Here is a 277,357-nt window from a genome sequence, read left to right on the forward strand (position 1 = left end):
CCCCAAGGCATGCACACGACTCTGGACCCCAGTTCTGCCCGTGCGCTGGCACCAGGGCTTCCATCTGGTGGCGGTGACGCGGGCCCTCCCCACAGTGTGTGAGCATGGAGACGCAGGCCCTTGCCACGAGCTGCAGCGCTCCGCGCTCTGTCCACGCTGCTGCTGGCCTGGCCTCACACGGCGCCCGGCAGGGCCTCAGGGTGAGAAGGCCGAGCAAAGAACCCACGGCCGCTCTCTGAGCCCTGGGGTATGAGGACGAGGGGCTGAGCCTTTCTTATCCCTGCCACGTGTCATGTCTTCTGCTAGACTCCCCTGTGGCTCCACGCAGGGGCCCTTGGCAGGCAGAACCCCTTCATCCTGGCACTAAGGAGGGCCTCGGTAATGATGCCCCCACCTCCATGCCCTCTGGGACTGAGTCCCCATTGGCTCTGCCCCCTTTGGCATAGGAAGAGTGGGCAGAGGCAGGGGGCCACTGTGGCTGGGGAGCTTGCGGCCAAACAGGTCAGTCCCCAGGGAGGTCCCCTAGGATCCTCCTCAGGGGTAAGCACCCCCCCAGGAAGGAGGAACAGGAACGGTAACCTGGCGACCGGTCCTTAAAAAGTTCTTCAATATGAGGTCAGTTAAAAGCGTGATCCTTAACCCCAAAGCCACCCAAATCTGGCCAGAAGTAGGCCCTTCTAGGGGCTGTCGCACTGTCAGGGGTGGGCGCCTGCTCTTGCTGTGGCTCTCAGAGGGGACTTCAGGGGTAGGATGACCTGGGGAACTAAGCTGGGTGGACACTTACCATGTAATAGGCCACGAAGGGCAGCAGGACCTTGAGCTTGTCAGGGTGGATGCTGAGGTTGGCCTTGACAGCATTTCGTGACCAGATGGGGCGGATGTCGAACAGCTGGGGAGTGAGGCAGAGGCCACAGTGAACAAGGCAGCTCCCCCGCCCCTCGCTGAGACCCGCCATCCTTGCCTCTGGGGACGCGGGGACAGGGGAACGAGCCCCGGCCGGGTCTTCCCAGAACCCGCAAGCTGGGGGGGCACTGGCAGGACGAGGCTGTCCAGCCCATGCAGGCGCTCGGCAGGTCCATGAGTGGACAAAGAAGGGCTGGGGCTGGGCGCCAGGCGGAGGCCACCTTATGACAAAGCCCTGACTGCCCCCCACTGAGGGCATTCTAAGACGCATCTTCAGCTCTGGGCTTTCGGACACCACCCCGGGGCGAGGCATCCGGGTGCTACTGAACCCTAGCACCCGCTTTCATAAAGTCAGCTGCCCGGTGAGGGAGCTGAGGGCGAAGGGCCCAGCGCTCACCTTCCTCAGCTCCTCCTCCACCTTCTGGTCCATGGGGCTGGCACACACCTTCTTCCATGTCTGCACCGCGGCCTCCAGGGGCTGCGCGGGCACCTCGTCCTCCTCGAAGTTGACAAAGATGGCATTGTGGGGGCGCCGGGCTCTGCTCAGACCGATCAGGTTCTCCCCGGCGACAGGGGGGTTATTGTAGCCTTCCCTGCAGGCAGAGGGAGCCAGTGAGGCGCGGGGCACGAGGAGACTCCAGGTGCAGGCCTGGCAGGATGAGGCAGGGAGCCCACCAGGCTCGCCGTGCCCGCGGTCGAGCATTTCCCTGGAAGCCTGGCCGGGGAGAGGAGCCTGCGCCCCCAGGCTGACGCCAGGAGCGAGAGGAAATGACTGCCAGACAGCCGGGAGGAGTGGGGCCTGTGGCTCGAGCAGAGCTGAGGCTGGGGTGCAACAAAGGGCACCTGTGGGAGGCTGGTGACAGGCGGGGAGCAAACTCAGCACCTGCTCAGCAGCCTTCACTGCTCAGCCCCCTAAGCCGCAAAATAATCCTTGAAGGAGCCCCTTCTTGGGGAAAGAACAGAGGCCCAGAGGTCAAAAGCTGCCTCCCAGCTCCTTCTAACAATGTTGCCCAGCGCCAAACCCAGAGAGGCTGCGGAGACCCCAGCCCACCCGGCCAGGTCTCCAGCCCACCCAGGCCATCCCCTGCAGCCAGGCCTGCGCCGGGAAGTGAGCTGGGAAGTGAGCTTCCGCAGGAATGAGCAGCTACCGCTGTTGCTACAGCCCCTCGGAGCACAGGGGCTAAATGCCAGGTGCCAGGCTGCGCTCTCTGCTCACACAGGGCACGCCTGGTGCTCACAGGTTACCACGGGAAGGTGGGCGTGGGCAGAAGCCCGCCACCAGCTTTACCACTACTGCTTCGTGGCTAATTTCATCTCATCGGACCCTCCCCAGGCCACCTGTCCCGACCACCATCCGGGGCATCGCTGCCTCTTAAACATGATCCCATTTAATTTCCTACAAGGATGGGCCAGCTGCACGTCTGTGCTAAACAGCAGATTTGTCCAATTTGGGAAACCAAATTGGAAAGTCGAGGCCTTTTTCGAGGTGACTCCACTAGGAACCCGTCCCCATAGGGCAGCTTCACCCTGATTTCAGATGCCTCCCAGAAACCCCGGGCACCTGAAAAGGAAGCCCTGTGGCTCACTCCAGGAGGGGAGCTGTCTGCAGGTCGGCAGCAGCAGGGAGGACCCCTGAGCCCCTGCTGCCCCCCAAGGAGGAGGGACACCCTCAGGCCAGCCTCCTGGTTGTCCTGGGACCCGACTGTGAGGAGCTCAACATCCCCAGACCCAGGCAGGGAGCAGCCAGCGCCCCCCTCAACAGTACAGTTAGCCAGGAAGGCCAGTGGGGCAGAAAAAATCAATGTGGTCCTGGGAGAAAAGGCAGGTTCTCTCCACGTGTGGAAAATCGATAAACCACTCAGGGAGGAAAACAGGCCAAGGGCCAAGGGCGGCTCCCCCGCCCCCCAGCCCCCTCCCCGCCCCAGGCTCGGGTGCAGCTGCCTGCTGGCCCTGCAGGACAGAGAAGTGACTCAGACGCTGCCAGCCGGTGCCGGGGCCACCCAGTGCCGGGGTCAACACCCAGTGCCGGGGCCACCAGTGCCGGGGCACCAGTACGGAGGGAGCTGTTTCTTTTTTTCTACTTTTGTTTGTTTCTGACCATAAGAGTAAAATGTTTGTGGGGGAAAAGTACTCACAACGCTTCAGAAAACAGTGAACTTGCAGACCCCTGCCTCACGCTCTGTGGCGCTGCGCGGGGTCTGGTGGAGTCATGGAAACCACCGCTCACTCAGGGCTCCCGCCGGCGGGCGGCCCGGTTCCTGCTAGTTACAGGTTTCCGTAATGTTTTGGTCTAACGAGCCTGATTTAGAAAAGGCCACGGGAGGGGGGTGTATGTGCGCTCGGGGAGGGGGTGCTGTGGACTCCCCCTGACAGCCTCCCCCGTCACAGCTCTCCTGAACGAGGAGGGGCGCCAGGTGCAGGGGGAACTGCAGCATCAGTCCTGAGAGACGCCCCTCACGGCCCCTGAGGCACTGCGGTGCTGGGGGAGCAGGAGCTGCCGGTCCTGGAAGCTAGGACGCCGGTGGGGTCCATTAGAGGACTGTTTTGGAAAATGTTTGGAGTGTTCCATGGTCTTTTTCTTTAAAGAAAACACTACACCTTCCGCCCAAAATTAACTCTGAGCGCCTTACCCCTTCCACTGTCCACTCTCCAGGGCCACTGGCCCCACGCTGTTCTTTAGCTAGAGCCAGTGCTCTGATCTGGAATATTCTTCCAGGATCGCCCCTGTTCCGCTGTCACAGCTCAGATCTGTCTCAGATGCCAGCAAGTCCGAGAGCCGTCTGACACCCTAAGCCCCCGCCCTGGGGTGACCCTTTATCTCCCTGAAGACACGCATCTGGACACCGGGAAACATGGTTATTCAGACAACTGTCCTGAGCCCACACTTCCAGGCTGTTCCAGGCTTGTGTTAGCCCTGCGCAAGGTCCCGACACCCCAGGGAGACTGTAGGGTAAGTAAAGTGTCAGGCTTTTCTGCCCTCCCACCATTAGGATGGATGATGGATCCTTGCGGTCCTGCACGCATGCCTGATGGCGGGCACCTGGAGGAGGGTGTGGGCATGCGTAAGTGGGTGCACCTGGGCTGACAGACTGGGCTTATAAGAGCAGCATCACGGAGACGCCAGCAGAAGCAGAACCACGAGAGCAGAGAAAGAACCACCAGAGAACGCTGGAGAGCCCAGGTAGAGTGAAGACTTGCTGGGGGCTGGGAGACCTGCCGTGTACCTGGTAAATCCCAATAAAAGCCTGAAAAGCCACCGAGGGCACCTAGGACTCGCTCCTCCTTTACCCGTCTGCTCGGGCCATAGAGAACCCTCCTGCCCTTATACAGACCGAGCTGAAGGAGCCTCGTCCCTGTCATCTGACCAGCCGCTTACTAATTCATCAAATCCGCCAGGCTCGCACTGTTCTAAGTATCTCCAAACTCTTCAGTCTCTTTAACCCCCGAAAAGCACAGGGGCGTGGGCACCACTGTGAGCCCGCTGCAGATGGGGACTCTGGGGGAGCAGCCAGGCTCGCGCAGGACAGCCCGCCAGAGGGCGCCTCGCGCTCCCCACCACCAGGCTCTGTTTCTTGCTGCTCGGACAGTTAATCCGGGAACGTTCTCACCTGCGAGTCTGCACCGAGGCAAGCTCAGGTGTCAGTCCTGAGGCACGCTGCTTCTCAACACAGGGAAGAACATCAACAATTGTAACAGCTTTTGCCAGATTGTTCCCCCGCTGACCCGACCCGGGGCTCCTTCAGGAGAAGGGGTCTCATCACACCTCCAGGACACGCTTCAGGGACAGCGCAGAGCGATCCTCCTGCTGGGCACGGCCTAGGACAGACAGGGTCTCCCCTTCTCGTCAGGGCCCCTTGTCACCAGCCGCACTGCCCCTAGAGGGGCAGTGGCCATGGGCTTGGGCAAAGCCCCTGCTGGCCTGGCGGGGAGCGGCGCCTTGGCTGCCCAAGCCCAAAAAGGCCACATTTTTGGAAGCTTGAGACACGACACGGCAAGACTCCTGGACGAACACCCCCCGCTACGGGTCGGGCCGTCTGCCAGCGCTCTGCTTCCTTTTGCTGGTGGGCTCAGGGGGGCCTCACTCTGAACCCCGTGCTAGTGAGGACCCCGGGGGCCTTACCGGTGCTGCGTCTCGGGCCGGTAGAAGTAGTCGACGGGGGCGTCCAGCCGCGAGAAGATGGGCGGGGGTATGTAGAGCGGCAGCTCCTGGTGGAAGAAGCCCTCCTTCTCGGGCCGCAGCAGGAGCACCTTCTCGTACATGGACACATGCCGGCCGCCAGGCTCCGTGTGCACCGCCAGGTACTGGAAGTCGGACATCCCTGGCAGGAGAGGGCCGCAGGCACGCCCAGTCACGCCCACGCAGGACCCGGCCGCGTAGAGCCCCGCGCCCACGCCTCCTGGGGGGTCGCCGACCAGCCGCAGGACCGACACCACAGCCTTCGCGGCGCCTCGTGCGCCAGGCCGCACACGCTCCAAGTCACTGGCTAAGTGTCGTGTGGGGGGATGGGTTCTGCGGTGGGGGAGGCCGGTCCAGGGCAGCGCCTCAGCGTGCAGCGCGTGGGACCCCCGGGCCCTGCTGGCGCAGACGCCGAGATGCCGCACGTCTGACGAGCCTCAGGGAGGCGGCTGCAGCCAGCCGGGGACCCCGAGGGGCAGGCTGAGGGCCAACAGTCGCCAAGTGACTCCCTGGGGAACCTGGCTCCGCCGCGGGGGGTCCTATGGTCCCCCCCATGACCGACGCTTGAACGCCCACCCGTGGCCCCGTTTTGTTCTTTCCCTTTCTCCTCCTGCCCCCTCAATCTTCATTCCCATCCGTCTCCCCCAGCGTGGCAGCCGTAACTGCAGACACTTCCGAGGCTAGCCAGCCGTCTGGCAAGGGCCGCCCGTGTGCCTGGCCTGGCCTTTACGGGCATCGGCCCTGGCCTGAACCTTCATGAGGGCTGAAGGCCCGGTGCAGACGAGGGCCTGGGCTGAGGGAAGCCGAGCTGCCGCCCAAGGGACACACCCCAAAGTTCCCATAGTTCCCTTCCCTGGCCCCTTACCGCCTCCTGTCTGGGGTCCCTGTGGTAGCAAACCCAACTGAGGGCCACGAGGGCTGTCGATCTACTGAGATTCAAAGGGACGCGCGGTCCCACAGGGCTGGGGTGACCTGGGAAGGCTGCAGAGGGAGCGGGACCAGCAGCAGCCAAGACCGAGAAAAGGTCTCACACCACCGGGGGTGGAAAACTGGAGGCCTGTTTTACTTGGGTCCCACACAGTGGGCTTAAAAAGAGGGCAGTTGCTCATAGGCTGCAGCTTAGGGGTGCAGGCGACGGGCAACCAAGGGACGGGCAGAGGGGGCTGCTGGCTGCTCTTAGCCCGTCCTCCTGTCTGGGCAGATCCTGCCACCTCACACGGCCTCTCAGGCAGGGGGCAGGGGCTTGAACCCCCCCAAGAGCTAGGAACACACTTGGCAGAGACCTTGAAATTTGTAAATGGTGGAGACGATGCCAAGGATCTCGATGTGGAACGTGGCCGTGGCGGGAGCCTTGGGCCCCTGGCCCTCGGGCCGCCTCGTTTTCTTCCTGATGCGGAGCAGCAGGCTGCTGGTGCTGAAGCGGTTGGCGCACACGGGGTGGCAGTAGGGGTCCTGGGGCCGGAAGTACAGCTCCAGCCTCTTGGTGGGGTCCGCGTAGATCTGTGGCGAGGCCAAAGGAGAAAAGTGAAGCCAGGACCAGCCGGCAGGGAGCTGCTCCCGAGCCAGAGCCCAATGGTGACCCTGACATTCAGGGTCTCACACTCAGCTTTTCACTCCCAAAGACTCATTTTGAAGCCCAAGGATCTTAGTGTTTATTTAGTAGGAAAAATGAGCAGAGTCTCTTCCTTGTCCGGGGCTGTAAGGCCAATGGTCAGGTAAAGCCACCAGCTATCAAGGTGCAATCTGGGGGTCACATGACTTTTCTGGTGCTGCCTGGGTCTGCATGGATCTACTCATCTCCCGAGCTTATGGGGGCTCTGAGCCTTGTGCAAGACTTTCTACTCTAGCAAACTACCCCCACCCAGGGTCTTGGTATGCAGCCACATGCAGACGCTTGTAGGCGCAAGGAGGTGACATCAATTGGTAATCACCACCTTGGCTCTGACTGGCTGTTACTTATCTTCCCCAAGTCCCGGTCCCTTCTCCCTACAATGGACGTAGCACAGCCTACCTCACAGGACTGTCACGAGCAGTAAATGACAACACGTGCAGACCACTTGGCCAGGCACCTAACAGACACTCAGCCTGTGTGCCCCACCCCCGTGAAAATGACTGCCCCACACAGGTGTCAGTGTGTGTGTCTGAAGGCACCACCGGCAAGCTCATAGGACAGGGCCTGCTGTTAGGAGGAGCTCAGGCAACACCTAGGAAAAGGAGATTCATGTATTTTTTATTTTTTTTTAAAGATTGATTTATTTATGCATACAAGAGCTGGGGTAAGGCAAGAGATGTGGTGGTGAGATGATTTACCAGAGACACAGTGGGGAGCAGAACAGGCAGACTGACTGAAATACACTGCTGAGGGGAGCAGCGGGGAGACAGGGGAGGTCTGCTGTGCCATGTGGGTAGCTCCCTGGCCGGGGATGGAACTCGTGCTGCAGTGGCTGTGGACAGCTTCATAGTGCTGAGACTTAACCCCTTATGCCACCAGGGAGGCCCCATCCTGGAGAATCCCTTCTCACCAAAAACACATCTGAGACTTCTGGGCTGGGAAGGGCCCTGGATGTGGCCTGGCACAGTGGAGGTGCCCGAGAAACATGGATGGACTGAATGAATGGCCAGAATCTTTTCCAAAGGGTTCACGGTGTAGCTGGGGAGATATCCCTGGGGTTGGTGATAGTGAGGGTGCAGGCAATGCCACGGGAGCGTGATCAGGATAAAAGAACAAACGCCACCGATGGGTCCACTATGGCATCCTGTGCTTAATGTCCAGTTGAGGCTTCTGGACATGAAGGATAAGGAAGCAGACAAGGAGAGCCCACACTGCAGAGGGGCGGGGCTTGTCTGACCCACCTTTCCTACCTGCGTCTTTAGCTCCTGCACCAGATTTTTGTGAGGACTCAGACGTGCAATTGAGAACTATTCGGGAAGCAGGCACCCACAGGAGTGACCGAGACACACAGGGCCCTGCTCTCTTGGAGTTTACAGTCCCAGAGCTAAGACAAGGAATAAGTTGAGATAAAATTTCAGATTGCAATTAACAGGGTGAGAAGGCAGATGTTAACTGCCAGAGTCCACTTTAGTTAGGACAGTCGGGGTAGGCCTCTCCAAAGGAGAGACGGCTCAAGATCTGGTGCAGGAAAAGTGCTTACACAGAGCTAAGGACTCATCCCGGCTCCTCTGTTTGCCGGGAGACCTTTAAACAAGTTCGCTGACTTCCCTGTAAAATGCGGACGGTGACAGTGTCTACCTGGTTAAACCAGGGTCACCTGCAAGTACAGCACCTCGCACTGTGTGTGGTACAGAATGTTAGCTGTCGCTACTTGTAAAGCTAGAAGTATACCACACTGCTCCTCCGTCGCCCTGCCTGCGAAGCAGCAGTGTTGTGGGCCAAACGGGGTGAAGATTCAAAGTCCAAGTAGCGAGAGGCCTAGAGGGGCTTATGCCTGGAAGGTGCAGCCCCATCCACGCGAAGTCTCATTTTTATTTAGAACCAGGTCCCCAGAAGGTGGGCAAGCACGTGGGGAATGTACATGCGTGGGGATGTGTTATCCGGGATGCGAGGTTGTCAGCTAAGGTGGAGTGACCAGGGGCTACTGCTTGGGCGGGGTGGGGGTTCGGGGGGTGGGGTGTCTCCACAGTTCCTGCCAGCCAAAGATCCTGTCTCTAGTCCCTGTTCCTGCCTAACTTTCTGCTAATCTGTACACGTAAGGTTTGCAGCTGGTCTTGCTAGTCTGGCCGTAATGCCCGCCTGCTGCTCTCGGCAGATGCTGGATTCCCGGCAGGCTCCTCACGCCAGGTCCCGCGCCCGGGTGAGAGGCCCCGCCGGCTCCGCATGCAGTTTGGCCGGCAGAAACCCTGGCCCGAGGCGATGCCCGCTGGCAAGGGGGCGGGCCGGGGGTTCCACGTCCTCCTGGCCTCCAGACAACGATCCGCGCCGCCCGGGCCTAGCCGCGCTCCTCCGCGACAACGGGCCGGCTGCGGCCGCGGCAGGTTCAGCAGGACGCGGGGGGAGCCGGGACCCCGCCCGCCGCCCGCGCCGTCGCCAAGGACCCCGCCCGCCCGCCCGCCCGCCCGCCCGCGCGGCCCGCCTCCTCCCCGGGCCCGGGGCCGCCCCGCTCCGTACCCGGGAGACGCCCTCCTCGCCGCCCAGCGTGGAGAGCATCCTGGCCACGTCGCGCACCGCGCCCGGGAACTCCACGCACACCAGGCGCCGCTCGCGCCGCAGCTCCACCGGGACGGCGCCTCCCGGGCCCGCGTCCGCCGCCCCCGCCGCCATCCCGGCCCGGCCCGCCGCGGCCCGGCGTCCGCGCGCCCCCGCAGGCCTCGCCTCGGTGGTTCCGGGAAGAGACGTTCCGGCTTCCTCGCCGCGCCCGGACTCGAGGGCCCGCGGGAACGCGCGCCCGAGGGGAGCCCGAGGCTCGGGGGCGAACGACCGCCGGCCCTCAGCTGGGGGCCGAGGGGAAGCGGGGGCGCCCCGGGGGCGGGGCGAGGGCCCGTCTCGCACCCTCCCGCGCGGGGCCCGGGGCCGCTGTCGCGACTTCAACCAATGAGAACCCTAAGCCCGGCAGAAATTTTAGCCAATGAGGAGCCAGGAGGCAGCCAGGTTCCACCCCCCCAAAGGTTAGCCAATAGAGAGTCATGACCAGGCCGCGTCATCGTCCGTCGTCGCCGTCCACCAATGGCAGCTCGGGGCGGGCCCTGGAGAACTTCCGGTGCGCCTCGCGCGGGCAAGCTCGCGGCGAGGAGCTGACTTCCGGGCCGGGTCCCTCGCGGGGTCCTTCTGGCGCGGACCCCGCTTCTGTCCGCCGCCCCGGGACGGGGCTTCCGGCGGCCCCTGGAGGAGATGACGCGGCGTGCGGCTGGAGACGCCCCGCCGCCTGGCAGGGTGCCCTGGCGCCTGCCGCCCGCCGCGCGCTGCTCGGAACCGAGCGGAGGCGCCCGGCCCATCCGGGGTGCCGGGGCGAAGCGGGGGCGCCGCGCAGGGGGCAGCGAGGGCGCCGGCCCACAGCCCGGACAGGCCCTAGAAAGCGGGTGCCTGACCGGGGAGCCCTCGACGCGGCCCTTCAGGAGCGCGCCGTCTCCTCTGGGCCTTTAAAAGGATCCGGTGCGGAAAATAGGCCAGACGGGGCCAAAGTGGACTCAGGTCAACCGGGGGGCAGCGCAGTACGCGCCAGAGGTGCTGTCCGGGGCCAGGACGTGCAGTGAGTGCAAAGGAAGGACTGGACTTGAGGCTGTAAGGAGTAAGAACAAGGGACCCCTGGATTTGAGTACCCCAAGTTTCTGAAATGATTTTTTTTTTCTTTTTCTTTTTTTTTTTTTTAATAGAGGCATGTTTTTATTTATTTATTTATTTGTTTTGTTTTTGTTTATACATGCACTGGGTATAGTCAGAAGTGCGGGAGGGTGAGAGAATTCACCAGAGCCAGAGCGGGGAGCAGAACAGGCAGAAGGACCGAAGGACACTGCTGAGGGGAGCAGCGGGCGACAGGAGAGGTCTGCGCGCCATGTGGGACCCTCCTCCGGTGGCCGGGGAGCAGCCGGGGATCGAACCGGCGCCGCAGAGGCCGCGGGCAGCTTCGCAACCCAGCGCTCAACCGCTGCACCACCGGGGAGGCCCTGAAATGATTTTTTTAAGTTTATTTATGCTCACAAGAACTGGGGTACAGGCCAGAGGCACGGGGGGTGAGAGGATTCACCAGAGACAGAGTGGGGAGCAGAACAGGCAGATCCACTGAAATACACTGCTGAGGGGAGCAGCAGGGAGACAGGAGGGGTCTGCTGCGCCCTGTGGGTGGCTCCCTGACTGGGGTTCGAACTTGTGCTGCAGTGGCTGCAGACAGCCTCACAGTGAGGTTCTTTAACCCCTTTGTGCCACCAGGGAGGCCCCTCTGAAATGATTTCTAAATCAAAAGAGGACGTTGTTCTAGATGGGCTTAAGGAAGTCAAAGGACTGCAGACTGGCATACACCTCAAAAAGAAAAATGTGTGAGTTGAGTGTGAAATATGACATTATTTTGTAATTGGGAGACTTTGCAGGAAACAACACTCTGAAAGAGCAGCCCCTTTTGCCACCCCCAGCAAAGTACAACCCCCTGCAAGAAACGGATGACCTGGAGGGACAGTGCATTTCATCAGGGGGGACCAGTGGGCACCTGTGTGATCTGACACCAAAGAATATAATGTATGGTGGGGCCTTGTGATAAAATTTCCTTTCCAACTTCTCATATTCTTTTGCTCTCCTCTGCTCACTGAACAGTCTTCAGATGGTTGGTTTAATTTTCCAGAAAGGAGAACCCAAATAACATGTTTCTCCCCCCTCTGGAGCTGTAGAATACTAAATTGGTGTATCTACATTAGACCCGTGTGAGTTTGGTGCCCTTGAGTCAGTCCTGGTGACCTCATCGCTGGCAGAGTTGACCAGTAACGTTAGCTGCACCAGGACATTTGAAAATCATGCAATACTGGGGCCGTGCTTATGCTGGACACTGACCCATCTGAAATTCAAATTTAGCTAGATGTGTTTTTATCTGCTAAATATAGCACCCTACCTCTGGCTGCAGTAGGAATTGAGTCTGAACCTGCACATTTGACTCTAAATCACCTGGAAATCTGAGTGAGCCCACTGGCTCCTGACAGCACCCACCTCCCAACCCGAGGACCCGCCGGCTCTCTCTGCTCTCATCTGCTCCCCCTACAGCAGCCAGTGACCTCGGTAGAAGTCTCATGCTAGCCCTGTCTCCAGGGACCCTGCCTCTTCCCCACACTGCCCCACCTGGTCGGCTCCTCATCTTCCTTTACGTTTAGCTTGGCATTCACCTTGCCTGGGAGGTGGTGCCAACCTCTGCCCATGGAACCCAAATCCACCTCATCACACAGCACTATTTTATTTCTAGTTCTCCTCCTGCAGAACGGCAGTTTCCTGAGGCAGGGGCCCGAGTCTGGATGACTGACCGCTGGCTTCCTGGCCCTGGCACAGAGACTACTTGCCTTTTGGCTCCTTTGAGCCTTGTTTGGTCCAGCTCCCAGATGGGGCATGGTCACCAGAGAGAGAGAGAGGCCCCAGAGTCACGGGATCTGAGGGGAGAACCTGGATGGAGGAGAAGACGGGGCCAACTGGGCACAGAGCCTGGTCTTACCTGGGATCCAAGGCAAGGACGGCAGAGGTAGAGCTGTGAGGCCAGGCTGAGAGCAGAGGGGAGCCAGGAGGGACCAGGAGCCCAGTTAAAGAAGCAGCTGGACTTTCCCCCCAAATAATTGTAGCCTTCAGACTAGACACCAATCCTTAAATTCTACATATTGAGGGGCACTTTGGTTGCTTGGTTTCAGGGCGTCCTCTTCCACCTTGTTCCCTGCAAGATGGTTGTTTTCACCTATGGGAAAGAAGGGCTCTGAGGTCTCTGTGGCCCTCACCACCTTTGGTGGTCAGAATTGGGGTGTTATGGAGGTGACCTGTACGCTCCACTCCCTCTGGGGAGTGTTTGTTGCCCTGGAGAAAGGTGGGGACACCTGGCACAAGCCACTGCAGCCCCAGGGCTCAGCTCCCCTTCCCAGACTCAGACCCTCCCATCGCCGACAGGCTGAGGGTAACTCGGCTGAGCCTTAGCTTCAGCCTCAGGCCTTGCGGAAGCTCTGCTTTCCGCACTGTCTGGAATGTGAAGTGGAAGCTCAGCCCTGTCCTCAGATGGACGGGCCACTTCCTAACGCTCCATCTGTGTGTATGGACACTGGACTGTGGTGGGGAATATGCATGTTGGAATGTTTTACTTCCCGTGGCAGGGGTGAGAATGGGTGGGGAGCGGGCGTGTTAGATGAAACAGGTTGCTTCTATATTGGAGCCCACAGGATTCCCACTGTAGTCAAATATTAAGAAAAACATGACTTCCGTTCATTAATTCCACAAAAACATGCTGTCTCCAGCCTGTGCCAGGCAGCAGATCCCGCCTTTCAAAGGAGGCAGATAATAGACACATGCAGTCCTCACACCTGGCCCTCGAGGTACTCCACGTGCCAAGGAAAGAGCAAGCAGGTGCTGGACACAGCTCGGACAGGTCCACACCCTAATCCCTGCAACCTGTCGGCGTGACCTTGTTGGGGAAAGGGTCTTTGTGATTAAGCTAAGGAATTTGAGAAGAGGGTGTCTTCGGCCCTAAACCCAATCACGGGTGTCCTTAGAAGAGAAAGGCGGAGGGAGGCTGCCTTGTGACCCCGGAGACTGGAGTGATGTGGCTGCAAGCCAAGGAGAGCGGAGCTCCCGGAAGCTGCGAGAGGCCAGGAAGGATTTGACCTCGGCCCTTCAGAGGGAGTGCGCCCCCAGAACTGTGAAAACAAATCCTTGTTGGGTTTCAAGTCGCCAGTTTGCGGTCACTCGTTGCAGCGGCCACAGACCCGCGTGCAGGGGGCAGAGCTCCCGAGTTCCTAAATCGTCCAGGATTCATTTTTGAAACTCCGTCATGAGAGGGTCAGATTGTCTACTCTCGAGTCATGGAAGGCTTTCCCTGGCGAGCAGGCGTCTTCATGCCCCACCCCCACCCCATCGTCCTCACCATTTCATGAGGTCAGAGACCCTTATTCCCAGGGCTCGCTGAGGCACTGCAGACTCGCCCCATCGTCACGGCAGGGTGGTTTCAGACGTGCTGCCCCGGCGCCAGCTCCAGCGTGTGTGCGACCCCACCTGGGCTCCGGCGCCGCTCGGAGGGCTCCTGCCCCAGCCCTGGGCCTGCGTCTGACTAGCACAGATGGGCAACAGCAGGTGATGCCAATCAGTAATGGGAGCTGGGGGGTCAAGCCAAGACCAGGGCGAGTTGACTGTTTGCCTGCCCCACGTGCCCCATCCCCTCCTCTACACAGCAGCCCAGATCTTCTCTGTACAGCTGGGCACCCCAGTCCTGGAGTGGTGTGGTGAAGGGCACCCCAAAGCTCCTCTGTCCTCTTTCCCAGGGGGTGACTTTAAGGGGGGGGTGACTGTCCCAGGGTCCAGCCAAGCCCCAGCCCCTGCTCCCTGGTTGACGACCTGAACAGTCCTGTCCCCACAGAAGCGCCACGTGGAATAGCATTTAGCCTTAGAAAGGAAGGAGATTCTGACACATACTCGTCTATAAAAGGAATGGATCTCGAGGGCATTACACTAAGAGATAAGCCAGACCAGGTACCGTAGGGTTCTGCTCATGTGAGAGACCTAAAGTAGTCAGATTCATGGAAAGTGGGGAGGTGAGCACCTGGAGTTCGAGGGGATAGGGAGCGGGTGTTTCATGGGGACAGGGTCAATTTGGGGAAAATGAACAAGTTCTCAGTGTGACAGGGTGATGGTGGCACAGCCATGTGAATGAACTTCACACCCCTGAATTAGAGTTCAGGGCTAAGATGGTATGTTTCATGGTTGTGTATTTTGCCACAATTTTTTAAAAAGTGCAAACAGGAATTGCTTTTCATCCACATTTAGAAAGAAATCTCTCCCCCATCATTAATAACTGTGACAGTGCAGCATGCGCATGTGTAAATGCACATTTTTTTTCATTTTTAAAAAAGATTTAGGTATACAAGATCTGGGGTGCAGGCCAGAGGTGTGTGGGGTGAGGATTCACCAGAGACAGAGTGGGTAACAGAACAGGCAGATTGTCTGAAATACACTGCTGAGGGGAGGAGCGGGCGAGGCAGGAGAGGTCTGCTGCGCCATGTGGCTAGCTCCCTGCCGGGGGATTGAACTCGTGCTGCAGAGGCTGCGGACAGCTTCATAGGTTGCGCCTCAACCCCTTGCACCACCAGGGAGGCCCTAGTCACAGCAATTTTAAATGAGATCTTTTACCACCCTGGGAGTGATGCAGACACATCCCCCTCCTGCCCTCTGCACTGCTCTTATCCGTCACGTGTCGTGATATATTCATACGTACTTTACAGCAGCTTTATTGGGGTATAATTTACACGCAATAAAATACTCCAAGGTTAAGTGGTTTCATTGGTCCGCAAATGCACGAATGTAATCACTGCCTCGATTGGGATGGAGAATATTCCCAGCGCCCAAAGAATCCCCAGCTGCCTGGGTCATCTCACCAATGGACAGGAACCCCGGACTCAAAAGGTGACTAGGGGTTGCCTGAGGGCTCACTGGCATGCAGGGGTGGTCTGGAAGCTGCCCTCCCCAGGGGGCACCCACCAGGAGAAGATTCCCCAACAGGAAGGTGGACAAAGGGGGATAAAGGATGCCCAGACTGGACTCAGCCCTGCTCTCCCGCCTCTGCCCCCACCTGCTTTCTCTGCAGTTCTCTTTCTCAGGAAGGGCAGCACCAGAAGTGAGGGGAAACCCTGGACTCCCCCATCCCTGACCCACACTCAGCTTCTGCCGGGGTCAGGGCCTGAACTCAGCAATCCATCCTCCCACCCTCCCTGGTCACCCGCACCCACATGCAGGTCGCTGCTGTAGACACCTTTTTTTTATTTTTATTTATTTATTTATTTTTAAAGAGGCATGTATTTTATTCATTTATTTATTTGTTTGTTTATTTATACAAGCACTGGGCACAGTCAGAAGCGCGGGAGGGTGAGAGAATTCACCAGAGCCAGAGCGGGGAGCAGAGCAGGCAGAAGGACCAAAGTCCACTGCTGAGGGGAGCAGCGGGCGGCAGGAGAGGTCTGCGCGCCATGTGGGACCCTCCTCCGGTGGCCGGGGAGCAGCCGGGGATCGAACCGGCACCACAGAGGCCGCGGGCAGCCTCGCAACCCAGCGCTCAACCGCTCTGCCACTGGGGAGGCCCACCTTTTTTTTTTTAAAAAAAAAAAAAAGATTTACTTGTTTATGCATAGGAGAGCTGGGGCACCGGCCAGAGACGCAGGGGGTGAGAGGACTCACTGGAGACAGAGCGGGGAGCAGCACAGGCAGACGGACTGAAATGCGCTGCTGGGGGGAGCAGCGGGGAGACGGGAGAGTCTGCGCGCCCTGGGGGTGGCTCCCTGGCCGGGCATGGAGCTCGCGCTGCAGAGGCTGCGGACAGCTCCTCGGTTGTGTCCCTGGTGCCACCAGGGCGGCCCCTGCAGACACCCTCTGACAGCTCGGCCACCCCCACGTTTACTGCTCTCCCGGGGGCGTGGGTGACTGGACTCACGTGGGTCGGGACCCCAGCCCTCTCCGCAGAGGCCGAGGTGGCTCTCCAGGGCTGACGTTGGGGGCCTCCTGCCGCCCCTCGGGGGAGAGCTGGTGAGGTAGAGGCAGGAGGCAGGGCTGTTCTTCCTCGCCTGAGGAGAGTGACCGGCTACCCGGCAGGCGGGCGCTGCTGGCCCTTGTCCCCGCCACAAACGACCGCAGGGGCTGTGGGGCTCCCCTGGAGAGGGGCGGTGGCCCTGGGGCTCCCGGCTGTGAAGCAGACCCCGTGCGCCCCACTAAGGCCGCGGGCCTCCCTCCGCAACACAGCAGGAGAAGTGCCCGTGTCAGGCCCCCGCGCCTCCTCCCGGGGCTGAGCTCGCGACGCGGGCCTGACCCTCACGGAGGGGGTTACCCCAAAGGGCGCGGGGTGGGGGCGTGGGGTGCGAGCACTTACAATCCGCCCCCACGAGGCCAGGCGGCGGGGTCACAGGGCACCCCCAGGCCTCAGACCATCCTCGCCACGTCACCGCCTGCGCGGGGCTCCCGATTGCCTCGCCCCCCAGCAAAAGCCGGGGCGCAGCTCTCCGGGCAGGGCCGATGTGCCCCCCTCGGGTCACCTGCGGGGCTCCCCGCAGCTTGCCGGAAACGCGCCCCTCCAGCGGATCCTGGCGGCTCCCCCCGCCACGCCCAGGTGCCCCCACCCGACCCCCTGCGCGCGCACCTCCCACCCCGCGCGGGGTCACCTCTGGGAAGCGCCCCGGGGTGCCGGCGGGCGGGGAACCGCGCGCCCTCGAGGGGCCGGAGCAGCGCGCCCCGGGCGCCCACCAGGGGGCGCCGTCCCCCCACCGCCGCGGCCCCGGGAGCCCCGAGGCGGCCGCGCGAGGGCCCGCGGGCCGGAGACCTGGCGTGGGGGGCAGGCCCGGGAGCCCGGGAGCCCAGCGGCCCGCCCCGCCTGGCTGGCCGGGAGGAGCGGGAGGTGGGCACGGCGGGCGCCGTCTGGGAGCTGGAGGCCCGGACTGGGGCCAGGGCTGGGGCGGGCCGGGAGCACCCTCCGGAGAGCGGGAGGCCTTGGGGCAGGGGTGCCCGAACCTTCAAACCCTGGGCAAGCGCAGCACAGGCTCCACCTCAGAAGCGCGGGGAGCGCGGTCTCAGGCTTTACTTGGGAGGAGCCCAGGCGGGCGCCCTTGGGGAGGCGTCCCAGGCGCCTCAGATGGGCCGGGCCGGGGCCGGGGCCGGGGCCGGGGCCGGGGCTGGGCCCACCCCAGCTACCGCCTGGGTCTGGGCTGTCACGGCGCCCAGGTAGGTTTCGCGTGCGGTGGAGCCGGGCCAGGGAACGTGTTTGCTCATCACCCGCCCGCCCGCCTTCCCCTGCCTTCCTCCAGCCGCCCACCCTTCCTTCCACCCAGCCCCCAGCCCATCCTTCCACCCACCACCCATCGCCCGTCACCCGTCCATCCATGCGGCACCCAGGAGCTGCTGCGGGCCTCGCTCCACCACCTCGAGGCCCCGGGGAGGAAAGGACTTCCCCAAGTCACCCTGGAGGCTGAGGAGGCCGAGGAGGCCCAGTCTGCTGGGGGGGGGGGGCGGTTAAATAGGCCCCTGGAGCCCAGCCGGCACCAGGGCCTGCTCACACCTCGTCTGACGTGCTCATCAATTCCTGAGAGGTCACCCCAAAGCTCCCCCAGATAAAGGGGGAGATAGCCAGACACTCAACCCTGTGTGTCAAGCACTGTCCCCAAGCCACACTCCCCCAATCCCTGGTTGACCCCCCAGCCTCCGACATGGAGAGCAGAGGCTGGGGACACTGGGGCCTGCACCCCACTGCCACTGCCCAGGACGGGGCCACAGGGGTGGGGGTGTCACAAGAGCAGAGGACCCAGAGCAGAGACTTGGCTTCCCCTCCCCCATCTCCTGGGGGAAGCCAGCGTGTGGCCTCCGAGGAGGAGGAATTGGGGCCCAGGGGGTCTCCAGGACTGTGACTAGCCTGGGGCCCGGCTCTCCCTGGAGAGGTCTCCAGGGCCGATGTGATGTGCCGGAGTGGCCCTTGCCAGGGGCTCGGCCAGAGATGGCAGCCGCCAGCTTCTCCCTCCGGCGGCCGCTGGCGGACAGCGGCCCTTCCCCAGCAGAGCGGGGCCGCCCAGAGCTTGGTTTGCAGGCCGAGCTGGCAGAGGGGTGCCAGGGTGGGTGGCTTTTGTGGGCACCCTTCCACTGAACTCTGAGAAAGCCCTGCCCTTCTCTTTCTCCCTCCGGGCGGCGGGGGTGAGGTGGCTGGGTGGGGGTGGCTGAGGGTGCTTCCTCTTAGCCCAGCTCTCTGCACCGCGGCCAGGGTCACCCAACGGCCAGGGTCACCCAACAGATGGTCTCGCTCGTGGGGCTCCCTGGAGGCCTGCTTGGGCTCCCCTCACCTACAGTGCCCCCCCTATGGTGCTGAGGAGGTTTATCTGTCAGAGGGCCCTTGAGGGCGGGGGCAGGACTCTTATCTCCCTGCCAGGGGCCGCCCCACAGTTGGGCTTTGTAATCTGACATTGTGATTTTTCACCCTTGTTTTTCCCCCCAGGGAGGGAAGATTTGCTGAATCACCCAGGGGAGGTGGTTGGAGGGGGCTGGGGGCGAGGCAGCTGGAGGGCAGTGATAAGTCTGAGGCTGGGCTGAGGGGTGCTGGGGAGCAGCCTGGAGGAAACCCCGAACTGTGACGGTTTCCAGCTAAGATTGCTGGCTTCTGCAGTGCTGCCTGGGGGTGCTGAGCTCTAGGAACCTGACCCTCCCAGAAGGGTCCATAGCAGGCAGGGCGTAGGTGGCAAGCCCCGGGACACCTGTGAGCCAGCGAGGACCAGAGGCGAGTGCGGCTGGGCACCCAGACCCCCAACCGCAGGTGGCCTCCTGCGCCCGCCTTTGTATATGGTCTTCCTTTGGCCCCAAGAGGGGCGCTGGCTGGCCCCCGGCTCTCCAGTCACTCAGGAGCAGAGCTAGAGGCAGGTGGGGGGCCCTGGTCTCCCTGGACCTTTGCACCTACTGTGTTCTTGACTTGGGGTGGCCCGGTCCACTTTTGACAGATCAAATTCTTCTCTCTCTTATTTTACCAAACAGCTGCTTTCTCCAGGAAGACTTCCCTGATACTGGGGTTGCTCTTGGTGGTCCCTCGGCCTCCCAGGGCCCTCAGGCATCCTCTGTCTTGCATCTTGCCCTACTGGGGCCAGCCTGGAGCAGAGGCCCAGCAAATGCTAGTTGAATGGAGTCTTGGGGTTACCTCCTCAGGAATCTGGAGGAACCCCTCTATTGGAACTGGGGTCTAGGGCCTGCTGAGTGGGGTGGGCGAGGCCTCCACTGCATAGAGGACCTGCGGCCCTGCCCCCCTCCCCCAAAGCCTGGGCTCCCTGCCTGGTGCCAGGTTGCAGACAGAGACCAGGTCCTGCTGGACGCAGAGGCAGCAGGGTGTGCTGGAGGCTTCTCTGCCCCCCTGATTTCTGATTCCCCCCAGAGTCTGGTGGGCAACCGCAGCCCCGGGTAGAGGGGTGATTGACACCCTGAGTCAGGGGCCACATCCCCTGCTCTCCCAAAAGGGGGTTCTGGGGCAGGAAGAGCTGCCCGCGGTGGTCGCCTCACCCCCTTCCTGCTGCCCAGCTGAGCTTGAAGATAAGTCCTTGCGGAGCCGAGGGAGGCCTGGGGGCTCCTGCCTGCCCCAGAAATCATGTCGGGTTGCTAGCGGAGGAAGGGGCCTGAGGGGCATGATAACCATTTTATTTTTAAGAGATCCGGGAGGAAGTCCCAAGTCACCCTCGGCAGAAATAGCTCTGAGCCTCAGCCTGCCATCGGGGCTCCAGCTGTCAGTGGGGACAGCCCATGAGTCCTGCAGGGGTCCGCTCCCCCTGCAGGAACAGGGGGGACCCGGGCCTGGGGGGATCCAACCCAGGATCCGTGCTCCAGGTCAGAGCCGTAGGCGCCGGCAGCAAGTACGCGTGCGTGCTGCCCCGCGAGCCCCGGCAGCACGGCCTAGGAGTGCACTGGGCAGGATGCGGGGACCAAGCCCGCCCCCAGGAGCTCCCTGTGTCGGGCACTTGCGGGGCGCCCGCATCCTCCAGCCCTGTGAGCGCGAGGTTGTGGCGGCAACAGCCAACAGCTGTCCATGTCGCAAAATCTGCCACATGGCACTTTTCTACATCCCCAGTTTCAACCAGTGCCCCCCGTGTCTGAGCTCTCCTCTGCGCCCTGCCACCGCACCCCCAACATCACACCTTGGAAATCATGGAAGCCCGGAGCACCCAGGCTAAGTCTAGGGGTGTCAAGGGCCAGAGCTGTCATCTCACCGCTCACAGGGGAGAGAGATGGAGCCCGGAGCTCACGCCTGACAGCCCAGTGACAGCCCCACCGCAGACACCAGAGCAGGCCCCCCCAAAACCCCCCGCCATTGCCAGAGGGAAGACCCGGCACTCCTGGGCCACCCAGGCTAACGCGCCTGGAGTCACAGCAGCCTCCCTGCATTGCTCCTCCTGCCTGGCCTGTCTGTCCTCACGGCCCGGAGAGGGTGGGCATTGTCAGTCTCTCCTGGCACCCTGTCCTCACCCCCGGGAGGGCGCCTGGCCCGTGGCAGGCACAGCGAGCCCCTGAATGGGTGCGCTCCTGCCCACAAGGTGATCCCTGTGCCGCCGAGGGGTGCCGTGCTTGGGCTACCCACGGCCTCTGGGGACATGTCACTCTGCAGACGGTGGCCTGGCCCAGGCTGGGCAGAGTGGGAGCCTGCAGCTGGCTCCTGGGCTGGGAGGTCCAGCCGAGCATTCTCTTGTCCGGACCCTCCTTCCCGCTCCCCCTCTTAAAACAAAGAAATCCCTTTCCTCCACAGCCCCTGCCCCCCAACATTGTTATTACAGAAATCAGGGGAACCCAGGAACAGTCTAGAAGGCCCAGCATGATGCCCCCTGAGGGCCTTGGGTCTGCCTCTCCCTCTCTGGGCCCAGGTGCGTGCAGCCTCTTTGGAGCAGCTTCTGGTGGGACCTACAAATTTGGGGGGCGACGGGTTGAGAGGGACTTTCCTTTCCCCCTTCTGCTCCTGGCCTCCTGGTCCTCTGCCTGCCCTGGGCCTCCGCCTCCGCCACCTGCCCCTCCTGCCCCGCCTGCCCTGGCTCTGAGGCGGTTTCTCATCCGTGCAGCAGGGACGGTGAGGGACCCCGGCCCCACGTGGGTCCCTGTCCGAGCCAGGCTGGACGTTGCGGGAGTTGGGGGGGCACACAGCGGGGGCTTGGGACTGATCCTGCCTCTCAGCCCCAGGCTGGACGGAGAAGGCACGATGGGAATGGATGGCAGGCCACCAGCCCTCGGGGAACCTTCCAGAAAGGGGTTTTTTTCTTTAGGTCTTGCCGAAGACCTGGGGAGCATCAGCCCCTTCCGAGGCCTGGAAGGGACAGGCAAGTGGGGTGGGGGAGCTGGGGGCCTCCAGCCCGCACGAGGGGGGCTACCGGCCCCCGCTACGCTCGCTGAGAGCTGGGCTGCGAGGGCCCCCAGGAGCCTCGGAGGCCTCTTCCTCCCTGGCTCTTGTCTTTTGGGTGAAGTGGTTGGATTTCTCTCTGACTCCTGCTCCCTTCTCCCGCTCTCGGGCTCCAGCCGCTGATAGCACTGGAGGGCCTATCGCCGGAGCGTCCTGCCGCGGGCCCGGCCGACGGTTGGCAGCCGGCACCCTTTGATAAACTTATCAGGCCAAACCTGAGCACGGCCTGCTCGGCTCATGTCCTGCCTCAGATTTCCCTCCCGTCTTCCTGCAGCCCCCCACCTCGTGGCCACTGGAGCCCCGGGCCCGCCTGGCTCCCCACAGGACCCTGTTGCAGCTGGGCCCCAGGAGGAAAAGGGCACCCGCTGGCCAGGTCTTCCTGGGGATCCAGTGTCCACCCACCACTCCGAAGCGGGGGCTTCCACCCCGGATGCCAAGGAGGAGCCAGCAGCTGGGGACCTGCTCTCCGCTGGCCCCCAAGCTAAGTGCTAGCACCCAAGGGATTGGACCCAGACTCTGCCAGAGGGGGTCGCTGGGCTGGGGGCCAGTCAGCCAGGAGAAGGAACCTGCCCCCCCAACCCTGCCCCTGAGCCGGAGGGAGGGATGGGACGGGGACCTCCAGCGGGCGCGGGGTGCTTGGAGGAGGGCGTCTTTTTTAATGCCCGTGATAAAGCTCTCATGCGCGCTGGTTGCAGAAAATTAAAACCACATGAAACATGAGGGGGCCACGCACAGCAGCTCCCTGGGCTGGCAGGCAGCGCCCGGGGCAGTGCAGGGGGACAGCGCGTGCCACGCTGCACCCCCTCGCTGCCTCCCCTGCATGCAACTAGCCCGGCGCAGCTCGTGGACTGATTTTCAAACCACCTTCTCGCCGGCGATGTCACGCACAGCCTCCTGCGCTGACGCAGTTGTTCTGCATCTGTTCCCAGCAACACACGCCACAAGCCCACGCACGGCCCCCCGCGCGGTGCTCAGTGGAGAGCCCCGCAGTGACCCGCCCTGCCGCTGCTGAGGACCATCTTCAGATTTGTCTCCTGAGCAGCCCCCAGGCGTGGCCCCCAGGGGTCTTTGCCAGGCCGGGAGCGCTGTCCCCACCAGCCAGGCTGGGCTACCTGCCCGACCCGGCACTTGCCGGCCCCCTCTAGGGCGTTTGGGCGGCTAAGTTGGGCGTTTGGGAGACTAGGTTTGTTTTGCCCATTCGGGGCATTGGGGGGGCCCTGGAGCTAATCTGCGCGCCCACCCATGACTGCCCCCAGCTGCTGTGTACGGGGCTGGGTTTCCAGGCTGAACGGGTTCCTGGGAAGGTGAGACATGGCAGGGAGGACCCCCTAAAGGCCCTTTGGGGGTAACAGGGAAGACTTCGCTGCCCTGCAGAAGTCCAGGTGAGCTGTTCTTCCATGTGTCTCTCTGCCCATCCCCGGGAGCTGTCCTGCCCTGCCAGGGAGCCAGAGGGCCTTGTGCGAGGTGGCGCGAAGCTCGGCACCGGGCTCCCTCTCCCCGGGCACGGCCGCACTCCGATGCACCCCGGGCAGTCTGTCTAAAGTTTGACTCTTTGACTCTTCAGTTCCCCACCCCGGCTTCCCAAAGCTGTCCACGGGGCCTTGGGTGCCTTTCAAAGACTCTCCAGGGTCTTTCCTGCTGCCCAGCCCGCCCATGGCAGCCTCCATCCCACATGCGGCCAGCCCAGCCTGGTCCACTTCTGGCCAGCCGGACACTGCGTTATTCCCTCTGGAGTAGCGTTTGCCTGAATGGAGCCGGGCTCAGCAGGGCTCAGCAGGGCGGCGAGAACAGGCTTGGCCAGGGCCTGGATGCTCTAGGGGGGACGGCCTTGTTCCCTCTCCGGGGAGCCGCTCCCCACTCCACCCAGCTCCCCCTCCACCCCGGTGTCCGCTCCAGCCTCCTTGCCTCAGTCCGCCCACGCCCACTCTGGGCAGGGGTGGGGGTGACAGGCTGGTGCCAAGCAGCCACCCACACCACTGTCTGGGCTGGCCTAAGACGCATTTTCATCCTTATCAGTGATTTCCATGGCAGGCCGCTGGGCCTCTCCCAGTCTGTCCCTCAGGGCCCTGGACCCGAGCTGGAGGGCCCTGCTGCCCTGCCTGGGAGGCTGCTCTGGGGCAGGGAGCATGCAGAGCTGGGGGCTGGGCTGGGGCCTGAAGTTGCCACGGCCCACTAGGCGCTTCAGAGTAACGCTCAGAAGCTGCATGGCGCCTTGGTGGAGCCTTCTCAACACTCCAGAGTCTGTTCACTGTGCACCGGAGTGCGGTGACACTGTGGGTGGGTGATACGGCTGCCGCCCCGGCCACCTGCCTCTCCGGCAGCCTCACAGGTCACCATCTGCACTGCAGAGTCCCCTGGTGTGGGCAACGAACCCCACGGGCCTGGTGGAACCCCCAGCCTGACTTCTGTGTGATGTCACTGCTGAAAGGGTTGGGGGGACTGGGGCCACGGCCTCCCCTCTCCCAGCCTCTGGGCCCTTTGTGGCCAAGGCAGCCAGGACACCCTCCACGTCAGCTGTAGCGGAATCTACACACACCTGCTGCGTAACAGGCGCAGCACCCACAGCCTGGGGAGGCAGCTTTGATAGGGGTGCGCTGAGCTACATCAGGGAACCTTCCCGGCTTGCTGCTGTCCTTCCTGCCACAGCCCTGGGGTGCTGGTGCCCTGTGAGGGCCGGGCCGGGCAGGGGAGTGGGCTGCTCTCAGCTCAGGGAGCAGGGCACCTGACAGCCCCCAATCCTGCCTTCCAGGCCGGTGAACCCCCAGCCAGGCCCCTCCATAGCCTGAGGATTTTTCTCCCTGGGAAACAGGATTCACACCCCCCACCCCCCCACACACACTGGCCCCCACTCCCTGCCAGGTACACACAGGGCTCCAACCCCCACGGCTCAGAGGTCCTGCTCCCCTCAGGGGAGTGGCTGCAAGCAAAATCTGGATCTCCCCAACCTCAGCAGAGGAAGAAAGGTCTATTGTCAGCCCCTCACCCCCAAGGCCTCCTTCTCCAGGCCCGCCCTGCTGTGGGAGCCGCTGAAATCCTGCTGTTGCTGTGGTTTTGTTTAGCAAACAAGGAGCATGCAAAGCAGCTCCAGCTCCCGCTCCCGCCATTCCCCTGTGGAGTCTGGCGGCCCTCGCCCCTCGCTGAAGTCAGGAGCCCACCCAGGCCTGGCCTGCTGGGTGGCTTTGGGCAGCCCCCTCCCCCGTACAGGAGCGGGCAGGGAGCAGGTGGTCCTCTCATGGACCTGCTGGCTCTGCTGCACTGCCACTGGAGGTCCTGCCCCTGCCTGCAAGAGCAGGACCTAGCTGAGGAGCCCAGTCCGCCCCCATGCAAATCCCCAGCCCCACCCGCTCCCTGCACCCCTGTCACGTTTGTTCAGGAGAGTTCTGGTTAAATCAGATGGAAGAGACTCTGGTAAAGAGTCCCGTTTGGATCCAGCCAGACCCAGAGCCTGAGAGTGAGGGATTTGTTCTTCCCCAGGGGCCTCCAACCCCAGGGACTCAGGGCAGGGGGAGGGGGGAGAGGAGGCGGGGCTGAAAGAAAAGGCAGCCTCTAGTTGGGATCAGATCTGCTGTGTGCCCTGGGCAACCTGGTCACCCTCTCTGCGCCTGCACAGCCTCATCTGTGAGGTGGGATAACGGCACCTCCTTTGCTGGCGCTAGGGGTTGTGTGTGGCAACCCTGGGCCCAGCTTGGAACTCAGGAGTGGGTCACTCAGCAGTGTCCTTTGCTGTGAGCCAGGCAGGCGCTCTGGTGTTGAAGTCTGGGGTGCAGGGAAAATGAATTTCTACTAGAAGAGAGCAGAGTCACCCACAGGGAACCCATTCCAGGTTCAGGGTCCCTGAGCCATGAGCAAGGAACCCTAGGAGCTCAGGGAGCAGGGGTGGGAGAACAGACTGGAATGACCAAGGGGAACTTCATGGAGGAGGCGGCCTTTGAGCCAGCCTCCTAAGGACTTCAAAAGGGGAGCCTGGCCTGGGGAGCCTGGAAGCGCTTACCATGCACTAGGCCCTGCAGCTGCTGGGCACACACGGGGATCCTCCCTAGGACCCTCAGGAAGGCACTGGTGCGGAGACCAGCTTATAGAGGAGGAAGCCCGCACAGCCAGGGATGGCCAGGCTCGCTTCACTGAGTCACATCTGCACGGGCCCTCTTGCCATATAAGGCCAACTTTCAGGCTGCAGGGGTGAGGACAGGGATGCCATCTTTGGGGGCCATTACTCAGTGTCCATGGTGGACACCGAGTATGTTGAAGACCCCGCGGTGGGAAGACCACCTGGACCGCCCCGGTGGGCCGGCTGTGGTCGCCAGCGTCTACTAAGGGACGAGAGAGTGGCCCAAGCCAACCTCGCAGGTGCCTCCAGAAGCTGAGTGCTTCCCCGGAGCTTCCAGAGGGAGCTCAGACCCCCTAAGTAACACCTGGGGTGTAGCCACACAGGCTCATTTTGGGATTCTGACCTCCAGACTGTGGGAGCACACTTGGGTTGTTTGAAGGCATCTGTTACAGAAGCCCCGGGAGCTCCTCCCGCCCGGCCGCCTCCACCTGGCCTCCCGGGCACGGCCTGCGGCGGGGAGGTGGGGTATGAAGCGCTGGCGTCAGCACTGGCTGGTTCCATCTGGGGATGCGTGTCCGTGAACAACCCCGTGTTCTTCCTGCTTTTCAGAGCCCCCCCAGGCCTCCCCAGGGCCTCCTGCGCTAGCTGCACCCAGTGGTGCCAATGAAATGCTGGTCAAAGGTAAAGAAATCTGTCTTTATTTTTATTTACAGAACAGGCTTTGATCGCAGTAACTGCTGGCCCCTCCGGCCTCATGATCTGACAGCAGACCTGGAGCCCACCGGCCAGCTTGTGCCAGGCAGAAGGGGGGGCAGTCAGCATATCTGGCAAAAGCAGAGGGGTGCTAGGTCCCCACAGCGGGCAGTGGGGGGGGGTCAGGCCATCCACGGCAGCCAGAAAGAGGCCCAATTAAAAGGAGGGCGACCGGCTTTTGGCTCTGTGAGCAGCAGCGGACGGAGGGGCTTCTCTGTGGGCGCTGGCTCGGTCGGTCTGTCCTTGGCTGCCCCAGCCACCTGGGGTGACTCTCGCCTGGGCTTTGCTCTTGGGAAGGCACCTGAGTTTTACACCTGTAGACAACTTCCGCTCAGAAAGACCCGACCCAGCTCCCACACTTTGCAGCAGGTGAAATGCTGGTCCAGAGAGGGAGTGCGATTTGCCTGAGGTCACACAGCAACTTCCTGAGTCTCCAACAAGCTAGGTAGGACTCCCGTCGTCGGGTGCTGCCTCCGGTGGGCTGGGGATCCGGGTGATGAGGCTGGTCCTGCCAGGTGGCGGGGACTCAGGGCAGGCTGGCTGGGCTCGGCACGGGCGCACCTCACTTGAGGTTGTGCTGGGTCTCGCGGTGTCGCCGCAGGTCCACCTTGCGCTGGAAGCCCTTTGTGCACAGCTCACAGCTGAAGGGCTTGAAGCCCGTGTGCTTGCGGCTGTGGGTGATGAGGTTGGAGCTCTGGCTGAAGGCCTTCCCACACACCTGGCACTTGTGTGGCTTCTCACCTGCAGGGCAGCAAGGAGGGAGTCAGGGCTGCCCCCTGGCCTGCAACCCGATGCTCTGCATTTGTTCCCCAAAACTTTCTGTTAGGTGTCACAGCCAGCCCACGGGCCCTTCAGCAGATATCAGAACAAAGGGGCCGCGCAGAGGAGCCAGCTCCGACCGCCTCCCGCCAAGGGATTGTGGCCTGTTTAGGGCAGGGACTGGATCCGCCCCGTCTACCCACCCAGTGCAGCCCCCGGCACAGGGCCCAGGCAAAAGAGACACTTGGGTGACCACCGAGGAGCGGAGGAGGAATGGATAAGCGCGTGGAGGGGTGACTGAGGAGGAGGAAAGGGGAGTGGCAGGAGTGAGTGACCAGAAATCCCCTGCTGACCCCCTCCTGCCCACCGACAACTGGGGTTCACGTTCTGCTGCCTCCTGCCTTATTTTTTATTTTTTTTAAGGATTTATTTATGCACACAAGAACCGGGGTGCAGGCCAGAGGTGTGGGGGTGAGAGGATTCCCCAGAGACAGAGTGGGGAGCACAACAGGCAGATCTACTGAAATCCACGGTTGGGGGAGCAGCGGGGAGACAGGAGAGGTCTGCTGCGCTCTGTGGGTAGCTCCCTGGCCGGGCATGGAGCTCGTGCTGCAGAGGCTGTGGACTGCGTCTTAACCCCTTGCGCCACCAGGGAGGCCCCTTATTTTTTCTAGGCAGTAAGTGTGCTTCAGTAACATCGTGCCCAGCCCTCCTGCTGGAGGGGAGTGCACCCCCCTTTGAAACTTACCCCTGCCCCTGTCTGAAAGCCAGGACCTCGTAACAGTGGAAGTGGGGGCGCCCAGGGGCTCTGGGTGGGCGGGCAGGGGGCCGGGGCTCACCTGTGTGGATGTAGGTGTGCTTCTTCATGTCCGACTTTTGGTGGAAGCGCTTGCCGCAGAACTGGCAGGGGTAGGGCCGCGTGTCCGAGTGGATGAGCAGGTGGGTGGACAGCGTGGACGAGCGCTTGAAGGCTTTGCCGCACATCCGGCACTCGAAGCTGCGCTCCTGCCGGAGGAAACGAGGCCCCGGGGGGTCAGGTGCAGCTGGGGCCTCGCGACCCGGGACTGCCACGCTGGGCGCAGGACTGGACCCGGCCGGGATCCCCTGAGGAACAGGACACTCCGTTGGGGTGACCTCCAGCACACAGCCTGGAGGAGCAGGCGCCAGGGACCAACCCCCACTCCTGTATCCCAGGAGAGACCAAGACTTGGGTCTGCGTGGCCTCCCGTGGGATTTTCCCTTGTGACCTTGGCTGCATCCCACTCAACATAAGCCTCGATGCCTGTTTGTTGACTGACTAATGGACCTACACGCCTGGGAGCGTCCCCTGGGTTCGCGTTCCTTAGCCGAGGGCGAGTCCCGTGAGTCATGGGCGGTGGTGGTTTCACAAGAGTCTGAATTATTGCGGCTCATTCTTCTGCCTCTTACTGGCCCCGTGACCACAAGCAAGTCATCAGTCAAGCCCTGGGCCTCAGTTTCCCCTGCCCTTTGAACAGTAGCCGTGACCTCAGAGCGGTGGGGAGGCCGGAGGAGAGGCCGCGGCAGCTGGCACTCGGCCCACGCCTGCAGACGGAAGCGCCCGGTTTCCCGCCTCCCCACCTGGCCTGTGATATTTACGCAGGTGTCGGCAGCTGGGGGCAGGCTCAGGTGCGCCCCTTGGAGCGGAGTCCTGTGCAGGCAAGCCCCACTCCCAGGTTCTCCCAGTCCAGGCCTCAAAGCCAAGGGCCCTGCCCTGCTCATCCAGGGGCGCCCTGCTCGACCAGGGGTGCCTCTTTCTGAGCGTGCAGACGCCAAGGCCCCCCTGACGTCCCCCCCGCCGCGGCCCGGGAAGCTGGCTCGGTCAGTCCAGGGTGGGTGCTGAAGACCCGCGGGGAGAGCGGCGCGGGGCCTGCCCCGTCAGCCCCGCAGCCTCCGGCCTGAGGGAGCACGGGCCAGCGTGGCGCCCCTCGGCTTGCTCACCCACCTGAGAGTGGATGTGGGTGTGTTGCTCCAGACTCACGGCGTGGCCAAAGGTTTTGCCACAGACGTCGCAGGCGAAGGGCCGGGTCCCGCTGTGGGAGCGGCGGACGTGCACCTCGAGCCCGTGGGGGGTGGAGAACACCTGGGGTGGGGGAGCAGGAGGCTGCAGGGGTGCAGCGGGGAGACAGGCGCCCCCCCAGCTCCGGCACAGTGAGCGTGCGGGGGAGGAGCCCCAGATGGCCGCTTCTGAGGCTTCGCTGTGTCCCGGGGCCCTTTCCTGCTCCGTGGCTCGGTTTTTATCTATCGCTGGGCCTGGGAGAGGGATCTGGAAGGTTCCTCCGAGCCTTATCTAGAGGCTGAGTTGTCCAGCGGTTACAGCCAGTTGACCTGAGCCGGGTCCGAGCGCTGGTTCTGACACCTGCTCGCTGGCGCTCTCGGGCAGTGGCTCAACCTCTCCGGGCCGAAGCCCTGCCTCCGCCTCCCGGGCCGTGCGAGTCAAGGGCTCACCCACGGCCCCTCAAGGCTCAGTGCACGGCGATGCGGACAGGCCCTGGGGATCCTTGACCCCACTGGGGACCCCAGGACCCCCAGAGGGGGCTGTGAACCTCTGCGCTGCCGGGCTGTGCTGGGGAGAGGCGGCAGAGCAGGGCTGCGAGCCCCCACGCTCACCTTGTTGCACTTGACGCAGTGGTACACGTCCATGCCCGGCGAGTAGCGGAGGCTGAAGTCCAGGGGCGGCTCAGCGCTGGGCACCAGAGGGCTGCCGTACAGGCTGACAGAGCGTTCCAGGAAGGCGGACTGCATGGTGGAGGGGGCCTGCCGGTAGCCGTGGCCGTAGGACGAGGCCAGGGCATCCCAGGAGAAGCTGGGCTTGTAGAACGGGGGTGAGTCGGAGGGGGGCGAGTCTCCTTCCTGAGGTCGGGACCTCACAACAGGCCCTTCTGCGGAAAGTGGCAGATACCTGATGAGTCACAAAGACGGGGTCCCCTCCCCCCACTTCTCCACTTAGTGACATCATGCTGAAGGGTTTGGTCTGTAGCCCCAAATATTTACTGTGGAGAGGGTCTGGGTCTTCCCTGTAGCTCCCCAGCTTTTCAGCCCAGACATGCCCCCCCCCAGCCGCGCGCCAGCCCACCTGCTGAATGGCTTCTAGCCCCCCAGAAGCCTCATCTGGCAGGGAGACCCCATCCCGGAGGTGTTCAAGTGGAAGCCAGAGGGCTGGACCTCATCCAGACGACCTTGTGGGTCCTCCCGCCCCCAGGTGGCAGGGGTCCCCTCCCAGGAGCCGCCCTGCCCCACGGCCCGGCACTCCCAGGCACCTGGGGCAGAGGCCGTCCTGGGCAGGCTCTGGTCCAGCGCCAGCTCTGGCTCCCGCTTGAGGTCGGTCCAGTTCAGACATTGGCTTGAGAACAGGGTGCCGAGGACAGGGTCGCTGCTCAGGACCTGGTCCCTGGCCGCTGTGGGAAGAAGACTCTCAGAGACCCCAGCGGCAGCTCTGGGCAGCCCCGATGGGCTGAGGGTCCCAGAGACCGGATCCCGGGTTGCTCTGCCCAGGCTGGTGGCGGCAGGGCAGAGGCCAGGAGGAGCCCGAACCCCCGACTTCAGCCCCAGAATGGACCTCCAATTAGTCCCCGTCAGCTCCCAGGGCCTGCTGCCACCCCAAGGTGGCACTCTTGCCCCCCAGGGCTCAGGAGAGAGGCATTCATTCATTCATTCATTCATCCCCCCACTGGTGTTCACTGAGCTCCTCTCACTCCAGGCGTGGGTGAGGGTCCTTGGGGGGGTTGGGGGTGCTGCGTCCCCCTCACGGGGCAGCGGGAGGCCAGCTGGGGCTCTGACTCACCGGGGCTCAGGGCAGGTGGACAGACCAGTCCCTCCTCCCGGCAGCGGGGCTGGTGGTAGGTGTGCGCCTTCTTGCTCTTCACCAGGAAGGAGCGTGGCATCTTGGGAGGCAGCCGCAGGCCTGCAGGGGGGGCGTGAGCACGGCGAGGGGAGGGGGTGGCTCCTCCAGGACAGGACGCAGGTCCTCCTGTAATCAAACACCCGCTGTCGGGGGCTGACTCCTGCCCCCCAAAGTTCATTTCTGCCTGGCAACCCAAATGTGACCTTATCTGGATGGAGGGTCTTTGCCGACAGAATGGGCCGCGCCCCAGGCCCAGCAAAACTGGCGTCCTCGCAGAAGGGGGTACCGGCCAGCCAGGGCACCAGGAGGGAGCCGGGACGGACCCTCCTTCAGACCCTCCGGGAGGACCCGGTCTTGCTGCCACCCCTGGATTTCCAGACTCAGCACAGGAGAGGGTTACGTCACCCTCTGTGTCCCTGCTTCGGCGGCGCCAAGTCCTATAGCCCCTTCCTGCTCCCTTGCTTGTCACCTGCCCTCCAGCAGCCCTGGGTCGGGCCACTGCAGGGGAGCTGGGGGGAGTGCAGGGTGCATCCCCACATGACACATGCACACCCACATCCAGAAAGCTGTATTTGCGTCCCGGTGGGATCCACCAAAAGGGGAGATTTGAGCTGAGGTTTTGGGGTCTGATGCCCGTGGGCTAGGACCGCACCTCCCCTGCTGTGAAGTTTCGGGCAGGTGCTTCGCCTCCCTGGGCTGGGCTCCCTTCCTGTGAGGTGGGACATCTGGGCTTGTGGCGCTGGCAAGTCCATCACGGGCGCCGGTGCCTGTTGGGCGCCCAGCAGACTGGCTGCTTGAGGAGGCCTCGGGTGCAGATCCACCTCGCTGTGCCAGCCGGGCCCCAGGGGCCAGAGCAGGGCTGCGCTCACCCACGGCTCCAGCCCAGAGTGTGGTCCCCAGAGAGGGAGCTGCCTTCTCTCTGGTTGGGGGCTGGAGGGAGGGTATGAGTTGTGCGGGGGGTCGGGGGGACTGAAGGCAGGAGCAGAGCCCCACTCTGCCCCACCTGGGGGCCTGAGGTCTCTGTGGATGGGGACAGAGACGTGACTGTTCCCAACTCCAGGGGCAGCCCAGCCCAGCCTGGTCACTGAGCCCAGGAGTCGGTGGGGGAGGCCCTGCAGGGAGGCAGAGTGGCAGAGCCAGCCCACCCAGGGTTCCTGGCCTCCCGTGCAGACTCCTCTGGAGTGAAAAGAATCTCAGGCCCTCCAGCCCCTGAGGATCTCCTGGGGGCTCCTGGAACAGAGGCATCCTCAGGGGGTCTGCGTTCCTCCCTACCCGCCTGTGTCCAGGTTGAAGCCAGGAAATGATGCAGGTAGGTAGAGAGGAGAGCAGACCCCCTGAAGATGGCTCCTCTTCCCTGCCCCCCAGGCTTACAGGAGGAGGCCCCCAACCACTCCTGGGCCAGGCGCCTCGCAGGGCTGGGTGCAGGGGCGATAGGACCAAGCGCGGGAAAGGAATCAGGCCCGCTGCTCAACTCCAGCGAGGCCCCGGGGCGATAAGACAGCCGAGGGGCAGGCCGGGAGGCCTGGTGGAGGGAGATTAGAGAGGGCAGCTTGGAGCTCTGGCCTGGCAACAGACCCTTGCCCCAGGGAATGACCCAGGGCCAGGCCGGAGAGGCACCCCAACTTCTGGCTAGAACCCTGATGGGAGAGCAAGGGTTTGGGGTGGCCTCTGGGCCCAGGGGTTCAGCCCAGTTCGCCCTACCTTGCGTGGGCCTCGTGGGTGGTTCTACCTAATGAAGCCCACAACCGTGGGGCTGCTGGGGCAAGAAGGGGCTTCAGTCACGGCAGACAAGTGTGGGGTGCGCTGGGCCGGGGCTGGAGGAGCGCAAAGCCCGGCCTGTGGGGAGAAGCTTCTGGAGGCAGCGCCCCGCCCAGTGCCCTGCCCATTGTGGTACATCCTAAGGAGGGTGACTAGTCCTGAACCAGGAGCTGGGGACGCCCCAAGGCCCTCCTGGCCTGCGGCCCCCGGGGTATCCCCACTGTCAGATTCTTGCTTTGCAGGGCTCGGCCGGTCCTCCCCCAGCGCCGCAGCGCTTATGTCCGGGGGACTGTCCTCCTGCGCCTCCCCTCCCGGCCAGGGCTCCGCACACCCCTTCCTTCCTCCTTCTGCCTCTTGGCTTCAGCACCCCCTAAGGGTGGCAGAGTCAGCTGGAGGAGACCCCCCATGCTGTGAGAGGGTAGGGGGCTGGGTTCCCCCATCCTTGTTCCCTAGGGGCCCCCGAGGGCCGCGGTTTGTCTCTCTTTGGAAAGACGCCCCGGTGGTTGACTGTCTCCCAGTAGCGTGTTATTAGCGGGCCGACAGGCAGCCAGGGCAGCATGACACTTGGTGTCGCGGCACGAGACAGACTCTCGTGGCCAGCGTCGGCCCAGCCTCGGCTGCTGGCTTGGGGTTGGGTCATTGTCAGCCCATTTCACAGAGGAGCCGAGCTTAGAGACTGGGCCCCGATCCACCCTGGCCTCCATGCTCTGGACCATCAGATGAAGGGGGGTGGGCGCCCCTTTGCTGCTCAGGAGGAAAGGGGAGCAGGGCCTAATCCCCCTAGCGCGTGATGCGTGCTCCCCAACACCTGCCGGCGGAGACAGTCTTCGCACACCACAAGGGAAACTGAGGCACATTTCCCTGACCTGCTAGGAACGGACCTGGCCCAGCGCTCTGCATGCCCACCTCTAGGACTCTCAGCACCAGGGAAACAGCCCCTCAGGAATGGGGGGGGGGCAAGAACCAAATTCCCCCAACCCCCCAGTCTTTGCAGCACCCAGAAGGTATGTGGGTGCACGAGAGCCTGGGTGGAGTGGCAGGTGAGGGAGCAGCCTTCCACTAGGAAGCTCTGCTCTCCCTTTGGCTGGGACCCGGAGGACACCCTCAATGCCAGCTGCTATGCACCCAGGGCCCAACTGCACGCTCTGGGGTTGATGCGTGTTGACACGGGGGAGGCAGGGCGCCCAGTTTCTGGAGTCCCCCAGCTGGAGGGTGGTAATTCTTGGGGCCCACTCTTGTGAGCCCCGAAGCCCACAATCCCTTTCCCTTCTCCCCTCTGAGAACATTCTCTCCTCTAAGCTTGGCACAATGACCGAGGCGCAGCCAGTCCCAGGGCCAAGCCTTCAATTCACCCCCTTGTGGAGTCGAGTGCACCCAGGGAACTTCCTTTTGGCCCTTGTGAGCCGAGTTAAAGAAAAAAAAAAACAGGAACCAATCACCTATATGGTAGTTAATTAACAACCACACCGTTTTGATTCACACGAACCTGTTCTGAGAAAGAGCTGAGAGCAGAGATTGTGAAAGAACCCCAAGATTTCTTCACGAAGCAGAGGTCTTGATGGTATCGGACCTCCGGAAAGACACTCAGTGTTAACATCTCTTAAAAAAAAAAACAACAAAACCCCAATCCTGATAGAGGGTCCTCTGGCCCTGACTCCGAATCACAGCGGCTGCTCCTGGCGGGGATGGCCCTGCTCCCCAACTCCCAGGTGGGGTTGAGGCAGAAGGCCTGTGATTTCCACGCAGCCAGACACCTGGGCCGACCTGGGCCAAGTCTGATTTTGTGACCTTGAACTTGACCTGGCGCCGGCCGCCAACCTGGGGCTCGGCTTTCCTATCTCTCACAGGGATCTCACAGGGATGGCTAGAGCAGAGAATTCTAGACTTCCCCTTTGTTCTCAAATCCCATGCGTGGCCCGTTGACCTTCGGCGCGGGGCTGACCCACCTGGACGGAGCAGCTCAGCCCCGGGTTCCCTTTTTGGGAGGGTTGGGCAAGACGGACCATTTTCTCAGAGGCAGCGGCGGCGGGGACCCTTGGACTTCCTTTATGTTTAGAGACGTGACTCAAGGGGAAGCACAAACCGACAAACAAAAAACCTTTTTCCACGTAGGAGTCGGGGGACCGGAGCCCTGTCATCTTGGGGGCCCCAGTGGAGAGTGGGCAGCGTTTGAAACCTTCATGATTTGGGGTTCTCCAAAGTCTCCCCTGAAGTGAAGAGATACCATGTCAGAAGCGAGTGGATCTGCTTCTGGGTGTAGATCCCAGGCGAAAGGGGGAAGAGAGCCCATCTTTGCACACCTGCGTGCAGAGCCACACTACTCACAAGAGCCAAGGGGCGGGACAAGCCCAGGTGTCCTTCACTGGGTGGCTGGGTGAGCACAACACGGCCTGGGCGTGAGGTGGACTATCGCGCAGCCACGGAGGAAGAGGGAGATCCTGACACAGCGACGGCGTGGGTGAGCCCCAGGGACATTTCTGCCAAGCACGAGAAGACACAGGATCCCGCTTGCCTGAGGGACCTAGAGAGGCCAAGTTCACAGGCGCGGAGTAGCACGGTGGGTGCCGGAGACCGGGACGGGGCGGGCAGTGCTGAGTGGGGATGAGGCTTTAGTTTGGGAGGATGAGGCCGGGTGCGGCGGGCGCGGGCTCAGCGCCTGGGAACTGCCGTGAGAGCAGCCGGCAGCCTCTGTGCAGTGTGCGCAAGGCTCAGCAGCGCCCATGGGTTTGAAATCCTCAAACAAATGAACGATAAACTCGCTCGAGGCGGAGGACGAAGGTTCTGAAGAGTGTCGCGGTAAAGAGGCGCATCTGACCCAGGGCTTCCCTCCCCAACAGCCCCCAGCCCGCTCTCCTGCAAAGGGCTGCGTTTCAGTGGCACCACCCACCCAGCCTCGCCCAGCGGCGGCTTTCGGACACCCCCCCAAGAACTCTCTGCAGGGAAACCGGCACACAGACCCCCACGCCTGAGTTGGGAGAGACACGACGCCCCTCCTGAGCCAAAGGAGCCTCCGGCACGCCTCTGAGGGCAAGAGACTCACCATCCCTGAGACTAAGTTGTACCCCCACTCTCCGCGAAGGAATACTGGGGGGCGATGCTGCTTAGCTAGAGCTAGCAGACCCACACCCAGTCTCTGCAAGCTGGGGTGACATGACGCCATGTGCAGGACGCACCCCAGATGCCCCACCCGCATTGTAGAACCAGCGCCTCTCCCCGACTCCCCGACGACGCCTCTACCCCAGGACGCCTGTCCCCAGACACCAACTCTCCCCCGACTCCCAGAGCCTCAACTTGGCTTTCTGTCTTCTCTGAAAACGGTAGAAAAGGCTGAGACACTCCCCCCAACACCCTCCTCCCCAGACCCTGCAGCCCTCTTGCTCCTGGAGGCCCGGGCAGTGGCCTCCTGCCCTCCCCAGGCTCTGGGACAGCGCCTCAAAGTGTGCGGGAACTTCAAGTGTCCCAGGAGCAGCGGAGATGGTGGCCTGGGGGCGCGGGGCTAGGGCCTCCTCAGCATTCTCCCAACCCCACTCTTATCTTAGAGACCGAAAGACTTGGGGTGGGGGACAAGGCCCGTTTATATGGGGGGTGCCTGCGGGCATCTAGGGCTGAGCCCCGCCTGGCTCTGCCCAGGTCCCGGGAGAGCCGGGGTGTGGGCTTGGCACCGTGTACTCTGACGCGCGGAGGTGGCAGCTGTCAGCCGACAATCGAGTTCTGAAAAGGTGATTGTGGGCAGCTGGGGCACGGCGCAATTCCTGCTCAGGCTCATGCACACCCCGACACTGTCCAGACCCCAATGCGGCCCCGCTCCCGGGCCGAGGTCACGCAGGGCTCGCAGGGCTGCCGGAGATTTCCCAGCCCACCTTCTTGCCTGGAACTGCAAAAGGGTCTGGCCACAGGGCCTGGGGGGCAATCAAGGAGATGCGCAGATGAGAAAGCAGCGCCTGTGCCAGTCCCGCTCCCTGCCCCGCTCACCTGCCCCGCTCGCTCACCTGTCCGGGCGCCGCGGGTCCTGGGGGAGCTGCTGTGGGGGAAGCGCCTGCCCCGGGCTCCGTCAACTCTGTGACTCCGGCTCCGTCAAGTCCGTGACTCTCGGCACAAAGAGATACTTCTCCTTTTTTCCTCTCTCTGTGTTTTTCCTCTTCTGTTCCCCTCCCTGATTTTCAATCTGATTATTTGTGTCAAAATCTGGCGGCGAAAGCTCAGCCAATAGAGAGCCGGGGCGCAGGGCTGCATTTGCCTATCGAGGCTTCCCAGGACCCGCTGCACCGCCTGCCGCCCGGGCTGGGGAGTGTGAGGCTTCCCCGACCCGCTGCACCCGCCGGCCGCCCGGGCTGGGCCAGTGTGAGCGCCCGGCCCACCAAGGCCCAGCCGCTGGGGCGAAACAGCCACACTGCCACGGAAAAGTACGTTTGCTGCGGACCCGGCTTTGTGCAGAGAACGCCTGACTCTCTGTGGGGTTGTCTCTTGCCTGTTCTTTCTCCATTTTTTTTCCTTTAATTTTCTTCCTTTTCGTTTTATTCTTTTCTCTTCCTCCTCCCTCCCTCCCTCGCCCCCCACCCTTTCATCCTCTCCCTGCTCCCTGCTCCCTCCCTCCCCCACCCAGGTCTCCATCCCGTGCCTCCTTCCCACCCTCCTGCGGTCCATCACCCCTGCCTGTGCCGCCACCTGCTGGCCCAGGAGGCCAGGAGCCCCACCCGGGACAGCCAAGGGTGTTGGGGTCACCGGAGGAAAGCTGGGGTGGCCAGTCTGGGATACCCTATCCCATTTGGCACAGAACCCGGTCCCCCGAGCCCCCACTTTCTCCTTCCTGCTCAGCCCCTCAGACCTCCTCGGGCTTATGGGCTCACGGGATGACTGATTTATTTCAGGAGGTTTTGCATACGGGAGGCTGCACAGAACCGGCACTGTTAGGCTGATTTGCATGCTCCTCTAGCTCCGCGCCGCGAGATCACCTTTCCCTCGGAAATAAAATAAGTTTGGTGATGGAAAGTCCAGCGTAAAGTGCGGGTCTCCCAGGCCCAGGCTGCAGGGTGAAGGTCCCAGGCCCGGGCCACACGCAGGGATACTCGCCACCCCATCTCTCTTCTTGGTGGAGGGTGATTTGGGGAAACATCTGGAATGTTCTTTGGATGTTGCATGTTCCCACCGTCAACTCTGGACTGTTTGTCATTGTGCAGAAAACTTCAAAAAGAACTCAAGGCCATTAGGAAAACCAGTCTCCCTGCGCTTGAGGGCTCCCCATTCTCTAGGTCCTCACTTTCTGAGCACACCCCACATTTTACTAGTGGAAACCAGCAGGTCTGGCTCTTTCTTTTCCTATGTGGTATTTGACTTCAGCACCTTCTGAATTCTCTTGTGATTTTACTAATGTCTTTAATAGTTTGACTTTTTTTGCGACTTACTTAGCAAGGCCTTTCTCCTTCCCAGGTGCCTGGGATTTTCTCATATGAGGCTGCTAGGCCAGGCTTGTCCAGTTCAGCTGTTTGGACTAAGTTTCTTGTCTTACTTTGGGGTCCTTACACCCCTGAGTAACCAGCTCAAGGGCTTCCTCCTAGACCAGGATCCTGGCCTGGAGTAAGGGCAGGCAGTCCCTGAGCAGCCTGGTTCCCTTGTAGTGATGTTGGGGGGCGTTGCAGGCCTCCAACTCCCCCCATGCCCTGAATACACAACCCATGAAGCCTGGAGCCCCATGCAGCCTCACTCACCCAGGCTTTGGCCTCCGTGCACCCCCCGGGATTTACAGTTTGGGCTGACAAGGGCTGGTGTAAACACGGTGTGCAAAGGACCAGAGTTGGGAAATGGGCCCTCATTGGGGGGAGGGCAGAAGGGGAGTCTGCAGAGAGGAAGGCCTTGTGTAAAGAGCTGGAGGCCTAACTGAGGGGCACTGACAGCAGCCAAGCTTGGAGGATGGGGTGGGGGCGGGGCATGGAGAGGGGGAAGGCGTGAGATCAGGGTTGTAAACCAATGTCACTGCAATAAAAAAGTAAATCAATAATAATAATAATCTATAAAACAACAAAAATGCCTTTAGCAATTTACCTATCAGGACAGTTTTAGAGATTGGCGCTGGATGTTTTTCGCAGGGTCAGCCCCCTTCCACGCAACTGCACCTTTATGGGGCAAGTTGCAATAACCCAATTTATTAACAACACAGTTCATTCATGTCAACGACAACCTCAGCTTCAGGCACAGCTGGATCCAGATGCACAAATGATCGTATCTGGAAGCACAGTCATTCCTGCTTCGGGACGTTGGCCTCTGTACCCACTCTGCCTGAATGGCTCACCTCCCAGGTCTCCCCATGGCAGGAGGATGCCAATCCTGAGCAAGAACCCCCGGGTCAGGTCCTTCCCACCACATTCACTTTTTACTCTAGCGGCCTACCCCTTTTTCTTCTTGGCATTCATAATTATCTGAAAATCTGTTGTTGATTTTTTTATTTTTTTATTTTTAAAAATTTTTTTTAAATTTTTTTTTTAATAGAGGCATGTTTATTTATTTATTTATTTGTTGGTTTGTTTTGTTTATACATGCACTGGGTACAGTCTGAAGCGCGGGAGGGTGAGAGAATCCACCAGAGCCAGAGCGGGGAGCAGAGCAGGCAGAAGGACCGAAGGACACTGCTGAGGGGAGCAGCGGGCGGCAGGAGAGGTCTGCGCGCCATGTGGGACCCTCCTCCGGTGGCCGGGGAGCAGCCGGGGATCGAACTGGCGGCGCGGAGGCCGCGGGCAGCTTCGCAACCCAGCGCTCAACCACTGCGCCACCGGGGAGGCCCAAGTTGTTGATTTTTTTTTTTTTTAATCTTTAGGTGATTTTATCTATTTATTTATTTATTTATTTATTAAAGATTTATTTATATAAGAGCTGGGGTACAGGCCAGAAATGTGGGGTATGAAAGGATTCACCAGAGTCAGAGCGGGGAACAGAACAGGCAGATTAACCCAAGTACACTGCTGAGGGGAGCAGCGGGTGAGACAGGAGAGATCTGCTGAGCCATGTGGGTTGTTCCATGGCCGGCCAGGAATCGAACTTATGCTGCAGAGGCTGCAGATTGCCTCATAGTGCAGTGCTTAACCCCTTGCGCCACCAGAGAGGCCCTACTCTTTGGGTTATTTTAAACAATTGTGTTTATTTAAGAATACAAGAGCTGAGGTGTAGGGTGGAGGTGCACTCGTGTGCGTGCGCGTTTGTGTGTGTGTGTGAGAGAGAGAGAGAGAGAGAGAGGATTCACCAAAGACAGAGTGGGGAGCACAATAGGCGGCCTACTGAAATGTACTGCTGAGGGAAGCAGCGGGGAGACAGGAGAGGTCTGCTGCGCCCTGTGGGTCAGCTCCCTGTCCAGCCGGGGATTGAACTCGTGCAGCAGTGGCTGCTGATAGTTTGATAGCACTGAGACTTAACGCCGGCGCCACCAGGGAAGCCCTAATTCAACTCTTAAGGTATGGGGAGGGTAGTGTTTCAACAAAGCTGAGCCAACTTCAAGATCACCTGAGTTGTTTGGTGGGCTTTATCTTCTCAGCATAATTAAGTAGAGAAGGGTGCAAAATCAGAGACAGTTTGCCACATCTTTACTTCTCACACCATTTATTTGACTAATTTTTTTCAGCATATTGATAAATGTTAGATAAGTAACTCTTTTTATGGAAGCTTGCAATGAGCAAAAGAAAACTTACAATGCAGCTTTAGGTCTTGTTTCTGTTTGTCCTTGTTAGAGATTTATTTTACATTTTTTTTTTTTTAAGATTTATTTATTTATTTATGCAAGCACTGGGTACAGTCAGAAGCGCCGGAGGGTGAGAGGATTCACCAGAGCCAGATCAGGGAGCAGAACAGGCAGAGTGAGAAGTACACTGCTGAGGGGAGCAGCGGGCGGCAGGAGAGGTCTGGGCACCATGTGGAACCCTCGACCGGTGGCCGGGGATTGAACTGGCGCTGCAGAGGCTGCGGGCAGCTTGGCAACCCAGTGCTCAACCGCTGTGCCACGGGGAGGCCCACATGTGTTTTTTTGACTTGGTAATTCTTACATCTATGCACTTAAAAAAAGTGTGTCTATTTCACTTTCTACAATTGCTGCATTCTCAGAGCATGTGCTGGGGGTGCTTTAGGTGTCTGGTCTTGGCCAGCCCAGAAGGGAAACTTCCGACAGCTTTTATTTGCATTTCTTTGTTTGCAAGTGAAGATGAGTATGTTAGCATGCAATTATTAGACAATGAATTTTCTGTTCCGATCTTCTCTTTTTTCTTTTTTAACTTGATTTTCTTTTTTATTTATATATATTTTACATCACTATTCATTTTTCATTTTTTTACAGTGTTTGCTTTCTTTTCTCAGGTGTAGTCCCCCTAGAATTTCCACCACCAGTTCCCCCGGCTCCTCCCACCCCTGCCCGGTGTCCTCGCCTCTCCTTCCCCCTCCCCTGCAGAATGACTCTGATTTATAGTTGTCTGTTTATTTTTGTTTTATTTTGCTGTGTTTTTAAAAAATTGTTTTTTCCCTGATCCTTTATTTGGTTTCCCTGTATTCCTCCTGTAAGTGAGCCCATCCGATATTTTTCTTTTTCCTTCTAACTTATTTCGCCGAGCATGATCCCTTCTAGCTCCATCCATGTTGCTGCGAATGGCATGAGTTTATCTTTTTTGCCTATCTTCTATTTTTCTATTGGAATTGGACATCGTTTGACTAATCAGGTTATAAGTTCTTTGCCCACTAGTGAAAATTAATGTTTGACATTAATTTTATATTACTATTATATATTATTATATATGTTTATATTATGTATAAATATACATTAATATAAGTAGGAATATGCTACAAATGATATATATATAAAATTTGTTTAAAACTTTTTTAACAAAAACATTCTTTTTGGTAATTCAAGTCAGCCTTTCTTTTTACCTTCTTGGGCTAACATATGTGAAAGATCTTTATCTCCTAAATATTTTTGAAAAGACATTATCCTAACTCTCCTTTCACTACTTTTATTGGATTAGGTATTCACTTTTTAAAATTGTTTCTTAAGATTTATTTATTTATGCACACAGGAGCTGGGGTGTAGGCCAGAGTTCCGGGGGGGTGAGAGGACTCACCAGAGACAGAGCGGGGAGCAGAACAGGCAGACGGACTGAAATACGCTGCTGAGGGGAGCAGCGGGCGGCAGGAGGCGTCTGCTGCGCCCTGAGCGTGTCTCCCCGCCGGCCGGGATCGAACCCGCGGCGCAGAGGCTGCGCACAGCTTCACAGTGGGGCGCTCATCCGCCTGCGCAGGGGAGGTCCTGGCTGTTCCCTTTGATTTTGCGCGCGTGTTGGGCTGGGCAGGGCGGCCGGAGCCCGTGCTCCCCGCGAGTGTCAGACGTGAGGCTCGGGCTCCGCAGCTCCGGGGCGCCGGAGGCGGAGGGACGCGCCCTGCTCGGCTCCGAGCTGCAGGGTTGCGGGGTTGGTCAGTGCAATTCCTGGTCCTCCTGGAAAGAACCCTCGCTGCCCACGCGAGGACCGACGCAGCGGCCCCGCGCCCCCTGCGCCCCCCCGTGCCCCCTGCGCCCCCCCGTGCCCCCCGCGCCCCCCGTGCCCCCCGCGGGCCCGCGGCCCCCTCCGCTCCCCCCCGCGCCCCGGGGCCACCTCGCTGCGGCCGGCGGGACCCACCAGGCTGGCGACCCTCGGGCCGGGCCCTCGGAGGGCTCGGAGGCGGCTCCGCGGGGCCAGGGGCGAGCGGCGGGGTCCGCCGGGGTGTCCCGCGGGGCGCGGAGCAGCCTCAGGACGCAGCCGACGCGGGGGTCCCGCCGGCGGGGGGGGGGCGGGGGCCGCGGCGCCCGGCCAGACCCGCCGCTGCTCGGGGCCCGGAGCCCGCCCGTCCCGCCGCGAGGAGCGTCCCTCGCCGGACCGCGCCGTCCAGGGCAGGACCTCGCCGGGCGTGGCGGGGGCCTGGCCGCCTCCCGCTCCGGGGTGGCGCACCCCGCGGGCTCAGGCTGCTCCCCCCGCCCCCACCCCCGGGCGCCCCCCACCCCCCGGGCGCCCCCCACCCCCAGGCGCCCCCCACCCCCTGCGCCCCGGCCGGGACCCGGGGAGGAAGCAATTCACGCCGTCGCCACACGGCGGCGCCCTGGCCTCCTTTACGCAACAAAAATCAACCTGACAACAGTAAAAGCAGGTCCCTCCCCCGTCATGACGGCTGAAATCACAGGAGTGATGTGTGATCAGAGGAGAAGGAAAAAACAGAACATGCGCCGTGTGTGCATCCTCTGAGTGCTGCTCCCCGTCTCCCCCCACCCCCCCCCAAGCTCGGCGGCACCTGTGCGTGTGGCGTCCTGGCCCTTTGCTGCCGAGCCAGCACTACCTCTCCCGGCCGCGCTGGGCCTCGGTCCTGCTGCCTGACTCTCAGCACAGGGGTGGGCAACCCCCGCGGGAGACCGTGCCCGGGGGGCAGCCGGCGAGGGGACCCTTCATAAGGTCCTTGGGCTCCAGGGGAGCCCAGTAGAAATAGGGCCTCAGAAGGAGGGGGGCCAGGGGGGACCCCGGGATGCGCGTCTGGGCAGAGGGCGAGGGCTCAGGGAAAGCGCCCGCTCTGTTCCCATGGGCGCTGCTCAATGCTGCTCAAATCATGAGCGCTCTGCAGGGCAACCCTCAGGCTCCTGGCGAGCACCAGGATTTGCGCTGGGTCTACATCTACTTGCATGTTCTGGCTGCCCAGAGACTTCTAAGTTACCTTGTTATCAGAGTCCCCCGAAGGACAAGCATTTTTCTCCTTTGCATCCTGTCAACCTGTGAGCATGCAGGGAGGTCCCCGCCATGGAAAAAAGCCTGCAGGCGCTGGGGGAGGGCGAGGGCCAGCGGTCTGGTGGCATCAGGCCGCCTCTTGCAGAGGGCTCTGTGGATGCATTTCTGCAAGAAGGGTGGCTCCAAGCTGAAAAGGACAGGTGTGAGCAGCTTACCTGAGAAAAACAGACGAGGGGCTTTACCACCCATGCGCCCACCTGCAGGCAGCCCCCCCGGGTGTGTTCACCTGCGCGCCCTGTTGCCAGCAGGCACCCAGAAGGATGTGTGCTGCCGTCGTCCTCCAGGCACATGGACAGGAGCCGAGGTGGCGGTCACCCACGCGTCCACTGGAGGCTGGACAGAGAAGCGGAATGCAGGCCAACTGCAGTGGACGGCAGGTAGGGGTGACGTGGGCCTGGATGGGTTGCGGGGCACGACGCTCAGTGAAACCAGCCGGTCACAGAATGAGTAATGCCGGCTGAGAAGGTTCTGGAGAGGGACGGCAGGGAGAGTGGGGAGGGCAGTGTGAGTGCACGTGACACCCGGGCCCTTAAATAGGGTTAGGATGGTGCCCTTTGCAGAATGGGCATTTCACCACAATTTCCAAGCGAATTGCCCGGCTCAGCCACATTGCATGGCGGGAAAGTGCAGGTGCAGGGAGGTGGAGGCACACCTGGAGCCCAGAGAACCTCGCCCACCGACCCACCCGGGTCTCAGCTGTGCCTTCACAGCCTGTTACACTTCTTTTTTTCATCTTCGAATATTTTTTCAAGTTTTTATTATGCAAAATTCAAGCAGGAAAGTGAGGCCTCCCTAGTGGCACAGGGGGTTAAGACACAACCTAGGAAGCTGTCTGCAGCCCCTGCAGCACGAGTTCGATCCCAGGGAGCTACCCACATGGCGCAGCAGACCTCTCCTTACTCACCTGCTGCTGCCCTCAGCAGTGGATTTCAGTCAATCTGCCTGTTCTGTTCCCCACTCTGTCTCTGGGGAATCCTCGCACCCCTCTGGCCTGTACCCCAGTTCTTGTATGCATAAATAAATGAATCTTTAAAAAAATAGAAAAAAATTCAAACAGCAAAGCGAATGAACCCTGTCTACCGGGCCCCCATGTGCCCCCCAGCTGCATCCAGCAATAATTGGAGTTTGCCAAATAGGCTTCCTCTCTGCAGGCCCCTCTGGCTGTAGGAACAGGCTTTGTTTTGATAAAATATCTAGAAATAAAACATACTGCGGGCATCATGACGTCTCCCCCACAACCAGCACGTGCCCCGTAAAGAAAGGTCCAGATAGCTCTGACTTCATCAGGTCACCAGGACCATGAGCACACCTAAGAAAATGACCCACGATTCGCTAATATTGTCATATTTCCAATCCGCGGGCACGGTGTTGCCACGGCTCCCAATTTTCTCCCAGAGTTGCTTGTCTAAAATCAAGGCCCTGCAGTCCCAGCACGGAATTGAAAGCAGCGGGCGGCGCGCCTGCTGTGTGGGGGAGCAGCGCCCCCTCGCGCCTACTTCCAGCTGTGGTTTTGTCAAAACAGCCCAGACCGGGTGGCCCAGGTGGCCCAGGTTCCGGTTCTGGAACTGTGCCCTTGTCTCCCATCTGTGCTGTTCTACCTGCTCCTGCAGCCCCTCTCCACTGGAAGTTAGGCTCAAGGCTTGAACAGGTCCAGGTGAGGTGTTTTCAGCTCGGATACTCCACAGGGGATGCTGTCTTTCCGTGGGACGGAACGTCAGATCGTGGCACCTCGGGGGTGCTGGGTTAAAGTGGGGAGGCCAGCGCCCTCCGCCGTAAAGAGGAGTTAAGAAGCAATCTGTGCGGCTGGACTTTGGCACCGGCAGCCTCCTGTCCCCCGCAGCCTGCCTGATGCGTCACACCCAGGACCACCACGGCTCTGCCTGAATGGATTACTTCACGGGTGGCTGCAACACGGCGATAATTCCAATGCCATTACCGCCTCTCATTCTGGCATGCTTCAACAAACTCTCAAAGCCCAAAATATTAGTCAAAAAAGGATGAACTTGGGAACATCAAAATTAATGTCTTTTTTTATTGAAGTACCATACAGATAGATCGGATTGAGGAACCCACTTGAGGTAGCTATCGCCACCAAGGGAGGCATTTCTAGAACGCAGCAGGCACGTTGACAGAGACAGGGATCCCCCTGGATGGGTGGTCCAAAGAGAAGCCTCAGCATCTGCAGGGGAAGAACCCCACAAGACGCACAAGCAAGCAGAGAGGTGCCCTCTCGTCACTAGAGAGGGAGCTCGAAGAACAGCACGTCATTCTGGCTACCCTCCTGGAAACAGGAGAGCTGGCCGGTGCCAAGCCTTGGCAGGGAGCTGGCACTCCCGCGGGCCTCCACTGGGAGTGACTGGGCTGCCGTCCTGAGGAACCACCGGGTTCGCTCAATAAGTCCATGCAACATTTTTGGCCATGGTGAATACGTGTGGGGCCTGGGCTGTGCAGGTGCATCACGGGCCACCCCTTTGCACACTTATGTCCCGAATCATCAAGGTGCAGGCGTGACGAGTGCTGGGCGTGTGCCCGATTATTTCTTCATCAAGGTAAACAAACATTCTCGAACAAGAACAAAAGGTGTATTCGCGCCCTCTGCGGCCGCCAGTCTTGCCCCTAGTTAGGCATCCCCAAGAAATTCACAGCTGGAGCCGTACGGGAGGGGCAGGGTTCACCGTGTGCAGCCTCCAGTGGTATGATGGGTGCTGTGCCCAGGAAAGTGGGGTGTGGGGGGGAATCTACATCCCTGTGACTCACCAGCAGAGCCCTGACAGCCGCATACAGCAGTGTTCAGGGAGCTGTACAACGTGACATCAAGTGGGGGGAAGACACAGCAATCCACAATCCACACTGTTGACCTGAGTTTAAAATACTCGCACCCAGCACAGGCAGCCCCTTGTTATTGCAGGAGCAGAGGTGTGCGTGTCTGAGCCCATCTGGACATAGCGCCACACCTCGAAGAGATGGCCAGAGGGGTTCGGCATGCATGGGCCACTGTCAGGAGCTGGGGCCCGATCTTGCAGAAGTGAAGGGGATGCGAGGCTGGGGGGCTGGGGGGTGGGGCTGTTACACCGGAAGTTGAGAGCTGCAGCAAGAAGACAACTCCAGTGGCCGGACCTCAGACTCCAAGGCGGAAGTGTTTTGGACAAGGGTCCTTCCAAAGGCCTTTTTTTTTTTTAAAAAAAAAAGATTCATTTATTTATGCACACAAGAGCTGGTGTACAGGCCAGAGGTGTGGGGGTGACAGGACTCACCAGAGACAGAGTGGGGAGCAGAACAGGAGGAATGACTGAAATCCACTGCTGGGGGGAGCAGCGGGGAGACAGACGAGGTCTGCCGCGCCATGTGGGTAGCTCCCTGGCCAGGGATGGAACTCGTGCTGCAGAGGCTGCGGACAGCTTCACAGGTCGCATCTTAACCCCTTGTGCCACCAGGGAGGCCCTTCCAAAGGCCTTCAAGTCCTATGGTCCCTGCAGGGCCTTTTGTTTGCAAGGGACAGAAACCCCAAATGCGTCAGCTAAGACAGCTGCTGCCTTGCGGGGCCTGGAGGACAGGGGGGGGGGTGTGTGTGGGGGTGGGGGGAGCAGGACCTTCAGGAAATGGCAGCCCCTACATTTCCGTCTTTGCCTAATTCTCTCGCCCCCATCTGTTGGCCACACTCCTCAGAGCCCTTGAAGCAGAGTGGGGACAGGAGGGTCACCGCTTCCTCACCCCCGTTAAGCTACCCCAGAGCAGACAAAACCGCGCACTCGGCATCTACAGGGAAAGACCCGGAAGGCGCTACTGTCCCAGTCAAGCCGCCTGGCCAACCACGTGGGTTCGGGGCCGGGCTCGCATTGGCTAGGTCGGGTCCCGGTGCCCGTGGGCTGCGGGTGGTACCGTGGCTGTCCCCAGGAAGGGGGGGACACTGAGCAGACATGCCAGGGAAGCCCTCATGGGGTGGAGCCAGCACCCCCTGTCCGCACGGGCTCTGCCCCGTCCTTTGCCATCTTGCCCAGACAGGCGGGCAGCGAGCGTGAGAGCACAGGAGGCCCCAGGGTGGCGCGGGGAAGGTGTGATCACGTCTGTCCAGCACCGCGCTCTAGCAGGGGCGACAGTCCGTCCTGAAGAGGCGCGTGCAGCGAGGCAGTGGGTGTGCAGAGCGGGAGGCGGCAGGAGATCGTGGGGTGCCACCCCTGCCTTCCAGTCTCCCCACACGGCCCCGCGGCCGCCATCCAGCCAGCCGTCGCCACCCTTCTCGGGACACCGTGTCAACGTGACAAGGCCAGGGCCCGCGCGGGGCGCCAGCTGAGGAGCCCCCCGCATCCCTGCTGCCTCCAGAGGACAGCGCGCCAGCCGGGGGCAGCCAGGGGCTGGGAGGGGGCGCCTGGGGGCAGGGCCGGGACAGAGCTGTCCCCCAACTCCGACCCTTAACCCGAGCTCTCCTTCACCAGGGTCGCGGAACCTCGACACACGGAGTCCTGCGGCAGCCAAGGCGGGAGTCCGGCCGACGCGGCAGGTGCGGTGGAAGCAGGGGACGCTCCTGTCCCCCCTGCCCCTAGTCCTTCCCTGGGCCTCGGGGATGACGCGGCGGCCACACGGAATGGAGCGCTCGGCGGAGCAGCTCCCCGGGGTGGCCGCAGCCCCTGCCCTGCCTGCCGCTACCCAGAGCCCGACTAAGGCCACTGCCGCAGGCGCTGGGGCTGCTGCTTCAGGGCTCGCCCACCCCCAAGTCCCCACTAGGGGGGCCCTGTTGTTCCTCCGTGTTGGGGATGAGGAAAGTAAGGCTCACCCAGAAGGACCCTGGTCCTTCCAGCCAAGACGGCGCTCCCCACGGTGCTCAGGCGTGGGGGTGAGGGTGGGGGTGAGGGTGGGGGCGAGGGTGGGGGTGAGGGTGGGGGTGGGGATGGTGTGGGGGTGAGGGTGCAGGCGGGGGTGGGGGTGGGGGTGACGGTGAGGGCGAGGGTGGGGGTGGGGTGCGGGTGGGGGTGACGGTGGGGGTGCGGGTGGGGGTGGGGTGCGGGTGGGCGTGGGGTGGGGGTGACGGTGGGGGTGCGGGTGGGGGTGCGGGCGAGGGCAGGGCCCGCGGGTGGCGGGGCACTGCTGGGCTCTGCTCGCGGGGGCTGTGGGCGCCGGGGATGTGTTTTTTCTAATTTTCACAAAGTTTGCATAAGGGGGGGGCCCTGCTGGGCCTCCCTCCCCCGCAACATGCACCCCTTAAGTCGCCAGCGGCCTTGCCCTGTGACCCAGGGGGCTTCCCCGACAAAACCTGCTGTTCCCAGAACCCCCCCCCGGCGCTCGGGGGCTTCGCTCTCGGGAACCCCCTTCGCCCCCTTCGCCCCCCCGGAGTTCGCGGGACTCACCCGTCCTTCCGCGCCCAGCCGGGCCCCTCCTTCCCCCCGCCCCTCCCACTGGGCGCCCCGGCCCCGGCGCGAGGGACCCCGGCCCGCCCCGACGCCCCCCGGACGCCGCCCCCGCGCAGCAAGGGCAGCTGCTCCGCACGCGCCCGCGTCCACGGCCGGGAAGCGGGGGCGCCGCGCCGCATTCGGGGGTTCGCGTTCGGAGGCGCCCCCTCAGGGCGGCTTCGCCCCGAGCCGCGGCCGGGTCCGAGGGGCGGGCAGGCCGGGGTCCACGCCGCGGGGCTCCGCGGCCCGGCCCGGGGCGCTGGCCCCCCGCTAGGGCCCCGAGACCCCGCCCGCGCGGGCCCCCGACGGCGCGGAGGAGCCGGCTCGCCCCGGGCGCGAGGGGGGCGGGGAGGCGCCCCGGGACCCCCGCCCGCGCCCCGCCCGCGCCCCGCCCGCGCGCTTGTTTACGGCCCCGCCCCGCCCCCGCCGCGGCCACGTGACCGCCCCGCCCCTCGCGCCGCCGCGTGGCTCCTCCCACCGCGCCGGCCCTTCTTTTTGCCTCCTTGGGAGTCACAAGATCGCTCAGCGGCCGCCCGTCGGGATCCCTCCGCCCGTCCCCGCCCCCTGTCGTCCCAGCCCTCCTCGCTCTTCCTCCGCGGCATCGCGCCCCAGGTCATGAGCGGGACGGCCCCGCCCGTCCAGCGGGGCGGCCGGCCGCTGTCGCCTGTCGCTGGACTCGAGCTGGAGACGAGCGCGCGCGGGGGACTCTTTGTCGTGGCGGAGGCGGCGGCCGCCGTGGACGCGTCACGCCCGGGGGAGGTGCTGTACGTCCAAGATGGCGGCGCCCTGTCGGCTGGAAGAACTGTGAGGTAAACAGCTGAGGGGGAGGAGACGGTGGGTGAGTATGGGGGTGTCGCCCCCTCTCTCTCATAGGGGCTTCTCGGGGCAGCCGGGGCACCACGACCCCAGTCTGGGAGGCCCTGGGGGGCCAGGGCAAGAGGCCCGCTGCCTGGGGAGGGGGTCCGGGGAAGGGGAGTTCGCGGGGCTGTCCCCTCCCTCTATTACGCGCTCTCTCCGGCGGGGCCCCGCGGGGGCTGGCGGGTCCCTGGGGAGGAGGGGCGGGCCCGGCCGGCTCTTCGCCCCTCCTCGGCGGCCGAGGGGACGGCTGCACCCCGGGCCGCGGTGCCGAGGGCAGGGGTGAGCTGGGTCCCTTCGCCAGCCCCTCACTTGTTGGGGTGACAGGGTCACGCGAGGTGCCGAGGCACCGGGAAGGGACCCCCGGCGGGAGGGTAAGGGCCGGGTGGGGTGGGGGGGCTGGTCCCAGGGCTGAGCAGAGGGGTCAGGGGTCGGGGCAGAATGAATGGAGGCCGCCTGTGGGCTTCCAAGGCTCGCCTGGACGCGGTGTCCCCGCGGGAATTTGCACGGCCGGAGAGCCTCGCTCCGGGGGTGCTTGTGGGTGTGTGATTGACGGGGAAAGACAGTTACCCTAAAGTCAGCAGAGGAGATTCTTAAGAGGCAGCTATGTGCAGAGCCGCTCCTAGACGCTCATTCATTCATTGGAGGAACCCGAGGACCAAGATGAGAGCCAGACCTTTTTACACTAAAGCCCTTTCTTTGTGTGTCACGTAAAAAGAGTTTTGCTTCGTGTGTTTGGGATGGGGGGGGTTGGAACTTGGGAGGGGGCTCGGCCCTCCCAACTAATAACAGCTCCTGTTGATGGAGTAATCACTGTGCAAGTGCTTCGCAGCCATCATCTCCTGTAGTCCTGGGGACAAAGGGAAGCCACAGCCACTGTTAGTAGCTCCCTTTCTTGGAGGAGGAAACTGAGGCCTGAAATCACACTTCTAGGATTGGAACTGGGGTCCGATTGATTCCAGAGCCTGTGTGCCTGGCCATTATTTCTACTCACATGACTCAGTTATCTGTTATTTGATCAAAGCTGGCCTGTCATTCTAAGAGATTAGAGTTAATCAGTTGGCCAGTGTTCCAGCACAAGTCCCTGTGTGTGCATTGGATTTTGGAGAGGGGTGCACTTGCTAATGCGCCTTGGCTTTTGTTTGGGGTGGCAGGGTTGGGCATATAAACATGTTAGTCTAAATTAAGCTGGAAAGTATTTGATGTTTTTATAAAAGGGATGAGTTGTCTGCAGAAAGAAGTCCTGCGACAATCCTTGCTGAATTTTTTATAGAAAGCATGGAAATAGCACTTCACTTTCCATAGAGTAAGCTGTAAAAGTGCTAAAATAGAATAATACTCTTCTGAGAGACTTTGATTTATAATTTTGGGATCAACTTGGAGTCATCTGAATTCAAACATGCAAAAGTGGGGCTGTAAATTTCAACAAGCATTATAAAAGTGAATCTTCTGGGAGCCCTTGATTTACTGAGCAACCACCTGTAATTCTTAAGTTGAACACTGCTGAGTAAACCTGGAATATGCAAATGTGAAAACTGATTTAGGATGGTGTAGGGAAATGCACCTTTAACAGTCATGCATCAGGCAAATGAGGCTCCTCAGAAACACTGAAACATTCTTTGCTATTGCCCTGGGGAGCTGCAGAATCTTCCTTTAACCACCTGGTTTAAACTTAAGGGGTATTTATAGACGATGTAAATGGAAAATATCCTCTTACTGAAGTTAATATCTTATCCGAAACGCTCTGACACCACGTGCCTGGCACGGTGGATGATGTAAGCCTTCTTTGCTTCATGCATTTCCTGGTGTCACTGAGCCTTGGTATGTTCCTAAATTCCTGGATAGACCTCGACTGCACGCCTCACTTGTCTTAAAATCAGAGTGTCTCAACTTCTGTGACTCAGTTGTACTCTTCCTTGCTGCTTCGGAAGACAGGCTGTTGTGTAGTCGGAAGCCCCTGGGCACGCTTGGTTTCATTTGTGAGATGAAACTGAACAGTCTTACTGGGGCAAATGGAGTCCATACCTGTCTGTGGCGTTTCAGAATAAGGATGTCCTTGGAAACGAGATCTAGGGCCCTGGAGTTCAGCCCTGCCCCATAGATGTAAGCGGTCCTGCATATTCGCTCTGGGGGGACATTTTGGAAGAAATCAGAGGTGATTCTGATGTGCAGCAGAGGATGAGGACAAGTGGCTTAAAGGATCAATTTGGCATTTGTCTTTTAATTTATAATTTATTGCAGAAGTTTTTCTTAAAAATAGCTTCTAGCCTCGGGAGTGTGTGGTGGTGGGTGAGTTTAGGACTGTGAATTACAGGTGACCTGATCTTACAGCTCTGTCTTCTAAAGTTTGTTAGGGTGTAGGTGTGTTCTTTTCTGGGTTCCAGGGCCATAGTGACTAAAATTAGCTTTTCCTGGAATTAATTGGATATTCTTGGCTGTAGCTGAGCTGAATACAGCAATACGCCAATCCTTCCGAGCTTTCCTGAAAGTCAGCTTTTGACTTTTAGCAAGTCACTTAGGTTCTCTGGGTCTCAGTTTCTTCATCTGGGAAAGGAGAGTTGGGTGGTAAAGAAGAGTATTTCTAAGTTTCTGTGATTTGAAGTCCTCTGGGGCCTTCAATTAACTGTCCTGACAAAACTGTCATTGTTAATGGTTTTAAAATAACAAAGCAAAACTTTTAGCCTGGCAGTTGGAATTGGTTTGGGTGTGACTTGCTTATCCTCTCATTTTTTTTATGTCACATTCTTTTTTTTTTTTTTTAAGATTTATTTATTTATGCAGGTAAGAGCTGGGGTGCAGGCCAGAGGTGCAGTGAGGTGGGGTGAAAGGATTCACCAGAGACAGAGTGGGGAGCAGAGCAGGCTGATTGACTAAAATACACTGCTGAGGGGAGCAACGGGAGAGACTGGAGAGGTCTGCTGCACCTTATGGGTCAGCTTCCTGGCCCTGGATTGAACTTGTGCTGCAGTGGCTGAGGATAGGTTGACAGTGCTGAGACTTAACCCCTTGTGCCACCAGGGAGGCCCATCTTCTTTTTTAAAAGGCAATTCCCTATATGTTCTTCATGTTACAAATCTCTGATAGCTTACTTTTTTTTTTTTTAAGATTTTATTTATTTATACAAGCACTGGGTACAGTCAGAAGCACGGGAGGGTGAGAGAATTCACCAGAGCCAGAGCAGGGAGCGGAACAGGCAGAAGGACTGAGGTACACTGCTGAGGGGAGCAGCGGGCGGCAGGAGAGGTCTGCGCGCCATGTGGGACCCTCGCCCGGCGGCCGGAGATTGAACCGGCGCCGCTGAAGCTGCGGGCAGCTTCGCAACCCAGCGCTCAACCGCTCGCTGTGCCATCGGGGAGGCCCTCTGATAGCTTACTTTTATTTGTATTAGTTTTGTTTATCACTCATCCATCTGTAAGCATGAAAGGAGGGCCTCCCCGGTGGTGCAGCAGTTGAGTGCTGGGCTGCGAAGCTGCCCGCAGCCTCTGTGGCGCTGGTTCAATCCCCGGCTACCGGCGAGGATCCCACATGGCTCACAGACCTCTCCTGCTGCGCCCGCTGCTCCCCTCAGCAGTGTACTTCATCAGTCTGCCTGTTCTGCTCCCCGCTCTGGCTCTGGTGAATCCTCTCACCCTCCTGTGCTTCTGACTGTACCCAGTGCTTGTATAAATAAATAAATCTTTAAAAAAAAAAAGGCATGACAGGAAAGTATACTCGTGGCATTCAAACATGTGGCTTCTTATACTCATCTAGTATATGCTCAAACACTGAACTTTTCCCTCTCAGATCATTGGTAGATAATGATTTAATGTAATTCAGTTTGCATGAAATACTCATTTTTCCCATTTAAATAGATATGAAAGAGGTTTGTCATTAGCAATTTAGTTTGTTCTTTTTCTGATTTACTGTTAAGACTACAGTTACTAGAAAATAATAATTCAAAGTCTGTTGTCTGTTTTTATGGGGGAGAATGAAAAGTCATATATGGAATATACCAGGACCTTGCTAATTTCTTCTTGTCCCTTCTCACGTCATGCCAGCTTTAGTTCTGTACAGGAATGTAGCAGAAGGTGACAGGATACTTTTTAAGGCTGAATGAGTTCAAATTGTCATCTAATGAGTAAAACGCTTTAAAAATGTAGTGGCACAAGAGGTTAAGCACAGCACTGTGAATCTATCCGCAGCCACTGCAGCATGAGTTCGATCCCCGGCCAGGGAGCTGACCCACATGGCGTAGCAGACCTCTCCTGTCTCCCCGCTGCTCCCCTCAGCAGTGTACTTTGATCAATCTGCCTGTTCTGTTCCCCACTCTGTCTCTGGTGAATCCTCTCACCCTCTGCGCCTCTGGCCTGTTCCGCAGCTCTTGTATGCATAAATAAATAAATCTTTTTAAAAAAAGGGATTTGGGCTTTGTTAAAAATAATTTTTCTTTAAACTAGTAGGTAGGAAAGGCCCAAGTCATTTAGAGGTGAGTGTCTGCACTGTATTAAAAATCATTTTGTTAAACTTTCTATTGAAGGATCCTAACACTTCACTGGCAAGGCAGCCTTAGGTGCCACCTTGGGAAAAAAAAATAGAAGTGGGAATGCAGGTATGTGGCTTGCTAAATGCCTGTCAGCCTTGGCACTTAGTCTATGCGGGTACCTTTAGCACCTGACTGAATTCCACTGGGCTTTCTTCCAAGGTTTCTGCAGTAGCTGTTTTTCCCCTTTGAACCTAAAAGTGTGTATACATATTTTTATTTTTTTATACATATTTTTAAATTTTAAATGTCTTTATTTAATGTTCCGTGCCTTCATCCTCCTTTCTTCTTCCTACTCCCATAATTCTCCGCCTGTAGTGGGCATTAGACTCACCTAGAGGACCAGGTCCTACTCCCACAGCTTCTGATTCATAGGCCTGGGGCCAGGCCCAGGCATCTGCATTTCTAACAGGCCCCCGGTGACGCTGCTGTTTGCCGGTGTGAGGACCATCTGAGAAGTGCTGTTGTAGGCCATCAGGCCCTGCGCCTTTATTTCCCAGGATATTTCTGTTTTAGGTCAGCGAACTTGAAACCTGAAGAAATCTGTATTTTACTTAGGTTTCTTTCTCTTTTAGGGGACACTTGGTATAGTGAGTTCTTTGGAGACATGTAATTTGTCTGACCTGTATTTTCCTGGTAAATAATTTGCTCATGTCATAGAAAGGCAAAACCTAAGAAACATTTGTAAAAGGAGTGAGCATCATCGGTGCTCGGCCACACTTGCAGGCGGGTTCCTGGAGGATCCCCTTCTGCAGTAGTGAGGAAGCGCCAGCGCGCTGTCCATCTGGGTCCCTAGCGCTGAGGTTCTGGGTGGAGACTCTGGCGCTCTCCTGCCCCAGTTGATATGACCTTGGGAGGGACTGCAGCTGCTGAGACCGTGGAAATCACACATGACTACACGTTTTGGCAGGTTTTGCTTTCAGCTGTTTGCTCTCACATGCTAAGTAGCATCTCCTGCCCCATCCCGTTCCTCCTGTGCATGGGCAGGAAGAGAGAGTTGCAACACGTCCTTAACCCTTTTGGATGCATTTGTGCTGAAGGCAACTTTGTTCACCTGATACAGTATTATTCAGAGAGATGCCCTGAGGTTCCTGAGCCTGAGCTGAGCAGAATGGTGTGTTATCACCGTGACATCAGTGTCCGTACCGGTAACATGATGTGCTGCTTCTGCTCTGCCTCTTCTGTACTTGATAATAAAGTCGTCTGTGTACCTGAACTGTATCCGAATCGTCTTTGAATTTTTTAGATAAATACCTGAGTGTCGAAAACATGGTATCGTGAACAGGCTATACTGAAGAATATTGAAAAATTGAAAGAATATTTTACATGTGGCTCTGTTTTTACATCACAGAGCAGGGTGGATGGGTTTATCTTAGGCAGTAGGCGATGTGGTCACCCACTTCATGTGACTGGAAGTTCTGACGAGCCCCAGCGGACGGGAGGCCACCCTGGCTTTCCAAAGGTCTGAATGTTCCACCGATACTCTCAGAGCAGATATTTTCTAAGGGCAGCTTAGCTCCTCTGCAGACCTGGAGCATGTAGCCCTGGTCCGTGCAGCGCACCGTGCATCCTGCCAGGGCAGTGATGTGTCGGGAAATCGCGTGTCACTTCCCTGCAGTTCTTGTGTGATCCCAGCGACAGAAACCACCTGTGAACAGAAAGAATGAAGTTAATCAGAGTGACTCCTGGGAGAGAATGGACCCAAGCTTCTGTTTAATGTCGCAGTGCTGAAACAGAGCTTCAGCCTCTTCCTCGAAACTACCCTTTATTTTTATTCAAAAAAGCTTGTAGAATTACAATTGTAATGCCGCATTTAGGTGAGAACACAGTTTTTTGGGCCAGTTAACAAAAAGGGAAATTAGGGCCTCCCTGGTGGCGCAGGGGTTAAGGTCTCAGCCCTATCAAGCTATCACCAGTCACTACAGCCTGAGTTCAAACCCGAGCCAGGGAGCTGACCCACAGGGCTCAGCAGACCTCTCCTGTCTCCCCGCTGCTCCCCTCAGCAGTGTGTCTCAATGGATCTGCCTGTTCTATCCCCACTCTGTCTCTGGGGAACCCTCTCACCCCCTATATCCCTGGCCTATACCCCGGTACTTGTATGCATAAATAAATAAAAATCTTTTTTTAAAAAAGGGAAACTATAGGTCTGGGGCAAGTGTCTTTTCTCCTTTGGCCCTTGAAGAGAATGTGGGTTGACCCTTTTCTGCTCTGACAGCTGCTTTTATTCCCACCCCTCGGGTGTCAACTTCTGAGCAGGAAGCACACAGGTCCCAGCTCACGCCACTGAGCGGAGTAACGGTGCTTGTTCGATGGCAGGGCTGTGTGGGCGCCGACAGCTAGACATGGAGAAGTTAAGCACTGCAGGTAGCCTCTGGCGTGTCCATGTTAAATCGTGGCCGATTCAGTACTTTGCCGTTTCTTTAGTGACAGGGAAGGCCCAGGCCTCCATGCCGGCACTCGACAGCAGTCACTGGGTTCCTGGGCCGGTGTCTGTATCTAGGGCCGCGAGCGTGGTGACAGGCTGCAGGATCTCGTCTTGTGTCTTTCCTAATTCTATTCTCGCCTCAGATATTCCTTTTCAGTTAATAGATCCAACTGGGATTAATTGCAGGAGGAAGTCTACATGACTCATTAAACTACCAGCTGATGTTATAGTTCTGAAGACAGAGGCTCTTGCCCCAGCGGAGTGGCGGCAGTGCGTGTACACCCTGTCCGGAAGCTTCGCGCGCCCTCCCGCAAGGCCGGCCCGCCGTACGCACGCTTGCCCGGACCACAGGTCCATTGTGTTTCAGGCCCAGAAGGTGCTTCCCAAGGAAGTAGAGGCCCTGTCGTCTGGCGGCGGCGTTACTTGTTAGAGTGTTGCTCGTTCAGCCACTAGTTTGACTTGGCCCGGGATGGTCAGTGGAGGGCCTCTCCGCGCTTCCTGCCTCGTGTGATCGGCACGAGCAGTGTTCAAGGCTCAGCTTCCCACTCCAGTCGCCCTAGAATGGCCACCAAAGAAGCTGATGAAAGCCTGGCTGACCCGAGTGGGGTCTGTTTACCTCTCGTGCGCCGGACACTGAGGCGGGCCCTTGGTGTTCATGGGAGGACCAGCAGGTGACCCGCCTCGGGAGCTTACAGCCCAGTAGTCAGACTGCCTGAAGGGCGCCGGCGGTGTTTTTACAGCCGCGTAGTTGACGTGGGCGTTTAATGTGAGATGATGTAGACAGAGGGAGACCAGCTAGCTGGTCAGGAATATTGTGCGCAGGTCCTGGAGAGGGATTCAGTTTCAGTTGTGCTGTTTCAAAGGCAAAGTTGGGCCCTGTACGTTCGTTTACGAAATACCATAACTCCCAGTCACTCCGAAGCCAGGAGCAGACTCTGTAGCTGCCGCCTCTCCCTGAGTGTAGCCTCTGGTCTGGTGAGGGGACATGTTCAGTGACTCAGTTGGATTATGCCACAAAGAATCGTAAGTGACAGAAACAGAGGTGCTGAGAGTGGACTGGGGACCTGCCCCAGTCTGGCCTGGGAGTGAAGGGCACTGAGGACTTACTTCTCTGACGAGGCGAGGGCGAAGGTGAAACTTCAAGGGTGAAGGCCTTTGAAGGGTGAAGGGCCACTTGGGTGGGGGTGGGACAGCACGTCCGGCACAGGGATGCACATGCTTCCACAGCAGGGACTGAAGTGGGGGCCCAGGGGCTGGGCTGAGGGGAGTGCTGAAGGGGTATGGGGTGTCGGGAAGGAGGGGCACGTGGGTGATGAGGAGCTGCAGGCCCATCGAGCACTTGATGGCCCCTACCGTAGGGAGCTCAAGTGGGACTGCGCGGGGCCTCGTCACCCTTTGTCCTCACGCAGCTCAGAAGTGCCAGCCGTCTCCTGCTTTACTGATGAGATAGATGCACAAGCCCAGACGTCGGCGACTTGCGATGAATTAACCAAGTCACATTGCTAATTAGTGGCAGAGCTTGGGTTTCGACTTGGCACGCCACTCCAGAGCCTGCCCTGCCCATTCACTCCTAGCGCTAATAAACAGTTAACAAAAGGCAGCAAGTACAAGGTCAGCCTGTGTAGAGACTATTCCAGCATCCAGATCTTAAGAAATGTTTGGGCCTCCCCGGTGGCGCAGCGGTTGAGCGCTGGGTTGCGAAGCTGCCTGCAGCCTCTGTGGCGCCGGTTCGATCCCCGGCTGCTCCCCCGGCCACCGGAGGAGGGTCCCACATGGCGCGCAGACCTCTCCTGCCGCCCGCTGCTCCCCTCAGCAGTGTCCTTCGGTCCTTCTGCCTGCTCTGCTCCCCGCTCTGGCTCTGGTGAATCCTCTCACCCTCCCGCGCTTCTGACTGTACCCAGTGCTTGCATAAATAAATAAATAAATAAATAAATAAATAAATCTTTAAAAAAAAAAAAAAAGAAAGAAATGTAGACAGGGAGAGGCTGTGTACCCAGGGGACACAAGTGTTCGTTCTGGTGGGAACCAGCCACCCCTGTCTGGCCCGGTGGGGAGAAGGTCCCCGCAGATGACCCCTGAGCTCCCCCTGATTGCATCTGGGGTTCCCTTCACTGTAAGGTGATCACGTGTGTGTTTTTCCCCTCCAGCGACCATGAAGGACACCAGGTTGACAGCACTGGAAACTGACGTACCAATTGTCCCCAGCACAGGTAAGGGGTCCATTCAGCCCAGTGGTGGGCTGGGCATAAGTGTGCGGTGGTCAGGGCTTTACATGGACGTCCTGAGCTGCCTGCCGGGAAGGACCACCTGTGGCCTGAAGTACCTTGTCCACTTCAGGACACTGTGCTCGTGGCTGCTGCCCAGCCAGACAGTGTGGTGCACTGTGTGCGTCACTTTCTCCTTCACAGTCACACTGTTGGTGAGCCCCTTCACAGGCCACGCGCGGGCACTGAGATGCTGTCCTGTCCTGACTCACATGCTAGGACTTGGCGGCCCGTGACTCAGGTTGCCTCCGTCCAGCAGCAGACCACAGAGGTATCCTGGAAACTGAGTTGAGCCCTGTGTCCCGGGGCAGGACTCTGAACTAGTGCAGAGCTTCTCAGCCTGGCTGTGCCTTAGACATCCACTTGGGTTATGGAACAGACCAAGTGTGCTACTGGAAGCCACCCCTTAATCTGCTCGGGGTGGGACCGGGCTCCGGATCTCTTCCAGGCTGTAGGTGACTCTGGGAACCCCTGAATTAGCACTTGCCTCTTAAGATAGCTTTACCTGTCCCTTGTGTTAATTAGATTCTAAGGGTGACTCTTTGCTGCAGAGTTTCTAGGCACTGGTGGGTCTGACCCAGGATGTGTTGTCCTAAATGCCGGGGCGCGTCTGTGGCTGCAGGAACCGGGCTCAGAGACCCACCCGCCCGCTGAGCTGCAGTGTGTTTGGCAGCAGGAGTGCCCCGCGTGGCTATGGGGAGGGTGTAGGGACGCCAGGTGAGGCGCTTGCCCAGCTGATGGCCCGCATGTCCTGTCTGCTGGGTCACCCTTCACTGCCGTCCATCCCTGCTTCACGTATGTCCGAGGAGTAGTGAAATAAGGCCAGGATTTTTGCCTTGAAGGCCAATGTCTGTTTACACCCGGGGACACCATACCAGAGGGGTCGCAGCACTTTGTCACCGAGACAGGGAGCTTTCTGAGTTTGACTCTGAATTTTTAAAATTTCATGTGTGTTCTTCCCACTGTCCCTGTTCCACAAGTCCGCTGAACGTGACTGAGCCCACTGTCATGTGTGGCCAGGTGTCGCTATCAGTGAGGCGCTGAATATCACGCATCATGAATCTCGAATTGTCTCAGACGTTTTCATTATTGCAGTTGATTTGAAGTAGCCAGGTTTTTCAGGTTCAAGGTTTTATTTATTTTTTTAGAAGATATTTTATTATTTATGTGTGCAAGAGCCGGGGTATAGGCCAGAGGTGTGGAGGGTGAGAGGATTCACCAGAGATAGAGTGGGGAGCAGAACAGGCAGACTGACTGAAAGGCACTGCTGAGGGGAGCAGCGGGCGAGACAGGAGAGGTCTGCCACGCCATGTGGGACTCTGGCCGGCCGGGACCGAACCAACGCTGCAGAGGCTATGGACAGCTTCACAGCACTGCGCTCAACTGCCTGCGCCACCAGGGAGGCCCTGAGGTTTTAATGTAGGAAAAAGTTGGTCGGCATTTGTCTTCAGCTGCCACGGTTTGTCCCATCACTAACCTTTTTAGGCAAAGCAGAATGTTATTCAGCAGCATTTCTGGCAGATTTTGTTTTCTAGGATGAACCTGTAGCTGAAACTTGGAGCTTGGGCAGGCCTTTGGTTACTAAAGCTTGGTGGCCTGTAGCAGTCATTTAGACAAACTTTCTGTTTCTAGTTTGTCTCCATAGTTGCAAAAGAACAAGAAATTATCTTCCTAAAGCATTTCTGCAAGGCCTGTCTGGTGGTCAGTTGGCAAATGCACAAGTGTCTGGTCGTGCCTCCTTCTGGAACATAGCTTTCCTTGTGTTCGCTATGTTTGATTTGAAGATGACTTGTCATGGATATTGTTAGCGGTGGTTTCAGATTTTTTTTTGTGCCATATATTGAGGTCACAAGTCGATATTCTTTTTTTTAATTCATCGTCACAGAATATGGAGTATTCCCAAATAAGATTTTTCTTGTAAGACAAGAGTACAAACTAAATGTAGACCTTAAAGGTTATTTTGTTTGTAATAAACATCATAAAACAATTCTATAAATGTTAAAATAAAAATATTTAATTCCTGTTATTTAGCCACGTGTTAGAATTTTTATCAGCATTGGCTCAGAGTGGTAATTGCAATTTGTAAAGTTATCTAACTAATCTACTCTCTTAATACTCATATTGTTAGTTAATATATTTGAATTTTCTTGTTTTTTAATATAAACGTTTATCGTTGAAGCTCTTTTTTTTAAATAACAAGTATACATTCACACTTAAACCAGCAGAATTTCAGCCTGTAAAACACAGAACTTGGACTTTACATGGAGAAAGCCTTCCCTCTGTTTGGAAGTGAGTGTCTAGGCATCAGCGGAAGCACAAGCGTGCTTGCGTGCCCCCACGTCACCACGCGGGTTACGTGTGAGGGGGGCCGCTGGCCGCGCGGTCACTGATTGCACACGCAAGCTCCAGGCTGCCAGCTGTGAGGCTCAAGTAGGCAGTCGATGCCTTCTAAAGGTCAAGGCCAGATGGAGCCAGATGCCAGGTTTGGGCCTTTGTGGGGACTAAAACTGGACTTTGTCAACCTCTGTTTTCCATGGTTGTGGAGATTGTACTCAGTATTCTGTTGGATCACATCTGATGTGGAGCTTATGCTTGGTTCAAGATTCTTTCTGTGAATTGGAAAGTATCTTTTATTTAAAGGTAGTGACTGGCAGCCATGCCACTCTTCAGGTTGGGTGCTCGGGGGCCTCTCTGAGATGGTGGCATTTTGAGTGGAGACCTGAAAGTCAGCCAGGCAGGGGCCAGAAGGGGAGCACAGCTGGCCAGCGGGCACAGCAGGCGCCAGATCTTGAGCAGTGTCCCGGGCTTGAGAAGACGGAGAGTAGAGCAGAGAGGAGGAGGCCCAGTGGCACGAGAAGAGCCCCTGGCTGTCTGGATGGCGGGGTGGGGGGCTGCGCCTGGGCGGGCTCCTCTGGCTCCTGGGAAGCCATGGGATGATGCTAAACTGGGGGTGGCAGATTCAGATTTCCACGTTTCAGAGTCTCTTGTGGTGGTTTGGCAGTGAATGAGTTCTAGCAGGTGAGTGATGAACAGTGCAGGGGGGGGTTGGGGAGTGGCGGGGGGGCTTCTGTCTCTAAGAGGAGATGGTGAGGTATGACAGCCAAGGGATAGGCGAAATCAGAGGGTGTGTGGACAGGCCAGATGCGGGGTGGGCATGGCTGGAAGAGTCAAGGTGTCAGCTAGATGTTTGCTGTGGCCTGATGGTCCTGCCTCTGTCTGGGATCCAGGAGACTGGCAGAGTGACAGGGCTGGGGCGGGATGTGGGCATTGGCAGTCATGGCTCCCTAACACCAATAGGGGCACCTGTCACTGTGTGTGGTAGACGTGGCCCCTAAAGGTGATAACACACTGCCTGGAACGCTTCTTGAGGTCGAAGCTTTCCAAAATGTGTGAACCTGGATGCAGACCCCTGGCTTTTCCTGTCTCCTGTTGCCTGTCCCTGACGAGCTGCTTCCCTGGGGCTGTCCTTCAGTGGCTTCTCCCAGCCGTCTCCTGCAGTGACGCCTGCTGTACGCGCGCATCTCCCCACACGCCGTGTCCTGTGGGGGCAGGCCCCTTCCCGCCTTCAGGCCCCCAACCATACCCACAAACGTAGGATTCTTTGGGGGCCTTGCAAATAAGTCGGTCTTCCCAACCTAGCATCCTGCACTTGGACCCCTAGGACGATGACCTGAGTCTCAGAAGGGACACACTCCAGCCACAGGACGATGTGACTCTGTGGGAGGTTTTTGCCTTTTTTTTCTTTTTTTTTGGCCCCCCTGTGGGAGCTTTTTAAAACGTCAAAAATCCTTGCACTCAGGTCACTTAAATGAAGACTTGACACAAAGTCCAAACTTTATTATTTTGGAAACTGTGACTAGGGTTTTAGAACCAAAGAGAAAACTTGTTGCCACAAAGTGTTCTAATATGTTTTAAAATAAAACCTTAATTTTGCCACCTATATGAAGCATTTGGAAAGCGAGACTCCAGTAACCTGACTTGCACACCCGCATCACACTTCCCGGCGGCAGAGGAAGTGCAGAGGCCCGGCTGGTCAGCCCTGGCCCGCCTGCTGTGCGGGGCTCCGTCCGTCCGTCCTCGTGGCCTCGCTCAGGAGGCCCAGCAGGGGCTGCCGGCCTTAGGAGCGGCCGCACTCGCGCCACTGTCTTCCCAGCCCAGAGACAAACTCAGTTGCCCTAGGCTGAGATGAGGAAGGGAGCAATTTTTTTGGAACGGAACCCCACTGGGGACAGATGCGCTCACATGTGTGAATTGCGTTCATTTGTGATTTGTCTAAAGTTGAGCTGCACCAGCCGGATCAATGCGCTGTTAAAAAGGCCTCTTGAAAGTGGGGCCCGCCATGCCGGCTGGCGTGCCGCTGGGCCACGTGCGCACCGCGCAGCCCGTGTGGGTGTCCACCAGGGAGGGTGCTACGTGTGCTTGTCCTCATCCCGCGGGGTCCTGGGTAAGCGAGGAGGCCGGCAGCTTGATGTTAACCTTCACAGAAAGGTTTGATCTAATCCAATTCACAATGAGGTGAAAATTGTTTCGCTTTCAGTTGGAACTCTTTTATGCTGTCTTACCCGTTGTGGTCACACATTCCGAGCCCTTTCAAATTAACTTCCTTTTTGATTCACCTGTAAGAGATTTGCTGTCAGTAATGAATTTAGACATTTTTTTTTTTATAGAGGCATGTTTTATTTATTTGTTTGTTTGTTTGTTTGTTTTGTTTATACAAGCACTGGGTACAGTCAGAAGCGCGGGAGGGTGAGAGAATTCACCAGAGCCAGAGCAGGGAGCAGAGCAGGCAGAAGGACCGAAGGACACTGCTGAGGGGAGCAGCGGGCGGCAGGAGAGGTCTGCGCGCCATGCGGGACCCTCCTCCGGTGGCCGGGGAGCAGCCGGGGATTGAACTGGCGCCGCAGAGGCCGCGGGCAGCTTCACAACCCAGCGCTCAACCGCTCCGCCCCCGGGGAGGCCCTGAATTTAGACATTTTAATAGATTTTTTTTTTCGTGGCTAATGATTTTTGATTCTCCAAGAACCAAATCAGTAACTACCCTAAGCTATAATTAAATGAGTGTGGTTAATACGAAGTTAGTATTTGCCCATTTCTGGAGCTGTTGCTCCTTTAAATTTTGTGTCCCGGCAGAAGGAGCTTATCTCTTTAGAAGGACTTTCCTTTAACAGTGTTTCTCCAATAAGACTGACGGATCACCTGGATAAAAATTACCTGGGGTGCTTATTAATATGCAGTTTCTTGAGCTCAACACTCAGTTCTGAAATGGGTGCAGGAAATTGCATTTCTCACAAGATTCTGGGTGGCTTAATACTCATGAATGCCTGAGAAGTGTGACTGACTCAAGGAAAAGCAAGAGGAGCAGGAGGACACACCTGAACTTGACTTCAGATGACGCGCGCAGTCACTGGCTCGGGCTGGCCACCTACGCCCTGCTGACCGTGAGGCACGGCAGAGCTGCCGTCATCCTCCTGGGCAAATAGGGTCACACCTGCTCCACTCTGGAGTGGCCAAACCACACATTGGCTTCTTGTCATATCCTAGGGTTTGGGGCTTTGGTCAAGTAGATCTGGGTGCAGATTTAAGTTTGCCTGCGGGGAGTTCTTGGGGGGACAGTGAGCATGTTCGGTCACGCCATTTGTGCCTCTTCCCAGCAGTCTGGTAGCGGCACCTATGAAGCGCCTTCAGAGCCTCTGATGCTCGTCCTGGCCCCGGCGCGGCACATCGTGAGAGAGGATGGCCCAACAAGCGAATATCGGGGAGCTCCTCTCCATGCTGGATTCCCCTGTGCTGAGTGTGCGCGACGACGTGACAACCGTCTTTAAGGAGAACCTCTCTTCTGGTAGGCAGACCTCCCCTCCCGCCGGCCCACATGCCACAGGCTGCTTGGGAACTGACTCCATCCCACTGGTTGGTTTGGGTTTTCATCTTCTAAAAGGAGTCTTTAAAACCACCATGACGGCACGCACTGCTGGGTTTGCTCCTTGTTATGCTTTTTGTTTGTTTGTTTACATGCTCTTTTATGTACTTTTAGTTACTTTTTTGGGTTCATCACATAACTAATTTTGGAAGTATAACTTCACCCCTCCATAAGCGTACCCTACCCCACTCCAGAGCTGCGGGCCTCTCCCTTTTCTTCCCCTGCTCCCTCCCTGTCCTCTATCCCCACTGGCCACCAGAATATTTTTTGGGAGTCTAAGAATTCCTTTTGCTGTGCTCTGTCAACTTGCTTTTTATGGCTGTTGATGTGCCACATATAAGTGAAACCGTCTGGAAACTGCCTGCCACTTTCTGGCTCATTTCACTCAGCAGCAGCACCTCAAGGTCTATCCATTTTGTTCCCAAAGTCACGACTGTATCATTTTTAACAGCTGCGTAGTACTCCAGTGAGTCGCTGCCCCTGGTCTCTGTCCAGGCCCACCTTGGCCCTTCAGGCTGTTCTGTGCTGGCTGCAGCATTGTGGGCGTGAACGTAGGGGCACGTGTATGTTTTCATACCAGTGTTTGCTCCTCTAGGTTAAAGTGTTAATTATGGAGGTTTTCAAACATACGCTCAGAAGTAGAGGTTCACATTGTGAACCCCACCAACCCAACTTCATCGTTTCTACCTCTATTGATTCATTTTACCTCCTTGACCTCCCCCCTGACATTTTAAAGAAAATCCCAGATATAGTCCTTGATCTGTAAACCATATATGCAATTTTTTTTAAGATTTATTTATTTATGTATATAAGAACTGGGGTACAGGCCAGAGATGTAAGGGGTGAAAGGATTCACCAGAGACAGAGTGGGGAACAGAACAAGCAGACTGACTGAAATACACTGCTGAGGAGAGCAGAGGGCGAGGCAGGAGAGGTCTGCTGCACCATGTGGGCAGCTCCTTGGCTGGCCGGGGGGATCGAACTCGCGCCGCAGAGGCTGTGGACAGCTTCACAACGCTGCTCTCAACCCCTTGCGCCACTAGGGAGGCCCCATATATGTGATTTTTAAGATGAAAAGTGCTTACCTTCTCTTAGTAGAGAGATACAAATTTAAACAGTCCCCTTTTTCGCTTACCAGGTTGGCAAAAACTAAGTATTGCTCCTGTAAAGGGCCACTGTTAGTATATCATTGGGTGGCGGCCTTTTGGGGTGTCATTAGTTTAAAAACATACCATTTGGCCTGTTACAAGAATCTGTATTTCATGGTAGCTTTGAATGAAGTACATTGAAAAATTGGAAAAAAACCAAGAAAGATCCTTCCCTGGGGGACTGGTTAAGTTAGCCGCGTGGAGCCATGCTGGGGTGCCCTGGGAGTCAGTGCAGAGGACGAGGCTAGGCGCTGACCTGGGAAGGCATGCACAACACCCTGTGAAGTGGGCGTCAAACCCACAGTGCGAGACCCCAGGCAGGCCGAGGGAAGGGGGACTCCGCCTGTGTGTAAGCGCTGTCACGTACCCTGAGTCTTTAACGGCAGGTATGAGGGTTTTTTTGGTCATTAAACAGCAATAAAAAAAAAAAATCAACGAGGGCCTCCCAGGTGGTGCAGCGGTTGAGCGCTGGGTTGCGATGCTGCCCGCAGCCTCCGCGGCGCCGGTTCGATCCCTGGCTGCTCCCCGGCCACCAGCGGAGGGTCCCAAATGGCGCGCAGACCTCTCCTGCCTCCCGCTGCTCCCCTCAGCAGTGTACTTCGTTCCTTCTGCCTACTCTGCTCCCCGCTCTGGCTCTGGTGAATTCTCTCACCCTCCCGCGCTTCTGACTGTACCCAGTGCATGTATAAACAAAAACAAACAAATAAATAAATAAAACATGCCTCTATAAAAAAAAAAAAAAAAAAAAAAAAAAAAAAAAAAATCAACGATAGCATTTCACAAGCTAAACTCGGACGTAGCCTGTCCAGCCTAAGTAACTGTCAGGAGGCAGGAACGGCCTGTGTGTGGGGGGGGGGGGGGGGGCGGGTGGGCGGGTCTGGGTGGCGCGTTAAAGTGAAGTTTGGTGTTTGGTGACAGGCGACCCCCGGAGGTCAGTTAGACTGTCAAAGGGAGTTACTGTTACTGGTTTGCCTTGTCTTTATTCAGACCGTGGTCCAATGCTTGTGAACACCTTGGTGGATTATTACTTGGAAACCAGCTCTCAGCCGGTGCTGCACATCCTGACCACCTTGCAAGAGCCACACGACAAGGTACCGGCGGGGGCCGGGCGTGCTGACGTCCCCTGCAGGTGCTGCGCGGCATCTGCCCGGGCCGCCTCTCCACTTCTCCCTGCCACAGGTGCCATCGCTCCTCACGGTAACAACACGCACAAATATGAGCAGGACTGATGTTTCCTGAAAAGTTGACGAAATGAAACAGGCTTTTAAAGCCCATAGTGGTTGAAATAAGCGTAGTTCTGGTGCTGCAGATGTGCCCCTGACACTCTGACCCCTAAGGTCCCGACATCTTTAAACCCATGCTTTGAAGGAGGAAGTTCAGGCTTTTCATCAGTCTGTAAGTGCAGGCTGCTAGAGGGGCCCATTGAAGGGTTCCCGACACCCCACGCTCTGGGCTCCCCTGTGTTTTGTTTTTGCTTTCATTCTTGCTGGTGTAGGTAGCTAACGGCCCATTGTAACTGGAGCCTTGGTAAGGTTTGAGGTTCTCTGTGTCAGCGAGTTCGTTAGGATTGAGGGCCTTGCATCATTTGCCTTTTCCAGTACATCTCCCCCTGGCTGCAGTTTAACCTCTACTGCCTGATTGATATTTGGGAATCAACCATCGCGCTGGGCCACCTTGGCAATAAGTGACAGCTCCCAGCTCCAGCCTCTCACAGCTGCAGCCGCAGCTACAGCCACAGGCCCAGCCCAGTGGTTGCTGTATGAAGTGGCCTGTGTGTGCTTTAAAAAGAGGGCTTTTTTTTTTTTAAGCATACAGGAGCTGGGATACAGGCCAGAAATGTGGGGGGCGGGAAGGGGTGTGAAAGGATTCACCAGAGACAGAGTGGGGAACAGAACAGGCAGATTGACTGAAGTACACTGCTGAGGGGAGCAGCGGGCGAGACAGGAGAGGTCTGCTGCGCCATGTGGGTTGCTCCCTGGCCGGCTGGGGATTGAACTTGTGCTGCAGAGGCTGAGGATTGCTTCATAGTGAGGTGCTCAACCCCTTGCACCACCAGGGAGGCCCCCTGAAAAGAGGGCTTTTGAGGGGGTCTCCTCCCTCTTTAGACCTGTCTTGTGGGGATCCCATTTCTCAGGAACTGCAAACTGACTGCCTTCTCTCCAACCAAATGCAGTTAACAAAAGATTGATTTATATAAGAACTGGGGTATAGTCAGAGGTGTGGGAGGGTGAGAGGTTTCACCAGAGACAGAGTGGGGAGCAGAACAGGCAGACTGACGAAATGCACTGCTAAGGGGAGCAGCGGGTGAGACAGGAGAGGTCTACTGCACCATGTGGGTTTCTCCCGGGCTGACTGGGAATTGAACTGGCACTGCAGAGGCTGCGGACAGCTTCACAGCGTGGCGCTCAACCCACTGCGCCACTGGGGAGGCCTACAGCTAACAAGGTTTTAAAAACATCTTGAACTTGACCTCTTTACCTGCTTGACCCTTGTGTCCCATCAGAGGGTTTAGGGCCTGGAGTGCGTGGCTGCTGCCTTTATTTGTGTTAACGCATCTGCGAGAATTTCCCTTAATGCATGACTCGCAGCCTTCCAGTTCTGCTGAAACTGATTCCCCTTGTTTTTCTCGTGTCTAGCACCTCCTGGACAAAATGAATGAGTACGTGGGCAAAGCTGCCTCCCGGCTGCCTGCCCTGGCGTTGCTGGGGCACGTGGTGAGGCTGCAGCCGCCATGGAAGCACAAGCTCTCCCAAGCGCCTCTCTTGCCTTCTCTGCTCAAGTGTCTCAAGGTACGACATGCCTAAGGGTTTGAACAAAAGGGCTTTGTGAATAGCTTCTGACATAGTGAGTAACTGGCAGCAAGCACACTAGGTTTAGGTCTGAGGGTTACCAAACCTCTAGGCGTTTGGCTTTCCTCAAGGGTGCTGTGGACCGTGGTTGGTCCCGGTGAGAGCTTGGGGCCTGGCTCTGGCTGTCAGGTATCCTTGTCCAAGCGAGGACGGTCAGGTTATCAGGGCCAGCTTCTCCCAGCCCTCCTTGGTGGTATCAGTGTCTGCTCTTCCTTCAGTGGCAAACACACTGGTTTCTCTTTGGGGAATCCTCATTTCTAAATTCTCCTTCTAGCTACTAGAAAAATGGCCAAAGGCTCTTCTTTCAGGTATTCTGGTTGCAGCACAAGTTGGGGTCTTGTTGACCCACGGCCTGCTGCGGTGCTCTCTGCCGCTTGAGTTTAGCTTTGGGCAGTTTTCGACATGGGGACAAAACATGCACGGAGCTTCCTGGCTGCAGGGTTGACAGTGGCGGCGGAAGTCCCAGGGCTGTTTGCTCTGTGTTGGCGCCTGGGCTTGTTTCCTACCTATGAAATAAGAAAGCATGGTTAACATTAACTGCCTGTACCCCGCAGAGATGGCAAGCCTCTAGTATTTGTCCCAGAGTGATAGTACCTTTGGATCCATCTGAGGCAGCACCATGAAAATCGACTTTTGTCTCTGCCAGTAGGGGTGACTGTTTATCCCTTGAGGTGGGTCCCAAGGAGTCACCTTGTAGGCTATCATAAAAGTAGGTATTAAGGTTAAGAACACTTAGGAACAATTTAAAAAACTTAATTTCCTTTTAAAGCAAATGGGTTGGTTAGGATATAATCTAATTTAGAGGTATACCATGTAGCTCAGATTGCAAAACAATTACCTTTTCCAGAAGGGCAAGCCTGGAAAATGCCTCACGGACTGTCACTCCAGCTCAAATGTCCTGACACGTGATATCGGGTTAGGCCTTTCTGCTGGGGCCATGCCCACTCCTGGCTCTCCCACCGGCATCTCATCTTGTTCTGCCTGGGTAGCCGCCATAATGGATGGCATGGTGCTTGGTACAAAATTAAATATATTTAAAACTTGATCTCCAGACTCATGTTTTCCGTTTTTAAATGGGATGGATGACAGTCTTAGCTGACATGATAGTCTTTTGTTTAATATCTTGTTTCTGAATCTGGCAGGCAGTCATGATTTAATTATGGGTCCAGTGAGCCACTGTAGCTAGCCTGAGTTGGTGCATTATCCATTGGGTATTAAGTGTCTTCAGTTAGCCTGAAGTCATAGACCTTGATGCTTGAACTACGGACTTGGTCAGAGGTCACCATCTTTTATTTGCTGGTCTCTAAATCCTGCCACAAAGGTGAGCCGCTAAGTCTGCTTTCTATGCTGCCCCGGTTTCCTCTTAAATAATACTTCTGTTATACTCCTTTAAATTTGGTGACTTGTCAGTAGTAGTGGTTTTTTTTTTTTTTTAATTAAAAGAAAGTAAATATTTTAGGATTTGCTTGAATGAACAAAACGGAGAAGTTCCTTTGTTCTGTTAAATATCAGCTTGTTTGCGTCCAACCCATGTGCTGTAAATAAGCACCCTAAGACCCTGGCACTGGGGGTTGCCAAGCCAAGTTGAGACTCATCTCCCGAAGCAGTTTGCATAGGAGTCCTGCAGACCAACCCCCAGTTCCCTCCTGAGTCTGTCTCCGTGTTGATCCTCTAAAATCCTTAGGGAGCGGGAAGTGAGTCTAGGGGTGAACCTCCAGTCTGCAGCCTCGGAATTTGGACCCTAATACTGCACCCCACCGTTCCTCCTGCAGGTGGACACCGATGTCGTGGTCCTCACAACAGGCGTCTTAGTGTTGATAACCTTGCTGCCGATGATCCCACAGTCGGGGAAACAGCACCTTCACGATTTCTTTGATATTTTTGGCCGTCTATCATCATTGTGCCTGAAGAAGCCAGGTGAAGACCCTCTTCTCTGCCTGTCGCACCCTGCCCCCTGAATGCTGTCAATATTGGTCAGAGCTGTAAGGGAAGGGCGTGTAGAATTTTATTAATGAAATAGGTGGGAGGCATGTGTAAGAAGCGTGACTGTTAAGGTTTTCCCTTAATCTGTGACTTAAAAGAATTAGTTGTCAGAGAAACTGAGTGATGGGGTGTGGAGCTCCCGACTTGCAGGGGACTGGACAGCAGCATCCGCCTGGGTGGCAGCAGTGCAGGACTGAGCTTGTGACCGCTTTTATCTCTCTCTCCTGGTTTCTAAGGGCCTGTTCACATCTATGTAGAAGGGGAAGGGAGACGCCTCATGTCCTGGCGCCTTCTGGCCCAGTGCTGGGGGTTCCTGTATCCAGGTAGCACATCACTGTCAAAATGACTCTGAAACAATAGGCATGTGAGCCTCAGAGGCCTGTGGTGGTCCCAGCACGAGAGGTTCATGTTGAAATGATGAGATGGGTCAGCCCTGTGGACAGACCAAGTCCATCCATGTGCTGCTGGCTCATGTTTGAGGCCTTTATGGGGAGAAAGGAATGGTCTCTCCATTAGGGTGGATTTGGGGGTTTCCCTAGGGTCTAGGTAAGCTTACAGGAACTAGTTTCTTTTGCACACCTAGCTTTTGAAGTTAACGTTGAAGTTTCTTCATTCTTTAGTTGCAAATTTGCATAGCTAATGCTAGACAGTGACTGGTAAAGGTTGGCAGGCATTCGCCACACTGGCACCGGGCCTGTTAGGCACCGAGCACAGGGTCAGGCGTGCAGAATATAGCAAGCAAAGATACTGCTGTTCTCTAGAAACACATTCTGAGCAGGGGCACGGGGAGTCCAGTTGCCGATTCGGGGACAGTGGCTGTCATTATAAAGGTGCTTCACCGTGCTGAGAATGCTGGGGTCCTTCTTGAGGGAGGGCTGCAGAGGCCAGCTCAGCAAGAGCCTGCGTGGGCTGTGTAAGTAGACCGGCGTGTGTCTGGGGCCACAGGCGCCACCAGTGGCTGTTGCACAGGAGGATGTCCGGATAGGGACTTGCATTTTAGAGGCAGCTCCCACTGTCTCGGGGGCCACTGGGGAGCACACATGCACGAGGTCATCCTGGCTTGTTCGTTTCTGCCTTGCACACGTCATTCTGTGTCCAGCTACGTCTCCTCTCCATGGTTTCCTTTTCAGGCCACGTGACAGAAATCTACCTTGTCCATCTCCACGCCAGTGTTTATGCTCTCTTCCACCGCCTCTATGGAATGTACCCTTGCAACTTTGTCTCCTTTCTACGTTCTCACTACAGTATGAAGGAAAACTTGGAGACTTTTGAAGAAGTGGTCAAGGTAAGAGCAAATGAACTGCTCCTTTGACCCTTAGCATACTGGGAGCACAGCTGCATTTATAACCTTTGTATTAAATGGTAGGAAAATTTTGAAAAGAAATTCAGTCTCCCTCTCAGCTTGCCCCCTCCCTCGGCTCTAGGCAAGCTCTGCTCTGCATTCTGCCTTTAGATGTGGCAGACAGGGAGCCATGTAATATGGGGTTTTTGTGTCTGGCTTCTTGCACGTAACATGATGTCTCAAGATTCATTCACGTGGCCTGTGATAGTAGTTCATTCCTTTTATTGTCAAATAATATTTGTGGTATAGAGACAGTACAGAAATGAAGCCTTTCATAATTTGTCAACCCGAACTCTTCCAGCCAATGATGGAGCATGTGCGAATTCATCCGGAATTAGTGACTGGATCCAAGGACCACGAACTGGACCCTCGAAGGTATAGAAGTGAAGCTTATGGCACAGAATTGTACAGGATCTCTTGAGAGGTAGAAAGTGATCTGGGACATGCTCATTTTGAGGTCTGGCTGGGGATCCCTGGTGTCCTACTCATGGAATCACCGTGTTATGAAGGCATGGGAGCTTGGCGTGGGCCTAAGGCTCTTCCTCCTGGATGGAGGGTGCCCTGAGCAGGCTGGTACAGGGTGCGATGTGCAGGCTACTGTCCTGCCGGGCCCCAGAAAGACTCCTCCCTTACCTGCCAGGGAGGGCCAGAAGTCAGAATGGTGTTCGTTTCTGAAACACCTTCAAAACTGAGAGGAAAGGGTTTTCAACTCAGACTTTTATATCCAGCCAAATTGCCTGAAAGCATAATACATTTTTGGATTTGCAGGGACTTAAATTTACTTCCCATGGACGCTCTTCAGCTAACCACAGAGCACATGATCCACCAAAAGCAAATCAAGGAGGAAGCAAAGACACAGTTCAGGAAGCGGAGGGGGCACTGACTTAGGATTGTGATCAGGGAGGTCTTGGGGTGCAGTGCTGAGAACCATCAGTTCAGGCTGATGGGGGAGGGGCTCCAGAGGGGTTCTCTGGTGAGATGGGGATGATCCTAGCAGGCTGTTGGCCTTTCTTCGTGTAACATTGTATATTAGGTGTTGTTTCAAAGCTACAGAATAAGTTGGAGAAGAATTAATAGATACACGGAAGACTGAGGAACTGAGATAGAAAAACCCGAACTCCAGGACAAGCTACATTGAACACATATGGACATAAATTGGACACCCACCATGGTATCCTCTTCAGCTCAGTCAGGACGAGCACTACAGTCATAATAATTAATTGCTGAAAGTTGTCTTTAAAAAGAAACAAAATAGTGATATACTTGTCTTGAGAGCACTGGGGAGGAGGGAAGGCTAGATGGACACAACCCAGATCCTCACCAACCGCAGCGGGAAGCTAATTGATGATGTCTAATATTCGTAAGTCAAGAAACTGAAGGTACATTCCTTAGAAGTATGAGGGCAGGGTGACGGCTTAGCTTGCTGAATGGGGAACAACTGGCAGAGGGCTATAGGGGAGAGGCATGCGGGCAGCTTTTAACACTGTATTAGCTTTTTAAAGTATATTTTATTGCCTCTCAGATGCCATTAAATATAGGATGTATGTGTCTGAGGAAGAAAAAAGTGCCAAATAAACACCTCAGAGGATACTTTCCAGTTTCACAGTTATTATTAAGTTAAGAAAAGTGCCTTTAAGAATAGAGGAATAGGGTCTCCCTGATGGCGCAGCCACTGCAGCACGAGTTTGACCCCCGGCCAGGGAGCTACCCACAGGGTGTAGCAGACTCTCCTGTCTCCCCGCTGCTCCCCTTAGCAGTGGATTTTGGTCAGTCTGCCTGTTCTGCTCCCTGCTCTGTCTCTGGTGAGTCCTCTCACCCCCTGCACCTCTGGCTTATACCCCAGTTCTTGTATGCATAAATCAATCTTTAAAAAGAAAGAATAGAGGAAATACTTAAGTGTGTGTTATTTTAATCAAAATAAGTCATTGAAAGGCTTTCCTGCTTCACTGTGATCGCATTCTCTCCTCTGGAAGCTGTCCGCCTCTGGGTGCCGTGCGTCCTGGCGCTCGCTCTCACTCAGTCCCCTCCAGTCAGGCTGAGGCTGCCCAAGAGGAGACAGGCACCCATGATGCGGGCGCACGGGCATGTCGCGTGACCTCAGAGGCAGGCTCTGCCCTTAGGGAAGCACCTACATACCCCCACACCCTGAACTCTTTCACTGTGTATTCGGTGTCACACTTTTGGCATTTAAGATTTAATGATGAACGTCCTCGACTGATTTGTGCAGGATCGAATGTTAGCTTCCGGAGACCCACGGAATGCAGCCGGTGCTGCTGGCTGTGCCCTGTATGCTCTGGGGGGAACAGGAGGGTGAGAACCTCTAGCAGCGTATAGCAGAATCAGGTCATCTGCAGCTGGCTCACGCCCAAGCAGGTGTCCATCCCATAGACAGCCTCGGGACCGCTGGCCCCGGGATGCCGGGTGGGCGCTGGCGGCAGGAGGAGCGCAGGCGCCACCCCGTTGTTCTTGTCACCTGTGCACTTCCTGTGCTCCTGGCTCTTGTGGGAGTGTCTCAAAGTAGATTTGTGTGTTTTGTTCATATAAGATTATCACCTAAGCATTTCATGCCGTTTAGCCTTCAAAAGCATGATTTTCAAAATAACTTTAGTAAAGTATGACTTACATACCATAAAACTCATGATTTTGTTACATCTTAACAAAAGTCGCAACCATGATGAAGAACATTTCTTGCTCCAGAAAATCTGTTTGTGCCTTTCCTGGTCAGCCCCTCCCCCTGCTCTTTTTTTTTTTTTTTTTTTTTTTAAGATTTATTTTTATGCATAGATGAACTGGGATGTAGGCCAGAGATGGGGGGGGTGAGAGGACTCCCCAGAGACAGAGCGGGGAACAGAACAGGCAGATCTACTGAAATACGCTGCTGAGGGGAGCAGCGGGGAGACAGGAGAGGTGTACCGCGCCACGTGGGTCAGCAACCTGGCCGGGGATCAAACGTTGGCTTCAGTGGCCTAAGCTGGCCAGGCTCCCGGAAGTGGTACAGTGGAGCGTGAGGGGGCGCTCCAGACAGTGCTTTAGATACTCTGCTTTCTCTCAGTTTGCATCTTTCTGAGTCGTATTTCTGGCCTAGAGATGGATCCCATCACCTGGCAGCTCCCAGGTCTCCCTGTTTTGTGACTCTTTGTTCCCCAGGAGAATGATCCCTGGGGCTGCGCTGCATGGCTTGTGTTCTTCTCTGAGGCCATACCTCATCTTTTGTTGATGAAATTTTTGTTTCAGATCACTTTCTGATAACTTGGTACGACTGTCTAAAACTGGGAGGGTAGCGTGTATCACAGGAATGCTGGCTCTTTTCCTGTGTGCTCCTCGGACCGCCACCTGTGCCTTGCTAATCACAGCTCAGGGGCTGACACTGAGCTGGCCCCCATAAGGACCCAATCGTGGGGTGACATGGACGCCAGCCTACAGTCTTGACGCTCTTTGCTCTGGCAGGTGGAGGAGGTTAGAGACGCACGACGTTGTGATCGAGTGTGCCAAGGTCTCACTGGACCCCACGGAGGCCTCGTGTGAAGAGGGCTATTCAGTGTCTCTCCAGCTCTCCACCCGCTTTCCTCATCGTTTTGCTGATGTCACCGCCAGCCCCTCCGCCGACACCCAGAATAGCTGTGGTAAAAAGTGACTTTGCTGCTGTCTGCTTTATGGCTTTGTCTGTAGAAAGCCTTGCTGATTTTTGTTGATGTTATTTTCCTTCCCTAGATTAAGACTTAGTTCCTATGTGCTAGTTTCCAAATGCTTAAAATTTGAACTTACACCCATGTTCTCCTGATTAATTCTCCCTCGAGTTTAATTTAAAGTCATGTCCTTGGTTTGCGGCCGGTGAGATGGCCAACAGCCTTGGGGATGTGTCTGCAACAATGAACAAGGGAGAGGGCGTCAAGTATTGGCTCCAAGGCTTTGGTCTTGAAGAAGCGGTTCTGGTCCCAGACATTTGGGAGGCCTTGTGGGCCGTGGCACTGACGTAATTTGCCCTGAGCCCGCACAGTTCAGAGATAGACGGAGATGGCCCAGGCTTCAGCGCAGGCCCTGACAGTGTCTCCCATATGTGCTTGTCCAGGTTACCCTAAAGCTTGACATAGGCCTGACTTACTGAACTGTATTTCCAAAGCAGGTTTAAAGGTCCTTCTCCATGGTACTTTGACCCCAATGTGGCCAGGCATCCACTCAGGTGTTTTAAATCCAGAGGACGGAATGTTTCCAGTGTTCTTGGACCCTGGTTTTGATCAGGGCTATCTAAAACCGCACGCTAACCCCTGTGTTCTCTCCCTTCACTTTAGGGAGTGCTGCTTCTACCCCTTACTCCACTCCTCGGCTGATGTTAAATACTCCAGGGCAGCTACCTCAGACTCTGAGCTCCCCCTCGACACGGCTGTTAACTGAGCCACCACAAGTACGGTGTCAGGCAGAGCCTGCTCTCTCCTCTGCGGCTGGGAGGCTGCCCGTGGGGTCAGGCTGTAGCATGCGCTGGGGAAACCTTGCTGCTCGGCTCAGGAGCCACGTCAAGGGAGAGTGTCAGCTCTGTTCTGTTGCCCTTTTCTGGTAGAAAAGGCATGATTTTAAAGTGGCTCACGTCATAGGCCTAACTCTGGGTGACAGGGTTTTCCTTCCTTATTACTGACGTGCCTCGTTAACTTCCAGGCCACTCTTTGGAGCCCGTCTACGGTTTGTGGTATGACCACTCCTCCGACTTCTCCTGGAAACGTCCCACCTGATCTGTCCCACCCTTACAGTAAAGTCTTTGGTACAGCTGGTACGTACGTCTTCGGCTGCACCTGCTTGGTTGGCTTGGGCCGGCCTGCCCTTGTGACGAGGGACTATCTCGCAGATCTAGTGGTGAGCTGGGGGCGCTTGCCGTAGTAAACCAGCCTTTGACATGTAATGCAAGCCTTGGGGGCTTCCAGAACACGTAAGGTGGGCCCTAAACAAGACAGAAAAACCCAACTCATCTGGATTCCCAGAAATTTAACTCTAGCAGCTTTCTTTGCAGTAATAAACTGAGGGAAAATGTCCAGTTTCCTACCAGGCTAAGCAAATTTGTATTTTCTGTCCGCCTCTCCTGGCAGGTGGAAAAGGAACCCCCCTGGGAACCCCAGCGACCTCTCCTCCTCCAGCCCCGTTCTGCCATTCTGAGGACTGCATGCACGTTGCACTCCCGCAGGCCCCAGCTGTGGCCCCCAAGAAGGTAGGCGCGGTGCTTTACCCTTCGCCCCAGTGCAGTGACCTGGCCCCCTCTGGCCACGAAGCCCGTCAGCAGGCTGTCTCTTCACCCAAGATGCGATGATTTTGAATCACAGCAATTGCGAGCAGACCAGCTGCTCCCAACACATGGGCTCTGACTCCTGTGGCTCCCGGGAGCTCCCTGGGGTCAGAACACTTCTGTAGTAACACCCAGTATGTGCTCTCGGGCTGCCGGGGCAGCTGCATGGCTGTGTACAGGGGCAGCAGTTGTGAGGCAATGGCTAGTCCCTCAGCACGAGTCGAGGCAGGCACTGTGCTGTGCCTGGTCAGCACGGTGCTCTTTCTCCGGCTTGTGCTCTTGCAGTTGGAAGAAGGGAGAGAACAAAACCTACAGCTTAAGAGCTCCTGTAGAAGGCAGTAAAAATACTCCTCTTGTTTAGTCTTTGTGTCCAGTGGGAACTAGGCACTCACACGGGCACTGCAGACTGCAGGGTGGTGGCCTGCCCGGTGCCGGGGTGGCGGGTGGCCGGGAGCACCCAGTGAGCCACCTTTCTTAGGGCACGTCAGTTTTATTCGGAAGAACACCTGACACGCCAGGTAGTTCAGACTTGAGTACTTGGCAAGCGCTCGCTGCTGAACTGATTGACCACTTCCGGGTCATCAGCTGACCGTGGTTGTCGCCAGTGAGAGTTCAGCTTTCAGGGGAAATGAGCCTGGTTGCGTCTGCCTCCTGAGCGTGTCCACTCCCCTGGGAACTGTAAGATGGGATCCGAAGTCTTGGGAAGCTGAGTTAATGTGTTGAGTTTGTGGTGTGATGTAAAATAATGAAATATTTCAACATCTGAAAGTTCTCCATAGATCGGTCAACGCTGGCCGTGGGCTGTCATGGTGTTGCGTGTGGATGAAAGGGTGCCCAGAGAGGGAGGAGGCCAGTGGCCCTGACACGCAGGAGCGAGGATGGCCGTGGCTTCCCTGGCCAGCCGGGGCCGCCCCTTCAGAGATGACCACTTGTCTGTCACGTTTGGTGTAACCACCAAAACGGTTATCTGCGGTCACCTGAAAGGTCACTAACTTGCGTTTACTTTCTTAGCTGCCTATCCCAGGGCCCGAATTTTCTGCGTGTCCTTTAGCAAAAGAATATATTACCACAGGGTGGATGCAGATCGCTGTCTTCCATTAAGCCAGAGATTCCAGAGAAAGTGCTAGGATGTGAAACGACACTGTGCTTTTCACTGATTTTATTTTTGTTTTGAGAAACATCGCTGTTCTTCATGAGAATGCATTATTTAGGCCTACGTGTAATAAGCTTGTTGTCTTTTAGCAAATTAATATTTTAAGTTTCTATTATAATTTTAAATACTATAACTGCCAATAGGCATAATCTCATAAATAACAACTCTTGAGATTATCAGTGATATTTAAGAATATAAAGGTGGGGGCCTCCCCGGTGGCGCAGCGGTTGAGCGCTGGGTTGCGAAGCTGCCTGCGGCCTCTGCGGCGCCGGTTCAATTCCCCGGCTGCTCCCCGGCCACGGGAGGAGGGTCCCGCATGGCGCGCAGACCTCTCCTGCCACCCGCTGCTCCCCTCAGCAGTGTTCTTCGGTCCTTCTGCCTGCTCTGCTCCCCGCTCTGGCTCTGGTGAATTCTCTCACCCTCCCACGCTTCTGACTGTACCCAGTGCACGTATAAACAAATAAACAAATAAATAAATAAATAAAACATGCCTCTATTAAAAAAAAATTATTAAAAAAAATAATAATAATTAAAAAAAAAAGAATATAAAGGTGGGCCTCCCCGGTGGTGCAGCGGGTTTTGTGCAGCGCTGTGAAGCTGTCTGCAGCAGCTTCTCTAGTGCCGGTTTAGTTCCCGGCTGGCCAGGGATACCCACATGATGCGGTAGACCTCTTCTGTCTTGCCCGCTGCTCCCCTCAGCAGGGTATTTCGGTCCTTCTGCCTGTTCTGCTTCCTGCTCTGTCTCTGGTGAATTCTCGCACCCTTCTGTGCCTCCGGCTTGTACCCCAGAGCTTGTATAAATAAATAAATCTTCAAAAAAAAAAAACATTAAAAAAAAGAATATAAAGGCATCCGGAGACCAAGAGTCGGCCCCCCACTGGGCTAACTTTCAGACTCCTTTGTGATGTGCTGGCATTTCAGAGAGTTAGGCCGGGTCAGAGAACACGTCCAGCGATTCACCTCGTGGTGTGACCAGTGCCTGTCTTTCAGGAAGAGAAGACAGACGCTGCCAGGCCCTGTCTCCACAGACAGCCCCATCTTCCGAATGACCGAGGATTAGGTAAAGTCCAGGTGACGGGAGGCCCTGTGTGCATGGAACCAGGGATTCTGGAAACCTAGAGAAACGATGTGTAATTAAGTCTACAGCCAACCTAGTACCATCAAAAAGAGATTTTAAGCTGTTGCAGTGAAGTGACCTGCGTTTCAGCTGACCAAGCTGTGGTGTTACCTGTTCTCTGAGACCTGACGAGCAGAGAGTATTTTTGTTGGATTATGATTTTGGTCCCTTGAGTGAGATTGTTGCGGATGCCTGGGCGCTCTGCTGTAGCCCCGGGAGAGACCATGTCCAGCCTCTCTTTAGAGCAGGAGGGATGCTCCCAGACGTGGCTAGGCGTGCGGAAGCAGGGCATGCTGGGGTCCAGTGTGGCCCTGCGAGCTCCTTCTCTCTCTCCCCCTCTAGAAGAGCTCCCTGGTGGCAAAGGCTCCGTCACGCTGAGTGACCTTCCTGGGTTCCTGGGTGGCCTGGCCTCTGAGGAGGACAGTATTGAGAAGGACAAAGAAGAAGGTAAATGTGGGCCCTGGGCTGCCGCATGGCCAGGCCTCCTGCTGCCGGGAAATGGCTCTGGGGCCAGTGCTCCCAGGCTGGCGCCGTTTCTCCTCTGGGGGAAGATGCGAGACCTGTTCTGGGTCCTACACCAGGTACAGGGTGCAGCTTTGTCTTGGTCCCTCTGGGTGGCCACAGCCACCCCCCCACACTGGCTTATTCACCAGGGTGCCTCTTGTCTCCCCTCTTCTTTCACAGCGGCGATATCTAAAGAACTTTCTGAGATCACGACCGCTGACACCGAGCCCCTGGTTCCTCGAGGAGGGTTTGACTCTCCCTTCTACCGAGACAGTGTCCCGGGCTGTCCGCGGAAGACCCACTCGGCCGCCTCCAGTGTGCCCGGCGCCAGTGTGAACCCTGAGCCTTTAAACTCCTCCCTGGACAAGCCCGGGCCTGACACACCAAAGCAAGCCTTTACTCCCATAGACCTGCCCTGTGGCGGCGCTGACGAGAGTCCGGCCGGCAGCAGGGAGCGCCAGCCTTCCCTGGAGACCAGCATCCTTACTCCCAGCCCTTGTAAAATTCCACCTCAGAGGGGAGTGGGGTTTGGTAGTGGGCAGCCTCCCCCCTACGATCATCTTTTTGAGGTGGCCTTGCCAAAGACTGCCCATCATTTTGTCAGCAAGAAGACGGAGGAACTCTTAAAGAAAGCAAAAGGAAACGCCGAGGACGACTGCACGCCCTCTACCTCCCCGGCGGAAGTGCTGGATAGGCTGATACAGCAGGGCGCCGACGCCCACAGCAAGGAGCTGAGCAAGTAAGGCCGCGGCTCCCAGCCGCCCTCGCTGCGCCGTCAGACACACTCAGCACGCCAGCCACGCTGATGCCCTTGGTGTGGCTGTAGGGGGCTCTTTCTGCTCAGGCCCTCTGTGCCCCCCGCTCTGAGGACACCTGGCTGCACTCCTGTTGGCGCGGAGAACGTGGGCAGGAAGTCATGGTGCTGCAGATAACACCAGGGGTTTGCCAGTGTCTCCCTCCCCAGCCACACAGAGGGTCTTCCCTCTTGGCAGCATGACTCCTTAGGTGGAGTGAGACCATCCACGTTTTGGGGTGGGGTCAGTGTCTCTCCGATCCAGCCCAGGGGCACACAGGTTTCCCAGAAAGAAGTATTTTTTTTTTTTATAAATTTTATTTTTATATCCCCATACAATTGCAACCCCCCCATTCTGACCCCAATCCCTCCCCTCCCGCCCCCCGCCCCCCAAAAAGTGTCTCTGGTTCACAGTTTTTTGTTGATTTTGATTTTCACTTTCTTATAGTTATTCATTTTCCTGGTCCCTTATTTAAGTTTTCTAGATTCCTGCTATGAGGGAGACCATCCGGTATTTTTCTTTTTCTTTCTGGCTTATTTCGCTGAGCATGATCCCTTCCAGCGCCATCCATGTTGCTGCAAATTGCATGTGTTTATCTTTTTTGAATGCTGAGTAATATTCCATGGTATATATGTACCACATCTTCTTGATCCAGTCATCTATTTTTGGGCATTTGGGTTGTTTCCAAAGCTTAGCTATTGTAAACAGTGCTGCTATAAACATAGGGGTGCAGGTGCCCTTTGGAATGGATGTTTCTGTGTCCTTTGGGTAAATACCTAGGAGTGGAATTGCTGGATCATATGGAAGCTCTATGTTTAGTAGGTCCAGAAATCTCCACACAGCTCTCCACAGTGGTTGGACCAGTTTGCACTCCCACCAGCAGTGCAGGAGAGTTCCTTTTTCTCCACACCCTCGCCAACATTTGTTGTTGCTAGTTTTTTTGATATGTGCCATTCTCACTGGTGTAAGATGGTATCTCATGGTAGTTTTGATTTGCATTTCCCTGATGACAAGTGATGTTGAACATTTTTTCATATGCCTGTTGGCCATTTGCATTTCCTCTTCAGAGAAGTTTCTTTTTACCTCTTCTGCCCATTTTCTGACTGGATTATTTTCTTTGTTGTTGTTGAGTCTCATCAGCTCTTTGCAGATTTTTGTGATCAGTCCTTTATCATTAGTGTTGGGTGCAAAAATGTTCTCCCAGTCGGTGGGGTTTCTCTTTGTTTTTGTTATTGTCTCTTTTGCTGTGCAGAAGCTCTTTAATTTGATGTAGTCCCAGCTGTTTATCTTTGCCTTCACTATCACTGCTTTGGGTGATGTGTCTGTAAAGATGTCTTTGATGTGCAAATCACGTAGTGTTTTGCCTATATTTCCTTCTATATATTTTATGGTTTCAGGTCTTATGTCTGGTTCTTTAATCCATTTTGAGTTGATTTTTGTGTATGGTGTGAGGTAGTGGTCAAGCTTCATTCTTTTGCATGTAGCAACCCAGTTTTCCCAGCACCATTTATTGAACAAACTTTCTTTGCTCCAATGCATAGTCTTTGCTCCTTTGTCAAAGATTAGTTGACCATAAATCTGTGGGTTTATTTCTGGATTTTCTATTCGATTCCATTGGTCTGTATGTCTGTTCTTGTTCCAATACCATGCAGTTTTGATGATTATGGCTTTGTAGTATAGTTTGAAGTCTGGGAGTGTGATGCCTCCATTCCCTTCCCAGAAAGAAGTCTTTCTGAGACCCTTTCGGCCCTCCTGGTAGCCTGCTCACAGGCTCTCGGGACAGGGCCCGCGGTCCCAGTGCAGAGAGCACACGGGCTCCTGGAGGGTGGCGGTCCTGGTTTTCATCTTTATAACAACCTCAGGCGGTCTGTGACGGAGATTGTGATATTTAAGATCTCTTTTTGAGTGAAATTTGGTGAAGTCAAAGTAGGAAAGTTACCTGCATTTTCCCATTAGACCTGGCTACTGCTCTCATGCTTCTGCGGAGAGGTTTGAGAAGAGCAGGGGCAGGGGGCACAGCCCTCGGCGTGTGTGTGTGTGTGTGTGTGTGTGTGTGTGTGTGTGTGGCCACTCACTTGCCCTGGAGAGCTGACCACCACCTGCTCAAGTGGAGCCGGGGCCAGTCGTCGTCACAGGCACCAGCCCTTCCATCCTGTCAGGCTCATCCTCACGCCAGCTCGACTTCCTCATGCCGCTGCATTTTTGACCCCCAGGAAGTGAGCTAACCTTGCTGCACTTAGAAGTCCAGATAGGTTTTGCTAAGGCAAGTTGATAACTTTGTTACTCAAAACCTTTCTTCCTAGGTTGTCTTTACCCAGCAAGTCTGTGGACTGGACCCACTTTGGAGGTAAAGTTGTTCTTTAGCGCCAGATCTACCCGCTGGGCCCCCCAGGCTGGTCACCTTTCCTGTCCTTGGAGGAAGTACCCCTAGGGAGTGCCTCCCCACACCCCGCTCCAGCCAGCAGCCTCTCGACACTGCAGTCGGCGCTGGCTGTGGTGACGGGTGCCACGTCCCTGCGCTGAGAGCTGGACGTGCAGAAGCGGGGCCCCTGGGAGGTCAGCACCCAAGAGGTACTGGGCTTGCCAGTGACGAGACAGGAGAGGCCTGAAGAAACGTGCATGTGTGTGGTCCAGGTGTTGGGGGAGAGGAGAGCCAGCTAAAGAGCCATCCCACGTCACACCCATTGCTTTAAAGAGGGAAGGGTCCCTCCCCACGCCTACGCATGCCTGAGGGCCGAGTGGCCATTCACAGAGCTAGTAGCGATTTCTTCCTGAGAGAATGTGTTTCTTTAGCTGACAGACCACGGGCGGGGGCTTGGTTGGCCGCTGTGTAAAAGGCCTCTCTGCCGCCCCTCTGCTCTCACCTCAGGCTCGCCTCCCTCAGACGAGGTCCGCACCCTGCGGAACCAGTTGCTTTTACTGCACAACCAGCTGCTCTATGAGCGTTTTAAGAGGCAGCAGCACGCTCTGCGGAACAGGCGGCTCCTCCGGAAGGTGATCAAGGCCGCGGCGCTGGAGGAGCACAATGCCGCCATGGTGAGCCTGGCCGCGGGGCGCCGGGATGTGGGTTTTGGTTCCACTTCGGACCAGCATGGTGGTTGGCAAAGAGCAGCAGCTCAGCCAGCCTCTCAGCCTGCACTCTGCCCGCTGGTGTGAATTGAGGCTCTGAGGCTAGGTCTGAGGCGAGGTCTCTGCTCCCTCTCAGCTGCTGGGCGCGGCCAGGGGTCGGGGTGCAGAGGTGACTGTGCATCTGTAAACGGCCATGGCGTCGCCCAGAGGTGGTTTCCCCAGTGTGGAATAGCTCTGCCAAGCCTGTATGGTGGCATAAACTGGGGGCGCGGCAGCGAAGCCTGTCAGGCTGGAGCTGGGGCCGCCTCTGCGGCTTGTCTCCTTGGGAAAGTGGCTTTGTTTCTCGGAGCCTCTGTCACCCATTCTGAAAAGTGGGAACAGTAAGATCAGCGCCAACTTTTTCCCACTGTGTTGGTTAATGGAATGTCGGTAAGCGCTGGCTCCTCGCCTGGCTCGGTGGGTGTTCAGCGTTTCCGATTCCTGGGAAGCCGCAGGTTCCTGGAGGGTGGAGCGTGGCTCTGGAGCCTGGGAAAGACTTTTTAAGCAGCAACATCGTATCTTTTTGCTAATGTGACCTTTAAACGTTCTTGACCTGAAGCCGGATCAGATGGCGGTGAGCTGCCAGACTCTGGCCTCTCATGAGTTTCAGGGGGGCGTGTGGCTGTTTAGGTGGGACATTTGCTGCGTGTGTTGAAAGGCCGCTGAAGGGGGGTGCCTCTGTCTCTGCTAGAAAGACCAGCTGAAGCTCCAAGAGAAGGACATCCAGATATGGAAGGTTAGTCTGCAGAAAGAGCAGAACCGGTATAGCCAGCTGCAGGAGCAGCGAGACACGGTGGTCGCCCAGCTCCATAGCCAGATCCGCCAGCTGCAGCATGACCGGGAGGAGTTCTACAACCAGAGCCAGGAGCTGCAGGTATGCCCGCACCCGGTGTGCTGGAGGGGCGGGGGCGCCTGTTTCTTTGAAGTGAGACGGAGTGCTTCTCTGGAGTCCTGGCAGGCGGTGCTGGCAGGCGCCTTTAGTTAGGGCAGAGGCTCCTCGGCTTCTTGGTTCTCTTAGCGCTTCAGTGATGGTTTCCCGGCACTCGCGGCCAGAAGGAACACCACCAGTTCTGCTCACCTGGCAGACCTGGACAGCTTTGAGTGTCTGTGTCCTGATAACTTAGTCGCTGTTTGAAAATAATGCTGTTATTTTCAGGAGCTGTTGACAATACGTCTAAAAGTGCTGGTAAACGACTGTCGGAAGCGCTGTCAGCTGTGCTGCCTGTGCTCACGGTGGGCCCTGCGTGGGGTGTCAGACTTTGGAGTCAGGCCGGGCACTGACACCTTCATTCCCTTTTTCACATCGGTTTTCGCATGGTGGTTTTTATCACGACAACCACCTTAAAGCCCAGGTTGGCAAAGACCACCTTACTCTCCCCTGGCACCAGCAGTAGCCGAGAACCAAACTGAACCTCCTCTAGCTCGTTGTTCACCCAGTGACCGACAGGGGGCGCTGTGTTTCCCTCAAAAATTTTAAGAGCGCGCACAACACGTTTGCCTGTTGCCTGGCCCAGCCTCGGCTCTTTGGCGCCCTGTAAGGGCTTGTTTTTAAATTGGTTGGGAACTCAAACATCAGCCGTAACTTTTTAAAACTAACGAGTTAAATCTTACTGGCCCAAGAATAGTAGAGCAACTGAGGACTCTGCTTTCCCCTCCGCTGGGGCCATGGTCTGGGAGGCTGGCGCCCGGCCTGCTGGTCCCCCTAATGTCACGCGCACGTGTCTCCGGGCAGACAAAGCTGGAGGACTGCAGGAACATGATCGCAGAGCTCCGCGTGGAGCTGAAGAAAGCCAGCAGCAAGGTGTGCCACACGGAGCTGCTGCTCAGCCAGGTTTCTCAGAAGGTAAGGAAAGGGGCGCTCCGTCCCCCTGCATCCCCCTTGCTGGTCTGCCTCAGCCAGCACAGACAGGCCACCGTGTGTCTTCTCAGGGTTCCCTGCAGGGAGGGACTCTGTCCCCAGCCCCGGGGACACTTGGCGCTGTCCAGAGGTACCTCAGGCTGACCTCCTGGAAGCTGCTGCGTCCAGAGAGCAGGCGGGATGCCGCCGAACACCCTGCGCTGCACGGGCCGGGCATCCGCAGCCGAGCTGCAGCCTGCGCCGGGCTGTGCCTGTCCTGTGGGGTGGCTCCTCAGCCCCTTAGTTGCATAGATGCGAGTGGCTTGCTCAGAACATTGAGCTCTCATCCTTCACTGCATCCCCAGACTGCTTGCTCCATGCTGGTGGTTTTCCCTGGGGCTGCATCCCCCAGACCTAACGTCCCCCCGTGTGGTGGCTGTAGTGCGGACACACGTCCATGTGCTCCAGGAGCCCTGGGGAGCCAGCTTGGAGGGGGCGCACTGGCACTTCTCCCCTGGGCATGGTACTGTTGAGAGTGCGCTCCTGTCTGTCCCTGCCGCCCACGGAGGCCTTCCCATCGGCCAGTCCTTGTGCCGGGGTGTCTGAGGCCCCGGGAGCTGGTTGGTTGTTCCGCCCCAGCTCTGAAAAAGCATGTGGCTCCTGGCTCCTGCCTAGTTGCACCGGCTGCGCTGGTACCGTGGGACCTCACCGTGCTTGTTCCTGTGCTTTGTCAGCTCTCAAACAGCGAGTCGGTCCAGCAGCAGATGGAGTTCTTGAACAGGCAGCTGCTGGTTCTCGGGGAGGTCAATGAGCTGTACCTGGAGCAGCTGCAGAACAAGCACTCGGACACCACAAAGGTACGCCGTCCAGGCCCAGCCGGTGGGGGCACTGGGGTGCTCTGCCTGCAGCGTGCCACGGGCGGCTTCACAGGTAGTTTCCTCAGCCGGCGCAGCCCTGCTGGGTCCTTCCCCTGAGCTTGCTTCCCTGCCTGCGCCGGGAAGTCAAGTCAGGTATTTAAAAAGGACCCAGTGAGACTCAGTACCCAGTGGGTAATATGAGAGTACCCTTCTCTCACCCAGGCCCCTCTAAGGAGAGGGAGCGAGAGGGAGGGAGCCAGCGCTGCTCTGCGTAGTGAGGACTGGGGTCTGCCTTGGGGGCGGCGTCTCTCCTGGCCCAGGTGGATGTAGCACTTCTCTTCCCTTTACTGTTGAATTTACTGAAGTTGCAGTCGTGGCAACAAGGCCAGGTTGGGGCAGGCCTGCAGTAATTCACGACTGGTGTTGAGGGCTTTAACGTAGCTGTGTCATAGCCTCGAGTGATGGGGTGGGTGAGTTGGGAACGGAATTCTTTAGTGAATGCCCAGATGCACCCTGTCACCAGCTTCTCCATCACACACAGGTTTGCTCCCCAGAGCCGCTTGCGCCGTGCCTCTCTGGCCAGACGGAGGGGGTGGTCTCAGCAGAGCTGTCGTCTCCACGATGGAGCTGCCGCTGTCTCTCGCCCCTCTCAGCACTCACCTCCAGGCTCGCTTTAGGAGGGTGGCAAGGGAGAACTTTCTCTCTTTTATCTGGAAGTATAATAGCTTTGGGAGAAGAAAAACGAGGGGAAACAGACTTGTAAGATAGGAACCTTAAAAAAAATTTCCTCAAGTCCATTCCTCCTACCACTCGAGAGGCGAGAGGCGCCTGGTCAGTCGGCCTCCGGGGTCTGTGTTTTGCTCGGAGCACGCCTGCCCTCTTGGGGCTCTTCCTACTTTCTGCGGCAAGTGACGCTGCTGACAGCGGTGGTTAGCGGCCTTCCGCTGGGGGCGGCCACGAGGGAGCGGGCCTGGCCGGTCCCGTGTAGAGCTGCGTCATTTCTCTTGATGAGAAGTGCGGGACAGCGGAGTTCCAGGCTGGTCAAGTTCACGGTTGAGGGCAGCAGCAAGAGCCTGGCTCTTGCCTCTCTTCTGCCCCGTCTGACCTGTCCTGTCGCATGTCCTCAGACCAGCTGTGTTTGTGGGTGCAAGGCATGTGGCAGCGACAGCTGTTGTGGGCGGACACCGTGGAGAGCGGTCCTTCTGCCATCTTGTGCGGCGAGGAACACTTTCCCAGAGGCCCTCCGCCAGGCTGCCCGCCTTCTTACTGGCCAGGATGGTGCTGCGTGCCTGCCCCTGGCCCTGGTGTGGGGCTTCTTCTTGCTCAGTCAGGTGGGAAGAAGGGTGGCTGTCTGAGATGTGGGGGTGTCTGCACAGGGACATTCCTTGCACCTCGCCTGATTCTTCACCGAGAGCCGGCCGAGGTCAAATGTGCTCGCCTGACCTGGGTGGGTCTGTAGGCCTCAGCTCAGCTGGCTGGCCCGTGGTCACTGGCACCCACTGGGCTTCAGTCCCCTACTCTCTGCCCCGAGGGCGCAGTGGGCTCACTTGTCAGGGCAGGGGCCCCTTTGGGGATGCTCATCTCCTTGCTCCCTGGGTTTACTATCTTAAAAATAATCGGCGCCCTCTTGCATTTATCTCCCCACCATGGGAAACGCCCATTGTCAGTGTCACGTGCTTGTCAGAGTAGTGTCCTGGCCGCCCCTTCTCTCAGCCTTGGTCTATGCTTGCGCTGGATTGTAAGCTGTTCACATCTGTCAGCAGCTGGGCAGATGCACGGTGGGCAGACCTCGTCAGCACCTGAGCTGCAGGTGCCGTGTTGTCTGCACATCTGCATGGTGCCCCTCCATTCCCCTTCAGCTGGGTAGGAGTCGGGGGAAGCTGGGAGCCGAGGACCCACGGACACTTCACTGCAATCGAGACGCCGTCGGCTTATTTTTCACGCACCATTTGGTGAATGTGGGTGTGTATGTGGTTGATAACCGAAATCTCAGGATCACGTTCTGCCTTTTAGTTCTGACATGTCTGGCTCTTAAAAACTGGTAAATGTAAAGCGTGAGCAGCAACTCCCTGACTTCAGATTTAACAGTGTTTTCCGGTTTTTGTTCTTAAGAATATGCCCTGATGACTTTTGTGTCTTTTATTTCTTTTCCTGTTTCAAATGATTTCCTTAGGGAGCGATTTCAAGAAAGGGTTTTTAGGTTACTATTTACTACCAGCTTCCTTTCTGGAAAGTTGGACTCGCTGATGTCCCACAAGCAGTGTCCTGCAGCGGCTTCTCTGCCTGTCCCCTTGATGCCTCAGAAGGGGTGTGGCATGTGCATTTTGTGAAAGTACTTCTTCCTCCAACCCTTTCTGTAGGAAGTGGAAATGATGAAAGCGGCATATCGGAAAGAACTAGAAAAAAACAGAAGTCATGTCCTCCAGCAAAGTCAGAGGCTTGATACCGCCCAGAAGCGGATTTTGGAACTGGAATCTCATCTGGCCAAGAGAGACCACCTTCTTCTGGAACAGAAGAAGTACTTAGAGGATGTCAAGGCCCAGGCAAGGTAACCTTGGTCAGAAAAGGTGCTTGCCCCAATGTGCTCTTTTTTCAGTGGCACATCCCTAATCTGTAGTGGTCGGTGTCTTTCAGAGACCAGTTGCAGGCTGCAGAGAGCAGGTACGAGGCTCAGAAAAAGATCACACAGGTGTTTGAGCTGGAGATCCTAGATTTATACGGCAAGCTGGAGAAAGATGGCCTCCTGAAAAAACTTGAAGAAGAAAAACCAGAAGCAGCCGAAGCAGTGGAGGAAAGGTAGGCATAGGGAGTGGGCGCGGGCGGCTCTGTGGTTGGGCTGTGCTGACAGCAAGGACCGCGTGGGGTGGGGAGGACGCAGGCCGCAGCTCTCAGCCCCCATGCGGAGCACCCGCCCGGCCCGCCTGTGACCTCACGCGGCCTTTTCCCCGGGGCCTCGGGCCACTCATTGTGGTCATGGGAGTGTTTGTTGTTAGACTGCACCTCCTGCCCCCAGCTGCGCCAGAGTTCTCCCCACGGTGGAGTCCGCTGCTACGAGACAGCGTGGGGTTCAGTGTCAGTGTGAGTGAGGGTCGCCTTCCAGACAGACACTGAGCCTCACCCCCTCCTCCCTCCCCAGTTCTTACAGGCTCGACTGCTGTCATGATGGCTGCTCGGAGTCCACCTTTGGGCACAGCGAAGAGGCCCCTGGCCGCAATGGTGAGACCAAGCCCCCCCGACCTGGCGGCACTCGGGGCAGTAGTAGCAGCAGTGAGCTCTCTACCCCGGAGAAGCCCCCCAGCCAGAGGGCGGGCCCGTTCAGCAGTCGGTGGGAAACGAGTGTGGCCGAGCCCTCGACCAGCATCCCCACGACGGTCGGCTCACTTCCCAGTTCCAAAAGCTTCCTGGGCATGAAGGCCCGAGAGCTGTTCCGTAATAAGAGCGAGAGCCAGTGTGATGAGGACGGCGTGGCCATCAGTCGCCTTTCCGAGACCCCAAAGACGGAACTGGGCACAGACTTGGGTGCGGAAGCCAAGACCCCCCTGGGCCCAGGTGGCCCGCACCCGTCTCCCCCTAACCCGGACAGTGCTGGACAGCTCCGTATCATGGACTACAACGAGACTCAGCACGAACACAGCTAGGGGGACGGCCGCTCAGTGTTAGCTCGGTAGCGCTGCCTAGCGCGGAGGCACGCACGCACGCACGTCTCGCGTGCTCCCGTTCCCGGGGCCGGGCGGCTAGCTCGCACTGTGGAAGCGGGAAGGAGGTCCTTTGGATAGTTGACTGGATGTGGAACGGTTTTTGGATCTGGCATTGAAATGCCTCAACCCTCCCCCGCCCTGCCCACCTCCCCCACCCCCCAGCAGCGTGTTCAAAGCCGAGGCGGTTTGTGTCCTCACTAGCTTTATTGTTTTCCTTTTCCCCAAACGGTCGCCTCCTCTGAACCTGTGCAATATGAGGCCAAATTGAATCTGTGCATCTAACACACCATTCTCTCCTCTCCTGAGGCTCAGACATCTGGGTCGGCCCAGGTAGTTGGTGGCGTTGCAGGTAAGTCCAGTTTGTCCCTCTCTGGAGGATGTCTCGTGAACACTGACCATCTTCTCCCAGAAGCTTCGATGGAGACGTTTTCACAGCTATGTGGTCCTGAAGTTTAGCAGCTAAAGCAGCAGATCTAGAAAAACAGCGGTTTGTGCACCCTCATGTTCTTTTGGTTGTTCTGAGAAGCTTCCTAGAAAGTTCTGAGCGCGTGAACCTGTGTTGTCTGGAAGGTCTGGGCTTGGCCCTGTGGAGGCCGTGTCTCCCCTGGGCGCCCTGCCCCTCCCACCCCAGTCCCTTGTATTTATTTGGTGTTTGCTTGGGAGCCACTTCTGTGCCATCCAGAGGCCGCTGTGGGGTGCTCGGCCTGCTCCAGGCAGGATGGAAGGCCGGTGCCTCAGCAGTAGCCCAAGTCCCTTGTGGGAGGACTGGGGCCTCGGCAGGCCGCGTGGCAAGCCATGGTCAGACTCCTGCCCTCAACCTGCCCCTTGGTTCCCAAGGCCTCGAGTCTGCGTCAGATTCTTTGTGACGCTGCAGAAAAATCCCAAAGGCCCAAAGAGTTCCCACTGTCCCTCAGGCTGCTAGTTGCCTCGCTGCCCCAGGCTGCAGGCCGGCTTTCCACTCCAGTGCTGACTGCAGGGAGCTCTGTGCTGCCGCCCTCCCCGGTTAGCCGTGGGGGGCCTGTGAGCAGGGTCCAGGGGTGCTGGCAGAGGCTACCTGCCACAGGCCCGCTGCACTGCCCACGCCCGCAAGGTGATACCTGGCAGAGGCCTGGGCACATGGAGCACCTCGCCCAGCGAATACTCCCATGCTGGACACCTGGGAGCCGTGGCCGCGTTCCCGCTGAGACCAGGGGAGACTGGGAGGGAGCCGAGTACCGGCTGTCCTCGCCGGCCTCTCAGTCCCCAGGGTGGTGGGAGAGACAGGCCGTGATGGTACGAAGCCTCCCGCTTGCGCGGGCACTGGTGTCCCTGAATGCGGGAGCCCGCTGCCAGCTGCCGGCGTGGGTGCGGGCAGACGCCCCCTGGGGAGGCTGCTGTTGCCCGCATGGGGCGGTGCCACACGTTCCGAGCAGCTGTATCCACAGGACAGCTGCAGTCGCGTGTGCTCTCGTCTCCCAGTTGGCTTAGTTTTAGCGAAGGAAAACTCGAACAAATTCAGAAAGGAAAACGTGTTCGGGGTGGCTACAGAAGCCGCTGCTCGTGCGCCCCCTCGCCCAGCCCAGGAGATCTGCTGCAGCGCAGGTGCCTGCTCACCCCGGGGCATTCCCCCCCCACCTTCCACCCCCCCCACCCCCTCACCCCCGCAGCGGGCCTGAGGCCTGTGGGGAAAAGGAAGACACTTCTGAGGTCCACAGGCAGGTTGGGAAGATGCGGGAAGCAGGAGCCGGTGGTACAGTGGGCCAAGGCTAGGCCGGAGGCTCCTGGGGGGTCTGCTCGGCCCTGGCCTCCTCTCCCGGGGGTCTGCCGGCTCAGCCTCATGACCACCGTCCACCCTTATGGGTGTGGCCCGGCTTCCTCTAGGCGCCAGAAGGGTGTGGGAGTCACTTGGCCCAGGCTGGGGGATTGGGCCTGAAGTCCTGCTGAAGTGACCCAGCCCGACGATGTCGGCTTTTCTGTTGCAGAGGACTCGGGCCAGAGGGTTTGGTTTTGCGTTGACAGGATAAGCCCCGAGAGCCAGGGGTCACGTGGCCTGCTATAGGCATGTTTTTAAGGGTGTGGAGATGCGAGTAGGGAGACTCCCAGGGAGAATTGTGGCCTGGGAGAGGCAGAGGGTGGGGTCCAGTCAGAGCCTGAAGCTGTTGGCCAACGCATATGACCCCCCAGTTCCGGTGGACGCTGGCCAGGTCAGCACAGGCCCTGGAGTCTGCTTGGGCAGCTTGGAGTTAGTTTTAAAAGGAGCACTACAATGTGGGGGTGCAGCCTGGTGTCGACAGAAGATGAGGTCCCTGGTGTGCTGCAGGAAGCTGAGCAGGCGCATCTCTAGCCAGCGGGACTGTCACGGGTTTTTAAAAATCTTTTGACAGGGTCCCGCCGTGAGGGCTGTAGAGTTGTTACGGGGTTGGGAGAGAAATCTGGTCACAAATAAGAAGACGGCACCCCAAGGTGGGAGGAGAGAGCAGCCGTTTGCTGGGTGGGAGAGGTGCTGAGTGGCCCTGGGCGGTGGTGCTGGGCCAGCCTGCAGGGCGTGGGTAGGCGTGACCTGGCCAGGCGCTGAGCAGGGAGGGGTGATGTGCTTTGCCAGCCGGTGTGCACACAGCCGGGCTATTCCAAGCAGGTGGTGGTGGTGGCCATCCGGGAAAGGCCCTGGACGCCACTGCCAGTCAGGGAGACCGACCCTGCGCCCCTGTGGCCGCAGGCCAGCAGTGCTGCTGGGCAGGCCCAGGGCCACAACCGCACGCCACGCTCTGGGCTGTCCCCTTAGGCAAAGGCATGTGTGGCGTCCCGTCTTTTGGTCGAAAAAGGTGGCGCTCGAGCAGTGGTGTAGACGAGGGTGATTCAAAGCCATGTTGGTGCCCAGGGGGTCCTGAGCTGGACCCTCACAGCTGGGCCTGGAAATGTGGGGCGTCTGTGTAGGGAACATGACACACGTGCCGCGCCAGCCGGCGTGAAGTTCCCCCCGGACGAGAACATACCACTCGGCCAGAAACAGCCCGAGAGCGAACAAGGATGCGGCCGTGGTGGTTTTCCCGCCGGAGGCACGAAGGCGGCGGGAAGGGTGAGCGGCGGCAGGCAGGGCCGGGCAGCGAGAAGGCTCGGCCGGGACGCAGGACAGGGGCGTGCCCCTGACTCGGGTGGGCGCGCTCAGCGCCATCAGTGCGCTCTCGGGGGGTCCTGGGAGCGGCGGCCTCCCAGGAGAGACGCGTCTGCGGCGAGGCCCAGTCGGTGTTCCTCGCCCTGCTGCCACGTCCCTCCTCGGCGCGTGTCGACCGGCGGCCGGCAGCCCTGGAGCCGCACCCCTGGGGTGTCCGTGCACGTTTACCTAGGAGTTCTGTGCCCCCCAGGATTGCACATGAAGCTTGCTCTGTAGGCGAGAGGACAAGTTTGGTCGGGGCTGGCGCTGGGCTCTGCTGTGACCGTTGTGCCCGTGTGGTGCGGCTCGTGTGCCCACTCTTGACTCTGCTGTGTCCGGGCGGCGTGTGGCCATGCTTCCTGTGCTGCCCCGCGTCTGTGTGCCCTGAGAGCAGCTGCTGCCCCGGACCCCGCTGGGCCGCCGGCACCTGTGCCCCCAGCTGCCTTCGGCCTTGAGATGAGTTGATGAAGGTAGAGGAGCTCTGTCCCCTCCTCCCGATGCCACAGGCTCGCCGTCCTCTGGGGTACTAGCTAGTTGAACCAAGGGGGTAGACCCTTTTTAGAGGAGACCCCTGAGAGTTTGAGACCCCCAGACCGCCCGTCCCCGCCCCCTCCGCGCAGTGTTTGCCCGGGAGGGGCCGGCTCCTCTGCACAGCAGCTGCTTAGGCGCGTCCGGGCGCAGCCAGGTGTTTGCACTAGGAAGAATCAGTGGTCACTTTTCCGACGCCTTCTATGGACCATAATAAATCTATTACGGAGGAACAGATTTTGCTAAGATATAATCTAGTTTTATAACTCAATCATGATCAACCCTGTGTGGCTAACTTGCAGTTAAAGGGGTCCCATCAGTGAAAACCAGATTTTTTTTAAAAAAAGGACTGCTTTTCATTAAAGTTAAGAAAGTCGTCTTGTCAAAAGGTCTAAAGCTTCCCACCTCGACCTTAAAAGCATGTCAAACAATCCACGAGATGCCAGAGACGCCAACTGCAAGAGAAATGGTACAATCTTAGTGAATGGAAATTGGAGTCAAAAGGTTTGCTGTCCTTCTTAGAATGTTCTAAAATGTCAAGGGAGTTGCTTGTGTTTAACTGTGAACAAATAAAAATTTATTGTTTTGCACTACTCTGCTGTGTTATTGACATGAAGTGACTCCGGCCTCTGAGGGGCCTCCAGGCAGAGCCAGGACCAAGACGCAGAAACCTCTGGCTGGTGCTGGCCGGTGGGATCTGGCTTTGGTCCCTAAGCCCCTTGTGCTGGTGGTATCTGGCCAGCAGCCACCCCACCTGCTTCATCTGCCGGGTTCCGCCTTCCCCCAGAAGGCTCGGCGGTGTGGGAGGGAGGCCAGGAAGTCGCCACTGCCGTCCTGCCGCTTTGCGTGTGCCCCCACCTGCGGTGTCCCCCGGGCCCTGCCGCTGGGGCTTGTGTGTGGAGGGCAAGTGCCGCTGCCCACCCTGCCGTCCAGTTGGGCAAGTGTTTGTGGGAAACTGCCTTTAAGTGACCTAGGTCCACCGTGCCCTGCGAGGGCGGGCGCGCCGTTCGCCATGCGGCCTCCGCGGCTGCCCTGGAGACTCGCGTGCTGCCCATTTTAATGGCAGAGGCAGCTCCTTGGAGGCAAAGACTCGGCAGTGGCCATTCTTAATTCTGTCTGGGAAATTCAGATGTTCTCGTCTGAGCCCGTGCCTCACTGTTCAGGGGGTGCAGGCTGGCCCGGGGTCTCTAGCAGGCAGTGCTTGGGGGCAAACTTTCGGCTGAGCACCTCCTGTCCGCGGGGCGGCCGTGGCAGTGGTGTTCCGGGGGCCCCCTGATGCCTCGGGCACGTGGTTTTCTTTAAGGGGTAGATCCCAGGAAACCAAGCCAGGCAGGGAAGTGGCAGAACACTTTTTATTCTTGACCGTCGCCCCCGAGGAAGCAAGAATACAGAAGCTAAGTCTCCCCCTGTGAAGGGAAAAAGCAACAGTCAGACAGGACCCCCGGCCAGCTCCGAGGCCCGTGGCACGTCAGCCGACATCTGGGCTGTGGCTGCTCTGGAAACCAGGCCATTGTCCTTGTACGTCATCAGAGGCCGCCGGCTCCTCCGCATCCCCGCTCCGTGGACAGCAGGGGGAGGGGCTCGGACACCTAACCGCGCTGAGGAAGACCATGGGCAGCCCCCGCGTGCCCCGGGGAGGCGGGAGCAGCCCTGTCTGCAGAGAGCCGGTCCCGGTGCCTCCACCTGGAAGCCCAGCTGATGGCAGCTGGGCCTGGGTGTGGGAGCGGGTGCACGGAGGAGTCATGGGACCCGGCCTGCCTGGACACCCTCTACCAACACACTGGGGGTCCTCTTCAGGGGCACAGAGCCCGCCGCTCAGAGGAAAGGCGAGTGGCTAAGCAAGGATGGGAGGTTCTCGTCACTGCCTGGGCTTAGTCGGTGGCCGGGACTGTGGGTGCCCCCGAAAGGGAATCAAGCCGCGGAAAGCAAGCTAGTGACAAAGCACCCCACGCAGGAGCAGGTCTCGGCTGGGTCAGAGTTTCCCACCAGCTGGTCTCCAGGGAGGTTTGGAACGTGCTTGGTCCTTCCCCCTGGGCGAGCGGCCGTCTTTGGTGAGGTGCCTACTCTTTGGCTTTGTGAGCCAAGGCTGGGCACCTGAGCTCTGGTGAGGACCAGCGGCGGCCCCAGTGGCCTCCTGGCACGCCTGGGGCGCACTCACATGCTGCAGCACCTTGCGGGGCAGCTTCTCCGAGTGGGCGATCCATTCCTTCATCAAGTCGAGGACCAGCGGGATGAGGCTGACCACGCCCCCGTAGTGGTTCTTGGCCTCGTCACAGCTGAGGTGGTTGACCACGTCGTGAGGGTATCTGCGGGGTGAGGCGGCGCTGGTGAGCCCTGCCAGGGCCACCAGCCACGGCGAGCAGGACAGCCCCGGGGGGGTTGGGGGCTGAGCCGGCTCCAGGCCAGGCTCTCCGTTCCGGCTCTGGCTCGGCCGGGGCCGGGCTCCACGGGTCCCTCGCCTGTATGTCCGCCCCAAATCTGCTCAGCCCCTTGGCCGCGTCTGACCCTGCTAGCTGACCACCTTCCTCGAGAATCTGGCGCTTGGTGCTGTGGGTGCCCGGGCCTGGAAGTCAGGCATCACCGTGGTGCCCCCACAGGGACAGGCTCCCAGGCCTGTGGCCCCCTCCCTTGCCCGGGGCTTGCGTTCTGCCTGCGAAGCCTCAGGTACAAGGAAGAAATGGGAAGAGGACGAGGAGAGAGATTTAAAAAGTTGGTGCTCTCGGAGCGACTCCAGGGTGCCAGCGGGCCGGCTGCCCTGGGAAAGCCTGGCAGCGGCCCTTCGGCTCCCCAGCCCAGACTCACCTGCCTTCTGGGCAGAAGGCTGCTCCTTCCTGGGGACACCCTGCTGTCCTGCCCGTGCCCCCGCCCCCCGCCCCGTGGAGGCCTGCAGAATGGCCCCAGAGTGCACTCACTTGGCTCGAAGGTTGCTTAAATCGTTGCTCTGGCTGACGAGGGTCTTGCACTTCTCGAGGATGTTGTTGGTGACGGGGGTGCCAGTGTGCAGGGCCTCGAAGTGCTGGCAGAGCCTGCTCAGCTCCGCGCAGATGTCCAGGAACATGCGCAGGATGCGCCGGCTGGTGGAGCTGTGGCAGTGGTGGTCCATGTAGTCCTGCACCTGTAGGGCCGGGGCGTGAGCTGGGCCCGCTGGGCCACCAAAGATTGCCAGCCTCCCGGAGCGGCCCAGGTCCTGGGCCGGGGGCTCCCCAGTCCTGCTCTCCATCTTCTGCCCCGGAGCCCTGTGCTCCCGGTACCTGTGCAAGTCCTCCTCTCACAGGGGAGCACAGGCGCCTGGGGGGGGGGGGGGGCCCAGCTGGGCTCCGCCCCCGCTCCCTGGCTCCCAGCCTGTACCCTCAGAGTCCCCGTGCTCCCGGGCCTCAGGCAAGAGAGAGCTGGTCTCCAGCTCCACGCGTCAGCCCCCCTAGAGGGCCTGCTTTGAGAGCCACCCAGCTGGGCCTCGCAGATGGAGGCGCCCGCGGAGGTATTGAGCGCGCCCCCACCGCCCCGGGGCCCGCAGCGTGGACGGGAGGGGCAGGATGGCCTCGGAGCCGGGAAACGCCCGCCTCTACCTCACGTCATAGGCCAAAACCAGCTCTAGAAAGAAGAGCTCGGAGGCCCCAAAACCAAACAAAAACTTGAATGGGGGTGCGTTTTAGAGGCAGGAGCCGGGCACGGTCAGTCATAACAGGTGCTCGCGACAGTGGGCCCGCTGATCCACTTTCAACTCCTCTCCTCGGGGGAGTGGGAAGTGGGGCCCTTCTGGGTTGGGCTCGTCCCCCAGCGTGGCCGGTGACCACCCGATCACGCTGGCTCTGAGCTCGGGCAAGGAGGGCGTGACCTTGTGCCGGGGAGGGCCTGGCTCCGGACCAGGCAAGATTAGCCACCGGTTCCGCAGCCCGGCACTCTCCCCCTGCACCCGAGGGGCCGGCCCTGCCTCCCCCGCCCAGCCAGCCGAGTCCACGCCGGGCTCTCCCGCTGCCCAGCTGCCCCTGGTTGCCAGGGGACGTCTTCCCAAGGAGCCGAGTACAGTTTGGTGCGGGAGACAGGCTTTGACACCCGGGGGCGTGCTGGGGGCCGTGGGGGCAAAGGAGCACCTGCAGCCCCGGGTAACTACGACAGGTGGGCGTGCCCCGACCTCTGCCACCCTGCCGTTGGGTGGGTGTGCGGGCGAGTCTGCCCATGGATAGTCAGACGACGTGGCCGCGTGCCCTATGCAAGAGGGTGCTCCTCGGTGCCCGGGCAGGGGGGGCACCCACGCGGGTGGGGCGGGGGGAATGGTGCTGAGCACTGGAGGGTCCCCGGGGCTCCTTCCACGCCTGGACACCTGTCGGTTCCCCTGCAAGCCTGAGCTTTGGGAGGCGGGCCAGAGCGGATCGCCAACTCCTTTCCCGAGCTCAGGGGGAGGGAGGGCGTGTTGTAGGCACAGCAAGCCCGGCAGGGTGCCCCCTGGGGAAGCTGGGGAAGGGTAGGGGTGCCTGTGGGCTCAAAGTGTTTCCAGAAACTGGGAGAAACTTTTGGGCAAGTTTGTAACAGGGTGCCGCCTGCCAGGCTGCTGTTTTCGGGGTTTCATGTGTTTCCGGGCAGTCCTGGGCCCGGCCCCCCCGCCGCAGCAGCCTGTGGGGGTCGGCCTCCGCGAGCTGACTGCCGGGTGGACACCGCTTCTGCTGAGAGGCCGGGCCTGGCTGTGTGTTCCCGGAGGGCTGGGTCTCCAGGCCGCCCAGCTCGATGCAGACGGCAGCTGACCCGCCAGGTGGGTGGAGGTGAGGATGTGTCTGCAGACGTGACAAGCCACATGCTTGGCGTGTTGAGTCTCAACCCCGGCGCAGCTGGACACCCTGCGCCGTGCGTGTCCATCAAGGCCCTGTCCTGAGCCTGGGGCTGCAGACGACCCAGACACACAATTTCATTCGGCCCGTGCACCAGCCCTGGGCGGTGCGTGTCTCTCTCAGATAAGGAGACTGAGGCCAGGGGGTGACCGTGGCCCCGATCCCGGCTGCAGCAGGTTTTGGGGCCAATCGCTCCCGGCTGGCCGAGCGTCCAGCCCGCCTTTTTAGCCACAGTACCTGCACACGCGTGCTGAGAAACAGAAGGCGGGGTCTGAGTCTGGCCTGGCACAAACCTGCTGCCCCTCCCTGGGCCTCAGTCTCCTCATCTTCCCAGCGGGGAACGGTGCGCCCGACCCCTCCGGTCTGGGGGACCACCCGACCCCCGCCCGCCAGGAGCCACCTGTCCGATGCTGGAGATGGGCCGGATCTTGTCGTGGGCGTCCTCGCGGCAGTGCTCCAGGGCACCGATGAAGGTGAACTGCTGCTGCTGGAAGAGCTTGTACCTCTGCTCCACGTTCCGCAGGCTTTCTTTGACCTCGTTCATCGTCGCCGCCGTCGTGGTGACCGTGGAGAGGACTCTGCGGGGGGACGCGTGAAGTCCTGGGGCTGGACCCGCGGACCGGGCTCCGGAATCGGAGAGGGTGCCGCAGCCCCTCGAGGCGGAGCCGTTCCCCGCGGCCCCAGGGACACGCACTGCTTCCAGCCCCATTTTTCAGGGGCGCAAAGGAGCCCCAGGGGGACGCCCGTTTACACACGATCCACCCTTGTCCACAGCAGAACTGAGCCCACCCCGAGTCCATCCACGTCAGGGACATGCCCTTTGCCACAAAAGCGGTTTCCTTTGCCCAACCGTGGACAAGGACTTCCCTGGTCCTCAGTTTCTTCAAACTGTGGAAACACACGCACACACGCACACACGCACACGCACTCGCGGCCTTCAAGGCCTCCTTGTGTGGCCAGCAGCAGCAGGCTGATGCCCAGCAGACAAAACTTGTGATTTTGTCAGTTTGGACCAAATTGCTGTAAAACGTGACACTGCAGCTGGCGGGGAAGCTGAGGGGCGCTCGGGCAGGCAGGGAGGGTCAGCCGTCCCTCGTCTCTGAGAAGCTGCCATCCCTGCTCGGCTCCCGGCTCAGGCGGTGCGCGGCAGCAGTCCTGACCCGGGGCTGGCCCGCTCCCCGCCCCCCCACCCCCAGCACTGGCCGCCAGCGCCTCCTCCCGGCCACCTGTGTTAACTGCGAGGACGTTCACACTGCAGAGAGCTCCAGGCTCCCAGCAGCCACACACCCCCAAACCGCCTCTGTGAGCAAAAGGCTGCGGGGCCCGTCCTGTCACCTCGCGGTTCTGCTGAGCACATTCTAGGTCACAGATTTATGGAACCCCGGAGCTGGAAGGGCCTCTGTATGCTGCCCCCTTAAGGTCCAATGGGAGCGGGGGCGGGGGATAGGGTCCAGAGAGTCACAAATGTGTGCCAGACACACCCCAGGTCCTACCTTCCCGACCAGGGGCCTCTAAGAGCCCAGGTGGTGCCATGAGGCACCCCATTCAGCCCCGCCTTGGACCTGGCCCCAGCAAGATGCTGCAGGTGGAAGGAGCCAGAACACTTGGCAAGAATGGGGGTGGGGAGGGGCGTGCCAGGCTCCCTGGCAGTCCCCGAGAACAGGATGGAGCCGAGTGTCCCACATGTCCTGAGCCCAGGGCTGGGCTGGGGCCCAGAGGCGGCTCCAAGGCTAGAGGAGGCCAGAGGGGTGACAGACCAGAAGGTGCCCCATGGCGGGGTGGGTGGGAAGCCGGGGCTGGGGGCTCAGCTGCAGCTGGGCGGCCATAAAGGAGTCACACCAGGAGGGGCCCTGACAAGGGACCTCATAAACCTGTGCCAGCTACTGTAAGTCAATCGAGCCTGCGTCCCCAGCGGCGTCCACGGTGACCCCGGGAGCCCCATGCCAGTGTCTCCGACAGAGCAGCTCCACGCTCGCCTGAAGGGGACTCTCGGGAAGGGGGTGCACTGCTCGTTGAACACCTGCCACCACCTCGGCATGCGGCCTGCCCCCTTAAAAGGAGGCAGAGACACAGTGAACTTGGGGTGCAGTGGGCTAGCCAGGGAGGCGCTCCCCTCAGGGCGAGATTGAAGGGGACGCCAGGACACTGGGTGGCCGAGGTCGAGAAGGACATCTAGCGCACTGTTTTTGAAAATCAGTTACCACCAAGCTGCCCACGAGAACAAGCCGTCAGAATTTTAAATACAGACAGGACGAGGCGGCGCTGGCGTAGGCTGGAGCCTGAGGCCGAAGCAGTCGCCGCGGCCCTGTCTTCATTTAAAGTTTTGATATTTTATTCTAAGTGGATTTTTGCATTAATTTCAATTTTTAAAATGTTGCATTAAATGACGCTATGTTGATTAAGGGGTTCCGGGCGCCCCGTGTTTTGTGCTGAGGAACTGCCTGACCTGCTTCACCCAGCAGGGGCCAGGCTGGCTGGGGCATGAAGTTCTGAGCCTGCACAGAGCGGGTGCTGGGGGCCTCGAGCCCCCCTTCCCCTGAAATACGCAGTGTTGGGGGGCAGTGGGTGAGAACCAAGCTCCGGAGTCCCACCGTCCAGGGTTCAAATCTCAGCCCCTCCACCTTTTGCTGGTCTGGGGTCAGCCGGTCACCCCAAGCCTCCGGTCACCCCAAGCCTCCGTGCCCCGACCGCCCACGGGGAGATGCCAGCTTCAGCGTCCAGCCCGGGGCAGCACTGCAGGGGACACAGCAGTGTGTGGCGCAGTGGCCGGAGCTCAGATGGTCCGTGCCGGGCCTGCGGGAGCGGTCAAAGCCCTACGACCGACCAGTGTGCATGCGGTAAGGGGGGGGGGGCACGTGGGCACGGTGGATGCCCTGCCCGAGCCCCCCCACCAGGGTCCGGCTGGCTGGGCCCCGGGTCCTGGCTGCCACTGCCGGGACTTCCCCGCTCCCCTCTCGGAGTAATGAGGACTCGCGGGCGGGGCTGCCCCGGGTGCCCGCTCCCTGCCCCCACCGGGCTGCCCGGGGCTGCCAGGCTCTCCAGGGATACAGCACTACCTTGGCTGGTGGCCCCAAGAGCCCCAAGAGCAAAACTGACTCGGTTCTTGATCCTAGCAGCTTGTGACACGCGTGTCAGGGATGTTGCGAGCGCGGCTGTAACGAGCTCTCCGAAGCCAGCGTCCCGGAACGAGAGTCGCTGCCGCCGAATTAGTCGGGATGAAAGGCCCGGGGCGCGGGCGTCTCGGTCTGCGGGAGGAGGAGGGAAAAACTGATTACCCGATAGGTTTTAGGCTTTAATTGATTTGTATTTTTCCAGGCTGCGAAAGAAGATGAAATCGTGGTATGAAAAGTGCCTAGGGCTGAAAATAAATGAGGAGAAAGGCAAGTCATTTCAGAAATGTCCAGGAAGCGAGTGGAAGCCTCCGTGCAGACTCGGTGGTTGTGCTCTTTGTTCCGGGGAGGCAGCTTCCGTCTCTTCCCAGCCGGCTTTGCAGTTGGGCTTGACAAGCCTACCAGGGCGGGCGTGCTTTGAGGAGGCAGATCTGAGGCGGAGAGGCAGCGCCCCGGGTTTTACTGTCAGAGGCCATTTCCCTGGCTGTGGGCGGGGGGACAGGCCCTCGCTGGCCTCAGGGCACCTGCTAGAGGCCTGGCTCTGCCTTTGATTTAGCAGAGACCTGGTCCCAGCGAGTCCCCCTGCCTGGGCCTCGGTTTATCCACCTGTAAGGTGAGGGAGTTTGGTTTAGGGCTTTTCAGGGGGCCTCGTGATGCTAATGCGCCATGATCAACTAGTCAGGAAATTGGCCCCAAAGGGGAAGCGCCTCCTCCCCCCTCAGCCAAGCCCCCCCCGCACTGGGATGCTCGCCCACAGCCCCCTCTGTAACGGGGCTGGAGAAGCCTTTCCTCGGGGCTGTGGCAGGGGAAATGCCAACACTGCTAACAGCGGCCCCTGCTTAGGCGGCTCACCACCTGCCTGCACCCCGTGGAAGGCGGGGTGTCACCGGGGAGGGACGGGAGGCACAGGCAAGGCAAGTTTCCCAACTTCTCAGGCCAGTAAGCGGAGCAGCCAGGCCCAGAGCTCTTTACCGCTCGCTCCTTCTCCACAAAGCACCCCAACCCCGCGCTTTCATCCAGGGCCCAAACACGGCAGCCCCCACTAAGAACGGCGGCGCTCGAGCTGGCGCCCCCAGTTCGGCGATGAGTCAGAGGCTGGGTGGCCCCCATCCCACCTCCCCGGCCCGGGGTGGCAGCGGAGGGAGGGCCCCTTCGTTCTCCGAGCCCCCCACGGTCCGGCCTCCGCACCCGCTTTGACCTTGCTCGTTCGAGAGCGGCCTTCGCCTCCCGGAGCGTCCTGAAGTCCGAGTGGCTCGGTGGGTCCGCGGGGTCTGCAGGCCCTTCCCGGGGCAGGGGCTGGGGCCGGGGCGGGGCCGCGGCCTGATTGTTACCGTCGGTGCCATAGCAATCGGTCACGTGGCGGCCCCGCCCGGCCCGGACGCGGGCGGCTGAGCCCTGAGCGCCCGCCCGGACGCCCCTCTCTCCCCAGCGCCCGCCCCGACGCCCCTCCCTCCCCGAGGGCCCGCCCCGACGCCCCGCCTCCCCGGCCCTCCCCACCCGCCCCGACGCCCCTCCCTCCCCGAGTACTCACCCCGACGCCCCTCCCGCCCCGCCCGCCCGCCCCGACGCCCCTCTCCCCCCAGCGCCCGCCCCCGACGGCCCTCCCTCCCCGAGCGCCCGCCCCGACGGCCCTCCCTCCCCGAGCGCCCGCCCTGACGACCCTCCCTTCCCAGCGCCCGCCCCCGACGGCCCTCCCTCCCCAGCGCCCGCCCCCGATGCCGCTCCCTCCCCAGCGCCCGCCCCCGACGCCCCTCCCTCCCCAGCGCCCGCCCCCGACGCCCCTCCCTCCCCTCCCTCCCGAGCGCCCGCCCCCGGCGCCCCTCCCGCCCCTCCCGCCCGCCCCGACGCCCCTCCCTCCGGTCCCTCCCGAGCGCCCACCCCCGGCGCCCCTCCCGCCCCTCCCGCCCCCGACGCCCCTCCCGCCCGCCCCGACGCCCCTTCCGTCCGAGCGCCCGCCCCGACGCCCCTCCCGCCCTCCCGCTCGCCCCGACGCCCCTCCCGCCCGAGCGCCCGCCCCGACGCCCTAGGGTCGAGCACGGGGAAACTGAGGCCGGAGGCCGGGGCTGGGCTTGACCCACGAAGTTCCTCGTGCCCGGGCCTGGGCGCGCTGGCGGAACCAGGCCCCCCCCGGGGCCGACGTGCCTATGGGGGCGCTCCTCCCGGGTCCCGAGGGGCCCCGCCGGCAGGGACGCCGGGGGCGGGGCCCCGGAGCCGAGGACGAGGCCGGGCCGGCGGCTGGGCGCGGGCGGGGAGACCCCGGCCGGGGGCGCCAGCCTCGGGGACCCGCGGGCGGCGGGGAGCGGCGCGCGCTGATGACGTGAGGCGCCCCTAGCGACGGCGGTTGCCAGGGAGCGGCGCGCGCTGATGACGGCGCCCCTAGCGACCGCGGGGCGCGGCCTCGCGGCTCCGCGACATGGACGCGACCACCGCCCCGCACCGCATCCCCCCGGAGATGCCCCAGTACGGGGAGGAGAACCACGTCTTCGAGATGATGCAGGTGACCGGCCGCCGCCCGCCCCGACGGCCCCCGCCACTGGGGCGCGTCGTGCCCGCGAGGCCCCCCGCGCCCCGACGGCCGCCTCCGGAGACGCCCCGCCCCGGCCCTGCCCGCCCGCAGGCCCCGCGGGAGGAGGGGGCGCGGGCCCCCTGGCCGGGACCCGGCCCCTTCCAGGGCGCAGGGCCCCATCCGTGCGGGCGGGCGGCGGCCCCCGGGGGGCACCCCGCGCCGGCAGTGCCGTCTGCAGCGCCGCTTCTCAGGGGGGCGCAGCCCCGCAGCCCTTCCCCGGCGCCGCGCCCCTCGGGTGGACTCCAGGCTGGCCCCTGCCCCGAAGGGCGCCGCTCCCCGTGTGACCGAGGCAGAGCCCAGCCCCTGCGTGTGCTCCAGGGCCCCTTCTCCACCGCCTGGAGGTCCAGGCTTCCTGCGCCGGGCTGCGAGCTCTGAGCTACTCGGCTTCTGGGGACTAGAGGGAAGGAAAGCAGAGCAGGGCGCGCCCCAGCCCCAGCAGGTGCCATGGCGACACCTGTGGTCATTTGGGCCTCTGACCTGTCCACGCAAGAGCAGAGCTCACGCTTCTGGAGAACCCTGCGTGTCCACTCTCAGCAGACAGGCTTCCCTTGGGAGTGTGACCTGGCAGGGAGGGAGGGGCTCCTGATGCCGGAATCCTAAGTAAAGAAGACGTCTGGCTGATCAGAAGCTGGGCAGCTGGTGGGCCCTGGGCCTCCCCGCCCCCCAGGCGCTGTGGGCTGCTCTGGGCTGTGGAAGGGGCACCCGAGAAAGCCTCTACTCCAGGAGGTCCGGCCTTTTGTCTTCTGTATGTGTGTCCCTCTGTGGATGTACCACGGCCACTGTTCTAAAATAGAGCATTTTCATTTTAAAACAATTTTAGCTCCACAGGAACTTATACAGATAGTAGAGTTCTGGTTTGCCCTCTGCCCGGCTTCCCCCAGGGAGGACACCTGAGCAGTGCACGTCACGACCCAGCAACTGACCCTGGTGCCGCTCTTACCTGGGCGCCAGCCTTGGCTTCATCCGTTTCCCCTGCACTCGAGTTTCTGGCTCCGGGAAGCCGACCACACAGGGAGAGTCACAGACCCAGTGCCCACTTCCATTTTAACATAATAAAAAAGGACTACTTTTACCTCCTCCTGAGCACCACCGCTGAGATCATAGGTCATACAACTATTTAAAAGTGAAATTAAAAAATATTGGTCTGAGCCATCTGAACTCTTACCATCCTGCCAGTGAAATGGAACCCGGGATTTCTTCCTCTCGGGTGCAGTGGGCAGCTGGCCCAGGGGAGGGAAGGAATTGCTGGTGAGCGCGTGTCAGCCCTCTTTCTACTGCCCTATACTTACCCTACCCCAGCTGAAGCCCCTCCCCGCTGGCCTGAGAATGGAAGGATGCCCCTTACCTCACCAGCCGGCCCTAACAGCCACCCGACTGTCCACTGCCATTTGTTCTGGAGCCATGGCATCTGCTTGCTTTGGGCATGAAAAGGCCCGAATAGCCAAGACTATTTAGATACTCTGGAGGGACAAAGGTGATGGCTTGTCCCTTTGCAGACATCTGCATTGGCACCTACGGTGATGTGCCAGGCACTGGGGTAGGGCAGGCAACAGCGGGGATGCAGGGGGCTGCAGCAGCACGTGACAGGTGTACCTGGTGAGCGTGACCAGGAAGGCAGTTTCCACTGACCTCTGCAGGCTGAGAAAAAGTATCAAGCGGAGGGAACAGCATTTACCAAAGCTCTGGGGGTGAGGGAGCAGGACACATGAGTAGGCCGAGGGGGAGGGACCCGGGCAGCCAGCTCAGAGCCTGGGCCCCTCCAGCTCGGCCTCCCTCCAGGAGCCTCTCCAGCAACTGCCATGTGCCCCTGCGCACCCTGCCTCTGCTCTTGGGAGCCCCAGTGGAGCCCGCTAGGGCAGGGGCAGGGTCCCAAACTGAAGGCCTGTGTGGTGGGGCGCAGGGGAGGGATCGGGCCCCATAGGCAGGATCCATGTCGAGGGGGCTGTGGAGCCACCTAGCCTGGGGCCTGGTTGTCTGTGCAGGTGGTAACCCTGCTGTCTGCCTCTCGCCTGCAGGCGATGCTGGAGCAACTCCTGATCCACCAGCCCCCGGACCCCATCCCGTTCCTCATCAGCCACTTGCAACAAAACAACGATAATGGTGAGCACTGGGGAGCTCTGGGGTCGGCCTCCGCCCCCTCCCCTGACCTCCACCCTCCCTTCTCTTGCCGGGAAGAGCTGGGAACCGCTCTATCCTCCCGAGTCTGAAGGGAGGTCAGAGCACCGTGGGGAGGGGTCTGGACAACTCAGGGTGGTAGTTAATTAAAAACACCTTAATTTCTTCTGGAGCAGAACAAATCAAAATTCTCTTGGCAAGTTATTAAAATGAGAACCTGAGACTGGCCCATGGAATCAATTATTAATGCTTCCGTGTGCCCAGCTGATGCCGCCTGCCGGGGGGAAGCTCTGTGATCACTCCATGTGGCAGGTGCAAAGTTCAGCGTCTGGCCTGCCTGGGCAGTGGCACGTGGGTGCTCCTGACCGTCTTGTATCGTTGCCCACTAATGAGCCCGGTGCTGCCCAAACCTCCGCCGAGGCACAGGTCGGCTGGACCCCAGGCCAGAGTGTGGGGAGCAGGGACCAAGGAAGAGGGGTTCCCTTCCCCGGGCGGATTCGCCAAGGCGAGGACCGTCTCCATCCCGTGAGAGCCGTCAGGGAAACTGGCGTCCTTGAACTTGCACGCGGCTCTTGTTGGACCACCAGCCGCTTTGAAGGAGCTGCCAGCACATCAGTGAAGGGAGCACCTGGCGCAGCTGAGGACGGAGCCCCAGATGCCCGACCGTGGCGCTCAGGATGCCCAAGACGAGAAAGGACGCTAAGGAGCCGACCCAAAACCCTGATGTGGAAGAGAGACCCTGCAGGTGCAGCCGCCTGGCCAGGACGCCCTGCCCGGCCACCGCCGCGTCAGGTGTGGCAGCAGAGCCGGTGGGAGGGGCCTCCTGGTCCTGGTGCCATTTTGTAGACCCAGGCAGGTAGTTCAAGAGCCCCCTCGGAGCCCCTTTCTCAGCCTCTGGCTGGGCAGCAAGGCGGGGTGAGTGAGCCCCCAAACCCTCGTGGAGAGAGGTGTGCCCAGGGTGGGAGCCCCCTTCTCGGGCTGGCACTTTGCCTCTTGTGCGTGCGCTTCTCTCCTGCTCTGGGGACTGTGTCTCTGCCTGTCTCCGCGTTACTGGCTGATGCTGGCAGCGCCGTGCGCGCTTCAGAGACGCGGGGTCCCCCTCCGCGGCCGATGTCTCCCCGCCTCCGCGCGTCTCTGCCCCAGAGACCCCGAAGCAGCCGCTGCGCCCGGTCGCCTGTCACGAGCAGGCGGAGGCGCACCTGCCGCGCAGGTGGGTGTTGCGCCTCCCTCTGTCCCGGCAGCCCCGCGGTCGCCCACCTCGCAGGCCTCAGGGGCCACCCGGTGCCTGGACAGGGCGGGGCTGATGCCCCCCACCCTTCCCGAGGGGGCAGCACTGCCCGTGCCCACCGCCGCTGCAGCCCCTTGTCCAGATGCCACTGCTCTTCCCGCCGCTCCGGATCGAGCAGGGCAGGGGAGCGAAGTGAAAATACGGGACAGTGAAAGCAAAGAACGAGCAAAGAGAAGGGAAAAGCGAAGCAAAAGCTGACATAAAACTGAAAGGAAAGTGAGAACAGAGCAAAAGTGAACCTGAGGTTCTGCGGCTGCGCCCCTTTCTGCCTTCAGGACCCTACAGTTCATGGATCCCCCAAATTCTAGAAAGAAATGGTGAGAGATCCTTGCCCTCTGGGCCTCAGTTTCCTCCTAGCACAGTGGGCTTTGGGGACTCACCGAGATGGGGCGGGGCGCTGAGGCCCCGGCCTGTGGGTGGTGGCCGCAGGAAGCGCCTCTGCCACTGGCCAGGCTTCGGGGTGCCGGCCCTGATGCTTTGAGGGCTCAAGTGGGTGGTGCAGGTCGAGTTGCCACTTACGAAAACTGTACTCGGATTTTTCCAAATTAAGAATTGTACTTGCTAGTAACCGACTCACTTGAGCCCTGAGAAGTTGGGGTGCGATGGTTGAAAGACTCTCCTGAGAGGCGTTTGTGCCCCGTGTGCCCTCAGAGGCGGAGCACAGCCCGGGGCTGGACCCCCCCGCCTGGGAGTCCAGAGCCTGAGATTTGAGGCTGATCCCGGTTTTCCGTGTTTGCAGCTCGTTCCCGGGCGAGCAGACCTCATTGTCAGGCAGACAGCCCAGCCGTCATCGCCGTGCAAAGGGCAGCTTCCTGTCCGGGGCGCAGCCCCCTCCCCTTCCCCCGCAGCTTCACGCTGCCCGTGGCGGCTCACATTACACAGTCACACGCACCCCACGTCGCTCACCGTGCACGAGTCACAGGCTTCGTGCGCATCACACACCTCACACACTGCAGACCGCCTGGCTCATGCGTCCCCGGCACATTGTACACGTCACACGTGGCACATGCTACTAAATCTGCTTTCCTCGCGGTGAAGGGGCTGCCAGCCCACGTGCCAGGGCCTCCCCTGCTAAGACAGCAGAAACCAGCTGTCTTAGCTCCGGCTCAGGCAGGCCTGGTCTGTCCTGGAGCCCACTGTGGTGAGCTGGAGGCCAAGCTTGGGGTCCAGCTACTCTCCCAGGAAGTAGTGTCGTGGGATCGCATTACTTCCGTTTGGGGGGCTGATTTGTTCCCAGCAGCCCTGTTGGAAGCTGGGCCACCTCTGCCCTGCAGCGCCCATCCCAACTGCGCGGATGAGAAGAATGGACCTCCACTGTCCCTGCAAGCCCTGGCGGGGTGGGGAGGCCCCTGGCTGGTGGTTCTGGGCCTCCGCCCGGCGTCCTGCAAACATTCCACCACCCTGGGCTAGTGCATCAGAGGCCAGGCTTCCCGGTCAGCCCACGCGGCCCTCTGCTCACCGCCACGGGTGCTGCGTGGGCAGCGGTTCACTGACACGGGGGCTGGGCAGCCAGTGGGCCCGGGGAGGGAGCAGAGGGGGAGAAGGCGCTGGACTCGTCCTGGTGGGCGAGGGGCGAGGGGAGGCCCTGGCACATGGGCTGGCAGCCCCTTCACCGCGAGGAAAGCAGATTTAGTACAAAGTGAGCATTTACAGTAGCCCTGGGCAATATTAAAGCAGGCGACGGTGTATATAATTGTATGTTTCGTTTTTTATCAAACGTTTGTCCAAGAAAGCTGTGTATTAGAGCTCCAATACCTGGGGGTTTTCTTGTGAATTTTAAATCATGCTCCTAGTTAAACCTCAAAAGGATCTGCGGATGGAAAGGTTTTTTGATTTCCTTTGAAGTGGTTGGAAGAAGTTGATTACTCTTGGCAGTCAAGCAGCCTTTTATGACACTGTTTATAAATAATTACTCATGAGCAGGGCTGGAGTTTCAAGGTGTTAGATTTGAAGAAACTGAAATTAATCACATAAGTGTGGGGAGAAATTAGGTGGGGAGAAAGGCCGCGCATGTTCCCCTTTTAAAGTCTTTTCCTCGATGCGTGCAGCTGGGGTGTCGCGTACGGAGCCCAGGGAGGGCGTCCCCTGCGGCCTCCCACACGAACGGTGGGCCTGGGGAGTGGGCTCCGGCCCTGGGCGCTGGGCCTGCTTCTCCCTTCTTGGGCTGCGGGCCCTGAGCCCCGTGGGTCTGGGTCTGGCCCGGGGTTCCCAGCAGTTTCAGCAGAGGCCTGTGGCCGAGCCTGGTGGGGGGACAGCCGGCCGGCGACAGGAGCCAGACCCGCGCCTCCCACCCCACCCAGCTGCGCCCTTACTCTGCCTCTGGCAGGCAGGTGCGCTCCCCGTGGTCTGAAAGCCCCCACTCTAGGCCCCCCTCTCCGCTTCTGTAATGCTGCCCTCCCCCACCTTTGTGGCACCCCAACTCCAGTCCCCCTCATTATTTCACCTGACCACGTATCCCCAAAGCCACCTCATTCCCAGACTCCCGCCCCCCTCCCTCCCCCAGCAGTTTCCTGCCTGCAGCGTCTTCTCCTGTCCAGGTGGGGGCACTGGCAGGCCTGGCCCAGTCATCCCAGGCAGGGACGGGGAGCAGAATGCCTGCCCTGGCCCCCACCCTAGCCACCGAAAGTGCCCTTCTCTGGGGTGGTCCTGAGCTCACAGGCCCAGGGAGGCCCAGACTCTGGCTGGCAGCCTGGGGGCACTTCCATGGTGGCCCTGCGCAGCCTGGCTCTGGTGGCGGCTCCGGGGTCCACAGACATGAGCAGCCAGTGTCTGGTGCCGGCGTGGCTCAGCTCCCACATCTCTTGGGGACCTTCATGGGGCCATCGTTCCTGATGAGGTGCCCCGGGCCTGCCTTCTACCTGTGCAGGACTTGGGCTACCCTGCTGTCCTTTGAGCAACCCCCTACTCTGCTCGGCCCTGCTGCTTGGGCCCTGCGGCTCACATTTGAGAATGCCAGCAGGGAGAAAAGTGCCTTTGTGGGGGGCAAAGGCGGCCACGGGTGGGGGCAGAAGAGGAGGAGGCCGCTGGGGTGCTGCTGTGTGCGTGGCTGCTAGTGCTCCGGCTGCGGTCAAGGAGGAGAGGCTCGGCCGCCCCAGGGAGCGGGTCCTCTGTGGGGACAGCAGCACCCCGCTGAGCAGCAAGGAAAGCTCAGCAGCCTCAGCCAAAATCTCCCAGGAGGAGGCTAGCGGGGCTGAAGGGTGGACGCTGAGGGGGTTGAGGCAAGGAGAGCGCCAGGTGGAGCCTGGAAGGGCTGCCTCTGGTGGAATGAGCAGGAAGGGGGTCTGGATGGCCCCTCTGGGCCCAAGAAGACTTAAAGGGGCAGGAGACATTGGCCTGAAGGCCTCGGGAGCCACGCTGGAGGCTGGCAGCACCCTGGGCTGATTCGGCTGGAGGCCAGGCTGGAGGGGGGCTCTTGGAGCACCCCGGGCAGCACCTTTCCACTCATGGCACCACCCTCAGGAAAGCCAGTTACCTGCACTTCGCACGGGGTGGCTGGGATGAAGGGGGGGTGGGGCATGGGCCAGATTTGTGACGGTGTGGAAACACCAAGACAACGTCCTTCCAAAGCAGTTCATCCAGACCCTAAAATTCCAAGCAGCCGCAGAAAGCGGCTGTGGGCATCTGAGCCTTCAAGTTCGTGCTGTGAGCCGCCCTGGCGCCCCCCAGTCCCGTCTATGCCAGCTCCTCGCCAGCCCGTCCCTGGTGCCCTGGTCTTTCTCGCTCCCCTTGGCGGCATCTAGCCCCTGCAGATGAGGGGCTCAGTGAGTGTTGGTGGGGTGAATCGATAAGTTAGCTTGAACTTTGCTGACCATGAGGTTGCAAGCCACTCTCAGACCAGGGCTCCATCCCTGGGTCTGCTCCCTCCCCGTGCACCCCTCCCCAGACTGCAGGAGTGGGCTCTGATGCAGAGAGTGCAGGCCCAGCGACTCGAAGTGCTCACCTGTCGTCCCCTGGGGTCAGGGTCCTGGCTCCCCACCCTCAGGAAGGGGGTGATGGAACCCAGCTGGCATCCAGAGATTTGTCTGTCCAGACATTTCCTTCCTTCTGACAAGCAGGAGACTCTGTAAGGTGCTGGTCTTTTCTTTCCAACACCCTCTCAGTCGGCAGGTAGTGCTTTAGAATTCTGCTGGCCCAAGAACATTCCAGAGCCAGGAGCATAACACCAGAGCCAGCAGCTGGTGTTTTCCATTTGCATAGAAATGTCCATATTTGAAAACAAAGACTTTTCATCGTGGGTTTTATAAATCTGGCCCGTACACTCCAGGCTTTTCTCCATTATTTCCCTCTGTAAAATGATGGGGAATACAATTTGCTAAATAAAAAGGCATAAATTAAAAAAAAGAGCTTCGAAGGTCGATTTACATAAAATACAGCTTTATTTGAAAGCGCGTCCCCGAGACAAAGTCCCTGTTTAAAATGCTTTATGGTGTTCGAAACCCCAATTGTTTTTGATATTTATTAGTTTGGCAAACAAGTTACTGTGTCCATGTCCCCTCGGAGACAGAAAAATAAACCATATCAGTGATCGCTTACCTCTAAACACGGAGACCATGCTCCGCGGAGGGCGCATCTCCGAGGCGGGGTTACAAACGACCGTGTCACTTACAGAAAATGAAGTCGGGGGAGGGAGCAAATAAATACGCCCCGAGCACAGCAGACCTGGGGGGTGGATTTGTCATATCGAGCGGTGACATTCAAATCTTTTTATTCCGCAGTGCCGAGGATTGTAATATTAGGTCCACCCGCCTCCGGGAAAACAACTATAGTAAGTGCATCATATTACGCGGGTAATACTGTAATATCTCATTTACCCTGCAGAGCCGGATGAGCTGGGCCGCCGCGGAGCCCCAGCGCCACCGAGCTGTTCTCCTCTCCCTTCTGCTTCCTAACTTATTTTCTTATTACTAGAGGCAGGATGTGGTCATAGAAAACACCTAAAATACCTAGAAAATACAAAAAAAAAACCAACCCACCCCACTCCCAAAAAATACAACCACCCCACCACAACCCCAAATATAATCCCCAAGCTTCCGGGGGGCAAGCTTTATTTTAGCACTTTGGGAGTGACTCCCCAGGCTTGGTGAGGACGTCCTTACACCATCCTTGTATACGTTGGCTATAGCCTTAGAAGTTGCTAGAAGTAGGCATGCTGGGCTAACAGGATACACATTTCAAAGACTTTGGGCGCTGAGTACTGAGTTTTCTGATTCACGCCTGAAAGTTTAACCCTGAAATGTCTCCACCTACCAGGAAGGTCCAGTAGCTACAGGAGAGATACGTGCCCGACCAGATTTTATAGGAATTTCTCACTTTGGCTTTCCATTTGATTCTCTTTCTATTAAAGAAAACACAGTTTTAAAGGTGCAGGAACACCCCACCCACCACTGTCACCCTTTTCTGGTCTTCCTCCTTAGTGCTGCTGCTGTCTGGGGCCTGGGTACTTCGTTCTCGTTGCAATTTGATCATGAAGCTCCTATTTAAAGTGCCAGGCACTTGTTAGAATTTTAATCACCTGCCACGGACTCTTTCTGTCCTTTAATCATTCTGGTCCTTGAGCATCGGCGAGCACTGGCTAACCCTTCCTGCGGGGTCTCGTCGATGCTGGGAGCAGCTGCCACGGGCTGGGGTGAGGTGGCAGAGGCTTTCCCTGGTGGCCCAGAACCTTGCTGTAGTCTTCAAAGGAATCAAGGTGCTTGCTTCCTGCAGAAAATCACTTATATCTGCTCTGCTTTTGGCATTAGTATTGCTGTTCTGTTCATCCATGTTTCCATGTTTCCATGTGTCCATCCATGCATGCATGCATGCATCCATCCATCCAGAGTCTTTCTGCTTTGTTCCCACCTGAATCTCTTTCACTCTTAGAAGCCAGGGCCCCAGGCCAGGCAGTCGGCAGCATTACCAGAGTGCTTTGGGAAAGCAGGTCGAGACTCCTCTCCAGCCCTTCCACCAAATCTCCTGGGGCAGGGCCCAGAAAACCAGTTGAAACTGCCCAGTGGTGGCCCCCCAGGATCCAGGGTGGCCGACTTCACGGGGAAAGACAAGGCCCGGCACTGTGCTACAGGGCTCGGCGTCCGGGCTCCTGTGGGGGTGCCTCTGCAGCCACGGGGCGCTCCAGGCCTTTGCTGCCTGCTGGCTCTGGCTCTGCTCTGAGCGTGGGAGGAGGCTGCTGGGTAGGACCAGAAAGCACTTGCGACTCAGCGCTGACACCTTGCACTGCGTCCCAACATGGCCAGGGACTCTGTCTCCCCCGCCCCCTGTGAGGTCAGCTGGTGTTTCGGCCACAGGCCTTTGCTGCATTCACTGTCCAGCCCCAACCCACGACAACTTGGGGCCCGGCAGCCGCTGGTTTCACAGTGAGAGAGGGGGCCATTTCCAGAGGACACTAAAGGGGGATTGGCTGGAATCATCGCTGATGTTTCCCAGGCTGAGGACAGAGAGAATTAGGGTTTGCCCCTCTTGGGGGATCTTCAGGCCCTGCTGGGTCATTCTGATGAGTGTCAGCACAATTCGGCTATTGAGAACATCTTATTGCGTGATTATTCCTTAAATTCTCTTGCCTTGTGGACTGTGGACAGCAGGATGCATGAACAGTGGCCAGAATATGTCAGGTCTCCCCACTGAGGTCCTGTTCCTGCTTTCCTGGCTAGGGACCCCTCTGGAGTGGGCGGCTCAACCCCACAGGGCTTGACGAAGCTTGACAAGGCCGGCGAGGGCAGCTGTGCTCGGGGTATGGGCCCCGGGGGCCTCGCTGGCTGGGTGGAGGAGGGATGCCCACGGGCTGAGTTCTGAGGCCGGGGCACCTCCATATTCGTCTGGCTTGGTGGCCTTCTCTAGCCAGAGTCTTGTGTTCCTGGGGCAGCTCTGCCAGTAAGACTTGGGCAATTAAGCCTGGAACTTTCGTCTTTCCTCTCTCCAGGCCATGTGGCTTTGCAAACACCTGAGCAGCAATCTCATCACCATGGACAGCCTGGTAGCCAAGGAATTCCCTTTTCTGCCTGCAGCTGCCCAGGCATATTACCAGAAAAATAAGGTAGGCCTGGCTCGGGGCGGGAGTGGGCCCCAGGGGACCGAGCTCCCAAGGGCCCCTCCAGGGCAGGCTCAGCTTGTTCTCTCTTTCCTTTTGGATGAAGTGAGACGGTGCCAGGGAAACTGAGACCCGCGCAGGGGATGATGGGAGGAAGGAGATCCTTAAGTGGCCTGTGTCGGCCAGGAAGTGTTATAGAGCAACCCCGATATTAAACGGGTTCCTGGCTGTGGGTCCTCACCTGCGCGCTTTAAAGGGACTTATGAATACTCTGCTACAGACACACGCAAAAGGGTTCATAAAAGGTTTATTTACAAGAGAAAAAGAAATAAGGAAAATATACAACTCAGGGAGAAAATAGGGAAATAAAGTCTTTAATGCGTCCTACCCGATCCGATGACCTGGAAACCCAAAGTCACTCTCAGAGCTGGCCGGACGCTGCGAGCTGGCGGAGAGCCAAAAATGGAGAGACCCCAAAGCCCACGTGTCTGGCTTTTGTATCCACCTGGCTGCTTAACCCCACCCTCAGGTCCCAGCCACCTTCCCTTTGGTGGTGATGGGATGTGGAGTTCCCAGTGTCTTTGGCTTTGACCTGGGGTGGGGGTGGAGTCCACAAAGCCTATATGGAATTTGCTTTGGGACATCCTTTTCCCCCTAACAGAAGGATGGCTGTTAGAGGGGGGAGGCGTGTGTGCAATGGAGCCAGGCTGGTCCTTGTGCTTGGGGTCAGTTGAGCGTGCTGGGTGCAGGCGGCGGGCTGCACCCCACGGATGAGGCACCTGAGCTGACAGGGGGTTTATAGGCAGGGGGACTGCCTCTGCATCTTGGGGGGCATTTCCCTGCAGCACCCCTGCCACCCCTCCACCCACCCACTCTGGCCCCCTCACCTGCAGGTGGCACCCTGGGAGCATTAGGTTGTTTCTAAAATCTCCCCGCCCTTCACTAGAGGGAACTGGAGGCCTGGTCATGTTCTGTCTTTAAATACAATGGGAACTTTGACATAGGTCTTCGGAGCCCCTGGGGGCCCCATAGTGCCTTGGCTGTTTGGCTCTCGCAGCAGGATTCCAGGACTACGTGGTTAGCCAGTTCTCAGCTTGCTTAACGCAGAGGCTTGCGGGCCCCAGGCTGTCTGGCAAGCACCTGCCGAGTCTGGCGGAGTCTGGCCGGTGTCAGAGTCTGTGGCTTTAGGAAGAAGTGCTTTTCTCGTTTTCTGCAGAAGTCCAGCTCTCCAAGGTGGGGAGGCCGGCGCGTTTCTAGGATAAAAACACGTTTATTAAATTTAGAAAAACTCAACAGCGAGGAGGGAATTTAAGGAAATTCCTCCTGGGTTTCATTACACTAATTACCAGCATCTTTCAGGCCGCATCCGGGTGTCTTGGTGTCTTGTTGGGGGCCTTGGCTCGACAGCTCAGTGGCGGGAAGGTGAGAGGGGAGGCTACTGGGGCTGATCTGGGCGGAAAAGGTAGTGCAGGCTGAGTGGCCAGGGTGGCCTGGACCCGGGCTGCCCGCCGCGGCCCTCCGTACGGGTCTGCTGATGCAACCTTCCCTGCTCTTTTTGCCAATGCCAAGAGCTCCTCCAAACTCCTGGTTTTCTGCTGTCGACCTGGGCTCTCCCCTCCTGTGCAGAACTCTCTCCTGTTGCTGGGGTGCTTCAGCGTCTCCTAAAGGTTTCACAAACTTCCCGGTCACCAGCTGTGTGTGGAGACCCACAGACGGAGGCCTCTCGTGCCCTGGGCACTTCCGGCCAGGCCAGCGGGGAGGAAGGGCCCTGGGGGCTGCGGCTTCACTTTCTCCCCAGGGCTCTCTGAGCCCTGCCAAGTCCCAGGCACTAGCTCTAAGCCGGGGAGAGGGAGGGACTGCGGGATTTGGGGAGCCCTAGCCATAGGGGTGCTGAGCCAGGCGTCCCGAGGGGCTCCACTGTGACGTGGGGTGGGGATGGCCCCAGGCTGCTGGGGGTCCACAGCCACAGGGAACGGACGCAACGTGCCTGTTGGTTCCTGTCCTTGTGAAGTCTGGCCGAGATCCTCAGAAGCCGCGAGAATAGCGCGAGGCCCCCTCCCCGGGCTTCCCGCAGCCTCGACTCCTGGCAAGCCAGCTTCATGGCCGCCCGCCCCGGTTATTTGCAAGCAAACCTGTCCTGAGAGCCTGGACAGACGAGGAGCGGGCCCTGACCGGAGATGCTCTGAGACCGCAGCGGTGGCCTCGGCCCGGGAGATCCTTGGGACCTGCCAGGAAGCCCCGGGAGGGGGCCTGCCGTCTCTGTTGCCCTCCAGGGAGGCCACAGTGACCCCCAGTGACAACGGGCCCAGATGACCAGGACCTGATAGATACCTTCGTCTTCCCTAAATCCCCCACCCCGCTTTTAACTCAGTGACCAGCCAGAGAAAGCCCAGCGGGTTCGCTTCGCCCGTCACCCGGGTCACCCACCTTAGTCCGCCCACTCGGAGCTCGCCGGTGCCACAGCCGCGACAGGGCGTCCGCCTTCCCTAGGCAGCCCTGCCCTGTGCCTTTGTGTCTCGGGCCGGTGCAGGCGTGGGGGCAGCGCCCAGCCGGAGCCAGGTCCTCGGCTCCCGCCTGCGCAGCCTCTGCCCCGTTCGGGTGTCTTCGCCGCCTTCCGCCCTCCGGGGATAGGGCCTTGTCAGTTTTCACCACGCACGTGCACATCACCGGGAAGCAGACTTCCCGGCCGCCGCTCCCCTTCCGGTCAGTGTTCCGCTGTCCCCGCGGAGGCAGCGTGTCTGGGCCCCGGCGGGGCCCCATCCCTCCTCTCTGCTGAGTTAATGGGGTTTTCTCTTCTGTTGTGCTCTTGTCCCTCCTGCCTCCTCTGGTCCAGCCTGTTCCTCTGGTCCAGCCTGCTCCCCACCTGTCTCACAGAGCACTGCAAAAGGCTCCAGGAGGGGGGCCATGGGGTGCCCTGGCGGGCAGGCATGAGTCAGCAGCTCTGAGAGGCCCAGACTGCCCAAGCCTCCCCCAGCCCAGGCCCCAGCTGGCCGCGTGGGAAATGGGGGGCAACACTGAGTCTTGGCTTCCAGCTGCCCAGCAGCCACGGGGAGGGGGCAGGTCCCCGGGCAGGACATTTCTCTGCGGTGGAGCTGGCCTGGCCGCTCTGGAGCAGCGCTGGTTCTGCTGTTCAGAGAAAAGAAAAGCAGCCTTCTCTGGGTCTGACTGTGGAGCGGCCTGGTCCAGAGGCGCGCGGCCTGCAGCACGTTGGTGGCCCTGGGCCCCACCAGCATCTTTTGGGCTGAAGCCAGGGAGCAGGTTCCTGGCATCAGCATTTAAAAATGCCCCCCACGGAAATCTAACGCGGCCCCTGGGATCCACTCCCTCTTCTCATTGCAGTGACTACTCTGGCAGCGCCACTGCATTCGAGCAGAACAGCCTGTGTTTGTTGAATGAATAAGTGACCCAAGCTTTGAAGGCTTGGTCGGCCAGGCAGGGCCCAGGCTGAGTTCTCCCTGACTTCAGTTTTCCATCCTGATTCCAAATGGAAAATAAGTGTCCCCCGAGATGCCCGAGTGCCCCAGCTGTCAGTCGCGGCTGCCTCCGTTCCCCCGGCCGTGCAGCTCCCAGGCCTGGTGGTGCCACACAGCGCGCACCAGCAGTCGCTGCCGCACACATCTGCTCCGCCAGGGAAGCAGCCGCAACTTGGCAGAGTTGTTTCTACCGGACTCGGATCTGCTCTCTAAGTGAGCGCAAGTCCAGCGCCTCCACCCTGGAGGCACTTTAGTGGGAAGGGGGAGGTCAAAATACCGCACTCCCAAGCAGTGACACCCAAAGGGGACTGGGGACACCAGTGTCCTGAGGGCGGGGCCTGCAGGCCCATGTCCTCTTGCGAAGGGGCCTGGACTTGGAGAAGTTAATGGGCGGAGGGCAGAGGTGAGGACCTGCGCGCTTGGCTGCAGCCTTTGGGGAGGGGTATGCAGGCCCCGGGCTGGCCCGAGGGAGCAGGGCAGCCAGTTCTGGCTGTGGGCAAGTGCAGGCTGGGTGTGTGGCGTGGCCACCAAGAGGGGGCACCAGGGACCGCTCCTGCTGCTGGGCTTTCTCTCTGACCAGCAGGGACGTCACCCGGCTCCTCAGTTGGTCCTTGATTCTCCCCCCAAAAGCCAGGCTTTGGGGGGTTGGGGTGGGAGAGCATCACTGAGCTCTGGAAGGAGGAGGCTTGATGCCTGCAAAGACAGTTTGGCAGGGCTTCTAGAAGTGGCTCCTTGGAAACCCCGCCGCTGACATGACACATCAAAGCTGGCACTGAGACAGCGCCAGGCAGGGAGCCGCGATGGGCGCTGGGAGGGGCCACACTCAAAGCCGCCAGCCCGTCCCCCGCCGTGCCAGCTGCTGGGGGTGCTGCGCCCCACCCGGGCCTGTCGCCTTTCAACCCGAGTTCTTTGACGGGCCGGCACCCCCGCTCTCCTGGTACCTGTTTGGTCGCTGCCTCCTGAAGGGGTTGTTGGGAAGAAGAATCTTGGTGACCCCAGCTCAGGATGGAGAGCGATCTGCGCGGTCGGGGGAAGACAGGAAAGGACAGAGGGGCCAGGCAGCCCGGGAAGCTTCCTGGGACAGCTGGTGGGATCTGGCACCTGCTGTCCGGCCGCTCCCCCCGTGGGCGGGCTCTTGGGGGCCGGAGTTCACTTAGCCTCTGGTCTCAGGTGCAGGCCTCAGACTCACAGCACAGCAGCATCCGTTCACGTGTTAGAAATGCAGATTCCCAGCCCTGCCACCCTGGGGTGGAGCCAGACATCTGTGCCTTAATGAGCCCTCCTGGGACACATGTTCAGGTTGAAGCTGGCGGGGTGACGGGGGGCAGGTACAGGATGCAGGGGTGGCTGCGGGGGTGTGAAACCAGGCTCTGGACGCTGCCAGCCCCTCTCGCCTCTTTCCTCCATGCAGCATTTATTCGCTCACTTTCTCTCCTGCCACGCTTTCTCTTGACTTTGACTGTCCCCCTTGTAGAAGCCATCGTGGCCCCATAACTTCCAAGTGGACACATTACAAGTCAGCTGCCCCACAGACGTGGCCCCTCCCTCCTCCTCTCACTGCACTCTGTCTTCCTCTTCCACCTCCACATCCCTGGAGAGCCCCGCTAGGGCTGAGAGGCCTGGCCTCTCTCCTTTTGTGCTGGCTTTAGTGCCTCTTGCCTGCAAAGTGGCTGCTGCGGCTCCAGCTCTAATATCCTCTCGGCTTCAGCTCCAGGGGAAAGCAGGGGTTTCTGCTCCTGATGGTTATTCCGATGTTGAAGAGTCTCTGCTCTGCCACAGAAATGCTGTACCGGGCACCCTCCCTCCCCCACCCCAGCCCCCAGGCAGTGGGCCTAGTGCTTGGGATTTCTTTCTTCTTCCCATGTTCTTTTATCAGCTGTGTGAGCGGGAGTTGGGGGAGTTTGGCCCCTGATTGTGCACTGCAAAGGGAGGTGACACAGACCAGGCTTTCGTGCACTCCCTGGGCAGAGCCCCCTCTAAGGAAGGAACGTGTGGGGTTATTGGGGGTACTCAGGGTCACAATTGCCACAGCACTGAGCCCCCACTGGGGCCAGGCAAGCGCCCACTTGTCACGTGCAGCATCTCATTTAATCCCCAGGACGGCTCTGGGGAGCTCGGTGTCCTCTTTCCATTCACAAGTGCAGAAACTGAGGCTCAGAGCGCTTGGTGGGCAGCCAGGGCCCAGATTATGAAGGCCACCCTGGTGGTCCACCAGGGGTCTCTAGGAGCCATTCTGTCCCCCCCTCAGCCCATCCTCCTGAATCAGGATCGCTCGCCCCCAGGCCTCAGCCGCCTCCTGTAAGCCAGTCCCGCTGAACGCCACGTCCCACATCCTGCACTGCACCCTCAGGCCCTCGTCCTGCCAGCCCTGGGGACGCTCAGGGGAAGGCGTCAGGCCCCAGCCTTGAGAATCCAGGGGAATCTGAACCCACAGTGACCCTGCCACCCCAGCTCTGCTTGTGCCACTCCCTGGGGAGGGGCCTGCCCTCGCCACTAGGCCCCGCCAACATCTGCAAGGAGCAGGCAAAGGTGGACAGGCTGTAGAGCCGCGGCCGTGGTGGAGCCGGAGCTCGGGCTGTGCCTGGCTCCCAGGAGACTCAGCAGAAGCTGCTGTCACTGTCACTGCTTGCCGAGTGAATTAAGGAGAATGAAGTTTCATTGGCTCAGTGAGGGCTTCCTATGTCCTTGACCCCCGTTTTGGTGTTGGGGCAGAGGGGTGCTGGTCAGTATTAAACAACTGGCTGGTTGGGGGAGCCCTGATTTGTAGGCCTTGCCGATTGCTGTGGTACAAACACTCCTCCCATGATGGCTGATTTCAAGCTATCGTGAGACCCTGAGTGGAGCGGGAAGGCATGTGGACAAGCCTGTGAGACTAGTCCCCCCGCACGCACTGTCTAGGGGTACAAAATGGGGTACAGATGGTGAATGGGCCACTGCAATGCTGTGCAGTTAGGGTAAGAACAGAATTTGCTATCGGGGATGATGGGAGCCCTCAACCCAGCCTGAGGAGCATCTGGGAGGGCTGCCTGTAGGCAATGGCACTTGGACCTGAGGCTCAGAGGGAATCCTGGCGTCACTCAGGTGGGCGTGAGGGACAGCCACTGGCAGGGACATGGAGGCTGGTTCACCCTGCGGGGGTGGCAGTCGAGAGGTGGTTGTCAGGAAGTGAAGCTCAGGGGAAAGGGTGGCAGCAGTGGGACTGGCGGAAGGAGGCGGGTGTCTGGGTGGGACTGAGGCCGAGGAGCATTAGTCTGCGACTTGTGGGAACTTCCCGTCTGCACAGTCGGGTCCCCAGGCCTCAGCTGAGACCGCGTGCCTGCAGCTGAGGGGCCTCTGGGGCTCGAGCCAGCGGGCCTCACTCTGCACTGTCTCCCCTTCAGCAAGTGCCCAACCTGCTGCTGATCAAGATGATCCGAAGACGCCTGGCACAAGAGGACTGTGTCCAGCGGGTAAGACCCTCCCGGGGCTCCCGGGACCTGGGTTGGGGGCCCCTCCGGGAGCAGAGGGCCAGGGGTCTGCAGAGAAGGGTGAAACAGACAAGCCGCCAGTGGCTGAAGGTCAGTGTGTGGACTTGAGGTCACCTTGCCTGGGGGAGGAATAAGGGAGAATCGGGCATGTCCATCGGGGCTCCTCGGGGAGAGTGATGGCAGTAGAATCTCAGGGGGCAGGGAGGGAGCTGGACACCCTGGATGGGGTCGGAGTGTGGGGGAAAAATTTAGGGGCACCCGCGGATCTCCTGCCAGTGCCTCTTTGGCCAGACCCAGGGAAGCCAGAGGATAGCGTGTCGGTGGAGCAGTGCATGGAGGTCAGCCCCGGCGCCCGGAGGGGTAGAGGAGGGGGGGCCTGGAGGACTGAAGGGGTCACAGGCACAGCCACTGTGGCCTGCACACGGGCGGGTGGACCCTCCGGGGGCCTTACCGGCTCTGCTCAGCCCTCAGGCGCCCTCTTGCTGCACCACCCCGCGTCTCAGATGAGGAAACAGGATCGCTGTGTGGTTGTAAATGTCTTCCCCGAGTCCAGCTCACGCCCAGCCACCTTCCACAGAGCAGATGTCTCCAGTTTTAGTGAAGTCCCATTTGTCAACAATTTGGCTTTTTTTGAGTATTCCATTTTAATTATTTTGTGGGGTTTTTTTTTAGATTTGTTTTATTTATGCATGCAAGAACTGGTTTGTAGGCTGGATGTGCGGGGTGGTGGGGTGAGAGGACTCACCAGAGACAGAGCAGGGAGCAGAACAGGCAGACTGACCAAAATCCACTGCTGAGGGGCGCAGCGGGCGAGTCAGGAGAGGTCTGCTGCGCCGTGTGGGTAGCTCCCTGGTGGGGGATCGAACTCATGCTGCAGTGGTCGCGGACAGCTTCAGAGTGCCGGACAGCTTCAGCTTTGTGGTTTTTGCTCTGTCTCTACATCTCTTTGTGTGGGTTTTAATTTTTTGGCCGACCTAATAGTTACAACATATAGACTTAACTTTTCTTTCTGTTCAGAATCAGTCTTGCCCCCTCGCCGTCAGACGGCCCCACCCTCCCCGCGCTTGTCTGGGGTTTTATGCCTGTGTATGTGGCACAGCCCATCAGGCAGCGCCGTAATTTTGGCTTCCAACCATCAAGCATATTTCAGAGAACCCCAGAGGAGACGCCTGTTCTCCTTACCCGGCCGTGGCCCGCTTCTGCCGCTCTCCTGGCATTCCCAGCGTCCGGGTGCCCTTCTCTCGGGAAAGCTTCTTTCAGCCCGTCTTGCAGGCCGGGCCAGCTGGCAAGGAGTCTCTTACTCGCCCTCGTCTTTGTTTTCCTGCTTTCCTGAAGGACATCGTTTCTGGGCTTAGATTCCTAGCCGGACAGCCTCTTATTTCAGCACGTCACAAAACGTCCCGCTAACATTGGGCCTCTGGCTTCTGACAGAAAATCCGGTCACTCAAACACTTCTAAGCAAAGCGTCGGTTTCACCTGCTACTCTGAACCTTGTTTTTCATTTTCAGCAGTTTAATGGTGCTCTGCCTGGGCGTGATCTCCTGGGTTTGCGCTTTTTGGGGTTTGCTGGGCTCCTTAAATTTATAATCTTCTGTTTTTCTCCAAACTTGGGGCGTTTTCAGCCATTATGTCTTCGAACGATTTTTTGCACCTCTCATTCTCTCCTGAGTAGCCCCCAGCACGGGTGTTGGACTCTGTGATGGTCCCACAGTCCCTGGAGCTGTACCCCCTCCCTTTTTTCTCTTGGTTGATAAGATCTGATAACTTGCTTCCGACTGTCTTCCAGTTCTTTGCCTCGGCGCAGCGTCTGCTTGGGGAAGGAGCCTCTCGTGGCCAAAGCGAGGCAGGGCGTGAGGGGGATGGGTACCCACCAGGAGCGAAGGGGGCCCAGGGAAGCCTCTGGAGGTGGGGGTGGGGGGCTCAGCTCGGCAGCGGGAACCCCCACACCCGTATTCTTCCCCAACCAGCCAGGGTCGACTCTGACTAAACCCGACCGTCAGCCGTCACCTTCTGAAGAGTTTCCCCCTCTTTCATCTGGGAGATGATGACGTAACCATTTGCCCTGGAATGAAGGGAGGGGAGAGCATGGAAGCGACTGGAAACTGCCAGCACTTTCTCTACAAAACGCTCTCCGCCTTAATCCATAATTGATCTAGAGTTTGCCAAGTTGAATTAAACTCTTGCGTTGCGGAGCACCAGGCTGGACACCTCGGCGCAGCCGCCTCCTCTGCGCCCTGTGGAGGTGAGCCGGCTGCTCCCCTGCGGCTCGTCCCACCCGGCCCAGTGCCAGGGCGAGGTCTGGCCGCCTGGGCGGAGGCCCCCAGCACCTTGGGGCCAACTCGGCCTGGCACACCCTGTGCCCTAAGCTCCTGGAGTGGGGCTGTGGGTACAGCGCTCTGAGGCACCACACCCCTGGGACCCGAGGCGAGCTTCAGCCCCCCTCCCAGGGAGCAGCGCTCGCGAGGGGCCCCAGGGCGTGGGGCTGTGGCTGTCACTGGTGATGGTGACGGTGGGCTGGGCATTTGGGGCCGAGTGCCCACCTGTGAGCTCACCCGTGAGCTCATCTCATCTTAAACAGAGCCCAGCGGAGGAGGCCGCGACCCCCGTCTGAGGGGTGCAGAATCAGACGCTTGCAGAGGTTGTGTATTTTGCTCAGGGGTCACGGACAGTCCCAGAACTGAGATGCGGACACGGAGTCCCACTTGGCCCACTGCCTTCTGATCCCGCGAGGCACACGTGTGCCCCCCTCCCCCACGGGCTTCACTTCCTGGGGCCTCCACTTTCCCACCTGTAAAGCGAGGGGCTTGGCATGAGCATCAAAGCCCCTCCAGCCTCACCTTCCACTCTGATGGTGGCCAAGCCACTGCTGCCCGCAGAGCAAAGACATCTCTCCTTTAATTTGTTTTAAAATCTCTTCTGAGTTTCAAGGCGCAACCGGGCACCTTTTCATCTCTTCCCGCGGAGACAGGATTTCGGCAGGAAGAGGAGAGGTGCCTTAATTATGTGCTTTGGTTGTTCAGGAACAAAACAAACTCTCATCCCGAATAAACAGGCTTTCTTGCTTTTAAGGGAGAAAAATGACACATATGCATATTCATTTATATGGTAATTATGATTATTTAGCTGCACAGGGACTGGAGTTGGTGATTCAGAGCACAGGAAGGATGCAGGGAGCGTGTTCAGGGAAAAATAATGCAAGCGCAGCCCATCAGGATTCTGTAGTTAATGTTGGGGGGTTTTCTCTCCTTTCTCTCTCTTTTTTTTTTTTGGTCTAATGCAGTCTCTTTGAAGAATTCCTTTGAAGTGACCAGCAAAGGTGCTGGGGGAAGAGAAATTAGCACTCAGTGTGAGAGCAGGTGGGCTCTGCCTGCTGGGGGCCTCCGGGCCTCTGTGGGGGACAGACAAGTTCTTGGGGTCCCGGGGCCCACTCGTGCAGACCTCAGCTCTTGGGCTAAGGGGGTGCCTAAGAAATAAGGTGACAAGCTTGGGGCATCTGGGGGGAGACGCCATACCAAAGCCATCCACCCTGTCCCAGTGCATCTCCCCCAGCTAGCTGGGCTTCTTCCTAGTCCTTGCTCCCTGTTGCTCCCCCACCTGCCCCCGAGAGGCATCGTGTGAGAAGATGGATGCATTTATTTCTTGGCGGCATTTATTCAGATGGGTCAACTTCAAAAGCCCTCCTCACGCCCATCCTCCAGCCAATGGTCCCCAGCCTGGCGGTGCCTGATGGGAGAACCTCCTTCCATGGAGGCAGTTTGTCTTTAGAAACAAATGTATCGTGTCCCCCATGCCGCTCCCTGCTGGGCTGCTGCCTCCTGCAGCCTCCCCCTGACTGCCTTCCTCCCTCTTGGCCTTTCACACCCCACTCAATGCCATCAAGCCAGGACCCCTGCGGTTGTCAGGCTGAAAGAGTGGTTCAGGGCGCGTGTCCCCACCCGGCGCGTGAGCCTCAGCAGATGTCCCTCCGTCAGAACCAGCCAGTGGCCTTCCCAATCTGGGGGCTGGATCGGTGGGCACCAGAGCAAGGCCCTTGCAGTCAGCAGCCATGCCCCGTCCCCACCCCGCTACCCCTTCCTGCCTCCCGCCGCCACCCCCCCACCCCACCCCCGGCCTTGCATTGGCCTAGAACCCGCTGGAGGAGCACCGTGAGCCTCTGGGCCCTGAGGGCCGCCGCGGCGGCCAACACGTGTTATTTTCGCGGCAGGGGAGTGCGCGGCACAGCGCTGGAGAGCTGGTGCGCTCTGGCCCTTCTCACTGGCAGCTGTGCCCCTGCCGCCACCCCCCGGGCTGGACAGCATCTCCTCACGCCTCCAGCTCAGGGCTGAGTCACTGCCCTGACCCCCAGCCCAGCCCGGAGGAGGCTTGGCATCCCCGGCACATCCACAGCTGTGATGGGGTGTGCAGGCTCCGTGAGGGCGGGTCCCCAGCATCTCACGTTCCCCGGGCACAGACGCCCAGCCCGGGAGGTGTCCGGGAGTGAGCGAAGGACTCGGCGGACCCCCCATCCCTCCACCCTGCGGCCTGAGGTCTTCTCCGCTCTGTTGCCACGGAGGGAAGGGGTCTGCAGGCCCAGAGGGCTGCGTGGTCAGGTCCCAGTGTCCTGTGGAAGGTCTCGGTTGTGGCCCAGGCTTGGCTTCGCGTGAATTGTGGGGATCCGTTCAGGGACTTTCCCTGTCACACCTTAAAGCTGCTTCCCTCCTGGAGCTTTCGACCAGGGAGGGTGGCGGCCACCGCAGCGCTGGGCTCAGGGCCGGTTCCTTCCGGCTTCCCTCACCACCCTGTGCCAGGCCCCCTGAGTCCGCCCTTGTCACGCTGGTCCTTGGCTGTTAAGGGACCATCCCCCAGGGGTTGATTTTAAAATCTCACATGAAAGCAGACCCCAGTCCCTGTGCTTGGTGGATGAATTCCAATTTGTCTAATCAATATATTTTTTAAATGTTCTCTTTAGAAATCATCTCGCCCAAAACGTTGTATGAAAGGGCGACCCAAGGCCCAGACGAGAAAGGGGCTTAGCTGAGGTCAGAGGCCCCGTGGCCCAGGAGAGCGGGGCCTTGTGCCGCCGCCCCGCGGGGTTCTTGGTGCCTACTGCCGGGTGACTGGGCAGCCCCCCGCGCCCCACCCTGGGCAAAGCCCCTGCCAAAGGCCTTTTTGTGTCTCCAGAACCAGCCTGAGCTGGCAGGCCCTGGGCAGGAGGATATCTGGCAAAGAGCAGAGGTGCGGCCGCGCGTGGCTCCTCCTCCAGTGCTGTGGGGCAGGGAGAGGCTTGTACCCCATGGCGACGGCACATCCGGCCACAGACCATGGCGTTTGACCACCCTGGGAAGGCGGAGGCCTCCCGCGTCAGGAACGGGATGGATGGGCTCTGCAGATGGGGTGTCCACCCCCTACGCCCTTCCCCGCGCCCCGGGCATGGACGGAGGCCCAGGAGGAGGGTAGGGCCGCTCCGGCCTGGGTGTGGCTCTTGGGCAGTGCCCACACAGTGCAGGGTCAAAGGCCGCGGCCCTCGGGTCCTCCCTGAGGAAACGAGACTTGTGAGCCAGGTGCCCCAGGTCCCGCCCCGGGAGGCCGCTTCGCCCAGGAGGAAGATCGGGAGAAAACAAGCACACCCGGTGTCTCCCCACGTCCAGGCCCTCGGGACGGCCCCGGAGCCTCCTGGGGTCGGCGAGCCCCACGGGCGCTCTGAGAACCGCGGCTGGGGGAGTCCCGAGCCCCACGGGGTGCGTGGCGGGAGGCGCCTTCTCTCCGACGTCGGCCCGAGGGAAAAATCAGTGAGACTTCAGCCCCCTGGGAGCGGCCCCGGGTCCGGGTCCAGCCACTCGCACCGTTTTTCTTTCTTCCATTCTGCGAGCTCCCCCGGGCAGTCACTCCAGTTCAGGCACCTCTGCCGGCCCCTCAGAGGGGCTGGGTGGTGAGCGGTGCCTCGGGGGCTGGGCCGGACCCCACTTGCCCGATGCTCGCCTGGTGGCCTGTGCCCGCGCCCTGGTCAGCTCTGTTCCATGTAGCGGCATCTTCTTCCTGCCGCCCCAGCCCTGGCGACGGGCGCCCTCCGCGGTGCCCCAGTGGAAGCCCACCGGCTCCTGGCTTACTGAGCTCTCGACACTGCTGTGCCCCAGCAGCTGGTCACCAGGTCTCCTGGTGCCTCCACCAGAGGCAAAGGAGGGAGAGCAGAAGGCGTGGCCAGTGATGCCAACAGTCCTCTACTTCGGTGAGTTCAGAAAAAAAGGCCCTAGGCCCAGAGCTCACGAAGCTGCCGTCTCGTTACTGTAAAGATTGGGGAGAGTCAAGAGGGATCCCCTGAGCCCACATGCGGCGGGAGAGCGGGCCGGGCTGTGAGGATGTAGGGGCACAGCTCAGGCTGCCGAGGCCCATGGGGCAGCTCCGCCACCAGTTCGCAGGCCTGTCTGCCCCCTGAGATTTTTCACCAGCTAATTCTGGGGGCCCTTGTGCTGTCCTAGGCCCTGGGGTGACAACCAGAGCAAAGGAAAGAGGCAAGTGCCTGTTTTGGGGCTCCAGGGGGGTGGTGAGTACTGCAAGCTCCTATTTTCCAGAAAAGGAGGCTGCAGTGTAGGAAACCAATGGCTGTTCCCAAGAACGGGTCAGCGTGACCCCAAAAGAAAAACAGACCTTCAGGAATTCCTTCAAAATTGGAAGGCCTGCTGCACACACTCCCCCTCCTGGAGCTGGGGAGTGGGCTCAGCACACAAGGCGAGACCTCGCAGCCCCGCGGGGACACCCAGTGGGCGGCCTGTGGGTGCAGGGCCAGGCCGCAGCCAGCCTGGGTGCTGCCTCCATGCCGCTGGGCCCCCTGGAGATGTGTCCTTTCACCAGGAGGAGGAGGAAGCAGCGGGCGCTTGACTCTGGGACCAAAGTTTAAAATTTACCTGGCGAGCTCCTGGCATCTCTCCCGCTCTCTTTGGCCGCGGATTTACGCTTCCCTGCCCGTAATGTGAGCTGGTATTTTATAGCGGAAACGCTCCAGGGCGCGGAGCCCGCTCTGGTCTGCAGAATCTCCAGCTGTTTTATTTCTCCTCATGGCGTCATTGGGCGGCGTTAATCACCCGGCTTTCATCCCTGACAGGAGGAACACGGGCTTCTCCTGCCGTTGTTTTGACACTCGTGGGTTTATAGATGTCACCGCGTCCTCTGAGGAGTGTGGTTTTACTGATCAACAGCTCTGCCGAGGCCCGGGGCTGTGTGTTCCTCTAATACTGGGGCTGTTAGGATTGCAGGGCATCGGCGGGGAGCTGTGAACTCTGCTCAGAAAACTTATGACAGGCGTCAGGCCAGGCCGGGCTGGGGACTGCGCGGCCCCTTGGCAGCCCAGTGACACCCTGACAGCTCCCTCTTGTGTGGGTGTTTCTGCACTGGCGGGGTAGGCGGTGGTTGGCCAAGCAGCCAAGCCCAGGTACCCTGAGCTGTGTGCCTAGCAGCCTCAGCCCAGGTGCCCTGAGGGTGTCGGATGCACCGGGTGCATCCCTGGCCCCTGTGGCTGCAGTGGGGCCGCAAAATGGGTGCCCGGACGCGAGACGGGTCAGATGTTTGCGCGCCTTGAGCATATGTGGGCAGAAACATCCCTCCAGGAGCTGTGATGCAGGAAGGGGTTTGGACTGGAGACCGCAGTCGGGGCACCCTGGGCAGTGGGGCCGGGTCCAGAGGCCGGAGCTGGGGACACCCCCAGGGAAGGACAGAGGAAGAGGCCAGGGCTCCAAGCCCCGCCTGCAGGCCTAGAGTGGGTTTGGGCAGTTAGTGTTACGTGTGCAAACACATGATGCCAGAGGCTGAGCCACACGTGGCGCCCGCGGTCTATGCAGTGGCTTTTCATCCTGAGCCCTCACACGCAGGCCTGGCCATGCCATCCCTCAGCTCGGGACATGGTTGCTCGGCTGCTAAGTGAGGCCAGGCTCCCCATCTGATCCAGCACCGCCTGCCAAGAGGACCTGGGCGTGGAAGCTGAGGTGGCTGAGCCACGCACGCCAACACCATACCCAAACGAGGCGACTCGCGCACCACCACCCGTGATGTTTTCTGTCCAGAGACCCCTGGGGGCGGGCGATGGTCCTGGAGGCCTCCAGAGATCCTGCGCAGATTCCTAGGCCCTGCGCTCTCGGCTGTGCTTGGGCGCTTATGGTCCCTGCTCGGAAGACACCTTGCGGGCGGTAGGGGATGCCCGATGCCCTCGACGCCTTCTCGGTGTGCGCTTCACACGAAGTTCTGCGTCCTGGAGAAGAGCCTCCTGGAAGCAGCCGGGGAGCCCCGCACTTCACTTTCTCAGAGTTGTGGCTGCCGGGAAAGACCCGCAGCCACAGTGTTTGCACATCATGTGTTTGCATCATGTGTCTGCTCCCTGGTGTGTGGCTGTGTGCTCCCCCCGGTCCTGGCGTGACCTCCCGGCAGAGGGGAGTAGCGCCCCCAGGGTCCCCAGACCCAAAGAACAAGAACGTGGTCGTTGGAAGTCACACCTGGGCTGCCGACCCCTGAGCTGCTGTCACCCCATAAAGGGCTCAGGCTTCTGAAGAGCTGGGTCTGCACCCCAGGCTCGAGGCTTCCGCAGGCCCTGGGTAGATTTTCCATATCTCTGTCAACCAGGACCTCCGGCCCCACATCGGAACCGGAACCAGATGTGGACCAGAAGTCAGTTGTCTCTACATCACAGTGCCTCCCATCTGGGGAGGGCAGTGTGTCTTCAAACTCTCCTTCCTCCGAGGAGCGGCTTCAGGGGAGACATTGGGTGCGGATTTGACTTTAGAATATTCTTTTTTAGCCATTTGCGAACCAATAAAAAGGCCTCTGAATTCTTCCGCCTGTGCTTTGCTAAATGCCAGCCCTTCTGCAGGCCCAGGAGACAGGCGGCCCTGCGTGTCGCTGGCCAGCCGGGGCGGGACTCAGAGATGACCCCTCTGTGCCTGTGTGTGGCGGGCACCCAGGAGCAGCGGGCACTGTGGGGTCAGGTCCTGGTGGGAGCCCGCCCTGCCCCACCCGTGCATGTCCCCGTCCATGCATGGAGTCAGCAGTGCTGCCCCCACCAGTGCGAGTCCCCGTGTCCGGAGCCAGCGGTGCTGCTTATGTTCGAGATTAAGCAGAAATACAGATCCTTGCTTGCTAGCTTGGAGGACTCCAGGGCGGGGGCGACACTGTCTTGGGGGGGTCTGGTGTGGGGGCATCGCCAGCTTTGGGGGCCCGGTGTGGGAGTATCTCCAGCTTTGAGGGGGCTGGTGTGGGGGCGTGAGCAGCCTGGGGGGGTCTGCTATGGGGGTGTCACCAGCTTTGAGGGCAGGCTCTCAGTGTCTGGTCATGGAGCAGCGCCAACTTTTTGACATGTCCCCAAACTCTCTCCAACCCCCGTCAGAACACTCGTCTCACGAGCGCTGTCTCTTAGGACGCGTTTCCTTTCTGGCTCCTTTTATTCTCTTTCACATATTGGGAAACCACATTATATTATTTTAGGAAAAGAAGGCTTGGCCGGGGGCCTGTGGCACACCCGGTGCTGCTCCCCTGGCCCAGGCATGAGTGGTTTCCTCACGCAGGGGCAGGGCCTTGAGCTGCAGCTGCCTCCTGACCAGCGAGGCAGGGCCTCCAGCGCAGCCTCCCGCATCTGCACTTGGAGCTGGTTGGGGGCGTCCTGGGGGATCCCAGCCAGCCCCGCTGTGATCGTTGGAGGAGAGGGGAGGAGACGGGGCAACGCATCACAAAGGCAGAGGGCCCAGAGGGCGCGAGTCCGACGTGTGAAGGCGCTAATCCCGCTTTAATAGCAGTCAGGAGGGCGGCTGAGCGGCCGGGTTCTGGCCGCGCCCTGCGGGCCGCGCGGGCTCCCAGGCGGGTTGGCTGCTTCTCTCCTTTTTTTCATCTGTGACATCTGCTCGGCGCTTGTCCCTCCTGTGATACCATACCCCTCGCAGCTGTGCAGACCTCCAGCACTGCGCTGGTGCTCGGGGTGCCCTGAGCATACGGCCTTTTTGATGTGTGATAAAACAGAACCCAGCCGCGGGGGTACGGCGCGCGGAGGCACCAGAATATCAATTAACCTGCTCAAACAAAGCCGCAGCCGAGCGCAGCAGACGCGGCTCGGAAGTGGCAGCTCGATGGATATGTATTCTAATTAGGACGGACTGCCGCCTCTGCACCCAGCCACGCCGGGGCGGCAGGCCCGAGGATGCAGGGCGCGTCCCCAAGGCCCGGCGGCCCCTCTCGGCAGCAACGGGTGCTGTTCACCCAGAGTTTGCGGCCATGAACTGGTTCTCAGCCCAAATTGCTGCCGCCCCTGCAAGGTGCAGTCCCTTCCGCAGCTGGGGGCCGGCACAGAATGGCTGTAAAAGACAGAGTCTTTCCCAAGCGCCAGCCGGCCGCTCAGGACCGCCGCGCCCTGGCAGAGCCCTGCGGGAGCCGGTGGTCACTGTGCCGGCCTCGCCTTGTGGGCCGCAGGGGAAGGGAAGCAAGGCGCCACTGGAGAGCTGGGGAGCCGGGGGCCGGAATCCACTCAGACCCTTCCCTCTTCTTTTTCTAAATTTCACTTCTGCACCAGTGAGGCCAGGCTAATTAGGGAGATGTTCCTCATTTTGCTGCACTTTTCCTGTGTAATTGGAAGTTCTGCTTTCTCCAGCGAGAAGTCGGTGGGAGCTGTTCCCTTGAATAGTTCTAAAAGCTCTGGACCACATACTGATAGCAGCTGCAAATTTATGGGCGAGATGATAATGATGCTCGGTAATGCAATATTAAAAGCAGGGGCCTTCTCGGTGCCGAGCCAGCCGGAGCGCCAGCCTCCCTTCAGCTTGAAAAGGGGACCGAGCAGAGTCACCGACCCTCCCTCTAGAAGGAGCAATTGTGGGCTCCCCAACCGTCCCCTTCAAATAAAGAAAAAATAAGGGGTCCGAATTAGATGAAGCTCAGGAGATGCCGGTTGGGCTGGCAGAGCTGGAGGGAGCCCCCGCCCGCCCCCCGCTTCCTGCGGCCCGGGCACGATGGCTCTTTTAAGTGCTGCAGCGGCGCTTGGCTGGCTGGAACAGGGACTTGGGGGAGCGAAAGGCTGTTACCAATTTTTTTTTTTGCACTTTTGCTTCATTAGTTCTAGAAACCGGAGGCTCCGTGGCAGTGGGTTTTCCTGTATAATTTAAGAAATTAATGAGAGCACGCCTGGTTGTTCCCAGCACTCTTTCCTCTGTACATTTGTTTACCTTTTTTTAAGCGGAAAGTTGAGGCGACTGGAACCTAAGTACTTTAATACTGAGGGTGTGCGGGCTCGTTTTTGTTTGCTCGTGTTAAGGAAGGCAGTTCTGACCTCGCCCCCACCACGATCCTACAAAGCAACAGTGATCGGGACCTTGAATTCGACTCACCCCTCCGTCCGTCCCCTGACCTTGAAGCCACCGAGTTCTCATCATGCCTGGGGGTGTCCACCGCAAGGGTGTCCCCTCCTGGGAGCCAGCGTCGGAAGCCTTGGCCTCTGCGCATGGCGTCCCCGTTGCTGCAGGTGGAGGCCGCGGCCATGTGTGACTTGTCTCACCTTCCAGAGCTCCCCCCGCCTGCTTTCCCTGGCTGTGGAGTTGCAGTGTTAAATGGTGCTTCCCGGCCCGTGACGGCGGTGTGTTATTTTCACAGTCGGGTTTCAAGAATTCATGAAAGTCTTTTTTTTTTTTTTTTTTCATTTTTATTTTTTTTATTTATTTATTTTTTATTTTTAAAGATTTATTTATTTATTTATTTATACAAGCACTGGGCACAGTCAGAAGCGCGGGAGGGTGAGAGAATTCACCAGAGCCAGAGCGGGGAGCAGAGCAGGCAGAAGGACCGAAGGACACTGCTGAGGGGAGCAGCGGGCGGCAGGAGAGGTCTGCGCGCCTTGTGGGACCCTCCTCCGGTGGCCGGGGAGCAGCCGGGGATCGAACCGGTGCTGCAGAGGCTGCGGGCAGCCCCGCAACCCAGCGCTCAACCGCCGCGCCACCGGGGAGGCCCTTTTTTTTCCATTTTTAAATCGAAGTAACAGTGTCTTGGAACATTCTGTGAGTTCCGGATGTGCATCATCTAACCGTGAAGAAAAGTCAGTAAACCAGCCCCCGAGGGGGACCAGGAAGGGGTCTCCGCAGAGCAGGAGCTTAGGTCCTCGCCTGCCTTCGGGACTTGTACCAAGAAAAGTGAGGCTTAGCTTGTCCCTGTGGCTCCTTGTCCCAGGAATCCGTGTCTGAGAAACTCCAGGAAATAATCCCAGTTATGCCAAGAGCAGTGTGCACAGACACGTGGTTGTTTACACAGTGGTAGCAGCTGGCTGGGGGCCCCCTCCCTGTGGGGCGCGGCACCCCCTGAAGATGGTGACAGTGAAGGGGCCTCGTCGGAGAGCTGTGGGAGCTGGGGCGTGTGCAGGGGGGTCAGGCGCGAGCGGCCAGGACAGCGTCATGTCCCCGCGGATGGACCAGGGTGAAGCAGGGGTGCAGCCGCCGGAGACCTTTATTTCCCATTCTCCGACACGGTCTCGTCTTTCTAGAAAGCCGTTACGTTCCTCTAATAATCATTCCCAAACCCACAAGTAAAGCTCGACGCCCCTCCCCAACCCCTCTGCCCAGGGCTGGATTCTGGACGGCATCCCCGAGACGCGGGACCAGACGCTGATGATCCAGACCTGCGGGATCAGCCCCAGGCACGTCAGTGAGTAGCCGGCGCGCCCCCCTCCGAGGGCCAGGCCCAGCGGGCCCAGGGCGGCCACTGCAGCTCTCACAGGCTGGGAGCTCTCGGGCTTGTCCTTAAGAGACGTGGGCTCTGTGTGGGCCTCGGCGGCTGTGTTCCGGGGATCCCGCACCCCACACCCCCCCGGAGGAAAGAATCCAAAATGTGGCAAAGGCGTCCCCCGCGGTGCCCACGAGGAGAGTGTCCCCGGCCGCTCCCGCCCTGGGTGGTGCCGAGGAGTCCGGGTCTCTTGTGGAGAGGCCTTTCCTGTGGGCGGGAGGGCGTCCACGTCGGTCCACCGCAGGGGTGAGGGCCCGCGGGCTCTGAGCGCCGGCCTTGCTGCTCTCTCCTCCGCCAGTCGTGCTGAGTGCTCCGGACACAGTCCTGATCGAGAGAAACTTGGGCAAGAGAATCGACCCTAAAACTGGAGGTACAGCCACCTCCCCCGCCCCCAGAGATCACGGCCAAGGGCCCTCGGGCCTCTCAGAGAGCTCCCCGGGCCCCACGGCCGACAGGGCGGGTGGGGGCCCTGCCCTGGCCTGTCCAGTGGGGGCCCGGGACGGTGCCTCTCTGAGACCTGTTTTCTGCCCGGTGCCCGGGGGGTAACACCAGCCCCGCCTTGTGCTGGATGCTGTGAGGAGGGGCCGCAGCCCACCCCAGCGCCCGGCGGGAGGCGTCCTTGCCTGTGCTGGGCGCAGCCGCCGTTTTGTGGTTGCTCCTCTGAGGAGGAGCAGGCGGGAGCCCGAGGCCAGACGGCTGGGGTGGGCGGCTGCCCCGGCGCTATCCGGGCCACACGCTGCGGGATCCCGGAGGCCTCGCTGGTCACCAACCACGTACTCTCTCATCGCAGAGATTTATCACACCACTTTTGACTGGCCCCCCGACTTTGAAATCCAGAGCCGACTGCAGATTCCCGAGGGCATCTCGGAGCTGGAGACAGCGCAGCGGCTGCTGGAATACCACAGGAACATCGTCAGGGTCATCCCCTCCTACCCCAGGATCCTGAAGGTCATCAGCGCCGACCAGCCGTGCGTGGACGTCTTCTACCAGGGTAAGCTCTGCGGGCGGCCGGCCCGCCTCTGCCTCCCCACCCAGCGCCACCCGGGAGTCAGGTCAGCCCAGGGCCCCCCTCGGCTAGGCGCGGGGCCCCCCAGCACCCGCTCCCTGCTGCCCCTGGGCGGCGTGGTCAGCAGACGTGACGGTGGCTGGAGTGGGGACAGGCGCCGTGAGGGACGCTGGGGTGGGGGGACACGGGAGCAGGACGTCTTGTCCTGGAGAGAGGGAGAACAGAGAGAAAATTTATAAACGAGCCCACCAGCCCAGCAGCAAAGCCGCGAGACAACGCAGGGGCCCCAGCCCCAGAGCAGCCATGACCTCGGCGTCTGCAGCTTCCCAGAAGCCACGCTAGTAGCCGGGCCAGCCCAGGGGAAGCAAGCAAGGGACACCCCACCAGATAGCGAGGCCCTCAGGGGTGACAGCGCCCCCTCTGCTACATTCCCTCTGCTCGTTGGAAGAGCTGTGTTTTGCGGGGAGGGGTTCTGTGTGTGTGTTTATGTTGGGGGGGCATCAGGTGGTGGTTGAGCCCCAAGAATGGGAGCTGGGTGAGCTGTGTTCCAGTCTTGGCTCCTCCCAGGTGAGCCACGTTGCCTTTGTCCTTCGCCCGCTGAGCCTCAGCTCTGTCGCCCCTACCCTACAACGGAACCGATTCCCTGTCGCCTCGCCGGCAGCGTGGCCTCCGTGCCTGGAGCTGGTCAGAGAGGTGGCTGGGGACGCATGGTTGGGGCCAGTGTCACTCGAACGGTCCAAGATGGCGAGGCTCCTGCCCCGCGCAGCAGGGGGACAGCTTCTTAAAGTCTTGTCGAGCGTCTGCTGTCCTGCGCCAGGCACCCCGGCCGGGCCAGCCCAGGGGAAGCAAGCAAGGGACACCCCACCAGATAGCGAGGCCCTCAGGGGTGACAGCGCCCCCTCTGCTACATTCCCTCTGCTCGTGGGAAGAGCTGTGTTTTGCGGGGAGGGGTTCTGTCCTCCCTGCACTGGCCGGCGTGGCTTTGCTCTGCTGCCCCCAAGCCCCACCGCCTCCCCTTCCCAAGGGTCAGCAACCGAACGGCGGGGTCTAGAAACCACGGTGGCAGGAAACCTCAGGCCTCAGAGTCGCTCGTCACACCCAGGGGTGTCTGGAAGGGTCTTCAGCAGCGCAGGCCACGCCCTGGAGGTAGACACAGCAGCATTTATCTGCCGCCTGGACGCTGCCTCTGCACATTAATCACTTCCAAATGACTTAATTAAATCTAAAAGTTCATATGATTGTTCATAAAGAATTCATGCCTGGAATTGTAAATAAAAGTGTGAGTGTCTGAATATTATTATTATTAATTAATAATGCAGAGAGAGAAATGGAAAACTGGAACGCAGAGTTCTCTGTGTTGTTTTCTAATCTCTCTGCAGTGAATCCAGCAACCACATATTTTTGAAAAGAGTAATTAGATGTGGAGACTGTCTGGGGGATCATTACTTCTAATTAACTTAGTTATTTACTGTAAATTAAGCGTCGTTTGTCAGCAGGCTGCCTCGCCCCGTCCTGGTGTGCTCCGAGGCGCTGGCTGCAGAGGACCCTGGGGAGCAGGGCTGGCTCCTCTCCTTCCCGGCCGGCCTCGCTGGTGCCCGGCGGTCCCTGGGCCGTGAGCCTGGAGCCACTCCCGCAGCCCGTCCCTCCCAGGCAGGGCCTCTCAGCCAGGGTGATGCCTGCAGGGTGTTTAGCTGAGCAGCCACAGGCACGGTGCCCAGGGCAGTTTCCCCATCCAACCAGGAGGTGGACTCCCCGCGCCTTCAGGTCACAGAGGGGTTCAGGGTCTCTCCAGGGACCCTTCAGTAAAGACCCTCCAGAGCTCGGGTGTCCAGAGTGCAGAGACCCCACCCAGCACTTCTCAGCCCGGCCCTCCCCGGGGATGTGGTCAGCACCCTGGGACACACGGGAACCTCCAACCCTGGACGTCCAGGGTCAGGCGCACCCTCGGTCAGGGGTCCCCTTAGGGGCCAGTCTGAGGAGGGAGACCCTGTTTGAGGGGAACGCTGACCCCAGCCCTGACCACACGAGCAGGCAGCGCCCACCCTCGCTGGAGCTGAGCTGTCCCCCCTCCTCTCACACCTCCTTCCTCTGTGCAGGGGGCGGGGGTGGGGGTGGGGGGGGCCACCCGCTGAGGTTCATTCCACCACCACCCCCAACCCCCCTCCCCCCGCCGCCCAGGCTGGCGGGCTGCTTCCCTCTGTCGCGCTGCGGCCCTGTGTACTCTCTGGAGACTCACGCACTGGCGTCACCAAGTGCAGTGCAAATTATCCTCCACCAATTCCCCAGTCCTTCAGCAGTGCCCTGGGGCCCGGCCTCCCCATGGCCTCAGACTTACCAAGGCCTGTGATCCACAAAAGGAGGCCGGCCTGCACCTGGGGCTCCAGGTTAGGGCACTCAGTTTGGGAACACCCGGACCCAGGAATGTCCTGGCCCAGCCCCCCAGTAATACACTCAGCCGCTAGGAGGCCAGTGCAGCTGCTCCAGCTGTGATGTAGAGGGACTCCAGGGGGCTTGTGAGCCGTTTAGGGCCCTCCAGCCCCAGGGCCAGGCCTGCTGTGGAATTCCTTCGCTGAGCCTCACCCCCAGGGCCACTGGCTGGTGGGCAGGGCTCCCAGGTGGCCGTAAATGGGAATAATTAACAGGGCAGCTCCTGCCTCTGGGGCCTAGAGCTGTTATCCTTCATCCTCTCTCCCTAGCCCTGACCTTCGTTCAAAGCAACCGCAGGTCCAACGCGCCTTTCACCCCCCGGGTGCTGCTGTGCGGGCCCAGGGGCAGTGGCAAGAGTCTGCAGGCCGCACTCCTGGCTCAGAAGTATGGCCTCGTCAACAGTGAGTGCCCCCCTGTCCAGAGCCTCCCAGCCGCCCCCCAGCCTTCCGGGTGTGTGGGGCGGGTGTGTCAGCTCACTGCCCTCCTGCTCTCTGCTCTGGGGGCCGTCAGCTAGCGCGCCTTTGCAGGGAGGAGGCTTTCCCCCAAGGAGCCAGGCTCTTCCCGGTGGCCGCCTTCCCGTCCTCGGAGCAGCGGGGGCCCGGCCTGCCCCGCGTCTCCTGGTGGCCGTGGCCCTTAAGCACCAGAGATGCGGTTCATTCATCGGCTCCTCTGGCCGTCCCTGCCCAGGTCAGCGTGTTCGCAGGGAGCAGTTTCTGAACCAGGGGCAAACCCCTGCCTGGCATAGTCTCAATAAATATTTTACCAGGACCAGAGAAAACACTGACATCAGTTCTCTGGGTCCTTCCCAGGCGGTCCCCGGTGGGCTGGGTGCCTGTGTGCCTTCAGGTGGATGGAGGACTGGAAGGGGGGAGGGACTTAGGCTCTGACCCCCCAGCCCCCCATGGCCTCCTGGTCTCAGGCGGGGGCCTGCCTTTCCTCAGAGTAGCAACCACCAAATGGCGGCTGCGCCCAGCCCAGGCAAGGATGCGGGGACTGCACGAGCGCCACCTCCTGCCAGGGGCTGTGGCCCCTCCTCACAGCATCCAGCACAAGGTGGGGCTGGTGTTAGCCTCCACCCCCCCCAGCATGAGTGAGAAAACAGGTCTCAGAGAGGCTGGGCCACTGTCCCAAGGCCCCCCCTGGATAGGCCAGGGCAGGACCCCCACCCGCTCTGTGGGCTGCTGAAACGAGAGCTTGATCCTTCTTCTGGTTGGGATAAACAGCTGGACAGACAGATGGATAGATGGACAGACAGGTGGACGGGTAGCCTTGTGCGCATGGACACACATTGTGTGGGGTGTGTGTTGTTGGAGAGCTGTACAGATACACGTATTTGCACATTTGGGGGGAGTAGATTTCATGTTTGCTTTTAAGCCATGTCTTCTTTTCTAACTGTCTAGACAACACTGATGGGGTTTGGACCTTTAACCTCACTAGCTGCGCGAGGCTGCCCGCGACACCCCAGCTGGCCTCCGCCTGAAACGTCTTTATTTCACTTCGTTCTTGAAGGATTGCCGCCACAAGTAGAAATCTATGTGGACGGGTTTTGTCCTCTAAGCGCTGTAAAGATGCACCCCGTTGCCTCACAGCGTGCGCTCCCTTCCCGGGAGGACTCAGGCGGTTTCGTTGCTGTTCCCCGTAGTAAAGTGTCTTCTCCCCACCCACCCCCTGGCTGCTTTCAGTATTTCTTCTTTATCAGCTGAGCCGTAGCAAGTTGGGGTTTCCTTTGTGTTTCTTCTTCTAGGATCTCAGATTCTTGGATCTGCAGGTGACTTTTTATCAACTTTGACATTCGCCTACCATGCTTTCCTCAGATGTCGCCCCCTTCTTTCTGCAACTCCAAGAGCGTGTCTACTCGACTGTTCAGGAATGCCCTCCAGCTCCTGAGGTCCCGGCCCCCACCCCATCCTGCCTCAGTCTGGACCCCCTGTTTTCTTGTTTTCAGATTCACTGATTCCGCCCACCCAGAGATTTCCTTCATTCAAGACATTGTATTTTCCACTTTTAGAATTTCTGCTTTTCTGCTGAGATTCTCCATCTGTTTACTCATTTTAATTACCTTTTCCTTTGAAATTTTAAACATGTTTGGGACCTTGGTTTTGTAGTTTTTTGTGTGCTAATCTGACCTGGGTGTCATCTTTTGGTCTAATTCTATGGCCTGTTTTCTCTCCCAGCAGAGGTCACCTTTTCCTGTTCTGTCTTTTGTTTGGTGCCTCAAGAAGGTTTTTTTTAAAAATTACTCATACTGGAGTTGTGGTGCCTAGTAGCTGAGAGTCTGGATGGCAGGGTGCAGTTTAAGAATATTGAGTTTCAAAGACTTGAGATGGGCAGTTAATTTACTGGAGGATCATTTTGCGCCGGCGGGGGCCTGTTTCTCGTCTCTGTTGTGATGGTTCCGGTTCCTACTCTGCGCCAGCATCCCACAGCTCTGGTCGGCCTTGCCCAGTCATGGTCAGCGCCCGGGGAGGTCAGCAGGACTTCTCCTTGGAAGGCAGTGTCTCCGGTGGGGAGCCTACATTCGGTGCAAGGGCCCGGAGGCTTCTCGCCACCGGGTCTCGGGAGCCTCGCCTTCCAGCGTGCAGCCTGGCATCTGCCAGAGACTCCAGTGAAGCCCCGCGCAGGTCCCGGGAGGCCCTCTCCACTGCCCTGCACTCTGACCCCGCACCTCTGCGTCCCACACTCCGGCCTTGGTTTCCACAGCTCTATTAGGGTTCAACCCTTGTGCCTGGTTTGAAAAGTGCTGGTAGGTGGAGATCCTGGGTGCATGGGGCATTCCGTCTGCTGAGGAGCACCCCCAGGCTGCCTGTCCGCACATGCTGGAAAAGAGTTGCTGGATCTGCTTTGTCCAGTTTAATGGCTTGCGGTGACGGCAGGTAGGCTGGACGCCAATTCTCCTTCCTAGAAACTGGCCGTGGTGCCATGTCACTCACTGTGAATTCCAGCTGGGCTGCCTGCAGTAGGTCACTTTGCTGGGAGGTCCGCGTCCTCCCCACATGGCAACACCGGGCCCTGAGTGGTGATGCGAACCGTCAACATCATTGAGGCTGTGGGTGAGGTCGCCCGCCAGCTGGACACGGTCACGGCTTCGTGGCCACGGTGACTCAGCACATCCTTACCGAGGAACAGCCTTGGTGAATGCTGTGGACATTCACTCTATCCAGTTCACTGGGGGATTGTCTTTTGGTTTCTTTAATGTAGGAAGAAAGCCCCTCCCTAGCCTGGGAGGAAGCAAGTTTGTGCAATGACCAGCCCCTGAGATATGGGTTGAACCCCTGGCGTTGGCCCCAGCGCCTTCGCAGCCAGGGAGCGGCCACCTCCAGGGGGACTGCTGACCAACACGCCTGTGTTTCAGCCTGGCTGGGGCCTGCAGATGTGGGGAGAACGGCCCCCACCTGTGAAGGCCGAGTGCAGCAACTGGCCAGCTCCCTCCCCGTTAGGCCTTCCCAGGAGCTGCTCCCGCCTGTGGACCCCTCGCCCTGTCCACGTGCCTTGCCAGCCACAGGCTCCCGGGTCTGGGTGGTGGGCTGGCCGGCCAGGGGCGGACGCTGCCCCCCAGGGTGAGGCCAGAGCCCCCTTTAGTGATTGCAGTGCCACCTTTCCCTGCTGGCGTCTCCGGGGTGGGGGGCTGCTTACATCTGCCCCCACTGTTCACGTTAAGCCTGTTCTTTACCAAATGTGCCATCTCCTTCCTCGACCTTTAATTCCAAGTCCCATCTGCTATTTACCTTCGCTCGGCGACCCCTCCTTTCCCCCCGGCCCATAGCACCGGCCCTTTTTTCTCGTTCTTGCTTCTATAAAATGTGACGGTGCCTCCCGTCCCTCTGTCCCCCAGTCTGCTGCGGGCAGCTGCTGAAGGAGACCGTGGCCGACCAGAGCAAGCTGGGCGAGGTCATCCAGGACTACTTGGAAAAGCACCGGACAGGTAGGCCTCGCTGTCTCAGCTGCCGCCACCCCGCGGGCTCTGAAGGGAAACTTCCTCCCAGAACCTCAGGCCTGGGGCTCAGACCGGGACAGGCCGGGAACCCACACTGCCTCTTGGGCCACCGAAAGCTCCTGGCTTGTCCTGGTGAGGCCCCTGGGCTGGGAAGGGGGCTGGCGCACTTGCTAGGCCGGCACTACGCCTGGGAGTGTTTCTGCTGCTGGAGAGCGCCTGTGTGCGTGCGTGACTGGTCACACCTGGAACTGGCGCCCGGTTGGGGTCACTGAGCTGCCCCATCCTTTGCTATTTGGTGTGAAAAACCCTGTGGGCAAAGGCCCAGATTTAATTAGCAGTCAGAAGCCAGAAGGTTCAGCTCCGCAGCTGCGAGTGCTGACCAGCAGGGCTTGGACACTTACCTGTTTGGTGTGGGGGCGAAGGCAGGACCAGAGGACCTTTCCAGACTCCTCTGTGGTCTATGGTTGAAGGTGTTCCTGGCGCCCGCCCACAGGAAGGGCACTCTTGAGATCCCGGTTTCCCCAGCTTCCTGGGGGCCTCTGCTTACCTCGTCTCTTGCACGTGATTGACATGTGGGATCCAGAAGTCCCCCAGGTTCAGGAGCCCCACTAAAGGGGTGGCGACATAGAGCCTCACCTCCCTGTGGGACAGCCCCCCCCCCCATGCAGTCAACCAGTGTGGAAAACCCCACTGGCGCCCCCACCCAAGCCAGGCGGTGCCCCCTGAGCACCGGCCTCCTCCAGGCCCAGCCCTTGCTTGTTGCACTCACCCTGGAGCCTCGTGCCCCAGAGCCGGGCAGTCTTGTTCTTGGGGTGCATCTCAGCTCTGCTCAGTAGATTCAGGGGGCACCTTGGGTTGCCCCAGCCCCCACTTCCTCTTGTGCCCCCAGGGGGTTGCCCAGGCTGCATCCCAGTGGTGACCTCTGCAGACCTCGCTGCGCCCTTCTGTCCTCACAGGTCCTGCCAACACCTTTTGAGTCAGCAGCCAAATTAGTGCCCGTTGCTGTCCATCCTCCACATTCCCTGCGCGAAGGCCTCCCCTGAGCGCATCCTGAGACTCCATCCTAGATGCTCGGCCGCAGCCTGGCCGGGCAGTCCAGAGAGCCGGGCTGCTGGGCCCCCTGTGCCTGTAGATACTACGGAGACGCGTGCCAACGGCCCTGTCCTCCCTCCGTCCGCCCTGGGTCTCAACTCTCTGCAGGGTGGGGGTGCGAGCGAGGCTGCGTGCCCATGCCCATTGGGGGAGGGGGTTGTGTCAGACTGGGGCTTTCCTGGCTCCTGCCTCTCCAGGGAGAGAGCCTCCGAGATCCCCAGCATCTGCCCCTACCCTCGCGGCCAAATTGCAGTGAACCCACTAGTTCGCTTCTCCTCCTACCCCGCCCCCCCCCCCCCAGCTGCCGCAGCACGTCTAGCACTGGAAGGCCGGTCCCGGGGGCGCTGCCAGGAGACACAGTCGTTGGGGGGAAGCAGCTCTTTAATTGGCACCGTAACTTTCCCCTAGAAGCGCAGGGCCCGATGTTTGAAAAGATAAGGCGGAGGCCAGATCATTACCAAGTGGCGTCCGGCCCCTCCCGCACGCCCGGCTCTCCTCAACATTTCTGGCTGGAGACGGTCCCTCATGGCCTCCTGCAGCCGAGAGCGAGAGCGGGCAGGAGGCTGGAGGGAGAGTCAAGGCTCTAATTTGCACTTCTCTGTTAATGAGTCGGCACCGCAGCGAACACGCGGCCCCAACGTAAAGCAGACGAGCCCAAGCAGCCCCAAATTGGGCTGATTACCAGCATTTTCCAGAGCCTTCCCCGTCCACGTCCCGGGAGACAGGCGTCAGGGCCCAGCCGAGGGCCGCCTTTTTTTTTTAGGGGAATTAATATTCTCGTCACTAAATGCACACAAAAGGTGCGACAATACCCCAGCTTTTCTCTTTTGTTAAAACCGCGCGAAGAGGCGCGGGGTTGAAAGGCACTAAATCTCCCCGTCGGAGGAGGGAAGCGGAACACGGTTTCTTGGCAGCGGCGCTGCCGTGGCGAGAGCTGGCGCCGTCTTAGCCGGAGCGGGGCCCTGGGGGCCCTGCCCGCTCGCAGCCAGCGCTCGCCGAAGACAGCGCGGGGCGCTCTAAATAATTTACCAGTTGATTAATAGACTCACAGGGGTATAATTAGAGGAGGGAGAGACGGCGGGCACAGTAACCGGCTCGGCGCTTGGGGGAACAGCGGCCTTTATTTTTTTAAAGAAACTTTCTAGGGTGCTGGGCGTTTGAAGCTAAGTTCGGAAGAGCTCAGTGCCTCTTCCCTTTTGAAGTGGAAATAGGACAGTTTGAATCCGTCGAGTTTAATTTTTCACAAGCTTTAGGGGCCCCGCAGTGCAAACTCCCTTTTTATTATTGAAAAAACTCTACATTTTTCTTTCATTTTTCTACACACACACGCACACACGCACACGCACACACGCCCGCACGTAGTCCAAACAGTGAGTAATAAACACATTAATTTACTCTCTTATTCCAGGTGTATTTTTCCCCTTCACCACCCCCACTGTGCCCCCCTCATCCCTCTGGCGCCCCCCATCCAGAGCCCCACGGTTGAGAAGTGGATGCCCCCTGTAATGTATGCAGCTTAAAGGCACCCTCACCTCGGCCTGACAATGCCTTTGAAGTAGCTCCTTTTTTCAAGTCAAACTTCCGACTTCTCCCCTGGGGCCGCTACAAAGACTTCCTCGGCCGCGCGCGGCGCGGGCGGGAGCCAGGCCCTGCTGGCCACGGAGCAGCGGGCGTCCACGTGGGGGTCGCCTTCTGAGGCCAGAGGGCCTGGTTGCGAGCACGTCGGGTAAGCGGGTCAGCACCCCCTTATCAGCAGATTCGTGCCCCCAAGGATCCAGCCCCTTGCTTTTTTAAACTAGACTTCCGGGCGCTCACAGCCCACCTGTCTCTCCGTTATTCAAATGGCGCTGTGCTGGGGTGTCACCCAAAGGTGGCAGCTGAGTGTTGAATGGCCAGTTCAGCAGGGAAACTGAGGCGAGGGCGCTTAATCCCTTTGTGTCCGTTCCATGAGAGGTCTCTGCTCCACAGAGTGGGGTTAGCCTAACCCTCTTGGCCCCCGCGGGAGCACCCCCAGCATTGCACCAAAGAGTCCCCCCCGCCCCCGCAACCCCGCCCACGCCTTGGCTGTGGAGCAGGCATCCAGGCTCCAGACATTTCTGGGATGGCCAGGATGGGCCCAGAAGTGTGAGGTGTCCTTCGTGCTCTGGCCAGACCTTCTGGAAGTGTCTCCTCCTCCATGGGCAGCCCCGGTGGTTTCCAGCCCACTCAGCCGTGAAATCGGCTGCGACAGGCCAGACCCGAGGCCCCCGCCGGCTCCTCTGCCGCGGTCTCCTGGTGCAGCCTCACACCCCGCAGGCAGATGCAGGCCGATGCCCGTCCCCTCTGGGAGTGCCCTCGGCGGGGCTGACACCAGCTGCTTTTTCCTCCTCTGCTGTGAGCAGGCCGAGCAGGGGAGGCCCTGGCACCCCGCCCCCGACCTTCTGCAGCCCCAGCACCTGGGACAGTGGCTGCTTCTGAAACACATCAAGGACGCTGGGGGCTGTCAGCTGGAAGGGGGCACTGGGGCTGCCCAGAGGGCGCTTGGCACAGCTGCTCAGGGAGGGCAGCGCGGCCCTGCGCCTCCAGCGTGGCACTGTCCACACCATTCCCAGCGGAGGGGCAGAGGGCCGGGGCGGAGGGGGGCGGGAGGGGTGTGGGTGAACCCGCCTACCTGTGTGTCTGCTCCCGTCTGCCCCAGCCCCCGTGTCAGGTCGCCCCGGCAGGGGCTCAGCTAGTGTCTGAATGAATGAATGAACAAGCGAACACACAGCAACTGGCATTGCCCAGCAGGCCTGCCCCATGGCACCGGCCCAGAAGCTTCCCTCTGCCCCTGCACTTCTACACAGGTGGCACCCCATTCCATTTGCGGGGACAATGGGAGAGCAGGTAGTAGGCGGCTGCGGCAGCCAGGTTTCTAGGCAGGCGACAGGTGACCCTCACTCCCGGTCCTGCGGGCCTGGATCCCACACGGACTCTCCCCTCGTGTGTCCTGGACCAGCACCGGCCTCTCCGTGCTGCCGTCTCCTCGCTGGCAGCCCCCCTTTCATTGTGGTGGCGCCATCATTTGTGACCCGTCGGGCGGGACTGTGTGTAGAAGTGGGGCGCGGCCCGGCTCACACTGTTGATTGTACTCGTAGCTGCCGTCCCCAAGGCCACGGCGGCCAGGGCAGAGCACAGCCCTCTCGGGCACGCGGGGCTGGCACGTGCGTGCACTCCTGCACCTCTCGCGCTTCCCTGAGCCTGCTGCTGGCTTTGGACCCGCGGCGGGGACAGCCAGCCAGCCACCCCCTGGCGTTCGGTCACCCACCCCACAACTTGGTGGCAGAAAATGACCACTCACTGACTAAGGTCTGGACTTGTGGATCTGGGTATTGGGCAGAGTTGGGGGGGCGTGCTTGCTGCCCTGGCTCGGAGGCTGGGATAACCGGCCCGGCTCATGGGGGCCACCAGTGCGTCTCTGTTCCGGTACCAGCTGGGTTCCTTGGTTCTTCTCTCTGTGGCATCTGCTGGGGCAGATCCTGTGCTCCCACACCTGCGCCTGGAACCGCTGTGCTGCTGGCCTGTCTCCGGCAGCCTCTTTGCAGGGCTCATGGGGCTTCCTCACAGCACGGCGGCCGAGGGAGCCTCCAGGCCCACGAGGTGGCGGGTGGGGCCAGCTACGAGGCTTTTTGTGACCCGGAGCGGGCTGTGCGTGAGCTGCGGAGCGGAGGCAGAGAGCACAGAGCCCCCGTGCCTGCGTTTAAATCAGGGCGCCACCGCCTACATGCCCAGGCCTGTGCAGCCCTGGGCAGAGCGTGTCTCGTCCTGTGCCTCAGTTTCCCTGTCTGTGAGGTGGGATTGTTACAGAGAGATCCCACGAAGTAACTTCTAGAGTAGAATAAAAAGATGCTCAGCCCAGGGCCGAGTTCACCGTGCGTGTCCTCGCCCGAGCGTGTTGGGTGGGCACCGCCGCTGGCCCTTCCCACCCAGGAACCCCGGTGGGGCTGTTTCCGGCTTCCCTGTGGTCCCCGACCTTCCTCCCTGCCCGCGGCACCCCGTGACCTTGAGAGGGGGGGAATCACCTGGCCTGGGCCCGGAGGTCACAGAAACAAGGAAGTTGGGCCTCCCGGTGGCCTAAGGGGCGCGTCTCGGCCTGAGTCCCCCCGCCAGGGAGCTGCCCACGCGCAGCAGCCCCTCCTGTCACCCGTCCCTCAGCAGGGGGTTCAGTGGATCCGCCTGCTCCGCCCCCCACTGTCTCTGGGGAGTCCTCTCACCCCGCGCCTCTGGCCTGCGCCCCAGTTCTTATACGCAAAAAAAAAAAAGGAAGGCGGGAGGTCGCGCTCCCCGGGCGCCCAGGAAAGGTGCGGCGCGTGCCGGGGCGAGGCTCCGCCGGGTGAGAGAAACGTCCCTGGGCTCTGGGGCCCGCCCTGGTGGCCGGGGTGGGGGTGGGGGTACCGGGGGTGGGGGGCCTCGGGCGGCGGGGAGGAGGGGCGCAGGCGGCCGGGGCGCCCCGTGTTCTCCTGAAACCCTCTGCTGGGGGGGGCCGGGCCGGCCCCGGGGTGGGGCGGTGGGGCGCGGGGGGCGGGCGCGGGGCGCGGGCGCCTCCATCTTCCCGGCTCCTGCGGGCGCGGCAGCGCAGGGAGGGCGCGGGCGGCGGGGAGGGGAGGCCGCTCCCCGGGCGCGCGGCGAGACGCCCCGAGCCGTGAGAGCCCGGGCCGGGGCGCCCCGACTCCAGGACGCGCCCGGGAGCGCCCCGAGCGGCCGGCGCTGTCCCGGGAAGGCCGCGAGGCGCCGCCGCCCCGCGGGGCCGGCAGGGGGCGGCAGACCACAGCCCCGGCGCCCCCCACAGCCCCGGCGCCCCCCACAGCCCCGGCGCCCCCCACAGCCCCGGCGCCCCCCACAGCCCCGGCGCCCCGCCTCAGCCCCGGCGCGCCCCCAGCCCCGGCGCCCCCCCAGCCCCGGCGCCCCCCACAGCCCCGGCGCCCCCCACAGCCCCGGCGCCCCCCACAGCCCCGGCGCCCCGCCTCAGCCCCGGCGCGCCCCCAGCCCCGGCGCCCCCCCAGCCCCGGCGCCCCCCACAGCCCCGGCGCCCCCCCAGCCCCGGCGCCCCCCCAGCCCCGGCGCCCCCACAGCCCCGGCGCCCCCCACAGCCCCGGCGCCCCCCCAGCCCCGGCGCCCCCCACAGCCCCGGCGCCCCCCCAGCCCCGGCGCGCCCCCAGCCCCGGCGCCCCGCCAGCCCCGGCGCCCCCCCCAGCCCCGGCGCCCCCCCAGCCCCGGCGCCCCCCCCAGCCCCGGCGCCCCCCCCAGCCCCGGCGCCCCGCCACAGCCCCGGCGCCCCGCCACAGCCCCCGGCGCCCCGCCACAGCCCCCGGCGCCCCCCGCAGCCCCCGGCGCCCCCCGCAGCCCCCGGCGCCCCCCCGCAGCCCCCGGCGCCCCCCCGCAGCCCCCGGCGCCCCCCCGCAGCCCCGGCGCCCCCTACAGCCCCCGGCGCCCCCCACAGCCCCCGGCGCCCCCCACAGCCCCCGGCGCCCCGCCACAGCCCCCGGCGCCCCCCACAGCCCCCGGCGCCCCCCACAGCCCCCGGCGCCCCCCGCAGCCCCGGCGCCCCCCACAGCCCCCGGCGCCCCGCCACAGCCCCCGGCGCCCCCCACAGCCCCCGGCGCCCCCCCGCAGCCCCGGCGCCCCTCCGCAGCCCCGGCGCCCCCTACAGCCCCCGGCGCCCCCCCAGCCCCGGCGCGCCCCCAGCCCCGGCGCCCCGCCAGCCCCGGCGCCCCCCACAGCCCCGGCGCCCCCCCCAGCCCCGGCGCCCCCCCAGCCCCGGCGCCCCCCCCAGCCCCGGCGCCCCCCCCAGCCCCGGCGCCCCGCCACAGCCCCCGGCGCCCCGCCACAGCCCCCGGCGCCCCCCACAGCCCCCGGCGCCCCCCACAGCCCCGGCGCCCCCCACAGCCCCGGCGCCCCCCCGCAGCCCCGGCGCCCCCCCACAGCCCCCGGCGCCCCCCACAGCCCCCGGCGCCCCCCACAGCCCCGGCGCCCCGCCACAGCCCCCGGCGCCCCCCACAGCCCCGGCGCCCCCCCGCAGCCCCGGCGCCCCCCCGCAGCCCCGGCGCCCCAGCAACCCGGTGCCACCCTGGGGGCGGGCTCCCCACGGAGGCCGGAGCCCCCAGCCCCCTCCCGGGCCGCTCCCTCCCGCGCCTGGGGGCGCCAGGGCTGTGTCTGACCGTCAGATGGTGCCCCCCACCCCAGGACTGGGGGGGCGCGTCTGTGTGTAGGGGGGTGTGTGGTGTGTATAGGGGCGAGTGTGTGTGTGTAGGGGGGTGTGTGTGTAGGGGCGAGTGTGTGTGTATAGGGGCGAGTGTGTGTGTATAGGGGCGAGTGTGTGTGTGTAGGGGTGTGTGTGTGTGTAGGGGTGTGTGTGTGTAGGGGCGAGTGTGTGTATAGGGGCGTGTGTGGTGTGTGTAGGGGCGAGTGTGTGTGTATAGGGGCGAGTGTGTGTGTATAGGGGCGAGTGTGTGTGTATAGGGGCGAGTGTGTGTGTGTAGGGGTGTGTGTGTGTAGGGGCGAGTGTGTGTGTAGGGGTGTGTGTGTGTAGGGGCGAGTGTGTGTATAGGGGCGTGTGTGGTGTGTGTAGGGGCGAGTGTGTGTGTATAGGGGCGAGTGTGTGTGTATAGGGGCGAGTGTGTGTGTGTAGGGGCGAGTGTGTGTGTAGGGGTGTGTGTGTGTAGGGGCGAGTGTGTGTATAGGGGCGAGTGTGTGTGTGTAGGGGCGAGTGTGTGTGTATAGGGGCGAGTGTGTGTGTATAGGGGCGAGTGTGTGTGTGTAGGGGCGAGTGTGTGTGTAGGGGCGAGTGTGTGTATAGGGGCGAGTGTGTGTGTGTAGGGGCGAGTGTGTGTGTAGGGGTGTGTGTGTGTAGGGGCGAGTGTGTGTATAGGGGCGTGTGTGGTGTGTGTAGGGGCGAGTGTGTGTGTATAGGGGCGAGTGTGTGTATAGGGGCGAGTGTGTGTGTGTAGGGGCGAGTGTGTGTGTAGGGGTGTGTGTGTGTAGGGGCGAGTGTGTGTATAGGGGCGTGTGTGGTGTGTGTAGGGGCGAGTGTGTGTGTATAGGGGCGAGTGTGTGTGTATAGGGGCGAGTGTGTGTGTATAGGGGCGAGTGTGTGTGTGTAGGGGTGTGTGTGTGTAGGGGCGAGTGTGTGTGTAGGGGTGTGTGTGTGTAGGGGCGAGTGTGTGTATAGGGGCGTGTGTGGTGTGTGTAGGGGCGAGTGTGTGTGTATAGGGGCGAGTGTGTGTGTATAGGGGCGAGTGTGTGTGTGTAGGGGCGAGTGTGTGTGTAGGGGTGTGTGTGTGTAGGGGCGAGTGTGTGTATAGGGGCGAGTGTGTGTGTGTAGGGGCGAGTGTGTGTGTAGGGGTGTGTGTGTGTAGGGGCGAGTGTGTGTGTATAGGGGCGTGTGTGGTGTGTGTAGGGGGTGTATAGGGGCGCGTCTGTGTGTAGGGGTGTGTGTGTGTAGGGGGGTGTGTGTATAGGGGCGAGTGTGTGTGTGTAGGGGCGTGTGTGGTGTGTGTAGGGGCGAGTGTGTGTGTGTAGGGGCGAGTGTGTGTGTGTAGGGGTGTGTGTGTGTAGGGGCGAGTGTGTGTATAGGGGCGTGTGTGGTGTGTGTAGGGGGTGTATAGGGGCATGTGTGGTGTGTAGGTGGCGTGGCGTCTAGAGTGCCGTGTGCCTGTTACAGGGTGTGCAGGGGCACGTGCGTGTGGGTATAGGCGTGTGTAGGCGTGTGCAGGGGCACGTGTGTGTAGCTGTGTGTGAGGGGAGTGCCGCGTGGGCGGTGTTAACGCTGGTGTAGTGTCGGGGTGCAGCGGGTGTGGGGTGGGGTCGCCTGAGGGTGGCAGGAGGTTTCCTGGCTCTTTGGGTTTGTCCCCAGCCCTGGGTCCTGCCGCCTCCGCGCACCAGCTGAGGGCGCCGTCTCCATTTCTCCACTTCTGTCCTCGCTGTTCCCCGAGTGCCTCCCTCCCGGCCCAGCCTGGTCGGGGCACTGGCGGCTGCCCCGGGGTGGCATGGGCAGCGCCCCCCAGCTGCCCCCCCCCGGCCCTTTCTGCCTCTGCGAGCTGGAGGAGGCCAAGGATGGCGCCAGACCTGCCTCGGGAAGCAGCTGTCCCGTCCAGTCCACATTCACATTTGGGGGGCCCGGCTGGCCTTGCCCTTTCTCCCGCTCAGCACTTGCCGTCGAGGTGCACGAGGGGCTTGACGTGGCTCCAGCCTCTCAACAGGATGCCCCACCAGCCAAGACTGGGGCGAGCCAGGTGTCCTGGGGGGTCGTGGTTCCCCGGGGCCTCCCTCTGCGGCTGTGCACCCCACGGCCCCTGTGCTGCACACTCAGCTGGGGGGGCCCGTGGATCGAGAGCTTGATGACCTTGCGGGCAATGCAAGGGCTCCGTCTTTTATAGACGCTCTTGAATCTCAAGAAAAGGGCCAACCCCCCCCCCCCGAATGTGGTGTGGCCTCATGAAATAATGGGCTAATCATTCCTTGCACTTTGCTAAATTTGGGGTTGACGGGACATTCCAGAGAGGCAGCCCCTGGCGGCGGCTTGCACGGGCAAGAGGCTGCTGCCAAGCCCAGAAATCCCGAGGCGCCCGCGGCTGAGACGCGCAGCCGCCGGGAGGAGGCGGCGCACGGCCCTGTGGGGCGGGTACAGCGCCAGGGCAGGGAGCCGGCTCTGGGCCACGCGGCTGCCTCGTGGCTGCAGGGGCTGGTCAGATGCGTGGGGCTGGCAAGAGGCGACGGCCGACCGGGCCCGAGTGGGGAACCCAGTCAGGAGAGCCCCAGGCGGCCGCCCTGCTCCTCCGAGGGCCCTCCTGGCAGCGCGGGGCCTGGGAAGCAGCACCCCGGGCTCTGCGGGGCTTCCTTCACGTCCTCCCGATGGGGACACGGCCCCGCTCCCCGTAAGGCCCCTCGCGTTCTCTGCGGAAGCCTCTGCTGGGGGACGCCAGGCCCAGCCCGGACCCCCCAAGCCACCCCCTGCCATCCTTTGAACCTCCCCACTCAGCGTTGACTGGGGGACAGAATGGGGGCCCCGGGGCCCAGCGGCGTCCTTTGCCCCACTTGGCTGTCGATTCTCGGCAATCGGTTTGCTGGCTAGAAGGACGTCCAGGCTGCCACGATGTGAGGGGGACAGGGAAATAAATAATTAAAACAAATTTTAAGGGCCTCCCCGGTGGTGCAGCGATAGAGCGCTGGGTTGCGAAGCTGCCCGCGGCCTCTGCGGCGCCGGTTCGATCCCCGGCTGCTCCCCGGCCACCGGAGGAGGGTCCCGCATGGCGCGCAGACCTCTCCTGCCGCCCGCTGCTCCCCTCAGCAGTGTACTTCGGTCCTTCTGCCTGCTCTGCTCCCCGCTCTGGCTCTGGTGAATTCTCTCACCCTCCCGCGCTTCTGACTGTGCCCAGTGCTTGTATAAACAAACAAACAAACAAACAAATAAAAATACATGCCTCTTTGAAAAAAAAAAAGATTTAAAACAAATTTTAAAAAGATAAAAAGACACGTCGTTTTCACTTCCGATGCAGAGCAGGGAATCCCCCCACCCCCACCCCGGCAAGCCCGGCCAGCCCGGTGGCAGTGACCAGGACCACGAGGCTGCTCCATCTCCTCGGTTCCCCAGACTCGGATTTCTCCCCGAGCCGAGAAGTGGGCTGGGAGGGTCCCTTAGTGGGGACCTTTGGGGCCTCGTTTTCTCAGCGTTGGACGGAGGGAGGCCAGTGGCTGACCTTGCAGGCCTTCCCCCTCCCGTGGTCAATACACTGACCCTCCCCCCCCTCCTCACCGCAGCCCCCACCGCCGGACACGCCACGGGCAGCTCAGACCCCGGGAGACCTGGCTTCACGCGGACCTCGACTCCTGCAGAGGCCAGTCGGGAACTCCCGGCCCCCAGGCTCGCTGTGAACACCGGGGCCTGCGTGGGCCTGAGGCGCGGGTGGGCAGAAGGAACAGCCAGGGGCGAGCCGGAGCCAGCGGAGGCGTGGAGCGAGTGTGTGTGATAGACACACGCCCTCCCACACCCCTCCCGCACGCGGCTCTGGGCGGGGTGGGGGCGTGGGGGGAGGTCGGGCTCAGCATAGCTGCAGCTTGTGAGGGAGAATTACCTGTTCTCACGGTTTTCTTGTAGCCACCGGGTGGGAATCTGGAGGGACTTCAGAGGGACCTAAAAGTCTCTGCACACCTTGGGGGAGCCCCCCTGTGGCTCTGGCACCTCCCACGAGTCATCCCAGGCCCGGCAGGCAGTGAGGTGGCGTCCCAGGGGAGGACACTGAGGCCCGGGGCTGCGGCGGCCGGCAGAGCCCAGGGCCCTCGGCTCACGCTTGCTCTAGGAAAGGAGCTGGGGGCTGACAGGTGAGTTTCCTGGGCTTACTCTTAGGTCGCTCCCAACGCAGCTGCGCTTGGGTCTCCTTGGCGCTCAGGCCTCCTGGCAGAAGAGACTGAGGTTCAGGGCAGCAGAGCTGGTTGGGGCAGCACCGGGACTCGGGGCTGCACAGCCGGCCCCTCTTCTGGGGGACTTGCTGGGGCCGAGGGCATCTCTCGCCGCCCGGGGCTCCAAGGACTTGCTGTGGGGCAGCACAAGATGGTGTCCTCGGAGATCCAGGACGCCGCAGCCCTCGGGAGCTTGTCTGGAGGCTGGGGCCGAAAGGCCCAAAGAGGCGAGACAACAAATTCAGGGAAATGCAAGTGACCTGGGATGGGTCGTGTGGCCCTCCGGGGACAGGGACAGTCCGTGCCGGCGTGTTGAGGCCGCAGCGGGAAGCAGGTGTGAGCGGGCGATTTCTTGCGTCTGTCACCCGGGCCCACCCGGGGTCCTCGGCGAGGGGGGCCCGCGGGCGGCTGGTGGCTGAGCATCTCCAGAGAAGCCGCGCAAGACTCGGTCGGTGCAGTTTTAGCAAGAGTGGCTCGACGTGGGGCCCCACTCACAGCAAACAACAGAATATTTGCCAAGTATTTCTGGAAAAATGAGTGCAAATTGCTGGGACGCGGCACGTTAGCAACACGGGCGTTTAATGAGTCTGAGAGGAGCGAGTTTCCGGGAAATGTCAGCGTGGGAATGTAAACAGGCGCGTTTCCGTCTCGGGCTCCGTCGTCTTTATTTCAGCCTCCAGGTGGAACGAGCGAGTGTTGTGCTTCTTGGGGGGACCTGGTTCCAAACGTCAGGGAGGGGAGCGCTGGGGGAGGGGAGGATGGGGCCCAGCGCACTCCCCTGAAAGGTCTTGGACCCCTGGGGGCAGGGTGGGGGACCCCCAGGGGAGGGCTGGCACACTCCCAGCTGCAGCTGCACCTGGCATCTTGTCAAGGTCAGGGAAGAGTCAAGGTCAGGGTTACCCATTGCTCTTGCCACCGCAAGTCCCTGTCTCTGCCCGTTGCTGGGGCCCGGGACGCCCCCGGCACAGCACCACAGCCTGTCTCCTCACTCCCGTGCTCCATGGCCAAGTGGGAAGCTTGAGGGCCACAGGGGCCACGGGCCCTCCCACATGTGGGTCCAGGGAGTAGAGTGACCCTGTCTCCCTTCCTCCGCAGTCCCCGACAGCATCATCATGAAGATGCTGAGCCAGCGCCTGAGCCAGCAGGACTGCCTGCAGCGGGGCTGGGTGCTGCACGGCTTCCCGCGAGACCTGGACCAGGCGCACCTGCTGGCCAGCACGGGCCACAAGCCCAACAGGTGAGCTGCCCCTCTGGGGCCTCCGCCGCGGGCTCCTCCCCTGGGGCTCCGGCAGCCCCCTCCGACAACTTCCGAGCTGCCGGAGCCCTTCCTGTGCCACACACCGGCCCACTTGCCCTGCGAACTCGGCTCCCCGGCCGCCTGGGCTGGCCCCGGGGCCTCCTCTGTGAGAGATCACCCCTGGGGCCCGGGTGCACGCAGCCAAGCTTCCTTGGGTCATGGGTGTCACTGTTCGCAGCTGAATCTCGGCCGCATCTGGCACTTGTTTAGATGTGGGCGTGCAGGAGGCATTGCTATCCCCCCAAGGGCTGGCCACCGTTCTGTCCCTCTGCCACCGTCGTGAGCTTGAGAGCACATGGCAGCTGTGGACATCGGGGGACACAGAGGCTGGTGGCCAGTCTCATGAGCTTGCTGTGGCAGGGTGCTCATGGCCGAGCCTCAGAGGCAGGCAGAGGGGAATGCAGGGAAGGCCCTGGTGTGCCTGGCGAGGCTGAGGATGCTGGAGGCGCCGGCTAGAAAGGGGGTATCCCCCGAAGGGAAGGAGGCCGTGATGGACTTCCAGGGGGCTGGTGCGCTGGGCTGGGGTCTGAGCCAGGATGCGGGTCTGGAAACAGCCCGGCCTCAGCCTGCGTCTGCTGCGGAGGCGCCTTCATCGGAGCCAGGGGGCCGCGGTGGACAGGGTCCCCCACCTGAAGCCTCGTCCGGCTTTCGGCCGCCGGGGCCGCTGGCTCTTGGTTTGCGATGATGCACTTTGTATAACGCTGAAGGCTGCTCTGCGGGCCGCAGGGGTCTGGGCGTGTGTGGGACTTAATGGAAGAGTTTGCAGCTTCTTTTCAGACAAATGCTTTTTCCCTTGGCGAGGAGCAAAGGGGGGGAGTTCTGTGACGGCCTTCTGACGCAGCCAGCCCTGCGTCCACGGGCAGACGCGCACTCGGTCTCGGTCTGTCATTCTTTCCGTGTAGTGTCCCCCACCCCGTGACCCCTTCCCCGCGCCTGTGAGTGTGATGTCACACTTTGCAGATGCAATCAAGGCAACCGATCAGTTGGCCGTGGAAGGGGAGGTACCCCGACATCCAGGGAGAAAGACGTGAGCCCTAAAAGCAGAGCTCCCTCCTGCCTGAGGGCGGGGCAAGAGGTAGGGAGAGTCCAGACATGAAAAGCACCTGACGCACCATTGCTAGTGCAAAGGTGGAGCCCATGGAAAGGCGGAGAAGGAAAGACTCCGACCAGTGGCCCGGGAGCCGGGGAGGGGATCCCGCAGCCAGCGGAGGGCGGCAGCCTGGCCAGCACCCGCGCCAGCCAGCGAGACCCACACAGCTCTGCTGCCAGATGTGAGAGCGCGCGCTGGCGCATGTCTGTGCCGCCAGGTTTGTGGCAACTCGTGACGGCAGCCACGGAAGCACGCGGTACAGGCTGTGTTTGATTAGATTGTCTGGCATTCATCTGCATGCATCGCACGGGTCTGGAGTTTCCATTTCGTTTGCTCCTTGTCAGGCTTCGGTATCAGCCGTGTGATAATTTCAGTTTTTGTTCTTTCTCCACATCTGGACTCGTGTCTAAGCTTCCAGCAGTCATTGGCCTGGGCGCTGGCGCTGGGTTAATACTTTGATTGGTTTTGTTCCTGGTGTTGGGCCAATGTGAGCTTCTCTCTCCTACAGTTAGTCTTTTTCTGGACATGATCCCCTCCCTGTGTCTTTCGCGTGTTACCGTGACTTGCGTGTCTTGTGGGCTTCTCCTACTTCTGCTTCTGTGGTTATCGCTTCTTTATTATTGTTAATTTTATGTATTTGTGTTTTCTTCCTTTTTGAGGAGTCAAACTGTGTTCCGTATTTTTCACCAGGTAGAATTGGGATGTATTTATCAGTATTCTGTTACTCTTTGCCCGTCGTCTATATTCGTGATTGTTTTTTCCCCTCTTGATTAACGACTTCTCCTGTGTTAGGCTTATTTCTCTCAAAATGTACGTCATATGCGTAATTCATTTATTTTTCTGAATTTCTTGTTCAGTCACTAAAAATGGCTAAGACTTTGAATTGTCCTCTCTTAACGACTCTACCTGTGTCTCATATTTTTTAATGTATAGTGTTTTCATTATTGTCTAAAAGCTTGTTTAAAGGGGTGATTTAATCTCCTCTTGTGCCTAGGCGTTGTTTTGGGAGAGTTTAAAAGTCAACAGCTGGCATTTTGTTGTTAATATTTCAATTTTTTTTTTTTAATAGAGGCATGTTATTTATTTATTTATTTTGTTTTGTTTGTTTGTTTACACATGCACTGGGTACAGTCAGAAGCGCAGGAGGGCGAGAGAATTCACCAGAGCCAGAGCGGGGAGCAGAGCAGGCAGAAGGACCGAAGGACACTGCTGAGGGGAGCAGCGGGCGGCAGGAGAGGTCTGCGCGCCATGTGGGACCCTCCTCCGGTGGCCGGGGAGCAGCCGGGGATCGAACCGGCGCTGCAGAGGCCGCGAGCAGCTTCGCAACCCAGCGCTCAACCGCTGCGCCACCGGGGAGGCCCTAATATTTCAATTTTCATGGTTCAATTTTTATCTTAGTGCAGAGTATGGAGAATGTAAGTCCAACCTCCAATTTTGTTTTTTTTTTTCTTTCTTTCTTTTTATAGAGGCATGTTTTTATTTATTTATTTATTTATTTATTTATTTATTTATTTATTTGTTCGTTTGTTTTGTTTATACATGCACTGGGTACAGTCAGGAGCCCGGGAGGGTGAGAGAATTCACCAAAGCCAGAGCGGGGAGCAGAGCAGGCAGAAGGACCGAAGTACACTGCTGAGGGGAGCAGCGGGCGGCAGGAGAGGTCTGCGCACCATGTGGGACCCTCCTCCGGTGGCCGGGGAGCAGCCGGGAATCGAACCGGCGCCGCAGAGGCAGCGGGCAGCCTCGCAACCCAGCGCTCAACCGCTGCGCCACCGGGGAGGCCCTAATATTTCAATTTTCATGGTTCAATTTTTATCTTAGTGCAGAGTATGGAGAATGTAAGTCCAACCTCCAATTTTGTTTTAATGACTGAAGTTTATTCTGTGGATTTTTTTTTTCAACTGTATTTGAAAGGAATGGACACTTTTAAAATTATAGAACTGAGTGTACATATGCTAGAATTCAATATATGTAGTGTCAGATTTATTAGTTATATACTTTAAATCCCCTATAATTTTGACTTTTTTGTTGATTTCTGTTGTCAGGAGTCTGTCAACCTGTCAAGGACTAAGAGATTTGTTAATTTCTCATGAATATTGTATTTCTATTCATTTTTCTTGTGTTTCCTGCCTCTTTTGCTTTCTGTGTTTTTGGTACTATGTTATTTAGTTCATCAAAGTTTATGTTAGCTATGGTGTCCTGTCAGAATGTCATCTTCGTGGAAGTGACAGGACTGGCCCCTGTCTACTCCGGCATTCATCCGGCCTCTCCTCCCTGGTAACAAAGCAGAAACTTTGAATGGAGCCCCCTGGTGTCTGAGAAGACTCCATTTTCTTGTCCCCTTACAGTTCCGTAGGACCAGCCACTTGCCCGAGTCCTGCCGGCGGGGTGTACGCACAGTTTGTTGTGCTTGCAGAAGACCCACCGTCATGGCCTCACACAGCAGGGAGAAGCTCCTTTTTGTTGGTGTGGTTTTCTGGTTTTTTGCCTTCCTTATCTTGTTGCGTTTTTCTTGGAGTTACTCATCCCCTGCCATTTTTCACTTGTCCGGTTTTCTTTGTCTCTGCCCACTGATTATTTCCAAGCCCTTTTTAAAAGTAAAAATCCCTCGGAACACTTCCCACAAGGCTCCTCATTTGCCAACCCTCAGTTCTGGTCCTTCTTGGCTCACACCCCACCGGCTCGAATCAGGCGAGTGGCTGGTCCTGTGAACTGTGAGGACGCGAGAAAACGGAATCTTCTCAGACACCAGCGGGCTTTCTGGGCTGCCCCCGTCCCTGTCTTTTTGGACTGGTTTTTCTCCGGGCTTGTAGGGTGACTACTTAGGGCTTCTCTTCACCATAACCAAAGAACCCCCTTTGCATTTCTCTGCGTCAGAGGCCCTGTTCCCTGTGCCCCCGTCTTATACCCACCCTTGGTGATTTCTACTTCTGTCTATTCTCCCTGGAACCTGTTAAGTGGGTATTAATCTCCTGGACCGACCTTCTACATTTTTAAAAATATCTTTCCTTTCTTTCCTTTCTTTTGGTTTTTGGAGGGGGGTGTCTCTGTTGGTGACAGGGGTTGATTTTGATTTTTATTTTGCTCTACTGTCTAGATTTCTTGAACTTTCTCTTCCAACCCATGTGTGTTTCTTTTTTTGTAATATTTAAGAGCTCTTACTTTGTTCTCTGAATCCTCTTTTTTTAATATCTTGATTTAATTTCTTGGTTTCATGAATCTTTTTTTATCTCTTGCAAGTGGTGGTGACGGACCCGACAGACCTGTTTTCCCGGGAGGGGCTGGGGTCTGGGAGAGGTTTTCTTTCCCTCCTGCACTGTCTGTCTTTGTTGAATTTTGTTTGTCTTGGTCTCATTCTTTCTCAGTGGAGTCTTTCCTCCGGATTTTCGGTCATCCTTGGTGGTTTGCTCACATGACGGTGGGTGGCTAGAGCCCTCTCAGGAGGCAGAGCCCACAGACTGCGGGGTGGTCTCTCGGAGGCCCTGCACCCCTCAGGTTCCCCAGAGAGGATCCCTCCAGTCTCCTGCTGGAGGGCAAAGGGCCCCGGGAGAAGTAAGGCAGTGGGAAGCTGGAGGTTGACCTATCTCACAGGCCGTGTGCATTTATTTATTTGTCTGTTCATTTATTTATTCATTTATTTTTGCCTACTGCCCCTAATTTGGGTGCAAGCTCAGACTCTCACCAGTGCTTAGAATTCATTGGTCCAATGAGCCTGTACTATGTCTTCTCCAGAGAATAAGCCTTTAGCTTCTGCCCAAGAAGAGGACAGGTTTTCCCTCAGCGAGGTGGAGTAAAGGAATCTGAGACCTCACTCGCTTTACCCAGATCTCAGCCAGTCCTGATCTTGGCCCCAGTTCCAACGTGGTGCCTGTGCCCGGGTCTTCTGAGGACTGGCTGGCGCGTGGGGTCTCTGCCTTTCCTGCTGCTGGCCTGGGGCCTGGCTTCTGTGGCCTCGGAGGCTGACTGCCCTCGCTGTCCTGTGAGTCTGGGTGTCAAATGCTCTTCCTGTCATTTTCCCACGGAGGACACCCAGCGTGGCTTGTTTGCGCCTCCGTCTTGCTGGGATTCGACCCCGGGGTGCGGGCGCCCCTCCCTGCGGCTTGGCCCGTGGTCTGGATGCAGTGGGCTTGATAGAGCCTCTCACCCACTCCCCTTCTCGAATAATTGAGTCTCTCCCACTTACTTTCCCGTCTCACTTCAGGCGTCATTATCGTTTTCTGCTTGTTTTTCCGTCTTTATAAAATGATCTCTGTCTTCTTGGAGTTTCATTATTGCTGTTCTGGCTTCTCCCCTCTGCCCAATTAATTTAGAAGACAATCTGTTTCTCATCCTACTCATCGCCACTACGTGGTTTGATTAAATTTGTATTTCTCAGTTTGTCCATGTTAAACTGAACAGATTCTCTCACCTGTTGTGTGAAAGGTGAGAGGCAACGCGTGGGTGGAACCCCTCCCACCTCCCCATTTGTGGGTGCAGAGGCAGGGACAGAGAGAGAGACGCACACGGAGATGTTTTTGCCCCAGTCTATTTTATACAGATTATTCTTTTTAAGATCACTCAGTTTTGGGCCTCCCCGGTGGCGCGGCGGTTGAGCGCTGGGTTGTGGGGCTGCCCGCGGCCTCTGCGGTGCCGGTTCGATCCCCGGCTGCTCCCGGCCACCGGAGGAGGGTCCCACATGGCGCGCAGACCTCTCCTGCCGCCTGCTGCTCCCCTCAGCGGTGTCCTTCGGTCCTTCTGCCTGCTCTGCTCCCCGCTCTGGCTCTGGTGAATCCTCTCACCCTCCCGCACTTCTGACTGTACCCAGTGCTTGTATAAATAAATAAATAAATAAATCTTAAAAAAAAAAAAAAAGGCTGACAAGGCTGGGGGAGTGGTCAGGGAAGTGGGAAGGCTTTCTAGAAATGAAAAACCAATTAGAAGCAATAAGAAACGTGTATGGGGCCTCCCTGGTGGCGCAAGGGGTTAAGACGCAACCTATGAAGCTGTCTCAGCCACTGCAACACAAGTTCAATCCCTGGCCAGGGAGTTACCCACATGGCACAGCAGACCTCTCCTGGCTCGCCCGCTGCCCCCCTCAGCAGTGGATTTCAGTCAGTCTGCCTGTTCTGCTCCCCACTCTGTCTCTGGTGAATCCTCTCACCCCACCACCCCTCTGGCCTGTACCCCCATTCTTGTATGCATAAATAAATAAATCTTTTTAAAAAAAGTGCATAATAGAAAACAGTTAAATGTATCATGAAGGACTTGAGGTACAAGGCAACAAAGACGAGGAAAAGAGAAAAGAAAAAAATTATAATAATGGAATAAATGGCCATACACACCGCTGGGTGATAAATGGCCATACACACCGCTGGGCCCCGAGGCGGAGGCCACATCAGGAGTGGGACACCAGCGCACGGACTTGAAGAAAGCGCTCCTGAGTGAGGCAGAGACGTCATCACGTCCCAAGGAACAGAGGCCAAGACGTGGCCTGGCGAATGTAAGTGAGCAGAGAGCGCGACCCACAGACAGAGAGACAGACAGACAGAAACCCTACGAGCAGCAGACAGAAAAAGCACATTACCTATTAAAGGAAAATATTCTCATGGCCTCAGATCTGCGTTCTGGAGAGGCCCACTGAGCGATGACGTGGTAGCTGACGTGGTAGCAATGCTGCAAATGGTCAAGGGGAGGGGAGGGCCCTAAGAACGCTTCGCCTCGCTGCAAGTTGCTCGCAAACAGAGATAACACACAGACAGTCTCAAATACGCAAGGCCTGGGAACGTTAGCCCTGACAGACTCTTGCTGAAAAGGCCTCAAAGATGCGCCCCGTTCAAGTGAACGATGAATCCACGTTCCTGCAGGAGAGGCTGACTTGGGCACTCAGCTGGTGCTGAAATCTGAATCTGGTTCAAGAGAGAAATAAGACCTCATAGGGGCTGCACTTATTGCTTAAAACAGAATGTAACTGTTGTATTTCTAGAAGGAAAAACTGAGTGATTTTTTTTTAAACTATGTTTTTATCTCTTTAGAACATTTTCTTTTCTTTTTTTTTTAAAGATTTCTTTATTTTATTTTATACAAGCACTGGGTATAGTCAGAAGCGCGGGAGGGTGAAAGAATTCACCAGAGCCAGAGCGGGGAGCAGAGCAGGCAGAAGGACACTGCTGAGGGGAGCAGCGGGCGGCAGGAGAGGTCTGCGCGCCATGTGGGACCCTCCTCCGGTGGCCGGGGAGCAGCCGGGGATCGAACCGGTGCCGCAGAGGCCGCGGGCAGCTTTGCAACCCAGAGCTCAACCGCTGCGCCACCGGGGAGGCCCTGTCAGCCTTCTTTTATTGCCTTCTTACTAAATCTCATCATGGCTTCTTTGATTTCTGATATCACAGAAGCCTAGTCTTCTAAATTATTTCACACATATGATATCTAAAAAATTCTTCTAAAAAATTACCTAAAAAATTCTTCTGTTTCCTGGAGTAATTTCTCTAACAAAGGGGATTCATTGTCTTTTTCCCCCTAACTTTTATGACCTCTTTTGGGAACACCTTCCCCTGGTTCCCACACTGAGTAGCTTCTCCATCACCGGTGGTGTGAGGATGCTGTGATCTGGTATGTCAGTTTTCTATAGCTGCCGTAATTAATCACCACTGGGTGAAAATACACCCTCAGCCCTGGTGGTGGGACACAGTTCATTGAATCCCAGGAAGGCTAACACACGCCAGCAGAGCTGTGAGGAAATTCTTCTGGCAGCTCTCGGGAGCACCTGTTTCCTGGCTGCTCCAGCTCCTGGTTGCCCACATCCCTCAGATCGTGGCCCTGTCCTCCCGGTCAGAGCCAGGCGTGCTGCGTGCTCGCCTTCTTTTGCGGACGCATCCGCCCTCACCCCGCCCCCATCAGAGCTGGGACAATCTGCACATCAGGGCCTTCATGTGACCCCAACTGCAGTGTCCAGTAGCGTGTTCCCCGGCTCTGGGGTCAGCGGTGGTTGTCGTGGCAGGGCTGGCTTCTGCCCCCCACGCTTGGTTTCTCCTCAAATTGGGTTTAACCACATGCCTGGAGCGGGGGCCACGGCAAGAGGCGTGTCTAGTCCTGGGGCAGCTGGATCTTCTGAGGGAGCCCCGGCGTCCTGTCCTGCCGCCCACGTTGCCCCTGAATCTCCAGCAGCCACAGTGACGTGGGGCCGTCTCCACCCTCGGTTTCTGGACCAGGCCTGTTCAACTCCCCGTCTCCCTGAGATGAGGTGGGGCAGACGCAGTGCTCATGGAGAAGGAGGCTGCCGGGCTGGGGAGGGCGGGGAGAGCGTCCAGCGCTCATTTTCCTGAGCCTGGAGGAAAAGGACACGTGTTCTATTTGTTGGCCCCATGCACCGCGCAGACCGTGGTGGGGCTGGGGGTGGGGGGTGGTCCAAAGCGAACAGGGAAGAATGTTCAAGAGTCTCTGATTTAGGACGGGCCTGCAAATGGATATTTTTCCATCCGCCATGGAGTCAGAACCAGTTTCTGAAGACTTAGCAGGTGACGCCGGTTTAATTTATTTGACCCTTGGCAGAGGACGGGGCGGTGGCGGGGTTTATCCACCGTGTGGATTCAAGCCGAGCCACTGTCAGATCCTCCTTCCGGATTTCTCTCCCGTTCCATCGAGGGGCTATTTCCCCTCCTCCTTCTCATCTCTGACGGTTCCACTTCCCCCACCTTAGGTGTTCAATTAAACATTTTTATGATGAATTCAGAAAGTAATTTTAGCCGTAAACCTTGGAGTCGAGGTATCCGCTAAGCAGCAGAGACACAGTCTCCAGCGCGCCTGCTCGGCTCCGCGTGAATACCAGCTGTAATTCTGGCCGCTGTGATGCCAATTATAAAGTGCTCTAGCTGTGGTGTCGGCGTCTCGACACCGGGAGGGAAGCTTGACAGAATTATAGCCTGGAAATCAATCTGGGAATACGATACAGAAATCTATAATTCAGATATGAAAACAATCTACAAAGGCTCTTTTTTTTTTTTTTAGGAGTGTTCGATGAAATTAGATTAAAATAAATTTACATATATATCAATTTTATTATTAAAATATATTCACACCAGTAAATAGAGTTATCGGGGAAGGACAAGCTCTACTGTGGATTGGACACAGAAATAGACCCTCTTTGGCTTATCAGAAAACAAAGTTATTGTCTCCTTGTCAAATATAAATCTCTTCTTAGAGCTAATAAATGGATAGTGTTCAAATGCAATGTTTTGTTTGACTCCTACCTCATAAACCCGGGGCACATAATACTAAATTATATTCCGCTGAGCAGTATCAATCTCCTGATCCCAGCATCACGCGGCCAGGGGAACTCACCGAGTAATTGATGTGGCGAACAGAAGGAGAGAAAGTTATTTGAGAACAAATAAAATGGGCTATAAAGTTTGTTAAAACCTAATCATAATAGTTCGGAAAAAAAAAGAAAGAGAGAGAAAAAAGGAGGAAGAAGCAAGGAAGGAAGGGGCGGCTGCCCTCCGCCTGGCTCCGGCTCGCTGTCTGCTGCCAGCTGTGGCGCGTGTTTTCTTTCAAAATTAATGTTTGCTGCAGAGCGGGAGTGTGGGCTTCTGACTGATGTGGGCAAGCCCGCAGGCTTTGTGTGCACACCGCCCGGAGCCTGCGGGGAGGGCGGGGCCAGCCGCCCGAACCCCTCCCCGGCGCACCCCCGCACGCTGGGCCAGACTGTCCACGGCCCCCACCTTGGCCTTCAACGGTACCCGGGCCGGGCCTGGTCAGAGCCGCTGCTGCTGCTGGCGGAACCGCTGGGAAAGCAGTGAAGGGGCCCCGCAGGGGCAACTGGATTCAGAAGTGGGATTGTGGGTTTCTCTCTCTCTCTCTCTCTATTCCGTCGGAGGGATCTGAGCTCTGGACAATGCCAGCTGAGAGGGACCCTTCAGGGCAGCTCCGTGGGGTCTCAAGCCCCAGGCTTTGTGCAGGTTGGAAATGGCTGCGCGGGCTCCCTGGAGAGCACGGTGGTTGTCGGTTCTTATTCACTGTTATCTTTCTGAGCCAATGTCTGTGCGTCCCATGCCTGCAGGCCCGACCCCGGGCGGTGGTCCTGGGAAGGCCCGCGGGTCTCTTCCCTCCTCTGGGCTCCCACCTAGCGCGGGCGCATGGGGCTGCTGCTGGCTCTTGCTGAACACACTTTCCTGGAGCAGAGATGGGCAGGGGGCAGCCGGGCTCAGCCTGCGGGTGTGAGCCAGCCCTGCCAGGCCAGCAGGAAGGAAGCTTTTCCGGTTTCCTGGGGCCAGGAAAACAGTCTTGGTGTCTCCACCCGGGACATGGCCACTCAGGGACCGGCCAACTCCAGGGCCTGGCCAAGAATGATCTGTCCAGGCTACTCCCGGTGCCGAGAATACCCCTCTTCACCCTCCACCTGCTCCCGTGGCGGGCCCTGAAGCTCCGACCCTGCCGACACTGCCCCTTCCCGGCCTGCCTCCCCCGGTCTCCGTCACCCTGACAGCTCGCGTGACCATGGCGGACGCTCCCATTTCAGCGGGAGCCAGGGACACGCCTGCCCTACACCCCGGGGATCCCTGTATGGCCCCGCCGTGGAGGCTTGTTCAGTAAAAGGCACCTGGCGTGGAGAAGTGGGGCCCCTGATCGGGGCTGCAGGGGAGAGCCCCCGCCCGGCTCAGCCCTTGCCTGTGTGCCGCGCGCGGTGCCCCCCTGCAGCCGGGCTTGCGGGCTGGAAGAAGCCGCACAGCCTCAGTGCTCGGCCCGCCGAGTGGGCGCGACCTCTGGTCCGAACCTGCGGCCCGAGCCCTGGCGGGGGAGGGCGAGCAGGCGCCTGTGCTGTGACGGGGGATGCCCTGAGCTGGCCGCGGGGGCCTGACGGCCCATGTGCGGCTCCCCCACACGGCCGCTCACACCCCAGCAAGGCGCGTCGGGAAACACGATCACCGAGGTCTTCCTGCCGCTGGGAACGCCCTTCCTCCGAGCCCAGGCTGCTGGCTCTCTCTGCTGAGGCAGGCGTGTGGCTGGGAAGGCGGCTCCTCGCTCCCCCGACCCTGGCACCAGCCACAAGCCCCCTGTGCCCGGGAGGCCGGAGCCGGCGGGGCTGGCAGGGGCGCTGGGCCCTGAGCGGCAGGATGGATGGTTTGATTTCTGGGTCGCGGCTGCGTCCAGCGTCCAGCACCAAGATGCGGCGGGCCCCGGTGAACGTGGGCGCTGGCCGGGTGTGCCGTTCCCAGCCGGGGCCTCGGGGTTGACCTGAAGGCACGTTGCCCCCGAGGGGCCAGGCGACACTGCGTTCTCGGGACAGGGCGTCGGCTTTGGCGATTCCTGCATGTTCTGAAACGAGAGGACGCCCCCTTCTCTTAAGGGGACCCCAGGAAAATTAAAATGCAAAGCAGGAGGATTCTGGCTCCTCTCTCCCTCGCGCGCTCTTATTACCGCTTGGTCCTTGCAGGAAGCGCTCGCCTCCCCGCGGCTGATCCTTAGGCGGATTAGGGATGATAAACAGCGCGTTAATGGAGGCCTGAACTGGGAGATGGAGTTGGAATCAGCAGCGCGGGCCGGTGCTGACTGAGGTTAATAACTCCATTACTCCAGCTCGGAGCGAGCCGCCCGGCGGCCAGGGTGTTAGCCTTCTCTTACTCCTCATTAATTGAGCTAATAGAACCCGGGCGACCCTGCCTGGCTGCCGCCGTCTGCGAGTTTACCAGGCATGGGCCGGAATACTTATCATGCGGGCGCCGGCGCCTTTGTTCCGGGGAGAGGCGGCCTGCGGGCTGCTCCCCCAGGCCGGCAGGCGGTTTCGGTGGCGTGGACACGGACCCCGTCTCTCCGACTCGGGCGCCCGGGCACAGGTCCAGGCGGGTCGTGAGGCTCAGCGTCGCGCTGCCTTCGGGGAAGTGGCCGCCACGTCAACTGTGTGTCTAGGCTGGGGTCCAGGGTGAAACAGAAAGTGGGGTGTTGGGGTGCTCTTCCGCCCTTCCTGCCCCCCTTCCCAGCTTGCTTGCTGGCTAGCAAGCTCTTTCTGGCCTCAGTTTCCCTGACCATCCCGTAGCTCGTGACCCGCCCTCCCGCCTCCCTCTGCTACGGTCAGCAGGTCTGCATTGCTGGGAGGTGCGGACGGGCGAACTCAGGCATCGGAAACGCTCCTCACCCCCCAGATCACATTACCCTCCTGTTAGAACTCAGAACCCGGGTTTCCTGCAGCAGGTTACTGCCCCGCACCCCAGTTTCCTCAACTGAAAAGCAGGGGCGGTAACATTTAGGATGCCAGCTGGGTCAAATGAGGTGACCCGGGAAGCCCATTGCACAGAGCCTGCTGACGGGGCTCCCTAGTTACTCCCGACATGGGGAGCCCCGCGCCTGCGTAGGGACCAGTGCGTCCCCAGAGAAAGGCCAGCCAGTCCCTCCACAAAGCCCGGGGCGGGTTTGGTGGCCTGGCGCCTCTGGGCCGCCCTTTCCCCAGGGACAAACCCGCCCTTGCCCCGAGGTGCCAGGAGTCTGGCGAGTAGGGAACGCTCAGGAGAGACCTTCCCATCAGCTGCCCCGTCTTGTCTTATGAGAGTTAAAGATTCTTTTTTTTTTTTTTTTTAAATATTTATTTTATGCTGCAAGAGCTGGGGCACAGGCCAGAGATGCAGGGGGTGAGAGGACTCACCAGAGACAGAGTGGGGAGCAGAACAGGCAGACAGACCAAAGACACTGCTGAGGGGAGCAGCGGGCAAGGCAGGAGAGGTCTGCCGCGCCATGTGGGTTTCCCCCTGGCCGGCCGGGATCGAACCCGCGCTGCAGAGGCTGTGGATAGCTTCACAGTGCAGCGCTCAACCTGCTGCACCACTGGGGAGGCCCAGAGTTAAAGACTCTTTTGCTGGCAGGACTCGACACGCCCCCTGGGGAGGACAGGAGGCCCCGGGGAGGGGCAGTCACACAGGCCGTGCGGGAGGTTGCCCGGGAACAAGGGAGCAGCTGAGGGGTGTGGGGGCAGCGAAGTCATGCAGGCTCTCTGCGGACTGGCTGTTAAAATAATGGGGGGGGGCAGGGCGTGGGGGCTGCCCGCAGAGTGGGAGCCCCACGGGACAGCCATCTGAGTGGGGCCTTAGCAAACTGCCTCAAAGACGTCCCGAGTGTTACCATCCGTGACTTCAGGCCTGGGTGCAGACAGCGCCCGTGAAGGGTGGCCTCGCCCCTGTCCCCTGGACTGAGCTGGCCAGCTCCTCCTGCGTCCCCCCGAGGCACACCGGGAGCCGGCCTGGAGAGAGACTCAACCCAAGGGCCATTTGAGCCCGCGACCCTCACCCCTCCAGCAGGCGGCCTCTGGGGCTTCTGGGAGCTCCGCCTTCTTGTCCGGCCTGGGCACTGTTCTCACAAGCCCCTGGCCTGCGCCTCCCTACCCTCCACACACACACACACACACACACACACACACACACACCAGCCCCCCCAGCCCGAGGCCCCTGGCTCCGTTCCCAGCGCTCTCACAGCCGCTGCCCCAGCTCCGACGTCCAGTGCCTTGGCTGCCCGGCCTGCAGGGAAGAGGGACCCGCACCAGCCGAGGCGGGGGCCGGGAATGGAGGGACAGGCTGTTTCCACATGGGCCGTTCCCTCACCGACCGGCGCATCTTAATCTGGGTGAAGAACTAAAGCGGAGCGAAGGGCCGGGCGGGCGCTGTCTGACCGCGCGTCTCCAGCGCCGCGTGGGGCGGGGAGGGTGGCGCTGAGCTGAGGCGGCGTCGGCGCCGCCGTCTCGCGGGTCAGGACCGGGTTCAGTTTCGGCTCTTCTCGCCAGCTGCACCGTCTGCCTCCCAGGGCGTCACGGCAGTTACCCGTGGAGCCGCGACACGGAGAACATCATTGCCCTCGAACTCCCTGCCTGCCTCCTCCAGGCGCTCCGAGTATGAAGTCCAGTGACCCCCAGAGAGAGGGTGTCCAGGCGGCCAAGGCGCCTCCGCTGTGCCCCCGGGCAGCCAAGGTTTCTGGTGGCGGGTCGGGTCGCTGCAGCAGCAGAAACCAGGGGCCCCTCCAGCCGGGGCCGTGGAGAGGTGGGGGGCCGGGGCATTTGAGGGTCCGGTAGCTTAATTTTTAGGAAGAGACAGCGCAGCCCACACGGACGAGTGGTGCGCGTTGCTCTCTTCTGGGTGAACAATCTTGTCAGCGCAGGACGCGTCGCGTCACGCAAGCTCCAGGGGCTCGTCCTTCTGCATCCGCACCTGAGTCACCGCTAGAGCCCAGTCCAGGCTCCACCGTCCAGCTGGCCCTTCCTCCCCCGTCATCTGCCCCCAAACTCAGCTCACGAGCCGCCCGGAATGGCCCCTCAGTGCCTGTGCCTGCCCGCCGCCCCCCGCGCTGCGGGTCTGGGGACCCTCTCCGGGGCCAGCCCCACCCGCTGCCACTAGCGCTTCATTCCTGGTGCCTGTGCCGCGGGGAGAAAGCGACAACAACGCCTCTCCACCTGATCACCTTCCGGGGGGACCTCCCCTCGCGCCCCCTCCCAGGCGCTGGCGTCCCTGGCGTCCCTGGCGGGGCTTGCCCGTCTTGCGCCCCCGTGGATTCCGAGCCCTTATTAGGGGCCCGGGGGCTTTATCCGACCAGTAACAGTTGGGCTTCGCGGGGCAAGAAGGCAAACGCGCCCGGCGCGCCTCTCAGGCACCCCACAATCTCGCGGCTCAGTGGAGAATGACAGGTGACCTTTAACGGCCGGAGCCCGGGGTGCTTGGCATTTGAGCACGCGCCTGATGGAGCCGCCCCGTTTGGGCAGGCGCGGGGCCGGCCGCCAGCTTAAATCCATTTCCCAGAGAAAGGCAAGAGGACGGAGCTGGGGATGACTTTGGAGAAATCATATTTGTTTTCTTTACCCACAGGAGCCTTTGCGAGACATGAGAGTATACTTCAATTTTCCATCTTCCTTAGAGGCATAAATAAAGCGCTGAACTGCTGAACCCGGCGCTTGCTTTTGCGGCGCGGGCCTCTGCCAGAGCCAGGCGGGAGGCGGCGGAGAGGCGGCGCGCTCCTTCCTAAATATCACGGCGGTGATTAGTAACAGTAATGATGCTGATCATCACGATAACCAACTTTTAAAGAACTTCCTCCACAAATAGCAGCTCAGCTGTACTTTTTTGGAGGTTGTGGAACTGGGCCTGGTTCCCTGGGGACTCCTGCAGGTTCCTGCAGATCCCAGACCATTCTGTCCCACCCAGCACCCCAGTCATGTGGGGGGCCTCCTCACCCTGTTTGACAACATTGCCCACCTTTCTCTTCTGGGCCTCTGCCTCATGGTCTAGACCCTGTGGCAGGATGGTCTGCGTGGAGAAAAGACCTGCTGGCCATGGGCTGCCCCCTCACGGGTTAGAGAGGTGGGTCAGCACCCCTTGTCCCCACCCACCACCGACCACCCCTCTCCTGGATCCACACACCTTAGCACATCTGCCTGCTTCCTGCCTCCTCCACACTGAGATTTTGCTCATGACGTGTCTGCTCACAGAGCCCCGTGGCTTTCACAAGACTTAACTCAAGTGCCACCGCCTCCAGGAAGCCCTCCCTGATGCTTCCCCTTGCTCTGCCCCCTCACAGGACTCCACACTGTTGTCGGGCTAGGTAGTTGTGTCATTAATAGTGGCTAAGACAGAGCCTCTGGAACCCTGGCTCTGCCCCTACAGGCTGTGTGAGGTGGCAGGCTGTTTGGCACCTCTGAACCTCAGTGTCCTCTCGGGAAAGATGGGCATGACCTTAGTTGGCTATGCAGCGGAAGTTTACAGTCCACCTCCGTCACAAGCAGGTGCGGCTAGCATGCTGGGAACACAAAAAGAAACAAAACCTAAAGCATTTGCCATCACGTGGCTCACACTCCACTTGGGGTGAGAAGGCAGTAAACACACAACAGGTCTGTAATGTGGCGGGTCCCGTGGAGACTGTCGAGTAGGGGCAGGAGGGATGGTTAGATGGGCAGGAAGCAGTGGAGGAGAGTGCAGTGTGCACGGACAGAAGGCAGCCAGGGAAGGCCTTGCTGAGAGAGGTGTCTGCACAGTGCCTGACTGCAGCGAGGGGCCTGCAGCGTGGGAGCTGGAGCGAGCTACCCAGGCCTGGGACAGCAAGTGCAAAGGCCCTGGGGTGCGAATTGCTGGCAAGCATTGGGGGCATCAGGAGTCTGTGGCTGCTGGAACACAGGAGGAGGAAGCAGATGGCCTGAGGTCCTGGAGCCCCTGGGGGCTTGAGCATATCAGCGAGGAGATCTGATTTATATATATATATTTTTAATTTTATAGAGGCATGTTTATTTATTTATTTATTTATTTGTTTTGTTTACACATGCACTGGGTACAGTCAGAAGCGCAGGAGGGTGAGAGAATTCACCAGAGCCAGAGCGGGGAGCAGAGCAGGCAGAAGGACCGAAGTACACTGCTGAGGGGAGCAGCGGGCGGCAGGAGAGGTCTGCGCGCCATGCGGGACCCTCCTCCGGTGGCCGGGGAGCAGCCGGGGATCGAACCGGCGCCGCAGAGGCTGCGGGCAGGTTCGCAACCCAGCGCTCAACCGCTGCGCCCCCGGGGAGGCCCCTGATTTATATTTTAAAGGACTGCTCAGGCTGCCGGTGGAGATGGACTGACTGAAGGCGGCAGGAAGGGTGTCAGGTCGGGGCCGCTGGCGCCATCCAGGCCAGGGAGGCCGGAGTTAGAGGCAGAGTTAGAGCGAGCTCATCTGACCACCGCACAGGACTCACTGCTGCGCTGACTCAGTCCGGAAAGTGAGCCTTCTTGTGCCCACCGCCTGCGCAGCAAGTGCAGCCGGGATGAACTCCTGAGGAGCCCCCGCCTCTCTGCATGCCCTCCCCATTCTGGGCCAGGCTTCCCACCCCCCACCCCCACCCCCCCCACCCCCGCCCTTGAGCCCCTGGTTTCGGGGCCTCTGTTCTTCCTTCTGGGATCCAAATCCATGCCCACAAGCCCAGAGGGCCCTGCGGGGCCTTGCGAGGCCTTCAAGTGGCACAGGGGGAGCAGCTGAGGCCCCAAGGGACTGTGCTTCTGCATGCAGTTAGTGGGGGGCCCTTATGTTGCTTTTATTTATTTTATGTATTTATTTTTAAAGATTTATTTATACATACAAGAGCTGGGGTACAGGCCAGAGATGCGGCGAGTGAGAGGATCCACCAGAGACAGAGCAGGGAACAGAACAAGCAGACTGACTGAAATACACTGTTGAGGGGAGCAGCGGGCAAGATAGGAGAGGTCCGTTGCGCCATGTGGGTTTCTCCCTGGCCAGACAGGGATTGAACTCGTGCTGCCAAGGCTGTGGATTGCTTCACGGGGTGCTTAACCCCTTGCGCCACCAGGGAGGCCCCCTTATGTTGCTTTTAAACGCCAGGTTCTTGTTCTCTGCCCCTCGTGCGAAGAGGTGCGTGTGTCCACCCTGCAGTGTGGTCCCCCCACTCCCCCTGCCCCTCCCACCCTGCTGGGACCTGGGGGAGCTCTGTTCCGCTCACTCTAAGGAATGCCCCCCTCCACGTGGGGCTCTGGGAGTGTCCCTGCCTCCTCTCGACAGTGATTAGCCTTGTAAGACTAATGGATGAAATCGCGTCTAATTACCCTGCCAAAGGCCCAATTATGCGATTAACATTCCCGGGCTATGAGCTCATGAGGAGCAGAGCCTCTCATTTGCATAGCACTAAGTTAATTGTGCTGCCAGCGGGGCGGGTGGGGTGGTGGCGGCAGGATCCTCTTTCACAAAAGACACTGATGGCCGGCGAGGAGGGCGCATCTCACAGCTTTATTAACGAGCAGTGACCTGGTTACCTGGCAGGAGTGGCCGGGCCGGGCGGAAAGGCTGGACTTTGTGGGAGACGAGAGGCGGCCCCTCTGCTGACCCTCTCCCTGCGTCTGGCTGTGTTTGAGACAAGCTGGTCTTTGCCTTGGAGAACTCTTCTAGAAAAATCTTCCTTTAAAATCTCGTGCTTTCACTCTCGTTTTGTTATAGGACAGAGAGAGGGGCGACCACCCTGTTGCAGTTTCACACGCGTGTATGGGGGTGTCTGGCCCGCCTGCCTTCGGGAGTGCTTGGGGAGGGAGATCCTTTGGCTTGAGGGTCAGAGACCTATCACTGCTGGTTCCCCAAATCCCCCAGAGGTTTCAGATTTGGCACCGAGTCAACCCTGCTGCTGGCAAATGTCTACAGAGAACCCCAGAGTTTGAGGAATCCTGTGAGGTCAGGTTGGCTGAAATAATGCTCGACAGCGTTCGTGAGACAATCGGAACGCGGACTGGATCCCCATCCCTGAGCAGTCGGCGACTTTGCTCTGTGAGAGCCGAGCCAGCAAACACCCGCGTTTGAGTGCCCTGTAGATGGACTGAATCAGTGACTCACTGATCACAAAAATGTAATGGGGGGGGTGGGGGGCGGTGGTCTGGCCCTAAGTTATTTTGACCTGAAGATAGGCTGATGTTACCTGCGCACAGAGGAAGGCAATGCTGGGGTGTTAGTTACCTCCCTGGTTTCTGAAGAACGCCCCGTGGAGACGCAAGCTTGGTTCCCATTGTTTAAATCCTTACCTGCTGCTGGGTTATTAGTGGGGATTGGAAATGCTGGTTTTCCCGCAGACCACGATTTTTGCATAACTGCCGCATGGACTTCCGTCTCCACAGAGGACGGGGCTCTCCTGCCTGCTGCACTGGCGGGGAGGGGAGGCGACTAGAATACTCCACAGTATGTTCGCTACTTTAAGTCTCTTATTTTACCCCGGAAGAATGTGGCACTCAGAGAGGCCGAGCATCTGGAGGTCAAGGTCACATTACACGGCCCTGCTAGGGGCAGCAGGGGTGAGCAGGGTTTTGAGTCCTCCCCTGCGGACTTAAGACCTTGGGACAAAATCAAAGCAGATATGCAGAGAGAAATTTTTTCAAAGCTTTATTTACGGGGGAATGAGGAGAGGGAGAGGAGAGAGAGGCAGAGAGAGTACGTGACCAGTACGTGGCCGTGGCCGGGTGCCATCTGTCCTACCAGCACTGTCTGAGCTGAGACCGAGGAGTGAGCTGAGCTGTGAGAGCAGCAGTGGCCACACACGTGCTCATTCTTTTAAGCCCAACATGACCTCTGACCTCCACCCCTAGTTCCCAGCAGCCACTCCTCTTCAGGACCAGCGCTTCAGGGCGTGCTGGGAATTGTGATCCTTAGGGCCTGAGATCTCACTGGCATGGCGAGAGGCCTGGGGTCCCGAAGGTGTCAGGGGGTGGCGTCTGCTTAGGACATCGTTGGTGAGCTTGGAGTTTGCTCCTCTCAGTTCCTCTAACACACTTGGAAGGGAGGACGTGGCAGGGAGGGGCGATGCCCCTGGCCTTGCCTCCAGCCCCTGGCCAGAGTGCTGTTCTGCTTTTCAGCACCCAGCTGAGTCCCTGTGGGCTGTGTTCTGAGAGGTTAGGGGTTCTTTCCCAGGAGAAAGTGCCAGAAACCCCTCCTGGTGCTTTCGCCACCCCAAAGCTGTGTCCAGGTGCCCCCTGGCCATCCTTCCTGCCCAGGAGACGGACCCACGCTGTGCTCGCCGTGCTCGCCGTGATAACAGGTGTTGGAACCAGCTAAGGAACCGCTGCAGCAGGGCGGTGAGCGCTCAGACCCGTGTTCTTTTCCAATAAGCTTTAACATGCCGAATCTTATTAACAAAAAATAAGACAGTTCTTTTCCCTGTCAGAGAACGACCATTTCAAGAAACATTCAAAACGCTGTCTTTATCATAAGTGTTATTCCTTCTAGCAATCTCTAACCCAACCTTGTTTATAAACATGAAACATGTAAACGCTCCATCACTTGACAGTCTCTTGCCTTGAGATCCAGTAAAGCTTATGGTTTTCTCAAATCCTTTCTACCTGTTTAGCAGCTGTAACCAAAGAGCAACCATTTTTGGCACGTCTGCTGTGCACACCGCGCCGGGTGGACGGGGAGAAGATTCAGTCCAGCTGGCAGAGAAGTCACGCATCTGCCCCTTTGTCACTTAACAGAGTGGACATCCTCCCGTTGGTGACAGAGAGCCACGCCTCCCTCCCGGGGGGTGTGCGTCACACTGGGCGAACCATTCGTGGCCATTCATTATTTTTAAATTTCCTATCCATAAATTGAGTATCCTTAGTCTGAGAAAATAGTATCCTCACATCGCAGCAGACTGAAGCCTTGGTGGTGAGCACCAGCAGCCGCCCTCAGAGCCAGGCAGGGGACAGGAGACGCGGCAAACAGCACAGTGAGGCAGAGACTCGGGAGGAAGAACCCCGATGTTGTGTCGTGTGCACGACGCGGCCAAAGTGTGGCTCTGGCAGACTTGCTGGTTTCAACGTGAGCTCAGCAAGGTGCCGGCTATGATATCAGGAGCCCAAAATCAGTCACACTTTCTTTGGCGACGAAGAATTGGAAGATGCAAAATCAACATCTGTTCAGACAAAAATAGACAATTTATAATGAAATTGATTTACATCTATATTTAGAGCAAAGTGAAAGAGTTAATAAAAAGCACAACAAAATCTGTGTGAGACTTTATGGAGAAAGTCATAAAGCTTCCTAGGAAGCAGCGAGGAGGCCCCGGAAGGAGGCGCAGCTGGCAGCGGGGGAGCTGGTGCCACACAGATGCCGCCTCTTCCCCAGTGGAGTCGGTGACAGCGCAGTGACATTCAGTAACATCACAATTAAAATCCCAAAATAGGCTGGATTTTTTGGGTGGCACCTGCTAAGCTGATTCCGCGTTTTATACCGGTGGGTAAAATCTCCAGAAGCAGCCGTCACTCCTCGAGAAAGACGAGAGGAAGTTGTGCCCCAGCAAATTCCAAGACCCACTCTCTGTGAAACTCTGGTGATTAGGACCCGCGGACCAGGGGCCTCCCCGGCGGCCCAGGGACTCGTCTCTGTGCTGTCACCGCTGCGCCTGAGGTAAATCCCCGGCCAGGGACCCACACAGCACAGCAGACCTCTCCCGCCTCGCCCGCTGCACCCCTCAGCAGTGGATTTCAGTGGATCTGCCTGTTCTGCTCCCCACTCTGTCCCTGGTGAATCCTCTCCCCCCACACCTCTGGCCTACACCCCAGTTCTTTACCAAAAAAAGACCCGCTGACCAGGGGGCGGGAACGGGAGCCCAGAGACAGACTCGCCCTGTCCTGGCTCTTGGTAATGACTGGTCCGTCCCAGATGGGCGGCAGCTGACCAGCTCGCCAGCCCCTGCGCTGGTGCGGCGGGGTATCCACGGGAAAGGACATCAGGCAGCTCCTCGCCCTACACGGTCAGCCAGTTCCAGTTAAAAACCCTAAGTGTGAAAGGAAAATCTTGAAAGTGCTAGGAAGACTCCGCGGGGACCATCTTTCTGATCCTGGAACAGAGACTTCCCAAGCCCAGGCCCAAAGCACCAACAGTGAGTCTGAAAACTGCACGAAAATGAAGAGCTTTCAGGCAGCAGCAGTGACCCAGGCAGCCCCGCGCCGGGCGAGGCGAGCCGCAACCCGGATTCCTCTCCCGCTCCCCTCGCGGGGGCCTGGGGCGCTGCTTGGCAGAGGCTTGGCTCGGCCCGGGCCTGCGGAGTTGGTGCGGCTCATCGGGGAGGCGCCGGCTGTTCTCTTCTTCCGTCTCCACAGAAGGGGGGCCCTCCTTTCCTGAGAGGGCTGGATTGGAGGGGGCTCTGGGGAAATGGGGGGCCCTCCTGAGCCAGATCGCTCCTGAGCAGTGAACTGTGGAAACGTCTCTCCCTGCACAGCCGCGCCCCGCCCCGGTGGCGCTTCCGGACTGAAAGGTCCGTCCCGCGGGCTGCCTCTGGACGGGCCGCTCCGTTGCCATCCCGGGCGCCCCCACGCCTGATGTGGCATAATGGAGACAAATGTAGCCCCAAACTGGAGTTTGATGGATACGAGATGATGGTCTTTAATTCACAGTCGGTGTAGAGTGCTCGTAAAACCTAGATCATGATAAAGAGGCTAATAAACATTTGAGAACATAAATATTTGGGGAGGAAATGGCTTTGTAAAACATTTAGTTGTGGAGTAGTTAGAACAGAGGAAATCAGCCAGGCAGTATTCTCCAGATACCAATCTGGCGAGTTACATATGTTGGGTCGGTAATGATCTTGAGTGAGCCGTTTTATGGGCTGCAGACGTTAATTTATGGGGCGCAGAGGGCAGCACCACCCCCGTAGCTGTATCACACCACCTCTCAGCAAGTTGCCCTCCGGATAGTGAGTCAAGGGGGCGGGGGTGCAGCCGGCTGCACATCAGACTGGCTGGGGGGCATTCACTGGAGGCCGGCAGGGACGCGGTGCAGTCAGGCCACAGGCAGCAAGGGAAGCTGGCAGGCAGGGAACACGCCTTGACACCCCCCCACCCCCACCCGCGTGGTCCCTCGGCTGGGTGTGGCAGCTGCATGGGCAGGATGGGGCACCTGCCCCACACCGGGTGTGGCCGTGAGGGGCCCAGGCTGCCCAAGTTCAAGGCCTGCTTTGTCGTTTACTAGCTTCATGACCTTGGGTAAGTCACTGACCTAGTCTTGAAAACGGGCCTGAAATAAACGGTGGCTGCCCCAGGGTATGGTGAGAAATAAATTAGGTGACAGGTGTTCCCTGGAGTAAAAGTCCGAATGGTTAAACAGAGTTGATGAGATCATCACAGTGAGGCTGTGATGTGTGGAAAATATGAAAACCCACTCAGCATTTCAGGACACCGAGCTGTGTCCAATTGCTCCCGCCCGCCCAGGCCGGGGGCGATGCCCCCAGAATGTCGGCAGAGGACGGCTGGTCGGGTCAGCGGTGTTCCGGCTGCGAGGCCTTTTCTTTAAGTGATTGGAGGGAAAATAGCATCAAATTGGAAAAAGATGGACTGTCGCGCGAGACAGGCCTGGCTGGGGCAGGAGAGAGCCTTGGTGCAGCAGCCCTGGGAAGGCGGGAGGCAGGGAGTGGGGTGTGCTCCGAGGTGTCACGGGGGCGGGGCTTCTGGGACAGTCCCACCTAGTGGGTGGGCTGGGGCCCTGGGGCGCCCTCGTTTGCGTGCTTACTCATCTAGAAACTTCTTCCATCAGAATCAGGGTGAGTGGCCCAGCCCACAAGCTGGTGTCCTCTGGTCCCCAAAGTCACCTGGTCCCTCCCCTATGATAAGCCTCCATGGGGGGGTCTGAGAAGCACTCAAAGACAGGACGTGCAAGTAGCCGCTCCGCCCTGGAGCCAAAAGGACGTTGTGGGGCAGTGTCCCACCCATGGCCTGCAAGCCGGACATGTGCCTGGTGCTCCTGCTTTGGGGCAGCCGGTCCCAGCGGGGGCAGTGGGGCGGGGCCGGGGCTGTTGTGTGTGCACCTCTGTGCATTTCGAATGGGACAGTCCACAGAGATCCCAGTTATTGTGGAAAAGTTAAACTGCAGCCGAGCGGGCCCGCGAGATGGACGAGGCGTCCTGGTGTCTTTTCGGCGCCGTGTGGTCCAAGGTTTTGAAAAGTGCTCTGCCAACAGCCGTCCCGCTCACCTCCTGTCTGCCCTGCCCCCACTCTCAACCTTGAAGCCGCGTTCACGGTGTCGTCCCAGCCCAGCTGGCAGCCGCAGGTGCCCGTGCGCAGGCCCGGGATGACTGCGGGGAGACGCCCTGGGCGGGGCCCCCCAGTGCACCGACATCGCGGCTCTAACTGGCAGATGACATCTGGGACCCAGTTTTAAGCTGCAGACCTGGGTGTCCAGTGGTGGACGCGGGCATGGCGTTATCTGGAGACTCGGGGTCGCTCTCTTGGTAGGGCCACGTGAGAAGGTTACCGCAGGGGCGTCGGGAGAGAAACAGTCTAACCCCGACTTTCCTGGCAGGGACAGCCAGGGAGTCCCTGCTCAGCCCCGCCAGCCCAGGCTGGTCCTTGGGTGAGGCCCGTGTGGCTGCTCCCACCACATTGGCAAGTCCCGGGGCAGCGTGGACCTCGGTCCTGCTCGGGGCACACCCCAGGCTGGGAACCGCCGGAGCCGGGGCCGACACAGGTGGGGCGGGGCAGGAAGCTGCCCGCAGGAAGGCTGGTCATGGGTCCACCAGGTCTGTTCTGAGCGGCCTTTACCAGTCCATCCGTAGGCTGCCTGTCATGCTTAGAAATTTGAGAGACAGGGAGACGCTTTCTGGAAACAGAGGGGATTTCCCCAGGTGGAATGTTCTAGAAAGTCCTCTGAATTGTGCTGCAAAGACCACGGAGGTGTGTCCCTCACAGGGTCTCTGCTGCGTCCACACCGGTGTGTGTGTGTTTGTACAGGAGGAAGGTGGCCTTCCGCTCGCTGAGGATCTTGTGGCTCCGGGGCGTGCAGGGAGGAGGGGGTTGCCCATCGGGAGGCAGCCCCAGCCCTCGCCTGGGCCACCACCGGCCAGCCCCTCCTCACAGCGCTGGGTGCCAGCAGGGGACAAAAGGCTTTCATTCCAGGCGTTCACGGGTCTGGGAGACTCTAACCATGGAGTCTTTAGTTCGTGCATCTTGTGGTGTGAGTGCTGTGTGAGGCCAGAAGTTGGCTGAGAAGCCGGAGCATGCACAGAGCCACTTCCAGATGGCCGTTGGGCCGGGCCGGGAGCCTGGCTCTGGCTGCCTGGGCTGAGCGGGGACCCGCCCCGGGGCTTGTGGAGCGCACCGGGTGTTGATGGGAAGGTGGTGGCTTCTAGACTCCCCGCCGCCCAGCAGGGAGGTCAGCGGCATTGGCTGTCCTGTCTGCCCTGCCCTCAGGGAGGTGCTCAAGCCCTCTCTCCCAGAGCAGGGTGACCTGGCTCCGCCATCCGGGCCCCTTCTCTGCTCTCCTCTGCGCTTTCCTTTCCAAGGGGCTGGTGACCGAGCCCGAGTTTAGGTCCGATTTGCCACTAACCGCGTTTCATGAAGCCTTGAGTGGCCATTTCCTGTGAGTGGACAGAGTCAGGCCTGGGGAGGCCCTTAACTCCGGTGGCACCCCAGGTGATCTGCCCTGGGGGAATCTGGGCTTCTGGGTGGCCTGGGGGGGCCCCTACCCTGGACCCCGCATGGTGGGAACAAAACGGGGACCGCCCGCCTCCCCCAGCATTGCCACCGTGCTGCAGCCAGTGCCGGAATGTTCGCGAGACAGGGCAACGCGGGCGGCGCCCTTTTAATCACCTAATGGCGGGGACACCGGAGCCGAGCCGGAGCTCAGGCTTCAGCCCAAGCACCGCCGGGCTGGCCTGGCTTCTCCACATCACAGCCGCCGCCGCGGACCCGCGGACCGCCCGACTCAAGTATTTGAGAACAATGAAATATGCATGGCGGCCGGTGACAGCCCCGCAAAGCGCGGCAATTAGCTGCGTAATTCGAGAGCCCAGCCGGCCCTCGGCAGCCCGCGGCTCCCCATTAGTTAAATGCATTTTGTACGTCCTCATCCCATCAAATCAACTAACACTTCCTTTAATTGGCTCATGAATTATACAGCCGGCCCGCATTATAATTTAATCGCCCGTAAACATTCATAGGCCCCGCTGTAAAGCGAATCGCGCTCATTAATTCCTTAATTTCAGCAGCTGGAAGGAGCGGGGCGGGCGGACCAGAGCGCCCTGGGCGATGGGAGAGGGGAAGAAGGTGGGGGGCCGTTTAGGATTTTTAAGGGCTGTCAGAAACTCCATCTGCGGGCTGTCAGCAGCCGGCCGGCCCCACCCCCGGCCCCCGGCCGTCCGCCCCCGGCGCGGGAGTGACTGGCGGGTCCGACGCGGGCTTGTCAGGCGGCTTTAAACATCAAGCCAGCGGTAAAGCGAGCCCGGTGTAAATTAATTCTTGTCTTACGGGCCCCCCTTTCTCTGTCCCCATGAATATTTCATGGCGGGCGGCATAAATATTAATTCTAATAGCTCGGCACAGTGGTTATTATTTCTGTTTTATGACAAATATTCATAAAATATTCAGGACCCTTTTTTAGAACATTTACACACTTGATTGTGAATTTTCCCAGTTTCCCGGGGACACTGTAAACATATTGAGGTTCTCTTGATGGACTGTTCCCCCTTAATTAACACCACTGCATATCAATATTTAATCAGATTTGGGTTTCTCGAGAAGTAAAACCGAGTCGATGCGGGGGGACGGTCTGGAGAGGGGGAGGCCTCCGCCCGCCAAGACGGCGCCCTGACCCCGGGGCTGCCTGGCACGGCTTGGCCTCGCCTTTTGATTTTGCGAAGAGCATCCATCTTTTCTGCGTGCGCCTCTTCCCCTCACTTTTAACGGCGCGCGCTCTGGCGCCCCCCCAGCCCCCTGAAATGCCATCCTCTGGGAGACGCCAGTCGCTGCAGTATTTATGCAAGGATTTCACATAATTTTTGGAGTAATTAAAGTGTGGGTTTAACAAACACGGCGGTGGATTCCTTAAGCAAGCCCTTGCAATTGTGGAGATTCCAGAAGAATCTGGAATCTGCATGACTTATCTTGAGCCCCGACAGGCAGCTGTGTTCAGTGTCCCTGGTAAGGCAAGCTGCTGGAGGGGGGGTCTTGCCCCCAAGGAGCATGGGGTCCTCCCCCCCCCCCCCGGGGAGCTCGGTGTTCCCTTAGGTGATGTAGAACCCAGATGAGGTGGTGGTTTTGGCCCCAAGGATTCCGAGAGGGGGGTCCAGCGAGCCTTGAGGGTGGGGGTACATAGGCACTGGCCCCCCCACTCCACTAGCTCTCCTTCTAAACTGCTTCAGACTTCACTCTCCACATCCTGATTTGCCTCGGAGGCTTCGGGAATTCTCCCGAAAGTGATCTCACATTTTGGAAGGTTAGCAGGGCAGCAAAGGCGTTCTCGGGGCAGCTGGGCCGGCGCATCGCCGGGGCCACCACCCGGCCTTGCGGGGGCCTGCGGCTGGCGTACCAGAGGGGCAGGACGTCAGGACCCCCGAGGCCGCGTGCGTCTCACAGGGGCTGACGGGGCGCACACGTGTGTGGTCGGCTTCGTGCCGGCGCGTGGCTCGTCAGAGTGGGTGTGTGAAGTCTGCAGTGATGATGAGGCGATGGTGGAGGTGACGGTGCCGGCTGAAGGGAAGCACAGGGTGAAAAGTGAAGCCAAGCAGTGAGGCTCCGCGGTTCACGGAGGGAAAATGCTGGCTGTGGAAAGGCCTGAAGCCAAGCGTTGCTGCAGCACCTGAGGAAACAGAGTGGCGGGGTCTGAGCAGCCCCGGCGGGCAGCGGCGCGTGGCTGAGGAACAGCATGAGACGAGGGGCAGGTCTCGAGGCAGCGTTTGTCACAGAGGGAGACCCTGAGTGGGCTGGAGGACGCCAGCTCCCTTGGGGAGGATCATCTGTTCCCTGCGGCCTTGATTCAAACGCCGACCTCGGCCAGAAGCACCAGGGTATGTTTCCTCCAGGTAGCCTGGGGCCGGTCAGGGTCACACACATGCCTCCTGCCATGGGCAGGCGTCGTGGGCCCGGGGAGGTGGCATCTCGGGCATGGACTCCGCTTCCTGCCCCAGCGCCAAGGTCTGTGACCCGCACCGAGGGAGGCCTTCCCCCGACGTTCCCGCCTCTCCCCAGGATGTGGCCTCTTGGAGAGGGCCGGGAGCGGGGCGGGCGCACACCCGGCGCAGGAACCTGCCGGCACACAGCACGGCTGCACGGGCACACGGTGTGCCCGATGATCTGTCTTCTTCAAACTAAAACTCTGGCTTTGAACTGAGACTCCCGCCCCCGGATGCCCGGATGATGCCGGACGCTGGCGCCACCAGATGTTCCGGGGTCAAGATGACCGGAGGCCGAGGGCCAGTCCTGGGGCTGGTTCCTGTGTCGGTGAGGACCTCCTGTGCCAGCACAGCCCGCGCTGCCCTCCTGAGGCCCACGGTGGGCACGCGAGCCGCCGCCCCCTCGGGCTACTGGGACCACCTCTGCTGTGAACGAGGTCTCACCCGCCCGCCCCGCCCCTGCTGTCCCTTACTTGGGGTGTGTCCCTTGGGGGCAGCCGGCTCCCCCGCAGGGCTGCTCCCTGTTATATTCCAAGGGGCCCGCTTGCCCCGCATCCTCGCCAGCACTTAGGACTCGCTGGCTTTTTGTTTTTGTTTTTTATCCTAGCATCTAAGGGCGCAAGCTCACGGGAGTCACGCCAGGTGCCTGCATGGAGCATTGTGCAGGCGGGAGACTTGTTGGTTGCTTGAGATCAAGGGGTACCAAGGGCTGGGCCCTGCCCTCTTTGAAGTCAGTTAGTGTACGTCAGACCTCACAGCCCACCACATCTGTCCCTGGGCCCACAGAAAATTCTGCCCCTCAATGTCAGTGAATCAGGGGTGAGTGCCCAGGCCTCCGAGGAGGGAGGCTCCTTTCTCCGTAAACAGAGCCATGAGGAGTTTGGTCGGCAGGAGCAGGTTGAGGGCAGGTTAGAAGGTCCCAGCTGGGCCAGGGACACAGAGGGTCAGGCCTCCGTATTCTCAAGTCCCCCCAGTGGCTCTAGGGGGACCCTGGGGGAAAGCCCTGGCTCCCCACCGCCGAGCTGCTGGCTTGTGACACAAGCCCCCCTGGGGCCTGTGGGTTTCTCTGTAGCTCTAGGAGGGAACCGGGGTCTGGGTTTAGACAAGCCTTCCAGATGACCGCCTCCACCAGGCAGGTGCGGAGCGCGGGTCAGAGCAGCGCCTCAGCCATGCTGTGCGTGTGCCCGAGCAGCTCTTCACAAAATGAAGCCTTGGACGGAGGCGGGGCGTTGGAGCTCCCGGCAGTGCTGCTGCTGCTCTGAGACCCCACTTTGAGTAGTGAGGGACTCAGAGGCCTCCTGGGGTACCGTCCACCTCCTGCTGGGCCATCCACCTGCCTGGAATGCTACACTCACCCCAGGTGAGCCCCGCACCCCATCCCCACACACCCCAGGGTGCTTTGCCTGCAGGCCCTGCCCGAGGGGGCTCTGCTGTCTCCGCTCTCCCCAGTCTCCCTGACCCATGGTTATTGCCAACGAGATGCAGAGAACAAAAAGCCAGGTGGGGGGCACCTGGGCCGTCTGACTCTGAGCAGCCGCCTGCGGCCGGGCGCCACGAGCCTGACTAATCAGAAGCTTCCAGCATGGAGCTCAGCTCCTCTCCAGCGAGGCTCTTCCCAGCGATGTGTTTCAAGTACCAATTTGGTGCCCTTGTGCTTCTGATCTTGCCAGCCTCTCGCCAGCCATCCCCTTGAATGACAACAAGCGGTCTTGAGAGGCTGGGCTGAAAACCTTGCAGTTGGGGCTTGTTTGTTTGTTTGTGAAGCAGCCTCAGTTGCCAGGATCTCCAAACTGGCTCCCTTTCCACTGCGGCGGCATCCGGAGCGGCACCGCCAGCCGCCAGCCTCGGCGTCAGCCCTGTGCTGGTGATGCTGTTAGGCCCTGTGCGTTCTGGAAGTGCGGGGGGCCCAGCGTGTTCCGAGTGCAAGGGATAAAAGTGCAGTGAAACACCTGTTCTCCCCGTGTTCGCACGTTCCCCGATCTCACATGTTTTATTTGGAGGCTGTTATTGTGCAGCATGTTGCCAATGGAAATCACTCTGGAAAGCGTGGCAGGGAAGACATGGGTTTTGTGGCCCCTGCGCCCCCCCTAGCTGCTGAGGAAGCTCGTTGGGGGGCCACTGCAGCTGGGGGCGGCCTGGAGCCTGGGCAGAAGCAGGGCCCAGCAAACAGCACCGGCAGAACGAGAGAGGGAGAAGAGAGCACTGGGTGAAGCTGGCCTTGGGGGAGAGGGGATTGTGGGCTCAGGGACCCCCATTCTTCTTACAGCTCACACATTTTCCAGAAGCAGATTGGAGAGGCTGGTGTGTTGGGTTTTCATCAGACAGCAGTGGCAGGAAGCCCAGCTCTGAAGGTCTGAAACAGAAGAGGCCGATGCTTCCCTGTCAGGGAAGCATTGAAGGAGGGGAGTTGGCTTCAGGCGTGGCTTGATCAGGGACCCAGCTGCTCCTCTCGCCACCTCTCTGCTCTCTCGGCGTGGGCTCCCCAAGGGCAGCCCTGGCAAAATCGAAGCTCCTTTCTCTCCAGCAAGCCCAGGGCAGACACCACCCCCTCCCATGGGCTGTGTCAGATCAGCCCTGCGTCCTGACCCAACCCCTGCAGCCGGGAGCCGGCACACAGTTGGCCACGTCCAAGGCTCCCTCACACTCAGCCCCAGGGGGAAGGTGGGGATCCCATGTTTGCGTGTTTCTCGTACGCCTGGGGGCGCTGCTCACTGAGCTTCCTTTCCGGGACGTGACATGAACAGGCTTCGGGCCGGCAGTGTGTGCTTGCTTTGGGGGCGTGGCCCTGGCATGGGGTTGGGGGGAATGCACATTGGTTGTGGAACACACACCCCACACCCGTCCCCCAGTCAACAATGGCAGATCATGGGGTGTCAGTGTCCTTCCTGGACAGGGGTGCTGGCTGCAAGCTTGGCCCCAGCCGGCGCTCCGGACGCACGTGTGGACCTCCACTGAAGGACAGGGTGAGTGGACAGGGTGGAAGGAGGGACTGTTCTAGAAGTTATTGTTAAGACAAGCCAAGATGGCCCAAGGCTGGAAGATGCTGGTCAGAGCTGAGGGCCGGCCGCAGCCCCAGCCGAGCCGCCACACCCCTCACCTGCACTGCGCTCTCGGGGGGGGGAGGTGGCCCCTGAGTGCCTGAGCAGCCCTGGCCTCTCCCTCCAGTCACCGGGGCACCCGGGCCCTGCGCCGGCCCTCGGGCATCCTGCTGGCTTGGGTCCCGCACCCCTTGGCGAGGGAGAAGAACCACCCCCTCCGGGAGGGCAGGGCCTCTGGGCCGGAAGGGCGTCCCCTGACAGCGGGGGCGCAGCCCAGCGCCGCTGCTGGTTCTGGACCCGCTTGGCCCGCAGCACCTCGCCAACCTCGCCACCAGGCGCCTGTGTCGGCCGCTTTTCGCCGTGGGGGGCGCTGAGTCTGGGTGAGCGCGCCAGTGCCCGTCACACCAAGTCCCCGGTGCGGTGAGAGTCTGGCCAAGCCCGCGTGACTGCAGAGCGCAGGCGGCAAGGATGCGTCTGCTCCCGAGCGGCTCCCCTGAAAGAGACCCCTGCCCCGCCGGGACCCCCGGGAGAGATGGGGCTCGGGGCGTCCCTGGATCTGGTGCAAGAGCTTCCCGGCAGCAGCCCCGCCTGCCTCTTCCCTATGGCCTGGTGCCCGGGCCGGGCTAGGGGGGCCGCCCTGGCTGGGTGACAGGAGCCCCCCGGGCGCCCGCTGACCTGGGCCTGTCCTCCCGCAGGGTGTTCTTCCTGAACGTGCCCTTTGACTCGGTCATGGAGCGGCTCACTCTGCGAAGGACGGACCCCGTCACGGGAGAAAGGTGTGTGCGGGCGGGCGGGCAGGCCGCGTGCTGCTCCCCTGCCGGAGCCGTGCCCCGGGGCCTCTCCAGCGCCCCGTCGTGCAGGGGCAGGTTCCGAGCTCCTCCCTGCAGCCTGACCAATGCACCCCCGCGCTCTGCTTGAGCCTCCATTCCGAGTCCTGCCCTGAGCGAGCCGGCGGCTCGGAGTTGCAGGAGGTGCAGGACTCGGAGTTGCAGGAGGTGCAGGACGCACTGGGCAGGCTTCCCCAACAGGAGGGCGGCTGCTCCTCCTCCCAGCTGCCCTAGTCCCTGGCGCCCAGCCCCTGGGGCTTCTCCCCACCTGCCGGTGTCCTCCTGCCCCTCGCGCATTTCACCCGGGCCGAGGAGCCCGCCCACAGCAGGCGCTTCGTAGACGTTGTTTGGAAGGAAGGAGAAAGGTGGGAAAGAAGGAACATGACTCTTGCTATGTTCCCATATTCCGCCCCCAGGACGGGGGCTGGGCCCCCTCCCTGGGGGCGCCTCGGGGGCCTCGGGGGCTCCAGGGCGCAGCCGAGGGCGGGTGCAGCTGGTGCCAGGAAAGGCTCGGTGGCGGCCGGGAGGGTGGCCGGCCCGGTGTCCCCGAGGGCGGCCACCTGCTCCCCCCTCTCTGCAGGTACCACCTCATGTACAAGCCGCCGCCGACCATGGAGGTCCAGGGCCGCCTGCTGCAGAACCCGAAGGACTCGGAAGAACAGGTCAAGCTCAAGGTCGACCTGTACTACCGGAGCTCCGCCGAGCTGGAGCGCTTCTACGGGGAGGCCATCACCCTCAACGGGGACCAGGACCCGTACACGGTCTTCGAGTACATCGAGAGCGGGATCATTAACCCCCTGCCCAAGAAAGTCCCCTGAGGGGCTCAGGCCAGGAGCACCCCAGAAACAGAGCTAGCCCCCACCCCAACTTCTAGCCCCAGCCAAGCCAATAAAGAGTGCTGGGTCAAGTCTGTGTCTGAGGGGGAGGTGCCGGGAGGGGCCCGGGAACAGCACCTGGGGGCCCAGGAGAGGGGGCAGTGGGCAGAGCGCTGAGCTGGGGGCTCCTGCGGCAGCAGGCGGTCACCCCCGGGCCTCTCTTTCCTCATAACCCAAAAGGGGCCAGGAGAGCAGCCGCCTCACGGGGGCGCCGTGGGGCTGAACCGGCCACGTCCTGGGGTGCTGGGGATGAGGGGCTCCTCCCTGCTGCCCCGGGGGCTCGCTGCAGGAGGCAGGGGGTGCTGGGGGGAGGTGGGGGCGGCTCCTGCCGCTGGAGAGATGGCGTGTAGATTTCACTTGGTTTTCACTAAATGAAACAGCCACTCACCGCCTGTTGGGCCTGCGGTTCCGGAGGACCTAGCAGTGTGCTGACACCACAGGCCCTGAGGGGCCGGCCTGCAGCTCCTCCTGAGTCCTTCCTCCCGGGCCTCAGGGCCGCCCAGGAGCTGCCAGCCAGGTGGGCCCTCGGGCTGAGCTCTCGGGCCCCTTCCAAGACCCTCGCCCTCCTCTGGTCATTTCCCGTCACCTTGTTAGGCCGGTGCTAGGGAGTCCCCCATCGAAGGAGGCGGGAGAGGGTGTGAGTTGCTGACGGTCATCTGAATCCATGGCCAGGGCCGCCCCGGGTGCCAGGGTGCTGTCTGTAGGCCCGGCTGTTTGGGCCCAAGGACGCAGGGGTCCCCGAGGATGCAGGGTCCCCGAGGATGCAAGGACTAGGGCCTGATGGCTAAAGCCCCTTCTAGGCTGCGTTGGCCCGGCGGCCCTCCGGCAAACCTCTGACCCTGGCACTGGCCATGGTCACCTGTGACCTTGCCGGCTGGCGGGTGGTGAGCCCAGCCAAGCCCCCAGCCCAGCCTGCCCCCAGCCTGCCCGCTTACAGGCAGGGTGACCCTGGGCTGCCCGCCGAGTCCCCGGGCTGCCTGTGCTTGAGCTGCCCCCACCCCCGCGGATGCGCTGGGCAGGCCCTACCTCCTGAAGCCGGCATCTACCCCCGAAGGTCCCCTCGCCCCTGAGCCCCCCGGGCCGAGAGGGTTCAGTTTGAGACCCCCTGGCCGGGTTGCAAACCCTCCAGTGCTCACAGTGAAAGTCCTGCCGTGTATACCAGCGCCCCAGACTGGGGGGCAGCACAGGCCTGGCTAGGGGTCACGCCCTCCCCCGTGTCCGCCCCCCGCCCTGCCCGTCACTGCGATGCTGGAGAATGTGGTCTCCCTGGACGGGCTCTCCGTGCCGTGAGAGCTGAGTAAGGACACCAGACATCGACTCAGCTGCCCCGGCCAGGCTAACTGGGACCACCCGCCTTCTGAGCTGCCCCGCCACCCCCGCACCGGCCACGAGCCCCCCCACTCTACCCGCCGCCTCCGTACCCGCCCTGTGAGGCGGACCATGTCGCTGCCAAGGGCCTCAGGCCCAGGTGGGTCCTCCTGCTGCCCTGTGGCCTCGGGCAAGTTACTGAACTTCTCCAGGGCCTTGAACAATGAGGCGAAGCGGGCGCTGCCTCCCGGCCCTCCCGAGCCAGCGCTGCGGGAAGGGCCGGAGCACCTTGGGGCTTGGCACCTGCTCAGCAAATGCCAACCTCTGCTCTCACCGAACTCTCACAGCGACCCCGAGATTAGCGCTGGGGTCCTCCCCCCTCCGAGGGGGGAAATTAGGGTTCAGAGAAGTCCAGTAATTAGCCCCGGGCCCCACCTGGTAAGCGGCAGTGAGGGGACAGGACCTGCCAGCTGTGCCTGCCCTTGAACTGCACGCGCTGGCCAGCGAGCGGCCCTGCCTTCCCGCAGCCCACCCGCAGGAGCTCCAGGCGGCACGATTCCTGGCGGCCTGCCTGCCTCTGGGCTCCTGCTCCGAGTGGCCACGGGGACAGCCCTGGCTTCATTGAGATGCGCTGGGCATGCGCAGGGCTGGCCCGACAGGCCCAGGCTGGTGTAGATCGTGCCCCCTGGAAACCACAGGAGCACTTGGCCGCAGGAGCACTCGGCCACTGGGTCCCACCTCGTGCCCCTCCCTTGCTGTGCCCTGCACGGCCGCCCCTCTCCCGGCTCCCAGGCTGCGGGCGAAGGTGGTCGCCGAGAGGGTGGTCCGAGTGTTATAGGGCTTCCCAGCCCAGTGAGACCCTCTCCTGTGGCTGGAGGGCAAACATCTTGCTAATTGCCAGATCAGCCCCTCAGGGGAGTTGACCACCTCGTCTGACCGCTTGCCGTGCCAGAGAACAAATCATTCTCAACGCTCATCCTTGAAGTGGCTCTAAAGCGGCTCGTTGGTTCATTTTCAGTCTCTGTCACCAGGAGCCTCTCCACGAGCACCCCCTTCATGCCGCTCCCAGCACGCCTCCCGGATGATGTTGGGGTTCCTCCATCCCCTTCCGCCCCATCTCTAGCAGGGAAAATGCTGGGGCGGCAACACCTGCCCGCCCCACCCTGCAGCTGCCCAGGTGTTTCCACGTGGGAATGTTAGGGGGAAAGGCTGTCCTAAGGCTGATTCCACACAGGCTTTGTGGACGCCACCCCCACCCCAGGCCAAAGCCAAAGACACTGGGAACTCCACATCCCATCCCCACCCAAGGGAAGGTGGCTGCGACCTGAGGGTGGGGTTCAGCAGCCAGGTTGGGATAAAGCCAGACACGTGGGCTTTGGGGGGGGGGTCCCCCATTTTGGCTCCCCGCCAGCTCGCAGCGTCTGGCCAGCTCGGAGAGGGCCTTTGGGTTTCCAGGTCGGCGGACTAGGTAGGACGCATGAAAGACTTTATTTCCCTATTTTCTCCCTGAGTTGTCCATTTTCCTTATTTCCTTTTCCCTTGTCAATAAACCTTTTATGAACCTTGTGTGTGTGCCTGCCGTGGAGTATTCATAAGTCCCTTGTCAGCACGCGGGTGAGGACCCACAGCCAGGCAACCCGCTCGATATCGGGGCTGCCCTATAACAGGAACCTGCACCCTGGCTGCAGCTGCCACCAGGGTGACCCCGGCTGTTACTTCAGGCTGGGCCCCTCAACTTTTCCCTTCCAGGAACCGGCCACCCTCTCCTGGAGGTTTGCAGGGAGAAGAGGCCCCTGGGGTCTGGCCCTCACTGCACAGCACAGCAGAGCAAGTTCACCCCCAGGGCACATGCTCCTCCTTCATGCAGCCTGGTTTTGTTGAGGACCTACTATGTGCATGGCAACAGGAACACAGCAGATGGGGAAAGCCCAACATGTCCTTTTATTGTAGCACAAATGTTTTGAATTTTGATGACGTGCAAATGGTCTTTCTCTTTTGTCCCTTGTTTTGGGGTCACATCCAAGAAGCCTGTGCCCGATCCCAAGTGACAGAGACCTGCGCCTATTTTCAGTCTCCGCCTGCTGTGAGCTGATGCAGGAGCCTCACCGTCTGTGCTAGTCTGTGCCCTTGCAGGAATGTCAGCTTGTCTCTAGGCAGCCCCCCCCCCCCCCACACACACACAAAGTGCTTTCTCTAGGGCAGTGGCTCAGCACGTAGGAATCCTCTGGATTCTTATGGAAATGAAGATTCCTGGGCTCCCTTCCTGGAGATTCAGATGCAACAAATTCAGGGGGACAGGCTGGACCTACTGGCCACAAGCCCCGGGGCCCCCACGCCTGTGGACCAGCGCCTGAAGACCACGTGTTGTTTTGGGGAAACAGGAACATTCAAAAGTAACTGGAGTCTTCCCCTTTGGTAAAGAGGCAGATCAGATGGACACATGTCCCCTCTTAAAACAGACCCAACTAGTTATGAATGAAATATGAAAAAAAAAGCTACTAAAATTATAACCAAACTGGCAAGAAAAAGTGGCTCCGGAGGGACAGGGTCAGCGGCAGCCAGAGGCCCGGGGGGGTCTGTGCCCTTGGGTGACCCAGGATACCGCTGAAGTGGCCTCTGGTGGGTCACACAGCAGAGTCCCCGCTGGCCCAGAGACTCACTGGACAAGTCACGATGCAGTGAGTGAAACAGGACTGACGGCCACATGTGATATTTAGGGCAAGACCCTAGGGTCTTGCCCTAAATATCACCCAAACGTAAGCAACCAAAGGCGACGTGGGACCAGGTGTGGCTGCCTGGACAGGAGGGACATGTCAGTTGGCTATGGAAATGCTTCCCTTAGTGGCAACAGCCAGTGTGGACCCTGCACACCCAGCCCAGGTCCTCGAAGCTGGGCTGCTCGGCGGCTCCTGCCCCGGCACACCCAGGGCTGCGTGGATGGTAATAGCCGTTCTCTCAATATTGGCCCCAAACGGCAAACAGCGGGCACCTGTCCAGGGCCGCGGCGCCGGCCACACCATCCCAGGGTACAGCGCACCACAACGGCCTCGTGGCTGCGAGCCCAGCGTCTGTGCAGAGAACACGCTGAGCGGCCGGCGCTTCCGGCGTCGAGAACAGACGCACCTCATCCTGGTAATGGACGTCGGGAGGCGCGGCCAGCTCCAGCGCCAGGGCCCCTCCAGCCGCAGGCTGTAGAGGGGCCGGTGGATTCGGCCGCCGGGGGCGTGGAGGGACCCCCAGGTGCGGCTGGGAGCGGGTGGGTCAAAGGCCCATCAGCCAGGGGGCTGGAAAGCTCCAATCCGGCTGGGGAGGGGGCGGAAAGAGCATGTAGGGGGCAGGCACCAGGTGGAGACACTCGGGCTCTCGCGCTCACTCCCCTCCCGGCCTCTGCCGAGGAAGGACGCTTCCCGCGCTGACCTCCCACGGAAGGAGAGCAGCCGAGCCGCCTCGCAGAGGCCCGGCCTGCTTCTGGGCCCGCCTGGGGCTCCAAGCGCTGTTGGTGATGCGGGCCCACCAGTCTCCCGGAGCTGCGAGCCTGGTGACCGCCACTACTGGCCAGTGCGCCCAGCACCATGGACAGGTGACCAGCACTCAGTGTCCGGGGCCCCTCTGAGAGCTGCTCCTGATGGTCCGGCGCCACCTCCCTGGGCTGCTGCCCGTGGCCGCCCGGCCCAGCGTCGGTGCCGTCCACCCCGACCTCGGGCAGGGCCGGGGCTGCCCCCCGTCTGGGCGCCTCTCGCCACGGTGAGTGGATCCTGCCCAAGGCTGTGGCTCAGGCCCTGGTGTGTGTGTGTGTGTGTGTGGGGGGTGCCATCTTGGATGAGCGGCCTTGGGCTTCTGGGCACCGCGGGCGCTCTCGGGCACGAGCAACGGCCTCCTGCGGCCTGGGGAGCTTTGTCTCCCGCTCGGGCCTGAGCCGTCTTGCCGTTGTGTGCACAGGGGAGCACCCAGGGTGACCTGCCCTCCGCTGGGCACCGTCCCTCGTCACACGGTTGCCCTCGTCCCCACGGCACTGTTTCAGGACGGGGAGGCGGCGGGCCTGTCGCTGGGCTGCTAGGGGGAGCGGGTGGGGAGGGCCTTCCCACCAACAACGGCGGCGACGGGGCACTGACATTCTGCACTTCCCCCCTTTAAAATGCAATTTAATCAATCTGAGGAGTCTGGTTTGCAGGGTGAATAGCGTCCCGGGGGCGGGAGTGCCCGGGACATGAGGTTTTCAGTTATAAACAGGGTTCCTCTTGGGCAAACTGGGACAAGTTGCACCATCCCAGAACCAGCTGCTTCCAGGTTGGGCCATCAGCAAAGCCTGGGCCAGGGCACCCTGTGGGGGGCTGGTGTGAGTGTGTGTGTGTGGGGGGGGCAGGGCCTCTACACCCTTGGCAGGAACAGGAAGGAGGAGGGAAGAACCTGAGCAAGGAGAGAGGGAGGGAGGAAACCCAGCAGATCCGAGAATCCCCGCCCTTCTGGGTGTCCCTGGAGCACCCTCTACTGGCAACGCTAGACACTGGGTCTCTGCAGGGGGGAAATGCTGGGAGAATCGGGCCCGTCACAACAGAGTGGGGCCGGGCTCTGCTGCGTCAGCAGGAGGCACAAGCGCCTGGTTCTCTTTACTGCTGAGTAGTATTTTACACTTTGTTCCTATGTTTATCTAGATGGCATTTGAGTTATCTACAGCTTTGGGGGTATTAGGAGTAAAACTACCATTTCTGTAATTTATTGCTGGTTAATTTTTTTTTTTTTAAAGATTTATTTATTTATTTATGCAAGCACTGGGTACAGTCAGAAGCATGGGACGGTGAGAGAATTCACCAGAGTGAGAGCGGGGAGCAGAGCAGGCAGAAGGACCGAAGTACACTGCTGAGGGGAGCAGCGGGCGGCAGGAGAGGTCTGCGCGCCATGTGGGACCCTCCTTCAGTGGCCTGGGAGCTGCCGGGGATCGAACCGGCACTGTAGAGGCTTCGGGCAGCTTCGCAACCCAGCGCTCAACCGCTGCCCCACCGGGGAGGCCCTATTGCTGGTTAATTTTGAGTGTCCTCTTTGTATCTACAAACCTTGTTAACTTCACTTAATTCAACTATTTTATCATTGGGTTCTTTCACACGTCATACCTCATCATTGAGAATATGATATACTCTTTCCAGCCTTTATACTTTTTCTTATCTTATTGCAAAGGCCAGGACTTTCACTACAATATTAAATAGAAGTGTTAATATCAAGTCTATTTCTTGTTCCTCATTCCAGAAGAAAGGTTTTTCAATATTTTGCCATTGAGTGTAACATTCATTGTAAAAAAAAATATTTAGATACACTTTATTAAATGAGGAAATTTGCACCTATTTTAAGACTGCTAAGTTTATCTCTTCAAGTATCATAAATTTTATCATTTTTTTAGCTGTTGAGATAGTTTTTCTTTTTAATGAATTATATTCATAAAATTACATTGATTGGTTTTTCCAGGTTGATTCCTACAGTAAACCACTTTGGTTGTGCCACAAGTTTTAATGACTGTTAACTATTTAATCAAACATAATGAATTTAGTTTGATAATATTTTGTTAGGGTTTTTTGCAGCTATGTTTGTTAGTAGTAAGACTGGCTGACTTATCTGGGCTCCACCAAAGCAGGCCCTGCAATGAGAATGTGGCTGTAAGCAGTTTATTTGGGAGGTGATCCCAGGATGCACATGTGGGAATGAGAGAAATCCAGTAAAACCTAGGTTAACAGGCAGGATACTGCCCGGGAATAGAATGCGTGATCCCACTAGGGACCCTGACAGCGTGTAGCACACCCTCATGACCACCCCTCCCAGAGTGGGGTATGTAGCCACCATTTCCCATTGCTTTGCAGTTGCCCCAAGGGGAGCTGGTGCCTCAATGCTGCAGCCAGTTCACAACCAAGCGGTCCCTGGAGTGCCAGAGGAAGCCCTCAGGCAGCGGAGGACAGAGACACAAATGCTCAAGTGGAGAAGCTGTCAAATACTGAGGCGGTCTGTGGCATGTCAGGTGAGCCAAGGGAAAGCTGTGAGAGGTGCAAACAGTTTTTGCTACTGTCTGCCCTTTACACCACCCACATCGAGCCGTATTTGTTGTTGTGGCCAGCGCCATCACCAGCACTATCTTTAACATGAGTTTTACCACAGGGGATTAGCAGAAGCTGCCCCAGTTCTCACCTGCTGTAGCTATCCACGAAGTCAAAATTGACATATTATAGCCCACTTCTCTGCATTGTTGAAGACCCCACCTTCCTGTGATCTGACTCAACCCCATTAGCCTAACGATGCATTTCTTTGTTGGCTGATTGCCAGTGTGAGGGCCCACGTGATAGCAGCAACCACAGTCCTCTTGCTGTGTCATTTGGTGGAAACAGTCCTAACCTATGGGTTCCGAACTCAAATGCCACCACGCCTAAAATTGCAGCAATGGAAGCGTGAGTTCAAGTGGATCTTGGGGAATGGGTGACTGGAGGGGTCAGTCCTTCCTCTGCTTCGTTTCCAGATTCACGAATTCTAATTATTGGGCACATGGTACAAAATAATGGCTGTTGTTTAAATGGCTGTTGCATTCTGGAGGCAGAGCTCCCAGCCCATAGGGTTGGTATCAAGTCCAGTTGGGTCTTTGGAAGGCCATTCGGTTGTTCTGTCAGGCTGGCAGCTTTGAGTCCACAGGGTAGGTGGTAGGACCAGAGGATCTCATGGGTACATGCCTATGTTGCACGTGATCTTCGGTCCAAAGTGAGGTTGTACAGCATCCTATTTCAGTAAATTGGGCCCTCCGTCAGCTCCTGGGTCACTGGGCTGGCAGTGGCACTTCTGGCAAGGCAAACCCACCTCCAGAATACAATGACTCCAATGTGAATTGCTGCTCACTCCAAAGTGGGAGGGGAGCAACACCGTCAACTTGCCACTGGTGGCTGACTAGTCTTGCAGGAGGATGGCAAGTTCTTTTTTTTTTTTTTTTTTTTAAAGATTTATTTATTTTTATACAAGAACCAGGGTACAGGCCAGATGCGTGGGAGGGTGAGAGGATTCACCAGAGACACAGCAGGGAACAGAACAGGCAGACTGATGAAATACACTGCTGAGGGGAGCAGCGGGTGAGACAGGAGAGGTCTGCTTCGCCATGTGGAACCCTCACTGGCAGGCTGGTATTGAACCCACACTGCAGAGGCTGCGGACAGCTTCTCAGTGCGGCACTCAACTGCCTGTGCCACCAGGGAGGCCCAGGAGGATGGCAAGTTCTGAGGCTCATGCTGGCTTCTCCCCATACACTGGGTGTTCAGCAGCAGAAGCCACATCAGTCTTGGTGTAAGAAAACCCCTGCTGTTGGGCCATAAGATCCTCCATCCTTGCCATCAAAGCTGAGTGGTCCATGGTGTCCATCCTGGGTGCAGGAAGCTGGCTAACTGCCACGGGCTGTGTTGTCTGTCCAGCTGGGTGTCAGTGCCTTCCCTGTGGCAGTGCTCCCTAGTGAGTACTGGTATGAGATGCAGCGATCTTCTCACTTTGGGCTCGCTCCCAGAGATGTGGCTACATGGTCTGAGGTTACATGGCCTCTTCCCCAGCATTTGTTGCTTCCCATCTGATTTTGTTTCTTTCATGGCCCTGCCTAGCCAACCAAAGCCCATTCTCTGTTGTGTCAGACCATTTCCCTCTCCACATGAGGGAAAGAGCTAAGTGTATTGTTCAAAGCACCACCCACTGGAAGGACTTTCCCTCATCACTGTCCTTTTAAGATTGCCATTGAATGAGGCTGTAATGTAGCAAAAGTCCATTTGGAGTTCACACAATACACTGAGCCAGTGCAGCTCTTTGGTATGTACCTAATGTCTTTCCATACCTGGGACGGAACTTCTCAAAGGGCAAGACTGAGGGCCTCCCCGGTGGCGCAGCAGTTGAGCGCTGAGTTGCAAAGCTGCCCGCAGCCTCTGCGGCGCCGGTTCGATCCCCGGCTGCTCCCCGGCCACCGGAGGAGGGTCCCGCATGGCGCGCAGACCTCTCCTGCCGCCCGCTGCTCCCCTCAGCAGTGTCCTTCGGTCCTTCTGCCTGCTCTGCTCCCCGCTCTGGCTCTGGTGAATTCTCTCACCCTCCCGCGCTTCTGACTGTACCCAGTACATGTGTAAACAAACACAAACAAACAAATAAATAAATAAAAACATGCCTCTGTTAAAAAAAAAAAAAAAAAGGCAAGACTGAAACTAGCCTGTTATTGACCAAGAGGTTAATAAGGGCAAGTGGAGGTGCCCTAAGGAGGAAAATATCATCTTATGAGACTTCAGGTGGTTTTAACTGATGTCGAGGCAGTGAGAGGTGCTCTCCTTTGAGGGAGAAGGAACCATCTGCAGGCCTGGGATTCAATGTTTCTGAATCCCATCCCAGATGTCAGTCTTCATCGGGAACCTGATTTTGTTCTAGACCTTCTGACTATGTATTCAGACTCCTTCCGCTTCCATTTCCATTTGTCTGCAAATGTTTATATTTGCATTTTTAGAGGATATTTTGCTAGGTATAGAAATCGACGTTGGCAGTGATTTTCTTTCATCACCTGGTAAACATCATCTATTGCTTTCACTTTCATCATCATTACAGCTCTTGTAACTAGTCTTTTTTTCTTTGCTTAATTTTTTTTTTTCGACTTTCAGCAGTTTTGCTATGGTATGTGCAGCACTGTTTTTCATTTTCCTTATCCTGTTTGGTGTTTGTCTGAATGACACGCTTATCATTGCTGAAATCCCCGCAATCCGTACTTCATCGAAGTACTCACCAGACATTACTTGACACTGCTAAGATGACGTGGTTTGATGTGCTACTGAAGTTCTGTTGGTTATTTCCCCTTTATATTTCTCATACTTTTTTTGGGAGTAAACAGCCAAAGACTTAATGAATGCTGAAGTGGTTGCTGATGGCTGTTACTCTAACACTGACTTCTGCCATTGCTGGGCCTCATTTAACATTGGTGGTGAAGGTCAGGCTGAAAGATGTTTCTAAGCTTTGCTACAAACCAGGTGAACCCGATAAAATATGCACACAATGTACAAACAATCCTGTTATTTATTTATTTTGAATAAAAAAGTGGCCAAGATAACAATACTGATGGCTCTGCATACAAAACACAACAGATTCCAAGTCATCTCACATGTACAAAATGGCCCTATGTACAGCACTGGAGACCCGCAGCAACTCTGTTAGACTCTTACCAGAATCGTATGCGCAACGCAGGGGAAATCCAACTGCAAAGAAGTTAAAGTTTTCTTTAACTAGATGGTTGGCCAGATAACTGGCAAAGAAAGAGGATCTGTTATCATTTTCTTTAGTTGCAACTAAAATAAAGTAAGGTTGCCCCACAACACCTCAAACTTTCATTTTATTTTCTTGATCATCTTCCCCACTTCAAATTTCTCCTAAAGACTTTGTCCTAAAATTAGGCCGAAGTTTACGCACTGGAAAAGAAGGCTAAACAGTGCTAACAATATGGCATGGTCTGGTGCAACCCACAAACTCTGTTCAGGCCAAGAGAGAATGTGGCCCTCCTCTGGTCATTAACTGTTTGCAGCTTTGAACCCACTGGCAAGAGCGAGCCATGCCTCATCTTAAAGGTGGCAGGAAGTGACTCGCTCTACACATCATGAGCACCTGCTCTGTGCAAGGCACTTTACACTAGGTGCTGCAGGAACTACCAAGATGAGGTGGACAGTCCCTGCCCTTGAGGAGCTTACAATCTAATCGTGAACGCTATGTACATATATACAAAGAAGAGAAACAGCCGATCTGGTTTGGGGGGGTATTCCAACCCAAATGTATCATGAAAGTGTTTTTTCTTTTTTTTAAAGTTTAAGCACTAAAAGTCTAAAAACACACCATCTACTCAGATGGTAAGAATTAAAAGACCATCTCCTTTCTACAACCTTAAGCTTTTAGATGCCTCTTTTTATTTTAAAAATGCCATCTGTAAACATCCACAGAATGTGAAGCCAAGCGTAAAGGTTAGCACAGGCACTGGGTAAACATAAAATATATATCACTATGCACAACACACTTATTTTCCTATAAAGTCTTATTTCCGTATAAACAAGTTTGAGATTCACTTTCCTTTCATACATTAAGGTACAAATCTAAATCGGAGCCTTGAAAAGGACATAATTCATTTAATTTTGCATTAGTGCCTAAAACAAAACGCTCTAAACCTTACCAGCCTGTTAGTCAAGTGTAAAATTGATAAAGTATAAAAGGTTTCCAAGCCCTCACCAATGTGACCATTTCACAGAATCTCTTAATGAAAGGGTTTCATGATGGTGAGGAAAATGAATTTACCTTCGACGTAAGATTGAGCGTTGTGAAATTTAATTCAACCCGATGGTCCACACCTGTAATTAATTATACCAGCGTGAGAAGACCCTCCCCCTCTCTCCAGCACCGTGTGGATAAGCAACGTGACATCACTGTTAAGTGAACAGGCTGGCTGGCACCTCGATTATATGTTGTCTCCCCTCTAGAGTATGGTTATAATGCCAAGAACATGCAAGACAAGAACAGCTGGATTACCTCAATAAAAATAATTTTAAACAGGTTGGGTCATATAATCAGAAGGACGCTGGAGAAGAAATATCCATACGCCAGAAGGACGAACTGCTTTACAGAACATCTTTATAACCGTCTTTCCCGATTAATGTACTGCTTTCCACAGCCAACTTCCAGAAACAGTCTGGTCTAAAGAACTGTGCATGCAGACAGGAGGCTGCTTTTATCAGCAGGCTCGGCCCGGCCGCCAGCCCTGGTGACGGGTTGACGCCTGTGCGGGGAGCCCAGCTGCGCGCGGGCGGCTCAGGAACAACTCTTGCTGCGCCCGGTGGGCTTACGCTTCCCAAAGACAGACGGCATCCCGCGAGCTGGGGTGGGCATGCAGAGCAGATGTCACGGCCTTAACTCCAACATCCTCATTTAGCTTCCAGAAAAAGCTGCTGGGTTTAGTAACAAGGAACCCGAGAGTGAGTCTAATTCTGCTGCGCGTTGCCAACTAGAACGTTCACTAACAACTGACATGAAAGCAACTCACTTCAGCTAGCGCCTCAGAGGCAGTTTCCACATGTGACGTCGCGAGGAGGAAAGCCGGGTTCCCCCACGGCTCAGCCCCGCTCACGGCTCAGCTCCAGCAGGTCCGAGAAAGGCAGCGAGAGCAGAGCCGCGGCCGTCCCGGGAGGGGGAGCGCCGGCCGCCATCCCGCTCGCCCGGGGGCGCTGCCCCACCGCCAAAGACGCCAGCACCTCTCCCCTGACTTAGGTCTGCCGCCTCTGCCCCGCTGTTTCGCTCTACCTGGACTTCTTGCCTGACAAGAACACTGGCTGGGGCGGGGCGCTGGCCAGGGTGAAATCTAGCACACGCCAGTCCCACGTGCAGCTGTGGGTTATGGACACCCTGACAGGGAAGCAGGAAGGGTATGAGTTTTGGAGAAAACCAGACAGTTTACTAAGAGGCTGTTAACAGCTGACACTACCACCTTGAAACATATTCTCTTCTGGGGAGGGAGACCCGCGACGTCAGACGCACTGTTAGCTCTGAGGGCGTCCTCAAGGGGAGGGGCCCAAAGGAAGGGGAATCCCTGAAGGCCCTGAAAAGGCAACGGGGGTCAGGGACAGGACAGGCCCCCAGACACGGACCTGGGGCAGATTTCCTGGTTTCATTCCCGGAAGTGCTGCAGCCCCCTAAACTCCGAAGCAGCTTCACTGCTGCAAGGCGGGCAGGCGCCCCTGAAACCAGCACTGCGCTCCTCGTCACAGGACCCCCAAGCACCCGTTTCTTTCTCATCATGGCCGATACCCCGGCAGTTACCACAGGACGTGTTCCCTTGCCATTACCGCCCTGCATCCCTCGACCTAACTGAGCCGTCAGGCTCCGGGACGGGCCCAACCCACACACTTCAGCAGCCACGGTCTCAAGCTTTTGAGGAGGGAGAAGCAGAAAAATGTCACGCTGCGCCAGTGGCTCTGATGCTTCTGACACTGAAAAGTGACCGGTCGCTGGGGCAGCTGTAACAGCAGGTAGAGGCTGCTGGAAGTCCGGGCGGCGGACACGCGAGGACTTCGGAATGAGCGTCACGCCATCCGCCTCTCATCCAGAACAGGGCAACAAGCGAACCACGGGCGGCGGGCCCGGGGCGGGTGGCGCCTGGAAGGTCTGACTGCTCGGGACCTTTGCTCCCGAGCTGCCGCAGACAGCGACGTCGCTTCCGCCGCGTCTCCCACGCCCATGCAGCCACTGCTGGAATAAACTTGAGACCCGCACGGAGGTCAGGCAGGCGTGGGGCAAGCGTGCGAACGCACAGCCTGGAGGGGCTAGTCTGCACTTGGGTCACACCCACCACTGCCATCCGCCCCGCGAACCGCAATACGCCCCCTGGGGAGAAGCCAGTCTTCGGCATGGTGGTTGCCACATTTATTCCTGGACCTATGAGTAATTCGGGGGAGCCTTTTTAGCTTAGTTCCTAGTAGTTAAATGCTCCCCCAAGCGCACAGCTTCTTTTAAGTAAAGACTATAGTGGTGGCAGCACAACCTTCCCCGACAAGAACAGGTCAACAATTAAGAACAAAATAGTGAAACTGATTATGCCAGGATCACCAGCCTGCAGCGGTGCCTTGACGGCAGCCTCACCGTGAGGAGACGCTGCTCGCCACCATGACCACCACCGCGGCCCCCGCTGGACTCGGGACTGACTGCGACGCTGCCTGGTTCTCTCTCGAAAATCGATTTAACACGCTGACCAGCAAGCCTGCACACTCAGTATCCTTGAAATCACCACCAAGGCGAGAAAGCAGAAGACACCGGCAAACACAAACACATGAGACAAAACACACGCGGCCAGGAAATGAGGCATCCTCATGCGGGGCGCCTGGCACCAGGAAGGGGCGCAGCTCTCCGGTCACCCAACGCTCACTGGTCCTACAGCGAGGACACCGGGTCACTGAGGAGGCTGAGGAGGGCAGGAAAGCACTGAAGAGTGAATCACGACAGCAGTTGGTAATGACTCAGAATTTCACTTCTTGCCTTTCCCACCAGGTCTTCCAGAGATAAGCGCCACTTCAAGACGTGCGTGTCACGTGCCCATTGGCCAGAACAGACCCCAAGGCACGTCCTTAAACAACCCAGGAATGGGGCACTGGAACGCCACAGGGCCCAGCTTTTATTTTCGGTTTTCAGACCAACATCCGCCACCACCACCTCACAGCCCGCAGGCAACAACCTGTATCACGGGCCCCAGCACCTTTGCAGAGACGGCACCAGAGTCCCAGCATCTGCTTGTGAGCACCCTTTCTGGAAGTCTCTGGATTCTGTATGCTACTGTACCGTATAGAAGTGAAATGTCGTGAAATGTCCATCTTAAAAATCCTGGAAGTGTTCATTTAAACTAAAAGGGGAAAGTATTCTTTTTTTTACAAATCTCCTCTAGGTCAACACAAGCCAGTCTGAAGTAGGGCTGCGACCTGGAGACTGGACACTTGTGGGTCACGCACACAAAGGAGCTGGGCCAGGAGGTCTGGAAACACGGAGATTGTTAAACACAAGCCACAACTTAGTGACTTGTAAGAGTCACCTGATTTTTGGACACATTAAAGCTGTCTACAGCCTTGGCATCAACCTCCTAAAAACAGTTTTAGGAAAACATTTTCAATATACATGGAGACAGCAGGGGGCGGTTATAGGTCTGCAGCTATTTGTTAAGAACAAAATCTCAGGCCCAGGCTTTGTTTACACAACTTTAATAGCTGTCGGTACACGGAATACCACGTACGAGGTCAGCTAACTGCCACGGGGCAGTTCCAGACCAAGGGAAGGATGAGAGCTCGCTCGGCCCAGCCACGTGCTTATCCGACCCTCTGGAGGAAATCCTCCTGCTCCTGCAAGCAACAGGGCGTTCTTTTTGTTCAAACTGTTTCGGTCAATACACTTGAAAAATAAGTGTTCCTCACTGGCTAAGAAGTGTGCATGGCCTAATGCTCCTCTCAAAAATGACTTAAAATCCCTGCCTTCAGCCGTTTCGAAGCTCCCCTTTAGTCCCTGGAGACAGGGCATGACTCCAGAAGTAAGTCCCAGGCCCTGCTGACAGTCTGGAAGAGGCCTGTCCACGTCCACCAGGCTGCTGCGTGGCCCGGCTCTTCAGGCTGGGGGCATGTTCGGTGGCAGAATACCGGCCCTCTCCGCTGCCCCGCTCCGACGTTAGAAAACAGGGGAATCGCAGAAAGGGCAGGGGCTCTGCAGTAACCTCTTGATCCAGTCAGGATCTGCGGAGGAGACAAGCGGCATGAGCGTTAGCTTGGGGAAGGCAGTGCAGGGCTTGAGGGCCGAGCCGTGGGCCTTCTGGCCCCAGCCATGACCCAGGGCAAAGCGCCTCACCCGGACACTCCGAGCAAGCCTGGCCTAATGGAGAGAGAACAACACACAGCTGACCCTGTGGGGCGGGGTGCGGAATGCTGTGTGGTCAAAAATGCACATGTAACTTTGACTCCCCCAAACCTAACCATGAACAGCCTGCCGATAATGTGGCCACCGGCTGGGGGCTGCACCGGGTGCCGAGTGGGGTGTCTGTGTGGGCCTTCTGGTGAGTTCTGACGTTTGCAGCGCGTGAAGGATGCAACAGACTACCAGCGTCGGTGGCACATCTAGCCTTTTCTTCATTCTTGTGATATTTTCAGGCTACCAAGTTCTCGTGCGAGTACTTTCAAGTTTTTGTCCAAAAAATTTCTGGCCTATTCACTGGAAAGATCTGTGTCTGTGTGGAGCCCACAGTTCAGACTGTCCATGGGCCAACTGTACTTTGTCATCAGCGCACATCCTTCCACTGTCAAGGTGAACAGAGACTCTTAGAAGTAAAAGCTGTGGACGCCGGCTCCTTGCAACAGCCCCCCTCGACTCTGGGCGGGAATGGGCTCCCTCTCTCAAGGCTGCGTGAGGCCCAGCCATCACTCGGCAGGTGCGGTGCTTTTTAAATAGGTTTCAAGCTGCTCCCAGCGTCCTGCCTAGACGGCACACCGGCCCAGCCAGCCTCTGGCAGGTCCCCAAACAGCTTCCAAACAGTGCAGTCAGAGGGGCAGCGCAGGGGCCACGGAGACTAGGTGCGGCTTTGGGAGCTGGCGGTGGCACCGGGGCTGGCTCCCACCGCTGGCCCTCTAGGAGGCGGCGCTCTCCAGCGCACAAAGGCAACATGGCACAGGCGCCACCACGAAGCTTGGAGTCGGAAGCTACCACCTCGGTGGCAGTCAGTTTAGACAACCATTTCGAATAAGGACACAGTTTCACCTAGAATGCGTGTTTCAGTTCACTTGGACCACAAATTTCCACTAACACTTGGGCGTGCATCCACACTCCTATGTGCTGGGGTCTGACTACTGAGAGCTCATTTGGTTAGTGTATGATTAACAGATCTCAGCTCGTAAATATGACATTCATGGCTATTTGAATCACTGATTCCTTGCTCATGTCTACGGTCTTATTTCCAACTAGTGATCTCAGAAACATGGGCTCCGCCAGTGTGCTCTCAGGAGAGAGGAAGCAGAGCCACAGACACTGACCCCCTCCACGCCCACCCCAGGAGAAGCGTCTCTGCACGCACTGTCTCTGCTGAGTTTTCACTGGAACGTTTGCCACCTGGGACAAGGGGACACTTTCAGGGGTGGCTAACAGTAACAGAACAGCAAGTGCAGCCCCACCTGCTCTCACACACCACATTCCGGTCATCACTGTGGCTTCCAGTGACATGGCAAAGAGCAGCATGAGCCTGCTTGCAGCCCTGACAGCAGGAAGCCAAGCAGGTGGGGTCAGAGCTGGGCCGGGACCCGCAGGCTAGGTGCGCTGCTGGCCGCTCGGCCGCCCGCTGGGCAAGCACTCACCCTCTGGAGCTGGGTGGCGGGCGATGCTGTCATGGAGCAGACACCGCCTGTATATCAGGCTCTGGCAGGACTGGTAGGTTAAAAAGCACCTGAGGAGAGAGGGCTTACAGTCAGTTCGGCCAGCACTGCGAAGGCAGGGGAATGTTGGGGACTCTGCAGTTAATTAAATACCCCTCATTAAACAAGGGAAAGGACAAAACAGTTCACAGATTCGGGGCAGCAATGTGTCGCTGTGCATATCGAAGCTCGGAGGACCCCCACCCCCATTAAGTAAAGGGGAAGGGGCTGTGTCGGGACACAGAGCGAAGAGACAAAGCCACGAATCCTGCAGGCGCTGCCACTTCCGTCCTGCACGTGCAGCCTGGAGTCTTTGGTCTGTCCCGGACCCAGATGTACTTTGCATTTTGATATGTTAAGAAACCTGGCAACGTATATTAAAGGTATTCTTGTTAGTGGTCTTGGCACTCTCTTTAACCTGACAGTACAGTGGGGAAACCCAAAGGACACAGCAGACAAAACTAGTGGCACAATAAAAGGGGTTTTAACAACATCCGAGTTCAAGGCCACGTGATGACCGTTCAAGGACCAGGCAAGTCTGAGCAGGAATAACCAATGAGGGGCCACAGCTGGGTTCTGCGGGGACAGTTTCCCGAAAGATGCTAATCACTTAAGCCACATAAGCAAGGACCAGAAAAGTAGGGGAGGAGAGGTGGGGATGGTCCAGGGCCCAGACTTGGGCTCACGAAGAAGGGTCACGTCTAGGGGAAAGCAAGCACCCCTGCTCACTGGAGAAACCCGCCAGGTGTTCCGGCACCAACTTCAATCAGCAAAAAACGGAAGTAACTTCTGTGGAAGAACCTGAGACACAGAAATGTGTCGTAAACCCGGACCCAGCCCTGCCACCCACCAAGAACTCAGGAATGACTTCCCTCCCCCGTGGAACTGTCATGACCACCCACGCAGGCTGGCCGTGAGGATGCCCACACTGGACGGGGCACTGCGCAGGCAGCCGGGCACACCACGCCGCGGTCACACTGGTCGTGCGTGGCTGTTACCACTGCAGCTACTCCAACACGGCCTGTTTCCTACTTCCCCCTTAAGAAAAAAGTCTGAAAGGTCAAATTAGGAAAACTATGGAACACAATAAAAAGTCTAAAAAATTCAAACATCCATCAGTGAGGGAGTAAATACTGGAACGTCCACACAATGGAAGTTTCTACAGCCCTTAAGAATGGGACCCATGTGTCGGTGTGGAGAACATCGACGGTATTTTGCTAAGAACCAGCAAGTGCTTAAGGTAGTGTGTGTAGCACAATTCTGTTCTATTAAAAATTAATTTGAAAAACAGTGCTGACCACGTGTCAGGCACTGCACTACAAACAGGAAGAAAACAACAAAATTTCCTGTGCTCATGGAACTTTCCAGTTCAGATGAAAGAAACACAGAAAGTAAAGACTACAGCAATTATTACTGAGGATAAAGCAGAGGGGGAAGAAATGGCGGGGGTCAGCGGGGTGCCCAGGCAGCAGGGCAGGAAGGCCCTAGCGATCAAGGGTGCCCGAGGAGTGGGCAGACACCGTTGGCGGAGCATGGAGGCAGAGAGAAGGACCCCCCAGCACCCTGAAGCCGAGGGAGGGAGGGAGCGGGGGCTGGAGGGCGTACTCCAGGAATGGCTGAGGCCATCTCGCCCGAGGGAAGCGAGCAAGACCTGGACAGGGCCACGGGGTGGGGCTGGGCAGTGTGGTCTCGTCAGTGACTGGAAGACTTCCGTGACTCTCCTCATCAGAAACAGGTGGCCCCAGGGAGTTCTGAGCGGGGGTGAGCTGATGAGTTCTAGCAGGATCTATCACAGCGCTGCTGAGGGAAGACCAGAGGGTCAAGATGGAGGCAGGAAGCAAAGTGGCGCTCAGCAAAGAAGCAACTGCCATACATCTATGTGGGAAAATTCTTGAGCCTTCTGGAAGCAGATGACGGGGTGTCAGACTGGGACTGCAGGCAGTGAGAGGCTGGCTGTGAGCCTGAGATGCCCAGTAACTTCCCAACGCTAGCGAGGTGGCAGGTGTCTGTGGGCTAGGGGAGGAGATGTGGGCTAAAGTTCTGGGGTAAGCCACCAGCGTGGAGATGATGTGCTGTCCCAGAAGAGACACTGGACCATGACAAACGCACGTCGGGCAGCTACTGTGTCCAGGAAGCCAGGTGATGGGAGGAGGGGGTGACCCCATCTCAAAAGCAGCTCAGAGACCCGTCCAAGGTGGACACAAGGCCGCCTCTCAGAGAGGCTGAGGAGAATGAGAACGCCTATCTTTTATTATAAAATTAAAAGCAGGCATAAGCGTTTTTCTATTCTACTCTAACAGGTATTACTTTCCCAATAAGTTTTACAAAAATGAATGCTATCCTGAAGAAAAACTGTTGCCAAAATAAACCGACCTCCCGGGGGCGTGCCTGCATACGGATGACGCAGAAAGCAGCTCCTCCCACTCACCCTGGACTGCACGGGTGCCGGGTCGGCCTGACGGTGGCTCATGCCCACAGCTGGAAGCGGGGCAGAGCCAGGCACGGGCTGTGCTTACCGGAGCCAGATGTGGCCGTTGGAGCAGACTGCCTGCTTGCGGTCTGTGAAGGGCAGGATCTCCTTGCACAGGCTGCAGTGCTCGGGGAACGTCTGCTTGTTCATCTTCTTTGAGATGTGTCCAATCAGCACCTAGCAAGACGGAGCGGTGAGTGCCTGAGCGGCCAGGGTGGCGTCCTGCGGCAGCAGCCCACCCGCACAAGGACAGAGGGCGCACGCAGCGTGCCCGAGACAGGAGACCGGCAGCGCCGCGCGGCCTGGCACGCTGGACAACCTGCGACGCATCTCGCCGGCTGAGAAGCAACCCAGCCAGGCCTGCGGTGCGGGCGAGCTCTGACCACTGCGGGGGCCTGTTCTGAAACCCGCCACCTCGTTACCTGCCTTGTTCTAGCTGCCTCCGAAACAAAGACTTCCGTGTTCTGTGAGAAGACAAAGTTAACTATTTTTTTTTTTCCTAGCTTTTTTTTTTTTTTTAAAGATTTATTTATTTATTTATACAAGCACTGGGTACAGTCAGAAGTGCGGGAGGGTGGGAGAATTCACCAGAGCCAGAGTGGGGAGCAGAACAGGCAGAAGGACCAAAGTACACTGCTGAGGGGAGCAGCGGGCGGCAGGAGAGGTCTGTGCGCCATGTGGGACCCTCCTCCGGTGGCCGGGGAGCAGCCGGGATCGAACCGGCGCTGCAGAGGCTGTGCGCAGCTTTGCAACCCAGCGCTCAACCGCTGCGCCACCGGGGAGGCCCGACAAAGTTAACTATTATTTATAGTTTTGATTTTAAGGAGGAAAGCAAAATTGTATAGGCAAAGCATTACACGAGATACTAACTTTGCAGAGCTGTACAGATGCCTGTTCTGCAAGGAAGATGTGCAAAGTGAAAAGATGATTAGGATCAAAAAAGCAGCAGCTGCCGTTGGGTGGCGCAGAGGCCGAGCTGGGCCGCAGCCCCACACAGAGCGGGAACGGGCGGGCCCGGCCTGTGAGCTCGCTGCCCACATTGCTGTTCTGTTGACAAACCCCTCGCAGGCTCTACCATTGGGAGGTGAGGGCCACACTGACCCTTCAGAACCACCCGGTCCTGCTAGCGGACCTGCCATCCCTGTTAAGACTCGGCGCGCACCTCAGCGCTGGGGGAGCCCTGTGAGCCCACGAACCCGACACTAGCCCGCAGACGTTCTGAGAGTGTCTGTCCAGAGCTCAGAAGTGGATGACAGTCACTTACCCATGCTGCACAGAACATGCAAATCTGAAGCGGATTAATTTTTGATCTTTTTGATCATTAGCCTTAAGAATGTGGACTTAGGGCCTCCCTGGTGGCGCCAAGGGGTTACGAACCTATGAGGCTGTCGCAGCCTCTGCAGCACGAGTTCGATCCCTGGCCAGGGAGCTACCCACATGGCGCAGCAGACCTTCTGTCTCGCCCGCTGCTCCCCTCAGCAGTGTATTTCAGTCAATCTGCCTGTTCTGTTCCCCACTCTGTCTCTGGTGAGTCCTCTCACCCCTAACACCTCTGGCCTGTACCCACATTCTCGTGTGCATAACTAAATCTTAAAAAAAAAAAAGAATGTGGACTTCGGGGTCCTCGCGGCAGGGATAACCACCAGCCCCCGCCTTTTCTAGACAGACCGAATGCCCCGAGAGGGGACAGACACGGCTCAGGATCCTGCTGTCGATGCCCACCCTGTACCTACGGAAGCACTGCCTCTGCTGCCTGGCATGCCCTTCGCTGGGCCACGCTAACCCTGCCTTCGCGGTGGGGCGTCAGCCCGTCCTCTGGGGCGCATACTGGTTCCTGGGGGACAAAAACTTCTTAACGCTTTTTATGGATAAAGTAGAGATTCTTGGAGCACATACGCAGGCGCGCAGTGCATCTGCGGCACCAACATGCCGTGGGCAGTGACAGGGACGATGTCTACGTGGTGGCGGCTGACAATGAGTTTCAACACGCCGCGCTCTCACGGCACGCGGCGCTGAGTAGCACAGAAACAATTTCTGCTCCCCGGGGGAGGCGTGACAGTCTTCATTTCATGCACGCGCTGGGAATTTTTAAGACATGAAATACATTTTTTTTAGGTCAAAACTCAGGTGCGACCGACGGGCTGGGCACGCCCTCCCCTGGTAAGGGGCGCCGGGCGGGAGCGGCACTGGGCCTGGGCTCTTGGCGCGGCCAATCATTCCCGACCAACGCCCACCGCCAATTTTCTAAATATCTCTGTTGACATTTCATCGACTCTTAAAATATCCTTGCTAGTCCTATGAAACAGCAAGAACCAGGAAACTCTCACCAGATCCAGGCCACACTGAACTGGTATTTAAAAGCCGTCGCAGCTGGAAAGTCAGGGGCGTGAACAGAGCATCTCGGCCGCCCTTGAGATGACAGCCGACAGCCTCCGAGCAGCACGAGCACGCGCACGCACACACACGCTCTCTCTCCCCCCGCCCCCCCGACAAGTGGCGCGTGGAAGGTTTGGGCTGGGGACGAAGACATGTAAATTTACCGTCTTCAGTGACTGGGGTGAGACACTCTGGGCAATGAGGACCCGCGTCCGCCCCGGAAGAAGAAGGAGCACAGGCTTCTGTGGTGCCGGGCCGCGCTTCAGGACTCAGCAGCCGTAAGGCCCCAGCTGAAAGGCCCCTGACTGACACGTATGTCTAACACTGAGCTACTCAAAGTGCCAAGGGTTCCTTTCTGCAGGGACTCAGAACAGCAGGGTGCACTGGGAACCTTTAAGTGAGGTACAGGGTGTGCAGTATTTCCCCACATTTGGAACCCTAGTGTTCTGTGAAGCATATTTTGAATAACTCTCATTGTTTCAACATCAAATACAATCGTGCTGCCTAGTTTTGTTTAAAAAAAAAAGTAGGCCTCCCCAGTGGCGCAGCGGTTAAGCGCAGGGCTGCGAAGCTGCCCACAGCCTCTGCAGCACCGGTTAGATCCCCGGCCGATGGCAAGGGTCCCACATGGCGCGCAGACCTCTCCTGCCACCCGCTGCTCCCCTCAGCAGTGTCCTTCATCAGTCTGCCTGTTCTGTTCCCCGCTGTGGCTCTGGTGAATTCTCTCACCCTCCCGCGCTTCTAACTGTTCCCAGTGCTTGTATAAATAAATAAGTAAATCTTAAAAAAAAAAAGATTTAAAAAAAACCCAGTAATTTATATGCGCCTTGACTAAATTGGAAGGTCTCTTCAAGTCCTTTCAAATTGAATCCTCTCCACCCGCCAAAACCCTCTGCCAAGAGCAGGGGCAGGGAGCCAGTTCTGGGCACCCATCTCCCCTGCTGTGGTGACCCCAAGCACTCAGCTCTGCTCCAGGCCCTCCAGGATCCACGAGCCTCACCTTGCAAACTGCACATCAAATGAGGCAGCAGTGAGAGAGGGGCAGAAGTAGGGTGTCCCCAGCACTAACCCGCATTTCCCGTGCACTCCCCGGCACCTCACGCTCCCCAGTTATCTACACAAACAAATCAAAAGCTGCACTCCAGGAATTCAGCTCCGGGCACTCTCTCGCGAGACAGACTTTCAGCGGCAGTGAGCCTGGACACCTACCCGCGCCGTCCTGTCGTCGTACTCCTCGTCAGACATCAGGAAGTTGCAGAGCCCCCGGGTGGGGATGCTGGTGTTCTCCGTGATCCAGGTGTGCAGGTATACCTCCCCCAGCACGCGCTTCATGTGCTCCCTGGTCAGGTGCATCTCCACAGCTTCGATCTTCCCCTGGATTTCCAGGAGCTTCTCTTCCATGGGCTCCCGGCCCGCAGCATCGCCAGACTGGGCGAGGGAGTCGTCAGTGGGGTCGTCCGGGTCCCCGTCTCTGCCTGGCTTACTCCCCTGCTTGGAAGACGCGCCTTCTTCTTGCTGCTCATCCTCGGTGTTGCCCATCCCAGGAGAGTCCACCAGCAAGGTCTTGGAGTCCTCGTGGGCGGGCTTCCATAAGGCTTCGGAAGGCGTTTTCTGCATCGACTGATACAATATCCTCAGAAGGAAAAGTTTGAAACGCCAAAAATAGGTGGTCCCGCTGCTTTCGATCTTTTTTTCCAAAGCTTCTTGTAAAAACTGAGGGATGTGTTTGTCTCTCAGGATCTTCCAGCGCACCAGGTCTATTAAATCTACCTGCTTGAAGAGATTCTGCACCGAAGATTCCAGCAGCTGAGCAGCTGCCTCTTCGAAAGTTTTGAGAGTAACAAACTGGACCTGGTAGTTCTTGTTCACCGGGTGGAGGCCGTTGACCATGCCCTCCGTTGTGATGACGGCCAGGTAGGCCCCGCAGGGGCTCACTGCGATCCCGTGTGTTCTCACTGAGCCGAACACATCCGAGAGTTTGATCAGCTGGTGTTCAAACTTTAGTGCAACATCCGTGAAGATGGGAATCAGCTGCCTGACCTTCCCATCGCTGGAACAGGTGTAGACCGTCCCGTTCTGCTTGTCTGCAGTCATGGAGACGATGGGCAGCGAGTGAAGGCCTGTGACGTGGGAGTTGTGCACGTTCAGGCCAGCTCTGGAGATGAGCAGGAGGCACCAGAACACGTAGGAGCCCCGTGCGGCCACCACCAGGCTGCAGCTGCACTTCTGGTATGGGTGGTAGAGGGGCACGCACTTGATGCTGTGCACTGGCAGCTGGTCCATCTCTTTCCACAGGACAACAGGCTGCCTTAGAGTGAAGTAGCCTTTAACTGCTTTGAGGTTGACGGGAAGAATTTTCACAGGTCCGAAGGCACTCCCCACGATGAGGCCGCTCATCTTCCGATTGTTGTGCTCATATTCCCACCAGAACAAGACACTCGGAGAGCTGATGCCCGACTCGATCGTGTTGCACGAAGAGATGGACTCCTTCCCGACGAAGGGCAGCTGGAACTGCCACACGGCGATGTTCCCGTTCTCAAAGAGGACCGCCAGGAGCACGCTGCCCACGTCCCGGCACTCGTTGTTGTGCTTGACCTGCTGCGTGGTGCAGATGCCCGACCACTCCATCCGCACGGGCGTCTGCATGCTGTGTCTCCTCTGGAACTCGGCAAAATCCGCCAGGTTGCCCTCCGGGGCCTCGCTTCTGGAGAGCCTGTAGCTGGTCTCGAACAGGCGTTCTCCGTAAATCTCCGTCAGGTCGACTAGCTGGACCCACTGCAGTCTGCTCAGGTTCGCCTGGACGGTCAGGCGGTTGTCCATGGTCAGCGCGGCCAGGAGGCACCTGCCGTTAGCGTCACAGCCCATGGGGGACCAGCTAGTGTATTTGAACCCTCTCATGGGCGGCAAGGCCTTCCCCTCCGGGTTGAATGCCCTGTCCAACATGAAAGTCTGACTGACCGTGGGGTCTTTGGAGGTGGCGAATTTCTCCTTACACTCTGCCACTTCCGTCTTTGAGCCAACCTGCAAAGAAGAGAGAAAACTCTCAGATAGATATTCCACTCGGGGAGGAACAGGTTCGGTGCCCTGGAGTGGACGGGACGCTCCTGCCACACAGACGCTGTTTTGTATCAGTTCGGCTCATTTTGCTGAGAAGTGCTTCGATCAGACCAAGCACATATCTAAGGGCTCAATGAGCATCTAACTCAGGAATGGCAACTTTTTTAAGCATCCGAGTGAATGTCCCTATCCACAGCTTGCCTCCCACCCTCTGGACTGGACTCGTGAGAGCTGACAGCACTTGGCTGACCCAGTCACAAAACAACAAAGGTGTTAAAAGAGTCACGAACACATCTGTCTACGCAGGTCTCTGATACAATTAGATAGCTCAACTTTTAGAACTTTTTTTGTGTGCTATAAAAGCCAGCTTTTTTCCAACTGAATTTCATTTGTAAATAATGCTGACGACCAGCTCCGCCCGTTCTGCCCACCCTGCCTCGAGGACAGCGCCCACGCTGATCAACCCTGGTGCTTCCCCAGCCTGGCCTGCACCGTGCACGCCCCTCCTGCCCGAGCCCAGCCCTCTCATGCAGCCCAAGGCCTCCAGTGACCTAACTCCCGGTCACTCCCCTCCGTGTCTGTAACACACACGGGCAGTGCTCCTTACTTAGGGCTAAGCATGGCGCGCTCTTTAAGAAGAGCTTCAAGGGGTGTGAGAGACGGAGGAAGAGATAATGACCAAAGGAAAGTGGCCCAGAGTTGTCATGAAAGAGGCTAAAACCGAACAAGAGCAGGTCAGCTGAAACACTGTGTCCGTCATGTCAGAAGCAGGAAGAGAAAAGGCTCACAGAAAGCAAGCAGAAGCCGTCAGTGCACTTTGGTGTCGGTCTCCCTGTACGCAGAAGCCCAGCTTCAAACTGGAAAGGGCACGGCAAACAGGATGACAAAGGAATCCAAGCCGTGACACGTGGGCACTAATAGTCACTGTAAGTCTAAGTCCCCACGCCCAGAGGAGTTCCTCTCCAAGACACCGCGAGAACCTGGAAGATGCTGCCCTCAGAACCTCTGGCAACATTCCTTGCTAAAGCCTGGACAACAGAGAATGTGTCAGAAAACCAGAGTGCAATAGTTTAGAAGGACCCCAAATCATACACAGGTAACAGAAGCGGCAGACCGTTAAGCCTGACAGGGAAGCACATCTGTCAACGCCACCAGGTGACGGCTGTGTGCACACTGCAGCGATCCAGGGCCGCGAGCGAGGGTAATTGGGGTTACCGAATCACGTTCTTTCTTCCCGCTAAAGCCTAGATGACAGACTAGACATGCAAAGTGAAACTGATCCAACGAATTAATGAATGACTAACTTTACTGAAATTGTTCCCCAGAAAATGCTCCCTTGATTGTCCCTTATGAGAGGAGTTTGGAAATGTCACATATCGTACCTCACCTCCCTGGAACAGGCAGGAATAAATGTCGTGGCCAGGGAGCCACTGCAGCGACTTACTTAACCAGAGTTCTCCAAACTCGTTTTAATGTTTCCTTTCTTTAAATGATAGAACCTTATTTGGGAAGTGTCATCCTTTATCACCCTAGAGAATACCCTGGAAATAATGTCTTGGGCAGTACATCTTGATTTTAGAAAGGCATTTAAGACAGTCTCTTGATACACTTAAGGTCATGCCGGAAATTCCAATAAAATAGAGGCAGAGTGTGCATGCCCGTTAATAAATAACGTTGATCAAAGCCCCGAGCTTTGCATGGAGAGAGAAATGTGACAAACGACACAGTGAAGCACAGCACCGTGATGGGAAACCCGCGCTGACAGACGCCTGGTACACGTCCCCGCTCTAGCAATATCAGCTCTGGGCCTGCGCAAACTGCTTAACCCTCCTGGCCCGAATGTCCTCATTTATAGAAACAAAAACAGGTCAACAGTTAGGAAGGTTAAATAACAGGTAAAGCATATACTAGTGAGTGCTCCATAAATGTTAGCTATGATGATTTTTATTAATACTCTCTGAAGGGCTAAGTAAATGTCAATGAGACCTTTAAGAAGATGTAAACTACAGGGGCGATACAAAGTCCATCAAATCTCCTCAAACTGTAAACTGAGCAATGATCCACAGAATAGGTAAACTTGCTACAATGAAACACTACTACTGAGTTGGAAGTAGACTTACAGACCCCATAACCCAAACCAGCAGCACAGGGTGAGATAAAGGAGGATCCGCCAGCTGGTCCCACCGGAGTCGGGATGCGGGATGCGGGATGCGTAGCTGGACGGAGCAGTGTGGGTCCTGACCAGTAGGGAAAGTCCTTATAGTTTTAGGATTAATGCAAAAGGCATATATTAGTTTGAGTTAGCCTGCTGCACCTCCCCCAACTCTGAGAGAGTACTCAGAGGCGCAAGGAGCACACCACTGAGGAGTGCAGCACCCAGAGGTCATCCCAGCCAATCATCTCACCGCACGCTACCCCCCCACGCAGCTGGCCACCCTCACCCTAGGAACTAGCATCCAGCAAATAATGTATTTGGAGCTATTAGATAGTATGTTTCTTGAGGGCAGGATGATGATTCCCAAGACAGATAATAACTATTTAACTTCACGTAGTAAATGGAGTTAATAATACGTTCCAATGCTACTAATCACTGATACACAATACAATTAGTTATACATTAACAGAATCTGGAACTAAACACATCTAGATGATTTACTAAATCAGTTCAATGAGAAGAAAATTTGCAACTATTTTTTTAACTGCGACTTATTCTTAAACCACTATTTTACTGCTTTGCAAATTTAGATCTTTCACCTTTATGCCCCTTTATGCCACATGACCTCAGAGTCCAAACAGTAACTTGCAAAGAGCTGATAATTAGCATTACTATATAACTGCAGGTTTTCCTAGAAGATTATAATCTATGTAACAGAATGAGGAAGCAAAGCCTGAAGGGGGCTCAGCATCCTGCCCTCTAGAAGTGTCTCTGCCCATATCGTGACCGAGGGCCCAGAACCTGCATCTTTGGGTGGCGCAAAGGCAAGCTGGACAGCACCAAGTAGATTTAAATCCCCAGGGAGGGGCCACAGTCGAGCCATCAAAATACTGATTTAGACTTCTTTACCACCCCCCACCCCCACCCCCAGGGTACCAGCATTAACCCACAGAGGCCTCTTTGAGAACTGCAGGGACAAGCCGGCATTCATCCACCAGCAGCCCGGTCTACCAAGTCTGCTGACTGACTACGGTCTGCGTGATGTGCATACTAAGGAGCGGGACAGAGGGGCAGAGGCCACTGCTTACTACCAGTCGGGCTACCTATCAACAATGAGAGGGACAGACAAATCTCCCCTGGTATCTGAAAGCAGAGTTCCTATGAAACTTTTCACAAGCAAAAATAGCATACAGCAAAGAAGGAACTGCTGTTCATTTATGTGGGAAAAGTTTTGAGCATTCCTACCCCTGCAAACCTGCCGAATCACATCAAACTACACACAAAAGCTAAAGTAACAATAGCACAGAGTAAAAGCAGGAGCGCTGGCATAAGGACAAGCCTGTACAAAGTAATTCCCAAGAAAGCCTGGCAGCGCATCCTCACTTGCCGAGGTGTGCACTGCTGCCGCCACTAGCATTTTCTAGAATGGCTGCGGCAAAACAAAAGCTAAAAGCTATTTCCACTTTTTGCCTTTTGTTGTAAAAGTGAAGATTCTGTTCATATTTCTATCAGCAAAAATGAGTACACTAATGTAGGTCACTCGTAAAAGTGAAGTATCATTATGGCATCTTTCGAAAAGCAGGGGCTACCTGTTTAAAGATTTCCTATCACTTGATGGCAGCTGTGGAACTGATGGAGTCAAGCTGCTCTCAGAATACTCTGGAGCTCTTCTCATCTACAGGGATGCATCAATCCAGACTCTTATTCCTTTATACCTGTGTGGCTGTGTCTTTTACCTCGAGCATTCACGGTGTGGCAGGAACTGTGACCTGGATGTCATCAGTTGAGTGTGTATCCACAGACATGCATTCTATCTTCAAAAAAGTTCTAAACAAGGTAGGTGTTATTCCCCTTCAAGGGACTGGTCTATTCTTGCTCTTGCTCTGACATTCAGTCTCTCCATCTCCATTTTGCACTGAGCCTGACAATGTGCCCTTAGTCTGCTCAGGCCCATACGCCCGAACCGTGTCAGGTCAGTCCATACTTATGAAATCGTAGCCGCTCCTTAGGGCTTCCTAGGCCTAGGCCAAAGTCACCAAATAGGCCTACCTTCCTTTCCTGATTCTCAAGAAGGGCGACTTGGGCACATCTGTTGATCCATCGTTACCTACACACACCATCATGTTCCTGACTTAAATATGGATCCCACCCGGATGACCCTTTCCCCCTACAGCCTAAACACTGCCACTTTTTACAGAATACTGTAGACTCACCACCAGACACCTTCCCTGATAAAAGCCCTCCCCTCACTGCTCCTTCAAGTTCTTCTGCTGAAGCACTGTTGGCCACGGTGCCACACACTCGTTACAGAGCAATCCCGATATAATGCGGGCTGCCCGACTGTGGGTCCTCACCCGCCAGCTTAAAGGGGACTTAATGCTAAACTGCAGACACACACAAAAGGTGGATAAAAGGTTTATTTACAAGGGAAGGGGAACTGGGGAAATGAATAACTCAGGGAGAAAAAGAGGGAGATAAGTTCGTAAATGCGTCCTACCTGTTCTGCGGACCTGGAATCCCAATGACCCGCCGAGCTGGTGAAAAACCGAGCACGCCATGTGGCCAAGGTGACGACCCCAGGCCACTTGGCTGGTTAAATACTCAGAGAACATCATTGCTTACCTCTGCCCTCAGGTCCTCGCAACCTACCCTTTGTGGATCGTGGGATGTGTAGTTCCCAGTGTCTTGATGGAGTGGGGGTGCAGCCCACAAAGCCTGCATGGAGTTTGCTCAGGACACCCTTTCCCCCTAACACTTGGACTTCACTCTATGTGCGCATGAACACTCCAGAAACAGCAAGTTCCTTTTCAGCAGAGGATACACCTTTTAAAACTCCCATTTTTCTTGAGTGTTTTTTAATTTCATAGCATCACCTACATCTGTCCCCCTGACTTGTTTATACTTGAAGCGATTTGTTCATATCTTCTCCAGGATCTTGGAGGCCTTAGCCATACAAGTTCACCAATGATCTAATTCAACAGTTGTCTGTATAAAACCGGAATTAAGTATGCCATAAAGTGGCTGGGCTCCCTGCCCCCTATCTACTTTGTGCAGAGTTACAGTTAACAGTTAAAGAAAACACTTACTTTGGGCCTCCCTGGTGGTGCAAGGGGTTAAGCACCGCACTATGAGGCAATCTGCAGCCTCTGCAACACTAGTTTGATCCCTGGCCAGCCAGGGAGCAACCCACATGGCACAGCAGACCTCTCCTCTCTCACCCGCTGCTCCCCTCAGCATGTACTTCGGTCAATCTGCCTGTTCTGTTCCCCACTCTGTCTCTGGTGGATCCTCTCATACCCCCCCAACTCTGGCTTGTACCCCAGCTCTTGAATGCATAAATAAATAAATCTTAAAAAAAAAAAACCCACAACACTTTAACATGGATACTTCCCTACTTTAACACAGATACTTCTCTGTATACAGATACATATCTTTTCAGTGTGTCTCACCGCATGATGTTTACATTGTTATTTGTCCACTGTAAGTTCTGTGAGGGTGGGGACTTTGTTTCAACACAGCTTTATTTCCAAAACCTACAGCAGCCCCTTGCACACAGACTACACTTTGATAGACCACATAAGTGCACACAGATCCACAAAGGAGATAGAGAAAACTTTTCTACTTCTAAGCCACTAAAATGAAATACCTGACTCACTGCTGCTTTTCAGTGATTTTGAAAATGGTGATTATTAAAACAGTAAAATCGTCAGAGCCCTAAAGTTCGGACCGCAAACAGTTTACATGAAGCTGAAAGCACTCAATGTACAGCGACTTGGACTTGACCTTTAAGAACTGCATTTATTTCCAAACTCCACTCCTCTCTTCCATCCCAATTCCTTGCCATTAAGGAAAAACTGGAAAGCAAACGCTGAGGTCCGGTAGCTTCCCCTCTGCCCACGGTGCGAAGCAAGAACCATTTATAATACAGTCGCTGAAACTGTTAAGACAATGGGAGGATCACTTTTTCTTCTCCAGCGTGAAAGAGGCATAAGAGGAGGGCACAGCAACGTAAACAAAGCCAGCCAAGGGCCTCGGGGAGTCAGCCCCAGACAATGGGAGCAGCGGTACAGGCAGGTCTGGGGTTGGGTCAAGAAGGGGTGGAGTCTCGGAAGGCGAGACCAAGAGTGATCTGCACCGGTAACAGGCCAGACGCACCCGCCAGAGGAGGACCAGGGTCCTTATGAACCTCCCAAGACACAGATTGTGTGTGTGCGCGCGCGCGCGTGTGTGTGTGGTGTCCCCTCTCGCGAGGGGGGTGTGGGGGATCCGGGAGACTGGACCCAAACAGCTGCGAGGCTTTTTGTTTGCATTCCAGCCGCGGCGACTTTCCTTTCCCAGCTCCTGGCGCGGGGTGCGAGGCGGGGATCCCGGGACGAGACGCGGGGCTGGGATTCCCCGGGGGCCGGGGCCGCCGCCGCGGCGCGAGCCGAGCGCAGACCCCGAGGAGGGGCGCGGGGCCGACTTACTTTGAGGAGGCAGCTGTTGAGGGGGGCGGGCACCGAGGTGCGGTGGATGACCAGGTCCTGGCCGGGGTTGTGCACATCGCAGATGAGCTCCAGCACCGCGACGCTGCGGGCCGTGGACACGGACACGCGGTGGTCCTCGGACCAGGCGAGCGGCTCCAGGCCGCTCACGGGGTGCTGCAGCTTCACGGCCGGCTCCCGCCGAGTCACCAGCAGGCGGAACGCGGCGCTGGGCCCGGGGGCCGCGTCCGCCTCTTTCCCGCCCGCCTCGCCGCCCCCCTCCTCGGGCGGCGCGGGCCTGTCGCCCGCGGGGCCCCCCCAGGCCTTGTCGGCCGCGCTCATCTCCCCTCAGAGGCGGAGGTCGGACCCCCGGGCGCGCCAAGCCCGCGTCGCGGTGCCGCCGCCGCCCGCCGCCCGCCGCCCGCCGCCCGCCGGCCCCCGGCCCCCGCGCCCTCCGCGGCGGTGCTCTCGCCGCAGCCCGAAGCGCCGCCGAGCCAGGAAGGACCCCGCGTTGCTAGGCGACCCGGCCCTGCCGGGTGGCCGCGGCGCTGCCTGTCTGGAAAACGCGCCTCCTGGGCGGGCGGGCCCCGAGGCGCCCCGCTGCTGGGACCCGGCTCCGGCCCCGGCGCTGCGCGTCGGGCTTGGGGACGCCGCCCGCGGGGACCAGGGTGCGCGGCCCCGCGCCGTTCAGGCAGCGTCGCCGGCGGGGACGCGTGTCCTTCGCGGCCCCGGCCCGGGCCCCCGCGGGGTCCTCGCGCCGAGCCGGCGCCGGTGCCCCGTCCCGGGCCCCGCGTGCGCCCGCGCCTCAGCCGCCATGGCCGCCGCCGACGGGGCGCTGCTCCCCGAGCCGCGCGCCGCCGCCTCCAGACCCCGCCGGGCCCCGGCGAGGCGGGTGAGTGCGGACCCCGGCCCGGCGCGGCCTGCCCCTGGCCGCCGGCGGGGCCCGCGAGCGCGCGGGGAGGCGGCGAGGCCGCGCCGGGCCCGCGTCTGAGGCGCCGCTGAGGAGCACGTGTCGGGGCGGGGGCCCTCCCCGCGCGCCCGGGGGGAGCGGAGCGGGCCGCGGGGGCGCAGGGGGCGGGGGGGCCTTGCCCGTGGCGGTGGGCGCTGCCCTGGGTGGGTCCGGCCGCGGCCCGCCACGTCCCTCAGCCTCGCGGCCCGTTTCCGCGCCGCGAGCGCCCTTGTGTCCGGGACGACGACGCCGGAGAGTCTGGACGCGGCTTTCAGAGGCTTCCGTGCGTGATGGGGAAGAAAATGCCGCTCCTCGGTGGCGCCCCCTCCCAGGGAGGGGGATGAGGCCTACACTGACCCCCAAGCCTGAGCCGAAAGCCCGCTCGCGGGGATGCCTGGTTTGCTCCTAGAAAAAGAGGCTGCAGGGGTGAAAGGCTCCTAAAACCACAAGTTGCATCGACTGGGAGTACGGTCTCAGGCCAGGGAAGATTTGTGCGTTTCCTCTCGAAGGCAGCACATGATCCCGTGGAAAAATCTGTTGCCAAGGCCCAGGCCGTTCGGTTTAGCCAGCGAGTGTACTGAGCTGAGGTTGGAGGTCAGGTCGGCTGACACCCACGCCTGGACTCTCTCCTTGGCTTCTTTGCAGATAATTAGCTGTAGGAGTCGGAGGTTGGGAGGTTGGGACTAAGGCGTTTCTGGCAGCCAGTACTGGGGCTGCATTTTGGGGGTGGGGTGGGGTGGAAGGGGATGTGGGAGCCTCTGGGCAGGTGGGGTTTGGAGGAGGAGAGCGCTGGGATTAGATGCCAGCCCTGCTCTGTCACCTTCAGGAAGTTACTTCACCTCTCTGATCCTTACTATTCTTGTTCGTGAAACGGGGTCAATCAATTATACTTTTTCTAAGGTTATAATAAAGAGAGCGTGAAAATATGCATAGACTATGTTTTCTGGCCCATAGGGCAGTTAGGAAAGGCCAGTGGTAAAGAATAAGTGAAGTCCTATTGACTCCATTTCGGGTAATGGAGTTGCTGCGTTGGGGGTGCTTTTGTGTGTGTGGAGAGGTGCTCACTAACACTGCTGCCTGAGTGGAAGAGACACCCGGGGCGCCTGTGTGCCAGCCGAGCCCCTGTGACAGAGGGTATCAGAGATGAGGTGGTGCTGGCAAGTGCCGCGGCCTCGTGTGCAGATACTTTTTTGACTGTGGCGTGGAGAATCGGGGGTATGCTGAGCAAAGTTGCCAGGAGCCATGGGCTAATATGCTGGACTTGGACAGACCGTCATGGCTTAGATGGTGCTGACTTGAATGCTGTGCAGAATGTTTTCTTTCTAGAAAGGTTTTTGCATTAGTAAGTTCATACAAACTTCTTTCAGGAAGTTCAGAAGGCAGTCTTAAAAAACCATAAGAGCCATACTCAGGGATGATGGTTGACATTCTGGTGGCTTTCCCTCCCAGAGAACAGCTCTAGAGCCCACAGCATTATTGTCAGGCCCTGGCTGAGGAGTCGGAGCCTGGGCGGAGCCCGGAGATGGCCTCAGACTCGGCCTCAGTGTTCCCGTTTGAAACGCTTGTCAAGTGGCGTGACTCCAGGACCTGTGAGGACTTAGCCTCCTCCTGGCGTGGAGCGCCTGCTCGAAGTCTTCCTCAACACCAGAGACCGGCGCCCAGACTCCGAGTCCCTTAGGGCCCTAGAGGTCACCTGCTGTCGTCCCCTCGGTTACAGGCATGGGAGCAAGTCAGAGGGACGGGCCTTGCCTAACGTCGTGCAGCTGACTCTGAGAAGACCCGGATGCCCACTGTGGGCCGCCCTCCCGGCTCTGCCCCCCTTCACCCTGCAGGCCACGGTGGCGTTTCTTCTCTAGCTTGTGCTCCCGCAACCCCGTGCCCTGCCTCTTCTCTGTACAGACGGAGCCTTGGATTCCGGCTGTACTTCGTGTCTCTGTTCTGTGGCCTCCTCAAGGGCGTGCCTGTCGCTCGGCTCTGTGACGTCACAGCCAGACCACTGGAGAGCTGTTAAGGATGGCATGAGGGGTGTGTGGGTGGGGGGCACAACCAACCAGCAGGTACCAGACTGGTGTCCTGGTCACGGGGAGCGATACTTCCATTGTGTGTCATTTAGTCACCTTACAGGTATTTCACGAGCACTTACTTTGTGCAGACGCCGGCCCCACGGGGAGGGCTGCAGTGCGGTGCTGGGCAGGCGGCCGCTCCTTGGTGGAGCTTCTTTCTAATGGGAAAGACAGACACTCTGTGATGACTTCCACGTTGTGCCTGTGTTTGTACTAAATGCTGCGGAGGAGAAGGGCGCGGGAGAGCCAGGAGGGGAGCCTCCTTGCTGGGGGAGAGGTCAGGGAAGGCTCTTCTGAGCCACCAAGTCTCGCTGTGAAGGATGAGTCCGAGTCAGCCAGCCGACGTGGGGGCTGGGGTGTGGGGACTACTTGTGCAAAGGCGCTGAGGTGGGCACTGAGGTGGGCACAGAGGGGCTTTCCAGGAAGTAAAGACCAGGAGGGCAGAGGTGACGCCGAGGCTGAGGCGGAACGCGGCCAGATTCTGGAGGGCTCTGCAGCACAGAGTGGGTTTCAACCTGAGAGCAGCAGAAAGCCTGTCTAATACTGCGCTGGACTCTAGTACTTGCTTTTAAAAGAAGTTGGCATGGGCATGGAGTGACCAGGATGATGAGGGATCTAGAGTTTGTGTCCTGTCGGAATACTTAATCCGAGGAAGGAGGAGGGAAAGCATTGCTTTATGAAGGAGGAGCATCCATAGGAGAGGAAGTGAGTTTGTGTTGCTGCAAAAGCAAGCCTCAGACTAGTGGGTGGGCGTTCCAGCAAGTAGATCTTGCCTGAATGTCAGAAACAGCTCCCCAGCTTCTAGAATTTGGTCAAGACCAGAATGGACTGCCTTGAGGAATGGAGAACAGGAGGAGGTTGTGCCGACAGCAGTTGCGGGCCCCTGGGGGGGGAGCCGGTGATCGGAAACCCCTTTGTGGTGGGAGTAGCCTTTGGCCTTTTCAGCCCCAGAGTCCGGGGTCCTGTAAGTCAGGTCCGATGGCGCATTTCCCTCCGTCTTGCAAGTGGTTTGGCAGACCTGAGCACCACCTCGTCTCTTCCTCAGTCGGAAAACTCATGAACCCGGGACTTTGTAAAAAAGACATTTGTAAGATGCGGTTGGTTAGTGCTCTCTTGGGTAATACTAAATACTTGAAGCTTTATTTGTTGAGTTGCTCAGCTGTGGGGATTCTGGTGGCAGCCAGGAGCAGAGGCCTTGTGCCTGGAGGTGGGTCCGACCTGCTGGCGCTGATGTGGAAGCCCGGGAGCCACCGCCGTTTCGTATTCCGAGAGAAGCCACAACTCAGCGTAACAAGCACTGGCTGCTGCCAGATGTTTCTGTATTCTCGTGCTGGGGGGAGAGAGGGCCAAAGCAGGTAGAGGAAGGGGCTATTTCTCCCGGGGGAAGTTTGGACCTGAGGCGCTTTACCACGTTCATGTTCTGGAAATAAGAAGCAACAGGCGAGAAGGTACCAGCCTTGTAGTCGGCGGTTGCCGGATTGCCCATCAGGCAGGGATTGCAAGGCAAGGAGGGCTGGAAATCATGGCGATGGAAGTGATGGATGGAGCAGAATTCTCATTTGGAATGGAAACGGCCAGGAGCGGTTGTCTCCCAGCCATGTGAATCTGGGGGAGCAGCTTGAGGGGGCGTGACGGCGCTCCCAGCTCTCTGAGGCAGAGCGGTAATGAGCATTTCCGCTTCCTGGGCATATCTGCCTCCCGGGTGTAGTCACCCGTGGGGTCTGTCGGGAGCAAGATTTATTTCCCCTTGTTCTTCTCGGGTCCGTGGGCTGCCAGGCCCGCGGGCTGACTCGGGGCACCCGCCACCAGGCAGCCTCTCTTCCCTAGGAGCAGGCTCCGTTTGTTCACATGGAGCCCAAAAAATGTTTCTCCCTTCTTGATCCTCACCCTCCTCTTGGCGGAGCTGCTAGTTAAGCTGGATGGTGAGGTCTGGTAGAGGAGGAGCTGGGATTTTGTGGGGTCCTTTGTTTGGGTTTTGGAAAAGCCAGTCAGAGACTCTGCTTGCAGACCCTCAAGTGCTGCGTGGCATCTGGGCCTGATGATCCCTGCGGGGAGATGCGGTTCTCCGCGCAGCCAGGCTCCGCTCCTGGCGCTGTCTTCATGGGCTGATGCACCTCTTGTTGCTATTTCCTTTCGGGGATGATGCAGCCAGCAAAGGCCACCAAGAGAAGATGCCAGGCATCCAATGAGGCTCCCCCAGCGAAGCGGAGGAGCCAGGCGTGGTCTCTGCCTGCCGGGAATGCCGCTGCTAGGGGGGCGCGGAAGACCTTGAAGGGAGAGGCACCGGGCGCATCTTGTCAGCAGCAGCCTCCAGGCAGCGCGGGTGCTAGAAGCCACGAGCAGAGAGCCGGCGTTAAGACCTCATCTTTGTTTAAGAACAACCCCGAAATCCCTGAACTCGACAGGTATGTCCGGGGGCAGACCCTCATCGGAACGAAAGGGATCACGTGTAGACCGGGTGCCCTTTTCCCTGTCGGTCGCACCTGACGCCTGGGGGTGTTCATGCTTTGCAGACCTGCGGTCACACAGGTGCAGGAGGAGGTGTTTACTTCGGATGCCTTCCACGAACTGGACCTCCACCCACACTTAGTGAGTATGTCCGGTCGGCAGCCTGTTTTGGGGGGTGTTGACTCATTCCGTATGTCTATGAAGCGCCAGTCTAGCTAGAAAAATCAAAGCATGGTTATTCCTGTTCCAAGTTGCCGGGATGAACTGAGATGGCCGAGAAACTTCTGCAGGGCGCGCGCAGGCTTACGCTACCTGCTGTCCCGTGCTCTTACCCGTGGTTCCCCCCACCCATTTTTAAAAGATGGAAACACTTTCCTCACTAAATATATTTTGGGACAGCCTCCTCGTCACTGGAGAGAGGTGACACCGAGGCTGTGCTGAGTGGCAGATGCGACAGCAGCGCAGTGAGGAAACCGAGCTGGTGTCTGCCGCGGAGGGGCAGAGCAGCTAGAGAGACGGGAAGCAGGAGGCGGCTTTTGTTAACACGCCGCCCTCACAGACAGATGGACACCTGTGCGTTCGTCACCAACGAGTTTTCCAGGCTTAACGATTAGTAAGGAGAGGAAAATACATTCGCTTTTGGGGCGTCTGGATTTCCTTTGTTCGTGCCATCATCGCTTACCTACTCCTTGGGGCTGGGTTGCTGAAGCTTGTTTTCTCACCTCTGGCTTGAGCAGCGTTTCTCAGCCTCGGTGTTGTGCACACGGGGGTGGGTGCCTCCGCCCCGCTGTGCACTGGAGGTTGTAGCCATGTCTGTGCCTCTCACTTGGTGCCAGTGGCATCTGTGCCCCCGGTGGCGACTCCCAGCGGTTTCTCCAGACTTTTGCCGCATGTCCTGGGGCTGGGCGGTAGGACCACCCCCAGCTGCGAACCCCTGGGTTGGAGGAACTTGATTTGATGATGCTAATCAATTTCATCCCAGTAGTTTGCCCCTTTTTGCATCTTTATTTGCATTAAACATATGTGTACCAGAAAGATGATAAAGGAAAGAATTTTTTGTTTTCTCTTTTAGATTTCCACGATAAATACGGTCTTAAAAATGTCCAGTATGACCAGGTAGGCGTTCCAGGCCAGTCTGGATTCTGTTAAGCGGGTGTAAGCAGGAGGGATCTGAACAGCCGTGTGGGACAGAGCCCGTGTTGTCTTGGCACTGGCGAGCAGGGCCCCGCCGTTGGCCATGAGGACTCGACTGTCCCTGAGCTTCTCGGCGAACCTGGCTTTTAAAAGGAGAGGCCGGGAGCCCTGCTCTCAGCCCGAAGCCGTACCTCTCTCTGGTTCCTGAGCTGCTCTCGGTACCCATAGGCTCCCACTGCTAGCCGTGCTTGCTGGCAAGTAGCTTGCCGGAATAGAGAATTCATCATCCCATTTCTTAGCAGTCAGAATTTAGAGTTCCCCTAGCAGGCAGGAGTGGGTACCCCGCGGGTGCAGCGAGCGCTGAAAAGTTGTGTGCCGTGGAGCACAGAGTGTGGTGCGAGGCGGCCTTCCTCCTCTAGAGAACGTGCTGCTGCGTGCCTGGAGCGCAGCTGATAGGAATAGTGAGTGAAACAAGGACCCTCACCGCTGCGCTAGTGGTTGTGGGTCCACGCACAGCTTGGTGCGTGCATGGCAACCCGGTCCTGGTTTTCTGGAGAAGAGAGCCGCTCCAGCCCAGCTCCACAGCTCCCGCCTGCCTCTGGCTCCTGTGTGCGGGGCTCTTGCCTCACGGCGGGTGTGTCGCGTCCCTCTTACAGAGCTGGGGCTGCAGCGTGCTTTCCTGGTAGCTCCAGGTTGCCCTCAGCCTGTTTTGTTTTTTCTCTTAATTAGTTTAATTAGCTTAAGTTCCAGAATCTAACAGAGATTTTATTCTTCCACTTGTCAAAGTCTCTCAGCACCGTCACTTGAATGTTGAGGCCTCGTCTCTGTGGCAGCTGATAGACCAGAGTGCGGGGCCTTTGCATTCTGTGCAGGCTGGTTGGGGTGGGCGGGGGGGGGGGTGGCAGGCAAGCGATATAGATAAATGTGTTTTCTTTCTTTTGCCGGCACAAGTGTGCAGAAGCAGAGCATCCCCGTGTTGCTGGGAGGTCGAGATGCCCTGGTGAGGTCCCAGACGGGCTCAGGTCAGTGTGCGCTGTGTCTGTGGGGGCCGCTTTGTTTTGGTGGGGGGAGGGAAAGCCGTGCCTGCTTTTAGTTGCCTGCTTTTTGTGAGCGCACCCTTGTTCACCAGGGAGAGGAGGGCGTAGGGGATGGAGCCGGACAGGGAGTATAGTCAAGGCCTACGCTCATTCCTTGGAGGCAGCCTCCTGTCTCCTGCTTTGCCCCGCCCCGCCCCTAGGACTGACCTGCCCGCCCTCCTTCCGGTTGGGGAAGGGCTTGTACCTTCTGTATCAAAACACAGCTCTGACTGGGCACTCTGATCCGAGGCCAGGCATTTGGCTTGGACATGGAATGCTGTTTTTGTCACGCTCCAGAGTAGTCTGGACTTGCTTTGCGACCGCCGTACACCCTCAGTGGGAGTCAGCGTTGCTCCCTGCCTCAGCCAGCCAACACTCACAGCGTGGCAGCCTGAAGTTCTGGTTTATCCTTGGCCTTCAGTGGCTGCACGGGCTTCAGACCGACTCCTGCTCACGGTAGCAGCACAGAGGACACGTCCCTGACTGCTGAAGCTCATTTGAGAGGTTAAGGGCGACTGCTGAGAAGGAATTTTCTGGCTTCTAGAGACAGTCATCAGGTTGAGCTTTTATGTCATCTGGGAGGTGGGTCATGACTCCCTTCCTAGGTGGCTAAAGGGACTGAGGCTGCAGGTTTCCCAGAGGACGCACGGGCTGAATTTGCAGAGCAAAACTGCGTAGTGGCGGGCAGGTGAATCCTTTTCCCCCTAGGACATGTGAGCGCACTTGCCTTCCCTCCCGAAACCGGCGCCTCCCGAGGTCGTGGAGTCCCTCCCTGCTTTCTTCCGGCTACAGAGGCTGTCATTTTAATTGCTTTTGTACTTTTTTAAAAGGTAAAACTCTTGCGTATTGCATCCCTGTGGTCCAGTCCCTTCAAGCAATGAAAGCAAAGATACAAGTGAGTATGAGGCGCTTCTGTTGCTGTGCATGGTGCGTCACCCAGCCGCACAGTGGAGCAGGGAGTGAGTGGACATCGAGTCCCTTTTCACTCAGCACGGCTTTCTCACCTCTGTAGTTCACGTGTTCCTTGCGCACGTTGCATCTCGGGAAAGGCCGTCTGGAGTGGGATGGACGCTGCGCTGCGGGCTGTGCCTGCGACCTTCCTGAATCCTTCCCGCCTCTTTGCCCCCGTAGGCCCCAAAATGGAGGTTTGGGGAAGTTAAGGAGCTCGTGATGGCTGTGGAACTGGGTTCCTCCCCACTTCTGTTTGGCTCTAGAGACCGAGCTTCCTCGTGCACTGGCGAGGAGGGCCGAGCGTCGTGTTTCCAGCAGCGTGCTCTGCTGCAGAATGGGCCCGCCTGGGGAGCCTGCCGGCTGCGTGCCTCGTGTGTAGCATCCATCTTTGGTTGTGAAGCATTTAGTTCGTGCCTGGACCAGGGGGCCAGAATTGCAGCCCGCGTGTCCTCTGGGAGCTAGGGACCCAGTTAGTTGCGGTGTTCTGTAGACATCACCTCAGAACCCAGCCCGGAGCCCCACAAATATATGCAGCCCTGGTTATTCTCAGCTGAGAGGAAATGGTGGGGTCGGAAATAGGAAGTGAGATTGGTGTCCAGAACAGACAACATGAGCAAATGACCGCACGGGAGCACCTAGAGTCAGAAGTGTGCCAGGCTTGCCAGGCACTCAGGCGACGGGACGGTTATGACAGTATTGGGTCAGTGCCCGCAGACTGAAACCGCCTCCATGCGTGCAGGCTGATGGAAGTGAGTTAGTAAACAACTGTGTGGGGAGAAGAGAAAGCCCTTCGTGTGGTAGAAGCCCCGTTGGTCCGGCCGGGAGTGAGGGATCTGGAACTCCCCCACATGGCACGGGCTGCAGTGCTGCGGTCAGGCCGGAGCCGTCACAGGCGTGGAAGTGTGATGAGAAGGGGTATTTACACAGCCTCATGGATGCTGCCCACACAGTGCCTCTTAACCACGGAGGCAGAAGCAGCACCTTCGCGCTGGGGAGCCTGGCTCTCACCGCCTTCACCCAGGGATCAGAGTTGGCGCCCCCAGTACGAGACACATGGCCCTTGTGTGCTGGTAGAGAGGGCGTGCGTGGGGCAGACAGCGTCACCTCCACGGTTTCCTTGCCAAACTGTGTAACTTGAATTTAATCACAAGTGAACATCAGGTAGGCCTGGGTTCCGGGACCTTCCACAAAGTAACTGGCCAGTGCTCTCCAAAAGCACAGGGTCACAAAGGGCAACTGCGAAGGGCCCCCAGACTCACAGAGGTGAAGGGTGGTGCCAGCTCCCTGCGGCATGAGGACCTCCCTCGGTCCTGCGCTGAAGAGGGACCGCGGCAGGTCAGTGAGTGGGATTCGAATCAGAGCTGTAGTTGTAGTGTCGCGTCTGTGTTGATTTCCCGGCCTGGCTCACTGGCCTGTGGTTTTGAGAGCCCACACCACGCAGAGGCACCGGGAGGGCCAGGGGGCTCTTCGTACTCTTCGTCCAACTTTATGTAAGTTGGAAGTTATTTAACTTTAAATAATTTTGAATTAATAAAAAAAACCAATCATCCAAATGATGGACTCCTGCATAGCCATTAAAAGTGACATTTTTCAATTTACCATTTGTTCTCTGCTGCTGTGGATTGAAAGGAGGGTTACCAAGCAGTGTAGATGATGTGACTCCACGCCATGAATCGTCCGTGTGTGTGTGTGTGTGTGTGTGTGTGTGTGTGTGTGTGTGTGTGTACGCATGCAGAGATGGCAGAGATACTGATCAAACTACTAATGCTGGTTTTCTCTGAGGAAGATAAGTGAGGAATTTTATTTCCTCCAGGTGGCTGATATTTTTCTTGCCTTTAGGCACTTCACAGGGAGGTAATTCCTACAAGTAAAGGAGAGAAAATGATAATGTCGTGAAGTGTCATTCCTCTGCTCCAGGAGACCCTCTGCTAGTAAAGGTCTCTGTCTTGTGCGAAGTGGGAGTTTGGGGAGATTGGAGTGAAACGGTCGTGGGCTGTGGCCTGGCCGCGTGTTTGTAGATCCTGGCTGGGGGTGAGCGAGGCGAGCTCATGGCCAGGGAGGGGTGCTCTGCTCCCACCCCGGCCTCCGTGGACTTTGGTGAATCACTTCATCCCCTGCGCCGCTCCCTCCACTGTCGCGAGTGCCCAGCTCCCACACCACCAAGAAGACTGAGTGAGCCCCGAGTGAGCCCCTGAGTGAGGGTTGACAGCAGGGAAGTGGCACCTGGAGGGGCACCAGCTCATCTCCTGTGACCTGGCACCGGCATCCGCCCGCCACACGCTAGTGTGAAGGGCTGCTGATGGATTCGTTGCCATATCCAGAACCTCAGCCATAATGGAGTTGCTTTTATTTGCTCAAATACTTCTTAATGTCAGTAATAGCTCATCCTTTTGAAGATTGAAATAGTCTGTGGAACCGTTTTTCCACGCCCGGATTATATTCACTTATTTAAACTAATACTCAGTGTAGACCCGTCCAGGTGATCGTAAAGTGATTTGACCTGAGAAGAAGCGCTCGTGGAGGGAGCAGCGCATTCGAGGCACCCAGCAGTCTTAAATTACTCTAGGGTGGACGGGAACAGGTGTCTTCTGTGTTTCCGCTGCCTCTGTTATTTTGGCTCTGATTTTTTTATCATCACATCCATCCTCTTCACTCGCTCTGCCTGCGAGGAACTGATTTGCTTTCTTCTCCGCTGTGTAGTAACACCGTTTGAAATGTCAGAACCTCCTAGTGCGGTGCCGGAATGCTGTACTGACATGTTTACTGTTCCTCCCCGGGCTTCAGCTCAGCCTCGCAAAGCTGGTGTTGGGCTCCGCGACTCCAGCTTGAATTCCAAATCCTTTTCTCCTGGTGGGTAAATGTCTCCTGTGAAAACCCGACCTGTAATTGAATTTGCAGCCAGGGGGGCCCTGGCGTCCTTGTGCTTCCTTCAGGGGCCTGAGCACTTGGGGACAGGACCCCTCACTTCAGGCCTTTAGCAGGTTACTTTGTTTCCTTTGCTGGTTGTTGTTAGTACTGTTACAACTTTCTGATGCAGGAGAGTCCCGAGAATAAGTCATTCTCCCACCCCACCTCCAGGGGCCCAGCCTCCCTCAGGGTGCCCTGGCCCTTGTCTGGCCTCCAGGGATATTATTTTCACCTAAAGCAAATGTGAGTATGCAGGGTCCCTGGCCCCCATAATTTCAGATTCTCCTTCATTTGGTTTGACGCGGAAATGGCTGCTTGTCGGGGGTGATGTTTTCTCTCGCACACCTAGTGGCTTCTGGGTCAGCTTCAGCTCGGTGCCGGCCTCACCTGCCCTGTGCTCGCTGGCTGCCTGGTGCTCACCTGCACGCGCTTCCGTCCGGGCCTGACCCTCTTGGGTGGGGTTACATTGTGGCCAGTATTTTGCTGTTCTATCTGCAATCTATAAAAGGCACCTTATACTTAGCTCTTCATGCCCGCCTGTGCGTGTGACTTTGAGAGAAATCACCATGAATGGAATGTGCCTTTTCATTGAGTGGATAATGCCAAAAGTGACCTTAAAGGGATCTTACCAGTTTGCACACCCACCAGCAGTGCAGCGTTCCTGCCTGCCCACGCCCTCGCTCGCGCAGTCAGCCGTGGGGTTTGGCCCTCCGGACAGGGGAAGGTTGGTGTGTTGTAGTTTCAATTTGAATGTCTCTTGGAAGTAAAATTAAGCATCTTCATGTGTGTACAAGTCACATTTTGCATTTCTCTGTATGTTGCCTATTTTCCCATCTTTCTATCTGAGTTGTTGTCTTTCAGTTTCTATTTTGTAATTGAAGTGTAGGCCTCCGTGTGAGCTCAGGGACCTGGCCCTTCGTTTGTGTGGCCTGTTTCCCCCCCACTTTGTCCTTTAGCTCTTGATGTTGTTTAAAACGATGTTTCTTTTCCATTCTGAAAATTGTATCTTTTGTTTAATAAAATTAATCAGTATTTTGTTGTTTTTGAGTTTTATGCCATCTATAGAAAAGCCAGCGTAATTCTAATTTTATTTTTCTGAGTTTATTTTTCCTAAAAGGACTTTTGAATAATCCATCTTCCCTACTAATATAAAGTGGTCCTTATTTTCTTCCCTAAATTTCTGTATGTATTTGATTGTTTTCTGTACTCCGTTGACTATTGTCATCTCCATGTGCTGGTATCAAAAGATGTTTTTCATTTCAAGTTATTGACACTTTTACTTTTAACTGTTTTAACATGTTTTCAGAAATGTCTTGGTTATTCTCGCACATTTACATTTCATATAAGCTTGGAAATCAGTTTGCCTGATACTATATATTTTGCGTATACATATAGATGTATTTGTGGCATTTTTAAAAAAATTGCATTATATTTATGAATTGGCTTAAGAGTAATTAGCTTTGCTATAATGCCAAGTCTTCTTATCCAAGTGCAAGATACATCTTTCTGTTCAAATATTATTTTATGTCCTTCAGAGATGTTTTAAAATTTTTGTCATACACATTTTATAAGGTTTATTCTTTATAACTTTTTGTTGGTATTGTAAGTGTGGTGTTTCCCCCGCTCCAATCTATTTTCTAACGTTCCATGATGGAAGCCTATTGATTTTTCAGGATTAATTTTGCATTCAGCTATTTGACTAAATTATCTTTAGTAACAGATTTTTAATTGATTTTTTTAAGGTTCTCCCCCGCCCAGTATAAAATGCTCTCTGGTAGCGAGGCTGTGGCCCCTTCTCTCCAGGTTTCCATGTGCTTCTTTCTCTTGTCCGATTGCCCGGGCCAGAGTCCCTAGGGCCGCGCTCCACCACGGTGAGGGGCTGCATGTCCTCCCTTTGCCTGTGGGCTTGCCTCTGAGCCTTTGCGGGTGGCTGTCCTGACCTTCCTTCTGCTGACCTTGCTCGCCTCACTCACAGCACCTTTCTCCTTCTGTGTCTCCAGCGCAGCGATGGCCCCTACGCCCTGGTGCTGGTGCCCACAAGAGAGGTAAGCACTTTTGGGACAATTTTAAGCAAGTGCCTCTGGTAACCTTCTATTGAACTTAAAAGTGGTTTCACCTTTTATGTTTTGTGACATGAAGTATAATATTGTGTAATTAAAGTTATACTTTGTACTTTTTGTTGCTCAACTTAATGAAAAATGAATGAGACCTAATCCAAAATGGACTTTTCAATGTTTTTTTAACACTATGTTTTTTAACACGCCGCTATACCAGCAACTTTAAACTTAAGCTTAAAATTTTTAAGTTAAGGTTCTCTCTTGGTGGATCTCTTCTATCTGATTTTATCTGCTCCTGGAGGCAATTCCAGATGATGCTGTTTCCTACAGCAAGTGCTTATCTCTCCCCTTACCAAGAATTGATCATGGCCACGGGCATTGCAGCTCAGCCCCTGTGGTGCCCTCTCAGCTCAGCCCAGTGGGGGGGGCATCCAGGCTTTGGGGGTGTTTACGGCGGCAAACTTGCCACCTCCCGTGATGCTGCGTGAATAATACGCACGTGGAGTCTGTGCATCTCCGTGCGTGAAGGGCTGCGTGCGAGCTTTTGTCATAGTGGTTGAGAGTTTTAACCTCCACCGAATTTTCACTTTCTCTGGTTTCCACTGGCTTGTGGGTTCGGGTGTTTCCCTTAGTAAGCACGGGGAGCAACCCCCTCACATTCTGCCCTGCTCCTCTCTTGCATGTTCCGAGGATGCTGTCTCTCCACCTTTACAGCTACGTCCCCAAAGGTGAACCTGTCGTGTCACTGTTCCAGTTTATCCCTTGAGCTTTTCTGTTCTTTCTCTTTCTAAGAGCCAAATTCAGGTCGACTTTGTTTCCTTTTCTTCCATTTTTGTGCACTGTGCTCTCAGTGTGGCTCTCTGGGAATTTGAGCCAGCAGAGGGAGCACAAAACACTATTTTTGTGCCTGTCAGGAAATGAATGTGATGCTTCTGCCCGCACTCCCCAAATAGGATTTTTCCCGTAGATTCTGTGTATAGGATTTTTTGTTTCTTAAGTCTAGGTGAGATCCACATTTGGATCCTAAGCACTTTCCATTGTCTAAGTGAAAAAAATCTAAAGAGAAGAAAGGACTTTGCTCATGATCTGTAACTTTAATATTTACAGCTGGCTCTCCAAAGCTTTGACACTGTCCAGAAGCTGCTGAAGGTAAGGCAAGCCATAAGTTCAGTTTTGTGTTTTTTTCTGACTTTTAAGGAAAGAAATATACCACTGTCTTGTCTTTATTTTCAAAGAGCAAGACATTACTGTCATTTCCCTCTACCCCAGATGTCTCTGCTCTCCCCAGTACGATCTGATCAAACCTTACTAGCTGCTGATTTCTGGCTTAGCTAGCTTACTCGGGTTTCCTGGGCTTAAAGTCCTATAATCTGCTCATCACCGTCACGAGCAGCCACATACAGAGGTTCACAGGTGCAACCTTAAGATGACCGAGGGCAAAGTAACTTAAAGAGCTGCAGGTAGGGTGTGTTTGAGTGAGAAGAGAGAGGAGGCAGAGCCCAAGCCTGCCAACCCAGCAGATTAGATCGAGAATCCATCTTCCTCTTACCCAGCGTGGAGAGCAGGGAAGGCTTGTGCTTGGGTTTTCTCTTAACCAGGAAGAAAAAAAAGCAATAGGCTTATTGAAATGTGTTTTCCCTTCAGGGTCCACGGGGAAAGGCAGAGAAGCTCCCCGAATCACTTAAAAAGGCACCTTCTTCTTGCCCTGCGCTGGAGGCTAGTTAGGCGACTGTAATTCAGTCAATGCTGATGGTGACATTGGGGTGGCCGTGGTGTCTGTGTGGTGGCACCTCTTCGTGGGCGCCTGGGTCCTCCTGGGAAGCTCAGCTTCTTAAAGGAGAAGGAACTTAGACTTCGTCTCTGTTTTCAGCGTGGGGATTTTGCATTAATTTGGTCTGATGTCTTTCTCTAGCCATTTACCTGGATTGTGCCCGGAGTGTTGATGGGAGGAGAGAAGAGAAAATCAGAAAAAGCCAGGTAGGGGGAGGTTGGTTTGTTGTTGATTCTTTTTAGAATTTGTCCTGCCTTCCTATTCGATCCCATTTGCTCCTTCTACACCTGGAGAGCGCCTTGTCTGAGATCTGCCTCTGAGGCCCAGCGTGTGGGGCCAGATTGAGTCAGCAGGGTGTGGTCACCTTTAGATAGTGCTGTTTCTCAAAACAGTGATGAACCTGCAAGGACTGGGGTGGTCACTGACAATGCCTTTACCTTTAAACCCCAGCACCCTGCAGCCCCCCTGTTTAGAAGACATCCCAGGGTGACTCCCTTTTACATACATTCTGAATTTGGGATGCTGTTGTTTGATTTTACAAAACTAAGATCATAAACTTACATGCTGCTTTGCATCTTACATTTTATACCCAAATACATTGATTCCTAATTCTGTAAGGACTGGTAATGGTTGTCAGTGAAGAATAATTGCAACAAGTAAATCCAAAATTCGCTGCTTTCTTTTGAAAACACATTCATTATCTTATAGCTTAATACTCGTTAGTAACACCAGCTGTGTGTGTAGTCTGTCACTGAGGAGTACATACCTCTTAGGGTTAGATTCATCCATCAATAACAAGGAGCAGTGCACAAACAATATGGAAGTTTTATTTTTATTTTACATTCTGAAAACCTGACAGTAGCCCGTCCAGGCCTGGCATGGTCCTCCATTGTATGGACCCAGGCTCCTCCTTTCATCTTTCTGTGCCACTGAGTAAGGCTTCCATTTTTAAGATTACCTCGTAGTGTTAGATCGTTTCTGGAGCTCTCACCATTGTAGCTGATTTCCTGCCAACAGGGACAAAGATAATCGTACCTCCTCTCTCTAAAGGACTTGTAGGGTTACGTATTCCCTTTATCCACTCACCCTGGAGCTGGGCTATAGACACGTGGCCATTCTTAATTGCATGGGAACCTGGAAAGTATACTCAGTTAAAAATTGGGGACTATTGTTATTGTGGAGTAATGGGGTAAAAGATGTTTGGAGCATATGGGATTGGAATTATTCTACCTAGTCTGTGGGACAGAGCTATGTCCATTGCACAGAAGTTGCAAAAGGATTCAGTATAAGAAAAAGGTTCTGGCTCTGACAACATATAGGCCTGACAATGTATTCAGGTAAAAGCCTGTGAAGAACAGGCTAGAGGACCGTCTGTCTGGAATGTTCTTGAAAGAATATGGATGAGGAAAAGGACATTGGATTATAAGGATTTCTTTCAACGTTAAGGCTTTATGATTTTCATATAACTTCAGATCTTGATAGTTGCACTCTGGGGAAGAGACATTTCAGAGGAAAATGAACTCACACCACCTTGGTGCCCAGTGTTGCCTTGCGGCGTCTGGCTCCGAGCCGTGTGCCTTGGTTCTGCCTCTGCCACGTCCCTGTTTTCCAGGCGGCCAGCCTCACTTGATTTACTTTCTTTTATGATGTGTGATTTTAAACAGACTCCGCAAAGGAATAAATATCCTTATCTCAACTCCTGGACGCCTGGTGGATCATATAAAATCCACAAAGAACATTCATTTTAGTCGGATACAGTGGCTGATTCTGGATGAAGCTGACAGGTGAGCCTCATCCAGGGAGCAGTTTCTGCCCCTCCTTGCAGCTCTTGTGGCCCACATAGCATGTTTATGTCACACGTGGAATAAAATTCCTTCTCTTGAAACCACAGAATCTTGGATTTGGGTTTTGAAAAGGATGTCACGGTGATTCTCAATGCTCTGAATGCTCAGTGCCAGAAGCGACAGAATGTCTTGCTGTCGGCGACGCTCACAGAAGGTGAGTTGAAAAGAAGTGACCTTTAGGTCCAAGGCCTGACCTGCATCGTTTGCTAGCGGTGGTTCTTGACCACCAAGGGGTGTGGAGAGACCACCAGGGTATCCCTAGGGACTGCCTTTCCAGACGTCTCCCAAGACCCTGCTGTGTCCCCAGGGCATGGGAGAGCGAGAAGGGGCAGACGGGAGCTGGTGTCCACACCAGGTTTAGGGGACGAGGAGGGGCTGAGCCCCAGCAGCCCCGTGGGCCCAGGAGGTTGGACGGCCGTGGAGCTGCGGGAGCCGGAGGCGGCGCGGGGGACCCAGCCGACGGGGGCTTCGCCAGGTGCAGCGTCAGCGCAGTGCTCACCCTTCCTGAAGAGATGTGACCCTTGGCAACAGCCTGAGCTCACGTCTGTCTCTCTGCCCTCGCAAGACGGACAGTTTTGTCCGTTTTGTAGCTGGGGCCGCAGGGCGGAAGAGGGCTGCCCACATGCCCCCCTTGCCTGGCGCGCCTTCTGCGGGCTGCGGCGTCATGTGTCCGAGGCTGGCCTGCTCGTTGACTGGCACGTCGCTGTGCACACGCCGGCTGCTGCTCCGTGACCCTCGGCGGGCCTGCGGGGGTGTTCCCAGAGACACTCGTTATAAGAGAGTCCTTGAAGAGGGGTGCTGTGACCCAGAGGGTTTGGGAATGGCATGCTTTAGCTCCTCCTCTTGGAGAGAGGTGCACGTCGGCACAGTAAAGCCCCAAGCCCGTAGAAGTGTCCATCAGGCCCGCTAGTGGGGGGGTTCAGCACTTTGTGGACCACGGAGCCCTTTTTGGTGCAGGCATCTGCCTGTGTCCTCTTGAGGGTCTTGCGCGCATCAGCTTAGAAAGGCTGGTGAGGATGGACTGGCAGGAGGTGGATGGGTGCTGGCTCTTGGTGGTCTCAAAAGTTTCTGGAGTTTCTTTCCATCTGTGCCTGATGTCTCCTGTGCCTTCTCACTTGATCCCAGGCGTCACCCGGCTGGCCGATATCAGTCTGCATGACCCAGTCAGTATTTCTGTCCAGGATGACAGCGGCGCCCCATCTACCTGCGGGGACAGAGCGATGCCGGCAGCCTGTCCTGCACCGGCTGGGGACCAGCAGGCTGGCTTTGCAATCCCCGTGAGCCTTGACCAGCACGTGGTGTTGGTTCCCAGCAAACTCAGGCTCGTCTGCCTGGCGGCCTTCATCCTGCAGAAATGCCAGGTAGGCTTGAGGTTGGCCCTCGTGATCCCGGCAAGTGCCTGGTTCTGGGTCGGGCACTGGGTTGGAGAGTGGAGGCACACGGCAGAGTTGCTCCCACACTGTATGGTGCGCCCGTGAAGGTCGTCCCGGCCAGCACTTCTGGCGTGGTGTGGCGTTAGAGCCGTGCTGGCCCCCTGGGACTGCTGCTGGCACCACGTGGGCAGTGGAGGCCAGGCAGATGGGCCTGTGCACTTGTTTTTTAAAGGACCTGGTGCTCGAGTCTGTGATGCGCTCTTTGGTGTATGGGGGAACAGTAGGTGGAAGGGCCCGTGCTGGCCCCTCAGAGTATGAGCCGGTGGCCCAGTGTGGGGAGCCCAGCCCAGTGCTGGGGCAGAGCGGACCCGTCCCTTCTCTCCAAGTGCCTTTCTTTTTCTCAGATAGGGGAAACTTTCAAGGTGATGGCGATGTCGTTTTCCTTTCCTGCGCTCTTTGTAGCGTGGAGTAGCAGTTTTATTTTTAAAAATAACTCAAGCCATCTGTTACCTGTGTTTCCGAGATGGTGCAGCGTGACGATGTGTTTTAGAGATGCACTCGTTTTAGTGTCACCTCATCTTACGAGCGTGTGACTGTTTTCCCATTTTGCGTCCACAGTTTGAAGAGGATCAGAAGATGATTATCTTTTTGTCAAGTTGTGAACTGGTGGAGTTCCACTACATCCTCTTCGTGCAGACCCTCCCAAGCCTCTCAGGGGCCCCGGACTCAGGGTCATTGCCATCTGCAGCTGCGAGGTTAAAATTCTACCGGTTACACGGTGCCCTGGAGCAGGAGGTGAGCGCCGCACCTCTTCCCGCGAGCAGGATGGAGCCGCCCTGGGCCCGTGAACTTGAGCTTGTCTTTAGAGCTAGCTCTGGCCTCCCTCACAGACCTCACAGGTCTAGGGCAGAACGAGCCCAGTGGAGGCGGCCTACGGGAACGGGAAAAGTCCACTTTGTGGCAAGGCGGGCAAAGGGAGGCATTGTCCCTGATCGCTAGCCCCGGGAGCTGGTCTCTTCCACCTGAGAGAGCTCACAGGCTGGGCTTGGCCTGACTCTACCTCAGCCAGCTGTTAAGGCAACAGAGTACCACTAAGTAGCTGGCACCAGGGAAGGGTTTTGCCTTTTTAGTACCCAGTGTGTAATTAGGGCTTGATGTCTTCAAATTAAGAGCATTAATGGAGCTAAATTGTGACTCCCATATGGTACTGCTGAGCACGACTGCTGTCCTTGTCAACAAGATACAGCGCTCGCTCTCTTAGCCTTGTGGTTGGGAGCGAGCACCGTGCATCAAAGGGGCTTCAGGGTCTCAGTTATGTCTCAACTTTGGGTAATATTTTTGTCTAAGAAGAAGAGAATCGCGTTCCCTTTGTTTTAGGTACTGAGCTGCTGCCCATTTTACTACTTGAAACTAGGCCATCCATTAGGGCATCGGGGCATAGTGGAGCATGAGGTGAGCTCCCTGGGGTGGTGAAAGGAAGGACAAACAGGGCTTGGAAGCAGGAGCCATCTTGTCCTAGAAGAGAGGTTACCAAGCAGCTTGGAGAACTAGGAGGCGTGAAAGGAAGCCAGAAATCGGAATAACGTTTACCTGGAACCAGCTTTCAAAAGTCTAACATTTTTAGAGCTAGAGAAACATTAAAGTTTATCAAGTCTAGCCTTTAGAAGAGTGAGCTCGCCCAAGGTCAATCAAGGACACAGCTTCCTCTCTGTCGTCCTGTATAGAATTTCCCCAGTAGTCTGGCTTTGTGGATTTGATAAATGCTTGGTTTTGCCTTCAGGATCCCCGCTTCGGTACTGTTTGTGGGGTCTGACTTTTTGTCTCGGTTCCCTGATTCTCTGGGCTGCTTCACCAGAGTGCTCTGCAGCATTGGTCTGAGGATGGAGACCAGCTGGGTGTGGACACAGAAGGATCCAGGAGTTTGAATAGATCCTGTAAAAGATTCCACAGTTATTTCCACCTGTTCTCTCGAGTTACAATAGGGTGGTCTTCTAGCAGCCGTGGGCTCAGGGGAGACTGCTTGAAGGCTGGTCCCCAGCCTGCCATTTACAGCCCGTGTGACCTCGGGAATGCTTTTCATTTCTCTGAGCCTCAGTTTCCACGTCTCTCAACTGGGCCTAATAGAGTATTTCCTTGGGTTGCTGTGACAATGAGTTAATGCAGGTAGGGTGCTGAGTCCAGGCCTGGCAGCAGGAAGCATCCGGAAAGGTTGGGTGCCTGTGTCTCTCAGGAGTAGTTGGGCTCTCCCGCAGTTTAGTCATTGCTACTCTGCTTGCACTGCTGTGCTAGGTACTCAGCCTTCACGCCCTCCCGTGACGTGGGCAGCAGATGGAAGGGCTGTCTCCGTGCTTCATTTTGTAAATAGTGAGCTTCAGTGTCTTGGCCTAGACTCAGCTGATCAGTCCCTTCTGGCTTGTCACCCAGGCCTGCTCTGGCCTCCCGAGGTGACTGACCTTAGTGTCGCCAAGTTTCTCCTAAGACACGGTGCATGATCGTGTAATGAAAGTCAAGAGTGGGGGGGTTCACCCCAAGGCTCAGTACATTATGTCCAGTCTTTAAGATGTTTCGCTGGCTTTTGTCAACTTCCCTGAGTTTTTCTGATTTTGATTCCACAGTGCAGCCTTTATCTTTTTTTATTTTTTTAAGGTTTATTTATTTATTTATTTGTTTATACAAGCACTGGGTACAGACAGAAGCGCGGGAGGGTGAGAGAATTCACCAGAGCCAGAGTGGGGAACAGAACAGGTAGACTGACGAAGAAATACACTACTGAGGGGAGCAGCGGGCGGCAGGAGAGGTCTGCACGGCATGTGGGACCCTAGCCAGCGGCCGGGGATCGAGCCGGTGCTGCAGAGGCTGTGGGCAGCTTGCAGCCCAGTGCTCAACTACTGCTCCACCAGGGGAGGCCCCTACAGTGCAGCTTTTAAAAGCCAACCTTAAAAGGAACACGTGGCCCGCCAGGCAGGTGCAGCTCTAATTAGAGGGTCTGAGCCCGACTCTTTGGGCACATGGTACCCTGCTTGGATTCAGTGCTGCCTATAACTCAGACCTGACCCTGGGCCTCGGCTTCTCCCTCTGCACTGGAGGTGCTGACAGCACTGCTCAGAGGGGTTTTGGGAGGATAGGTCCGGACGTGTGAGGTACAGGTGGTGTCTGGTGTGGGGTTGCTCTCGGTCCTCGCTGGTTGCCCTTGTCCGCCATGTTGAGTGAGGTCGCTGGGTCCCAGTGAGGTGACAGAGAAACCAGGCAGCGGCATAGTGGCTCTGTCAGAATGGAAAGAGAGACCACTTCTCTTTTCTTTTTTGCACATTTCTAGTACTTAGGTAGATATCGCTTGCTGCTGAACGTGGTCATAGCCATGTCTCAACTGCTGGCGATGCCATGTTTTCAGCATCCTCTGAAGTATGCCCTGGCCACGCTCCTGCCAGTCCATCTTTGGCATTTTATCTCAAGGGGGTAATTAAGCATGATTGCTATATAGAAATGTCCATCTCCAGTGTGGGACCTGGATCCCCCCAGTGACGAGCACCCATTCCACTGAAGTCTTGGGGGCCAATGTGACTTGGGGGTATTTGTCACTATGGAAAGATGTCTACATCCTGCCCAAGTGTGGTAAGAGCTGGTGATGTTTTTGCATGGAAAGGGCTGTGGAAACCCTTGCGTGTTGCCAGTACTGGTTTGCCTTGATGTGGTCTGATTTCCTCTTTTGACTTACAGCTTTCAACACATAAAATAAATAGTTTTTATAACCTTTTGTTCTTTTTAAAAGTTCATTTATTTTTATGTGTAGAAGAAATGAAACGGGTGTAGGCTAGAGGTGTGGGGGGTGAGAGGATTCACCAGAGACAGAGTGGGGAGCAGAACAGGCAGATTTTACTGAATGACACTGCTGAGGGGAGCAGCAGGGAGACGAGAGGTCTGCTGTGTCATGTGGGATCAGCTCCCTAGCTGGGGATCAGACTCATGCTGTAGTAGTGCTGAGACTTAAACCCTAGGCCACCAGGGAGGCCCTTTAAAAATTCATATTTAAAAAAATTGCTCTCTAGGGAAAGCAGGTACTTCTTCATTCTGGGATCCTTCTGAAGGAAGCTGTCCAGAACCCAGTTGGGAACCTGCCTGCTCAGCCTCCCTGGCTGCTGGCATGGGCCATTCTGAATGCCGTGCCTGCACAGCTTGGTCTTAGCGAGCCTTGAGGGAACCCCTTGCCGCCCGACACCGGGCCAGAGCTGCGAGGTCGGGTCCCGTCAGTGTGAGGTCTTCGCGGGAGACGGGGCGTCCACTCCTTCCCCTTTCTTGACAGCACCTCTGCCTGAAGACACTGAGAGCGGTGGGACTCGGGGAGATAGGGATCTACACCTGCCTCACAGATTCCCTGTCAGAGTTGTAAGGCCTTTTCCCTTGTGTTTGTAGGAAAGAACAGCCGTGTTTCAGGAGTTCTCGCACTCCAAGACGGGCGTCCTCCTTTGCACGGTGCGTATCCCCTGTTCTGCATGTGAAGGGAGACTGTGGTGCCGGCTGCCGGCTGTTCACGCTGCAGCCCGCCCCACCGTCAGCCGGGCCTCTCGGTGGCTGGTCTCCACTGCTGCTTGTCACCTGACTGCCACAGACAGTCGCTGCCACCCTGCACAGGACTTGGCGATTTGCTCACTAATAGTGGCAGCTGTTGGTCTGAAAATGTGTGAATCTCGGCGATTTCTATCTACCAAAAACTTGTAAATTAACAGCTATCGGGAGTAATTAGAGCTGAGAAAGTCTTCCCACAACAGGCTCGCTCTGCCTGCCTCTGCTCACCTCTCCTTAAAGGAAAACAGATGCACTTGCGCAGGCTTTATTTGCTATTGTCTAAAACTATCATTTGCCCTGCAATTTTCAGGGCCAGTTCATCCGGCCTCAAATCTGCAGGCTGGGCCGGCCCCTCCTCCAGCTCAGCACTGACCTTTTTAATGCACGACTCTGGTGCTCTTTCGAGATTGAAACACACCTTCCCCGTGCCGCTTCTCTGGGGACTCACTTCCCTTCGCTCCTGCTTGCTCCCGAGATGAAAATGCCTTTTCTGTGTGTGCCATCTTGGATGATGTGACTTAATCTCCAACTGGCTGTTTGAGAAACCCCTATGTGGTCTATGCAGTAGTGAAATTGCAAGAAAAGTAGGAATTCCAGCGGACAGCGCTGGATGGGAACAAAGACACTGGACTGTTGGCAGCCTGTGTAGGTCTCATTTAAGGCGACTACTTTTTAAGGCTCTGCTGCTCTGTGTTGCGTCTTAAAGGCAATAGAGATCGCACTCTGTGTCAAGAGTCCGTGAGCCAGGGCAGCTTTGTTCTGCTGTGTGAGCCTGCATGCTCACAGACACGCCAGCCTGCCGGCCGGCTCACCTCCCAAGGAGGTCTGAGTCTCACCGTCCGTCCAAGCTCAAGGCAGATGCTCGCGTCTGCTCTAGAAACATCTTTAAATGCTGGATGTGAAGTCAAGATGAGTCCAGCTAATGTAATTGAAATTTGCCAGGAACCTTACTGCATGCTCAGTCCTTTCTGGAGCGTCACCCCTTCTTGTCCTCTTGTGCCTGCTCCCCCTTGCTCCAGCCCTTTCAGTTTCCTGAATGTGTGGTCTTGTTTTTTCTGACCTGGGGGCCTTGGTACATGCATTCCCTCTGCCTGGGGCACCCCACTCTGACTCACCCCTATTTAGGTCTCAGCTTCAGTTTTATTTTTTTCAGGAAGCAGGTCCCTGGGAGCTCCAGTTCTTCCATCGGGCTCTCCCACTGTGTGCTGGGTCACAGGGTGATGCTCTGCCCCAGTCTGGGTGTCTGCCCCCAGGTCGCAAGCTTGTGGAAACAGGCACCGTCTTGTTTGCTGTTCCATCCAGAGTTTGGCACCGAGCGGGCACTCAGTGGGCCACGGTGTTTGTGGCTTGGCTGGGTGGATGAGGCCCAAGAAAGTCGGTGCCGAGAACCACCCGCATGCAGTTTTGTAGAGACAAGGCTGCCGGCTCGTTGAGGACAAGGCCTCTGTTCCCGTGTCGCTCCTCGAGGAGAGCGTTCTCGTGGCCGAGTCTGTTGGGTGGGAGACAGTGGGAACATATGTGTGGAGCTTGGGCTAGGCTCTGGGCATGGGGTCTCTCTCACCCTTAAGACTGGCGCTTGTCCCTGGTCCCCATCTCCTGGTGCCAGTGCTGCCATGTTCTACAGATACCAGCGAGCATGACGTTTCAGAAAACTCCAGGAATGGAAAAGTCAGGATTTTGGTTTGTTTGGTTTGGATTTTGGTTTTTTAGTAGATTGACATGGAAGGAAAAGAATCATTCTTCCTGAAATGTAATTCTCAGTGGGGTCTGAACCATGTGATGACTTGTTCTGTCTGGCTGCTGTGTGCAGGCCAGCGACAGCCAGACAGGGAGCCCCATGGTGGGCAGAGCCCAGTGCCCAGCCCCGCCCTGCTGGATGGTGCCCGGGGAACGCGAGCTCTCACTTTGGCCTGAGTCGGTCCTCTGGCCTTTCCATGTGTGCGCCGCTCGTCCGGGGCCTCCCAGTACCCCGATCCTTTGCCAATTCCCTTTTTCATGCAGTCAGCTACCGGGGAAGAACTGGGGGAGGCTCATCGTCTCCCCACTTCTCAGGAGCTAAGCCCAGGTGTCCAGGGATGAGGGCTCTTCACTCACTCTCCCCGGGTCCCTTCCGCTCCTGCCACACTTGCTTGCTTCAGCCTGACGCTCCTGGTGTCCGAGGGCTGGGCAGCATATGAGACACGGAGGCCATTGTGGGGTGGGGGAGGGCTGTCACTTCCCAGCAGCCTGTTGCTTGCCAGGCCTTCTGAGCGCGCTCCAGGAGCCTCCTTAGTGTTAATGAGGAACGAGGGCCACGTCAGGACAAGGCAGATGGAGAACCGGCTTCTTTTGATAAAGAGGAATCATGTTGTTAATTGTCGCGGGGGCCTCTCCCGCCCTTCTGCTGCTCCTTTTGCCATTTTATCATTGGAGGGCCCTTTGAACGGGGCTCGAAGGCTGGGTGTCTGGATGAAAGCTGGGAGTTGTGGCTCCACACAAAAGCTCCCGGTCCTGCTATTTCCTTTCCTGCTGGAGGGCCCCCTCCCTGCCTCGTCCTCCATTATCTTCTCGTTTTAGGAAGTGACACGTCATTGTGTGTCCTTTCATCTAATTACAGACATCTTGACAGCAAGGGGCTTAAGGATGCTGGGTGGTCTCTCGGGGCCTGGGCGGTGCTGGGTCTCTCTGAACGTGGCCGTGAGAAGAGGGGCCTGGGCAGGGGCCCAGGCGGCCAGTGGGCAGGAGAGACCGGTCTGTTTGGGAGTGTCTTTACACACCCGTGATGGAATTTTGTGTCCGCAAGAAAGCTAGATCTGAGAAGCCCGCTTGAGTAGGGAGCCGGGATGAGGAGGAGGGAGTTGTTGAAAGTTCAAAGCTCGCTTTCCCTGGCAGAATTAAGAAATGAGAGGAATCAGAGAGAAGGCGTTAGGCTCTCCGCAGATATTTCCTCCTGCTGATGGCGGAGAACTCCTCTGAGCCGAGGGAGGGGACCGGAGCGCCCGCCGCCTTCGGCAGGCTGGTGGTTGGCGAAGAGACCGCCCCGAGTGCTTGGGGACGCTACTCCCAGGCTCCCTGTTTCGGAGGCTGACTCCATGCTCTCTGCTTGTCCCTGGTTAAATGGGGAGCAGTGGCCGTTCTGGGTGAGGAGAGGCCCGTCCCACTCTACCTGGGACTGCTGGCTGGACCCAATTGTGGTTGTCCAGCACGTGCTGCCTTGTCCAGGCGATCCCCGGTCGCCCGGGCTGCCTTGCACGGTCCTGATTGGGTTTTGCTTTGCCCGAAACACACTGTCACGTCTGCTGGCCTTCGTCTCCTCTCCCGGGGAGTTCCCATTGTGCCAGGAGGCCAGGAGACAAAGGAGATGAGACCTAAGAGAGACGACAGTGTCAGCTCACCACCCAAAATGAGTGGTAGACTCTCCTGCTTTTCTCCAGGGTATGCTTTTCGGTGAAGTTTCTCTCTCGCACTTGATTTCAGCCGTGTTAATGGCGAGATCATTTGGAGATGGCTGGCTGTTTACTCAGTTACACTAACTCATGTTGCCAGTTCTTTGGCGGCTCTAGCCAAGATCTCGCGCCTCTGACAGCTTCTGCACTCTCCCCTTCCTCCTCTGATTACGCAGCCCAATCTGTCACCCGGACAACAGGGGCCTGTACCCCGCTGATGGCTTTCCACACTCGGCAATAATGACTTTTGGCAGGCCGAGAAGCGGCAGAGGCAGGTTTGCTGTGTCCCTTGCTCAGAGCGCCGGCAGGCTCCCTCTCCCTGGTAGTAAAAGCACTTTGTGAGGTTCTTGGGTAAATAAATGAGTCATTTTAATCCAACTGACAGGCTGGCACCTGAGCACGCTGCCTTCCATCTGTACTGCTCGCGCTCACGGAGGCGGCCGGTTGTCAAGCCCCGGCTTCAAGGCCTCACCGTTGCGTGTCTTTCAGAACTGACTTTAGCCATTCTTTTGCCCTAATTAGGTTAACAGAATACAGTTGGGCTGGACTGAAGTTCTGAGAGTGGGCAGAGGACCGAAGGCTTTGCTGAGCCGTTGGCAGGTCACGGTGTCCTGCGGTCTGGCACACAGCTGGCGGCCAGCGTTCTGGGAAGGCGGAGTGGACGCCTGCTCCTCTGTGTCCTCTGTCTGGGGGGGAGGGAGGGAGGGTGGGGGAATTCCAGGCCACTGCTCAATCAAATCACCTCACATATGCTTTGGCTTCTGATCGACACCTTCGTCAGGATGGCTCTCTCAGCTGTTTTATAGGTGGGTAAACTGAGGCTCAGAGAGATAAATTGACCTGCCCAGGTTATATGGCCTCTGAGTGATCCTGAAGTCCGGTTGTCTCTCTTCCTGAACCAGGAAGATGGCGCCTTTCTCCTGTTCTCTCTGGTGGCCCTGATGGAGAACAGAAAGAAGGACTTACGGAAATGGCTGGCTTAGGTATGAGTAGGGGGTGGCGGCTTGGGAGGCTCTCCTGCCTCAAGATGAGTAGTCGGGACGGGGACATCACGCCCAGCCTCTTGTCCTGGGCACAGGCACCCAAGTGGAAAAGGGAACCTCAGCTGTCCCCACGCCGGGTGGCTGGTTCTCCCTCAGCACTGCCGCGCGCTCGTGTTCTGCAGGTCTCGTGCCGGCGTGTGCTGGTTTAAGAGTTTTATCTGTGTTTCCTGGTTGAATTTACTAAACTGACGAGCATTAAATTTTTTACAAAGCCTGTCTGTAAAGCTCAGGCAGCCCATTGTCTACACGCTCTCCCACTGCAGAGCACTTACATAAAATAAGTCACGTCTTCACAGGAGCTTAGCAGATTTAAGAACCCGTCAGTTTGTCTCAAGACATCAACCGTGGTTTGTGTGGAGAACACTGTGAATTGTGTTCTCAAAGGCATCAGCTCTGGAACATCCGCCTGCAGCTTTCAGGGCACGTGGGAGTGTCTGAACACTTCGTGGGTGGTTGACACACGTTTAATACCTTAAACTTCTGTGTAACACTTTATGCGCGCAACCCAGCCACGGTTCGGAGGAAGCCAGCCAGCCTGGGTGTGATCAGCGAGGCAGGCAGACCTTGACCTCGGGGGCCCGGGTGAGGTATCTGATGGAGGGCCACGGCCCTCCAGTCCTGCCTCGGCCCTGGGTGGTAGGGGAAGCCAGTGGGTTACGGTGCTTCCTGTGGGACCTTTTTGCGGGGTTAGTATTTTGCAAAAAAGCTTCGTTTGTGCAATTCCAGGCTCTGGGATATTCTTCAAGGCACCTGGACTCTCAAAATGGGTAGTCCTCAAAGCACTGAGTAAATCAGGGACCCGGGTATTGTTCTAGATTGTGGAAGGCAGCAGGATCTCTTGCGGATGGAGTGTGTGCTCTCTGTTTCGGCTCTGGGTCAGGAGAGACCGTGATCAGCAGGGCAGACACGTGCCTGGGACCTGGTTGTTCGGGAACAGGGCGTTTCGGTGCTAAAGTTCTCAGGGGCGATGATGTGCACGCACCTCCTTTTACTTAGGAGGTATGTGCTAAAAAGCACTTCACAGTAACTGTGACATTTGCAACTTAGATGGCTCGGGAAGCATCTGTATGTCGAGAAAGCCCGTGTGCACTGGGGGGCTTCCACGCAGGTGTCCGGGCTGCTGAACTCGTCATCTTTAGCGTTTTTGTGGGTGTAAGTTTTCAAAATAAAAATTTGCTTGGAAATGATGTGAGTTCATTGTTAAAGCACATAGGACAGTGCGAAAAGAAATGTAGAAGCCCCTTCCTGCAGGTGAGCCGCCTGGCATCCGTGCGGCTGCTGGTTCCGCCCCGCTCATCCGGCTCTTTAAAGTCTTTTCTTTCCGTCACCCTCTTGTTTCCTGGGTTTTTGGCGGGACAGCCTTTGTCCTTCAGCACACCCCATGATCTGGGTCTGGCCAGTCGTCCGCGTGATGCTCCGCGGGTCCCCCTCCCCGCACGGACTGTCCGCCGGCAGCCGGGTGGAGACTCTTGGTCAGAGTCAGGCTCTTGAGCTGTGTCTGCTTCTTTATTTCTGGCAGGAATGAGGCCTAGGGGTGAGTTAGGCTCCCGCGCCGCATCACCGCTGGTTTGCCTTCCCACTGGATCAGCACATTTCCCTGGTTCCGGTCAGAGTACGAAGGCCCAGCAAAGGAAGTCTGGCCTGTCCTTGACCCCTTCCCCTCTTCCTTCCCTTGTGGGTGACTTGTGAGCTTTTGAGGTTTTCACTTTCTCATTTCTTTTTCAAATATGAACAGTTTATTTTAACCTCTCCCATTTTGCACAAAGGCAGAGTGTCCATACTCAGAGCACGCCCTAGAGGTCTTCCACGCCCGTCCACGGGCACCTCCGCTTTTTCCCAGGGCTCCAGGGGCGGGCGTGGCCATGCCGTAGTCAGCCTGACCCCTCTGGATGCTGCTTCTTGCTGCAGGGAAAGCTTGTACACATATCGCTTTATATTTTTGCCAGTGTATCTCTGGGGTGTCAAAGGGCAAGTGGTATGATTTTGCTGGCTGTTGTCATATTTCCTGCCGTTGGGGCTTTGTACTATTTTGCACCCCCACCAGCAGTATATTAGGGACACAGCATCTTTTTGATGGTGGAATACAAGGTGATCTAATAAGGCAAAGTAAAGCAGACTGGATTTGAGGGCCACTGCTCGGCTGTGTGTCCCTGGCAGGTTGCTTAATCTCTCTGAACCTCTGTCAAAAGGAAATCACGATCGTTTTCAGCTGTTTGGTGCTGAGTCAAGGTAGCAAAGGCGAGGTGCCCCGTGCAGTATCTGGTGCACAGAAATGCCGATGGGTGATGGTCACCTTCGGGGCGAAGGCCAAGTGTAAATTTACTGCTAAGGACTGGAGGAGTCCCACTTTCTAGTCTCTCTGCCAGAAGAGCCAGGGACTCAAGGAAGCAGAGAGTCTTGGCTCTTTGGTTGGTGACACGCTCAAGAGGAAAATAAAGTGCCGTTGCTCTGACGGTTTCCATCTGTAGAGTCAAGCTTTGGTCTGCAAGTTTAGCCTTTGAAATTGGCGGCCCTCGCTTGTTCCTTGTTGCTCTCTGGGGCGCTGAGCACAGTCCTTGTCACACTCTGCCACCCCCTCCGCAAGGGGACACCCTGGCGCTCTCCAGAAGCACGCCTCAGAGCCGGGCATTGCTGGACAGGTATGAGCGAAGGCACTGCATCGTGACACGGTTTTCACATCAACTGTGAAAGTAGTAAAACATGCTTGAAGTTTCCCAAGTTCTTACTTGACAGTGACGAGCACTTCATTTCCTAGCTGTGCGTGGTGTCCTCTAGGAAGCGGTCATGCCTGCCTCCCCAGTGGCCCTCAGGGGCCTTCCCCGACGTCAGAAGTAGCTGAAGCCACAGATGGACTTCTTGGTGCCTGAAGTTTGTGTGTGTGTGCGTGCGTGTGTGTGTGTGTGTGTACATGCACGCGTGGGCCCTCCTAGTTTGCGTTAAAGTATCAAACAGCTCCATGACCAAAGGTTTAGAAACTCAGTCTTAACAATGTTCTTTTCTCTTTTGAAGGATGTTGCAGCTCGGGGCTTAGATCTCCCGCAAGTCACATGGATTGTTCAGGTAATTTTTTACTTGTTCAAGTGTGAGCTTGAAGCAGGAATATATGATCTCAAGTGGGTGCATTGCCTTTAAGTAGAATAATTATTATTACCCTCTTGGGCGTTGCCCTGGTAACCAGGCAGCAACCATCCTTACCAGCACAATCCTCTTTCCCTAACCCAGCCTTCCTCGCTGCTGCAGCCAAACAGCCAGCCTGCGCCCTCACGGGAGGAGGCCCTGCTTCCAGACTGATGCATGTCATATGCAGTGTCCAATCTGAAAAGAGTGGGAGTCGCCCAGGCTCCGGGAAGCCTCATTGTGTCCGGGAGGAGAGGCCTCAGCTGTCCTGAGAGCCGTGTCCATGTACAGTGACTTCCAGGGGCAATTAAGTCCTTGACAGCATCTTACACATACATCTAGCGCTGCACGCTTTGCCAGAGGGTACAGGTGTTAGCACCAGAGTCTGGTGGTTTTTCTTTTGGATTTTCTTTTTGTTAGTCCACAGAATGGCATTTTTCAAGTCCTTCTGTGTGGGGGCGGGGGTGCGCTCTTTACGTGAGTTACGGCTTAGTCGTGTTCTCGTGCATTTGAACGCCTGCCACTGGCTGGGAAACCTGGTCTACTCACTGCAGGTCTCACTGCATTGGAGCATGCTTTGCCTTCTCTGCTGGCCACTGGGCGCGTCGCCAGATTAGGAGGCCGTGGGGCCTTAATGTGCAAGAGGCCTTTCACACACAGTCGATCGCTTGGCACCTGCTTGTGATTAGCGCGAGGCCTGGCCTCCCGCAGGCTGCAGCCATCATGGTCCTCTGATCTCTGCTCCGCGTGGTCGCAGAGGGAAGGGGTGGAGAGGAAGAATGTGGTCAGCCTGTCTTCATGATGACCCAAGACTGGCCCGGAGAACGTCCGAGGCTGTGGTCATCCATCCTGCTGCGGTGTAGGTTGCCCTCGCCCCACAGCAGGCCCAGGCACCGTCGCTGGTGCAGTGTGAGGGAACCTGTTTCTCGTGGCCCGGCAACTCCTCCTCATGGGACTGGGTGGGGTGCAGCAGGGGTGGCGGCAAGCCTTTCAGGGATCCTGTGCCCCTGCTGCCTGTGCCTGTCCAGCAGCCACATTCCCGCTGCTCTGTCTGCTGGGGAAGTAGGCCAAGGTCGTGTGGTCAGCCTGCAGAACTGTACCCCACCTGCCTGCCTGTTCACCTTGCTCGGTCACCACGGTGAAAAAATGCAAATGGGAACGTGAAGAGACCTGTGGAGAAGTAAAATTAAAAGGGCGATATTGGGACAAGGAGACGTCTCGTTTCTCTGAAACTTGGCCGCTGCTCACGCTGGCGTGTCAGAGCCTTGTTATTTCCGATGAAGCCAGGAGTTTCAGGGCTGAGTGACTTCTCCTTGTGATTGCGTGAGGGTAACCATAGCACCAGGATTTAATTCTTGGGATACCTGGAGGCAGGTGAGGGGTATTGCACTTCCAATTAATGGCAATCCCTTGATCTGTGAATGCCTTCATTTTTGTTGCCCTTTTTAGTACAACGCTCCGTCTTCACCTGCCGAATACATCCACCGGATTGGGAGAACCGCCCGGATTGGCTGCCAGGGGAGCAGCCTGCTCATTTTGGCTCCTTCGGAGGCAGAATATGTCAACTCGTTGGCTTCTCACAAAATCAAGTGAGTCAGAAACCTGAACGGCTTTCGGCTGATCTCACCTAATTAACTTTCTGTCGCTTTTTACAGCGGAAGGGCCTTGTAAGCTGACGAAGAGCCATTAACCCTTGTGATCCCTAAATGAGTCCCAGAATAGCCAGTGGCAAAAACTAAAACCCTTAATGCCATCAGCACATGACAGTTTTCGTTGTATGGCAGACGGAGTCGAGGGCCATGCGGGTCGTGCCTGGTCTGAGGTCGAGGGCTGTGCTCGCTCCTCCCCCTGGAGCGTGTGCGTGGCCCTCTCTGGCCTTCAGAAAGACCTTTCCTGTTGATGCTTTTAATTTCTTGCAGTTAAAGTTGTCCACCTTTAAAGTTGAGAAGAATAATACTTTATACTCACCACACAACTCCCATCTCCCCAGAAAAACCGGCCCAGGGAGAAGTCATGAGGAGGTTTGCGGGAGCTTGTGCTGTGTGTTGGTGACAGGCAACATCGCTTTCTGCCCCCAGTTAAGCTCCCATGTCGCCCGGGCACCGCCTCAGCTGGTCACAGTGTGAGCACACTTAGTCAGGCTCCCCCAATCTCGGTCTCACTGAAGATACACAAAGCAAATCCAGAGAGCAGCCGTCCGGCTGGGCCAGGAGCCATGTTCCAAAGGCCGAGCGATTTCCCCAGGCTCCAAGAATGAATTTCTTTTCTCATGTTTTCCATATACTCTCCGGCACCTGAAGTAAGCAGCTCTCATCACAGGTGTCACAGGGCAAGCAGCGTTCACGCTGACCTTGTCCAGACATCTTGTGCTCAGCGACAAGTGAGCCGACTGGTGACACTGTCGGCGTCCCAGGAGGCACAGAGCCGTGTGTCTTCCCCACAGGTGTGGCAGGGGCTGTGGCCGCTCAGACCCCACACCCGGACCTGGGCACATACCTCGGTGTGCACTGAACCTGAGGGCCACGCTTCCTCTACTCTGCTCTTTGTGTGATGTGTCCAGTGAGCCCGCAAGACTCGCCCCCTGAAGTCCAGAACTGGGAAAGGCGCGTGTTCTTGACCAGTACTGAAATACCGCTGGGCCGCATGAGGACCTGGCCTGGGCCAGGGGACCAAACACAGGTGCCCGCTTGGAGCACCGGACGTGACATCCCACCACTCGTCCTGTATGCCCCACCCTGCGGCGCTTCCCTCCCCTTGCTGACTTTGGGGCGCCCCCTAGCTCTCAAGGTTGCTCCAGCGAACTGGGAAGGGGCTTCCTTCCATGGGCGGGCGGGTACCCACTTGTGGTTTCAGGAGTGCTTTGCGCTACCACTTAACATGTCTCATCTTAACTTTGCTGACTGACAGTGGTGTAGACTAGCTCAGGAGGATGGCCTATTCCTCTTACTCGTGAGAGCAGTCTGGCAGGTCAGTCAGTCACTTGTCCCCGAGGGCTTCATTGCCACTAGATTCCAAATCCCGGGCTGGCACTCATGTACGTGGCCCTCTGTGTCTATGCAGCACCCTGTGGGCAGCCGTGCTCCAGATACACATGGGGGTGAAGATTCCCCAATGTCACCGATGTCCTCAGTGCAGTGGTTCTTGTGTGTCCCGGAGGCTTGTGCACCTGTGGGAAGTGTTTTCAGACTTGTGTAGCCATCACAGAGCTCCCTTCCCTCCACCCCCGCCAATACATGCTGGACCTGTGGGTGCATGTCCCTGTACCCCATCCTGCCAGCAGCTCCCTCACTGAGTGCCCCCTCTCCTGGGTCGCCCACCTTGATACAACTTCCTCATCAGTGGTTGTAGGTGTGTGCCGGTGGTGGGTGGTGGGTGATGGGGGCACCTCTGCCTGAATAAACACGCTGCTTGTGGGGAAAGTTTCAGGCATAACAGCACTCGTGAGACTCCAGCGTGGTGCTCATGTTCAGGACACAGCTCAGGAGGCCGAGGGCTTGGGCTGGGCGAGGAAGCCAGAAGGGGCAAGAGAGACATTGTGGGGAGGAGGTTTGCGGCTGAGGAACAGGGCGCGAGCCCTGTCGGTGTCCTGCCTGCTGTTTTCTGCCCTGAAAACCAAGTGCCTGTACCAGACGGCCTCATGGGCTGACAGAACTGACCTAAGCAGGCCTGGAGCCTGTGTGTGTGGGCAGTCAGGAGGGGCAGATGTTAGGTATGTATGTACAGACTGCTTCTCTGACTTAATACCAAAAATAAATCTAGTAAGAACTGGTTGCAAAGTATATGGGGTGAAGAAGCAGACTTGGGCATTTTTGGAATTCAAAAGGTGTGTTCCGAAATGTTAAAAAAAAAAAGGCAGGTGGACGTGTGAGTGTGTTTTGTGCCTAAGAATCTGTGTGCCGCTAGCGGGGCACCAGCGGCCTGAAGCTTTGTGGGAGGTGCAGGTGGCAGGCTGAGGCTCTCGGCAGCAAGGACCTTCCCAACAAGTCGCCACCTGCCTCCAGCCAGATTTAGGAGGCAGGCAGGGGCTGGGGCAGGAGATGGGGGCGGGGGGGGGGGGGCTTTCTCCACCCCTTTGACTTCTTCCTACTTGTCAGCTTCCTGACTCTTCCCCACTTCCCCTTTAAATGTTCTTCTAATGAAGGCCATCATCATCATCGGTGTGTTAAAATGGAAATGCTTCAGCAAAACCAACCCTTCTTAGAACAGCAAAAGACAGGCCCTGAATTTATTTTCTCCCCTCTCCCTTTCCATAGTCAGGCGGGTGATCCCGGTCAGTTTCTAGAACATGCAGGGTAGGTTTGCCTCTTCCTCAGAAGCCAAGGTTTCTTAGCCTAGGTGAGGCCCCTTTAAACTGTGACTCATTGGAGTCCCTTCTCGGCCAGCTCCGGGCAGAGTAGATGTACCTGCCCCCCCCCCACCCCCACCCCACCAGCTCTCTCAGCTTGCCTGGGGTCCGCCTTCCTGTGGCCTGCTTATCCCTGTGCCTGACTGTGAATGGCATTCCTGTTCTTTTTCTTCCTACCTTAAGATTTGACCCCCAGGTTCTTACGTTTCTTTTATTTTTGTATTTTTCCTTTTTTTCTTCTAGAAGAAAAGGGACGGATAGAGGCAGGTCAGTCAGACAAAGGAAAGGATAGGGTTTCATCTTCCTTCAGATTCCCAGGCATAAGTATGAGGCAAATTCAGTCGCCTTGCATTTCTGTCTCTTATGAAAAATAGATTTTTCCATGAGCTCGCGAGCACCCCTCGCGCCCACCCTGCCCTCTCCCACAGCTCGCGCCCTCCGCTTGCCTCTGATGCTGGAAAAGGATCCACGGTCCAGGCTGAGCTGGCAGCCAAGAAGGGTTGGGAGGGGGCTGGGGTGTTGGGAAAGCGGTGACAGATTTCAGGTGAGTGGCTGTCAGAGATGTGACGTTTTCATTCATAGCTTTGTCAGAGTAGCCTTTGGGGGAGGGGAATGCATAAGAGGCTGCCATTCATGTTTTAATTTGCTGTTACTGTTAGGGAAGAAAACAACACACAGGAAAGTCATTTATCTTTTCATGATCTGTTTTTCTCCCCCAATAAACCCCTTCCCTGCCCCTTCCTCCCTGGGAGTCTATTTACAGCCAGCAGCTTTCCTCCCTCAGCGTGGCCACGTGGGTCTGGGGTCCGCCTGTGACCTCGAAAGATGGCAAGTGAGGGTCTGGCTTTCCTGGTTTCACTGCTGAGTGGGGTGCTGGTTTCTGCTCAGCCTCTGGTGGCTTCGGTTCATGAGTGAAGCCCCAATTCTGGTTTCAGCCATTTGCATGCAGCTCTGCTTCACCAGAGATCGATGGGCTTCACAGCCTGGTAGTCACAAGTGATGGCAGTGAGGGCCTTTTGGGGTGGAGCAGAGGAGGGTGCGGGCGCGTGGATGGGGTGATGGGTGCTCGGTAACTTCCACTGAGGTGTTTACCCCAACAGCTGAAGGTCTTTTTGAAAAAGCCACTCCCCACCCCCTTTCTGGTTTAATTATCAAACCGAAGGAACAATGGGATGTTTTGTTGCTTCGTGATCTGGTCGAGTCAGGGTGTAGATGGTTACTCAGACCTGGGGTGAGCACTCAGAGAAGCAGCTCCACGGAGGGTATCCTAGAGGGAGCCCACTGTAGATTCAGCAGAGAGGAAGCACATTGCTGGGAATATGACCCCTTCTACCGCGCAACATCCTAGACATTCCTTGCCTCCGATTCTGAAAGATCAGGAGAGTGTTCACTTTCAGTGACGGCGAAGCTTCTGCGCCCTCTCGTCAGCTTGAGACGGGCCGGCTTCATGCAGCAAGGTCCTGGGTGTTCCTGAGAGAATGCGAGGTTCACCGGGACTTGTCCTTCCTTTTGCAGCATGTCTGAAATGAAGATGGAGGCTATTTTGTCTGTTCTGACGCGGGATGATTGTTTCAAAGGGAGACGGCAGGGAAATGAGGTGAGTCTGATTACTGACCGTGTTTGCCGATAACTGCCATGACCCTCTCCTGACTGGGGAGTAGAGGTTTGTGCACAGGAGACTCACTTTCTCCCCTAAGCAAAACGTGCAGACTGTGAACACGTAATTGTGTGTTTCCTTTCCTTTGCTCTGGGTGTGTTTGCTGCTCTCGTCCAGTCACGGGGCCGCGCCGCCCTGGAGGTCTGCCCGCAGCCTTCCCAGAGAGGTGGGCTCGCTCCCGGCCAGAGTGCGCCGAGTGGTGGTCCACGCCACAGAGGACCAGCAGGGACACGCGGTCGGGCCTGTCCGCCCCAGACAGTGCGGGTAAAGGAATTCTCTGGCCTCCCTTCACGCATACTTGTTGGAGTCATTTCTTGGTGTGTGTTAAGAGGAAGAGTAAAAGACGAGGTCATCAAGAAGTAGTCTGTCCTGTCTGAGCGGCTCCACCTGGAGACCCCGAGACAGCCGTGCTGGACAGCTGCCCCAGCCCGTGCCGGGCGTCAGGCACACTGCACATGGGTGGGGTGCTGGGCGAGCTCCCTCTGCGAAGTGTAATTGTTTGGATATTCTGCATTCGCTTCCTTACGACTGAGTTGGATAGACTGGAGAGTCAGCGCCAGACAGACAGAGCTTCTGAGTTCCCTCCAGGTACCCCCTGTCCTGCCTGGGCCTGGGCTCTCGCCAAGGCAGCCCTGCGTGATTGGCCCTAACTTGAGCCCTCCAGTCGGGAGAGCACCTGAGGAACCTGCTCTCAGGAGAGGGAACTCCAGCGTCTGTTAGCACTGCCTGTGCTGTTTGCATGCATGGGCCCCTTAGTCCTCCCAGCACGCCCTGAAGGCAGGCGTTGTCCCACTTCATAGAGGAGGGGACTGAGGCTCACAGAGGCCTTAGAATTGGGGATCTGGCCTCAGAGCTGCTGCACACCAGTCCCTGCACACGGTGAGCGTGAGCTGCGCTGTGCGCTGCCACGTCAGCCATTTTCAGAGGTGAAATCTGGTCACTAAATGGTACCACAGTGAAGAGGGATTAAAGATGGTTCTTGGATTGTTTGAAGGCTCTGCATTTGTGTAGATGGTGTTACTGACGGGTTGTGGTAAGCAGGAGCCGAACTCCATTACTGACTGCCACGCAGGTGTTCAGCCAGAGTGTGGTTCATGTGCGCAGCCCGTGTGAGTGGTGGGAAGGTTGAAGCACACACCGGATACAGCTTCCAGTTCTGTCTCATGCCGGGAACGTGCATGTCCGGTCGCCTCGCCGCGTGGTGTGGGGAGCAGACCCAGCACGCAGCCCCTTCCCGCAGAGCCAGGCACCTCATTACGGATGCCCCCTCCCCGGCTGGGCCGAGTCCACCGCAGATGTCCCTCTGGCATGCACATTTTTAGGCTTCTGCGAACAGAATGAAAGCGAGTGAAGCATCTGTAAAATGTATATTTCATATTTAGGTATATAAAATATATATAGCCACGTCTGGGTGTGTGAATGTTCACCCACCTACAAAGAGAATAAATTTGATCTTTCAGCTTTACTGGGAAGCACTCCGAAGGTTCTAGGGACTGTGGGGGTAAAACTCAGCCTGGCCATAGTGATTAAAACCAAACTCTCCCATTTAGTTTAAAAAGACCCTGGAAGATGCCATATCAAGACGTGGGCGTCGAGGAAAAGAAGGCGGCCCTCCCCACTGCCGCTGCCCCCTAAAACCTGTTATAACAAAAATAATCTGGCCTCGTCTTAAACTTGTCTGCCGCTTGTTGATAGATGCGATGTTTCCTCTTCAAAGCTTACACCCGCGTCTGGGCATGCTTTTCCTACAGTTTTTCCTGGAAGAGGCGGCTAACCTTGACTCAGCTGTCACTGGCTTTGCGAGGTATTGGAATCATCTAAGTAGCCCCGGCTTAGTTCTTCTTGATCACCTCCCTGGGGTGCCCCTCAGGATCTGGAGCTCTTCCAACAAAGGAGTGGGTGCCAAGGCCGTTGGGGTGTCTTCTAAACCACCGTGGCCCACCAGTTGCGAGTTAGCTTCATTAGCCAGAACCGAGCCTGCCTCTCTGAGGGCGGGAGCCGGCCCTTCGGGGTGTTCCTGTGCCCTCCGGGGTTTGCCCCGCGCTCATTAGGGGAGCTTTTACCTGTCTGTGCTGAGGTGGTGCTGCGTCACTCGGCCCTCAGTCTTCGGTTTAAATTTAGACTGTCCTCCCCAGAAGACAACTGAAAAAGACCTCTCAATTCACTCTCAGGAGGGGCAATTTTAAAATCAAGTATTTCTGGAAGTAGGGGTGGGGGGGAGTAAGACCGACTTTTTCCTTAAGCAAATTATGTTTTCTGCCATTAACTTTTTCTTGTATTTTACTGAAACTGCCCTCATCCTTTCAAATGTGTGGACCTGGTTTTCTTGCCTTTTTTCTACATATTTCACTTGTACACACACTCACATTAGATATATGTGTGTGTAATTTTTTTCCCTTTTTTTTTTTTTGTTGGAAAGAAAAGATGCCTCATTTTGAAACCTAAAGGGGGGAATAAGAAAAGCCCTTTGTAATATATTGCCATATTATCACTAAATCCCCTGACAGTCGTGACACAGAAGCAAGTCACCTGTCACTTAAGCTGGAGGTCTCTTTAATTTTCTCCCGGAATTCGCGCCAGGCTGTCTTTAATTTGAGGCCTTTATTGGAATTCTGAAACCTCTCTGCTCCCCGGCTCTCAGATCTATTCTGAGAGCTGTTACAGAATGTATACAATAACCAACAGAGGGATTCGAGAGGGCTGGAGCTCTGTTTATTTAACACTCTAGAGGGATTTTGTGCTTATTCGGTCCTGGCTGCCCGGCTTTCAGTATTGCTTTGACAACCGTTCTGCCCTTCTCATTAATTTTAAACAGTTAAAACACAGGAAAAAGAGGGAAAAGTTTTCATTATTAAAGTGCTTTACTTTTTAATAACAGAGGATTCTGTCCGCCAGGGGAAAGGGCATCCTCGCTAATTTCACATTCATATTAAAAAAAAATGCGGGGAAGGTGACAGTCGCGCTGCTGAGGTGGCTTAGGGAAAGGAGGGCAGCAAGAAAAGTTTGCATTTCACATCAGTTAAGAGGGTAAAAAAGATCCTCGTTAATGACAATAGCAAATGTCCACTTTGGGAACACAGCTCCTGAGTGACTTTTCTCTTGACATTTGAGCAGATAAAAACCCTTAGGGGGACCGTGTACCGTGAAATCAGCCAGACTGTCATCAACCAAACAGGTGGCAGGAATGATTTGACTAAACTAAAAACAGTCTCAGGTTGTAAGTCTCTATTAATACGAGATGAGTGTTGCTCCCCAGAAGGAGGTGTTTTTTCTCCTTTGTTGTTCCTCTGGTAGCTTTCCCAGTGTGAAGACTCAGGACGCTGGGTGGGCAGGTCAGCCAGGTACAGGTGCTCACAGCCTGTCCTCTGAGGGCAAGGAGCTGGGACCTGGGGTTCAGCCGGTTTATCCTGGTGACCCAGGCAAGGGGGAGAGCAGAGGCGTGATGGCGCATTTGTGGGGCTGCGTCCCTGGGAGGGCATGTTAGCCAAACTGCATTGGAGAATCTGTTTCTTGGGGTCTTGGTTTCATGTTCGATAGAGCATGCCTGTTTGTTTCAAGAGAGAAAAAACCAGACCCACTCGCTTTTCAGGGTACAGGGATGGGAGGATAGGTTCTCTTCTCCGGGGCTGTTAAAGGAGGCCAAAGAAGGTATTTATTTCTATTCACCTCTTGCATCTGTCGGTCTTGGTGCATACAGATGCGACTTATTACAGAGGCCCCTCGCTGCCAGACCCGGTGATGGTCTGCGAATGTGGCTTGCAGAGACAGCCCATCCTTGGTGGGCCACTGGACCTCAGCACAGTGGTTCTAGGCTGAAAGAATGAATCTGAACCCTGGAAGGTGACCCTCCCTAGGAAGGAGGAGGCGTGCTCCGAAACTCAAGGGTGGGCTGTATTTTAGGCAGGTTCTGGGGAATGTTCTCGCCTAGGGTTGTCGGTGTTCCCTGAGGTGGGGGGAGAGGGAAGTGATGTAGGCCCAAGCGGGAGGTGCTGGAGCCATTTGCAAACAGCTTATATATGGTGATATTTTAAATATCCGAAGTGGACATGGAGAATTCCAGAGTATCTCTGGTGGTCTTTCATTTTGCACGAGAGTGGTAAGAGGCCAGGAAGAGAGATAAGTAAATAAGTAAATAAATAAATAGACCTGGTCTGCTCCCTCACAAAGCCATCCTCATCTTTGCTTGCCTTTAACATCTTTATACCTCCCTCTTTTTCCCTAGTAATATTGAAAGGATTACCCTCTTTGGCCCCTAGGTGGTTACTGTGTGATTTTACTGTTATTAAATCTATTATAAACTGCTTCATTATTCCTGACTCTCACTCTGTCACTCCTTTAATCCTCCCCTCGCCCTCCCAGCAATCCCGTGCCGTTGGCCCCCAGGAAATCCGAGAGCGAGCCACAGTCTTGCAGACGGTGTTTGAAGATTACGTGCACTCCAGTGAGAAGAGGATCTCCTGGGCAAAGAAAGGTGGGTGGGTTTCTTAGGTGACTGTGGAGCGGCTCCCCCGGCTCCCCCGCAGAGCTCGCCCACCTCTTCCAAACACCCCCAGGCAGCTGAGAAGCCAACAGGCGTCTCTGCCCACCAGCAAAAGCCTTCAATCTCACTAATTCTGCAGGGTTTGGAGACAGGCACGGAAGGCTTTAAAGTGATATTAAATGTTAATTTCATCCTTCCCTGTGTTTTGCACAAATGAGGCTTTATCTTGGCTTTACATCAGGACTGGAGAGCTGACCCGCCCTGCAGATCTTAGGGATCCATTTTCCCTTCCTTTGAAAACTGGAGAGTGACACGTTAGTAGAAATAGTTTAGAGATGGACACTAAAGATGCAGGTAAGGGCTGGACACGTTAGACACAAGCAGCTCCTGTTCGTAAGTACAAAGCAAAGTGAGAAGCAGCGCTGAGGAAGGGCCAGCGGCCAGAGTGCGATGCCTGGGAAAGTCACGCGCGTCGGGCATTAGCTGAATATTGGATGGTTTGTGGGGTGAAGGGGCTCCTGGGATCCCAGGCATCAGGTCTGGACTTACGGTTTACTTGGCATGCCGAGCAGAACGTGGGGGGTGTTTGTGGCCAGATGTCCGTGTCCTGGCCAGTGGCAGGCCTGTGCACTACAGGCCACTCTGTGAGGACCATAGTTCTTTGATCATGACCACGCCAGGCGGCTCACCCCATCTGAGCGCATTGTATCCCTGGTCTTTTCATAAATGGAAATGTCTTTCTCTTTAAATAATTCCGTTAATGAACGTGTATGGAATTGGGCCCAGTTCTAGGTGCTCGGTGCACAGCAGGGATCAAAATTGACAAACCTTCACCTTTCTAGCATTCACGGGGGGTCGGGGGGCAGCGGATGAGCATAGTGAGTGACACTGGCTGGAGGTGTTTTGGTGAGACACGGTGGGTACCGGAACAAGCAGAGCGGGGTGGGTGAAACGGTGAGAGAGCTCAGTGGATCTTAACAGAGGGCTGGGGCAAGGATAATGGGGCCAGAAGCTGAGGGGATGTGGCTGTGAGGCTCCGCAGAGGCCGGACCGGTGTTGCAGGGATGGCAGCCACATGGCAGCCACATGGCTGGAAGGAGGGAGGGTCTCAGAGGGCAGGACCCCCTGACTGTGCGTGACAGCTGGGAGAATGGGTGTGGGCTGTTGTGGTCACAAGGAAGATGAGGACAAACCGGTGCAGTAGCACATGGTCAAAGCAGTTCCTGGGCGCTGCCATTACACTGAACAGACTGTCCCAGCCGCCCCAGAGCTGCTGCTTGAATCTGCCACCTGATGTCAAGTGCCGTCCCGTCCTGGCACTCCCCTAGGGGTTCCTAGGAACCCACCGTGGAGAAGCACTGAGCTTGCCTCAGGAGCACGGGCCACGGTGCAGCTTCGGAGCCTGGTCCTTTGTGCAGAGTGAGGCCGATGCAGCCGGCCTTGCGCGCCCTAGAGGTTGTGGCGCTGTGGCCCCAGGGCTCGTGACTACGGCAAAAAGAGATTAAACCCTCATTCTGGTGTCAGAAGTGTTTGGGGTTTTCTGGTGACCCCTGTCTTGGGGTGTCTGGATGGCCAGAAGGAAGGTGACAGTGACCCACAGAGAACAGGGCTGGTGCTTCCTGTCTCTACTGCTGCCTTCCGTGTTTGGCCCAGGTGCAGTCTTCTCTTTAAGGAGCACTGCGGGGCAGCCACCCCGGAAGCAAGCTCCGCTCCTGTTCCGCTAATTGATCCCCACACCAGGCTGGGGACAGCCGGGAGGCAGCCACCTGTGGTCTCGGTCTCCCCATCAGACATAAAGCTCCGCAGTTCTCCTGTTACTCTCCAGTCACTCCTGTTACTTAGGATTGTGAATTCTGGAGGTCTGGGGAGATAGACACCCACTTAACGAAAGGTGTTGAAGTCACAACAAGGGACAGCACTGCACCCCACAAATTGATACGGTTTTCTGCATTTCGATCTGCATATGCAAATTCCCCACCACTGACTTGCCTCCGTTTATGCCATTTTCAGAACCCACCTCATGAATAATTAACAAAGCAGCTGGTTTTTGCCTTTGTGGCTGAAATTAGGTGGAAACTGGGCTGAGAATGCATTTGTTTTCCTATTGCGTTTTCTGACCCAGCCATGGTTAATAACCAGCATTTCACTGTCATCAGTTTCCAGAAGCAGTTGCCCTTTGTTCTGTCTTTTTTTGTGTCTTTGCAAGTGCCCTAAGTTTGAATTCCAGACTCCTGAACAAAAACCCTAGAAAATGGAGCCCTGTGTGCAAATGCTACAGGGTTCAGGCCTCTGGGCCCCTGACGAGCGGACCAGCTGTGCAGGGCAGTACCTGACTTGGGGTCCAGAAAGCCCAAGCCGGTGATGGCGGTCGTCCCCTGCTCCTTGTGCTCGGTGGCCCCCACAGCTCCCGTTCTTACACTCAGCCTTTTGGGCGACTGTCTCCGAAGAGCACGTGCCTCTCTTCAGGGCTGAGTTGGGAGGAACAAGATCATGCACACCTTTTGGGCAGGACTTCGCTCCTTCCTGTGGCCTTGACCCACTGGCATCCCTGAGACACCCTCTGCCAGATCGGATGGCTACGAATAAATGTGATTTTATGAAAGAAGGGCAAAATAGCCATGGAGATTATTTTTAAATCAACATCCCTTCACTCCTCTGCCTCTGGCCACTAACCAGGAATCGGGGCTTCGCAGCTCCTGCGCTGACTGGCCGTGCCTTCTCCCGCCACCCTGAGCAGCCGCCTGCTCTGCTTCTGCACGCTCTTGGCCCTGCCCACACGAGCCATCTCCTGCCCCTGGGACAGGCCTACACACAGCTGCTGCCGCATCTGAAACTCTTCTCTGAATTACCCACATTTTGAGTCACCCAAGCACACGGGGACCACCGAATGTCGCTGCCCCTGCGAGATGGCCGCCTTGAGGGCCCGGGTTGCGTAAACATCTGCAGCACGCGAAGTGCTGCCTGGCCAGTCCTCCAGGGAGGAAACGCTTCCTGCCATTTCTTGGCAAACTCATTATTCCTGTAAAGCTGTTAGTTGGGCACCTTCATCTCCTGGGACAGGGTGCTCCCTCGTCAGCCCTCAGGACTGAGGAGAAGGGGGGGGGGGGAACGCGGGGTGCTCTGCTTAAGCATGGGGTGTCATGGGAAGCTGGCCAGGAATTGAGTAAGCGGTTTTCAAGGCCCCATTCTTTGCTTTGGTTTAGCTGGTGTTGGCTTCAGCCTGGTTTATTTTAGACCAGGAAAGGGTCAGGGGTCAGGGGCAGAAAGGGAGGTTGCGGAAGGCGCTGGTCTCCTGGGTCATGGGCCGCAAACTCCTCTCCGGGGGCTTGAACACATAACTCTGCGTGGGACGCTGGCTGCCAGGAGTCTCCAGACAGCACAGGCCATCTGAAGTGTGAAAGATTTCCTTGAGAAAGCCAGTCCCCGGTTATTAAAAAGGGGAGTAAGCACAGACTTAAGAGAGGGGTGCAGAGGAGTTGCCTTGGTTATTATTTCTCATCGATTGGGAAAAGGAGTTCACTTTGCTCAGTAAACAGAGCTTTCGTGGATTCCCAGGATCCTTCCAGGAGCTGATCTGCTAAAATGACACTTTTTATTACTGTTCATAAACGCCAATCTCCAGGTGCTGGTGGGATATTAGGTTTAAGCTGTGGGCAAACTTGCCCGTCCAGTGGCTCGACCAGCGAGGGTGAGAGAGGCTGGTGTTTAGAGCCCGCTGCCAGCAGCCGCTGCAGAAGAGCAGGGCTTGCACATAAGTCAGCAGTGATGGGGATGCCTTCCAGAGCAGTCCCCTGCTGCCCTGCAGAAGTGAGAAACAGGCCAACAACCTGATTTTCATGGTTATTGCAAGATTTCCAAGGGGAACCAGGTATAGGAAAATCTCTCCCTGAAGGAAGGCCAGTTAAGGTGTCCTGGAAGCTCCACTCCCCGGGGGCCCATTCTGGCTTGTCTCTGGCCTTTCTCTGCTGGCGCTGGGGTCTAGCCTGTGCTGGGCTGTCTAAACTTAGCAGCCCTCAAAGAATAAATTGTCCATGGACTATATTAGAAATTTCATCATTTTCTTTCTCCTTTCAAAAATTCTGTTTTCATTTCATTCCTTTGAATAAGATACACTGTATCGGTCAGTCTTGGGGACTTGAGGATGAATTTGTTTTTTCCAGCAGAGTGCTGGTGCCAGATCTCCCCGGGGAGGCGGCCTGCCTGCTGGCCGGGCAGAGAATCCTTTGAACCTTTTGAATTTTCTCACATTTGCATGTATTAGCTATTCAAAACCTAAACAGAATTTAACTAGGAAAAAAATGTTGCAATATAAAGGTCTAGTGATCTCATTGTTCATAAACAGATGATAACCTCCATTACCATGTCTCAGATTCTTCTCTCCTCCTCGCGTCTGTCCGCTTACGGTGTATTTATTGTGCTGCATGCTGGGACTGTGTTCGGGCCGTGGCTGTGATGGTGAGGACGACAGGGCCCTCGCCGGGGATTGCTGCAAGCCATGCAATAAAATCTGAAGCGACATTGGCTTCCTCCAGTGACCACTGTGGCCCACAGATACGTTTTTGAGGAATCCGAGAAAGTGGTTGGGGGTTTGGCAATTGGTGTGTGCTGTGCTGGGTGTGCCAGGTGTGCCAGGTGCTGCCTGGGTAGCACAGCCGCCTGGCTGGGCAGGTGAGGTGACCCAGGCCCGCTCTGCATCCTCCTGCTGCTCTTTCTTTTCCAGCACTGCAGTCCTTCATCCGGGCTTACACAACCTACCCCCGGGGGCTGAAGCACATCTTCCATGTCCGGCTGCTCCACCTTGGGCACGTGGCGAAGAGCTTCGGGCTGAGAGATGCCCCCCGCAATCTTGGCACCTCTGCTCTAAAGAGGAGGAAAGCAAATGGGAAAAGGTAAGGCGAGCTGGGTGTATTCTGAGGCGAGTGGCTGTCCCGTGTGGAGAGCTCTGTTACGTCAGCCGCCGAGAGCTGCAGCCCACCAGCTTCTGCCCTCTGTCCGTGCAGTTAGTAAGTCTGAGTGGAACAAGAGAGACCTGCCTCCTCGGAATGTTTTAAGGCACCTGTGCTGGGGAAATTTGGTGGTGTCTCCTCCTGGGTGCAGATGCATTAGGGGTTATGAGAGCAACAAGACACATCTGTTGGGTGGTCTTCACTGCCCACCAGCAGAGTAAGGCAGGGACTCGCCCCCACCTCCCCCGGCCAGAACATCGCGTGTGCTGTGGTCCACCCTGGAAAGCTGTGTGTTCGGGGAAGTCAGCTCTAAGGCTCGTGTCGGTCTCCTCCTGTGCCAGCGGACTGGGAGGGGTTGAGCGCCCTGCTCTGGCCTCACAGGCTCTGTCCCCAATAGAGCCAAGTGGTCCAGAGGCGCCCAGCACTGCCGGCTGCTCTCCTTGGTGCTGATGTGCCCACAGTGCCCAGCATTCCTCAATGTGAGCTCACTGGACACCGGCGGCAAAGGCACGTTCAGACCTGCCCAGGGGTCACAGTGATGGGCAGTCAGAGTGAGGAGATTTGCCCTGCAGCTTGGAGCTTTGCCCTGCTGGACCTTGAGTCCATCTCCACCATTTCCAGGCATCCTGAGACAACTTCTGTCACAGGCTACGTACGGGAAAGGTCTCTCCTCAGACACGGGGTGTTCTTTCAGTACCAGCCCTCGCAGGACCCCTAGAGGGATCAGACAGCTCGAGCTGCTCATGTGGGACGTTGGGGGCCGAGAGTCATTACTGAGTGTGCGGCGGGGGCTGGGAGGACACATTCAGCTGGTGTCTGGGACCAGAGACCTGCCTTTCACTCACCCCCGCTTGACACAGAGCCTCGAAGGCTTGGGGCAGCTACCTGGCGTCGTGTGTCCTCTGTTTTATGTGGTTTTCACACATGCCAAACCTGCCCGCCCAGACTTGAGAACCTACAGCAAAGCCATGCTCCCCTACGCAGTCCGCACAGTGTGACTGCTCAGTCTCCAGAAAGTGTCGCCCACTCTGTCAGGCAGGGTGGGCCCAGTGTCTGGTGTGCAGGCACACGAGGGGCACAGAGATGAACCTGCTGTGGGGTGGCGCTGCTCTGGGGGCAGGCCTGGGGCTGCAGCCCCACTCTGCTCTGCTGCGAGCTGGGATCTTGTCTTTGTCTAAAGACACAGAGCCTCAGCCTGCTGCACGCTCAAGGGAAAAGGAAATTTTAGGCTTTTTCACTAGTTTAGAGAATCAAAATTAGGTGACTCGGTGGCCTTTTGCGCAGAAAAGGGCCATGCTGATCACATGACGTAGGACGGAGAGCTGGAGACCAGGTGAGTCATGATGCTGGAACCTGCAGCTTGGCCTGTTGGGGCCTTGCCACCCCCAGGCTCTTCACAGTGGGTCAAGTTGCGGAATTCTTGAACTGCTTGACGCTTTTCTCATGTCGATACCTCTCCCAGAACAGCACTGGGGTGATTCTGGGAGGCAGATGCTCTTCCCCGGGCTGCTGCTCTGCAGAGCCAGGCGAGGGTGGGGCGTCTGGCTCTGGCTTCTCCCGGGTTGTGGGAGGTGCAGTAGCTACACACCTCCTGCTCCGGCAGCCGGGGTCTTCCCTGCACCCTCTGTTGGAGCCCGGCACTCCGCGAGGTGACCTTGGACTGCAGAGCTGGGCTCCTGTCTTCAGATGTGGCGTCTGCACAGAGTAACCCTGATGAGTGCGTGATGACCACAAAGCTCCCGGGGGAGGGAGGGGGGCGCGGGACCGGTGACTTCCTGGGACCCCAACCCTCTGTCACCATCTCTAAGGTGCTGATGCTCTGAGAAGGGAGGACGGGGCCTGTGAGAGACTGATACATTTTGCTTCTTCCTCTCTCTGCAAATAACCGCATGCGCCCCCAGTGTTGTGTTGTCAGCAGATGAGGTACTCCTATGACTGCGGTCTCGCTCTCAAGCGTTAGCCCAGTGGTCGGCTCTTCACGCGGGTCCTTAGCCCGTCCCGGATCCAGGGAGGCAGAGTGGGAGGCGGGAGGCAGAGGGGAGGGGGCCGGGCGCCAGCATTGTTCTTACCTTGAGAAGCCACCAGGGAGGAGCGAGCCTCTGCCTCCTGCTTCGGCCGACCCTGGCCGGCAGATGGGCACCAGGACGGCCGTCCCCCTGTGAGCGGGGGATTTAGCGGGGCTTTCTTCGGGGAAGAATGGGCTGATTAGCCGGTAAAGAGCATGTAAGATGGTATGGGGCAGCCTTTGATGTTGGCTGGCGCGGCGGGGAGCGGCTGGTGAGTGACAGCAGCGTGTCACAGGATTACTCTGCCGCGACAATGCTGCTCTCTGTTCTTGCCATGTCACCACTCTGTTCCAGCTACTTTCTGTGGCCATGCCCTTCTTTTGAAGGCATTTCTCTCCACACTCCTTAAGTCCTCCCGCCCAGCTCTGCGTTGCCCGCGCAGACGGGCGCTCACGGATACAGTAGGTACCTTTTTTTTATTTGGGGGAAATCTTGTCGCTCCTGGAGCAAGAATGACTTTGCAGCTAATCTGCACATGGACCGTGTCATTGTTGTCAGGGCAGGTGGCAAAGAGAACTTGACAGATTTTCCACACCTCGATCAGGGCTCACGCCAGTGCCAGTTGCTGCTTTTTGAGGACTAGAAAGAAAGGTCCATTAAAAAGTATGCGAGTTATGCTGTGGCCTTGGTGATTGTTTTGAGCTGAGGCGTCTCCTCTGAAATCCATCTGTCAGGAGAGAGAATGGGCTCCTTATGTTTTTTGTATGGGGTGATAAAATAATGGCCCTGAATTCTCTCAGTCCACGTTCCATTTTATGGTGTTTGCTGCCTGGAACATTCTATGCGGGCTTCTGATATCTGCGGATCAAAGTCCCACCTCACCTGTCAGGTGCTGGGCAAGGAGTACGGCTGGTGGCAGAGTATGAGGTCAGGATGGGTTAGGGCAGGGGGCAGGAGGTGGCCCTCCGCAGTGGCCTTTATTTCTTTACTGAATCACTTTTCAGAAAAGACAGTGGATGTCCCCCAGTGAGGTCTTAATCACTGGGTCTCTTTTTCAGTCCTCAGTTGGGGAGGGAACACTAAACATCTTCCCCCACCTGACGCAGAAGACATTCATAGGGCCTCCCTGGTGGTGCAAGGGGTTCAGCACCACACTATGAAGCAATCCACAGCCTCTGCAGCACGAGTTCCATCCCCAGCCGGCCAGGGAGCAGCCCACATGGTGCAGCAGACCTCTCCTGTCTCGCCCGCTGCTCCCCTCAGCAGTGTATTTCAGTCCGTCTGCCTGTTCTGCTCCCCACTCTGTCTCTGGTGAATCCTCTCACCCCCCGCATCTCTGGCCTGTACCCCAGCTCTTGTATGCATAAATAAATAAATCTTAAAAAAAAAAAAAAGACAGTCATAGGCGCAAAACCTCTGTGACACCTACACGCACCTGTGGAGTACCCCCCCACCCAGTGCCTTCAGGCGTGTACACAGGTAGTTGTGCTGTTGGTAAAATATTGAATGGCCCCTCAGCAACATCCGTCACCAGCGCAGTGTTTTGCTCCCATGAGATGCAGCTATTTCGAAGCAAAGGTAACATGCTTTCCAAAATTGCGGTCTCTCCGCAAGCTGCTGAGACCCAGCACTCTCTGCTGTGAGAGGCGGAGTTGCGTTTTCCATGGCCGGTCTGCCTGGGCAGGGGCACCCTGAGCAGAGCACATCCAGGAAGAGTGAGCTGGCACCCAAGGAGCCTGGGAGTCTCTCTTCTTGCCAGACACTGTGGGTGGGTTTAGAACGTAGAAACGGACGCCTGAGTCTTGGTGACGCCATGACTGAAGGGGCGAGTCTGCGTTTAAGCTTCCCTGTCTTGTGCGAACTACATGCTCTCCCCAAGCGCTGCTCCCCAAGTCTGTAGCTACCTCAGATGGTTGACTGGTCTGAGTTTTGGCTCTGCCATCTGTGTCTTTCTGATGTGCTTAATGCAGTTGGAAACATCTGAAACATTTATCAGGAACCGTCCTGTATCTAAGAGTTTAATTTTGTTTTTTGTTCATTTGTTTTGTCTCTTTATACCCCACGTAGGAGTAATGTCATGCCGTGAATGGTGTTTCTGTTGACTTATTCCACTTAGCATAATACCCTCGTGGTCCATCATGTTGTTACAATTGGCAGGATTTCATCTCTTTTTTCATTGCTCAATAGTATGTCAGTGTGTGTGTGAGAGAGAGAGATACAGACACCGGGGGGGGGTTTTCATACCTTGGCTCTTGTAAGCAAGGCTGCAGTGAACATCGGGGTGCATTCAGCTTTGTGCAGGCCCCCAGAAGTGGACCGGCTGGATCGTCTGGCAGGTGCACACTGACTTTTCGAAGCTCGCCGCCGTTTTCCGTCATGGCCGCCCCAGCTCACCTATCACCTGCAGTCTCTGTGGGTCCCCTTGTCCCCACGTCCTCTCCTTATTTGCTGTCTTTCTGATACTGGCCGCCCTCACGGGTGGGAGTGGCTGTGCTGCTGTGGCTCTGAATTGCGTTTCCCCAGTTGGGGGCTGGGGGTGGGGGCGGGGGCGGGGTCTTTCCTGGCGCCCTTGGCCCGCAGCGTTTCTCCTTTGGGGACGTCTGTTCCGCGCCTCTGCCCTTCTTCAAGTCAGGTTGTTTGTGGGCTTTTGTTTTTGAGTTTTAAGAGTTTTTTCCCTGTGTCACGGATACTAGCCCCTGTCTTGCACATCAGTGGGTTGGCGTTTCGTGTTGCTGCTCTTTTCTTTGTTTTTGCAGAAGCTCGTCAGCGTCGTGGCCCATGTGTTTCCTTTGCTTCTGCCCCCCGGCTGGGGTGCTGGGTGCACAGAGACCTCGCTGAGTCCAGCGTCCGGACCACGCCCTGGTTTCCTCTCTGGGCTTGTGGTTTTGGTCTTACATTCAAGTCCTTACCCACTTGGGAGTGAATTTCGCACATGGTGTGGCGTCGTGGCCTCGGTTCCCTTCCTCCGCACGCGGCCGTCCAGTCTCCCCGGCCCTGTCCTGGGAGGATTCCCTGTCGTGTCTCGGCGTTGTGGCGCGTGTTGTCTTGGCGGTTTTGTCGTGCGTCATCCGTAGACATGTGAGTTTGTGTCTGCACGCTCAGGTCTGTGTCTCTGCGTTTGCATTCCACGGATGAGCCGCCTGGCTGGTAAACATTTGTGGTACAGGTTGAAGTTAAGAATCAGCCCCCTCCAAAAACGAGTCGAGTTACAACCTTCTGAAGGGTTGGCCATTCGTTAACAGTTTTGTTTAATTTGTATAAATTTTCTCTAGCCAGTCTAGCTTACGTGCCACCTGCTAGTTTGCCATTTTCTCAACCGGGTAAACAGTCTAAAACGAGGGCTCCCTAGCCCCTCGTCCTCCCTGGGTCTGGGTGCGGCCTGTGCTCTGCAGCTGCGGCTAGTCCAAGGGCGGGGCAGGGGCCCACCCTCTTCCTCAGAACCACACACGCCTGGGCGCTTGCTTGACCTCTGGCGCCTGCAAGTTCTAAACTCAGTATCTTTTCCAAAGTGGCTGAAGAGCCTGCCGCAGGCGGGAGGGGCGCAGGTGGGTGTTCGGACTTCCCACCTGAAAGTGCCCCCTGCTGCATTGGTGAAGTTCAGAGCAGAGTTTGCGCAGCTTCGTGGAGGCGTTTTTTTGTCTTCAAAAAACCTGCTGTTTCACTCGGATTCTCAGCCCTGCCTGCTCAGTAATTATTAAATAACTAGTCAGAGTTAGGACATTGAGAAGCTTCCACCCAGTCATTACCACCCTTGCCCTCCTCTTGTTTCCCAAATGGCCCCCACGAGAGGCCCCTATGGTGAGGCCGTGTCAGGGTCGAGTCCTTGTCCGTGTGTCTCCCGGGGCTCCCATGTGGCTGCGCGGGCATCCCGCCCGCTGCCGGACAGCACCGGTGACGCGGGTCCTCCCTTGGCCTTCATCTCACCCGAAGAGCGACCTGAACCAGACGTGGCCCAAGTTTTGTTAACCGCCCACCTCTTAGCCCCCTTGAACTTCTCTTCCCAGGAAACAACCTTGAGCGCACACAGTTGGTCCCCTGCAAGACCGGCCCTCAGAAGCTGCAGCTGCATCTCCCTGTAAAGCAATATTCTCGTCATTACGAGCAGCTTGCCTGCCAGTTTTTATGTGGCATTTACAACCTCCCTAATATCACTTAATTAGCTGAAGGCAAACCTGGAATCTTGCCCACTCTGAGAATTTCCTCTATTTCTTTGAGCCAGTTGTTATCCTATAAAAGGCAGATTGGCCAAACGTGAGAGCAGAGGCTGGACAAAGACATGCCAGGGGACACTCCTGCTCCGTCCGGGGCAACTTTCAACACCGCTGCGCCCTCCGGCGCCCTTCACTACAGTTCTTGCCTTAGCTTCCGGAACTCTGCTCTCAGCCCTCCACTTCCTCGGCACTTCGAGAACAGTCTGTGCCTGTGGCTGCCCGAGTCTACCGGCCCCTCCGCACCCCCGGCCCGTCCTGCCCGTGCCCACGCCTTTCAGTGACGTCACATTACTCTGACAATGAAAACAAACGGCAACAAGCACGCCCCATTTTCACGGCCGCCTGGCCTTTGCTGACCTTTCCAGCCCCCCCCAGCACCTCCGCTTGTTCTCTCCTCAGCGGCCAGGCCTTTCCTGGCTCTTCTTCATCTCTGCCGCTCAGTCCCTGCTGCCAGGAAGTCTCCTCTGATGCCCCAGGCGGGCCCCCACTGTCCTCACTCAGCTCAGCTCTCTGGCTTTGTCTCTTCTCTCGAAGGCACCTCAGGGTGGAAGCTCCATCTGGTTTGCTGCTCGTTGCATCCCCAGCACCAGGTATAGTACCTGGCACACAGTGGGTGCTCAGGAAATCCTTTTGGCTAAATGAACGGAAAGCGAAAGCTGTCCATTCTGGGAGGAAGAGCATAAAGGGAGAGGAAGAAAAAGGGGTCATTCTGGCATGAGCGCCGCATGATTTAGTGACCCAGGAGACAAACGGTACCCGGAGCGACCGCTGTTCTGAACACGGCCTCTCTCGGTCTGTCCCAAGACGGCAGGCCTCGGCATAGCAGCAGTCTCCAGGAAGAACCCTCATCCGCCTTTTCCCTCTGTGCTAGAGCAGGCGTGGGGCTCAGCCCACACGACATGGCCGTGCTGCGCTCAGGATCCGGGTCTCCACCTGCCACCCTCCCAGCCCAGACCAGAGCTGAGGCCTGGGCTGAGGGGTCAGGTCAGCCCAAAGGCCGGAAGGAAACCACTTGGGCCCCAGCAGCAACTGAGAGGCAGGTGACCCTGTCCCAAGGGTGAACCAGACACTGCCCGCAGGAGCTGCCAAGAGCTTGGGACGCAGGTGCTCAGGCCCCGCCCAGGGGGCTTGCTTCCCTGAAATCTGAACTCATGGAGCGTGGGCTGAGGTGCTCGTGAACTTGACTGCCACTCTAAAGCCAGGCCCAGGCACAGCCCCTGGAAGCTCGAAGCAGCCAGGTGGTCCTCGACACGGGGGAGGGCAGCGAGGCGCTGGCTGGGGCTTGAAGAAGAGTTAGGACTAAAGGTGACGCTGCTGTGTAGACACGGGGGCCGCCAGGCGCAGGCAAGAGAGGGCATGTTACTAGGCCGTGGTCAAGGCAGATGAGCAGGGACTGGAGTCTGCCTCATGTCCTCTCCCTGGACCGTTGGTGCTGAGGAGACGGGCGTGTCCAGATGGACAGGGGCACGGGAGTGCATCAGACGAGGCGGGGCCTCCTCTCTGGGTGGAGGATGCTCAGGGACTGTCTGTCAGTGGTTGGTTGTTGAGGACGAGGCCCACCCACTTCTCCCACGGGCTCCAGGGGCAGCGGGCACCTCCCCCAGAGGCGAACCCGACCCATGCCCAAGTCTGCGCCGTCCCTTCTAGCCGTCGGGGCACTGGCTTCGTCTCCGCTGTGCGCACGCAGCGTCCTCATTTGGCCTTTTGCGTCTACCACCCTTTTTCTCTCCTGCACCGTGCGGTTACCAGCTTTCTGCCTCCTTGTGGAACAAACACACCCTCGTTCCCATCCGGCTAATGAGGCGATTAGAGGGGTTTCGCAGTGACCCGGCGCTTCCTCCACACCTGGGTCACCTACAGGCGGCGGGAAGCACAGGGCGCGCTTGTAGTCAGGCGGGCGGGCTGACAACAAAGAGCAGGAGCCTGCCCGCCTCTCCTGGGAGGACGCAAGCCGGCTGTCTGAGCCCTGGACGCAGGAGGCACTTCCGGCCTGGCGTGAACTGGCAGGTGCCAGATGGGGCCGCGTGCTGGAGAAAACACAGGTCCCTGCGTGGACCTCCTCCAGTCCGTCCCATTTGAAAAATCTGGAAGGATCGCACGAGCCCTCCCAGCAGCCTGTTGTCACGGTGAGGCTCTCCTGAGCCCCTCCTGCGAGAGTCGCGACCACTCCTCTTCTGTCTAGCTGGCTGCTCTGCCTCCTGCGGTAGGTGGGTGAAGCCCCAGCCCCCAACTGTCTACTTTAATGATGCCAGAGCCCTTCCATCTTGTGCTGACCTATCCGAAATGACTCCAAGTCTTTCTCAAATGTCATCTTCCTTCTGGTCCTGATGTCATAGCAACAGTCCAAAATGGAGAGCCGTGTCTCACCTGCTTAATAGTCCAGAAGAGGGACGCGCTGTGCGAACCCAGGTCCCCAGGGTCAGCGTGTGGCTCTTGGCATAATAGGGTTTATTATTTATTACACTTTCCGGGGGTGGCAGCTTGGGCCTCGCTGGTTACGGGCTCGGTGTCCCCTCTGCTCATCCATGTGCACTGAGACCCCCAGGCCCCTGTGGCCAAGGCAGCGTCCCCAGGAGCCGGCGTGAGGAGAGGCTGAATCTGAGAGACCCGGGTTCACTGTCACAGCGCTTGGCAGCGTCCTTGCAAGCCCATTTTGGAAGCTTCTGGTTTCCGGGTTCAGCGTGGAGCCGAGTAGCAGGTGTTACTTCACGTGAGCTCGAGGGGGCTTGCATTGAGTTTAGGGTGTTTCTTTATATGAGCTTTGTGGGCAGGAGCCGACGTAAAGCCCGAGGTGTTCGGCTGCCTCTAGGGGAGAGTGTGAGCGGAGACCAGCAGGGCAGCACCCGCAGCCCGGACGTTGGCTGCATTCATGTGACATCGTCTCAAAAAAACTCTTGAGAAGAGACGATTCAGGCCTCACCCGGATGGGGCTCTGTGGCTCCTTTTGGGGCCATGAGCAGAGTTGTGAGGTGGACACAGCCTGTGCCTGCAGCCAGGCACCCCCAAGTCTCACCCCACCCCTGGCATTCTGCAGCCACTTACTTCAAATGGGGCACCCTAGGGTGGCAGTGTGCGTGGGGAAGGGTGATGGACAGCGCAGGCTCTTTGCTGGGAAAGGCCAGCTCTACCCATTGGCCTGTCCCTGCAGCCCCCGCGCCTCCTGCTGCCCCTTGGTGCCAGTGTGGGTGCTGGGTGCTTGCCTCTCAGCCCAGGTTCTTGTCAGAGGACCACACAGAGAGCAGGGCGGTCACCTCTGGCAGTGAGGCTAGTGGTGGCAGCAAGGACCAGGCCACCCTGATGCAGCCCCTGCAGAGGGTCCCTCCTCTTATCACTGTGTCCTCTTCCCAGGATGGGCCCAGATTCCTTCCCACGTCTTGGCTCCAGGTAGTCTCAACCCGCTGGGGGTGGGGTGTTTTGCACCCTGCCTCAGGGTCCTCCTGTGGCTCAGGTTGGAGCGATGCCCTGCCTGCTCAGACACCCCACTTTGACCCCAGAGCAAACTCTACATGTGTCCAGGCTCCTTTTCACCTTTCAGCGCTGCCCTCTACCCGGAGGGCTGTCCCCCAGGCTGCTCTCCTCTGCAGGTGTGGTGAAGCGCCCCGCCCCGGGATTCCGCCCAGGGCAGCAGCAGTGGTGTGGGGGGGGGGAGGGGGGAAGCGGGGTGCTGAGCTCTGGGAATTGTGCCAGATTTCTGCCCCCGACTTAGCACTCTCAGTATTTTCAGGGTAGAATCCTCCCAATTACAAATGCCCTTGTTTCCATCTTACAGTTCTGGCCGCGCCGCCTCCATCCCTGCTGCCCCTGCCGCTGGTCCTTTCTGATGTGTGAGGAGGGGTCACCGGTGGCCTTTGACTCTGCAGGGGCATTGCTGGGGAGGACAGAGCTGGGTTCCAAGCAGGGCCGTCCGTCCTGGTCCTGCTTGCTGACTCCTGCCTACTTGCTGCCTGCGCCCACGCTGGCAGGCCTTCTCTCCAGGTCTCTGACTCGGGCCACCGACTCCCGCGCTCCCAGCTCTTCTGGATCTGAGTCAGGTTCATGGTTAGACATCGGCCGCCTCTGAGCGCTGCTTCTTTCCTCCCCGCCACGGTGCAGGAGGAGGCCATCAGGCGTCAGCGGCCTCTTAGTGCCTGTGGTCTGCGCGGTGCAGTGCACCCTGGCCCAAGCCTCCTAGAGCAAGACCTGCTTTTTATCAGGTGTGTGTCCACAAAGCCACCTTGGAATGTCACTGTGATGTCCTGGAGCCACTACAAAATCACAGGGAGGGCCTCCCCTGGTGGTGGAGCAGTTGAGCGCTGGGCTGCTAGGCTGCCCACAGCCTCTGCAGCGCCAGTTCGGTCCCCGGCTGCCCGCGAGGGTTCCACGTGGCGCAACAAACCTCTCCTGCCACGCCTCCTGCTCCCCTCAGCAGTGTATTTCTTTGTCACTCTGCCTGCTCTGCTCTCCCCTCTGGTTCTGGTGAATTCTCTCGCCCTCCCACGCTTCTGACTGTACCCAGTGCTTGAATAACAAATAAATGAATCTTTAAAAAAAAAAAAAAAGAAATCACAGGGAGGGCAGCCCTGAAAGGGCCAGCCTGCCTGCTGACCTCTCTGCCGAAGCAGAGTCCCAGGCAGTCTTGACGTGGTTTTCCTTCCGTGAGGTTGGGTCTGGGCCCCCTGCAGCAGCTGGTTGCACCAGAGGGGCTGCTTGTCTGTCACCTTCTCCCTGGAGTTGTTTGTTCCCCTTGCTGTCTCTCGACTGAGCCACCGAGCCCAGAGCCCAACTCCGAGGGAGCGAACCCCTGGGGTGGCCTGGAGGCGCAAGGACCTGTCCCCTCCGCCACACCACCCTCGCTCAGGACCCCGGCCTCCTCCACGCGGGGCTGCTGCCCTGGGCCCCGGCCTGCCAGCAGAGACTTTCTGGTCAGGGAAAGGCACCCACTTGGCCAGTCCCGTCTGTCTTAATTACAGCACGAGAGGAAATTCCCTCATGAAATCAAACTGGAAGCCAAGGCTGGATAAGCAGAAGTATAATACATTCGTAGTTCCCCATAGGCCTAAATCCCGCCATTTGCTTTTCCCACCTAAAGTGAATATGCCTTTTTCCTGATTGCAAAAATAATACATTTCATTGTAAAAATCCAGGAAACAGAAAAGCTTTAAAAGTGCCCCCCAGCTCAGAACCCACCTTAGCCCTGGTGCGCACGTGCTGGGGCTTTCTCCACAGAGTCTTGAGGGGGCGGAGAGAGTATTGGGGGGGTCTTTAATGAGATGAAGCAAATCATGTGATTTTTTTTTAACTGCACTTTTGCTCGAGTTATTCCTTTTAAGATGTCCTTCATCATGGGCTCCGGAAGCCTTCCAGGCCTGCGATCACGTGGGCGCTGCGGGCCTGTGTCGGGAAGTGAGGTGCTGCGAGCTTGCGGCTTATTTGATGATAACTCTCGGGTGCAGCGTCACTTGCCCAGGCCCCAGGGTGGCGTCGTGGCTCACACCGCGCCCCTCCATGCTCACCTTGGCCTGGCCGAGACCCATGTCCCGGGGGTGTTGGGGTGGAGGGTTAACAGGCTCGTGCCCAACAGGGGCACAGAACAGCACCTGGGCACACAGAAGGTGCTGCCTGTTCGTGGCAGAGCCATGCTCGAGTGCCCACACCCGTGTGAATGACTTTGATTTTACCTGTTTCATATGAGGATCTACTCCTGACCCTCATTTGCTTGAATGTGTGTTTAGTCTTACGTGGTCGACCCGCCCGTCTGGGCCGCCAGTGTCGTCCTCATCCCCTCTGTAAACAGGGCCCGCGGGAAGCGCTTGGGACACTGGTAAGAACGTTCTCGAGGTGCATTGCAAATCCTTGGGGAAAGAGTTATGGTTGAGTGACTGTCTTGCATAACTCTCGAGGAGAAATATTAAATTCCCTGCATCCTACTACAAACCCAAATGAAATTTGGAGAGAACTAAGGCCACAGCAAGTGCTGTGGGGCTTCAAGTCCTAGGTGAGGCGGGCTCCTCTGCACCGATCGATGCAGGGAGGCGCGCCACACTGCTCGGCCTGGAGACACGGAAGCTAGGCCACACCCAGCCCAGGCCTGCCCTGCG

The 277,357-nt window shown here is 57.7% G+C and overlaps 7 protein-coding genes across 13 annotated transcripts in view; 3 read left to right on the forward strand and 4 right to left on the reverse strand.

Annotated features, from left to right (window-relative positions):
• Window positions 1–9,460, reverse strand: part of GTF3C5 (general transcription factor IIIC subunit 5) — a 13,020-nt gene extending 3,560 nt beyond the window's left edge. Inside the window, exons 1-5 of the mRNA XM_084236737.1 lie at window positions 9,207–9,460; window positions 6,364–6,580; window positions 5,024–5,222; window positions 1,301–1,496; window positions 785–889 (exon numbers count right to left, since the gene is read on the reverse strand). Coding sequence (XP_084092863.1) covers window positions 785–889; window positions 1,301–1,496; window positions 5,024–5,222; window positions 6,364–6,580; window positions 9,207–9,359 — 870 coding nt within the window. The 5' untranslated portion in view covers window positions 9,360–9,460. The remainder of the gene's footprint in view (window positions 1–784; window positions 890–1,300; window positions 1,497–5,023; window positions 5,223–6,363; window positions 6,581–9,206) is intronic.
• A 17,539-nt stretch (window positions 9,461–26,999) lies between these two features.
• Window positions 27,000–31,098, reverse strand: GFI1B (growth factor independent 1B transcriptional repressor; the record flags this gene model as incomplete). Of its 3 annotated transcripts, none has more annotated exons than XM_084236566.1 (6): window positions 27,000–27,178; window positions 28,036–28,201; window positions 29,160–29,297; window positions 29,825–30,096; window positions 30,475–30,612; window positions 30,999–31,098. In XM_084236566.1, 6 exons carry the CDS (start codon window positions 31,096–31,098, stop codon window positions 27,000–27,002), a joined length of 993 nt encoding a protein of 330 aa, XP_084092692.1. The 3 variants fall into 3 exon arrangements, with proteins under 3 accessions (XP_084092692.1, XP_084092691.1, XP_084092693.1); XM_084236565.1 differs by having other exon boundaries at window positions 28,036–28,300; XM_084236567.1 differs by lacking the exon at window positions 29,160–29,297.
• Window positions 31,099–64,765: 33,667 nt separating this feature from the next.
• On the forward strand, window positions 64,766–90,548 carry TSC1 (TSC complex subunit 1; the record flags this gene model as incomplete). 5 transcript variants are annotated; one of them, XM_084237307.1, is made up of 21 exons in its annotated part: window positions 64,766–64,871; window positions 67,085–67,188; window positions 68,734–68,886; window positions 70,719–70,863; window positions 72,060–72,214; window positions 72,573–72,646; window positions 75,719–75,894; window positions 76,561–76,673; window positions 76,922–77,033; window positions 77,347–77,465; window positions 79,684–79,753; window positions 80,153–80,257; window positions 80,495–81,053; window positions 83,412–83,455; window positions 83,978–84,144; window positions 84,908–85,090; window positions 85,949–86,059; window positions 86,788–86,910; window positions 89,271–89,458; window positions 89,545–89,706; window positions 90,056–90,548. In XM_084237307.1, the coding sequence occupies 21 exons, from the start codon at window positions 64,766–64,768 to the stop codon at window positions 90,546–90,548; spliced, it is 3,462 nt and encodes a 1,153-aa protein (XP_084093433.1). The 5 variants fall into 5 exon arrangements, with proteins under 5 accessions (XP_084093433.1, XP_084093435.1, XP_084093434.1 ...); XM_084237309.1 differs by having other exon boundaries at window positions 85,949–86,017; XM_084237308.1 differs by having other exon boundaries at window positions 83,993–84,144.
• A 5,616-nt stretch (window positions 90,549–96,164) lies between these two features.
• SPACA9 (sperm acrosome associated 9) lies at window positions 96,165–99,633 on the reverse strand (the record flags this gene model as incomplete). The annotated part of the gene is made up of 3 exons (XM_084238429.1): window positions 96,165–96,572; window positions 97,179–97,381; window positions 99,490–99,633. The coding sequence occupies 3 exons, from the start codon at window positions 99,631–99,633 to the stop codon at window positions 96,239–96,241; spliced, it is 681 nt and encodes a 226-aa protein (XP_084094555.1). The 3' UTR covers window positions 96,165–96,238.
• A 4,979-nt stretch (window positions 99,634–104,612) lies between these two features.
• On the forward strand, window positions 104,613–187,099 carry AK8 (adenylate kinase 8; the record flags this gene model as incomplete). The annotated part of the gene is made up of 13 exons (XM_084236747.1): window positions 104,613–104,696; window positions 106,781–106,865; window positions 112,884–112,933; window positions 115,085–115,198; window positions 122,046–122,114; window positions 134,684–134,765; window positions 135,142–135,213; window positions 135,634–135,834; window positions 138,546–138,677; window positions 142,109–142,198; window positions 154,811–154,952; window positions 186,150–186,230; window positions 186,862–187,099. 13 exons carry the CDS (start codon window positions 104,613–104,615, stop codon window positions 187,097–187,099), a joined length of 1,440 nt encoding a protein of 479 aa, XP_084092873.1.
• Window positions 187,100–202,666: 15,567 nt separating this feature from the next.
• GTF3C4 (general transcription factor IIIC subunit 4) lies at window positions 202,667–219,256 on the reverse strand (the record flags this gene model as incomplete). The annotated part of the gene is made up of 5 exons (XM_084237150.1): window positions 202,667–202,731; window positions 204,337–204,425; window positions 206,910–207,040; window positions 210,449–212,260; window positions 218,918–219,256. 5 exons carry the CDS (start codon window positions 219,254–219,256, stop codon window positions 202,667–202,669), a joined length of 2,436 nt encoding a protein of 811 aa, XP_084093276.1.
• A 472-nt stretch (window positions 219,257–219,728) lies between these two features.
• The window catches only part of DDX31 (DEAD-box helicase 31), a gene marked incomplete at both ends in the record, with an annotated part of 61,043 nt that continues 3,414 nt past the window's right edge, over window positions 219,729–277,357 (forward strand). Inside the window, 19 exon segments of the mRNA XM_084236293.1 lie at window positions 219,729–219,806; window positions 224,075–224,331; window positions 224,440–224,515; window positions 225,447–225,490; window positions 226,460–226,530; window positions 227,415–227,479; window positions 232,443–232,487; window positions 233,607–233,648; window positions 234,412–234,476; window positions 235,935–236,054; window positions 236,162–236,268; window positions 237,240–237,475; window positions 238,106–238,282; window positions 241,898–241,957; window positions 249,528–249,578; window positions 251,085–251,224; window positions 255,496–255,577; window positions 259,997–260,108; window positions 264,838–265,006. Of these exon segments, the coding sequence (XP_084092419.1) occupies window positions 219,729–219,806; window positions 224,075–224,331; window positions 224,440–224,515; window positions 225,447–225,490; window positions 226,460–226,530; window positions 227,415–227,479; window positions 232,443–232,487; window positions 233,607–233,648; window positions 234,412–234,476; window positions 235,935–236,054; window positions 236,162–236,268; window positions 237,240–237,475; window positions 238,106–238,282; window positions 241,898–241,957; window positions 249,528–249,578; window positions 251,085–251,224; window positions 255,496–255,577; window positions 259,997–260,108; window positions 264,838–265,006 (1,997 nt within the window).

This window comes from Talpa europaea (genome assembly GCF_964194135.1).
Source record: "Talpa europaea genome assembly, chromosome: 7".
NCBI lineage: Eukaryota > Metazoa > Chordata > Mammalia > Eulipotyphla > Talpidae > Talpa > Talpa europaea.